This window comes from Eumetopias jubatus, unplaced genomic scaffold (assembly GCF_037043125.1).
Source record: "Eumetopias jubatus isolate StellerSeaLion01/CBP00866 unplaced genomic scaffold, mEumJub1_p1.0 scaffold_8, whole genome shotgun sequence".
Taxonomy (NCBI): Eukaryota; Metazoa; Chordata; class Mammalia; order Carnivora; family Otariidae; genus Eumetopias; species Eumetopias jubatus.
In genome coordinates this window covers 78,324,734-78,534,921 of record NW_028274814.1, presented here as the reverse complement: position 1 = coordinate 78,534,921, position 210,188 = coordinate 78,324,734, and the positions used below count along the sequence as shown (strand labels likewise).

Here is a 210,188-nt window from a genome sequence, read left to right as displayed (position 1 = left end):
ACACTGAAGGAGGTGAACTTTGATATCTGTGTATGTTATATCCCCCACCAGACTGTAAGCTCCTAGGCAGCAGAGTATGTAGTTCAAAGTCATACCCCAAGTTCTGGGAACACCTGAGAATTCAGCCAGTCCAACCACCCATGTAAAATCTGAGGGCTCTCTACAATACTTCATCAAGCAGAAGAGTGTGTGATGGGGGTACTACCCCCATCCCACAGCAGCTTATTCCTTCCTGGGAAAAGTGTAGCTCCTAGTAAAACTCTCCTATAAATGGAATTAAGATATTTTTCTGAAATTTTAAAATTTAACCCCTCTCTTATCCCTACGGTCACAGGACAGATTGTGAAATAGTAGAACCTTCATATTTTTCCTTCAATCTCCTAACTCAGTGCTTTGCACACAAGAAAGGAAGGAAGGAAGGAAGGAAGAGAGAGAGAGAGAGAGAGAGAGAGAGAAAGAAAGAAAGAAAGAAAGAAAGAGAGAGAGAGAGAGAGAGAGAGAGAGAAAGAAAGAAAGAAAGAAAGAAAGAAAGAAAGAAAGAAAGAAAGAAAGAAAGAAAAGAAAAGAAAAGAAAGAAAGAAAAAGAAATGGAAAGGGAAAGAAAGGAAAGGAGTGAAATGAAATTAATAAACAACCTTCTTCCATCACTCATCAATGTAACAGGGTAGGGCATGGTAGTATATTCTCTAAAAGATATTTTATTAGTTTTATAATATGCCTTTCATTTCACTATCTGATTTTAAGAAGAAATTGTCAGGAATACAATAATGAGAATTCAGAAATTTGCAACATAAATACATTCTTCTACCACAAAAGCTTTCTTACCCCTTTAAGTTGTCCTCATCCCCACTGCCAACAGTCAGTTTCTTTAACGCTATTGGGATGACCCAAGTGGGCAAAGCTGGGCTGGGACAAGCTGCTTGGTTCTGCCAGAAAGAGTCCATTCCCAAGGGGAAATTTCTTCTCACCTCCAGGATCCCCTGGGCTTTCTGGGCTGACTCAGGACTTCATATGCAGCCTGAATCTCCAGGAAATGCCTCTGAGCCTCCTCGGTTCGGTGCCGGTTGTGGTCAGGGTGCCAGATCTTCACTAGCTGCCGGTATCTTTGATGTATTTCTTCATTTGTTGCCCCCTCTGAGAGACTCAAAACCTTAGGGAAACAGAAGCTGACAAATTAGAATTCCGTGAATTTCAGAGCACCTGGGCCTCTCCTGCTTGCTTGCTAAAGGAGGCTGTGCTATCTCTGGAGTTGGCTTCTACTTGTCTGAGAGAAAGACCAAGAGACTCAGATTAGCATTCCAGCCTTTGGAAACATGGGCTAGCCTGGATCTCATGGCAAGAATGAAGATTTGCCTTGAATCACAGCTGCCCATTTTCTAACCTGGGACTTCACATCCCTGACAAGATCTCTTCCTTGCAAGAGAAATAAGCATATATATCCACCAAAGACATGTACAAGAATGTTCACAGCAACTTGATCAGAATGGTCCCAAACTAGAACTAACCCAAATGTTCATTAACAGTAGAGTGGACAGAAAATGCGTAGTATATTCATACAATGGGATACTATACAACAATGGAAACAATTTATAATTGTAACAGTATTTATTCATACTGCATGCAACAGTATGAATAAATCTCACAAACATAATGTTGAATGAAAGAAGTCAGACGCTCAGTCATTAAGCGTCTGCCTTCGGCTCAGGTCATAATCCCAGGGTCCTGGGATCGAGCCCCGCATCGCGCTCCCCGCTCGGCGGGAGACCTGCTTCTCCCTCTCCCACTCCCCCTGCTTGTGTTCCCTCTCTTGCTGTGTCTCTTTCTGTCAAATAAATAAATAAAATCTTTTAAAAAAATAAATAAATAAATAAATAAATACATGAAAGAAGTAGACATGGGGTGCCTGGCTGGCTCAGTTGGTAGAGCATGTGACTCTTGATCTCAGGGTTGTGAGTTCAAGTCCCATGTTAGGAATGGAGACTACTTTTAAAAAAATAAATATAAATAAAATATAAAATATAAATAAATTAATTTTAAAAAGAAAGAAGTCAGACATAAAAGAGTACATACTGAATGATTCCATTTATCTGAAGTTCAAGAATGGGCAAAACTAATCTATGGTAACAGAAGTCAGAACAGAGGTTTCCTCTGAGGGATGCAAGGGAACCTTCCTAGTGCTAGATATATCCTATACTTTGATTTGAGTGGTGGTTACACAGATGTATACATAAAACTTATACACTTTACATGTATCTCAATAAAAAGTAAACAACATATGTGTATCCTCTTCCCACTCACTAGTAGAGCCTCTGTACCTTCACCCATTGCACACAGAAGCCCAAAGAAATCAGGACACTCTTCTACGGCCCAACCCAGCAGACATGAAAACAGTACTCCCATGTAAGGGGGCATCATTTCCAATGAAGCTTAGCTTAACTCCCAGAGCTGTCCCAGCCAGGAATGAGAGAGAACAAAGCCTTACCTGGTAAGCCCGCTGACGATTCTCTTCGTGAAAACTGCTAACAAACTCATAGAGCTTCTCCCACTCCCGGAAGTAGCCGCTGCTGAAGCCAGGATCCCCCACCAGCAGCCTCCAGACCCGGTAAGGCAGAAGGAGGAAAGACTCCGTGAGGGGGCCAAGGAGGGGGAAGAAGCTGAACCAACTCAAGAAGGAGCCAAGGGTTTCTGCCACATAGCTGAGGGTGGCAGCTGTGTTGCAAAAGGCGCTGTAGGCTAGTGGGCCTGTGAAAGCCAGGTAAGCCAAGCCCAGACGATAGAGCCGAACACTGAGCGTCTCTGACCCAACTGAAGCTTTATAGCGGCGATGCTTCTGGGCTGTAATGCTGGCAGCCAAGCTAATGGGCAGGATGGCTATGGGGCGGCCGTAGAAAAGAGGGGAAGTAAGAAATGCTGCCCCAAGAGTATTCTTAAAGTCTGAGGTCTGGTTGCCAACAGCAGCCACCAGCAAGACCCCTAAGCCAACTGCCAGTGGGAGGCCCACAATATAGAAGTTGGCCATGAAAGAAAGGCTAATGAGAGCCACCAGGCCAAAATAGATGCCCACTATCATCTGGGCGACAAAGCGAATAAGACTCAGAGGGGGTGTCCTCCCTCCGGAGCTCTGCCTCTGCCCCTCGGTTCTGTTGGCCTGAGCTACAAAGCTTGGGAGCTTCCAGAATTCCCAGAGCCAGCCCAGGCCACCCCCCCCCAGGGTAAGCATCCAGAGCAGTGCATGACTGTCCCGCCCAAGGTACAGGTGGTGGAGCCCAGCAGGGCCCCCTACAGCCCAGAGGGCATAGGTCACCAAGAGCCCCTTGGCCATCCTCTAGGAAATGGGTGTCAGATCAAGTTCAGTGGCACCTGACATTGCCCAGAATGCAGAAATCTGGAGTCATCTGTGAGAATCATGGCTGTTATGGTCCCAGAGTTATCCTTAGACCCTAAGAGATGGAAAAAAGCAGTGGTAAGACTATGTCCAGGTCCCAACCCAGCAAACCATTTTCTCCTTCCAATAATAATCAAGTGCAGATCTTCCTGAGTGTCCCTCAAATGCAGATTCTCCCATACCCTTTGGTCTGGCACCTCATTTCTGTTTTTTTACAAGCATAGCAACTCCAAATTTAGGAGAGAAAAATGTTTTTAAATACTTTCAGTTGATGTAGAACTCAGCACACGGACAGAAAAGCAGCAGCTTAAGTTTCAGACCACTGATTCCTGGAATGACTTACGGGGGGAGTGGAGTGAACAGGAGTGAACAGAATGCCCTTCTAAAGTTCCTACACATTTTGAAAGTCCCCTGCCCCTCCCAACGCTCCTCAAGTTCACCCTATGGCTGCCCTCAGACACATGGCCAAGGTTTCAGCCCCTCTCCAGCCTTCCCATCTCTCCAAGCCACGCAATCTTCCCACAAGTCACACTTGAAAGAGGGTCCTGAGGTCCCTCCACTTAAACAGCTCTGGAAAACTAACATTTTGACCTAGACCCTGGCACCCCGCAAAGGCGGACTTGGAGTCTCTACAAAGAGGCCTGATGAACACCCAGAACACCAAACCAGATGCAAACGTGTGCCTGCCAGTGTCTCCCCGCTACGTAGAGTGGGCCTCAAGACCACCAGCCAGTTACCCGCTAGTCCCAGGGTGGGCGGCCGTACCTGCGTACTCCGGCTCCCAGACCCCGTCAGACCAGTCATTTCCTTTGACTAGAAAGTCAAAATGGCCCCTCTCACTCCGCTCCCACTTGCACCCAAATGGACTTTGTCTTTCTGTGTTTGCTGTGTCACGGAAGTGGGTCCGTCCGGATCAGGCCCCTCCCTAAGCACCCCCCGCCCCTCCCCGGCCTCTTCGGGATCACCTTTCAGCCTCGGGCTCCTCTCGCCCGCCCTTTCGGGAAAACTCGGGGTAAGGCTTTCAGGGCGCATCCAGCCTCCCCGGGCTCAAAGGCGCTGGCGCAGCGCCCCATTCCGGGCCCAGCGCGCCTGCACCGCGGCACCGCCGCCACCAGGTGGCGCTGCCGCTTACGGAAGGGCGTGGCGGGGCGGGTCTCCAGACTCACCTTGTCCAGTTGCCCGGGCAAAGCAGTCCAGAGCGGTTCCCCACAAACGCAGAAAAAGGCCTTTGGTCGCCCCTTTCCACCGTACAGACGAGAGGGTGACTTGTCCCTCACCTCAGGGTGTGCTCTCTTCCTACTCCGTTGACTTTCAAGACTGCCTTGGATGGCTCCACTTCCAATTCTTCTAAGGCTGACTCACCCATGGAGAGTCCCAGAGAGGACCTCCAGCCCCCGAGTTTGCCTCATCTGCCCCACCTCCAGGCATGCCAGTCAGGGGGATTACATCGAGACCTGAGCCTGAGACCTGAGGGGCCTCCAGATCTAGCGGGAGCCCAAGTCCGCTGTATCCTGAGGTCTACCGGCAAGAGGCAGAATCAGTAGCAAAAAGGGATATGGGGTGAGGGGCGTCCCATCGGGAGAGCAGAGCGAGAGCGAGAGCGAGGCCGCAGCACCAGAGCAGTCTGCCTTCCTCCCACCTCGATGCTGGGAAGGAGCTGGGATGCAAGATGCCTTCGCTTCAGTGCCCTGGGCTCCAATCCTCGTTCTGCTACATGACCTTGGCCAAGTCACGCCGCTTCTGGGGCCCGTTTCCTCCTCTGTAGAGGAAATGCTTGGATCTCCAAGGTCCCCCAGCCTTGACTTGGGGGTGGGGTGGGCCTGGTGGCCCCCACGCCGGTCTCCTCCGCGTAGCGGACGGAGTGCTTCTGTTCCTCCACAGCGCCAGCCCCTCAGCCCTTATCCCGGCCCGGGGAGGGCACGCAGCTCGCCTAAGGCGCCTGAGGGCTCACGGAGGGGCCAGGGCTGGGAGGGGCCCCAAAGCGACGCTGGAACCTCGAGCTGGGGGCGGGGGCGGACAGGGCGCTGAATAATGAATGAGACTTAATTGGGCCCGCTCTGCCGGGCGGCGCGCTAAGCTCGGCAAACAGCTCGGGCGGCGGCGGCCGCCGCTGGACAAACAAACTCGCTCCCGGCGCTGGAAGTGGGGTGGGGGAGTCAGGGGTGGAACGGGGAGGGAACGGGTAGCCCGCCTGGCCCCTGCGCCGCCGCGCGCCGCCAGCTTCGAGGGCGGAGGAACCCAGGGCTGCTGGGCGGCGATGGCCTCCCAGAGAGTGGTGGTCGGGGACGGGGCTCAGGGTTCGATCCCTGGAAGCGAGGGCTGGGCGGGGAGAGAAGCGGATTGTGCGGTCGGAGCCAGGGGCCCAGGGGCGACAGGAGTGAGCGGAAAAGATGGAGAAACGAGTGGAGGGCGGAGGAGAGAGGGAGAAGTGAGGGAAGAAAAAGCGCACCGGGGGAGGGGCTGTCGGGGTGGGGGCGGGAGAAGAGCAGTTACCGAGAGGAAAGGGAAGACTGATGGAGGAACAAGCGAAGGGAGGCGCGAGGGGCCGGGAGAAGAAGAATTGGAGAAGAGTCAAGGAGAGGGATGGGAGGTGACCGGAATGAGAACGAGAGGGCGGCGGGGCGGGAAGGAGGCGCCCCTGCCTCCGCCTCGCCCCACCGCGCTCCCGCCCTAGCGCTCTCTCCCGCCCTAGCGCTCTCTCCCGCCCTAGCGCTCTCTCCAGCCGCCCGCACTCACTTTGTCACAATTACGGGGCCGTCACTCGGCCCGGATTGTTTTCCCCAAATTGTTGTTCTATAAACTGGCGCGGGGTGGGAAGTGGGGGGATCTGACAAGCTCAAGCGGGAGGGGAGGGTCTGAACTGCGGTGGCGGAGTATCTACCCACAAGCCGACCGGGGCCGGCAGGTGAATCCAGAGATCCACGCGGGAACTCTGGTCGGTGCCCCAGCCTCGCTGCAGGTCCCGCTTTTTTAACCTTCCCGGCCCTTCTCAGCCTCGGCTGCCTCGGTTTCCCCAACAGAGGACTGTGAGGATTGGAGGGCAGGGGCCCTCGCGGCCGTTGTATGTGGGGCCCAAACTTCCCCGCTCGCCCATTCTCTTTTGTTCTTGATACCGCGGCCACAGCGGGAGGGGGTCTATCCCAGCTCAGCCGTCCCCAGAGCGCCCCTCGGATGCCTGCTCACTCCCGCTGGATGGCCAGACTCCCACCCCCCACAGGTCTAGGCCACCCCTTGCCCCGCCCGCGCCCTCCAGCCGCTCGGTGCCCCCACGCCACCTTGTCCCTCAATTGCGCAAACATCTGTTGCGCGTCCACTGTGAGCCAGAGCCGCGCCAGCCTTCCTCCCCCCGCACCTCTCCCCCGCCACCCGCCCCTGCCGGCCAGCCCGGCCTGTCGGCTTCGTGACAGCCGCCGCCGAAGCCCAGGCCCCGCGGGAGCGGCCTGAGAGGAGCCGCCGCATGGCTGGCTCCGACACCGGCCTCCCCGGCGGCTCCAGGGGCAACGGAGGGTGGCGGCCGCTGAAGCGAGACCGGAGCCGGCCCGCAGAGTTGGCAGAGCTGGGCCGGGGAGGGGGGAGAACCCCTGCGCGGGCCTGTCTCCCAGTCTCTGAGGCCTGTCGGTCTCCTCATTCCATTGCCCTAGGGTCGGCCCGGCCGGGAGACCGCCGGGCTCCGCGCGCCTGGGACCGGGTTGGCTCCCGTGCCCCCTCCCCCGGTCCGGGTGATTTACACGCGGGCTCGGCGCAGCGGCCGCTTCCCAATCAGGAATATCGACCCCGGGCGGAGCCCCCCGGGGCCGCATCGATCCCTCTAAGGCTCGGGATTTAAAAATGTCAAATTTGCCTTTTCCAGGCGGGCGGAGGGGCGGGGGGGGGGGTGGAGGTGGGGGATGGAGGAGGGCGGCTGCGGGGGTGGGGGCGGACAGCGGGGCATCGACCAGGTGCCTGTGCCCTGAATGAGAAGCGACCAGGTCGTGGCCATCCTTGGGTTGCAGTCGCCTCTATACGGGGGCAGGAAGGAAGCCCTGCTTCCTTTCCCATTCCCATGGGCCTCACCGTTGCATTGGCATATTCCCAAACGGAGAAGCCACAGAGGAACAAAGGCATCCCCCAAAATGTAGGGAGACAAATTTGGAGGAGATCCCTAAACATGGGCACAAGGAGAGGTACAGAGAGAAAGATATAGAGGCTCTTCCTAGCTATGAGGAAGAGCAAGGCAAAGGGAAGGTGGCTGAAAGATACACTGAACAAAACGGGAGACCAGAGATCCAGAATCACCCCCCAGCTCTGCCCTATAGACCCAGGAGATTCAGGACTGGGAAAGAAGTCAGGTTAACCTTTTGGTGTGTTTAAGAGTGGGGGAGGACAGAGCCAGGTGAAGAAAGAGTTATTAGAGAGAGGAATCGGACTAGAATTAGCATTATTCTCCCAAGGTTTCAACTAGTAGCTGGACCTGAGATCCAAAAGATAAGGGTCTCAGGGGCCACTAGCCCAGGTTCCAAAGAGGTCTGATGGTCTGACCCCTGCCTGAGATCCACGTCCTCCCCTCTGACCACCACCAGCCTGGGGAACTAAGATGTGTTGGAGAACACATCCTGTATGTGATGAAGACTGTGTATATGTAGGGGTGTGGACTATAGAAAACTCTAGTAACCGCTTCCTGCCCGAGGACTCAGCAACTGGGTCTCCAGGCTTTGGAAAAAGCATCCATTACTTTCAGGAAGGTTGGGGAAGGGGTGATGTCTGGGGTGGACTTGATGGAAAGGAGCACCTGTCCACACCAGCATCCTCACAGTTAACATCTATCCCCCCCACTCCCAGCAGAATACCTCAGCTGTCACTGTGCACCCTGCCATTTCCTACAGAACTGGAGCGAGCTGACAGCAAGTAGTGTGTCTGTGGGGTGGGGGCAGCGCAGACACGAAAGAAGAGGTTGCGGCTGATCCTTAGACACACACAATAGACACCACCACTGACAAAATCAGGTCGACACATTCCTAAAACTGACCCACACTGTCACTGACGTCCACGTATGACTCACACGCATCAATCCCTGTCACACACACCACCTCTGTGCGCGCAGACATGCACAATTCCTCCCAGGTCAGGCTGAAGCGCCCAGTCCTAAGGCCTGTCTACACACTTTCTTAGACCTTAAATCGCCTAACCCAAGGAGAGGGCTTAGGTTCCCGCCCCCACTCCCCAAATTCTACAACCAGAGCCAGCTCCAACGGCCGAGAGGCCGAGCTCAAGGAAGGAAGTCAAGTACCGGGGCCGAGGCGAAGAATCGGGAGCTGACCGGTCGGTGGGGCTATTAAACGCTTCCCTTACTCTCCCTCCTGCCACTGGCCTCTTTCCGGGCACGTCCACTCGCTGCTCGTCCGGCCCGCCGTCAGCCTGTCAGTGGAGTAATGAATGCGCGCTCCGGGCCCCGGGCCCCCCCGGAGTCGTTCATCACTGCCAGCCACCGCCCACCTCTCTGCAGCCCGCCGGGAGGGCTAAGCGGCCCAGGCGGCGAGAGCCCCTCTCCCCCCACCTCGACCACTAATTGTCAGATTGAGATGTTGATTTGTCAGCTGGGAGCTAGCGCCAAAGAATCCGCGGTAAAACCTGGACTCCTTGAACTTCCTCTCGGCTGCGTGCGGGTTCGCCCAGCCCTAGAGCTTTTCTGGATTTGACGTGGATGGGTTGGATTTCACTTAGGGATGGGCAATAGGAGCGCAGTATCACTCTATTCCGATAGGAGGCGCACCAGGCTACAGACCCTCAGTTTCCCTAGGAAAGCTCGTCTTGGGCGCAGTTCCGCTTGTACAGACCGGAGGCCCTTAGGGCTTCGTCCCCCAGTCTCCCAGCAGGGGGCGCCTGGCCCACCACCTTCTTCCCTTCTGCAGCTAGATCCCTGCTTCCGCACTGGAAGCCCCCAAGGCAGCGGTCCCCCAGTCCGCCTTCAGGTCACGCCCGGGGCCATATCCTGCCCTCTCTTTCTCCTGCAGGTGCCTCCGGCCTCCCGCAGCCCTCGGTTCTCCCTCAGGAGGCGCCCCTGTTGCAGGTCCGCCCTCGCCTTGCCCTAGGCGCCTAGGCTGCAGTCCCACCCCCGCCCTCTCCCCAGCCCGGGCCCCGGAGCTCCCCCGGCGGCCGGCTGAGTGACGGGCGGCCGGTGATTATGCGGAGGGGGGAGCGGGGTGCGCCGCGGGCGGCAGCGCTGACCCTTCACATTTCCGATCCGCCGGGACCCTCATCCATCCGAAGCTGCTCTTTGTCTGGCCGCCTAATTGCCGGCGGACAGGATGGATGGCGGGACCGACAGCCGCGGAATCCCTAATAAAGGCCGCGGCCGCCGGGGAGGGAGCGCGGAAAGGAGGGGGAGCAAGAAGGAAGGGATGGAAGGAGGTGGGAGGAAGCACCGGGCCGCGGCCGCCGACTCAGAGCCGCTCACAGTGTAGCCAGGCCGGCCTGGGGTGCAGGACCAGGCGTCCCGGATGGACCCGGGTCTGGGCGCGGTGGATATGGGTCTTGTTAAGTGTCCTGCTTGTTCGAGAAGAGGAAAGAGCCGCGAGCAGAAAGAGCACCCTAGGGCCGACCCCGCTTAGCCTTGCCCTCGAGGCTTCGAGCTTGGCGCTGCCTCCTGGGCTCCCGGGTCTCGCCAGCTGGCGCCCCTCCCTCGGCCGCCCGCACACCCCCTCCTCTGCTCACCTGTCGGTCTCCCAGCGCGGATCCAATATCCCGGCGGAGAAATGAGGGGTCTGACAGCTGTCTGTGCTGCCGCTCGCCACATTTCATTAACTGGAGGCTGGAGCGGGCGGATGGTGGGGGCGAGGGGGGAGCAAAAGGAGGCGGAGAGGGAGGCCAGGGCGAGGGGATGCACCTGGCCAGGGGTCAAGGGCTGCGGAAGTAAGTCAGCAGCGCGATCTTGCCCGACAGACACCTTGGAAAGTCTCTGCCCGCTCCCGGCGGGGGCCAGGAGCCTGCCCTCAGCCCAGTGGGCACTAGCGCGGCCCTTTGAACCCCAGGCTGCACGGAGTTGCGGTGCCAGGAGGAGTGGCAGCCCTAGGGCCTGCCGACCCTCCGCGCAATGGGGCAAAATGTGCGCGGGACCTTGGGCCGAGACTGTTTTCCCACCGGTGGTGGGAGGAGAGCGGCCCCCTCAGCTCCACCCCCCTGACCCGGCCAGCTTTCCTCCCTTTTGCCTCTTGAAAACTATTTTCCTCCGATTGGTTTCGTTTCCTTCTCCATACCTATTCTCTGCCCACTCCTCCTTTTGAATGGCTCCTCTCCGCAGCTAACTTCGTCCGACGGTTAGCCAACAATTGAGCACCTGTTGGGTGTCAGTCTCCATAGCGCTGGGGTGGGGGATGAGGGACACTGAGCCAAGGCCCTGCCCTGTTGGCCTCACTCACATAGATCTCCTCTGAGACCCGTTCAAATCTCACTCCTCACCCCTGCCCTGCTTCTCTCCCCCTTCCACCGTCTCCATCTCCGTCTCTCTTCCCCAGGGCACTGAGATCAGAACTCTAGTTCTAGGCCTGCCACCTGCAGGGTGATACAAGGCAAGCCATTTCTCCTTTCTGGGCCATTGCCTCATTTGTAAAAATGGAGCCGCTATATCCACCTCTCAGGGGTGCTGTGAGGATGCAGTAAGAACTGGCATATGGAAGCCCTAAAATACAGCAAACACTCAATTGTATGGTTTCCCTTTCCATCCCCTGTCCTCTCAGGTGGGCAAAGTTCCTTTCTCTTCATACCAGGGGTCTGGTACCAGGCAACCCAGGCTGCTTCAAGTTCTGTGTGCTCTTACATGTGGGAGCTGGAAGCCAACGTGTGTGTGGGGGGTGGGGGCCACACTATAAATTACCCCAAAAAGTGAGGAAGGAGAGAGTGCAAGCAAACAAAAGTGTTTCTTAGATCGTAATGTGACATCAGCCAGCTGGTTTCTCTCCTCTTACAAATGAGGAAACTGAGGTTTGTGGAGGTTCCCCTGCTAGTGACAGGGACAGGTCACACTGCTAGGATCTTTCCTCCCATGAGCCCTCTATTGCTTGTCTCCTCACTCCTCTTCTTCCCTTGGGGGGGTCTGGGTCAGTGATGAGGAGTGTGGGAGAAGGAACAAAAAGAGAGAACCTTCAAGGAGCCAGGACCTTTCCACTAGACTTCATAAAATTTTAACACAAAAACTTCCTCAGAGTAGAAAGCACACATCACATGCAAATCATATGCTAATCACATGCTAATCCAAAGTCTAGTCCTCAGAACTCTGACACACACCTGGCTGTAAGCTCTGGGGGAAATTCTTGGGAGACCCCTGGGTTCCAGGACAAGACAGACAAGAGATGTGTTCCATTTAGGCTCAGGTTATGGAGTTAGGATTCATTTTAGGATTGGAGAGGAGTCAAGTATATAATTTGGGATTAGGGTCGGGGTAGTGCAGAGTCAAGGGTGGAGGTTAAGGTAGGATTCAGATTGGGCTGTCTTTTTTATTTTACTTATTTATTTTTAAGTAAGCTCTACGCCCAAAGTGGGGCTTGAACTCACAACCCCAAGATCAAGAGTCACATGCTCGTCTGACTGAGCCAGCCGGGCACCCCTGGGCTGTGCTTTTAAAGAGGGGAGTATAGGGGACTCTTTAAAGGCCTCCTTTCCCTTCCCCTTCCCCCATCAGACTCGTCCCCACCTCCACTGTCCTTGCCACGTCCTGCAGCACACCCTTCTCTGCCTACTTCCCTTCCCAACCACACCACCTCCCTGGGGTCTCCCAGTTTGGCTGCCTGGGGAGCTCTGGATAAATCGTCCCAGACCCCAGCCTGGGCCTCAGCATTTCCTCTTGAGCCCAGACACTTGGCTTCTGGCCCCAGGGGCACTGGCTGGCCTTGACCCTACCCAGGTCCCTCATCGGCCGAATGTGACAGCTGCAGGGGAAGCAATAAGGACCTGGTGAGCTGGCAGCTTCATTCCAGAGCGTGGGGAAAGAGCAACAGAACATGAATAAATTCATGGAGCTGGCCCCTCAGCTCCCTGTGAGCCAAGCCTGCTCCCCCCCACCACACAGACCCGCTGCCGCCTGCAGCCCTGCTGGTCACCGCAGCTCACAGCCTGGGCTGGGGACGGGAGGAGAAGGGACGCTCCAGAGAGAAGAGGGCTGGGACCTGAAAGGGGCTGAGGTGAGGGGCTCAAAGAGAGGGCCTCGGTGAGTAGGAGAGTGGAAATGGGGCTGAGCAGTGAGGGCCTCTGGTCAGCGGAGGGAGGGCAGGGGAGGGGGGAGGAGGAAGGAGAAGCGTGGCAGGACCTGGGGACGGTGGGGCTTGAGGATCGGGCAGGGTAGGCCAGCCTGAGCCCTGGCCTGCTCTCTCCTCTCTGATCCATCCATCATCCAGCCTGGGGGAGCAGTTCTGGAATTAGACATGCACAGGGCCGACATGGCCCTCAGCCCCCCGAGGAAGACAAATGGCGACAAAGACCTTGAATAAAATTTGTATTTATGGTTGGAGGAGGAGGCCCCTCCCCCACTGACTGCCAATCCTTTCTCTCCCAACCCTTTCAAGCATGTAGGGGCCTCCCTCCACACCGGCCGAGCCTCAGCAACCTCTTTCTTCCTGCACCATTATGGGCTGGGGGTTGCAGGAAAGGGGTTTAGAAAACAAGATGAGGGGAATCACCTTCCACCCAATAATCATGCCCTGGTGTGCCCCATGCCCTCCATTTTGCATAACTTATTCCTATATATTACAGTCCTGGCTTATCCTAGTCAATAAGAGATCCTTTGCAGCTGTCCACCTCCAGGGTCTCCAAACATCCCCACTTTTGCCAGTCCTGGAGCCCCTTTTCCAAACCTCTGGCCCTAGGGTCCCTTGTGAGCAAGAAATTTCCTCCAGAGGTGGCAGACCCTAAGGAAGGATTCAGCCACTAGCTTTTTTCCTGAACTCTGACCCCTCACAGAGGGGGATCTATCAAAGCTTGTGTCCCCTCTTGGTCACTCGGAAGGACAGAAACAGTCACCTCTCACAGGAGGGTGCCCAGCATTTAATTTGCATTTTAGTTGTGTTAATTTGCATAATCAATTTCAAATCCCTCCCTCAAACATTTACTATGTGGGATCCAACTTCTTTGGGTTGCCATCTAACCACAAATTTTTGGGAAGCGGAAAGAGGCAGAGATGCTGGATCTGGACAACGTCTGGGACTTGGGCAGGAGTGGTGCTGGGCTGGGCTGGGCAGGACAAGTGGGAGACTACAGCTGCTTTCTGACTCTTTCTCCCCAGTAGATTCTCTACTTTTCAGTCCTAAAATAGGAGAGATGGCATTCATGGGGCTCCACATTTAAGGGCTAAGAGGAAGCCAAATACAAAAACCTCCCTTCAGACAGCACGTGCACACACACACACACACACACACAGCACACACACACAATCCACAATCCCACTTACACAGAAACACACATGGCCAGGGTCCCATGGCCTCGTCCACACTTGACAGCGCACTGTCACAATGCACAGACCCAGAGCCTACCACTCTGTTGGAAGAACCGCCCCGCCCCCGCATCTTCCCCACAGTTGATATGTCACATTGGAGTCCGAACACGGACCTGGGTGTCTCTCTGCAGCGCGCCATTTACATTTCTCTCTCAATCTGTCAACCTGTCTCGGCTCTTGTCTCTCTCTCTCTGTCTCTGTCTCCCCCTCTCCCGCTCTGGGCCTGTCAGTTAGTCTCTTTTCGAAGCTTTGTCTCTGTCTCTGCGTCTCTATCTGGCTTTCTGTCTCTGATTTCTCTGTCGCTCCTTCTCTGCTTTCCTGTCGGTTTCCTGCTCACTCCCCCAGGCTGATCTGCTTTCTCTCTGGTTCCCTCACCCTCTCCGCTGCTCTGCGCCCCCCCAACATTGGGGGTCGAGGGTACGGGTGGCTGGAAATTTGCCTTTTCCAGCTCAGGCCAACATGTACTCGTTGAAGCTTTTACCATATGTTATTGGGTCACGGCACTGAGGGTCGTGGGGTGGTGAATTTCTATCTTTTATCGCCCTTCTTGTTTGTGGGCTTTTCTTTTGGCGGGGGGGGTTGCTTTTTTACCTCTGGAATCCACCTCTGTCTTCTTTCTGTGTGTGTATGTCGACCCCTTTTTATCCCATATCTATTTCTGGCTTCCTCCAGGTTCTGGGAATACCAAACTCAGGGTGGGGTGAAAGTAAAGATTGGGTGGGGGCAGTGAATCCCTGCAGAATCGGCTCAGAACAGGCAGGAACCGAGAAGCTGGGGGGGACGCGGGTGGGGGCCTCTGCCTGCCCCGCCCCCGCGCTTCCCACTCTGGGCGCCAGGGGTCGCTCCGCCCCGGGCCGCTTATACAGGCTCCCGCCGCGCAGCGGCTCACACCACCCGCACTGCCGCCCGGGGGAGGGAGGGGAGGAAGGTTAGGGACGCAGAGAGGGAGAGCTCTAGCTGGAGAGAAACGCGGGGCCAGGGCTCTAGCAGGGGCTGGGGCCGCGACTGGGGTAGAAAGGTGCGTCAGTGCTCGCCAAGAGCCAGAGCGCAAACCTACGAGGAGGTCGCGTCCGGTGGGCGCCACCCGCAGCGCCGAGCCCGGGACGTCCAGAGCGCTGAGAGTAGTGCCCCGTTCCGGCCGGGAGCGATCCGTCTGGGTAGCCGGGGACCTAGGCGCCGCCATCCTGTCCGGAGAGCAGGCATCCTAAGATCTGTAAGAAACCGGCCGTCCGCGAAGCCGCTGATTTCAGGCGCTCGGGAACCTTAGGCTGAACAGGAGGGTAATAGAGGACCACGGGTTTTGAACCGTCGGGAGCCCCCTGGCCCAACCCACGGGGGGGACCTCCGCCTTGACGGAAGGTTGGGGGGACGGCACCGCTGAGGCGGGAGCCCGCAGGGGCGGGGGGGCCGGGCGCAGCCGTCGGGGGGGTCCCGACCCAGGCCCGAGCCCGGCCGCCGCCTCCGGGGCCCTCGGAGAGCCCCGGGCCTCCGCCGCCATTGCGCCCAAGAGTGAGGAGGATCTGCTGGCCCTGGCCGCTTCGCGGCTGAACCGCCGCAAGCGGGTGGCGGGCGCGGCCGTCGGGGTGGCCATGGTGCTGCTGCTGCTGGTGGCCATTCCGCTGCTGGTGCACAGCTCCCGCGGGCCGGCGCACTATGAGATGCTGGGTCGCTGCCGCATGGTATGCGACCCACACGGGCCGCGAGGCCCTGGACCCGACGGCGCGCCCGCCTCCGTGCCCCCCTTCCCTCCGGGCGCCAAGGGAGAGGTGGGCCGGCGCGGGAAGGCAGGCCTGCGAGGGCCCCCGGGACCCCCAGGTCCCAGAGGGCCCCCAGGAGAGCCGGGCAGGCCAGGTCCACCGGGTCCTCCCGGCCCAGGCCCTGGCGGGGTGGCGCCCCCTGCCGGCTACGTGCCGCGCATTGCCTTCTACGCGGGTCTGCGGCGGCCACACGAAGGTTACGAGGTGTTGCGCTTCGACGACGTGGTGACCAATGTGGGGAACGCTTATGAGGCGGCCAGCGGCAAGTTCACCTGCCCCATGCCAGGTGTCTACTTCTTCGCTTACCATGTGCTCATGCGCGGCGGTGACGGCACCAGCATGTGGGCCGACCTGATGAAGAATGGACAGGTGAGGTGCCCCTCCCCCACCCAGGCCCAGAGTCGACCCGGTAGCTTTCTAAATCTCCCTGCACTCATTACACCCGAGGCCTGCATTCGAACCCCTCTCCCAACAGCGTCACTGAGTCCAGAAACGCCAGGCTGCCAAGAACTTATAAATTGCTTCATTTAGCCGAAGAGGAAGTGGGGCCAGAGAAAGGAAATGACCTGCCCAGGGTCTCACTGAGCGTTAGGAATGGTGTTAGACTCAGAACTCAGGACTCAAAGCTTAATGTCTCTACAGCTGCTAACCTCACAATCCAACTACAGGCAGCCCTACACCAAAACTTCTTTGGTGTCGCACCCTGCCAGCTAGCGTCTTTTCTCGTCCTGTCTTGGGCCACCCTCTCTTCTGAGGCAGCCCTTTTGGCTTTCGGGTTTCCCAGCCTCACGGTGGGTGAGTTACCTGGAGTCTGGCTCCTTCGAATTAGAATGGAATCCAGGTCTCTGGCAATGAGCAGTCAGCAGCTGTTCTCATGGGGAGGCATTCAGCTTGAATTTTCGAGTAAAATGTAAAGAAAGACAACACTCGCCCAGGGCCTGTGACCAATTCTAGAGCTGGCCTTACCCTGAGCTAATACTGAGTCGGTAGGCAGGGGTGGCACTCGTGTAGCAGTTCACGGGTCAGCCAGGCAGCATGATGAAAGGGATTTGGCGGGGGAAAGAGGCAAAGGACAGATAAGGCAGAAGCTTTGGACCCTGGCCTGGTTCTGTAGGCCCCACATCTTCCCAGGCAACCTCTGGCCTCCAGGTTCTGCTCCTCCCTGTCCCTGTGGTCAGAGTTGGAGTCACTGCCACCTTGGCTTGGGAGAATAGCTCCAAGGACTCAGCTGGAGCATGGGGACATGCAGAGAGGGAAGGAGAGGCCGCAGGGGTGGGGGTTGGTGGAGGCGCCTGGGCCCCACAAGCTGCAGGGGGTAAGACTGGGGCTAAGCAGTGACCTCTGAATGCCCTGCGCCGCCGTGGGGTGGTGTTGACCGTGGCGCATCAGGCCTGCTGGTCCTGGAGGTCCGAACCCCGGTCCTGCTATGGCTGCAGCACCCTCCCGCTCCAGGACTAGTAGGCACTGCACTGGGGTCTCCTCCCAGCAGGGCCGCCCAGGAACCCAAGGAAAAAGAAAGTGTATGTGTGTCTGTATGGGAGTGAGAGCTGTATGTGTGTAAGAGAATGAGAGTGTGTGTGCATGATGTGAGTGTGTCTGTGGGTGCAGGGTATGAACGTGTGATAACAGAGCAGTGTCTGTCTGCATGTGGCACTGAGTAGGTGTGTGTGGTCTATGCAGGGTATCTGTGAGCAGGAGGAGGGGGTGAGTGTCTAGAGTGTGCCGGTTTCCGAGGGGGCGGGGCCCCGAGGCTCCCACTCTGTATTCCTCGGCGCGGGCGCTGCGGCCCTGGGGACGGTAAATAGTGATTAGAATAATGATGAATAATTAATGAGTTAATAACCAGCCCCCGCGGGACAGGAAGAGGGGGGCTGGGGAAGGGGCTGGCAGCCCAAGGCGACCAGCAGCAAGGCCAGAGGGAGGAAGGGGTTACCTGTTGGGGTGGAAGGCGACCCCCATGTCGTGGCGCCAGTGGGTGCTAGAAGGGGAAAGGGCACCCAGAGGCGAGAATGCATCATTGCACCTTCCCGTGGCCGGCGCCCTTGCTTGCATGCTACAGACACACCTGTGCCCTATCACTGAGGGAAGGGGACGAAACTTTAGGAGGTCAGAGCGGGTTCAAAATCTTAGAAACTATCCTACAGGCTAATTTTATTGTTTAAATTATAATAATAGCAAACCCTATACAGCGTTTTCTAGATGCAGAGCGCTGTTCTAAGACTTCATATGTAGTAACTCATTTAATCCGAACAACCTTATGAGGTCGGCTCTATTATTACCTCCCATCTTTTGGTTCAAACTGAGGACCAGAGAAGGCGTGAAACTTGTCGAGTGGCACAGCTAGGGAATGGCAGTGCCTGAGAAGCTCAGCGCTCTCCTGCCCTCTCCCTGTCCTCCCTAACCCCTGCAGTCCGCTCCCCTGGTGCCGCCTTCACAGGCCCAGCGGCACCGACTCCGCCCAGCGCTTCTGGCCACCGCAGCTCCGCACAGGCTGAGGGGCTCGTTCTGTTCTCCCCCGCTAGGTCCGGGCCAGCGCCATTGCTCAGGACGCGGACCAGAACTACGACTACGCCAGCAACAGCGTCATCCTGCACCTGGATGTGGGCGACGAAGTCTTCATCAAGCTGGACGGCGGGAAGGTGCACGGCGGTAACACCAACAAGTACAGCACCTTCTCCGGCTTCATCATCTACCCAGACTGAGCAGGGCCCCCACCCCCCGCACCCCGCTCGCCCTTCACCTCCGCTCCCCTCGTCACCCACCTTCAGCCGACCCCACCCAAGGCACCACCCCATCCTTTGAGAGCCTGGCGGCGGGGCGGACCTCCAGCTCCCGAGGCGGCCTTGCTGGGTGGACTCTCCACGCTCCGGGGTGGAAGTGGCTGGGGACAGGAGGAGGCCGGGCGGAGCAGGAGCCGAGCGGCCCTGGAAGCCCCACCCCCACCCCCCGGGGTCAGAGTACGCGCCCGTGAAAGCCGCCGGAGAGTGGCGGAGGTCGGGGCCCTCTCTAGGGCGGGGTGCGGGGGGGGAGGGGGGCTGGGGAACAGCTTTACGGGCGGGAGCTGCAGGCGGAAAGGAAGCCCTGGCGTTTGGTGGCGGCCGTGTGTGCGGGGGTGGGGGGGGTGGAGAGCAGAAGCAGGAGGCCGTCTAGGTGGGAGGAGAGGAAACGTTGGGCTGGCGCTTGTCCCCTGCCACCACAGCTTGCTCTCGCCATCCTCTCCTCCCTTCATCCTCATTTTCAGGCTCCAGGCTCCGGCCTAGCAGCCTTCCCGTGAACTGGAACAACCAGTGAATTCTTCCCCAGCATTTAAAACTCATTCTGTACAGTCCCCACTTCACCCCCATCCTGCCTAGGCCCTGGGGCTACAGCTGCTGTTACCTCTTCCAATAAAGTGAAGGTGGAGAATGTGTGCGCTTCTTAACTTGGTGCCGGGGAGAATGGCTGACCCTTTCCCTCACTCCTCTCAAGGACTCTGGTCCTACCACTCTGCCAGAGGCAAAGGTTTACTAATCCCTGGCAAGGCCTGTCTGCGGGGGTCGAGGGAAGAGAAGGAGAGTAGCCCAGGGCTTCTACTCTGACATAGAAAGGGAGGCGTATCAGCTTCAGGAGAGCTCTGAGGCCTCGTAGTGTAGGGAGACGCCAGCCAGAATGGCACTAACACGGGGGGAGTCCAGAGATATGGCTCTGGTGCTTCTGCTCTCTGCCTGATGCAGGGGGAGTTATAAGAAGAGGAGCTCTAGGGGAGGAGGGAGTGGATGTCTCCTGGGAGGGGCACTGATCTCAAAACGCAAGAAGAGCGGGTCCGAAAAGGTCCAGATTTGCCAGTCCCCCACTCCCCCAATTCACACACGCACTCCTAGAGCTTGCTGAGGAGCGGGGCGGGCAGGAGAGGGACGTCTCCGGGACAGCTTCTAGGTGAGGCCGCCTGGGGCATCCGGAGAGCCCAGGGCTTGCCTCTAAGCTGGAGGACACTGCCACCGTGTGGGCAATTGGAGAGCAACAGCTGTAGCGGGCCTAGATCAGCCCAGCGGGAAACAGACACTCTGGACACTTGAGAAACTTTATTGAAGGGTACAGTATGGGCTCCCACTCTCATGGGGCGGACAATAAATAAGGACTAAAAGGAAGGAGCAAGGCAGGGCAGGAGGTGGATGCATCATGATAGAGAGTCCTGTGGGGCAGCAGAACCAACTGGAGTAAAACACTGGAGAGAGAGAGGACTGTCACAGCCCCGCCATCCTTGAACCATGGCCAACCCTTCCCCACTGACCTCTGCGGAGAAGCAGAGACTGGACCCCTGCCCCCGCCCCCTCCCCAGCACCCGCACCACCCTGTTTTCCACAGGCATGCTGTGCAGGCACAGCCTGGCTGCGGATGGGGGGCTCACCAGGGCATCCTGCCACTCAAGTAGCGTGGCCACAGGGTTGGTGCAAACCCGGGTGGGGCCTGAGGGTGGGGCTCGGCTGGTGTAGAAGGCACATTCATCATCCAGGCGGGCCTCATGGAAGCAGTGGATGGCAGTCAGACATGCTTTGAGGCGCTGCCTTAGGGCCAGGGTTCGAGGGGCAAGACTGCTGGGACCTGAGGGCGGAGGGCCAAAGAGACTTCAGGGCAGGCTCTGGGGTCCTATACTCCCACCATCTATGGCCCTTTCCCACTCCCCCACCAGGGGCCAAGCCAAGTAGGAGCATGGAGCTTGAGGTGCAACTCCTCCTTTCTTCCTGAACGAGCGCCAGGCTGGGGCAGGGTAGGTGGAGAAAAGAAAGCATGGGACCGCCTGGTGCGAGGTAGGGGCCCCGCTCCCAGTGAGAGATGAGGACCTCCTTTGTTCGCAATCCCTTCTGACCAACTCCTTACCTGCCTGGCCTCTTGGGGGCCTCAGAGACTGGAGTGAGTGAATAGGGGGGCTGGCACAAAGTGGGCGTTGAGAGGAGAAGATCAGGCTGGTGGTCGCTGGAGCCCACTGACTGCAGCAGGGCTGTGGGCTGGACTCTGGACTTCTAGGTTCCAGGGAGCAGGCCTCTGATGCCCCAGGTTCTATCCTAGGGGAGGGCTCTAGGAGTCCAGTCTGCCTGTGGGAGTCTCCCTGCAGGCGTCCGGGCTCTACCAGAGGGCAGGGCTCTGATACCTCAGGCTCCCTCCTATGGCCGGATTCTGGGGGCCCTGGCTCTGCTGAAGGGCAGGGCTGAGCTATCTCCAGCTTTGCTCCTGGGCAGGGCTGTGCTTCCTCACACTTGTCTGGAAGGCAGGGCTCTGCTAGCCCCGAGCCCTGTAACAGTTCAGGAAGGTGTAAGGCCCCTGAATTCTGCTCTGGGGCATTCAGGGTTCTAGAAATCTCAGCCAGCAGGAGCTGAAGTTCAACCATTTCTAGAGAGGAGCCTCCATTAAGGGGGGCACACTTGCCCCCAGCGAGCCCTTCTACCTCTTGTCGCAACAGCTGCTGCAGGATACTGATGCGCTGTGGGCAGGAGAAGAGCACCCAGGGTGATGTCAAGGTGTGGGTTCAAGTCCCCACCCACACTGTCCTGCTCCCATCCTCTCCTCTCCTCCTGTGTCCCCTTCCCAGCTCTGCCACTGCCAATCAGGCCTCAACGCTGGTGCCCACACACACCCACCTGCATCTTCAGCTCCTGGAGCTTGGGGGTTGTACTAGGGTGAGGAGTCGCCACAGGGGGGTTCCCAGGCCCCTCCTGCGCCCTCATACAACTCTCCTGGTCAAATAACCGGACTGCAATCTGCTCCTGCCACGTGGGAGGAGAGGGGCTAGGTGAGGAAGCCAGTCTGGGACGGAAAGAAGATCAGTCTGACCCCACCCGCAGGAGGAAGGGATCGGGTTAGTTGAGAGGCCCTAAACTTAGATGAGGAGGGGCAGCAGAGAAGCCCAGGGAGTTGGAGAGTTAGTAGCTTTTCCAGAGAGCCCACCTGCCTCAAACTGCTGGGATCTCAGCACGGAAAAAGGCTTCAGATACTTACCCAGGGCAGGGCAGGCTCTTCCGGGCATGATTGAGGGGAGAGGCCACTCAAACCCTGGGCCTGGGACAGAAGGGAGACATCATAACTCTCCCTGTACCCGTCCATTCCCTTCCTCCCCCGCCCTGGCCCAGGTCAGGTACCTCCCCTGCTTTCTCTTACCTGCTGAACCCTGGGGGCCGATAGGATGGGTGTGAACTGGGTTTTGGGACGAATGGCAAGACGCCGCAAAACCGAATAAGAGGTCTGGGGAGAGAGGAAGATGGCTGAGCAGGAGCAAAACCTAGACCTGGCAGGGATCCCAGCCAGACTGTTCTGCCCTCGCCCAGCCCCCGGGAGTGGTGGATACATACTGGAGCTGAGGGGCCAGGAGAGGGTACACGCTGAGCCCGTCCAAAGGGTGATGGATGGGTGATGGAAGGTGGTGCCCCACGGCCAGGGGAGGGTATCAGGTGGGAGGCACTGCTGTCCTGTGGGGAGGAACAAGGTGGAAGAGTGATCGCTCCCCTCTGCACTCCCCTGTCTCCCAATTACAGCAGCCAGTGTGATTCTTTTAAGACCTAATCAAATCCTGTCTCTCCCTTGTTCATCGCCCCTCCCCATGGCTTTCCACTCATTCCAAGGAAAAGGCACGGCCTCACAGTTTTCTAAATCCTTACCCAAACTGATCTTGCCATCACCCTAACCTCACTTCCTGTTGTCCTCCTTATTCTGCTTCAGCCTAGCTGGAGTCTCCTTTCTGCTGATCCTTAAACACATGAGGCACATTCCCGCCTCAGGGCCTTTGCATCTGCAGTTCAGTTGGCCTGGAACATTCTTCCCCCGATATCTGCATGGTTCACTTCCCCAACTCCTTTTGGTTTTCACTCAAATATCATCTTCTCAATGAGATTTCCCTGACCAATCTATTTGAAATTGCAATGCCCCCTCCCCAACTCCCACACCCCCTTCAGTGTCTACTTTCTTTTCACTCATCGCCACCTGACATGCTATATATTTTACATATGGGCTTGTTTGTTTGTTTGTTTGTGTCTCCCCCTTCTAGAATGTGAACTTATTTGCTACTGTGTATCCAGAACCTAGAGTACTGCTTGGCACACAGTAACTAGTCAATAACTTGTGGAGTCAATGAACATCAGATCTGTCTCACTCTCAGCATTGATCTGATGTGTGATACAAATATATACCAGACTGTGACCTCTCAGCCCCAGGCTCCAGACAGCTGGTAAGCAGAGACTAGTCCTACTCTGGAGAGGCCTTGGGCCCATGGGGCAAACACAGACTCAATTAACATCCCAAGGCCCACCCACAATCCTCAGTGCTGGCCAGTGCCAAAGAATTCCCCCAAACATCTCCCCTGCCTCCCCCCATCCCAGAAGGGTCTCATCTCACCCTGGTGTAGGTTATCTCTCTTAATGGTACCCGCTGGGCCAGACCTAGGGGGCCCCCTCCTCCTTCATCTGAGCGAGTAACAACTTCATGTTCTCCTTCAGGAAGAGAGGGAGCTAGGAGGAGACAGGAAGTTTGCTGTAGTGCTAGAACACACACCAACATCTGGCACCGGGTTTTGCCACCTCCAAAGAGGGTGTGCCAGTTTGACAGCCCCCACTGTACCATCAGGGGTGGGGACCCATCCAGCATCCCCCTCAGAGCCCAGCACTATCTCAGTAATCACTTACTAATCTGAACACCCCAAGTGGGCTAGGGATGTGATGATGGCTCTTAGGGCTGAGGACAGAACAGTGAGTGGAAGGTAAATCTTATAGGAAGTGGCAGAGAAAGGGTTGAAGTGAGGATCACCTCCTTTGACACAAGTGCAACTGGGCAACCTCTGGCCTATCAAGGTCCCTTCCTTTGCAGCTCCTTCTGATATGGCCTTCCCCTCGAGCCCCCTCCCCACCTGCTGAGCTTTCTCCAACTTCAGGCAGCCCATCTGCCCCTGTTTTCTCCCTTGGCCAGACACACTCACCAGGCTGGACTGGGGTCTCCAGGAGCAATCCTGAGGTCTGGTGCACTGAAGTCCTGACAACAATAAGGACAGAAGCTAGCAGTCACCGAGTACCAAGTATGAGCTGGGCACTTTGCTAAGTGCTTTACGAACGTCATCTCATTTAAGTCTTTGCACAACAACCTCTAATGCTACAAACATTATCCTCATTTGACAGATTAAAGAAACTGAAGATCGGGGGTTAAGGCAAGCTTACTCTAGTAGGTGCTGAGAGTCAGGAGTCAAACCCAAATCCCATTTATTGCCATAGTCTATGCTCCAGCTACTAAACAAAAGAGACAACATTTCTCATTTCTGTTCCTTCTTCCCCCTCAAACTGAAAAAAACTGATGTCATACTGAGACCTGGATGTGGAGGTCTGAACCCTATTCCACGGGTTCACCCTGGGCAGTCACAGGTTTCCCCCTTCCCCTCCCTCGGTTGCTGGGAAGTCTTAAAGCTACTGGAAAACTCTAGCTCTGAGGGACACCTGTATCAGACATTGGATCATTCTTTTCCAAGTGATCCTCTCCTCCTCACCGGCTGCCGCCACCTGTCACTCTTCTTAGCTCCTGGAAACTGGGGTGAGCAGAGGGGTGAAAGGAAGGTCCTGAAGGTGGAATCTGACCCATGGGAGCAAGAGGAAAAAGCAGAATCAGAGGTGGGCCCCAAACCTTCAGGCCTCACCACCAGCCCCATCAGCATCCAAAACTGCTCTGGCTCATCAGAAGGTATTTTCCCTCCTAAGGGCCAGCTTTGCCCCAGGGAGGAGCTCACAGAAGCACTGAGCATCAGCCCCTCAAGGCACTCACCAGAGTCTCCAGCCTCTGGGAACACAAGGTCCGGCCGCGGGGTCCTGGTCCCTCCAGCCTCGAGAAGCAGGAAGCCCTGGCAGGGTCCAGTCGGTGGGCAGGGGTTCTAGGGGCTAAATATGCAGAGGCCCGGGCACCCTGACACCACAAATGAAGCTATCAGCACAGGCTCAGGACTCCCTCCTCAGTCCATACCAGCCTGATTTCCTCGTATCCTCTCTGATTACCTGGCCCCTACGGATGGTGCCTCCCTGGCTCCCTCGGATCAGTACTCTCTGAGCCAGACTGGGCTGGCGCCCCAGGCGACAGCTCTTCACCCCCTCACCTGACAGGATGGTGGCCAGGGCTGCAGGGTCGGCCACAAACTCTATGGTCCCTGGAGCCTCTGCAAGAGAAGAGGAGAAGGAAAGTGAGAAGGAGGAAGGCTGATGGGGCCAGGGGCTGCAGCGTAGCCATCTTGAGGTGCAAGGGTGAGCCGAAGAGACTCATATTATTGAACTCAGCTCACCAAAGCTCATAGAACTTTACTTTATGTAAGACACTATTCTGGGCACTGGGGCTCTGAGATGAATGAGAAAGCCCCCATCCTCAAGAAGTTACCATCAAACTATAAAGAGGTGACAGGCTCAAGCCAAAGTAAGGACACGCTATAAAAGAACTGTGAAGTATTAGAACACAGAGCAATTGATTGTGACTGAGGGAGCTGGGAAAGGCTTTAGAAGAGATAACATTTTTTTTTAATTTTTATTTTATTTTTTTTAAAGACTTTTATTTATTTATTTGACAGAGAGAGACACAGCGAGAGAGGGAACACAAGCGGGGGGAGTGGGAGAGGGAGAAGCGGGCTTCCCGCTGAGCAGGGAGCCCGATGCGGGGCTCGATCCCAGGACCCTTGGGACCACGACCCGAGCCACAGGCAGATGCCTAACGACCGAGCCACCCAGGCTCCCTGAAGAGAGAACATTTTGCGGAAAAAGAGAGAGGGCTTCTAGGGGTAGAGAGCTGTCCTGGAGCAGGGTCCAGGACTCTTAAGAGTAAGCAGGGGACCAGGGTAGTGGAAAGCTCCCAAACCTCGCAGCACCATCCCATTCCCCCAAGCCCACACAAGGAGACTGGGTGTTTTCAAGTCTCCAACAGGTACCTGTCTGGGGAGGGGGCCTAGGCCCCACATTTTGTCCCCCAGGGCTAGGCCTCAGTTCCTCCAAGGGGTTCCGGAGCTGAGTGCTCCCCACCAATCTCTCTGATTTCTCTGTTTGATGTGTGACTTTCCGCCTGGGGCCTGCTGAGTCGAAGCTGAGCTTCTGCACCAATCTCTGGGGGAGAGGAGGACAAAAAGCTGGGGGTCAGCTTTGGGGTGCATTGGTGGTATGTGCTGTCTCCTTGCAGCTACTGTCTTCACCCAGCAGGCCCCTCTTACCTTTGGATCTTGGTTCTCCTGGTCCAGGGCGCAGGGTTTGACTGTGGGGAGAGGCGGGCGTCTCTGAGAGCGGACGGGAATCTTGCTAGGAGTAGGAGATACACCCCTGAGGACAGGATCCTTCGTGGCTTGGAGGGTGGTCATGACGGCTACAGCTGAGATGGGGAAGAAAGCAGGACCTGGGATCAAAGGTCAGCCAGTTCGGAGCATCAGTTCTGACATTCCTGAAGCTCCCACCTCCGCCCAAACCCATGTGCCCAGAAGACCTGATGCTTCCAAGGCCGCTCCAGGAAGCCGCTCCCTCCAGGCACCCCGATCCTACTCTTTCGCTCCAGGACCCCGAGCTGCCTCTCTTCCCTATGAGCCCCGCAGCCCCCATTCCCTCCAAGATCTCCATGCCGCACCTTCCTCGGAACCACTCTGGCTCACCCCCCACTTCATTCGCTTTTTCTTGACTGGCTTCAGCTGCAGCTACTTCCCCAGTTTGTAAAATACGCCGAGCGCCTGATTGGCTCTTCTGCGCTCCCGCGGGGGCGCGTGACACCTGGCTGAGCAGTCCAATCCACAGGCTTCGGAGGCGGGGCCAGAAGAAGGACTAGCTGTCGAGCCGCTTTCTGGCCAGGAAAAAACTGACCCGACTCAGTCAGCCAATCCGAGAGCGGAGCGCGGGGTGGGAGGCGGGAAAAGAGAAAGGAGGGGGGCGTTCCGAGGCAGGGGAAGGCGTGGCGCTCCGAGTCCCAGCCACAACGGGCGTTGCCTACTCTCGCGAGGTCTGGAGACTGCTGGCTGAAGGATTGTTCTCGCGGCCTTGGGGGAAGGGCTGGCGGTCCTGAAAGAGGCTAACGGTGTTGGAGGCTGGCGGGATCCCCAGAGCCGACTCTGACTAGAGAGCGGCTGAAACTCTGGGGACGCAGTTCCAGACACGTATAGGAAACGTCTTCTGCACTTTCTGCCTGGGAGGATGAAGCGCCTCCAAACGGACAGAGAGGGCTGGAGGGAATAGAACTGAGCCTAACCAATAATAAAAATAAAAATAAACCATCTTTGGGACACTTGGTGGCTCAAAGTTGGTTAAGCCTCCGACTCTCGATTTTGGTTCAGGTCATGATCTCAGGGTTGTGAGATCTAACCCCACGTGGGGCTCTGCACTCAGTGGAGAGTTCTCTTGAGATTCTCCTCCCTCTCCGCAGCCCCTCCCCCCCCCGCTACTCTCTCTAGGTAAATAAATAAATCTTAAACAAACAAACAAACCATCTTTTTCTCACAGGAGCCTCACAACCCGGTGAGGATTGGTCTCCATTTCGCAGATAAACAAGACTCAGTGTCACTGGAACTCATTCAACACCCACAGCCTGGAGGACTGGGGAGAGGGGCGTCACCTGCCTATTATTGGCAGGCAGGGGTGTGAAACAGAGGGAACCTAGAATACCCTGGTTACAATGGAGTGGTGACCTCTAATGGACGATGGGAAAATGGGCGATGGTTTCAAGTGTACAGGACTCTGGTAGATTTTCTCCCTGACTACAGCGGATTCTATTATTCAAGCCAAGAACCAGGAGTCATTCTCGAACTCCTCTTTCCCTCTCCTTACGATCTCTCTTTCACTCTTACTACTTTTCATTTCATATCTTTGCAATTCATTTACTTTTTTCCTCTTCATTACCACCTCCCTAATCCACCCTAATCTCACCTAGAGGATTGCAAGAGTCTTCCAGCCTCCATTCTCTCTTGCTCTCCACTTTAATACATTCACCACATAGCAGCTAGAGCAATCTTTCCAAAATTGCAAATCTGGTCATGTTACCACTGTGCCTTGACTGTTCCTCACTCACACTCTGCATCTTATTCTCTGCTTTCCAACTTCATTGCCTCTTTGAATTCCTCAAACTCCTCACGGTCCCTCTAGTCTCTCCGTCTGGAATGCCTTTGTTGCTTCCACTTTGCCTATTCATGCCTCCAAGTTGATAGTCACTGTTACTTCCTTTAAAGGTCTTCCTTGAACCCCTCTATTCACAACCTGCCCTGATTTTAAAAAAGATTCCTTGGTTCTGTGCTCTCAGAGAACAGTGTTTATTTCCTCAGAGCATGCATCTCAGTTGATAATTGATTATTCATCAATGTGAACATAATATATTGTGTTTATTAAACTCCATCCCCCTGCTAGGCCTCCATGAGGGTGGTGACCTTTTATTTTTGGCTTACCATCATATTTTCAATGCCTGCTTTGTGCCTGCCTTGTAAAGTACTCAATATTTGTTGAATGAGTCAATGGAGGGATGAATAATTGATCAAATGAATGCATGGAGTGACAGGGAAGACCTCCAAGGAGTATTATTCGAACTTCTTTAAAAGAGAGAAGGCGGGGCACCTTTGTGACTCAGTTGTTAGGTGTCTCCCTTCGGCTTGGGTCATGATCCTGGGGTCCCAGGATTGAGCCCCACATCAGGCTCCCTGCTCAGCAGGAGGCCTGCTTCTCCCTCTCCCCCACTTGTGTTCCCCCTCTCACTGTGTCTCTCTCTGTCAAATAAATAAATAAAATCTTAAAAAAAAATAAAAGAGAAAAGGCTGTTCTACAAAGACAAAAAAAACCATGAAAGAATATGGAGTGTTCAGAGAATAGTGAGCTCTTAGGGGTAGATGGAATGTAGGAAATAGTAGGAAATAAAAATAGAAAGGTGGTCTGAGTTGAGGGAAAGAAGGTCACCTCCTTCCACTGACAGGCACTGTGAATGTGCCAGATTCTAGCCATTAGACCCACAGGGATGGTTACTCACAAGCATTGTGCACCTACTGTGTGTAAATCCCTTTGCTAGGTGTTTGAGATATAGGTGTTTGGGATAAGGCCAAATTTGAAAGATGGGGAGGCACCAGGTTGGAGGTTGGCTGTATAGTGATTTTACATTAGTTTAAGGTAGTCAGCACAATGCAGGTCTGGTCCTCAGCTTCACAAACCTGGAAATGTGAGTTTGTCAGGCTACCCAGAGTAGATCTAGGGACTGACTCATACTAATCAAATTCAGAAGAGAAATGGAACGATTTACCAAGAGGATATACCTTTCAATGACCAAAATATTTATGCCTGTTCATCAGGGCATCACCTTCACAGAATCAAGTTACAAGGGAGACTGATTTTTATATCAGAGAACTCTTTAAAAGAGCCAATGTCCAGAATATCTGCCATGCCTATCAGAGCATCCAAACTGTTTTCTACATAGCAGTCAGGGTGACCTGCTTCTGTTTGTCTTTGTTAGACCTGTGTACAGACCTGTGTGCAGTTTTATTCTATCACAGACACCCCTTATTTCTCTCCTATTCCTCTGTCCTATACACAGCACTCTAATGTGATTGATAGAACTTTTTGACTATGAGTGTGAGCTCATAAAACGTGTAAGATTGTATATTAGTTTCCTATTCCTGCTGTAATAAATTGCTGCAATTTGGGCTTAAAACAATGCCAGTATATTCTCTTATGGTTCTGGAGGTCAAGTCTAAAATCAAGGTGTTGGCACAGCTCTGTTCCTTCTGGAGGCTTCAGGGAAGAGTCCATTTCTTTCCTTTTCCAGCTTCTAGGGGCTGCCAGAATTCCTTGGCCTGTGGCTCCCTCTTCCGTCACTCTAACCTCTGCCTCTGTCATCACATCTACTGCTCACGATGATCTCTTGCTTCTCTCTAATGAGGACCCTCGTGATAACACTGGGTGACACGTATAATCCAGGATGACCTCCCCGTCTCGAGGTCCTTAACCACATCTGCAAAATCCCTTTTGCCATATAAGGTAACACTCACAGATTCATTAAGACATTAAGGCATTAAGACATAGACATCTTTGGGAGTGGGTCATTATTCAACCTACTACAGTTTGTTTAGGATATATGTTTTTAATTTGCATAAGTGGCATTACCATATGATTTTGGTTTTATTTTTCTTCAGCCAACTGTTTCTAGGATCCAACCTTATTGTTGTATTTAATCTAGTTCATTGCTTACAACAACTGCATAGGATTCCATGATAGGCATCCCTCATACTTACTTATCCATTCCCCACTTCTATGAACAATGCTAGAGAATTATCTTCTTGATAATTTGATGTTATACAATGTTCTAATTTTTATAATTCTAATGGGTATTAAGTGGACTCTTGGTTATTTTCTTTCTTTTTTTTTAAAGAGGGAGGGAGTGGGGAGGTGCAGAGGGAGAGGGAGAGAGAGAATTTTTTTTAAAGATTTTATTTATTTATTTGAAAGGGAGAGAGAGGGAGGGAGAGCACAGAAGGAGAGGGAGGAGCAGACTCCCTGCTGAGCAGGGAGTCCGATGCAGGGTTCGATCCCAGGAGCCTGAGATCACAACCTGAGCCGAAGGCAGACGCCCAACCGACTGAGCCACCCAGGCGCCCTGGGAGAGAGAGAATCTTAAGCAGGCTCCACACCCAGCAACAAGTCTGACGCGGGGCTCAATCTCACAACCCTGAGATTATGACCTGAGCCCATATCAATAATTAAAGGCTTAACTGACTGAGCCACCCAGGCGCCCCAGACTCTTGGTTATTTTCAACTGCATTTTTCTGATTACTAGTGAGTTTGAGTGTTACTTCATATTCTTGTTAGCCAATAGAACTTCTTTCTCTGGAAGTGCTTCCTCATGTCATTTGTGCATTTTTTCCTATTGGCTTTCCTGTCTTTATTCTTTTTTTTTTTTTTAAGATTTTATTTATTTGACAGAGAGAGAGAGACAGCGAGAGAGGGAACACAAGCAGGGGGAGTGCGAGAGGGAGAAGCAGGCTTCCCGCGGAGCAGGGAGCCCGATGCGGGGCTCAATCCCAGGACCCCGGGATCATGACCTGAGCCGAAGGCAGACACTTAACGACTGAGCCTCCCAGGCGCCCCGTTTCCTGTCTTTATTCTTGTTGATTTATAAGATTTTACTGTATATTCTGTATATGAATCCCATGTCCACTTTGACACTGCAAATATTTCTTTTACCTACAGAGAAATAGAATTTATTTTCCTTCTTTCCTTTTCTTTCTTCCTTCCTTCCTTCCTTCCTTCCTTCCTTCCTTCCTTCCTTCCTTCCTTCCTTCCTTCCTTCCTTTCTTTCTTTCTTTCTTTCTTTCTTTCTTTCTTTCTTTCTTTCTTTCTTTCTTTCTTTCTTTCTTTCTCATAAATAATCTCTATGCCCAATGTGGGGCTCAAACTCAGAACCCCAAGATCAAGAGTTGCATGCTCCACTGACTAAGCCATTCAGGATTATCAATCCTTAATTGATTTTCCATCTGGAAATTGTAATGAACTCTTTCCTTTGTTTTCCTAGTTTTTCTACTGATTCTCTTGGGTTTTCTATAGCGATAATTATATCTTCTGCAAATGAAAAGTTACATACATTCCCTTTCAATCTTTACACCTTGCTGGGTTTTTGTTGTTGTTGTTGTTGTTATTTTGTTTGTTTGATTTTTTTCTTACATCATTACAAAACTTTCAATATTATATTAACATAGTAGCAGCACCAGGGGCAACCCTGAACCCTGAAGTGGGAAACCATCTAAAGTTTTTCTCATTTTCACCTTTTTTTTGATGAAACAATCTCAAACTTACAGAAAATTTTCATGGCTAGTACACAAAACTTTTTCTCAACTATTTAAGAGTAAGTTACCACTATGTTGCCCCATCTCCATCCAATGCTTTAGTGTATTTTTCTTGCTAACCAGAACATTCTCCTACATAACCACAATACAACCATCAAAATCAGGAAAAGAATACTGATACATTCTTTCTGTCTAACCTTCAGACCCCATTCAAGTTTCACCAGTCTTCTTCTTTTTATTTTTTTAAAGATTTATTTATTTTAGAGGGGTGGGGGAGGGGCAGAGAGAGAGCATCTCAAGCAGACTCCTTGCTGAGTGCGGAGCCTGATGCTTTGGCTCAATGCAGGGCTGGATGCAGGGCTCAATCTCACCACCCTGAGATCATGACCTGAGTAGAAATCAAAAGTCGGACGCTTAATGGATTGAGCCACCCAGGCGCCCCCGTTTCGCCAGTCTTCTAAGTGATATCTTTTATAGCAAAAGGACCCAGCCCAGAAGCAGGTGTTGCATTTGGTTGTCTCCTTCAATCTGGAACAGTCCTTCATTCTTGAATTTCATGATCTTGATGCGTTTGAGGATTACAGGTCCTTTATTTGCAGATTGCCCCTCAATTTGGGTTTGTCTGCTGTCCCTCGTGACTAGACTCAGGGCACGCATCTCTGGCAGGACCGTCGTGGAAATGATGCTGTTTTCTTTCTACTGCATCCTACCAGGTGGTGTGCACCTCCGTATGTCCTATTACTTTGATTACTTCATTAAAGTAAGACCAGCTTTCTCTGCTTTAAATCACTCTTTCCCCTTGTAATTTTTATTTTGTGTGAGTGAGTATGTTGAGATTATGTAAATATTCCATTCCTCATCCAACTTTCACTTTACTTAATTACATCAGTATGGACTCATACTTTCCTGTTATATTCAGTGGATTACTACCCAGTTACTAATATTGTTTCTTTTACACTCAGGTTGACTCTGATTTGGTCAGTTGGGGCCCTTTCGAGTCATCTTCTGTGTCCTGTCAGCTTGGCTACATCTTTTTAGCATTTATCAGTTTTTAGCATTTCTTCTCTTTCTAGCATAGCAACAAGTTTCACGCTCAAATTATACTTTCCCTACATCAGCTCTGGAATCAGCCATTTCTCCAAGGAGCTCTGGTTCCTTTTACTGGAGTAAGTTATTTAGAAACCAAGAGCTGATCCAAATGAGTCGAAAGCTTATGTCTACATAACAACCCGCACATGAGTGTTTTTAGTAGCTTTATTCATAATTGCCGAAACTTGGAAGCAACCAAGATGTCTTTCAATAGCTAAATGGATAAACAAACTGGTATGGCCATACAATAGAATATTATTTGGTGATAAAAAGAAATGAGCTATTACGCCAACAAAAGGAATCTTAAATTCATATTGCTAAGTGAAAGAAGCCAATCTCAAAAGGCTATATGCTATATGATTCCAATTATATGAAATTCTGAAAAAGGCAAGAGGTAGCAGGAAGGAAAGTTGCCAAGGGGTAGGGGAGAGGGAGGGATCAACAGGCAGGGCACAGAGAATTTTTAGGGAAGGGAAACTGTCTGTATGATACGGTAATAGTGAACACATGACATTATGCATTTGGCAACACCCAGAGAACTGTCCAACACAAAAAGTGATCTTCAATGTAAACTATGGACATTAGTTAATAATAATGTATCATTAGTTCATCAATTGTTTTTTTAAGATTTTTAAAAATTTATTTATTTGACAGAGAGAGAGATATAGCCAGAGAGGGAACACAAATAGGGGGAGTGGGAGAGGGAGAAACAGGCTTCCCGCTGAGCAAGAAGCCTGATGTGGGGCTCGATCCCAGGACCCTGGGATCATGACCCGAGCTAAAGGCAGACGTTTAATGACTGAGCCACCCAGGCGCCCCTAGTTCATCAATTGTAATAAATGTATCACACCGATACAAAATGTTAACTATATGGGGAATCCTTTCCCTCTTAGGGTGGCAGAGGGAAAGTATTTGGAAACCTCTGTACTTTCTCTTCAATTTTTCTATAAATCTAAAAACGCTCTAATAAATAAAGCCTATTAAAAATAATGAAAAGAAAAGAGGGGTGCCTGGGTAGCTCTGTCATTAGCTCAGTCAGTTAAGTGTCTGCTTTTGGCTCAGGTCATGATCCCATGGTCCAGGGATCGAGCCCCGCATTGGGCTCCTTGCTCAGTGGGGAGCCTGCTTCTCCCTCTGCCTGCCACCCCCCCCCCCGCTGCACTCTCTCTCTCTGACAAATAAATAAATAAATAAAATGTTAAAAAAGAAAAAAAGAAAGAAGAGAAAAGAAAAAAAAGAAATAAAATGAAAAGGAAAGAAAAGAAAAGTAACCAAGAGCTGGACACTAACTCTGCTCATTGCCATTAGCGTATTGGTGTCCCAGTTCCTCTCAGTGAACAGATCTAGGGAATATAGTCTACACACACAAATATAGTCTATATGCACACATATGCATGAACACACCACATTTACATCTCTCTTTCTATATCTAAATATATTGAAAACCATGAGGTCAAGACTGGCCTTTATAAACCATGTTTAAAATAGTTCAGTTTTTTGGGGCACCTGGATAGCTCTGTCATTAAGCGTCTGCCTTCGGCTCAGGTCATGATCCCAGGGTCCTGGGATTGAGCCCCGCATCTGCTTCCCCGCTTGGCAGGAAGCCTGCTTCTCCCTCTCCCACTCCCCCTGCTTGTGTTCCCTCTCTCACTGTGTCTCTCTCTGTCAAATAAATAAATAAAATCTTTAAAAAAATAAAAAATAAATAAAATAGTTCAGTTTTTCTACTGTCTTTAGCAAATATCTTAGGAACTTCCCAAATTAATATAGGCTCTCTTCTCTTTGCCAGATCCAGTTAATGAATTGAGATGGAAAATTCAGCAATAAAAAAAAAGACTGAGATCAGCCAAAAAGGGTTTTTCTATAATTCTTTTGTTTTAAAATTCATATACGCAGATGTTAATAATCAGACCTAACCTAGAGTGCTTTCTTTAACCCTCTGCTGATGAGGTTTATTTTCTCATTTCAAATATTTGAGAGTCATTTGCCTTTTTTTTTTAAAAGATTTTATTTATTTATTTGACAGAGAGAGACACAGTGAGAGAGGGAACACAAGCAGGGGGAGTGAGAGAGGGACAAGCCGGCTTCCCGCTGAGCAGGGAGCCCGATGCGGGGGGCTCGATCCCAGGACCCTGGGATCATGACCTGAGCCAAAGGCAGACGCTTAATGACTGAGCCACCCAGGAGCCCCGAGACTCATTTGCCTTAAAAGGTGTAGCAAAGAGAGCTTCATTTATGGTCAGGTTCTGTGGATGTGGCCTGGTAACTGTTTCCTAGAAGAAACGTGTCAGTATTCCCCTTGTAGAATCTTTCCCAATGCACAAATGACTGACAACGCTGACAACCAATTGCAGTTTTTCTTTTCTTATTTGAGGTATTAAGAAGCAAGCATTTTCTAGTTCCTAACAAACTTTTTTTCTTTTAAAGATTTTATTTATTTATTTGAGAGAGAGAGAGCACAAGCAGGGGGAGGGGCGGACGGAGAAGCAGGCTTCCCGCTGAGCAGGGAGCCCGATGCGGGACCGATCCCAGGACTCTGGGATCATGACCTGAGCTGAAGGCAGACGCTTAACCGGCTGAGCCACCCAGGCACCCCACTGACAAACTTTTAAAGTAGCAAGCATATGCGGCCCCTGGGTGGCTCTGTTGGTTAAGTGTCTGCCTTTGGTTCAGGTCATGATCCAGGGGTCCTGAGATCATTCCGCATGGGCTCATTGCTCAAGGGGGAGTCTGCTTGTCCCTCTTCTCCTACTCCTCCCCCAGCTTGTGTTCTCTCTCTCTCTCAAATAAATAAATAAAATCTTTTTAAAAAATAAAAAAGTAGCAAGCATACAACTCTGAGCAAACAGATATAAGAATTTTGTTGTGTGGGGGCACCTGGGTGGCTCAGATGGTTAAGCTTCTGCCTTCGGCTCAGGTCATGATCTTCAGGTCCTGGAATTCAGCCTCATGTTGGGCTCCAGCTCAGCAGGGAGTCTGCCTCTCCCTCTGTTTGTGCTCTCTCTGTCTCTCTCTGTCTCTCAAATGAATAAATAAAATCTTTTTAAAAAAGAATTTTGTTGTGTGCTATAAAATGTATAAATTATCTCTTGGACTAGAGAGACCTTAATCTAGTAACCATAGTGATAACTTGTCAATTCCATTTCTTCTTGAGAAAAAGAAACATTGTAACATCACTCATTTTAAAGAGTCCTTTGCAGTTGCAGTCAGAATCCACCAGATCTCCCAGAGTATTGTGGCTTCCAAGGCCCTGCATGATGTCCTCCCGTGCCTCCTCTCCATATGGCTGGGTCAGTTAGGATAAACCCCATTCAACAGTGGCTTAAATGAGATACAGATTTACTTATTTATATTTTACTTAAAAATCCAATAGAACACTGTGGTACAGGATGATGATGGGGGTTGTATGTGTGTGGGGACAGGGAGTGCTATGAACTGAATTGTGTCGTGCCCCACCACCCTGCCAAATTCCTATGTTGAAGGCCTTGCCCCAAAGTGATGGTATTTGGAGATGGGGTCTTTGGGAGATCATTAGGTTTACATGAAGTCATAAGGATGGGGTCCTCATGGAGGGATTAGGGCCCTTGTAAGAAGAGCCACCAAAGAACTTGCTCCCCACCACCCCCATGTGAGGACACACTGAGAAGGTAGCTGTCTACATCCAGGAAAAGAACCGTAATCAGAAATCAACCACGATGGCACCTTGAACTTGGACTTCTCACCTCTGGACCGGTATTGTTTAAGCCACCCAGTCTATAGTACTTTGTTATGGTAGCGTGAGTTGATTAAGTCAGGAGGGTAATGAGAGCTCTCGATACTTTCTACTCAGTTTGCCATGAACCTGACACTACTCTAAAAAATAACAATGATTAATAATAATTTTACAATTCCAGTAGTATGCCGTCCAGGGCTAGTATGGCAGCTTCTTCCAGCTTACTACTCTGTCATCTCCAGGGTATGGCCCTCGTCCTCAGGCTCCGGGTGGCAGCATGTGAGCAAGAGACAACGGGCTGGAGGAAGGAACAAAGAAGAGGGGGAACTGGGCTCTCGCCAGCGAACCCTTAAGGAAGAGGGGGTACAGTTTGCCACGTGATACTTATGCTTGCATCCTATTGGCCAGAACTTAGTCACATGGCCATCCTAGCTTTCCGGGAAGCTAGGAAATACGGTCCTTATTCTCAGCAGCAATATGCCAGCTGATCTTTTTATGACTGTGCTGGAAGGGAAAACAAATTTTAGAGCACAGGTAGCAGTATCAGCCTCCACTAGCTTTTCTTTAGTTCCTCGAACATTGAGAGCTCTGTCTGGACACTTAGGGCATCTTCCCGGGCTGGCTGACTCCTTCCCAACCTCAGCACAGAGTCCATCGTCCAAAGCTAAGCCACCTGGGTTCAAACCCCATCTCCTCCTTTCCAGTTCTGTGAACTTGGAGCAGGTTGCTTCATCTATAAATTTCCTCACCTATGAAATGTGGATAATATTGTATCTGTCTAATAGATTGTTCTGAGGATTAAATGAGTTAATTCTCGAAAAGTAATTTATTGAGTAAGCACTCAATAAATGTCAGCTCCTATCATTTTTAACCATTATTGGGATTCTATTTTTCCCTCTTACTTCCTCAGAAAGATCTTCCCTATTATTCCTTTCACTGTTATTCTCTCTCACAATGCCTTGTTCTTTTCCTTCATGGCATTTCCAGTTTCTAATTATATATTTAATTGCCTGCTTACTATTATCAGTCTTTTCCACTGAACTGTAACTTCCACGAGCGAACAGTTTATTTTGGTCGTCTTTGTACCCACAGGGCAACCTTGTCCCATACCTGGCATATGACCTGATACAGAGCAGGTGCGCAACAAATATTTGCAGAAATGATGACTGGATAGATAGACAGATGGAGGACAGGCAGGTAGCTCTAAGCATCCACACAAGATGACCCTTATGGCTTTTGTTTTTGTCTTATCTTGAAAATATTTTGATTTTATAATTATTATTTATTTAGATTTAATAAGTTTTAGTACTTTTTCTTTTTATTACCCTTGCTTCTCATATCCCACCACTTTTTTCCATGACTACTTTTTCCTACTTTTTCATTTTTTGTTGTTGTTTAGTTTTTATGTCATAATCATAAACTAACTCTGCAATCCAGCTAGACTTGGAAGGGAGCAAGGAAAATATGGAGCCCACAGAACTGCAGCGAGAGCATGAGGATTATAGGATACTTTGAGCAGATAAGGGTGAAGGGGTGCTCTCCTGAGCTACAGAAGGAATAGTCTGGTAGTTAAGATAAACACAAGTCAGATTTATTAGATTTGTCCGCAGTTAGCAATGGTGATTTTTTTTGCTGGTCTTGCCATTCCTGGACCCAAAGTGCTCCATGGCTTCCATAATATTCACGTCGTCCTTTACCTTGCCAAAGACCACATGCTTGCTGGGTAACCACTCAGTGTTGGCAGTGCAGATGAAACGCTGGGAACAATTTGTGTCGGATCCAGCAGGTGTCATGGACAAGATGCCAGGCCCTGAGCGCTTCAGGATGAAATTTTCATCCTCAGATTTCTCCTCATAGTTGGCCTTGCCACCAGTGCCACGATGGAGTGTGACATCACCACCGTGGCACAGAAATCCCCGAATAATTCTGTGAAACCAGGGACCTTTAGAACCAAATCCTTTCTCCCCAGTGATCAGAGCACAAAAGTCTTCTGCTGTCTTGGGAACTTTGTCTGCAAACAGCTGGAAAGAAACGAAGCTCAGGGGCCTGTGGCGCAGGGCGATGTGGAAGAAGACGGTGGGTTTGACCATGGCCAGCCTGTGTGGGTGCTCAGGGCTGCGGTGTCTGCCCTACTGTTTCGTTTTTTAACTTCTTATCTGGAGTATCTCCTCTAAAGATTCTATCAGAGAGAATCTGTGGGTGATAAAATTCCGAATTCTTTGTCTTAAAATTTCATCAAATCATTGATACTTTGAAGATAGAATTCTAGGTTTGAGACAATTTCTCAGTGTGTTTGCAATATTTCTCTGTCATCTTCTTGTAGCTTGTGTTTCTGGTGAGAAGTCTGATGTCGCCATGATCCTTATTCCCTTGTAGGCATTCTCTGTGAGCTTTTGGAATTTCCTCTTTATTGTTGATGTCCTGAGACTTAAAATGCAGATTCCGATTCAGTGGGGCTGGAGTGGGTCTGAGAGTCCTGAAATCTAACAGTAACATGTCCTGGTTGTGTTTTGATTTATCCAAAGGAGCACTTGAAGGGCTTTGCAATTACACCTATCTTTTGCATTGGAGAATTTTTATTAAAGTCTGGTTCATGGCTTGGCAGCACTGCCCACCCAGACCCACTGAATCAGAATCTGCATTCTGATAAGATCCTCACACGATTTGTATACATGCTGAAGTTTGGGAAGTACTAGTTTATTTTATTCTCTCCCACTCAAACTCCTGTTGGACAGATTTAGGCATTTGTGCATCTATTATCCATTTTTTGACTTTTCTTTTATATTTTCCATTTATCCCTTTGTAAATATTGGAGCAATGCACCCCTAATTTAATCTTCAATAGGAGAATTCTAGAATTCTTCAGATGATCTGGGTTTATACATATGTGTATATACAGCTGGCCCTCGAACAACATGGATTTGAACTGTGCGAGTCCACTTATACATGGATTTTTTTCAATAAAAACAGTACAGTACTGGGGCACCTGGGTGGCTCAGCTGGTTGAGCATCTGCCTTCGGCTCAGGTCATGATCTCAGGGTGCTGGGATCGAGTCCACACTGGGCTCCCTGCTCAGCGGAGAGCCTGCTTCTCCCTCTGCTTCTGCCTGCTGCTCCCCCTGCTCGTGCTCTCTCTTTCTCCTGTCAAATAAATACATAAAATCTTTAAAAAAAAAAACACACAACAGTACAGTACTATAAATGCATTTTCTTGTCCTTACGGTTTCCTTAATAACCTTTTCTTTTCTCTGGCTTACTTTATTGTGAGAATACAATCTATGATAATATATATAAAGCAATACATACAAACTATGTATTAATTGACTGTTTATATTATCAGCAAGGCTTCCGGTCAACAGCAGGCTCTTAATAGTTAGGTTTTTGGAGAGTCAAAAGTTATACATGGATTTTTGACTGTGTGGGATCAACACTGTGTGTGTGCATGTGTATATCTATATATATATTTAATTTTCTGCATATCATAGTGTTTTGACATCCTAAAAAAGAAATCAAAAAACATAAAACTAAAAATAAATAAATAAATAAATAACATAAAACTAGAAAGAGGCTGCCTTTCCAGGGCTAGCTGGCTCTTAACAGCTAGCAGAGGACTCAGCCAGGAGCATGCCTTCAATATGCAAACTAACCAACTCAGAGCCCTGCCTCTTCTATCTGGCTCCTACACCCCAGGAATATATATATATTCCTCTGTCCCTTTTGTGGTGTATATAAGGGCTCCTTTCCTTTTTATAGCTGAATACTAGTCCATCGTGTGGATAGACCACATTTTGTTTATACATTCATCCACTGATGAACATTCTCATTTTTTTCCCACCATTTGCGCTTATGAATGGTGCTGCTATGAACACACATGTTCAGTTATTTGTTGGAGTACTGGCTTTCATTCTTTGGGGACTTCTGGGACTATACTGAGAACAATAAAACAGGACCTTTGGGGGGGGAAAAGAATTACCTTGATTTCTGGATTTCTGGACCACTAAGAATGCTTTCTGTTTGTTTGTTTTAGGGTGTGGCTAAGTATTTGTTAATTTGTTGATACATGTTTTCTGTCATTTCTAGGGATTTGGATGTTCGATGGTCAGTTTTATGTGTTGACCTGGCTGGGCTACAGTCCCCAAACACGAAGGTAGGCGTTGTTGTGAAGGTTTATAGATGTGATTACAATCCACAATCAGGGAATTTGCAGGGAGATTATCCTGGATCGGCTGGGTGAGCCTGATTGGATCCGCTGAAAGGCCTTCCGGGGAGGAGCTGGGGCTTCCTTGACCAACAGGGGGCTCCACCTGTGGGCAGCAGTTTCCACCTGTGCAGGACGCTGGCGGCCCACTCTGCCTCCTGGCCTGCCCTCCAGGGTTTGAACTTGCCCAGCAATCCCCCACAGTCGTGTGATCTAGTTCCCTGCAATAGATCTCTTAACACATATCTCCTGCTGGTTCTGCTTCTCCGGGTGAACTCTGACCGATGCAGGTTTTGGTACCGGGAAATGGGTGCTGTTGTAACAAATACCTGAAAATGTGGACGTGGCTTTGGAATTAGGTAACGGGTAGAGTCTGGAATAACTTTGAGGAGGATGATAGGAAAAGCCTACCTAGCTTGCCTTGAAGAGACTGTTAGTAGAAATAGGAATGTTACAGTTTGCTAGTGAGGGCTCGGAGGGGAGTGAGGAAGCACCGTGCAGAATACCTAAATCCCCACAGACAGTTGGGAGAAATATGGACGTTAAAGGTGCTGCTGGCATCAAGGACTCAGAAGGAAATGAGGAATATGTTATTGATAGATGGAGGGAAGGAGATATTTTTTATATAGTAGCAGAAAGCTTAGCAGAATTGTGTTTTACAGTTATGTGGAAAGCAGAATTTGTGAGGGTGAACGGGGGTATTTATCTGAGTTGCCGGGTGTTGAAGGTGTGGCCTGATTTTTTTTTTCTTGCTTGTTTATAGTAAAATATGAGAGGAAAGAGGCAGAAAAGGCATCAGAACTTGTTATTTTAGAAATTTTCATCCCACCCAGATTGCAAACAATGCTAAAATTAGGCCATTTGCTGTCAGGAAAGTGTGCTCTGAGGAGAAATTTGAGGATGTACCTGGACAATCTTTTGCTAGTGCCTAGGAAGGATCAGAGGTCAGAGTACTCAATCGCATGAAGGCCCCTTTGGAGGGATCAGCCATGTGACCCATGGATTTCCTCAGTCATGTCAGCAGAAACCAAGCAGAGAAATGGCATTGTCTAAAAAGATCTGTGGAGGCGCCTCTTGTCTACTGGAGTAAATCCCAGAGCCATATACAGGAGACCCACATGGTTCCTGAGAATGTCTTGCAAACAGAGACCCTACCAGTTTGTCCTGAAAGAGCCAGACAAAGGGTAAAATGGAAGAAAGCTGTTAGACGCCCCCCACCCCAGACTGTACACCCGGGAAACGAATAGCTGAAAACACACAAGAGAGAGGAAGGCTGATTCCCAGGCCAGACAGTGAGGCCGGGAAGCGGGGCCAGGAGCCACAGAAGAGCATGCCTAGGCCTTGCAACCTTATGTGGTTTTGCCAGGTGGATTTTGAATTTGCTCTGCAACCCCCTTTTTCCTTTCCAGTTCTCCCCTTCTGGATGGGAATGTCTGTAGCTGTTACCTTCTGCCTGTCCCACCGTTGTATCTTAGGAACAGATAACTTGTTTTCTAGTGTCACAAGTCCACGGAGGGAGAGGAGATTCCCCGCTCCCCAGGATCCATTATACCCAGAGCCTCACCCACACCTAATGTAGGTGGTTTAAGTGATGAGATTTGAGACTTCTGAGCTGATGACATCTAGATGAGAGTTTGCCCTTCAGCTGATGCTGTAATGGGTTGAGACTTTGGGGGACCCTGAAATGGGGTGAATATATTTTGTAGATGAGACCAACATGCATCTTTGGACACCAGAGGGCAGAACTGTGGTGAGTGTAACAATGCCTTCCCTTGTCCGCATCCCAATGCCCAGAACCTGTGGCTATTTTCTTACATGGCAAAGGGACGTTAATGGCATAAATTAAAGGTTTTGAGATGGGGAGATTAAGCTGGATTGTCTAAATGTGTCCAATGTAATGACAAGGATCCTCACCAGAGGCAAGCAGAGATCAGTGATGGGGTCCCTGGCTTTGAAGATGGAAAAGGTCACAGGCCACTGAATGTGGACAGTCTTTAGAAGTTGAATAAGGCTTCTCCAGAGCTTCTAGCAGGAACATAGATCTGTCATCCCATTTTAGACTTCTAACTGCCAGCACTGGAAGATAATAAATTTGTTGTTTTAAGCCACTATGTTCGTGGTAATTTGTTGCAACAGTAATAGGAAATAAATACAGTATGAAGAGAAGCTGCAGGACATGCTCAAGCTATCCTCTTGAAACGGAAAAAAACCTCTGATGTTTATACTGTGGAAGAATAACTCAACTGCAATCCTTGGTTTATAATTTATGATTGTCCCAGGCCACCTTGCTCAGGGAAGCCATCTGGGAGGCCATATTCTGAACCATGTCCCCTCATTCTCCTGCCTACGGGATAGCTAAGACCACTCAACCCTGCATGAATCATCTCATTTATTCTTCACAATAATCCTGTGAAGTAGCTTGTTACAATTGTCTCCATTTTACAGATGAGGAAATTGAGGCAAAGAGAGGCCAAGTATCTTTCCCAGAGAAAGATACTAGATAGATCTTTCATGTATCTAGTGAGTAAAGATCCAAGATTTAAATGCAGATTCTTAATCACCATGCTATCTGTTAAAATTAAAACGGTACTTTCCACATTCTTTGATGAGTTTAAAAAAACATTTGCTGAAAATGTGGGATTATGTAACAAAACAGGTTTAGGAACAAATACAGCCAACAATGGTTCCACATTTATCAACATTTGTTAATCGGTGGGAGCGGAAGTGCACAGGGGGCGAAAGCAGCCTGTCAGCCCCAAGAGCTCAGTGTTTTGGACATGTGTTGGTCTGTTTTACAGAGGAAATGGGAAATGTCAATTAATCTGCTAAGGCTAGTAAAGTGGGCATCTTCTGTGAAAGGAAATGAAAGCAGAACCAAAGAAAGCCCTAGAAGTCAGCAGGCAATGGCTATTAGACCCTGGAAGCCAGAGGACCATTGAAGCCATAAGTGAGAAGGACTATGAGGGCGCCTGGGTGGCTCAGTCGGTTAAGCGACTGCCTTCGGCTCAGGTCATGATCCCAGGGTCCTGGGATCAAGTCCCGCATCGGGCTCCCTGCTCAGCAGGGAGTCCAACCCTCTTCCCTCTCGTGCTCTCTCTCATTCTCTCTCTCTCAAATAAATAAATAAAATCTTTAAAAAAAAAAGTGAGAAGGACTGTGAGAAGCAAAGGCCAGGGTGGGGGATGAGGGCATTTGCTCATGGTGACAGGAGCCATAGAAGCAGTAGAAGCCTCCATCAGGGAGCAGTGTGCGTCTGCAGCTGAGGGGCCTTTCTGTCACTTCTCAGGCTCGGTGGGGCCTGGGGGGCCACAGAGTCCGTTCTTCCTAGGAGGCCAGGTCACCCACCCGTTTCTGGGTTCCTGGAAGCCATTCCCACTCCACCCCAGGCAGCTGCAATTCTCAGTCCCCTTACTTCCGGGTGTAAGCTCACAATTCACTCCCCTTTGCCTGAGATGTCTGATTAGTCTCTGTTCTTTGCAATGCAGATAATGAGCTCCTTCCACCCACTGCAGGTGGCCCCTAAGGAATCATCCCTGCTACAATAGTGGGCACCTCCCCGGGGTCCAGGACACCTGCCCACATACCCACCACATCCGGTTCCTTCTAGGAACTACTAAATAAACATGGCCACCTCCTTGCTTTTGAGATGACCTTCTTATAGATGTCACGGGAACTATCTCCGTGCTTCCAGCAAGCTGAGTACAATGAAATCAATGTGGTATAAGCTTTCTTAATTACAATCAAATCCCAGCCCTGTCTTCCTGAGGTTAACATCTGATCCCCCTTGGTTAGAATTGGATTTGAAGTTTTCCTAAAACTCTTCAATCATAGCCAAGTCTGAGTTTGTGTCATTTCAACAGATGGCTGGATCCACCCATGACAATTTGATTCTTTCTAATTCTCCCCAGCATTTTAACATGTTCAAGTATGGGTTTTTTCTCAATTTTTTTTTTTGCCACAATCCAAGATAAAAAAAATGTATTTTATATGACAAGCCAATACACATGTATATAAATACATTGAAAGGTTTCACCATACCCTAACACTTTCTATTCTTTTTTTTTTTAAGATTTATTTATTTAACAGAGAGAGACACAGCGAGAGAGGGAACACAAGCAGGGGGAGTGGGAGAGGGAGAAGCAGGCTTCCCGCCAAGCAGGGAGCCCGATGCGGGGCTCCATCCCAGGACCCCGGGATCATGACCTGAGCCGAAGGTAGACGCTTAACGACTGAGCTACTCAGGTGCCCCTCTTTTTCTTTTTAAATGTTGGTGTTGACCCAGTAATTTATATCACAATGTTTCATGACCCACTGTTTGAAAATTACTGGTCTGGTTTCGCCTTTCTCCAAAATTTCACTTCTTAAATGCAGGTCTTCCTTTGCTCTGGTTCTTTCTTTTCTTTCCTCAAGTATCTCGAGAGAGTAGTCAGCTCTCCACTGCCTCACCTGGGTTCACTCTTCAAGTGGCCGTGTTTTGTCTCTGGCCCCGCCCTGCGCTGAGGGGCCCTCCCTTAGGTCTGTAACATCTTCCCTGCTGATAGAGCCCAGATTTTCTGTTATCCAACCCCATGCTCCCTACATCCTCCGGTGTACTCATCTCTTGCCTTCCCAAGGCCACACCAAAGCTTTTGTCTGTTTTTCTGTAGTAATATTTCTCCTGTGAGGTAATAAGTGCCACTGAATGAAAGGGAGAGAAAGCAAGAGGTATAAACAACGTGTGTATATGTGCGCCTGTGTGTGGAGGGCAATGGCGGTGGGAAGCCTGCACAATATTTGCAATGGACACTGTGGTTGATTCTCAGCACCCACTCCATATCAGATGATTAGCCCAAGCCGGTCAGTAGCTTTCCCTGGCAACTGTTACTACTCCAGGATTGGGCACACCAATGGCCTTAGCTGGACAGTCTAAAGGAAAGGACTTGTATCTCATACCCGGGAGGAGGTTTTTCTTTTTCCTCCACTGGATGTGAAGAGGGAAGCATCACCCAGTAGCTGCTGGCAGCCATCTTGGGACCATGAGGAGAACTATCCCAAGGACAAAGCTTCAAGGAGGAAGGCTGAGTAGAACCTTGGACAGAATCTAAGTCCTTGATGACATCATTGAACTACTGAAAAAACAGCCCTCAGAGCCTGCCTACCTCTGGCTCCTTGTTACATGAGCTATTTCTTTCTTTTTCTTTTTTCCTTTTTTTTTTTAAGATTTTATTTATTTATTTGACAGAGAGAGAGAGAGAGAGACAGCGAGAGAGGGAACACAAGCAGGGGGAGTGGGAGAGGGAGAAGCAGGCTTCCCGCCGAGCAGGGAGCCCAACGTGGGGCTCGATCCCTGGACCCTTGGATCATGACCTGAGCCAAAGGCAGACGCTTAACGACTGAGCCACCCAGGCGCCCCGATTTCTTTCTTTTTCTTAAAAAATGAGGTATTATGTTACTTGCAGCAGATAGCATCCTGATAGAGTCAGTATCTCAAAATATCCCATCACACCTGAACTCCTGACCTCTGGATCCACCCGCCTGCCAGTCTTCCTCTTGGCTGCTCCGTAACATCTCACACTCAGTAGGGCCTAAAACGGACTGTTGTCTGGGCCCCCTCCTCCCCCTCCTCTCGTCTTCCTTGTTTCTGTGGAAGATCCACCATCTGCCTGACTCAAGCCAAAACCTTCAGTCATCTCTGCTATTTATTTCCCTCCTGTCCCCAGTGGCAATGTTTCCTCGGGTGTAGCAGAGTCCCTCCACCCTGAATATTTCTCAAATCCACCCACTTCTCTGCTCACTATCACCTCTTGCCTGTTCCCCTGCAACAGCCTCTGACCTGGTTCTCCGCCTCCTAATGGCTTCTGCACACCACAGCCAGAGTGATCTTTCTAAAATGCAAATCTGAATGCCTCACCCTCCTGATGAAACCATCTTTTTTCCCTTTTCCTCAGGGTGCATTCGGAGAAAGCCTTCATATGACACGTGAGGTCCTGCATGACCTAGCCCTCATGTCATCTTTGCAACCTCAGGGCCATTCCTCCTTTCTGTCCTTCATTCCAGAATGATAGAGGTACTTCCACTTCAAAACCTGGCTCTGCCTCACCTCCTGCCTGACCCTCTACCTAGAAGGGCTTCCTCCTCTCCCTGCTTTACCTGAATAACTCCTGCTCCTTTCAGTGCTCAGCATCATGGGGGGCGGGGGAACGTTTCCTGCAAGCCTGGGTTAGACGCTCCTCATGTCCCCACAAGGTCATCTTCTTTCCCAGTCACAGCGCTCTTCACAAGGCGGTAATGACCTGCTTGTCAGTCCCTCGCCCCTACCCCAGACTGGGAACTCCTCGAGAGCGGGGACCCTGGCTTACTCCCTGCACGTAGCACAATAATTGACTGACAAAGATCATTTTAAACAAACTCAGAAATGGATCTTGACTTGAAGGCAAGGGCAGGATGGAATAGAGTTGGAGGGCATTGTAGAAGTGGACATTTTCAAGCAGGGTGGAGAGTGAGGGTGGCAGAATCTGATTTGCTAGCCAAGTGTGTCAAGTAGGTTTAGGTGGGTGGCAGGGCAAGGCCAAGGGCAAGACACCACTGAGGGAGATAATGAACCCTGGCAAACAATGATGGTGGCCTGGACTAGGGTGGTGGCAGTGGAGATGGGGAGAACAAGACAGACTTGAAAGAATTAAGAAGTAGAATTGACAGAATTGGAGGGGTAAGAAAAGAAAGGAGAAGAAGATGAGGTGTTCTAATTTGGCAGCAGAAGTTCTTAGTGGTGCCTTCTTCTAGAGTGGGGAACCCCGAAGGAAGAACATGATCGCAGGTGCAGAGGGAAATGAGGAACTCTCCTTTGGACATGTTGAGTTTGAGGGGCCTACGGCACATCCAGAAGGCACCTGGACATTCAGGGCCGCCATAATAGAAGTTGAGAAGGAGTGGATGCAGAACTAGAAGGATAGACAGGGGTCAGAGATGCCAAGATACAGGATGCAGAAAAGAAATGACTAGAGACGGGGCGCCTGGGGGGCTCAGCCGTTAAGCGTCTGCCTTCGGCTCAGGTCATGGTCCCAGGGTCCTGGGATCAAGCCCCGCGTCGGGCTCCCTGCTCAGCGGAGAGCCTGCCTCTCCCTCTCCCACTGCTCCTGCTTGTGTTCCCTCTCTCGCTGTGTCTCTCTCCCTGTCAAATAAATAAAATCTTAAAAAAAAAAAAAAGAAATGACTAGAGGCAAGGGGGAAGTACTGCTGAGCCCGCTCCCCACAGGCATCCCCACTTCCACAGACACAAATGCACTGGAGATATTTCTCTTGACAGCAGTTTTATTTGATTCACAAGTGAAACTCGGACCCTGGCCCACTCCACTGGTCATGGGATAATGGCAGGAGGAGAACAGATCTGGGGATCGCCAGCCTCTTACTAGGACTCAATAAGGTGGAACATACAGGTCATATATATATGTGTCAGGGCAGGGAGAGAAGGGCCAGGTACTGCTGGCTGGGTAGGGCTTGGCCACAGGTCAGGGAAGGGGTGACTTGTGCCATCCCCTAGACACATGCAGAGCTGAGAGGACTAATTCAGTAGAGGTGTTGGGGTCTGGGACTTGGAGCAGGCCTAGGGCAGGGTAGGGAGCTCTGGACCAGTGGGTTCAGTAGCTGTGAGTAGAAGACTTGTCCAGCTCACTGCGCTGCTCCTTCTGGGACTCAGTCACCACCTGCTGGGGCAAGGCATGTGACGGGCACAAACCATTCAGCACCACCCTCCTTTGCTCTCCTGTGGGGTAGGCTGTCTCCTTCTCCAGCAAAACCAGCTGAGGCTCCTATCTGTCCACCTTCTCTATCGCCCTGTCTCCCTCCAGCCCCAAAGACCGCTAACCCGCAATACTCTAACATCGGCGGCAGCCAGGTTGGGGCTCAGAAATAGTGTGGGCAATGATGGGGTCCTGGGCTCAAGTGGTCCATCTCACCTCCCCATCCCGGGTCTCAATGGTCTTGATCAGAACCATCTTCCTGCCATGGCTGTCCTGAGGAGGCTCCACCTCAGGCACTGGAAAAAGTAGGATGACGGGGTGGAAGAGAGGAGGCTTGCGGTGTCCCTCCTCTTAAGCCCTCCCTCTCATCTCTGAGGGGAGGGGAGTGGCAGGGCTTGGGGGCACAGACTAGGACTCAGTCGTTCCTGGGCAGAATCGATCCCTGAGCAGAAGCATACATAGCAAGAGTCTGGTCGGGGCAGAAGTGGACCAGGGGACAGGCAGATTGGAAGCCAGGCGTGGGAGACTCACCAGTCGTCTTTATGCTTAAGGATGCAAAAGAATGGACCGGCACGGAGATCCTGGGAGCGAAGCAAGGGGTCAGCGACTGGACCCAGGCCCCGTCCCTTCCCTGAACACCCAATCCCTACCACCCCTTACACTCTCACCCTCCAGCAGCCCCGCCCCCTACCTGCTCTCCTCGCCCTCCAGCAGCTTTCGGTAGGTGGCGATCTCGATGTCCAGGGCCATCTTGACGTTGAGGAGCTCCTGGTACTCGCGCAGGTGCCGGGCCATCTCCTCCTTTAGCTGTCGCAGCTCCTCCTCGAGCCTCGCGGCACCCGCCTGGTACCCGCCCGCCTCCAGGGCAAACTGCTCCTCTAGCTCCCGCAGCTGTCTGAGCAGCGCCTCGTTCTGGGAGGGCAGCAGGGGGTCAACTGGGGGAACAGCCTTCATCCTCCGCCCCCCGCCCCCAGGCCCGGGCGCGAAGTCGGGTACTCACCGTGCCGCGCAGCCCGTCCACCTCACAAGTCAGGCTCTGTATCTGGCGTCGGGACTCGTTCATCTCCTGCTTGGCCTGACGCAGGGCCTCGTGGTTCCGGTTGGCGGCGTCGGACAGGTCCGCGTACTGCGGCGTGCGAGGCAACACAAGCCGTGAGCTGACGGCACGCGCGCTCCCCGCAGCGCCCCACTCGCCCAGACCCTCCCTCGCCCTCCCGGGCTCTCGCACTTTGGACTTGTACCACTCCTCTGCCTCCTGCAGGTTCTTCGCCGCGATGCTCTCGTACTGCGCGCGGATGTCCCTCAGCGCCGCCGTCAGCTCAGGCTTCACGGTGGCCTCCACCTCGACCTGCTGCACCTGTTGGCTCTCCACGCTCACCTGCAGGTCTCGCAGCTCCTGCCGCCCAGGACAACAAGTTGTCGAGGTTGCCGCGCGGATCCCATGCGGGCCGCGCAGTTCACGCACAGAAAAGAGAAGAAACGCTCGAATGAACAGAAGGGGGCGCCAGGGAGTGCAGCGCACCGAGGACTGAGCGCACGTCCCGCGCCCCGGTGTGCTCCAAGCCCGCGGCCAAGTGATGGAGTGCAGTTCCGCTGCTCGCCACCAGGTGGCGCAGGGGTGGGAGTCAAACCACCTGTAGAGGGCGGGTTGAGGGGCTGCGTCTACCCAGCGAATCTCACTTCTCTTCCTTCGGGCGAGTCCTCCCCTGCATTCGCCAATCTTCTCCAGCGCCTGCCTTTCAGCTCCAATGAGACCAACCTGCAACCTTCGAAGCCTCTACTGACACTCGGTCCACCTACCTCCTCGTGTAGCTTCTTGAGGAACTCAATCTCATCCATCAGAGACTCAATCTTGCGCTCTAGTTCCAGGCGGGACAGGGTGGCGTCGTCCACGTCCTTAAGGGGTGGCAGAGGGGGTTCAAGAGCAGGGAGGGACTGCTCAGGCCGAGGAAGGGCCAGGCCCTCCCTGCCTGTCTCTGGAGGCTTCTGGTCGCCTCCTGGCGCCCACGCTTGTCACCCTAGATGCGCAGGCGGGGGTAGACGTGGGGAGACTGCGCTGACGTGGGGCCCGGGCTCACCTTGCGGAAGAGCACGAGGTTGTGTTCCGCATCCTCCCTCTTGCGGGTCTCCTCCTCCAACCTGGCGAGGAGAATGGGCAGAGGCTGAGTTGCAGGGTCACCGCCCAACCATCCGCCCGCGCACCCCAGGGTCTAGGTTAGAGGCTGCTACTGTCCAGGACTCTGAGGAAGGAGGGGTCTTCAAGCTGCCCGACTTTCTCTCTAACGGGCTGGGAGCTGAGATGGCACCCCCTTTATACACAGGGCAGACATAGTGGCTCCTCCCTCCCCTCTCCAGAGAGGCAGCACGGTGGTAGGAGGAGGGCGGGTGTGTGTGGGGGGGACGGTGAGAGCCCGCGGGCGAGCTTGCTCCCTGCACGCGCCTGGGTAGACGAGGGGAGCCACTCCCTCCGGCGGCTGGGCGGGCAGGGAGCCGAGCGAGGAGCAGCCGCCTCGACGGCCGCCGCCCAGCCCCGGCCCTGCCCCCTGACCTCTGCTTGAGCGCCGCCAGGTCCTCCGCCAGCCCGTCGCGCTCCACCTGCACCCGGTCGCGCTCGCGGCCCAGCAGCTCTAGCTCCCTGCGCAGCTCGCGCAGCTCCTGCTGGCACAGCTGGTCGGCGCGCGCCGGCTCCTGGCCCCGGGCCTGGCTCAGCTCCCCGCGCAAGGCCGCGTTCTGCTGCTCCAGGAAGCGCACCTTCTCAATGAAGTTGGCGAAGCGGTCGTTGAGCTCCTGCAGCTCCTGCTTCTCGTTGCTGCGCGTGGCCAGGAACTCCTGGTTCAGGGCCTCGGCCATGGAAAAGTCGAGGCGCTCCGAGGGCAGGCGCAGGAGGGCGCCCGCGCCCGCCCGGGGGCCGCGGAAGCTGCCCAGGCGCACGGAGGAGCCGGGGGACGCCGAGCCCAGCAGGCGGCTGCTCGAGAAGCGGGAGCTGGACGCATAGGAGTAGGCCCCGGGGGACAGTGAGGGCGGTGGCCCGAAGGTGCGGCGGTAGGAGGTGGAAGTGACGCTGGCTCGGAGGCCCGACGGGTGGCTCATGGCGGCCGAAGATGGGCAGTCACCCCTGGCAGAGCTGGTCCGGGAGCTGGGAGGGAGCTGCAGACCGCTGCGAGGCGGCTTTATAGCCTTGCAGGCTCAGGGGGGGCACGGGCAGCTCCTCCCACTGGCCTGACGGCGGGGCTATGTGGGGAGGGGGACGCCCCACCCCTGCGGAGCAGCAGGAGAGCCGCACCCTCCCTCCAAGGCTCTTGGCACCCTGCCTACTTGATTCCCCCTGTTGCTGGCGGGGAGGGAAGCGGGCCTGGCGACCACCGGCAGGCCTGGGATGGGGGTCAGCACCTTCCAGCAGGCATCCAAAGCGGGAGCCTAGGGTGGGAGGGCCTGACAGGAGCTGGGGTTCCCGCTTGAAAGAGCTGGTAAAAATCGGAGATGTGCAAACGTAGAGTCATTACACTGTCCCCCTGAAATTAATATAATGTTAGGTCAGTTATACAGCAGTAAGAGAAAGGGGGGGATGGGAGGCCTGGAGTTTGAAGGGCAGGCTTCTGGCGCCTGAGTGGTGAGGAGGTGGCCCAGGGCAGATGGAGAGTTGGCCTGGCTTCAGCCCCAGGGCCTGTGCCCCCACTTGTCCCCTGAAGGCTAGATCCTGATTTTACCTGCTGTCAGCTACCTCTCTGTTACCACACCCAGGGAGGAATGGGGGACAGGAGGGCGAGCGAGCTCAGGGGGTGGGGAAGGGCTGATCCCTCCGTAATCCCCAGAGCCCCGTGGAGGTCTGCTGCCTGGCGCCAGCTCTGCAGCTAATGGACTGGCCATTTCCCCTCCCCCTCCTCTGGACACTTGGCCAGGGGGTTGCCTGCTGATGGCTCAGCCTTAAAGACACAGCTCCCAAACCTGGACCTACACCAGGCCGCCACAGGGTCGGCCCGGGGGGAGGGGCGTGGAGGGTGGCTGGGCCCAGCTCTGGGTCCCACTCCAGAGGGTCTGTGCCCGGCCAGAGGCCGAGCTGAACGAGCCAGTTGTAGGCTGTCCAGCTTTACTGGATTCTCCCTTCCCCCAACCAACGGCTGCTCAGTCATGGGCCTTACGGGAAGCAAAGTGATTCCTGAGGTAGGAAGGGGAGGGGGCTGAGGGCAGCAGCTGCTGCCAAGGCTGAGAGATGAATGGACTGGCAGGAACCGGTTACCAGTATTGAGGAGTTCAGGTACCCAGGGATGGGCGGGGCTGGATGGGGAAGAGATGGAGAAAGAGAAAGCGTCCATCGCTGGTGGTCCAGGGACTGAAAGAGGAGAGAGAAGGCCCCAAAGCAGATCCACAAGCCTGTGCACACAAACAGATGCATATGCATAAGAGCACTACATCACCTATAGGCACACACATCACACACACACACAACCACACATCCCTTCCGGCCCTCCCCCGCCCCAGTTTTCAGGAAGGCTGACGTCTGGCCTTTGCATGTCTGTGGCTTCCAGAACTCAGGCACAGGCCGCCCCGGAGCGGACAGAGGCAGCTCAGGTGGTCTGCAGGAGCCAGGGTGCTGAGGCCCGCTGGGTTTGCCAAGAGCCATGGGGCTGCCGCCGCCGGGGACTCCAGGGCTTTCCTGCTCGGACAGGTCCACCTCAGACAGGCCCTGAGGACTAGAGCTGGGCATCTGGGGAAGAAGGTTTGGGACTCCAGGCTGGATCTCTGGGTGAGGGGGTGAGGAGGGCGGCTCCTTGGCCAGCCAGCTCTTCAGCATTGCAGGGCAGAGGAACCTCCCCTCCTTTGTGTGTCCTCTGAGATGGGCCAACGCCCGCCTGCTCACATCCCTACCGCCTTCCTTCACGTCTCCTCTCCAGGCCCCTCCTTCCTTCCGGGCCATTAGTCTCTCCCTGCACAGCTGCCAGGTCCTTCTCCTTGATGGGTCTGGTTTGGTTGCCAGGGGAATGGGGAGAGGGAGGATGGGAGAGAGGGAACGGGATGGATAAACCCGGGCCTGTCCCCCTGACTTCTAGGAGTGGGGAGGGGTGCGGCCCAGCCTGGGCTGGGGGTAGGGGCTTGGCGGCTGTGGGGGGCGGGGCGCAGATGCTGGGGAAGTGTTGGTGCTTTGTGCCACAGCCCTAGGCTCTGAGCCCCAGCTGCCCTTGGCCTGGAGCCCCATGGACCCCAGCCCAGGCCCTGCCCTGTCCCTGTCTGCTGTCCATGGGGAGCAAACTGGGAGCCTGAGCTGGTCCTTCCCAGGCTCTGTCTTTATAGGTCACTGCTGGTAGATCTGGGCCTTTGAGCGTCGCGTAGAGGCCCCTTGGGCTGAGCCCAGGCAGTTGCAGGTGGAGCTCCCAGCCTTTCGCTGCTTAAGCTCCCAGCTCACCACCCCGGTGCCTCAGAGGAGAGGGGACCAGGGCCGCCTCAGCAGGGCTCAGGGAGCTGTGGAGGGAGGGAGTGAGGTCGGGGCCTGGGTGGGGGAAGCAGGCCAGCCAGCATGTCAGAGAAGACTCCCCCGCTTACTCAGAAAGAGCCAGGAAGAAAGGTAGGAAAGGGTCACAGTTAAGAGCCAGGGCTTGGGCATCCAGCTGCCAAGCTTCCCATCTGACTCCAACATTGTATGTTGTAGGAATTTAGGCTTGTTACAATGCCCTTCCATGTCCCCCAGTAAAATGTAGATAATCGTAACCTCTACCTCATACTGTTGCTGGGAGAATTAAATACTTAGGACACATATGATAATGGCTGAAACGTAAGTTAGTTTTACTATTATCATTCTTGATCTCCCAAGTGATATTGCCAGCTGCCGAATGCAGTGAGGATCTGGACTTCTCTTGGAGTGTCTCCGCTAGTGGCTGAGAGCGGTTCTGGACCCAGGGCGGAAGGAGCCAAGGACTGCCTGGCTGATCTTTCCCCACTGTACTGATGAAGACATGGACTCTGGACAGACCACCTCGGTGAGATCATGGCTCCTCAATTTAATTAGCTGTATGCTTTTGGGTTTGGGTGAGTGATTTCCCTCTGTTCACTCCATTTTCTTTATCCATAAATAGGGCAATAAGAATTGTACCTTCCTCATAGTATTGGAGGATTAGCTGAGTTATAATATGTGAGGCATTTAGTGCATGGCACGCGATATGTGCTGTACAAGGATTAGCCAGCTGCTCCGGTAAAGGCTTGGAGAAAAATGACAATTAGATGCATTCAGGGGTTTGTCAGGAAGGTGAGCAATGAAGTTTACTGGGAAGTGCTACCGAACAACAGGCCAGGGACTCAAAGCTGGATGAAGAAAGGGTGTGTTGGCAGGTGAGGGTGGGAGACTGGGAGAGTAAAGAGGTCCATAGCTGGTCTCCCAGGCAAGGCCAAAGAACAGTCCTAGTACAGGGGAATTGAAAGAGGCACCGAGAGGGTAGGAAGTTGTTTTCAGAGAGTGAGATGCATGAATTTGTGATTCTGGAGCTGAGGTATTGATGAGTGGTAAGATTTCCAGGGTGTTTTTAAGGGAGTGGGCAACGGAGGCTAAAGTCAAATGAAGGAGAAGGTCATGGGAGAAGAGATCAGGCCACCAGCCTGGGCACTTCTGAGCTGTGTGACCCTTGGCAACTTACTTGTCCTCTCTGAGCTTCCATTTCTTCATCTGTAAAATAGAGATAATGACACCTCCATCCCTGGGTGTTGTGACATGTAAGTGAGATCTAAGTACTTCGTGTACTACTTGTGCATGAAGTAATTAGCATGTCATGAGGCTCATAGCAGGTGCTCAGCACTGTTGATGGCCTTCTTCCCCTACCGGGAGATGGGGAGGAAACTGAGACACAGAGGACCCATGCCATAGCCCTGATTACTTGTAATGAAGTGTCAGCTGGGGTCCCCCTGCCCTTCAGAGATCTAGGACTGGCTCGACCTCCAGTCCACATCCTGGGGATAGTCCAGTGTCATCCTCAAGATCTCTTTGCCTTCCTAGTGCACCCTTTACGCCCCTAGCTCCAAGTCCTGCTTCCCCTGTACTGGCTGACTATCCAGCCGATTCTCCCTGGTGCCCAGATGTGGCACTTGGCACCATCCCGTGGTTCTGTGGGTTCCTTTCCCCGTCACTTAGGTAGAACTCAAGGCTCAGAGGGACAAAATTGCCTGTCTGAGGTTGCACAGCAAGCTAAGAGTAGCTCCCTCTGCAGGAAGGCACATCCTGATGGGTCAGGAGCTGCTGATGTTCTGGGCTCTGGCCCTGTAGGAGCCAAGATGAGCCTCAGCCGGGAGGATTCCGGCTCCACACTTCTCAAAGTGGGTTCTCTCCCAGGCTGGTCCAGCCACAGGGTCCCCGCTGACTGACTGGCTGCACCAGGGTGGAATCCCTTCCCCATTATCTCCCTCTGGGGGCTCCACTCCTCCCAGTTAGGGGGCACTCTGGGCATCTTTTCCATCCCATCATTTTTCTCACTGTATCATATAGTAATAGCTAACACTTCCTATGTGGCATACATTTTATACATGTTATTATTTTTAATCCTCCTAATCACTCTACAGCATAGGTACTATTATGATTCTCATTCCACAGTTGAAAAAACTGAGGCCCAGAGAGGTTAAGCAACTTGCCCAAGGTCACACAGCTAGAAAACTAGCACTAATCTGTTTATATATCTGACTCCCCCATCCCTGACAATATGATCTTTGAGGGCAGGGGTCGGGTCTTAGTGACCTTTGTGGCTGTGGAGTATAGCGTAGGATCTAGGTCAAATAAATGTTGGTTAAACTGAAGGAAATTCTGAGGCCCCTGAAAAAAATCTTTCCCATGATAGCTGGTCTGGAAAATAAAGAGAGATGTGTTGCTGCCACCTTCTGGTCAGAAGCTAGAATGACATGTTTGCAGTCTGAACACCTCTAAGACTCAAGGTTCACGGAACATTGAAATTTGGGGAATTCACCATTATTGGACCTTCTTTCTATAACTGAGAAAAATTCATAAGGGTGTGTAAAATAGAATAGCAACACTGGTATTAGGAGTTCAGAGCCCTGATTCCTAGGAGCCTCCTCTATACCACCCCAGCAGCTCCCACCGCCAAGCAAAAAGCCAGGGAAGCAGGGCAAAATCTATTCTCTGCCTTCAAACACCACCCCCAGCACCCTCATCTTCTCCTGTGTTCACCATCTCCAGTCCTGCCCCATCCTAAAATCACATCTCCACTTGCCTTCCTGACCTTTCCAATCAGCTACCCCTCAGCTGGAGAACAGGAGAGCAGCTTACGGACATGGAATGCTAAGTGAATTTTCCTTCTCCCTGCGTGGCCTGAGGACTTGACAGTCACCTGAGGGACTGTTAAAAAGTAGATTCCAAGCCTCCTGCAGGTCTCCTGATTCTCTAGAATCCGCATTTTAACAAACTTCCTAGGTGATTTTTAATGCACACGAACATTTGAGTGAGTTCTGGGATTAAGTTTTTTCTTTAAACTGTCCATCTTTTTTCCCCATTTTATTTTGAAGAGTTTCAAACCCAGAGAAAGTTGAAAGAAGCCTGCTATAAACACCACTCTACCTTTCTCCTGGACTTACCAGTTGTCAATATTTTGCCACAATCCCTTTGAAATTAAGATTCAGGCATCATGATATTTCACCCCCAAATACTTCAGCATGCATCTCCTAAGAACAAAGATATTTTCCTATGGTACTATTAACCCACTCAAGAAATTTAACATTGATAGAACAATATTATCTAATAAATAGTCCTATTAGAATTCCCCCCAATTGTCCTAATAATGTACATCCTAACTATTTCCCCCAATCTGGGATCAAGGATCAAAAATTGTTTTTGGTTGTCAGCTGGGCAGAGGGAAGAGCCAGAGCATAGGGGTAAGCCTGGGATGAACCTGGCATGTTTGAGGAGTTAGAGAAAGGTCGGTGAGGCTAGAGCAAGGTGGGTGAGGAGAGAGGGAAGGGTGACGTTAGAGGTGTGGGAAGGAGTCAGGGCATGCCGGGCTTTGTAAATCAGAGTAAAGAATTTATAGCTTATTTTATTTTAATGCAATGAAAAGCCATTGGAGGGTTTTAAGCAGGGGAATGACTTGATCTGATTTATGACTTTAAAAGGTCAATCTGAAGACAATTTCAGAATTGGGACATTCTATAGTACAACAATTCCTAGACCCTTTAAAAAGTCAGTGTCATTTTTCTTTAAAGATTTTATGTATTTGAGAGAGAGAGAGTGCACAAGTGGGGGGCGGGCAGAGGAAGAGGGGGAAGCAGGCTCCCCACTGAGCAAGGAGCCCGATGTGGGGCGCGATCCCAGGACCCTGAGATCGTGACCTGAGCCGAAGGCAGACGCTTAACAGACTAAGCCACCTAGGTACCCCAAAAAAGTCAGTGTCATCTTTTTAAAAGGTGGGCATATTAATTTCCTAGGGATGTCATAAGAAATGACCACAAACTTGGTGGCTTAAAACAACAGAAATTCATTCTCACAGTTTTGGAGGCCGGAAGTCCAAAATCAAGATGTTGCCAGGCCTGTACCTCCAAAGGCTCTAGGGGAGAATCCTTGGTTGCCTCTTCCAGCTTCTGGTAGCTCCTGGTGCTCCTTGGCTTGTGGCCGCATCTCTAATCTCTGCCTCTGTCTTCACATGACCTTCTCCTCTGTGTTTGTGTCTTCTCTTTTCCTTCTTATAAAGACACTTGTCATTGGATTTGGGGACCCAGTTAATCTAGGATGATATCAAGATCCTTAACTACATTTTGCAAAGACCCTTCTTCCAAATAAAGTCACATTCACAGGTTCCCGGATGCTGACATATCTTTTTAATGGGCCACTCCTCAACCCACTACAGTGGGAGATTGTTCTAGACGAAAAAAGAGACCAAGATATACAACAACTAAATGCAATGTATAAACCTAGATTGGGTCCCAGATTTGAAGGGGGGAAAAGCGCTACTGTAGTAATTTGTGTATTGTAGGCTGTGGAATGATTATTCTGTTTTTAGGTGTGAAGGTGGGAATATGATCGTGTAAGGGAATGTTCTTGTTCTTGGCAAGTGCCCACAGGAGCACCTTTAACAGTAAAGTGTCCTGACTTCCCAGGCCTTCTTTCTAGTAGGTCAGTTCCATTGTCTTTGATGCTATTGTGGTGCAAGGCAGAGGCTCTGGCTACTGGGTGAGTGAGACCAAGGAGCAGGTGCCGAGTTAGTCACCGCTTATCAGAATAGAAACTAGGCCCTCACCTTGGCCTCCACTTGATTCTGCAGGTCTCTTGGAAGGGACTGTGCCTGATGAGAGCTTCTCCCTACTCCCAGGCAGAGGATGTTGTCTCCACAGTCGGAGAGACCCTGGAGCAGAAACTTCCCTCCTCTAAGCCTATGGTCTCCACATGGAGTTGGTCTCGCCAATCAAACATGGGTGCATGGGGTCCCCTGACCTCATTTCCTAGGAGCTCCCCCATGGGCTCAATGCCTTTCAGTCAGTTTACAATTGGTAGGTCATTCATTGGTCAGTAGGTCCCTGCGTGGGGAGGAGGTAGGGCCACCCCATGTGAAAGGATGAAGGTCAAGGCAGGAGTTCTTCCTGGGCCAGCAGATAATGAGCCCTGTAGTCCTGAATAAGCCTGATGCTCTGGTCCGACAGCACGATCAGTGAGAACATTCTGTGCTGAGTTGATTCTAAGGCCCTGAAGGATGGCGGGGATTTGGATGGCTAAACTCTAGGGAACATGAAGAACAACAGCGCCTTAGTGAGGCTAGGGCTGAAGAGTTTTGTGGGAAGGCTGTGGGCATCCTGAGCAGGTGGGACTGGTTTATGGAGGGCAGGAAAGCTAGGCAGAGGGGTTTACATGCAAGATGGCTCATGTTGCAAGGAAAGAGCACCTAACCACAAATCAAGAAACCGGGTCCCAGGCCTGGGCCAGTCACTGGGCCGTGCTGTCCACATGGTTAAAGAAAGGGGTTGGCTTAAATGATCTCTGACATTTTTTCCAAGCAGATAGGTTGTTGAGTAGAGGACTCAAGGAATAAAAGAAACATTTTTAAAAAATCATGGTGGGTCTCAGAGCACACTGCTCCCCAGGAGCTTGAAGCTCTTCCTTCACAGGGTGATGTGCCAAGATCCTCTGGATGAGGAGCAGCAGTCCCCATACAGAGAGGGGAAGAGATGGGAAAAGCAGGGGCAGCCTGTCTTGGGCTGGTACCAGAGCTGGAACATACGTGTGATCTCATCTGCAGCTGAAGGATCCACTTTCAGAGTAGACCACAGTCAGGGAGTCCAAGGAGGGCAGTGATGTCCTCCCTAAACCCCAACTCTCTGTTGATTCAGAGTGCCCGAGAGGAGGTGTGGACTTGGTGCTGGCCCACCTGGCAGACTCCCTTCCTCCAGACAATGTCTATGAGCCCTTTAGTCTGGTCCTGCGGAAGGTGAGAGCAGGAAACTCTGGGGCACCTGGCACTCCTCCCCCACTCTCCTAAAGAAGATGCTGTGGTGGGAGGTGGTACTTACAGTTCCACGGGCTGCGAAGACGCGAGGAGTGGGGGGGCTGGCCAATGGCCTCAGCTAGAGGAGCCCTGGTTGCCCCTTCTCTAAGCAGGCGCAGGCTGGAGCACACGCACGCCCATCGGAGGAGGCAGGACAGCGGTTCCTGCCCATCAGGCCAGCTGCCAGGAGGCTCCTTTCTGCAATCAGGATACCCTGCCATCCATCTCACCCTACCTCCTGTGGGGAGAGGCCTGGTGACAGCTGAGCAGTCAAGTTCAAGGAGTCCGATACCCTACAAACTGCCCTGCCTGCAGGCCACGCAGACAGTCCTCTGACAGCCGGGCCCAGCCGGGCCTGCGCTTTGGGAGCCTGTGCATCAGCTCCAACTGAGCCAGCCCGGTGCCCCTCTTATATTAGGTAGTATGCTTTTGGCAGGAAGCAATAGAAAACCCAACTCAGAATGTCCTAACAATAAGGGGATTTAAAACCTAATGTGAGACGGGAATCCATCAAAATCCTAGAGGAGAACACAGGCAGCAACCTCTGTGACCTCGGCTGCAGCAATTTCTTGCTAGACACGTCCCCAAAGGCAAGGGAAACAAAGGCAAAAATGAACTACTGGAACTTCATCAAGATAAAAAGCTTCTGCACAGCAAAAGAAACAGTCGACAAAACCAAAAGACAACCAACAGAACGGGAGAAGATATTTGCAAATGACATATCAGATAAAGGGCTAGTATCCAGAATCTATAAAGAACTTATCAAACTCAACACCCAAAGAACAAAGAATCCAATCAAGAAATGGGCAGAAGACATGAACAGACATTTCTCCAAAGAAGACATCCAAATGGCCGACACACGAAAAACTGCTCAACATCGCTTGGCATCAGGGAAATACCAATCAAAACCGCAATGAGATACCACCCCACACCAGTCAGAATGGCTAAAATTAACAAGTCAGGAAAGGACAGATGTTGGCGAGGATGCAGAGAAAGGGGAACCCTCCTACACTGTTGGTGGGAATGCAAGCTGGTGCAGCCACTCTGGAAAACAGGATGGAGGTTCCTCAAAAAGTGGAAAATAGAGCTACCCTATGACCCAGCAATTGCACTACCGGGTATTTGCCCCAAAGATACAAACGTAGTGATCCGAAGGGGCACCTGCACCCCAGTGTTTATAGCAGCAATGTCCACAATAGCCAAACTATGGCAAGAGCCCAGATGTCCATCAACAGATGAATGGATAAAGAAGATGTGGTATGTATATATAATGGAATACTACTCAGCCATCAAAAAAAAAAGAAATCTTGCCATTTGAGGGGCACCTGGGTGGCTCAGTCGTTAAGCGTCTGCCTTCAGCTCAGGTCATGATCTCAGGGTCCTGGGATTGAGCCCCACATCGGGCTCCCTGCTCGGCGGGAGGCCTGCTTCTCCCTCTCCCACTCCTCCTGCTTGTGTTCCCTCTCTCGCTGTCTCTCTATCAAATAAATAAATAAAATCTTAAAAAAAAAGAAAAAGAAATCTTGCCATTTGAAACAACATGGATGGAACTAGAGGGCATTATGCTAAGTGGAATAAGTCAATCAGAGAAAGACAATTATCCTATTATCTCACTCATATGTGGAATTTAAGAAACAAGACAGAAGATCATAGGGGAAGTGAGGAAAAAATAAAACAAGACGAAATCAGGGGCACCTGGGTGGCTCAGTTGGTTAGGCGACTGCCTTCAGCTCAGGTCATGATCCCAGGGTCCTGGGATCGAGCCCCACGTCGGGCTCCCTGCTCAGCAGGGAGCCTGCTCTCCCTCTCCCACTGTGTTCCCTCTCCCTCTGTGTCTCTCTCTGTCAAATAAATAAAATCTTTAAAAAAAAACAAAACAAAACAACATCAGAGAGGGAGATAAACCATAAGAGACTCTTTTTTTTTGATACATTATCTTCTTTTATTCAAATACCAGTCTGATCACACATGGTCCAAGAACACTCAAATAATAAGCCACATATAAACAGATGTTAAAGATTGGTCTTCAAACATTATAGCCAATGAGGCCACGCTTGCCTATGATCTCGCCAGCATAAAACCACATCCACACCTCGGTGGCCACCAAACCATTCAGCAGAGCTTCCTTAACTGTGAGCTGTTTGAAGCTACCAGTTTGAGCACTCTTGACTATTTTTTTCAGGCTCTGAATAGCTGTAGGGATCTCAGCAGGGGTTGGAGGAACCAGCTCAACCTTGGCATAGTGCCAAAATGGGCCAGTTGAGGCTTTGAGTAAGTCACAGCAGCGTTCACCAGCGCCAGGGCCTTCTCCACGAGGTTACGGACAAACTGGGCCCTAGTTCCAAGCTGGAAGGTCCGTCGCCCAGCACCATAAGAGACTCTTAATCATAGGAAACAAACAGGGTTGCTGGAGGGGAGGGGGGGTGCAGGGATGGGGTAACTGGGTGATGGACATTAAGGAGGGCATGTGTTGTAATGAGCACTGGGTATTATATGAGACTGATGAGTCACAGGCCTGTACCTCTGAAACTAGTAATACATTATGTGTTAAGTAATGGAACTTAAATTTTTTAAAAAAGAAAAAAGCAATAAGGGGATTTTTAATCTCACATAATGAGAAAGCAAGAGGCAGAGAAGTTTCAAGGCTGGTTAATTCAGGGGCTCAACATCCCACCAAGAACCCAGGTTCTTTTCCTCTTTCTGCTCTGTCACATCCAGAGTGTTAGCTTTTGTCCTCATGTTTGTCCCCTCATGGTCATAAAATGACTGCAGCACCATCAAGCATCATGTACTCATGCAATAATATCCAAGTATTGCAAGAGACAGAAAATCCTTTCCCTGCATTCCTTTTCAAGAGCAAGGAAATTTCTCTAACAACATCCTCCCCCCAACCCCCAACCAGCAGACGTTACCTCACCTCTCATTTCCGGAACTGCATCACGTGCTGCTCCCTTAGCCAATCCCTGGCTAGAGAACTGGAATTCCCTTCATCGGCTGGGGCGAAGATTCACCCCGGTGGTGGAGAGGCCCAGCTTGCCCTGATGCCCACGGGTGCCCAACACCTGAACAGAACCAGGCTGTGTTGGCAGGAAAAGCCATCAGCTGGGGTGGCTTTGGGGTAGATGGGTAACAGTGGCGGCCACATGTGACAATCTCTTCAGACGTGGGGCCCATACCGCCTTGAATTAGGCTTGTGCCTCTGTGACCTATCTCTACAGCACGGGGAGGGAGGTGGGAGACAAAAAAGCTAAATATAAACCCTACGGTATCCAGCACAGTGACTTGCACCAATTAGGTTCTTGGAAAATACTGAATGAGTTAAACTGAAAAATGGAAATGATTGTTATAATAGTATAATGGGATGTGATTACCTTTGCCCAGGGCATTTTAGTGTTAGTTTACTGTCAGGCTAGATATGTCCTGTGAGCCAAATGAGGTATTTGGTAAGAACAGAGTGTGGGGAGGGAGGTGAAGGGTGACAGCAGTGACACTGAATTTACACCCACCTCCTCACCCTCAGTGAATTAGACTAATGCGTGAATCTAGACAAAACTCTTGTGTAATTAGGATAGCTTTACATTTTGCTCTCATTTGAAAGCGAATGAGAAAGAAATCTTCTGGTGGTGAGACAGGTGTTTAAAAGCATTCTGTCTTATGACTCAAGAAGACAAGCCTCTAGCAAGGGTCGCTGCTGCTGTTTCTTTCCTGCTGCAGACTCAGAGGGAACGGTGGAGGAGGGAAAAACTGTTTTCCCAGAACCCGCTCAGGACTGACAAACTCCGACACCAGGCTCTTGAACAAATGGGACAGTGACAGGCTAATGAGAGTCAGCAGAGAGGACTTCCTCCATGGGGGAGAAGCTGGGAACCTTCTCCACCCCAACACGCGGGGGCTCTATTCCCTTCACCTTGCGCTGCCCTGGCATTGGGCTCCAGGAGCGCTCTGCCTGGGCTGTCTCTGCCGGCTTCACCTTGTGGCCTTGGCCGACAAGAGCTGACCGTCCTGGCCCCGGCGCTCTGGGCGTGAGCTGTCCCGTCCGCACGGTGGCTGGTGTCTTCTCAGGAGTCCGGGCGGGTGGTAGCAACTCTCTGACCACGAGCTGAGAATGGATTTGCTGAGTTCAGAGAGAGGCCTGGACAAAAAAGCCCCTTCACTTGGAGAAGCTACAGCCTGGACAGTGGGAACCGGCTGGCCTTGCCACTCTGGGTCATCCTGCCGCCACTGGGCTTGGAAATGGGGCTCCTAGAAAGTGATCCGACGAATGCCCCAGGCAAGGGCTGCAGGCAGGGGCTGGCCGCGGGTGGGCTTCAGGCCCAACACATCCCAAGATGTGGCCCTCGTCCTCCCTGGGAGACTACCCGGCAGAGTGGAGTGAGCAAGGGCTTTGGAATCGGAGTTCTGGGGTCAAATTTTGGTTTGACCTCTTGTTCTGTAGCCTTAGGCTAGAGATTGAAGCTCTCTGGGTTTCAACTTCCTCAGCTGTGGAAATAGGTATAACATCACCTCCAAGGGTGTTGTGAAGATCACGAAACACTCCTACCCTGACGGAGCCTCCCCTTCCTCCCACAACCCAGAGTTGCCACACACTTTCCAGAAGTCAGAGGCCTGAGGACGGACTCTCTCCAAGCTCGACCCCACTGGCCACAGAACACAGAACAATAAGTGGGCAGCCTGCACGTGTCCCTCCTGGTCATTCTCCCCTCACCCCAGCTCAAAGCAGCCATGCTTGGGCCCACAAGGCCCTCAGTGGCCAGCAGCCTCCACGGGGCAGAAGCAGATTGCTCCTCTGGTCAGGTCAGTTGAGGGCAGCCTAAGCCCTCTGTCCACACAGCCAGAATCTGGGGCCCCAGCCAATCTCGAAGCCTGCACTCCGAGCCTTTCTCCATTTATCCCCATCAAACCTCAGCAGCATCAGCCGTGGCAGCCGTTCTGAGTCCAGACTTTCCATTTGTGCTCAAGGGCAGATCAGATGGTTGTCAGCCACAGAGCAGTGACCTAGACCTTGGGGTATATTTGTTCTTGCTGCAGGCTAACTCTATTCACTCTCTCACCAACACAGGAGGGGAGAAAAAAAAAATCATTGCAAGGACAGATCCCTCCTCAACCACTGGCACTTTGCTCTTCCAATTCCCCAGGCTCTGTTCCACTGGAATATTTTTTCTCAACTAAATTCTTCTCTCTCTTTCACCCCCACACCATTGTGGCTGCTTAAAGGTTTCCAACCTTTTTCATGTCTTGGCACATGTAGAAAATAATTTATCTGTAAAGGCTTACTGAGGTCATTGGAGGGGTCGTTCCTGGTTAGGGCTGACTGGCCCAGGGGCTCCAGGCTATCTTCAGGTTTCACCAGGCTGTTTTGAAGACTGAGGGATTATACTTGGCAACCCCTAAACCCCATTCTCAGGGCCCTGTGCTTGGGAAATGCTGGCTTAGCGAATGGACCTCTCAGGTACCACGGGGTGTCACACTTGGCTGAAGCTGGATGATGTATCCACTCCTTCTCACATGTGAGTGCCCAGTGTCTTCCAGAGCTCAAACTGTGGCAATTGGCAGATCTCCTAAATTGGGAAAACCTCCAGGTGCCCCTCTGGTGGCTGGACTGCCTGGCCTTTTGGAGGTTCATTTTCATCCCTGACCCCGCATGGTCTGGCTGCTAGAGGAATCTGGCCCATCCGATAACCAGCAATAGCTGTCTCTGTGCTCAAGGATGGGGCTGGGCTGGACCTTGCTGCCTTGAAGGGCGTTTAAGACCACGGCCGCTCTCAGAAGAAAGCTGTTTGGAGCCTCCCGGGGCACTAAGTTGAAGCACCTTGGGCAGGAGGCAGTACTGTGCTCCCAGAAGGAATGTGTATGTTTTTTAGATGCTTTCCTCAGAGTCGGGTGAAAACACCAGTGGGAAAAGGAAGAAGGGAACGGAGCCCCCGTGGAATACAGTCAGTCACGGAGCCAAGGCGAACACACCTGCAGCTCTGTAGCAGTCCCCCATCTCCTGCCACTTGTGTGACGTACCCACTCGGGCCAGCACCCAAGCACACAAACTAGCTCCTCCCTTCTGCCTGAGGCCCAGCCCTTCCCACTGCTCGGTTCCACCTTATCGGCCACACTACTGGTCCCCGAGTACCCATCACCACGCCGTCCAGCCACTCACGACATTCATGCCTTCCTTCCCTCACCCTCATTTCATCAGGAACCACCCTGCTTCTAACATGTACTTGGAAGAAGGTCCGAATTGGGGATCTTCCCTCTCCAAGCTTTCCTACACACACACCCATCATTCCATTTTCCTTCTTTTCCTACTGCAGCTATTCCCCAGGACATAAATTGGGTCGAGTACCAATACTGTTAACAACTTGTAACTACTGCAATTCTGTCTCAGCCAGCTCCTCTTTCTCCAAGCAGTAACTTCAAGTGCAATCTTATTTGTCATTGTAGGTTTTGGCTAAGTGTGGAATAAATCAGCACAATTCCAAGCCCTTCCCACGTGACTGTAAGACATTATTAAGTCCGGATGGCAGTAGTTTCGGTAGCCTGAGTCTTGGCCCACCATCTTGAATGGCCCCACCATCTACCAGTTAGGTCACCTAGCCCCTTGCTACTTCACATGTAGTCCCAGCACACCAAGAGGAGCTGGAAACTTGTTAAAAATGCAGTGTCCAAAGCTCCCCTTCAGATGTGGGTCTACATCTTAATATCTACATGTGATTCACATCTACACTGAAGTTTGAGGGACACTGGCCCCATCTGAGCCTGTCACCTTGCTTACAATAGGATTCTGTCACCGCTCATCAATCCAGGTCTGCAGTGAACAAACCACTTAGCACAGTGCATGGCACACTGAAGCCACCTGCCGTGTCGATCAAATGATTGGGCAGATCCTCTGCCAGCCTCCTCCCTCCCCAACTGGCCTTAAATAAGTGGGGCTAGTATTTATTGTGATACAGAAGCCAGCATGACATTTAAAACAGAAACATCACTTTTATTGACAAGTTAGGGCCACAGCAGACAGCTTCCAGAACAGAAATAGGACAGTCCCAAGACAACGGAGTGTAAAATCGCAGCGGACAGCTTAGTACTCTTCACCCTCACCCTCTCCCTCCGCACTGTCCGCTCCAACCTCCTCATAATCCTTCTCCAGGGCAGCCATGTCCTCACGGGCCTCAGAAAACTCTCCTTCCTCCATGCCCTCCCCCACATACCAGTGAACAAAGGCACGCTTGGCATACATCAGGTCGAACTTGTGGTCCAGGCGAGCCCAGGCCTCAGCGATGGCTGTGGTGTTGCTCAGCATGCACACGGCCCGCTGCACCTTGGCCAGGTCTCCACCGGGCACCACAGTGGGAGGCTGGTAATTAATGCCCACTTTGAAGCCAGTGGGGCACCAGTCCACAAACTGGATGCTGCGCTTGGTCTTGATGGTGGCAATGGCAGCATTGACATCTTTGGGAACCACGTCGCCACGGTACAACAGGCAGCAGGCCATGTATTTACCGTGCCGAGGGTCACATTTCACCATCTGGTTGGCCGGCTCAAAGCATGCGTTGGTGATCTCTGCTACAGAAAGCTGTTCGTGGTAGGCTTTCTCAGCAGAGATGACGGGGGCATAGGTGGCCAGAGGGAAGTGGATGCGGGGATAGGGCACCAGGTTGGTCTGGAATTCTGTCAGATCGACATTCAGGGCTCCATCAAATCGGAGGGAGGCAGTGATGGAGGACACAATCTGGCTAATAAGGCGGTTAAGGTTAGTGTAGGTTGGGCGTTCAATATCGAGGTTTCTACGACAGATGTCATAGATGGCCTCATTGTCTACCATGAAGGCACAATCAGAGTGCTCCAGGGTGGTGTGGGTAGTGAGGATGGAGTTGTAGGGCTCAACTACAGCTGTGGAAACCTGGGGGGCTGGGTAAATGGAGAACTCCAGCTTGGACTTCTTGCCATAATCGACAGAGAGACGTTCCATCAGCAGGGAGGTGAACCCGGAACCAGTTCCCCCTCCAAAGCTGTGGAAAACCAAGAAGCCCTGAAGACCGGTGCACTGGTCAGCCTGCAAAAGAAAAGTTTTAATTTTAGCCTGGGTGAAAACTGCAATGACGTCTTTGAATCCATAATTACACTGATCGAGATTTTAAAAATTTTTTTAAGTCTGTATTTATTTAAGTAATTTCTACACTCAATGTGGGGCTCAAACTCACGACCCTGAGATCAAGAGTCGCACGCTCTTCTGACTGAGCCAGCCAGGCGCCCCTGATCGAGATTTTTTTTTTTTAATCTTCTGAACAATATTTGCTAAGAGAGCAACTGTAACGAGCTTCTAAGTACTAAAATTCAGAGAAACTTTTCACAATTCCTGGGCGGGGGGGGCGGAATCTGCTAAACGGCTATTTAAAAATGAACTATTTTCATTTCCGCAAACAGAGGAATCATGAGGTCTGGAATGGATGCAAGGCCCAAGTCTGAGTAACTGGAAGGGCAACCTCCGGCGCCCTTGCTGTGACTGCAGGCAAGAGCAACTTCTCACAGTTGGAGAGCTACCAAGGGCAGGCTTGGGACCACCAGCCCCGGACAATAAATGTCTTATAAAGATCTGGCAGCTGCTTTCCGAGCTGGAATATGACAGAACAGCCAAGTTCCAATGCCCTGGTGTTAGCAGTCAGGCTGGGTCCAGATCCGGCTCTACCAGTTCCTTGCTGTGTGGCTTTGACCAAATTGATTTCCCAATCTCAGTTTTCACATTTATGTGGAGAATGGAGAATAGTAACCTACCTCGGGTTGTTGAGAATTGAGTACTTATAATAGTGCTTGACACAGTAAATACTAGTTATCAGAAAGCCTATGGATTCTGCAAAAGGTGACATGCTACTACAGTTCCATGAGACCTATTGTCACTGGGGCTTTCTACCACTTAACTGCGCTAGTCTGGTTAACAAACTGCCATTCTATGAAAGGATGATTTTGACGTTTCAAAGTTTTCTGCTGACAATCCTCACTTCTCAAAAGTGCTGAGATTTGTGGAATTCTCTACCAATCCCTCAGTTTACTTCTCCTGCGGGTCCACACTCTGAATGGAATCAATGTACAGGGCAGACTCATAGTACCAATTAAATCCACTAAGCCTCCTACGGACACAGTAATAACACCAAAGACAAATACAGGTGTTCTGGTAGTTAATCAACTTTATTCCAGAACCCTCGATGGGTTTTACTAGGTTTATTTGTTCCTAAAGGCAGGTCCTGATTTCCAAGTCAGTGCTTGTAGCTGAAGCTTGATTTGTAAACACAGGAACCAGAACCCCAATTTTGCTAGGAAGACTATGATCAACATCTGGAAAAGTCTGAAGCTGTGAATGACGCAGGGCCATTCTTTTCAGACTAGACCAGTTGTGGCTAGGCTTAGAATGGGATTTTCCTGACAAGCTACTCTACCCAAGCTTTTATTCTTGATTTTTGGTTAATTACTTACAAGCTGCCCACATGCCTGAGGAGCAAGGAGTCATCTGATTGCCAGACTCTTAATTAAAGTGACCCAAACAAAACACTTGTCAACTTTACCGATGTGAATACTGTCACCTAAGATTTTTCTGCCACAGTGCCACTCCACATGGCCCTGAGCTCTAGTGGAAAAGAAAGTCTGCTTTCTTTGATTAGATTTCAATACTTTCCAATTTTTAATGACTGACACTAGCTTCTGTAATAAGGGAGCTCCCTTGATTCCACTTTCAATGTTATTGAGGTTTCCAGTGCCCGCCATTTCTCGTTAGTGTTATACTGGCTTCTTGTGCTCTAAACTTTCTGTATTAAGGCACCAAACGTAATGAAATCTTTTTTAAGGAGTTTGATCAATCAGTACATGTCACAATCTGCGACCTACTCACTCAATGTGACTAAGATGACCTAAAAAGGGGCATCTGAGCTTGAAGCAGGGAAGCTAATTAATATGAACAAGGATGTTTAATGGTCTTAAATATCAATAAAAATGTTAAAAGGCTTCCTGCTTCTCACCTTGACTTTAGCTAAGTTGCCATAACTGCCTTGAGCAATTGCCCAAGTCTGCCTTACCAGACACAAAAATGGGCAATGGAGCACTTAACCCTGACCCAATAGCTGTTGCATAACCCAGGACCATCCAGTTTAAAATCCGGTTACTTAGTGAGCACGCAACAGCTCATTTCAGTGTGCAGAGAAGGATTCTTACAGTTTGGTCTCAAAGCTGTAAGAGAAAACTCTCAGCTTTTGTTTACCAGCTTCCGAATGCGGTCCAAGACAAGGTCAATGATCTCCTTGCCGATGGTGTAGTGCCCTCGGGCGTAGTTGTTGGCAGCGTCCTCCTTGCCGGTGATGAGCTGCTCAGGGTGGAAGAGCTGCCGGTAGGTGCCGGTGCGAACTTCATCTGCAAAAGGCAAACAGAGCAGCCACCCCTCACTCACCCCCTGCACAAGCCCGCTCAACCCCAGGGTGTCCACGGAGCCTCAAGACGGACCTCCTGTCCCAGACACCCCCGCCCCCCGGCCGCCACTGTCTGGCCCCGGGAGCTCACTGGGGTCACCGAGGCCAACTCACCAATGACCGTGGGTTCCAGGTCTACAAACACGGCCCTGGGCACATGCTTGCCAGCGCCTGTCTCACTGAAGAAGGTGTTGAAGGAGTCATCTCCTCCCCCGATGGTCTTGTCACTTGGCATCTGGCCATTGGGCTGGATGCCGTGTTCCAGGCAATAGAGCTCCCAGCAGGCATTGCCGATCTGGACACCAGCCTGGCCCACGTGGATGGAGATGCACTCACGCTGTGGGAAGAAGAAAGGAAAATGTTAGGACACATCAGATGGGACATTTAGGAATGATTCACACCGAAATGACTAATTAACCTTCAGGATAGATAATCACCTTTCTGGAAGTCACTCCTGCCCAAGGTTTATTTCACAAGCCTTTGCTGACTAATTCGGAGAAAATGCTTTGCAAAACCAAAGATATGTTAATGAACTACTAGGCAAGACCAGAGATCAGACCCTTGCTTTGTAGTCACATTAGATATTCAAGGTCAGGTTCCTACCATTTTAGAAAGATAAAAGCTGTTCTACAGCAATACATTTCCTCCAGCTCCTGGGAAACAGGCCTGCTGATTCCTTAAAGGCATGTAAAATTCCCCTTTGCAGCTCTGATTCATTCTGTGTGACTGTGTAACTGTTGAACTCATTCTGGTCCGTCTTTAATCCTATTCTTTACAAGACAAGAGCTTCTCCCTCAACCAGCTTAAACCAGCAAACTACAGCCATATGACTCATGGAGAAAATGCCAGATAAGCAGCAGTTAGCTGTATTTTAAAAACTGTGGTCAGAGGCAGCTTTTTAACCCTGTGGAAGAACTTAATCGTAAGGAAGAACATTTTTCCTTCACTATCAACACATCTTGAGTAGGGAGAGTTGGCGATACATGGAAATAGAAGCCAGAAGTGTCAACAAGACTTGACTAATAGCTTAAGAAATTAGTTGTTTCCTACCAAAACATATACACACATATATCTCTGGCACTGTGGGGAAAAGTCTATGGTATCAAGAATTTAATGATATTGGGAAAATGTTTTCCTTTATTTGATGAACAAGATCATTTGTAAGTTTCCAAACTCATTCCTGCCTAGTAAAATAAGGCCATGAACATGGAATCTATGCCTCCAGATTTAAGAGGAAAACAAAAAATGGGGGTTTATTGTATTTCACTATAAGTCAGATTAGCTACTTTGCAGACTGGTAGAGGACTTTCAAAATATTGGCACCAAATATCTACCTCCCTTTACATTTTCCCCAAATAAGAGGGTTTCAAGTTTTTAAAAGCTGCTAACAGGAAACTAGTTAGAGAAAACTCAACACCACTAAGATCTCAAAGGGCCTAGTTTCATAACCTGAGATAATAAAAACCCCAATCACCCAACCTTTGACTTATGGCCCCCTCCTTCCCACCTACACTCCTCATAAAACACCCATGGTCTCCTGACCACATCACCAGGCTCATTACTACCTGTGTCTACCCGCCCAGCTCTAGGGCTGTGGGAGAAAGGGGAGTTGGTTGTTCTAATGAACCTATGACTATTTACCATTGCATCATGTTTACCTTTTAACTGGACTTCGGAAATTCTACAGCCCAGGAAAGCTGGAGAGAGATAGGTCCATGACAGCTCCAGGCCCGAGGAGATCAGGTATTTGAGAAAAGCCTTTCATTCTAATGAAGTGTTTCTTCTATTGACTTTTAAGCCCAAAACAACTTTCACTGTGCAATAGTCTTAATTGCTTTCTCATTTAGACCATGGCCACTGCTTTCCCTCCACTCTCCCCTGGCCACTCTGGAGATGAAGTGAGACACAGGTGATGGACTCAGTCTAGCTTTCACTGGACAAGCAGCCACTGTCTCTTGTAAAACACTATTAATCTACCCAGTGTTTGCCTAAATCCGTCTGCGGCTGGTGCTCTCCCGCCCTTCTTTAAAAAGCCCCATTATTTTCTGAATCACACTTTTACCAGTATCTTCCCACCTCCCTTGCTGAAAAGCGCTCAATTGGTTACAGCCAGACTTAGCTTTCACAAGTGTGGTAGTCTCTGAAAAGGGTGGCTGGTCTGTTCACGGTATCCCTTTTTCTTTAAAGATACCATTTTGAAACATTTGATACACAAATACTTGCTTAAAAACATGATTTATAGACCTTCTCTAAGAAACACATTGTAGTACTTGTTTACTCAGCGGTTTTATAAGAAAATATCTTTTTATGGACAAGTTTTTTTAAAAACCTGGCCTAAGTACAAAGCTTCAGCTATAAACATCCCATTACATTAACATTAGAACTGCCAAATTAGACAAGGTGACGGTTAATAATTCCTTTAAAAGGAGCAGCCTGCCTACATCCTTCAGGTGGACTGATGCAATTGGAAGCTCTCCCCAGGGACGAGCCACAGGTGACTCAGCAGGGAGTCACCCGGCCCGGGAGAGGGGGCGCCAGGGAGTGGACGCACCTTCGGGGCCGGAGTGCGTAAGGCACCGGGAAGGTGAGTTCATTTAGGGAAATGGAGGGGAGGGATTTTTAGTTTTCACAAGTCCTTGAGGGCCAATGTGAAGGCTCCCTGGTCTGCTTTCGGCTGTGGCGGGCCGTCTCACTAGGATCTGGAGGGCTTTCCACTTCCACCAAAGGCAGCGTCCTGGCCGCGTTTCTGAGCCTGAAGAGAAGTCTGCCGATGAACTCGGCTTTCCCAGCCTGGCCATCAGAAGCCAGTTTACTTGGAGGCGTCCGGGATACGGCCCACGTGCGCCCGCGTTCCACCGCCCCTTCGGGCTGTTCTCACCCCCACGCCACGTCCCGGGGACCCCCCCCCCACTCACCATGACTGCGACTTATAGGGTTCCTCGGAGCGGGAAGAGGCGAGGGGACGACGACAAGGTTCTCCCGCTGACAGACTACCAAGGAGTCCGGGGGAGAAGAAGCAAGACCGCCCCCGAGGGACCCTATATACCCCTTCCCCGGCCACGTGGCCAGGGGGCGGGCCCCTGACCCCGCCCCGGCCGCTGCGGCCCCGCCTCCGAGCCCGCGGCCGCGGGCGGGACGCCGGGTCGCACCCGCCCGTGGAGAGAGGATGGCCGCGCGGTGCTGATTGGTGGGTTCAAAAAGTTCAAACGAAACTCTACGGAAGGAGCCCGATCTAGGAAGGGAGGAGACATCCCCGGGCCAGGGAAGGGAGGGTGGGGCGGGGAGAGGATGGAGACGCGTGGGGAAGAAAGAGGAAAGCGAAGCATCTGCCGGGTTCCTGGTGGGTTCCGGGGGTGGGGGTGGGGCGTCAGGTGGGCAAAGCCGCAGGAAGATAGGGGCAGGTGTAGGGAGCGCAGCCCCTCCCGCAGCGCGCCCCGCCCCGGGGTCTCCGGACCCTCGAGCGGCGGCCAGCGACACAGCCAGTCCCCGCCGCACACCTCCAGGTGGGGCCGGGCCTGCCAGCTGCCCGCCCGTCTGCGAGGCCATCCCCTTCCGCCTTGCAAAGCCCTGGCGGCGGCTCCTCTTGCGGCTGGGGGATTCCGGAGCGAGAAGGCCTTGCTCCGGGTTCCAGCTCTTAATTACCACCGGCTGGCCTGAAGCCCGTATTCTCTTCTTTACTCGTTTTCCTACCTTCTGAAAAATGAACCTTGTGTCTCTAACAACAGTCTCCTTCCAGTTGGTGCAAAAGCAGTTTTATCGGTTCGTTACAATAGCTTCCACTTTTGATTGCTTACTATTCCGAGTAGTTGGTTTTTCACACTGTATCAATCACATTTCATCCTTAGGACAAACTCTGTGAGTTATCCCCATTTTACAGTTGAGGAAACGAGGGCTCAGCAGAATTAAACTAGTTTAAGGTCACACAGCTGGAGTAATGGAGCTGCCCATAAGCCCTCATTATCTTGTACAGCCTCGGGGTCAATATACCGCGCTGACCGACTCTGCAAAGGTTTCTCAGAAACAGCCTTTATTTCAGTTTTCTTTCTTTGCAATCTCATCGTGTTACTTAGCTCTTCACCCTCTGGGCGCTAGAGTTTATGGAAATATTCAGAGAACAAAAGTGACTTACACAGAATAGAAGTTATAGGGCTTTTTCCTGAAGTAGAAAAAGGCAAAATGAAAGGAAAAATGGGTTTTGGGTACAGAATAGGCAGAACTCAAAATACACCCCAACTCATACACACAAAGTGAATGCTGTGGAAATATGCACAGAGACTCCTTTTCAAATGACAGGACCACAGTTCCGCCATCAAATGTTTATTGATCACCTATTGTGTGGTAGGATATTCTGAAAGTTGGAATAACTAGCTTCGTAGTCTGTTCCTAAATATTTTAGTCTTAATTAGTAAAGCATTTCAACTTTTTAATTCATTCCACCAATATATTTAGCACAGTTTGATTTCTTGGGAATATGCATGTGAACAAAAATTGACAGATCTCTGCCTCATAGAGCCCATGTTCTAGGAGGGATAAGAAAGAGAAACATGAAGACAGTAAATAAGTAAATCGTAAAATTCATTAGAAGGTGATGAGTGCATAGGATGGCTAGAGGAAAATACTGAGCAAAGTGGAATGAGAGTGCTAAGAGGGTGGAGTGGGGGGAGGGATCGCAATACCAACAAGATGGTGGGGTTAGCCTTAATGATACCTGAGATTTGAACAGAGACTTGAAGGTCATGAGAGGTTAGCCGAGTGGCTAAAAGTAAGCAGCTGGAACACAGGACCCCTCTACCTCCCCCCGCCCCCCCCCCCCAGACAAGCAAGAGTGAGCCCTTAGTGTTCCTGAAAGGAAGAGCAGGGAGGCCAGCTTGGTTGGAAAAGATGAATAGTAGAGGAGGAGGCTGGAGAAGAAACAGGAGCCACATCTTATGGCTTCTTGTAAGCCACTGCAAGTCCTGTGACTTCTACTCTGACATGGGGAGCTAATGTAGGGTTGAAAACATAGAAGCAACATGACCTAACTGCCTTTTCTTAAAAGATCACTTTGGTTCTTTGGTTGTTGTGTTGAGAATAGATTATAATAAGGCACAGGTAGAAGGAGGAAGACATCTTAAGATGATAACTCATTGCCATAATCCTTTTGAGAGACGATGAAGACTCTGACCAGAGTGGTAGCAGAGGAATTAGTGAAAAGTGGTTAGAGTTGACTACCTTCTATCGATAGGGCCAAACGCTCACATGTGATGGAAAGAGAAGCCAAGGATTACTCTAGTTTTTAGCCCGAATTAGTGAGAGATGGATTTGCCATCAACAGAGGCAAAAGGCTGAGAATGGGGCAGGCCTGGAGGGTGTTGGTATCAAGGGTTGTTTTGGTGCTGTTAAGTCGAGATGTTGATGTCCATGTGGAGGTAGAGATGCCCAAGACACAGCTGGATATGAGAGTCTGGATCTCCAAGAAGAGAGATCTGGGTAGAGCTAGACATCTAAATGCCATCCTCAAGTCATGACATTGGGTGAGATGTGACTGGAGTTAAGTGTAGAAACACAAGAGAAGAGGACCAAGTACTAAGCTCTGGGAAAAGAGGAAGAGCCAGTGAAGGACACTGAAAAGGAGCAGCCAGTAAGTTAGGAAACCCAAGAGTGTGAGGTCCTGGAAACAAGGAAAAAGGGAGGACTAGCAGGGTCAAATGCCACTGATAGGTCAAGAAAGCAGAGAACTCAAAAATGACCATTAGATTTAGCCACATGGAGGTCATTAGTAACCCTAATGAGAATAGTTCAGTGTGGCAATTTAAAAATAATAGGCATTTGGGGATGCCTGGGTGGCTCAGTCAGTTAAGTGTCTGCCTTTGGCTCAGGTCATAATCCCAGGGTCCTGGGATCTAGCCATGCTTCTACCTCTGTCTGCCGCTCTCACTGCTTGTGCTCTCTTTCTCTGTCTCTGACAAATAAATAAATAAAATCTTTTAAAAAATTAAAAATAATAGGCATTTTATTTTTAGATTATGTTTCTCATATAATTCATTAACAAAATACCTTTATTTTTCTTCTCATTCTCTATCATATTCAACTAGATAGCCCCTGAGGAACTTCAGTATGTTTAAGGGCTTTGCAGTCCTGATTACCTTGATTTAGATTCTGGTTTTTGTTTTCTAGCTGCGGGTCCTTAAGCAAATTTTGTAATCTCTCTAAATCTCCTCCCTTATAAAATGGGGATAATATATAACTTATAGGTGGGATACACTGTTGTGAGGACTTAAATGAGATTAAAAAAATACATAGATATACACACAGCAAAGCATTAAAATCTGTAGTGTTACTGTTGAAGGTGATGGTGGCAGAGAACAAAATTAGAGATGAAGATGCATTTTGCATTTTAAAATCATTTTAAGGGGTGCCTGAGTGGCTCAGTTAGTTGGGCGCCTGCCTTCAGCTTGGGTCATGATCCCAGGGTCCTGGGATCAAGCCCAACTTTGGGCTCCTTGCTCAGCAGAGAGTCTGCTTCTCCCTTTCCCTCTGTCCCTGCTCATGCTCTCACGCTCGCTCTCTCAAATAAATAAAATCTAAAAAATAAACTTCTGTTTAAAAAAATAAATAAAATAATTTTAAGCATTGGGAGCTGTATTTAAGTTTGTTGCCCCCTTCTGGATTGTTTTGGAGGGGAAAAAAAAAATCTCTTTCCTGAGTGGACAGTTAAAAATGTAACCTTTATGGAAACAGGTCTTTATGGGTCTAAAAAATTACTGAGTGAGACGAGGCAGAAGCCAGTTTTACTTTCTAGTTGAAATTTTCTAGGATTCACCACAAACATGTGGAGTTATTAACAGAGAGCCGCTGCTCAGCCATTTTTGGCGACAGAACTTTGGAGGGGCATTTCTCCTTGTTGGGCCCCAGATTCGCATGTGCATTTGAGGGGATTGGACAGTTTCATCTCTAAGGCCTCTTTCAGCCCTGACATTCTGAGATACTGTGACTTGAGCCCTCTGCTGTACATATGAGCATACCATAATATGTACATATGTACATACCATAATAATGGTATGGATACACTGGGCTTTATAGCAATTTACAAGAAGATATTTTCTACTGCAATAGTGCCTTGAAGTTTTCAAAGATAAGTTGTTAACAAAGGTATTTATTATAGAACCGTGGGAAATAAGGTCCTGAGATTAAAATAACTTACCCTAAACCATAAGAGGTAGAACTCAGAATAAATGCCTAAAATGACAGTTGCCTCTTTTATTTCTAGGCCCTCCGTTAGCCTGTTACTGGCACTAGTTCACAAGGAAAGGAAGCCCTAGAAAAGTCACTTATTGAATTTATTGTTTTAAGACAAGTTTACTACTACTAATATAGCAAGAAAAAGGAGAATTTGTCCTACTTTTAAGACCTCCAAAGGACAGCTGGGACTCCTTGCAGTTAAGTTCAATCACCTTCTCTACAAGCATGTTTTTTTTTTTAAGATTTTATTTATTTATTTGAGAGAGAGAGAGCATGCAGGAGCAGGGGGAGAAGGAGACTCCCCACTGAGCAAGGACTGGACGTGGGACTGGATCCCAGGACCCTGGGATCAATGACCTGAGCTGAAGGCAGATGCTTAACCGACTGAGCCACCCAGGAGCCCCTACAAGCATATTTTAAATCTCTGTATTCTGAGGCGGTTTGTTTTTTTTCTTTTTTTCACCCCCTTGTAAATACAGAAGAGCAGATTTATCTTCTAGGTAATACGTTGTTTTCTTTTATGGGGAAAATAATTCTTAGATTTTTTAGCTTTCACTTTTCTTTATCCTGAAAATATCTGCAACATTTATAACTTTCTTACACATTCTTTCAACGTCCCCTGTGGCCAGAGCAGTGTTTTGGACTTCTTCCCCTTCATGGGGGCTCTTTACACCTGTTCCATTCCGGGAGACTACCAGAGAACACTGGCTTTCATTTCGGAAATTTCACATTTTATTTCCACAGACATGTCATTTGGCTTGCTCTAATCTGCTTTATATTCCGTGAACATACAGCACCTCAGACTTGTTTCCTCCCAGTGACTAACTGAAACAACTGACTTCCCCAATATTTCCACTCTGTGGACAGTCAAGCCTTCTTACCTCGAGCTCTTTCTCATCTTTCCCATAACAAGGAACCATTCCCTCTGTTCCCTGCCCTGCCCCCACCCCTTTAGGACAGACAGGTTAAGTTCTCTTGCAGAAGATTAAAAGGAGCTACTGTACTCAAATTCTTCAATTATTTACATTATTATTCTAGTAAGTGGACCATAACCTGGAGTCTGGAAACCTTCCCTATTTATAGCAATGTTTATTTAATAATTTTATTTATTCATGTACCTAAAGAGCACCCAGGCAGCCCAAAGTGAAAGGCCCCTGAGAGTTTTCTTTCCTTGTGATTATAAGTTCTTGCCAGCCGCTGAGAGAGTAAGGGATTTACTCGGAGACTATGAATCTCAGGATAATCTTTCCCTTTTCCTTCTTCTGGTATCTCTCTACCTGCCCCCTCCCCCTCCTCCCAGGACACAGAGCCAACCATTTTTAGGTGCACGAATTATTTGTTTTTTCCTACATAATTGGTACAGTAGTACTGCATCCCAGGGAATATCAGTGATTCGATTATACACAGTTGGGAAACTTAAAGGTGAATCAGTCTCATGTTTTTTAGGTAGTTAGTTTAACTTGGCTGAAAGCATTCGGCCTTTCAAGTCAGTGGGCTTCTCCCTAATTTGAACCCCTTATGCTTTTGTACTAGTCCCCCTACTCTTTGGTCTGCCAGAGCCAATCGTTAGAGTTTCAGGATTTTTGTGAACCAGTTGGACATCATGTGGGGAGCTTGAAATCAGCAGTGGTGGCTATATTTACACCATGGAAATAAATCACTGAACACCACAAATTAGGCTCTCACCCCACTCCCGGCTGGTTGTTAAATAGGTACACACACCAATTGGACTGCCCCTATTTCCACACTAGTCCAAATCAGGCCATTTCTCTTAGCTCTTTTACTCCAGGCATAACAAGGTCTACCTCTCCTCCTACCCCCAGCCCCCAATCTCAGAGCTTGGTTCATTCTCTGGCTTCAGGCTGAATCCTCTCCCCACAGCCAACCAAAGCCCAAAAGCCCAGCCTGGCTTCTCCTCCCAATTTGGCCTTTCCGGACTATGAAAGGGTTACCTCCAGCCCTCCGATCCCAATCAACTCATTCTTTCCCAATCCTTTTAGTTCTTGGGTTATAAAAGTCCCCAACTCCTTTACTGCCCTCCCCAGCATCTCCACCAACTAGTACCAGGGTTACCATCTGCGCTTTCATCTTCAGACCAAGGAGTTTACATGCTTTAACTTTTTATTCTTCACAACAATCCTATGAGGTAGGGACGCTTGTTACTCCATTTTACAGAAGAGGAAACTGAGGCTCATGGGATTAAATAACTTATCTAAAGTCACACACTGGCCCACGCTGTCTTCAGTCTGGCATTCCTCTCTGGGATCCTCACCCCTTTCCTCAGGAGGTCAGTTTTAGGACTCTCATTTCTGAACCACTGTTTTCTCTCCAAAAACATTAATATAGAACCACTTTTATATCTACAACTTCAATTACATGTTTATTTCCCCAAATCATCCAAACCTGGAATGATCCCCAAACCTTTCAATTACAAGACACAGTGAAGCCTGGTACAGAGTTCTAAAATTACGTGGGCCTGTACTCACCGGCCTTTACTTGTATAGCACTTGGCTATTTTGACCCTCTAGTCCATGTACTTTCTCCTCACCCTCCAGCATACTTTGTTCCAATAGAGTCAGGAATATAAGCTATTTAGAAACCCCAAAAGGTCTTTGCTTCTTTCTGATAATCAAGAGTTCCTCATTTTAGATTACATACTTCTTTGTTTTGGTAAGTTGTGGTCCCTGCTGACCTTGTAAATGGATTATGTGGAACAGCCTGTAACTACAAAAATCAACTTGCTTACCCTGTTCCTTCAGCAGCTCGGTTTATTTGTACCAAACCCAAGGGACAGAGCCCGCTTCATGTTATTGTGGGAAAAGAAAAAGAGAAGGAAAGAATTCTTTGCACTCAAAACAAAGAAATTTTACATTAAGAATGCTCTTCCCCTCTACTATGCCTGAAATGACTGAGAGTAAACCAAAGTTGTTCCAAGGGAAAAAAAGAAACCTGGAATGTAGGTCACCTAACAAGCTATGAAACCTGTTGCCTCGATGCTGGTTTGCTTAGTTGCACTAGGGGTTTGGGGGGTGGTTCAAGGCCTCTGGTCAGGGCCCAGACAGCCTGCAATGGACTGAATGTTTGTGTGCCCCCAAAGTCATACGCCGAAATCCCAACCTCCACTGTGATGGAAAGAGGAGGTGGGGCTTTTGGAGGTAATTAGGTCATGAGGTGGAGTCCTTGTGAATGGGGTTAGTGACCTTACAAAAGGACCCCTGAGAGCTCTCTTGTTATATGAGGACACAACAACAAAATGGTAGTCTGCAACCCAGAAAACAGTCCTCCCCAGAACTCAGCCATGCTGGCATGTAGAACTCAGACTTCCAGCCACCACAACTGTGAAATAAATTTCTGTTGTTTGTTAGCCATTCAGTTTATGGTATTTTGCCAGCCTAACCCCAAGCACATGGTTAAGGAAGCCAAAAGAAGACAAAGTCCAGGTGTCAAAGAAAGTAATGGTTACTTACTTAGTAAGTAAGTATTAGTCGTTCTGACCTCCAGAGACAAGGACAGAATAAAACACACAAGGAAAGACATGGGGCGGGGGATGGTTAGGGAAAGTAAAGATTAAAATAACAAAATACTGAAGTAAGGACTTTACTGACTCCTCAGTAACAACGGTGTAAACTCTCAGAGCCATTACGACTACTAGGAACTGGGAATTCTGGTTTCTAGTGTGATTAAACAGCACGGCCTTTAGCAGGGTCCCTAGCTGTATTGTGACTGAGTTTCCCCATCTGCAGTGTGAGGATAATACCTGCTCTCGAACCAGCCTTCTAAACAGATCACTGGATTGGGATTTGGGAGATCTGGATGTTAGTTATAGCATAACTGACTGAGTGAGTAGCCTCTAAAGATTCCTTATATAATGCAGTCATTTTATTTTATTTTATTTTATTTTATTTTATTTTATTTTATTTTATATATTTTTTAAAGATTTTATTTATTTATTTGACAGAGAGAGAGACAGCGAGAGAGGGAATATAAGCAGCGGGAGTGGGAGAAGCAGGCTTCCTGCTGAACAGGGAACCTGATGCGGGGCTTGATCCCAGGACCGTGGGATCATGACCTGAGCTGAAGGCAGACGCTTAATGACTGAGCCACCCAGGCGCCCCTGCAGTCATTTTACATAGTACTCTGAAAACATAAAGATCATCTAGAAAAGCGAAATTACACGATTCTTTCTTTTCTTCAATATATATCTATTTGGTCTCTAGTATGTATTAGGTATTGCACTAGAAGCTGAGGACAAGACAAAGCCCCTCATAGAGTTCATATTGCCTGTGGGGAAGGGACACAATGTTGGCAGAAAAATAAAGCCAAGTGAGAAGGTTAGAGAGTAATGAGGAGCGCTCTTCTACCTGACGTGGCAAAGGTCTCTCTGATTTGGAGGAAGAACTGAACCACATAGGTGTCTGGAAGAAGAGCAGTCTAGGCCAAGGGAATGGCTAAAGCAGTGTGAGTAAGGGAAAAAAAGCAATAGAAGATAGTCAGAGACAGAGTGGGGCCCAGATTATGTAGGTCCTTAGAGGCCATGTAAGGAATTTGGCTTTTTCTCTGAGTGAGACTGGAAGTTCTTGGAGGATTCTAAGCAAGTCACGCACGGCATGATTAGACCTTTGTTTTAACAGGGTCCCTCTGGCCTCTACGCTCAGGATAGACTGTAGGGAGGCAAAAATGGAAGAAGGCAACCAGTTAAGTGGCCCCAATAATAATCTGGGCAGGAGCCCAGGGTGGTAGCAGAGGAGATGGTGAGAAGTGGCCAGATTCTGAATAGGAGAGGAGGTTTTGATGGATTAGATGTGGGTTGTGAGAAAAAAAAGAATCAATAATGACTCCAAGCCTTTGGAACTGAACAACTGGGAAAATGGAGTGGATGTCAAGATGAAGAATGCTTTGGGAGGAGCGGGTTCAAGGGTGATGAGGAGAAGGGAGACCAGGGCTTGCTTTGGACATGTTGAGTGTGAAATACCTGTTAGGCATCCAAGTGGGGAACAGAAGTAGGGAGTGAATCAATACGCATAAGGATCCCATGGTGGGAAGGGACCAAAACTTCCAACCTAGAGTCTCAAAGAAAACTTTTTTTAAGATTTTATTATTTTTTTAATAAATCTTTTTTTTTAAAGATTTTATTTATTTATTTGACAGAGAGAGACACAGCAAGAGAGGGAACACAAGCAGGGGGAGTGAGGGAGGGAGAAGCAGGCTTCCCCCGGAGCAGGGAGCCCGATGTGGGCTCGATCCCAGGACCCTGGGATCATGACCTGAGCCAAAGGTAGACGCTTAACGACTGAGCCACCCAGGCGCTCCTTAAGATTTTATTTTTAAAAAATCTCTACATCCAACATGGGGCTCAAACTCACAGCCCCAAAATCAATAACTGCATGATCCACCAACAGGGAGCCAGCCAGGCACCCCTGGATCTTCAAATCTCTATATTAGGGAATCCAGTCTGGGTAGACAAGAAATACCTGACAACAGCCCAGTGGCAGAAAAGGACACTGAGACCCAAAACAAAATCACCTTGAAGAAAGCAGTCTAGGCTAGTGGTGTAGTTTAAAACAAGGCCCCGGGATGCCTGAGTGGCTCAGTCAGTTAAGCGTCTGCCTTCGGCTCAGGTCATGATCCTAGCGACCTGGGATTGAGTCCCGCGTGGGGCTCCCTGCTCAGCTGGGAGCCTGCTTCTCCCTCTCCCTCTGCTGCTCCCCCTCCTTGTGCTCTGTCTCTGACAAATAAATAAATACATTCTTTAAAAATAAATAAATAGGGCGCCCGAGTGGCTCAGTTGGTTAAGCGACTGCCTTCAGCTCAGGTCATGATCCTGGAGTCCCGGGATCGAGTCCTGCATCGGGCTCCCTGCTCAGCAGGGGTCTGCTTCTCCCTCTGACGCTCTTCCCTCGTGCTCTCTATCTCTCATTCTCTCTCTCTCAAATAAATAAATAAAATCTTTAAAAATAAATAAATAAAACAAAACAAGGCCCCAAGTATTGATGTGGGACCACAGATTGTGCTCCTGCATAAACTGGAACTGGAGACTGGAAGCCCCTTAGAGCCTAGCCATCCAAGCGTGCGTGCGTGTGTGTGTGTGTGTGTGTGTGTGTGTGTGTGAGAGAGAGAGAGAGAGAGAGAGAACCTGGCCTGGGAGAGCTGGTTCCCATTCGATGCCTGGAGGGGGACCACAACCACTCTGCCTCACTCCCCCATGTCCCAGTTTGGAATCTGTAAACCCCCTAAGATTTTGGACAGTTTGCAAGCGATCCTAATAGGAGGACGAGCAAGCTTTGAGAAGCGTTCACAGTGTAGAAATTGGTGTGTAGTTGGATCAGGAGGAGTGAGGGACAACAAGGCTTTGAGTTTTCTATCTCTGGAGCCTGGGCTGGTCATCGTGATAGGAAATACCAGAGTGGGGGGTTACTTATGTTTATTTTTTTGACATAAGGCTGAAGTAAGATTGTTTTTGGCTTTCCTGTAGAGAGTTCTGGATACCTTCAGAACCCGTAAATTGCGAGGGCTAGTTAAGTAAGTATTAAGTGGTGAGTATGGGGATGTGGAGCTCCAGAGGAGCTTGAGGGTACCATTGTTGTAGGGCTTGTCGTGGCAAACACTAGTAAAATTTCTATGTGATCAACCTTGTAATCCATGTAAATTATATACGTTAACCCATATAAGAAGCTTATTGTGTTTTCCACCTTTACGAGACACAGGAAATTCAGATACTCTCTCAGCTTCCTCAAAGACTTCGACTTCTCACATCCTTCTCTGCCGTATGATTTCTTTTACCCATCTCTTTTACTCATTTCCCAAGGCAACCAGCCACTCCCAACCTCTTCTATGTCCTTTAAACTCCTAATCTACTCTTACCTGTTCACTCATAGCAGATAACCTAGATTCCTAATTTAGTGATAGGATTAAGGGATCTCACCTGAGCTCCAACAGCTTTGATCCCATCCTCAACAAAATGTCTCTGCTTCTTTATTGTTCCTGATATTATCCGTTCTCTTATCTCATTAGGGTCCCCTCCAATTTTATTAACACTAATCCCATGCACTTGTGCCCTAGTTTTTATTCCTGCGCACAGCCCCTTGGATCTTGATAAATAACCCCTTTTTCTTGACCCTTCACTCTTTGTCTACACAAATTAGGACAAATTAGGACTAAACCACACAGTGTCATTTCCTGCTTGAGTTACTACCCTAGATCTCGTCCCTTTTAGTCACACTTGTGCTTTTCTTTCCATCTTCCCATACACTCCTTAGCTCCAATAAGCATCCCCACCCCTACTGCCCCCTCATCACGATTTCAATTTTAACAATCCCAGGACCCAATCACCACCTCCACTTTTCCAGCAAGAGGAAGCCAATTCCAACAAAGCCTCTTTAGTGGGACTGACAAGCCATTGACCCTTCCACCTTTTCCCTGTCCTTTACCCCCTTGTGTCCTCCCATCCCTCCTTTCATGGTCCATCACTATAATCATACTCTTGCTTACACCTGCAACTCCCTTGCTCCATTTTCTTTGTTGTGCTCACTTAGCAAAACCTCAAACCTGATTAAATCTAACCCTGCCTACCCTGTGCCTGCAGGCATGGCTGTGGCATGCTGACAGAGCCATTTATAATTCATGACTAGGAACCTCCAGTGGGCCTTACGTTGCTCACAGGTCATAGTGTATTTCCCTTAGTCTCTTCACCTTCCCACTCTCCAAAAAGTCTTTTGATATCTTCTTCACAACACTCAACCCCCCCAAATTTCCTCCCCATTCCCACTCTCAGTTCATAACTTTGCATCCTGAGAAAATAAATGCAATCAGAAGAGACTGTCCACAAACCCTCACCAACTGTTAAAATATAACTTTCAAAAAGTTAAAATTATGACTCATACAAATATAGAATAAACATATGGCTATGATTTATTAACTAAGAAACCAAAAAAAAAAAGAAAGAAAGGAAGGAAGATAAAGCTGTTGCAAAGAACATTTGAGGAATAGGAGTTGATATATTTCATCAGGAAACGTGTTTATAAATATTCGAATAAGACTGCTAGGTTAGATACAAAAGTGGTTAATGCCCTACAAGGCAAAAAACAAAACAAACAACAACAACTAAAAAAACCCCAAACCCCAGGACCTATGAGGTTCTCTATTCCCCAGGTCAGAAGTAATTTACATTTCTGTCACACAAGAACTGTTTGCACCGTTCTAAGTTTTCTGTAGAAACAGAATTGCAAAATATCCTCATCAATGGTAAATAGAAAGTGAAGCAAAGGTACCTGCCCCACTAAAATAAGGTAATCCCCAGAAGGCCTGCTCGAGCTCACACGAGTACAGCTAAAAAAGATACCCAGTAATCCTGTTTGCCTATTTCCAAATTTGGGATGACTTTTCTTAACAAGCTACCTGTTCGTGACTTAACCCATGTATTCTTGCCTGTCTTCTAGCTACTAACCTGTCCATGTTCTCATTCAAGGCCAGTCTTTCCACTTGGATATTACGTCCCATCTTTGCTTATCCAAGGATAGTTGTCTAGTGATTCTCTTTTCTGTCTCCTGCATCAATTTCCCCCCTCTATTCATTGTTTTCTTTTAGTATAAAGACATATTCTTCCATCTCCGAAACGACCTTTGATTTCACTTCTGCCTATGGCTACCATCCCATTTTTCTCCTCATCTTGAAAGCAAAGAACTGGGTGCCTGGGTGGCTCAGTTGGTTAAGCATCTGCCTTCGGCTCAGGTCATGATCCTGGAGTCCCAGGATTGAGTCCTGCGTCGGGCTCCCTGCTGAGCAGGGAGTCTGCTTCTCCCTCTGACCCTCCCCCTCTCATGCTCTATCTATCTCATTCTCTCTCTCAAATAAATAAATAAAATCTTAAAAAAAAAAAAAGAAAGAAAGCAAAGAACTATCTACAATCACTACCTCTAGTTTCTCTCCCCTCATTCCTTGAACCCACTGGAATCAGCCTTTAACCCTCACCCCTTCTCCAACACTGCTCTTGCTGAGGTCGTCCATGACCTCCACATCCTCAAATCCAAGGGTCAGTTCTCAAGTTTTCATCTTATTGAACCTATCAGCATCATTTGACACTGCTGATCACTGTGAAGCACTTCACTTTCCTTACTAGGTTTCCAGGACTCTTCTGGGTTTTTCTTCCTGGTTGCCCTTTCTGTCTCCACTGTTGTTTCCTATTGGTTCTCCTAAATTCTTAATGTCAGGGGCTCAAGGTCTCATTCCTATCCACCAGCTCCTTTGTTGATCTCATCCAGCTCTTGGTTTATATACTCTCCATACGCTGATACATACATATGTCTCCAACTTGGAAAGCTTTCCAGAATTCCAGACCTTTATATCCAACTATGGCTGCCTTCAGCTCAGGTCATGATCTCAGGGTCCTTGGATCCAGTCCCACATCAGGCTCCTTGCTCAGTGGGGAGCCTGCTTCTCCCTCTGCCTGCTTCTCCCCCTGCTTGTGCTCTCTCTCTCTCTGAGAAATAAATAAATAAAATCTTAAAAAAAAAAAACCCACTTCTCTACCTAAAGGTTTCTCATGGCTTCCCATCTATGGTAGCTATCTCTGTGATGGATGCCATCATTTCCTTCATCAACTGCCAGCCCATCATGGACATACAGCCCAGTCAAGTTTGCTCTCTACCCAATGTAACCACTGATCTGTTTTCCATCTCTATAAATTTTCCTTTTCTGGACATTTCATATCAATAGAATCATATATGTAGTCTTTTGCATCTGGCTTCTTTCCCTTAGCATGTATTTGAGGTTAATCCATGTTGCAGATGTATCAGTATTACATTCTTCCTTATTGCTGAACAATATTCCACTATATGATTATAACATATTTTGTTTAGTCATGTATCAGCTGATGGACACAGGATGTTAACTGTGGATCTTTTTGTTTGTTTGTTTTAAAGATTTTATTTATTTATTTGATAGAGAGAGACACAGTGAGAGAGGGAACACACAGCAGGGGGAGTGGGAGAGGGAGAAGCAGGCCTCCCACAGAGCAGGGAGCCCAATGCGGAGCTCAATCCCAGGACCCTGGGATCATGACCTGAGCAGAAGGCAGACGCTTAACAACTGAGCCACCCAGGCGCCCCTAACTGTGGGTTTTTGGTAGATGGCCTTTATCAGGTTGAGGAAGTTCCCTTCTATTCTTAGTTTGTGAGAGTTTTTAATCATGAATGGGTTGGATTTTGTCAAATATTTTTTCTTCATGTATTAAGATGATCATGTGGGTTTTGTCCTTTATCCTATTAATATGATGTATTACATTAATTGATTTTAGGATTTTCCACCAACAGTGAGTTCCTGGGATAAGTCCTATTTGGCAATGGTACATAATCCTTCTCATATGTTGCTGGATTCAGTTTGCTAATATTTTGTTGAGGATTTTTACATCAATATTCATAAAGTATACTGAAGTGTAGTTTTCTTTTCTTACAGTCTTTGGCTTTGGTATCAGGATAATACTAGCCTTATAAAATGAACTAGGAAGTATTCCTTACTCTGTTTTTTGAAATTGTCAAGTATTGGTATTATTTATTTTTTTAACACTTAGTAGGATTCACAAGTGAAACCATCTGGGACTGGGCTCTTCCTTGTGGAAAAATTTTGGAATATTAAATCATTTTTTTACTTGATATAAGTCTTACTCAGATTTTCTCTTTCTTTTGAATTGGTACTGGTAATTTTTGTCTTCCTAGGAATTTTTCCATTTCCTTTAAATTGTCTTTTTGCTACATAGTTGTTCATAATATACCCTTACAATATTTTAATTCTTAAAGGGTAGACACTGATGTTTTTTGTTCCAGATATTGGTAATTTGTGTCTCCTCTCTCCCTTTTTCCTTGGTAAATCTACCTAAAAGTTTGTAGCTCTTTTCAAAGAACCAACATTTGGCTCATTGATTTTCTGTATTGTTTTTCCTGTTTTTTATTTTATTGATTTCTGCTCTAACCTTTATTTCCCCTTTTCTGCTTGCCTTGGGTTTAGCTGCTCCTCTTATATTTTACTTTCTTTCTTTTGTTCTTAATTTTTTACTTTCTTAAGGTAGAAGCTTAGGTTATGGATTTGAAACTTTCTTCTTTTCTGACGTAGGTCTTCCTCAAAGCATTTCTTAGCTGCATTCCATAAATTTTGGTATGTTGTGTTTTCACTTTTACTCAGTTGAAAATATTTTTAAGTTTCCCTGGTGGTATCTTCTTCAACCCACGGACTATTTAGAAATCTGCTTAATTTCCAAATATTTTGGGATTTCCCATATATTTTTTTTTATTTCATTTATTTATTTGACAGAAAGAGAGACAGCGAGAGCAGGAACACAAGCAGGGGGAGTGTAGGAGGGAGAAGCAGGCCTCCCGTCAAGCAGGGAGTCCAATGTGGGGCTCTATCCCAGAACCCTGGGATCATGACCTGAGTCGAAGGCAGATGCTTAACTGACTGAGCCACCCAGGCGCTCTCTCTGTTGTTGACTTCTAATTTAATTCTGCTGTAGTCAGAGAACATAGTTTGCATGATGTGAATTTTTAAAATTTGAATCACTTTAAATTTATTGAACACTTATTTTATGTCCTAACATATGATCTATTCTGGAGAATGTTCCATGTGTGCTTCAAAAGGATGTCTATTCTCTGCAGTTGTTAATCAGAGTTCCATAGATGACAGTTAGGCCAAGTTCGTTGATAGTGCTGTTCAAGTCTCCTAGATCCTGATTTTCTATGTAGTTGTTCCATCCATAATTGAGAGTGGGGTATTGAAGTCTCCTGTTTTTCTTTCATGTATTTTGCAGATCTGTTATGTACATATGTATAATTATTATATCTTCTTGATGAATTGATCTCTTAATCATTATTAAACATCCCTCTTTGTCTCTAGTAGCATTTTTTTTTTTGACTTAAGTCTATTTTGTCTGATTTTATTATAGTCATTCTGGTTCACCTTTAGTTACTATATCCTAGTAAAATCTTTTTTCATCCTTTTACTTTTAATCTTTTTTTTTTTAAAGATTTTATTTATTTGACAGAGAGAAAGACACAGCAAGAGAGGGAACACAAGCAGGGGGAGTGGGAGAGGGAGAAGCAGGCTTACCGAGGAGCAGGGAGCCCGATGTGGGGCTCAATCCCAGGACCCTGGGACCATGACCTGAGCGAAAGGCAGACGCTTGGGTGCCTGGATGGCTCAGTTGTTAAGTGTCTGCCTTCGGCTCAGGTCATGATCCCAGGGTTCTGGGATCAAGCCCCACATCGAGCCCCATATCGGGCTCCCTGCTCCTCGGTAAGCCTGCTTCTCCTCTCCTACTCCCCCTGCTTGTGTTCCCTCTCTCACGTTCTCTCTGTTGCATAAATAAAATAAAATCTTTAAAAAAAAAAAGGCAGATGCTTAATGACTGAGCCACCCAGGCGCCCCCCTTTAACTTTTAATCTATTGATGTCTTAGAATCTAAGGTGTCTCTTGTAGACATCTTATGTTTGGATTTTACTTTTTTATCCAGTCTGCCAATTTCTGCTTTTGACTGAGAGGTTTAGACCTTTCACAATTAATTACATTATTGATGTGACTTGACTTATATTTACTCTTTTGGTATATGTCTCTTTTCCTCCTTGACTGCCACTTTTTGTGTTAAATAAATATTTTTAGTGTGCCACTTAATTCTTATGTAGATTTTTAAAATTTTTTTTAGTTATTTTCTTATGGTTACTATAGGGATTATAATATACATCTTAATATTATCTATTTCAGATTTTTTAAAAGATTTTATTTATTTATTTGAGAGAGAGAATGAGATAGAGAGAGAGAGCATGAGAGCAGGGAGGGTCAGAGGGAGAAGCAGACTCCCTGCTGAGCAAGGAGCCCGATGCGGGACTCGATCCCGGGACTCCAGGATCATGACCTGAGCCGAAGGCAGTCGCTTAACCAACTGAGCCACCCAGGCGCCCTTATCTGTTTCAGATTAATACTAACTTAATTTCAGTAAAATATAGAAATGTTCCCAATATAACTCTCTCTCTTCCCCTCCTTTGTGCTATTATTATATATCTCACATATATCTTTATAACAATATTATATTTATATTATATATTGTTCATTGTCATATATATCACATGCATATGTCATAACCCATCAATATAGTGTTATAATTATTGCCTTATACAATTTCATATCCTTTAAAGAAATTTGGGGAAGAAATAAGAAAATATATAGAGAGAGTCTCTATACTAACCCACAAATTTACCATTTCCAGTGCTTTTTATTTCCTTCTGTGGATTTGAGTTACCATCTGGTGTCCTTTCCTATCAGCCTGAAGGACCCCCTGTAGCATTTCTTGTAGGGCAGCTCTACTAGAGACAGACAGACTCCCTCAGATGTCTTTATCTGGGAGTTTTTGTCGGATATAGAATTCTTGGATGATAGTTTTTTTCTTCACACTTTGAATATGCAATTCCACTGCCTTCCAGCCTCCATTGTTTCAAGTGAGAAATTAGCCATATATATTTTTGGCATATAGATATATCTATAAATAGATGATAGATAGATAGATTAGATAGATAGATAGATAGATAGATAGATAGATAGATAGATAGATGACAGATAGATGGATGCTCCATTATACATGATGGTGGTTTTTTCTTGATGCTTTTAAAGATTTTCTTTTTGTTGTTGGCTTTCAACAGTTTGTATCTTGTATTTAGGTGTGGATCTCTTTGTAGTTACCCTAATTGGGTTTGTGGAGCTACTTGGATATGTAAATTAATGTTTTTCATCAAATTTGCCAAGTTTGAGGACATTATTTCTTCAAAATTTTCCTGACTCTTTCTCTCTTCTCCCTTTACACATATGTTGTTTTTGTTGTTGTTGTTGTTTTAAAGATTTATTTGGGAGAGAGAGAGAGTGTGTACATGTGAGGGGGAGGGGCAGAGGGAGAGGGAAAGTCTGAGCCACCCAAGTGCCCCGGGAGAGTGAGTCTTAAGCAGACTCCCTGCTGAGGGCTGAGCCCAGGTAGAGCTCAGTCTCATGACCCTGAGATCATGACCGGAGCCAAAACCAAGAGTTGGACATTAACTGACTGCACCACCCAGGCACCCCCCATCACACATATGTTGGTATGTAAGATGTTGTCTCACAAGTCTCTGAGGCTGTGTTCATTTTTCTTCAATTTTTATTCTTTTTATTCTTCAGTGGATAATTTCTGTGAATCTCTCTCTAGTTCACTGATTCTTTTCTTCTGCCATCTTGAATCTGCTTTTGAGACCTTCTAGTAAATTTTTTTATTTCAGTTATTGCTTATTTTCTCTTCTAGAAATTACATTTAAAAAATTCTTAATACTGGGCACCTGAGTGGCTCAGTCGTTAAGCGTCTGCCTTCGGCTCAGGTCATGATCCCAGGGTCCTGGGATCGAGCCCCACATTGGGCTCCCTGCTCAGCGGGAAGCCTGCTTCTCCCTCTCCCACTCCCCCTGCTTGTGTTCCCTCTCTCGCTGTGTCTCTTTCTGTCAAATAAATAAATAAAATCTTTAAAAAAAAATTCTTTCTTTCTTTCTTTCTTTGACACAGAGAGAGAGATAGAGAGAGAGAGAGAGAGCACAAGCCGGGGAGTGGCAGGCAGGCAGAGGGAGAGGGAGAAGCAGGCTCTCCGCTGAGCAAGGAGCCCCATGCAGGACTCGATCCCAATCATGACCTGAGCCGAAGGCAGACGCTTAACGACTGAGCCACCCAGGTGCCCCACTTCTTTTGATTCTTTAAACATGATTTCTTTTAGTTCTTTGAACATACTTATAATGCTTTGATGTCTTTGCCTGCTAAATCCAACTCCTGGGGACACTTAGAAATAATTTCTATTGACTTTTACTTTTCCAGAGAATGAGTCATACTTTCCTATCTCTTTGCATATTTTATTGAAAACTGGAATTTTTAAAATAATATATTGTAGCAACTCTGGATCCCGATTTTCTCTCTCAAGGCTGTCTTTTGTGTCATGCATTTAGTAATTTGCCTAGGTTAAACCTATGAAATACATCTCTCTGAAGCGTGTGGCTGCTCCTATCTCAGCTTTTTTCTTGTTTTTGTTTTTTTTTTTTGTCTGGCTTCATAGGGGTCACCTCTATGTCTCATTAGCCCCATGGTCAGCCGATCATGGGATGGAAATTATGCTCAAACACCTCAAACCAATAAGGCTTCCGTCCTCTGATAATGAATTTGTTGGGGGGGGGCCGTTAGGGGAGCCCATTTGAAGTTCAGGTTTTTACTTTTATTTTCCACTGGGCCCTTTCACAGTTCCTCCATGCATGAATCCTCAAGGTCAGCTAGGAGTATGTGATGATCTTGGACCTTCTGTTCTCAGCTGTAAATGTGTGCAATACCATCCAAGAATGAACTCGCCCCACCACCACTGTAACTTCAGGGTAGTAGACCCATTGGCCTGCTCCTGATCCAAATCAAGTGAGCCCTCTTTGGCTGTGGCAGCAAAGCTGCCGGTCCTACAGCATCTCCCCACCTTGGCAAGATCTCCAGGTGACTGGGCTGGGCAGAGGGCTGGAAAATGGGAACATCCCCTGGTGAGGGTGCCACAGATTCCCACTGTTAGTACTGAATTTTAGCAGTTGTTCAAGCAAAAGCACTCCTCATATTGTTATATACCTTTGATCTATCTCCAGAGTGCTAAAAATAGTTGTTTTCATCCATCTTTTCCAGCTTTGTAATGGCTTTTTAAGGGAAGAGGATTTGCGGGGCGCCTGGGTGGCTCAGTCCTTAAGCATCTGCCTTCGGCTCACGTCATGATCCCAGGGTCCTGGGATCGAGCCCCACATCAGGCTCCCTGCTCCGCAGGAAGCCTGCTGCTTCTTCTCCCACTCGCCCTGCTTGTGTTCCCTCTCTTGCTGTGTCTCTATCTGTTGAATGAATGAATGAATGAATGAATGAATGAATGAATAAATAAATAAATAAATAATCTTAAAAAACAAAGGGAAGAGGATTTGCCTACCCCTTCACTCTGCCATAACTGGAAGTCCCACCCTCCTCAACAAATATTTGATGAATAAGAAGTGACTAAACACTGCGTAATCTGTCTGCTACCTCTACCACTCTACTGAAACTGTCCCATCAAAAACGATCAGTTGCCTCCCAGGCACTGAAACAGGTTCTGGGTAAGACAGACCTGGGCTGAATTCCAGTTCTGCCACTTAGTAATTGTGCACTTGGCAAGTGTGCTTCTATTCTCCAAGTTTTTGTTCTCTCTTCTACTCCATGGCTAAAATCATGCCGATGGTGTTATTGTGAGGACAGTGGGATCTGAGTAAGCATCTGGGTGGACACTTCAGGGCTCTTTCCAACAGTGTTTGTCAGGAGACCTGAGCTCCTGCACAGACTGTGAGTCTGGGACGCCTCTTGACCTTTCAATAGCCCTTACACTCAATGGACACATAGATGGTGGGCATGCAAGGGTAAGATCGTGAAAATCCTTTGAGATTGGATCTATTATACACAATTCTAAGGTATTATTATGCCTTATTATGGTGTTCTTTGGGAACTTTTTAAAATCCCTCTCTGGGAAATTTTGGGTATAGTAAAATTTCTAAAAATAGGGAAGCTACTGAAATTACTTCTCTGACTTCTTTTATCCTGGACATTTTAACCATGATACCTTTGAGGGTTTCTGAAAGATAAGGACTACAGATATAAATCCTTCTTAATGAGAAACTCACATTTTTAGGTGTTTATTCTTCTAAGAACTAAAGGACATGGCCCCCCAAATCAGAAATAAAGCATCAATTTGGTGGTTAAGGATGGAGAAGAGGGAACATGACCAAACAGAATGCTTGGAATTTGAAATAAAAATAGTGTGGCGAGGCCATCACCATTTAGGGCCTTGCTGAAAGTTCAGTTCTTTCTGCAGGAAATGCATGTTTAAAAACAGAATAAAAAACAAATGTCTTTCTGTCTTCTTTAAAATGTCTTCCTTATTGGCCTCCCTTTAATTAGCAATGCACTATTTGCTATTATTATTCACTCCTGTTATTTGTTTTTTCCTGTGTCAGCCAGGCTGCCAGCTCTGCGAAGGCAAGGGCGATACTTCTGTGCATCCGCCTCCGTGCTTGGTCCTGTTCCTTGCTGTCACCTACAGTCAATGATTACACTGTGTTCACCCCCTTACTCAGAAACCTTCAGTGATTCTCCCCTGTACTTGAAATGTGGTCCTCAGATTTTTTTTTTGATTGCATGTGCTTATCAGCAAACTAATGCTTACATATCCTCTAATAGACACACATGTAATTTATTTTAAAACTGTACTCTTATCAGGGCACCTGGGTGGCTCAGTCATTGGGCGTCTGCCTTCGGCTCAGGTCATGATCCCAGGGTCCTGGGATCGAGGCCCGCATCGGGCTCCCTGCTCAGCAGAAGCCTGCTTCTCCCTCTTCCACTCCCCCTGCTTGTGTTCCCTCTCTCGCTGTGTCTCTCTGTGTCAAATAAATTAATAAAATCTTAAAAAACAAAACAAAACTGTACTTCTATCTTATATAAATTATAAGCATCTACCAATATAGGAAGTTTAAGAGGACGACATAAAAAAAGTATAAATAGAATTTGTAATATCTTCTCTCTGTACCTTGCATACTCCACTCTGGAGACCACTGGTCTGTAGGATAAAATCCAGCTTCTTTAAAACACAGCTTTCAAACTGGGGTTTGTTGATCCTTGAATAACACGGGTTTGAACTGCACAGGTCCACTTATATGTGAATTTTGTCTCAGTACTGTAAATGTATTTGCCCTTCCTTATGGTTTTCTTAATAATACTTTCTTTTCTCTAACTTTATTGTAAGAATACAGTACATAATACATATAACATACAAAATGTGTGTCAATCAATGCTTTATGTTATCAGTAAGGCTTCTGGTCGACAGTAGGCTATTAGTAGTTAAGTTCTGCGGGAGTTCAGAGTTGGCGCTACTAACCCTGCCTTGTTTGAGGGCCAAGATGTTCAATTCTCCACTTCATACCGCCACTCACAGTGCTGATGTGTTATCAAGCAATTTATGTCTATGAAAGACTCTCCTCCACAAATGCATTAGTATAAGAGAGATATGATAGATGAAGCCATCAGCCATCAAATCTTTCCTATACTGGTCACAAGTATAGGGCCAAGTGTATACACTAAGGGTCAATTTCCAGATTCCCAACTACAAAATGTACCCTCTCCTGAAAGTGATCTGTCTAGGAATGGCTGGCATTGAGCTGGTTTATTTTTTCTACCTCCCCTTTCCCAATTGCTCTGGCCTTGCACAGCAGAAAGGCGCCCCTGAGCCATCTGAACTGTGCTTTGTCCCCAAATGAAGGTATAATCTGAGAATGCAGTATACCTGAGGGCGAATTTCTTTTTTTTTAAAAAACAATTTTATTTATTTATTTGAGAGAGAGAGAATGAGAGATAGAGAGCACGAGAGGGAAGAGGGTCAGAGGGAGAAGCAAACTCCCTGCTGAGCAGGGAGCCCGACGTGGGACTCGATCCCAGGACTCCAGGATCATGACCTGAGCCAAAGGCAGTTACTTAACCAACTGAGCCACCCAGGCGCCCCTTGAGGGAGAATTTCTTGAGAGCCAAGTAAGAAACACCAACAGGGCAGCACTTTATTTCACTCCCTGGACAAATAACAGGCAAGCCTCTGGACTGCAGACCATGGCTATCTTAGAATTAGAAGTCACAAGTGAGGTGGTGGAAGACTTGTAGGAATATAGTGTTTTAAAAATCTTTTTGTACCATTTATTTATGTATTTTAGAGAGGGGGGAGGAGTAGAGGGAGAGAGAATCCCAAGTCGACTCCATGCTGAGTGCAGGGCCTGATGTGGCACTCGATCTCACAACGCTGAGATCACAACCTGAGCTGAAACCAAGAGTCTTGCTCAACCAACTACACCACCCGGGCATCCCCAGAATATAGTGTTTTTAATTAGAAAATGAAGCTAAACTTTTTCTGACAGAAAATGAGTATTTAACTGAGTGGTTTAGCCATGTTAGGTTGGTTTTGCCAATTAAGTGATATTCCACAAGTGGAATGGGCCAGATCTATGGCTCCATGTTTTTGATGAAAATATGCAAAGCACTTATCCGATACACAATACACCAGAAATTTCAACATTTGCAACTATTTCATCTTCTGATGACCACTGCCTTAAACTAACATTCACAATACTCACAACTACGCTTTCCTCTCTCCTGTCAGTCCCCCTCAAGCTTCAGCCAAACCAGTCATGGTCCTAGGCACTCTCCCAGATCTACACCTATGTATGTGTTCATGTCAGTTCCTCCCTCGGAAATACCCTTCCCTCCCACCTCCGTGTGTTGAATTCCTACCTAACAGCTGCTTGATCTGAGGCACTAATTAGGTACTGAGGATGGAAAATGAACATAATGATAACCGTGGCCCCATTTTCATAGATGTCAGAGTCTACTATGGGAGACAGATAAGCAGTGACAATATAGTATTACAGAGCTATGATGGGGAGCCATGAGGTTCTGGGAACTCAGCAGGGCCACCCTCTCTTCCCCTGGAGGTCAAGGAAGTCTCAGAGGAAGTGACCAGAAAGCCAAAACCCACTGATGAGCAGGAGTTAGCCTGACATTTTACAGGAAGGGGAAAGAAGAGGACTGATCTATACTGAGAGAACAAAAGTGAGTTTAATTGACAGTGTCAAAGCAATTCCTCTGTGAAGTCAGGATTTTGACCAGGAGAGACATGCTTACTTAGCTGTGGGGTGCAGAAAGAAATTTCTACCAGGTTTAATCTGTTTCATATTCTTGAGATACTGGTCACATTCTCTCAAAAGCCCAACTTAGAATAGACTGAAAGTCAAGGGAGAGGTCATCTCTATAAAAATTTTCCCTTGCTTTTTTTCCAAAAACAAAATATTTGAACCCCCGGCTCAACTGCTTGGGGAATGGGCAGACTTTTTATACTAGGTTCACCAGAAATAGTGCTAAATGAATACTCTTGGGAAGTCTGGTAAGTCTGGTTTATATATGTGGCTCTGTTCTAAGTATGGAGGCACCCTCTAAACAAATAAGGAAATAAGGAGAAGCACAGAAGATAAAACATTCAGTTTTCAGGGACTGCCTTGTGCCACAACAGAGGAAAGACTGTGAGGGCTTAAGGTATCTGGTTCCTCACTGCTCCACCTCTTCCTCTCCCTCACTGTCCTGAGCCAGAGGCCACGAAAGCACCTTCACTGAGGGATGTTCAATTCTCCGCTTCATACCGCCACTCACAGTGCTGATGTGTTATCAAGCAATTTATGTCTATGAAAGACTCTCCTCTATAAATACATTAGTAGAAGAGAAATATGCTAGATGTAGCCATCAGCCATCAAATCTTTCCTATACTGGTCACAATCTGGTATCCAATAACTCTTCGTTCATTCAAAACAGAAAATACACTCAGCCTGCTAGTTCTCTGATACAGTCCACCCACGCATCATTGCAATGGATTTTTATTTTACTTCTCATCTGTTTTCTTAGCTGTGTATCTTCTTCAGGTGCCCATGTGGAGGGTTAACATTTTCTCGATGAAACTATTCACTGTGGCAGTAAAATCAGGGAAGTTTCATCCACGAGGGCTTAGTTATCGAAGCATCAAAGGATGTCATCATAAAACACTGACTGTGCAAGTCACATGACATGGACCCCAAGGACAACCTAACCAGTTACGTTCCCACAGATGATATTGTTGGTAAAGCTACTTCATCTTTCAGGAAAGCCATTATAAACTTATCTCAGAATACAAAAATTCACTTTTGCTAGGAAGTTATTATCAATCTCAGGAGGGTCAGAAGTATGATTGCTAAACATTTTTTCCATTAGAAATGTTTCCTATCAGTGATACCATGTTTTTCCAGATGGGTGGGCCAACTGTAATTCTGCTCTAAAACTCTGCTTTCTATCAGACCCCTCAGCATTTTCTGATTATGGCCTTTAACAAAGTTTGCAACAATGGTGAATGCAAGTTTGTGCTGAAGTATGTATATAAATGCATTTGCAAATGGGTTTAGACCTTTGGGTGAAAAGGGCCTGAAGTCTCCTAAATAGAAAAATCTTCAAGTAAATCAGAACTGACTCCAGAGTGTGGAAAATGGTACAGGGCTTAGTGACCTTATATCAAACCACAGCCAAGGCCACATTTTAACACGTCCCCACTCCCAGATTAATTTTATTTCTGTCACCCTCTTCACCTTTGAAATTCCTTCCATTCAGCAAAATTCAGGAGAACAAATACATTTTGACTTCTGTCCCTGATACCACCCCGTGTGCCTTGATGAAAAACACAGTTTTAGTTTTCAGCCCTGCACCTGAGAGAGGTGGGGGTGTAATGAAATGAATTATGCCTCCTCTTTTCCCTGAAGCCCCAGGTTTTCCTAAGAGAACACCCATATAACACATGCCAGTATATTTAGGCCTGAGGGCTCCTCAAAACGGAACCCCTTTTCTTGCAGAGGGTTAGTTTAGTCTCTTTTTAGATAAGCAGATCTGCATGTGAACGCTACCTTGGTGCCAGGGCCTTTCCTGGACAAAAGGCCGGGCCTTCTCCACCCGCAGCCGACCACCTCTCCTCCCCGGGCAGGGCCTTGCAGCGGCGCGGCGCGCCCAGCAGATGGAGCCGCAGCTGAATTTTCGCGAGCCGCTCTCTACACGGTAGAAGAGTCTAGAATAAACAGGAAGGGGATTTTTTTTTTTTTTTAAGCGTTCTAATTTTTAACATATATTGCCTTCTATGTCGGGTCAGAGGCTCTTTTTATTTGACTAAGTTGAAACGCATTTGAAGTTTAAAAAAAAAATCAGTGATTACGCAATCCCCAATACATGTTTTTTTTAGGATTTCCATTCTTTCAGGGGACCCAAGAAGCAAGTTTTTAGTAGTAACAACTGTCACAAGGGCATGGTGGTTCAGAAACGTTAGCAGGCAGCGCAGAACAAAGAAAGTCGGCCTCGAGAAAACACCAGAAAGGAGTGAGAAGAGCGGGGCAACCTCCCAAAGCCGCCGCCGAAGGGAGCTCCGTGAGGGGCGGGGCGGGGCGGTGGCCGCGAAAAGCAGCGCCGCCTGCCGGTGAAAAGGGAGAGTGCGCGGATCTCGCCAGAGGCTGTGGCGTCGCTACCGGGTCGGCTTAGACCGAGCCGACATTCCAAAGACCGTTGCACTCAGGATGCTGCACGATGTAGCCCCCTACCCAACGAAACCGAAAGTGATGGGCACAACCCGAGCAGCCTTTCTGTCGAGAAGGGAAACGTGCAGGCCCATTATGGTTTTGGGGAACAATGTTTCAAAGGGCTTGACTGTTTTTAATGCTTCCTAAAGCTAAAAAGGATAATTGTTATTTAAGACAATCCTAAAGAAGAGGGAAAATAGAACCCGATAGGAGCTCTCTTTCGTTTATCCCAACCTTCCTTAAATTATTTACAAAATATTATAAGTGGTTATCAGAAGCAAATTGGAAAAACCGGGCAAGGCACTGAGTTTCAAGGTGAATGTTCTTATCATTTCCCATAACGGCCCCTCATTTTTATTCCAGGATTGTTGCAGTGGTGTTTCTTGAGTCCCTCCTCCTCTCCCCACTTCCCTTTTCTCTTCACTCATTTGACAGGAGCCTCCGCAATCATCTGCTTAGAACACGTCATCAGCATCCACTGGGAGAGAGTTGTGGCACCACCTTTCTCCCCCTATGGCTGAAGCCCACAGAAAGAAGATGACGGGTTGCGCTTCTGCGCCATTGCCGGGAATTGTAACCTGCAAGATGATGCCAAAGGGCAGCTTCCCCTTTTTTGATGCTGCAAGGAACTTTATGTTGCCCCTCATTAGCTGATGCTTTCTCCAGTAGAGCCCCGTCCTTCAGTTGCCCAAATGATGCGCTAAGTCCCTTCCACTTGCAGAGATTCAGTGCATTAAGTGTAAAAATCGCACATCTCTGTTTTTCTTCCAGTAAGGGAGTAAAGACCCATAGGTGGACTAGTCCTTTGGATTAGTCATGCTGTTTATCTTCAGGTCCCTGTTCTCTGACATGAAAATTCCCATCTCCCATCAGGGTATAGTTGTAGGCATAAATTATGGGCTCTGGCTCAAAACAGGGCCCTCTCTTTTGTCCAGTAGCACCAGAAACACACTAATTAGGTAACTAACTGGAACACAAAGCTTCTTGAGGGTACTGAAGAGGGAAGTTGAGCCCCCAAGTCCTGTACTGATGACTTGGGCTGCAGCCTTCACAACCTGGAGCCAACCAGATGAGCACTGAGAGCTCAGTGTTTGGAACACAAAGGAGAGCAATGAATATATAGTAACTTAGTGAATCAGGGACAAGATCCAAGAGGAAGCCTGACATTTGTTTATCAGCAGAGAAACGGAAGTAAAGGCGGGTATGTCTCCCTAAGTGTTACTGTGTTATAAAAGTGTCCTCCAGGGAGACAATACATGAACAGGGCAGCTGATAACATTAATACTGTGCAGGTAGGTCTCCCCACATCTCCAGGACTGCTGAACCAAGTGTTATGGGCAGGGATACAGCTCTGAGCCTTTCCTGCTGCAATCCTCTGAGGGAGTTGGCTCAGACAAAGCAAAGCAGCTTCTCCCTCAGTTCTCTTTGTTCTTCTTTGGAAAATGGGCTCTCTTGCAAGTCTCATACACCAGCTGCTTTCACCTCTTGTATAAGGGCAAAATAAAATAATCACCAATAATGATTTGGACAGCATATTTCTGGAGCCCTGAACTCGGTGAAATGCAGGATCAAATTACTTTTAGAATTCTAACATGCTGTACATTTTTATTCTGGGTTTCGAGGCAAAAATTTCAGAGAGGGGCCCCTCTTTATCGAATAAAAATAAAAATATCACCTTCAGAAAGGGGTAATGGAGAAAGAATGTTTTGAATCCCACTTAAGCTAATAACTACATGTCCTGCACCTTATGCTTCAGAATCTCTTTCTCACCGGAGTTATGATTTTCGTGAGCAAATTCTTTGTCTGCTAAGAAATCCCTTAAGCAGTAGCAAAGGCCTCTCTGACAAATCACACCTTTTTATGCCATAAGTGACTTTTTTCTAATAAGAATGATTTAACATAGCTCCTTTCAAAGTAGAAACATTCAGAATTTTCTATCCCAGATTCAAGCGTGAATTAAGACAAAGGGTGCTTGTCTCGGGAATAGGCATGCCACTCCCCGAGCCCTCAGAGCATCTGCTGCCTGAACTGATTCTTAAATCAAAAGTCACGCATGGCTTCTGTGCTTGACAGCTGAGGTGGCCTTCGATGTCCAGTGTGGGCCAGCTGGAATGGGTTCACACGCACAACAGAAAATGGGCTCTGTGGGTCAAGAGAAAGCTTACTGGGCTGAGAAGGACTAGGGTGACGTTTTGGAAATACTGTCGGTTTACTTCTTGGGAATTCCCCCCCCCCAAAGTAAGTGCTTTCAGTCCCTTTATGTGGCATCCTCAGGCTCTTTACGAAAGTTCCTACTTCGGGGGGATTTTATCTGCTCACTAAATATTGGCTATTTGGTCCAGAATAACAGAAAATCTGCATGTTTTTACTCAGTCAGGACTTAGGCTGAGTAGAGAGCAGCTCCTCTCTGCCAGTTCCTGGTGACTTCATTCTTTCTAGCATTCTCAAGAGGAAGTGAGAGCAACCCCCAGCCAGGAAACCAGCCCCACGTTAGCAGCTAATTTAATGGCTCAAGTTCTACAGGTGAGGCCCAGGTGAGCTTCTAAAATAATTCTGAGGCTACATAAGGAACGAATAAGCAGGTGTTAAGGGAGTATATATGCCTTTGTAATTAACAGAAAATTCTGATAGTCATTGGGCATGTATATTCATACTACTACCCTGTGTTTATATTATTATCTGTTACCCAGACAGCATATTACAGAATGCCTTTCATCTGACAGGTCCTTTCCTGTGTTAACCTTGTATATTAAGGCACTTCAATTTAATAGCCAGAAGCATTTGGAGGGAAAGAGCCCTGTCATGCCCTTGCCCTTTATGTTTCACGCAGTACCCAGCAGAGTATTAGATATGCAGTAGGTGCTCAGGAAAGAGCTGCTTTAAGAAAAAAAAAAAAACAAACAAAAAGAGTATGGACTGAAGGAGCGATGAATGGTTGTGCTTTAATCTTGGGATTAGGCCTGGCTTTATCCTCACATCTGAGGAAACTGGGGAGTGACACTTCATGGACAGAATATAGAAGTGGAAATATCGCAGCTTCTCTGGCTGATGGGATGATGACAGTGGCTGGCTTTCCGATATGTCAGAAACCATAGGCGTACTTTACATACGTTATCCATTTATACCTCACCCCTGGCTAAGTTTACTATTATTACTGCCCTTATTTTACATATGACAAAACATTACCACACAATATTGTGGACCAGACAACCAATAAATAGCTTCATCAGGACTTGAGTCCAGAGATAAGTCAGTCTTCAGAATCCACGCCTTGAGGCACATTCATGCTCCAGAATATCAAATAACGCCATTTATAGCTCCACTCCCTAACTACCCTTCCTTGCAGAATTGCCTCACGACATCATATCTGAGGTGGGAGGGAAAGAGGGAAGCGGGTAATAAGCAAACACAATTCATAACTGACATGTCTCAGTCTTCATGGTTTTGATGTTCTTTTCTCTGTGTTATCTCATTTAATCCTCATAGTACTCTGTCAAGTATGTTACTATTAGCTCATATAGATAAGGAATGTATCTCTGGAGAACAGGTGGGTTTAGAACAACAACAACAACATGCTAAAATTCCAAGCTGAGAGGTAACAAATGTACTGGTAGGTAACACCACACCTGCCTCAGCCTCTCACCTCAGCCCAGAGGGCTGGTGTAGGGGTTTCCTTCACTCCCTTCCTTTCTTACTTATTAACACTCCATGAACCATAAAGCTTACGGCTGTCCCTCCCTGCGCCATAAATCCAAATATGGTTAATGTTGACCTGATGTGCCTGCCACTAAGTCATTTCAAAAGCAGAGGCAAGGTAGAGAGGAAACAGTGACAATGCACAGAATGCTATGTAACAATTAAAAAGAATGAATTACGTTGAAACATACTGCCAGGAAGTGATCTCCACAGGCATAGTAGGTTGCCAAAAATAATAAGAGCAAACTGCAGAATAAAAAAATACAGCATGGTACCATGTATGTTTTTAAAAGACACAAAACAATATTACACACACACATCTATGCAAAAACACGTAGCAAACAGTTGGTTATACCCCAAATTGACAACTGATTTTCCTGGGAAGAGGCTGAGGCCTGGGGTGAGGTACATAGCATTGGCTGACTTTATCTTTTACAAGATGATTTATTCAAATAACGTACATGTAAAAGAAAAAAAAAGGAAAGAGCAGAAAAGAAACAAGTGTTGCTGCTGGAAAAGAAAAGATTAGCAACACACGGTGAAAAGATTAGCAACACATGGTAAAGTACCGTAAGTGGTACAAAACCCTCCAGACCAAAATCCACTGCCTTGCACATGTCCATAAGAGACCAGGGGATAAGCAGAGAGTTCTCATATTGGCATTATTATTATGAATTGGGTGAGTTCTAAGATGTAATATCTCCTAACTCTACGAGAAACGGTGCTGAGAAGTACATTAGACCTGGAGCCAGCCAGCCGAAGTTCAAGGCCTGACTCTGCATTTCTCTGTAACCTTGGGCTAATTTCTCAAGGCCTTACTTTCCTTATCTGCAGAGTTAAGATAACAGTAACACACGTCATAGGATGTTTCAAGGATTGAGATTACACACAGGAAAGAAGAGCAAAATCATGCAGACTGAGACTTAGAATTTATAAATTATGTTTGTGTTGACTGTCTTCCCATTCTTTCCCTCCCACTTTAGAGAATTATGTTTTCTCACACCTTTAAGTATGCCCCACACTGAGGCAGAGTTAAATGAAGAAGCCATCGGTCTTCAATATAATACTTGCTGATCATAGGTCTCCATTATTTGAGGCTTTAGATTATGAACATGCATAGTTTTTAAGCTCCAATAACCTGCATTCATGTATTTATTTTAAAGAATATATTCATTTGATTTGTGTATACAACATACCCTTTTCCTGTGAAACCTACTTTTGATGCAAGGACTAAAATACCTAAATCAGAGAGACCATTTAAAGTACAAGTCAAAAAATATCATTAACATTTTTTTTGCACCTTAAATGTGCTTAGTTGTGGTCCTACTAAAATTTCAAGCTGTTCTGAAATTTCCAGAATCCAATTACATGCCTTATAAGAAAAAGGGTCTCAAAAATAATCAAAGAAACACTAGCACCACCAATATAATCAGACACAAAAGAGAAACATGAGCAGATGAATAAATATCAGTTGCATGCACACAGCACCATGCCGACCATGCAGGATATAACTATGTTCAATCACAGCCTCACCTTTGAAACAGAGCCAGGTTCTCTACTTTTGCTGGATGTGCCTGTGTTAAAAAGCGCAGGGACCTGAAGATTTCTGGTGAAGCAAAGAAGAATCCAGTTTAAGTTGTTTTGCGTTTGAGTTTGGAAAGGATCCATTTGAAGGAACCAATTCCAAACACACAAAGCACACATCCCACCCGGGCTCCTCCACCCCATTCAACTGGGCTGTCAGTTTAGAGCTGGGCGCCCATTGTTCACTTTGTTCTACTCTAATTAGACTTGACAGATTGCTCTTTCTAGCTAGACTGGCTATTGCCAAGAACAGAGATAAGAGGTGAGGCTGACCTTGTCACTCTGCCCTTGGAATCAGTGCCCCACCCCCCAACCTAGTCCACCAAGAACGAAATGTACCCCACCGCAGCTCAGATCTGTGCCCCTTCTCCAGCCCCTGGGCAGTCCCAGCGCCTTGGACTTGTCTTTCCGTACTGTGAGATTCAAACCCTCATTGTCAGCGGCAGGGGAATAAGTGTGCTCTAATATTTTTCACATTAATACTCTGACCCTTGTTTTTGTTTTGTTTTTTTTTCCTTCAGGCCTGGTGGGGGAAAAAACAGACCAGCCTTTCTGAAGGGAAAGATACTGCAGTTCCTCCCGGGAGCCAGGAAATATTGATTGCTTAATGAAACAGAGCTCTGGAAGGATACAGCCCTGACACTACCTGCATGAGTCGGAAGCAAATCCCTGGCCCTGCTGCCCTCAGTGTCCATATCTGTAAAATGCCATCAAGACTTCTTGAACCTTTGTTGTATCAAAAACATGTTATACTCTTGTTAAATAAAAATTAGATCATAAAATGGTAGAGCTGGAAATGATCTTAGAGATCATCTAGTCCAATATCTTCACTTGGAAGGTTAAAAAAAAAAAAACAGGACAAAAGAGGGAGGGGACATGCATAGGGTCATGAAATTAGTTCTTAAACTTTAAACACCTGGCTCTGAACAACAGCTTGCTAATTAGCTTTGTCTCTAACCTGCCATTTCCCAGTTTATCCTATGCTTGATAATAAATCATATTGGCCAGGAAGGCAACTTTCTTTCTCTGAGGAAGGAATTCTCCTCACCCAATGACTGTTTTCAGAAATGCTTCCCTTTACTGAGAATCCAATGATCTTGTAATAAATAGATCCTGACTCACCCAGTGCCACATGCCTCTTACTGGGGTGCAGGATGGAACTCAACAGACTTCGGATCTGGGGCCCTGCTCTCAAATAGGAGTGACCCCCTCCTTGACCTAAGTCTGGCTATGCCCATTGCCTCAAGAGCTGCGAGCAGCAGAGACTGTTAGAAATTTCTCCTTGAAACAAATCTAGTGTTTCCCAGTTTGTAACGTAAACCCATTCATTTATGGTTCACTCACCCATCTACAAGTATTTATTAAAAGCCCATTTTTTATTAAGCTCCTGAGAGCTGGCAAGACTAGTACAATGAGTAGGATCCAGCCTCAAGGAGCCTCAGAAGGAGCCAGAAGTGTAAACACTGATGTGCATGGGAGCACTGTGGAATGAGGGGGAAGGAGGAGACAGCCGATTTTCCTTGATTGGGGCTTAAGGAATTAAAAAACTTCATAGAGAAAAAAATAAAAGTAAAAATACATTTAAAAAAAAAACATCATAGAGGAGGTGACACTTGAACTGAACTTCAGGAAATGAAGGCTATTTTCCAGGTGGAAGTGAGGAAAGTACGTGGCATCAGAGAGTGAGCCTGTTGTTTTGGGGGAAAAATGTTTTTGGCCTGCGTAGTATGAGGAAGCATCAACCAAAGATGAGATTGGACATTTAGGTAGAGATCAGTGAAAACACCATATCACAAAGGAAGAAGTTTGGATTTTACTGTGGCAGTTCAGGGGACCCACTGTAAAGTTCCAAGCAGGTAAGTAATGCGGTTCCGATTGCATTTTATAAAGATGGTGTTGATGGCAGTGTGGAAGACATTGGGGGAGGACTGGGAAGGAGCAAGACCCAAGGCAAAGAGACCTCAGGACACAACTGCAACAATTTAGGTGACATGAGACAGCTGTCTCAGTCTCTTCAAAAAGTCAGCGGGAAGAATCAAGGGAGGGCACTGTTTTAGTTTTTGTTTCCAAGAGACTTCAGCCACCTTGGATCCTGACTCAGCTAGATCAACTGTAAAGAGAAAATGTGGAAGACAAATAGAGTCTTAGTTAATATTAAGGTATTCTTGTGCATTTTGTTAGGTGTGATGTTACCTTGGTAGTGTAATAAAACAGCATACCGAAGTGTTTAATGGGTGAGATGTCATGATGTCTGGATTTGCTCTGAAACACTGTAGAAATAATAGATGAAGTAACTATGATGAAAAGTTAATAATTATTAAATCCAGATGATGGATATGTCAGGGTTCATTATGCTCTATGTATATTTGAAAATTATCAAAATGAAAAGCTAATACATTAGGCAAAGGAAAATGAGACCCCCAAATTAAAGAAATTAGAGTGAAAATGGAGAGGGGAGAGCTGTAGAGATAGCTAAACGGCAGAATTAACAAATTAACCTGCTTAAAAGTGGTTATTGAGGTTTTTTTTGGTTTGGGGGTTTTTTTTTGTATTTTTTTGAGAGAGAGAGAGAGAGCGCGCGAGAGAGCACTGAGCTGGGAGGAAAGGGAGAAGCAGGCTTCCGGTGAACAAGGAGCCTGATGAGGGGCTAGATCTGAGGACACTGGGACCATGACCTGAGCCGAAGGCAGATGCTCAACTCACTGAGCCACCCAGGTGCCCCCAAAAGTGGTTAATGAAATTGAAGAGTTGACACGACTTCCAGGCTTTTGCTTGGGTGCCTGGGAAGACAGGAAAGAACCCACTCTTTCAGGCATGCGGAACTGGAGTTTCAGAGAAACACCGAGTCAGTGCTGTCCGGTAGGCAGTTGGACACATAGATGTAAAGATCAGGAGAGAAGCTAGGGCTGGTGGCGTGGATTTGTGAGCTGTCAACTCACCAACACTTGGGTAGTGATTCCAACCACTGGGAGAGCATGGTGGACAAGAAGTTAACATGGCTGAGGGAGAAGCCCAAGGCACACTCACATTTCAGAAGTGGGGAGAGGAAGAACTTTCAAAAAAGAAAAATGGCCAGAGGATAAGTATGAGAAGAAACAGGAAAAAAATAATTTCTGGAGAATCTGTCAAGAAATAAGGGGTCAACAGAATCAAATACCCCAGGTTAAAATGTGAAACCCACTGAATTTAGCATCTAAGTGACAACTGCCAAAGACCTTTCAGGAGAAACTAATGTGTTGAAAAGTGAATCGGGAGAGTAAGTGAAATCTGAAAGATGGGGGAGGGCTGGATTGCATGGCGATTACAGGAAGAGGGGGTGCCTAGAAATGGTTTGCAAAAGGGCAAGCTCTGGGTCCTATCAATAACCTCTGCTCAAGGGGGCAGGCTCAAGTGGATTCCTGAGAGGAAGAAAAGAACAAGTTTTAGTTGAAGCAAGGAGGAGGAGGGTGCATTCTATAAAGAGATTAAGAATATAGGGGACAGTTCAATGAAACAAAGATCCCAGAGGGCACTGTGGAGAGAGTTTACGAGGTCCGCAGTGTCTGAGAGTCAGGAGAGCACAAGGCTCTGGCTGGCGTGTCTTAGCAACCTTTTCAGTGATTCCCCAAGTACAATTCTCTCCACCCCACACCATCTTGCAGGTATCAAATCTGGAAAATGTTTATAAAGCATGACCTTCATCATGTCAAACCCTTGCCCCAAAACTTTTATTAGCTCCAATACCTACTGCATTAGGTATTAGGTATAATATAGCCCTTCCATAATCTGATCCTGATCTGCTTTTCTCAGCCTGATCTTTTTGGGCTTGCTTGTTTTTATTTGTTTTGTTTTGTCTTCCTTTTCATGAACCTTCCTTCCAGAATGCCAGGCTATTCACTATTCTCTGAATCTATTAAATACATAAAATATTATAGAAAAAGGGCTGAGAAGTGTCTAGCGTATAACAGCATTCAACAGATGTTAGTCTTTGGATACTAACCTATTTATAATTCCCCTTTAACCATTTCATGCAGTTCTCTCTTCGCTGAAGTGTCTTTCCACCTTTCTTTATGTTACAGAGCAAGTTTCAGCTCAGGTGTCATCTATTCTAGGAAGCCTTTCCTGGGTCTGCAGCACACACCTCTCTACCTCTCTTGACACTCAGCCTATTAGATCTGCTTGAATGTCTGTTTCTCTCATTAGAATATAAGTTTCCAGAAGGCCAAAGCCATATAAATATATTTATATATATATATATATATATATATATATATATATATATAGCATTGGTACATAGCACAGTACATGGCACTATACATACAAAAAAAAAGGTGTTGAACAGAACTTTGCTCCCTTTCCTCTTTTTTCTTTTTTCCTTTCCTCCTTTTTAAAACTGCATTTTTGGGTGCCTGGGTGGCTCAGTTGGTTGGGTGACTGCCTTCGGCTCAGGTCATGATCCTGGAGTCCCGGGATCGAGTCCCGCATCGGGCTCCCTGCTCAGCGGGGAGTCTGCTTCTCCCTCTGACGCTCTTCCCTCTCGTGCTCTCTGGCTCTCATTCTCTCTCTCTCAAATAAATAAATAAAATCTTTAAAAATAAATAAATAAAACTGCATTTTTACATGCTATATGGTATGGTTTCTTATATGATATCCTCACTCCGTTCTTGGAGGGCAGTTTTTTGCCACCCCAGTGTCCCTTCCTGTTCTTCTGGCAACAGGCTTGATTTTCGTTGTGAATTCTCTGCTCTTAGAGTTTGTGATTCAGATGGGACTCCCCCTACCCCTGGGGTTAGGGTGGAGGACAAGTCACAGGTTCTAAATTAGCCAGTTATTGTCCTATTCCTGGTTTGAGTGAGCGTATGCTCTAAGCCTTCCAATCAAAGTAGATCTCAGGATTTTAATCTTTTGAGTTAGTGGAAGAGGGGTGCGCTCTCCCCCCCACCTCTCTCTGCTGGACATGGAGTCAATAGGGTGCAAGGCTGCTGTAGTCATTTTGATACCACAAGCGACAAGCCTGTTCTTGAGAATGAAGGAAATACTTGGAGAGAACACAAGCAAGAGAAAGAGAGAAACAGAGTCCTGGTGATGGAAGCAAGAACTGAATTCAGCCATGCTTGGAAAGAAAAACTATTGCTTGTCCGTTTGTGTTGGGTTTTCCGTTATTTGCAACAAAACCATCTTTTTTTTTTAAGATTTTATTTATTTATTTGAGAGAGAGAGAGAGACAGCACAAGCAGGGGGAGGGGCAGAGGGAGAAGCAGGCCCCCCCACCGCTGAACAGGGACATCACTGATCCCAGGACCCTGGGATCATGACCTGAGCCTAAGGCAGACGCTTAACCGACTGAACCACCCAGGCGCCCCTGCAGCAAAACTTTCTTAACTGATACAATATTTAGGTATAACTGATATATGTAACTGATATAATAATTATTTTTTTTTAAGATTTTATTTATTTATTTGACTGAGAGAGACAGTGAGAGAGGGAACACAAGCAGGGGGAGTGGGAGAGGGAGAAGCAGGCTTCCCAAGGAACAGGGAGCCCGATGCGGGGCTTGATCCCAGGACCCTGGGATCATGACCTGAGCCGAAGGGAGACGCTTAACGACTGAGCCACCCAGGCGCCCCAATAATTATTTATATTATGTATCTAGTAATTGCTTGACACATAAGACTCTTTAATAAATGTGTGTTTAATCGATAAATAAGTTGTTGTGAGGTACAGCAGTTATTTACTTCTATAGGGCAATTTGGCAATATGTATTTACAACCTTAAAAAAGATCGTTCTTCTGGAGATGGATGGTGGTGACAGCTGCACAACCACGTGAATATGCTTAATGGCCATGAACTGTACACTGAAGGATGGGTAAAACGGTAAACTATGTTATATACTTTACCACAACAAAAAAGGAATAAAAGACAAAAAAAATCATTAGACTAGAAATAAAGGCTAGTAGACCAGTTAACAAAGGAAAACATAGGGATGGGAAAGCTTGTTGTACTGTACCAGTAAAACTAGCAATCATTCTCTACTTCTGGAAAATGCATCATAGGCAAATAAAGAAATATATAAAGTTGGTTTATCTGAGCATTATTGATAACCTCAGTAGGGGCTGGGTAATAAAATCTTGATATATTCAAAGAATGGAATATTATACAGTCATTAAATTGATAGATTCATATGCTACTTTGGAACATACATATCAGAATGCTAGAAATGTTGGAATTATATTGATATCAAATAGTTTCACAAAAATAAGGCAAGACTTCTTATAAGATTTATGAATTGGAGCCGAATGACTGGATGGAAGAACGTCATTCAGTAAGTGGTGGGAAGTAAACTGCTCACTCAGAAAGAACTTACTGTACTTCATTGAATTTCAGATATCATTGTTTGTAAGATACTTCCTGACCTCAGAGATGTTAAAATGTGAAAAAGCATATATCTAGAATTGACCAAATACAATGTTTAGGTGCAGGAAATTGTACATGTTGATGATTGGGATGGGGAAAGGGGACATGAAAATCATTAGATAAAGTAAATTCAAGAAAGGAAGTGTTTTCGGGTTTATAGAATAAAGTTATTTTATACCAAGTGAAAATTGAGTGAAAGGCTTTGAGGAGAGGTAGAAGATGCCCACAAAAGCATGCCCTGAAGGTCAATTTTGTAACTAAGCTAAAGGAAGCAAGCAACTATCCCTGCTAATTTGGATACTGTACAATAGGTAACAATGAGTGTTAACTCATTTACATTTGCGAGGTTTCTTTCTCTACTTAGTCTCAGGTAGAGGCCAGGCTTTAATTACTTTTTTTAAGATTATATTTTTAGGGCGCCTGGGTGACTCAGTCATTGGACCCTTGGTTTCTCTCTCTCTCTTTTTTAAAGATTTTACTTACTTATTCATGAGACACAGAGAGACAGAGACAGAGAGAGAGAGAGAGGCAGGTTCCCTGCAGAGCAGGGAGCCCGATGCAGGACTCAATCCCAGGACCTTGGGATCATGACCTGAACCGAAAGCAGACACTTAACCGAATGAGCCACGCAGGCACCCTCTCTCTCTTTTTTTAAGGATTTTATTTATTTATTTGTCAGAGAGAGAGCGAGAGAGCACAAGCAGGGGGAGCGACAGGCAGAGGGAGAAGCAGGCTCCCCCGATGTGGAACTCGATCCCAGGACTCTGGGATCACGACCCGAGCGCAAGGCAGACGCCCAACCGACTGAGCCATCCAGGCATCCCCTGACTCGGTTTCACCTCAGGTCGTGCTCTCATGGGATTGAGCCCCGAGACAGGCTCTATGCTCAGAGGGGAGTCTGCCTGAAGATTTTCTCCCTCTGCCCCTCCCCCAGCTCACTCATGTGTGCGTGAGCTCTTGCTCTCGCGCTCTCTGTCTAAAATAAATAAATAAATCTTTAAAAAAAAAAAAAAAAGATTTTATTATTAAGTAATCCCCTACACCCAACATGGGGCTTGAACTTATAACCCCAAAATCAAGTCACAGGCCCAACCTACTGAGCCAGCCAGGCCCTCCTGCCAAGCTTGTAATTTTAGCTTCCCCCTCCCGTGTTTTAAGAAGGGGTTTGGCAGCTGAAGAGAGATAAAAAACCACGGAAATAACGAATTGCTAGTACTTGAGGAGAAGGATCAAAAGTCTACATTTTTCATGTTAACAGAATAAAGGGAAATCAAGACTTCCCCCAGAGTGTTCTGTATCTCTTTCCATGTTGTTAAAAAACTTCCAGGAAGCATTATCCTGTCATTAAACTCAACTACTTCTATCCAAGCAGTCTCACAAGTCAGGAATTTGACCAGCTGTCCATGGGGAAGTGGACTAAAAAAATGTCAAGCATCTTGTCTCTCTCTTTTTCTCACACACACACACACACACCCTACACATTCACAGACTTCAGCGCTTAGCAATACACCATATATATGTTATTTACTCACATAGCTTGTTCCTTATATTCTGTTATTTCTGTCCTCTGTAAAGTGGGAAGCACTGGGGAAGGCAAATTACTCTTAGTTATTACTATGACTCACAGTGAGTTCAAGTCAGGCACCCAGGATCCCAGCCACCAGCAACTGCGCATCCATAGCCTCATCATAGAGTTGCTCCATTTGATGTAACTACTGAACACAGACAAAGGACTCGACCAAGAGCCACAGGTATGGCTCTAGGCAAAAATGCCTTGGTAAATAAATTTACCTCATAGAATGTCAGATTTACTAGGAAACCTGAAAAACATATCAGCCCTGAAGTTCCTAACCTTTGGTAAACAACACACTCCCCGAGATATTTTGAAATATCTTGGGATAAGGTCCCAGGGTTGTACATTTTCCAAAAAAGATTCACAGGCAATTGTGGGGCATTAAAAGCCGAGAATCACTGTTCAAATCCCATTCTTCTCATTTTACAGATGGTAACGTGGGTCCCAGACAGGTTGCTGGCTTGCCCCAGATCACATACCTGGTTAAAAACAGAATTGAGACTAGAACTCAGACCTCCTGGTTTCTGGCCTAGGGTCTTTATTCTTACACTAGCATCCTGCCCCACTGATTGTTTTCTAAATTTTTACTATTGTTCCTTCCTAATACATATGAAAATGTAAAATTCAACCACTGGCCATTTAATAACAAAATCATAGAGTTGCAAAATCTAGCATTTATGAAAGAAGCCAGTCACAGAAGAGCATGTATTATATGATTCCACTTACACGAAATGTCCAGAACAGGCAAGTCCACAGAGATAGCAGTAGATTAGTAGATTACCAAGAGCTGCGGGGAGGGGGTGCAAATAGCTGCAGGATTTCTTCCTGCGGTGACAAAAATGTTCTAAAATTAATTGTGGTGATTGTTGCCCAACTCTGTGAATATACTAAAAGTCACTGAATCGTAATACTTTCAAAAGGGGAAGTTGTATATGAATTGTATTGCAATAAAGCTGTTAAAAATCTAACACTAACTTCTCACTGGATTCTGAAAGATAATTTAAAATTTTTTACTTATTTCATTCATCAACATTTCTCTGAAATTATGAGCAGTTTCCAGATAGGTTTTTTCCTTAAATTTAGGTTATCCCTACTTAGGTCCACTTCCCAGTGTGCCGTACCCCTAACAAGAGATTCATCTTCCTAGAGCTTGTATGGTATTCAGGATCCTTGTCCTTTAAACTGTCAGCCTCTGTGCCTTTGCCAAGATCATTCCCTCCACTGAGAAGGCTAAGTTGTGTGTTCAAGGCCTACCTAGCTCAAATGTCACCTCCTCAAGGGTCTTCCTCCCACCCCACTGGAGGTGGTCTGCCTTCCAGGGTATAAAATTTTGACCAAATGTTTTGATAGCATGTAACAAAGCTCAGCAGCCTTCCAGCCTGGACTCTGGGCCCTTACCACCCGCCAATGGTCCTTCACTAATTTCATTTTCCTCACTGTAGCATCCCACCTCTAGCACCAAATTCCGTGTCAGTTGTTTGTTTGTTGCTTTCTTCTGCCCATTACGCTATCCTTCCCCTGCTCTTTTTCCCACCTCCTCACTCCCACCCCCCCTCTTTTTTTTTTTTAAAGATTTTATTTATTTAGGGCGCCTGGGTGGCTCAGTCGTTAAGCGTCTGCCTTCGGCTCAGGTCATGGTCCCAGGGTCCTGGGATCGAGCCCCACATCGGGCTCCCTGCTCAGCGGGGAGCCTGCTTCTCCCTCTGCCTCTGCCTGCCACTCCCCCGGCTTGTGCTCTCTGTCAAATAAATAAATAAAATCTTAAAAAAAAATTATTTATTTATCTGACACACAGAGAGAGAGAGCACAAGTAGGCAGAGCGGCAGGCAGACACAGGCTCCCCAGTGAACAGAGAGCCAGACGCAGGGCTCAGGGCTCAATCCTAGAACCCCGGGATCATGACCCTAGCTGAAGGCAGACGCTCCACTGACTGAGCCACCCAGGCACCCCTCCCAACCCCCTTTCTGTCTCTGCCATTCATTCCTGGCTAACTCTCGTTAAATATTCAGGACTCTGGAAACATGCTATCTCTTCCAGAAAGGCCTCTGACCCCTCCCCTCATCCTGAGGATGGTGGCCAAACTAAAGTAATAGCAAGGAAGTGTAGAAAAACGGACAAATTTGAAAAGTGTTAAGGAGGCAGAATTGGCAGAACTTGCTAATGCAAAATAAATGCAAACATAAATCATAAAGATCAAACGGAATAAACACTGAACGGGAGAATAAGAACTGGTAACAATTTAGAGTGATTTCATATGTTTTTCCAAGCTTTATGTCATCTGCAGTTTTAATAAGACGGATTCTCTCTGTCCTGCCAAACCCGTCTTCCTTTTAAACATCTCTTTTCTAATATTGCTTTATTGATCCAGAGCCTTTAATGACTCTCTCCTTGCTAATGCACCAAGCCTAAACTCTGTTTGCTTTAAAGGCTTTTATAGCTGGTCCAGCCCTTCCCATCAGCTCCACCCAGCTGTGGCCAGGCAGGCGGCCGCATCCTCCTACACAGATCTTGCCCACTCTGGCTTCGAGCACTCTGGCCACCTTCTTGCCTGAGGCCGTCCTTTCCCCACGCACATCTCAGGGACCATTCAATGCTCAGCTTCATGAAATCCTGCCTGCCTGGTCCATGGCCCTGTGCCCTCTGATCTCCTGAAGAATTCATAGTTAATAGCATCCAATTTAGCATTTAATTATATATGCTCATCTAACATAATTTACTATTGTTTTAATGTGTGTTAGTCATGTTTCCCCCAACTAGATTATAAATTTATTGGGGATAGGAGCCATGATTTATCCTTCTTTAAAATCATAAGTTCTTGAAGCAGACTATGCTCAAATCCTGGCTCTCCTGCTTGCCAGCTATGGGACATCAGGCAAATGGCTTACCTTCTCTACGCCTTAATTACTAAAATTTAAAATGGAGCTAATAAAAATACCTATCTCATAGGAGGGGATGTAGATGCAGCAACTCATATACAGTGCTCAGCAGATACCTGGCATGTTATAACAACTCAATAAACATTAGCTAATACTATTATCCCCCATATTGCTTAGCATATCATTGAACACTGAGTAGATGCTCCAAAATTAATTTTTGCTGATTTTGTGAGTTGCATATAAATCTCTTTTAGATGCCTAGGAGATGCAGAATCTCTTGTCTTGAGACAAAAAAAGTGTGTATTTGTACAGACAATAATTATTTTTAAACATTTATCAAGATAATTTTACCTCCCAAATTTGGGGGAGCATCTCATCATTGCCCTGCATGTATTCCCTTGCCTGGGTCCTGGTGTCCCAGTGAGGTAATCAAGAGAATAATCTCCCTCATCTCCCAAGGAAACAGGGAATGAACATCAAATGGCAAGATAGAACTCAGATGCCTGGAGTACTCTGGGTGCCAAGTACCAGTCATCTATTAAGAATCCATACTAGAGTCCCCATAGGTGTAGTTTTCTGGGTTTGGTTGTGTACACCTCAAGGAAACAAACATACACATTTCTGTATTGGCCTGTTGGTAGTTGAGGCGACAGTATGTCTAGTGGAGTGCAAGACAATGATAAAGGTGAGAAGAAGGTAATTAAAGACCGAAGCTGAGCTCTAGACACACACTGTTATTATATTTTATATTATACCAATTCCCATGCATGCCCCTCCCCCCAAATACTCTACAATCTAAATAGCTTCAGCCAGCTTATTTGGAAGAGCCAAGGTCCCATGGCCTGCACCCTGGTGAAATGCTTGGGACTCACAGTACCGTAGAGAAAACAAAGCACTGCTGGAGGGGAGGAATGGGAGAATATAGCAGCTGATGCTACTGGATGGTGGTGGGCCATGTGCAGGATCCGTAGCTTAAAAGATCATAGAATGTAAACTGCATTGTAAAGCAAGTCTTTGGGGTTATTCTTCCTCTTTTACATGTAAGTGTCATATTTTCCAAATGAAGGATCTTCCAAATGAAAAATGAGTTGGTTGAAAACAGAATTGATCTATTTGTTTTACATTATGAAGATACGAAGACACAGAGGCTAGATAGCAGTTAGTTGCACTGAATCACAATCCCAACAGCTGACTATTCCCTTTGTCAAAGCTCTTAAAGTGATGAATGAGAGGTCACAGCTATCAGGCAAGGTGGGAATCAGGTGCAGATGTGGTGGGAGGCCAGGGGTGTCGTGAGAACAGCGAGTACACCTAGTTTGCAGCCTGGTTCTGCCATCACCTGCCTCTGCCTCTTTGGACAGGTCATTTCACTTCTCTGGTCCAAGGTTCCTCATCGGTAAGATGACCAGTGAGGGACAGGGAAATCATCTCTAAAGCTCCTTCCAGTCCTGACATTTTATGGTTCTATTGAGTCTAAGAAAATCTATGAATTATTCTGCATTTTGGATTACTATTTCCCTTAAAGAGCCATCTTTTCCTCTCCCTGGCTCCTTCCCTCTTCCTTCTTCCCAAGCCATCCGCATGCACACCCTGTCCCTTTCTCTCATTTTGGAATCTGAAAAATATTCCCAAGCTTAAAACAATTGGTTACAATGATGTGTTCCTTAGATTTTTTTGCTTCTGGAGGTGTCTGGAGGCATTTGCTGAAAGCTTGAATTTGAATTTGTAGTTTCAAAGGAAGAGGAAGGAGGCTGATACTGAACGAACGGCTGGCCACGCGGAGCTGTCTCAAGCAAGGAAGTTTTCCTGCATGAGCTGAACAGCATTTCCACGTAAAGCTAAAGAATGTACAGCTTCTCTATGTCCCCTCAGATGGTTTCTTAGAATTGGGATGGCTCTAAAGTCTCCATAATTGTTCCAAATCACACTGGGTCTTTCACTACCGTTCTCTGATACAATTTCTGAGCAAGCAGTCAGCATAAAAAAGGACTAGGTCGGCTCTGGCATCCACCCAGCCTAGCTATCAACAATAAAAGCTTCTCTTTGTGCTTCCAGTAAGTCATAAATAAATCTCCTCAATCCCACCTGTTTTCTGAGAAGAGCTTCAACCGTGCCCTTTACCTGAGGTTAAAAAAAATAAAGACACAGACACACACACACAAAAAATAAAGACATGATTGCTGCTGTGGGCAAATGTTGGTTTTTTTTTTTTAAGATTTTATTTATTTATTTGAGAGAGAGTGAGAAAAAGCATAAGAGGGGAGAGGGTCAGAGGGAGAAGCAGGCTCCCCGCTGAGCCAGGAGCCCAATGTGGGACTCGATCCCAGGACTCCGGCATCATGACCTGAGCTGAATAAAGGCAGTCACTTAACCAACTGAGCCACCCAGGCACCCAGGCAAATAGTTTTTAAAGGTCCACTTAAGCCATTGCTCATTTTCATTGTTCCTTACTCCCAAACATTTAGATGTGTCATTTGAGTTCCAGTCCCTTTAGCTGCCAGGTTCTGAGACTGGACTGCTTTCCCACCTTAGTTAGGCTAATTGCCTTTTCTGGAGCAGCTCAGCCCTCAGTGATCCCTGTGTGGATGTTGCTGAAGGGCTCGTTACCTGAGCCCCAGGGGAAGGCATGCTCTACAAGGGGGCAGCAGGGCAATGGTTTACCTGAGTGTGGCTTCACACCCCGAAAGGTGAGAGTGCTAGGTCTGTGGGCCTCTGAGGGAGTACCAGGCACCAGGTTGATACTAAAGGAAGAACAAAATAGAATTTCTGTTTAGTGAAAAGAGAAAACAGCCAATCTCACTTACAGCCCAAACAGGTCGGATTCCTTAAACACCTCTCATCCAAAACCTCTTCTGAAATATCAAGCCTCATACTACTGTTCTGAGGTGAACATTAATCTTATTTTCTGGCAAGATGTAGAATGAGGTCGAGCACATTATTTCCTACTGCAGTCAATGTTGGAATTATAGAAATCTGCTGACTCCATTCTCAAAACTACAGAAATTAGTCACTTCAGCTGATCCATTGTTGAGTTCAAATGAACAACATGTTTCCTGGGTATGAGAAATGGAAGTATGGATTTTTTCCCCCTTCTGTCACATTCAACTGGCCATGAAAGAGATCCAGAAGGACCAGAAATGAATATTACCAAAGAAAGTCTCCTATCCACACTTTGGTCCCTATGAGGAGAAACAGACTTCTGTGTTTGTCCCTACTTCTTTCTCTTATAATGCCAAACTTGCAAGAGAACTTCGCACATGTTCTACAATTGAGACCGGTTATCTACGACATTTTTTAAGGTTATGAAATTTTTATATAAACATAAGAATTTATTTTAAAGCATAATAATAAAATGAGTATTCATGAGGGGTGCCTGACTGGCTCGGTCGGTGAAACGTGCGACTCTTGATTTGGGGATTGTGAGTTCAAGCTCCACGTTAGGTGTGGAGCCTATTAAAAAAAAACAAAAAACAACCAACCAGTATTCATGAAACCACTACCATCTCAAGAAGCAGACCCCCACAAACTGATGAAGCTCCCTGTTTCCCCTGCACGGCACCCCTGACTCCCCCACAGAAGAGTATGCTTCTTATTCTCTTGCTTTTTTGATAGTTTTCCTACATACATACACATTTCTAGACAAAAGTATTTTGTTTTGCTTGTCTCTATACGTTTGCTAGGACTATCATAACAAAGTAGCACACATTGGGTGCCTTAAACAATAGTAATTTATTGTCTCACAGTTCTGGAAGCTAGAAGACTGCGATCAAGGTGTGGGCAGGGTTGGTTCCTTCCGAGGGCTGTGAGGGAAGGAGCTCTTTTAGGCTCTCTCCTTGTCTGTAGATGGCTGACTTCTCCCAGTGTCCATTACATCATCTTCCTTCTATGTGTTTCCGTTTCTGTGTCCAAATTTTCCTTTTTTATAAGGATATCAGTCATATTGGATTAGGGCCCACCCTAGCGGCCTTACTTTAACTTTATTATCTCATTAGAGACCCTGTCTCCATATAAGATCACATTCTGAAGTCCTGGAGGTTAAGACTTCAACATATAAATTTTAGTGGGGGGGACACAATTAACCCCCCTAGACTATCACAAATAGGGTTCCCAGGGAAGCCGACTCTGAGATGGAGTTTGGCAAGTATGATATCTATTAATATTTATTAATATATTGGGGATCAACCTCTAGGGAAGGGAGGGCAAGGAAGCAGAATTAGGCAAAAGGATAAATCAAGTTGTGATACCGGCCTAACAGCTGCCGTAGCCAACCCCACAGGTTGGGGTTGCTCTGGAGCAACAGTGGCCTTTCAGAGTTGTCTCGCGTTGGGCTGAGATGGCCAGGGCTTTGTACTGCCACATCAATGTCACCCGAGGAGGGGGCATGACCTTGGGCGGGCAGCTCTCTACAGCTGAAGCAGTCTCTAAAGGGGCTCACAGCTGAGAGCCTCTCCCAGCAGTGAGAGCAATAACCCTCACTAAAGGGAGATCTGGGCAATGCATCACCGAGCGCACCACACTGGCTTTGAATTCTATCAAAATGAAATACGTTGTATGTTTGCTGCAACTGGCTTTTCAAAAATTTTAAGGAATATTTTCAAACATATTCAAAAGCAGAGAGAATACTATAATTAACTCCTATCACCTAGATATATCAATTACCAAGATTTTGTAACACTTGCTTCATCTTTCCCTTTCTCTTTCTTTATTATTATTTTTAAATTTTTATTTATTTATTTATTTGAGAGAGAGAAATCACATGCATGTGAGCGGGGCGGGGGGGAGGAGCAGAGGGAGAGGGACAAGCAGACTCCATGCTGAGCATGGAGCCCAACACGGGCTGGATTCCACGACCCTGAGATCATGACCTGAGCTGAAATCAAGAGTTGGACGCTCAACCGACTGAGCCACCCAGGCAGCCCTCTTTATTACTTTAAAGCAGACTTCATGTCATTTTACCTCTGCACACATCAGTATCCATCTCTAACAAATACGGACATTTTCTTACATAACCTCAATGTCATTATCATAACTAATAAATTAACAAAAATTCCTTGGTCCATATTCAGATTTCCCTAATTATCTCAAAAATTTTATTTTTATAATTGGTTTGTTTTAATTAGGATCCAGACAAAGGGAACACATTATTTTGGTTATGTCTCTTATCTATTTTAACCTAAAACCATTCCCTTTTTTTTATCCCCATGCCATTGTATTGCTGAATAATTAAAAGAAAAATAAATTAAGAGTATGGACCTCTTTTTTTTTTTTTTTTTTTTAGAGAGAGAGAGACAACTTATGTATGTGCTCTCAAGTGGGTGGGAAGGGGCAGAGAGAGAGAGAATCTTAAGCAGGCTCCACTCTCAGCACTTAGCCCCATACAGGGCTAGATCTCACAACCCTGAGGTCATGACCTGAGCCAAAATTAAGAGTCAGATGCTTAGCCAACTGAGCCATCCAGGAGCCCCTGGGCCATTCTTTATTTGCTTCTTTTTTTTTTTTTAAGATTTTATTTATTTATTTGAGAGAGAGAGAGAATGAGAGAGAGAGAGTACGAGAGGGAAGAGGGTCAGAGGGAGAAGCAGACTCCCTGCTGAGCAGGGAGCCCGATGCGGGACTCGATCCCAGGACTCCAGGATCATGACCTGAGCCGAAGGCAGTCGCTTAACCAACTGAGCCACCTAGGCGCCCCTTTATTTGCTTCTTAATGGTTTATTTAACTTACTCCTCTATTCTCCATATTTCCTGTAAATTAGAAGTTAGCTCTAATGCTTGATTAGATTCAGGTTCAAGGATCCATGTCATAAGTAGCACTGTATGCTTCATACTGTATCACATCAGAAGGCACAATTGTTGGCTATCCAAACTTATCTTACTGATGCTAAAACTCATGGATGGGTTGACAGCTTAACTTATATTTTTTTTTGTCACGAAAGTCGAGGATCAAATGGCTTCACAGGTGAATTCTACCAAATGTTTAAAGAAGAGTTAATATCTATTCCTCTCTAACTATTCTAAATAATACAAGAAGAAGGAAAACTTTGAAATTTGTTCTATGAGGCCACTATCACTCTGATACCAAAGCCAGATAAAGACACCACAAAGACAGAACTACAGGCCAATATCTCTGATGAACATAGATGCAAAAATCCTCAACAAAATACTAGCAATCCAAATCCAACAATATATTTTATTTTATTTTTTTAAAGATTTATTTTTTTTAAGATTTTATTTATTTGAGAGAGAGAGAATGAGAGATAGAAAGCACGAGAGGGAAGACGGTCAGAGGGAGAAGCAGACTCCTTGCTGAGCAGGGAGCCCATGTAGGACTCGATCCCGGGACTCCAGGATCATGACCTGAGCCGAAGGCAGTCGCCCAACCAACTGAGCCACCCAGGCGCCCCTTATTTATTATTTATTTTGAGAGAGTGAAAATGAGAGAGAGAGAACATGAGAGGAGGGAAGGTCAGAGGGAGAAGCAGACTCCCCGCTGAGCAGGGAGCCCGATGCGGGACGCGATCCCGGGACTCCAGGATCATGACCTGAGCCGAAGGCAGTCACTTAACCAACTGAGCCACCCAGGCGCCCTCCAACAATATATTTTAAAAAATCATTCGGGCGCCTGGGTGGCTCAGTTGGTTGGGGGACTGCCTTCGGCTCAGGTCATGATCCTGGAGTCCCGGGATCGCATCCCGCATCAGGCTCCCTCCTCAGCGGGGAGTCTGCTTCTCCCTCTGACCCGCCCCCCCATGCTCTCTCTCTCTATCTCATTCTTGCTCTCAAATAAATAAATAAATAATCTTAAAAAAAAAAAATCATTCATCCAAAAAAAAAAAAAAAACTTGGGGCGACTGGATGGCTTAGTCAGTTAAGCATCTGACTCTTCATTTTGGCTCAGGTCGTGATCTCATGGGTTATGAGATCCAGCCTCATGTTGGGCTCTGCTCTGGGTGTGGAGCCTGCTTAAGATTCTCTCTCTCTCCTCTCCCTCTGCCCCTCCCACCCCTCTCCCTCTCTAAAAAGAAAAATCACTCATAATGATCAAGTGGGATTTATTCCTAGGATGCAAGGGTGGTTCAATATTCACAAATCAATCAATGTGATACATCACATCACTAAGAGAAAGGATAAAAGATCATATGATCATTTCAATAGATGCAGAAAAAGCATTTGACAAAGTACCACATCCATTCATGATAAAAATCCTCAATGAAGTAGGCCTAGAGGGAACATATCTCAACATAATAAAGGCCATATATGAAAAACCCACAGAGAACATCATACTCAATAGGGAAAAACTGAGAGCTTTTCCCCTAAGGTCAGGAACAAGACAAGGATGTCCACTCTCATCACTTTTAGTCAACATAGTATTGGAAGTCCTAGCCATGGAAATCCAATAACATAAATAAATAAAAAGGCATTCTAAATTGGTAAGGAAGAACCTTTCACTATCTGCAGATGACATGATACTCCATATAGAAAACCCTAAAGACTCCACTAAAAAACTACTAGAACTGATAAATGAATTCAGTAAAATCATAGGATATAAAATTAATGTATGGAAATTTGTTGCATTTTTATACATTAATAACAAGCAGCAGAAAGAGAAATTAAGAAAACAATCCCATTTACAATTACACCAAAAGTAGTAAAGTACCTAGGAATAAACTTAACCAAAGAGGTGAAAGACGTATACTCTGAAACTATAAAACATAGATGAAAGAAACTGAAGATGATGCAAAGAAATGGAAAGACATTCCATGCTTATGGGTTGGAAGAAAATAATGTTGTTAAAATGTCTATATTACCCAAGGCAATCTACAGATTTAATGCAATCCGTATCAAAATACCAATAGCATTTTTCACAGAACCAGAACAAACAATCCTAAAATTTGTGTGAAACCAGAAAAGACCTGAATAGCCAAAGCAATCTTGAAAAAGAAAAACAAAACTGGAGATACCACAAATCTGGACTTCAAGTTATATTATAAAGTTGTAGTAATAAAAAACTATGGTACTGCAAAAATAGACACATAGATCAATGGAACAAAATAGGAAACTCAGAAATGAACCCATAATTATATGGCCAAGTAATCTTCGACAAAGGAGGAAAGGTTATCCAATGGGAAAAAGACAGTCTCTTCAACAAATGGTGTTGGAAAAACTGGACAGCCACATGCTGCTCCCCTGCTCAGCGGGGAATCTGCTTCTCCCTCTGACCCTCTTCCCTCTCGTGCTCTCTATCTCTCATTCTCTCTCTCTCAAATAAACAAATAAAATCTTAAAAAATAAAATAAATTTTAAAAGCTGATATAACTCAACACCCCAAAAACAAATAATCCAAATGAAAAATGGGCAGAAGACATAAACAGACATGGATGGAGCTAGAGAGTATAATGCTAAGTGAAGTAAGTCAGTCAGAGAAAGACAAATACCATATGATTTCACTCACATGTGGAATTTAAGAAACAAAACAAATAAGCAAAGGAAAAAAGAGAGAGACATACAGACAAACCTAGAAACAGACTCTTTTTTTTTTTTAAGATTTTTTTTCTATTTATTTGTCAGAGAGAGAGAGCCCACAAGCAGGGGGAGCGGCAGGCAGAGAGAGAAGGAGAAGCAGACTCCTCTCCTGAGCAGGGAACCCGATGTGGGACTCAATCCCAGGACCCTGGGATCATGACCCAAGCCGAAGGCAGACGCTTAACCAACTGAGCCACCCGGGCATCCCGAAACACACTCTTAACTATAGAGAGCAAATTGATGGTTACCAGAGGGGTGGTGGGTGGGGGGATGGGGGGAAATATGGGATGGGGATTAAAGAGCACACTTGTCATGATGAGCACTGAGTAATGTCTAGAGTTGTTTAATTACTATATTATACACCGGACACTAATATAACACTTCATGCTAACTATACTGGAATTAAAATTAAAAATATAATTTAAAAAAAGTTATTCTTCTCCTCCCTTTTCATACTGTATTCCTTGGAAGGAAGCTGTTATGCACAACCCATACTTAAGGAGTGGTAAATTACACTCCATCTCCTTAAGGCTGTGTATCTACATAAATTATTTGAAATTCTTCTGCATGGGAGCTTTGTCGATTCACCTCCACTAATTAATTAATTAATTGATATCAGTATGTACTCATAAATATTTCATATTCCGGGTTTTAATTTAGTACTATTTCATTTATTTGTTGCTGAAATCGCTCCAGCTTTGACCACTGGGCTCTTTTCAATTGGCTCCTGGGTCCCCTTGACATACCTCGTCATTCTGGGTTTTTTTTAGCAATTCATTACTTTCTGGCACTATAAGATGCTCCAGGATCATCTTGCATATGTCTTGCCTTAGTTCTAGAATCAGTCACTTCTCCAAGGAGCTCTGGTTCCTTTTATTGAAAAATGTTATTAGAAACACAAGATAGGTCAGGGAGTCTGGCTGACTCAGTTGGTGGAGTGTGCGACTCTTGATCTCAGGGTTGTGAGTTCGAGCCCCACACTGGGTGTAGAGATTACTTAAGAATAAAACCTTAAAAAAAAGAAAAAGGAAAGAAAGAAACACAAGATTAGGGGGCACTCGGCTGGCTCAGTCAGTAGAGCATGTGACTCTCCATCTCAGAGTCATGAGTTCAAGCCCCAGATTGGAGGTAGAGTTTACTTAAAAAAAAAGAAAGAAAGAAACAGAAGACAGGGGTGCTGTTGCTGTTGGGGTGTCATTGGTTCTACACATTTTCAGCTGGCAGAGAAAAGAAATATATTTTGTATACTAGTCTTGTATGTACACACATATTCATCAATATTTTATACGTAACTATTAAGTGTATATTAAGCTAAAGAGGGGCTTTTACTAATGCCTCCAACTTTAATCCATTACCATATTTTAACTTTCTCCTCTTGCTTGTCTGTAACATGCAACTCCAACAGTAGGAAATAAATTTGGCTCCCACCATCCACTATCCATATACTTAATTGTTTAGTTCCAGTATAGATACATAGTGGTTTCAGAATTGTTAACTTGTACCCTCAGGAAAACAACTTTATTGCCTAGAGTGCAGGACTTATCTACAGTTCTTTTTGCCTTTAGTCTTACAGATTCCATTCATTTCCAAAGTTACTTGGATCAGCATTTTTTCTCCCTATCCTCTTCAGTGAGGTTTTTCATACATTTGTAATGCAGTTAGATTCTTTTATCACATTCTATTCTGAGATACCCTAATCTCCTAAATGACTTGGGAATAGTTTTTAAAACTCACTATCTTGGTGCTAAGGGAGCTCTTTGCTACTGGGATATTATATTCAGTGAACAGAACCAGGCAATAATTTTTTTTCATGACTATAATCTTTTTTTAAGAAGCTTTGTTTACATATAATTAATGTACCATACAATTCACCCAGTTAAAATGCACAATTTAGGGGCGCCTGGGTGGCTCAGTCGTTAAGTGTCTGCCTTCGGCTCAGGTCATGGTTGCAGAGTCCCGGGATCAAGCCCCGCATTGGGCTCCCTGTTCCACGGGAAACCTGCTTCTCCCTCTCCCACTCCCCCTGCTTGTGTTCCCTCTCTCGCTGTCTCTCTGTCAAATAAATAAATAAAATCTTTTTAAAAATGCACAATTTAATGGTTGTGAGTATATTCATAGAGTTGTGCAACTATATGTATCAATTTTAGACGACTTTCATCACCCCACTAAGAAATCCTATACACATTAGCAGTCACTCCCCATTTTTCTCCAACTTCTTCCCACATACCCTCTCCCTGCCAGCCCCACGCAACCACTAATTTACTTATGTCTCTAGGAATTTGCCTATGCTGGACATTTTATATAAATGAAATCATACAATATGTGGCCTTTTATGTCCAGCTTCTTTCACTTAGCAACATGCTTTCAAAGTTCATCTCTAGAGGCAAACCAAGAGACAGACTCTTAACTATAGAGAACAAACTGATGGTTACCAGAAGGGGGGTGGATAAAGGGATGGGTGAAATAGGAGAGGAGGATTGAGAGTAAACTTAACATGATGAGCACTGAGTAATGCACAGAATTGTTGAATCACTATATATACACCTGAAACTAATATAACACTGTATATTAACTATACTGAAATTAAAATTAAAAACAATTTTAAAAACCCTATATTCATGTGGAGTCACAAACTACCTGTAGATAGATAACCTTCAGGTAGCTGTAAATGCTATAGAAGAATATGATTAAGGGGCGCCTCCTCGGTGGCTCAGTAAGTTAAGCCTCCGGTTTTGGCTCATTTCATGATCTCAGGGTCATGAGATTGAGCACGGTATCTGGCTCCACACTCAGTGCAGAATCTGCTTAAGACTCTCTCTCCCTCTCCCCGCCCCGACTCACACGTGCACACACTCAAATAAATAAATAAATCTTTTTAAAAAAAAGAATATGAATAAGGGCTAAGAGGGGAGGGTAATGTGTGGAAATGGTTCAAGATGCTTGCTCAATAAATAAATCAGTGTTGACAGACTCAAAAAAAAGTTCATCTCTATTGTAACATACACATCGTTCCTTTTTATTGTGGAATAACATTCCTTTGTAAGGATATGCCATAATTTATTTGTTCATTCATCAGTTGACGAACGTTTGGGTTGTTTCTACTTTTTGGCTGTTATGGATAATGCTGTTATGAACATTTGTCTAAAAGCTTTTATGTGGGCATATGTTTTCTTTTCTTGGGTATATAACACAGAGTGGAATTGCCGAGTCATATGCTAACTCTGTATTTAACATTGTGAGGAATGGCCAAACTGTTTTCCAAAGTGGCTGCACCATTTAACAGTCCCATCAGCAGTGTATGAGGGTTCCAATTTCTCCACATCCTCATCAACACTGTTATTATCTGCATTTTTATTATAACCATCTTAGCAGGTGATAAGGCTTCAGGTGTTTGTTTTTAATCGTTGATTCTTCTTATTTTTATGCTCTTTTCCCAGAACATCTTCTACAGTAGGCAAGTTTATCAAGTAAATTTCATTTGATGATGACAGTTAATTGCTGATAAAGAGCTCTGAAATGGTGGAAAGAGAATGAAACCTAAATGTAGATATACGTGGGGTGGGGGCGGCATCTGGCTGGCTCAGTCAGAAGAGCAGGCAACTCTCGATCTTGGGGTCACGAGTTTGAGCCGGATGTTGAGTGTAGAGATTACTTTAAAAAAAATAATTAAACTTAAAAAAAAGTGGGGGGTGCCTGGTTGGCTTAGTCAGAAGAGCATGCTGCTTTTGATCTTGGGGTTGTGAGTTTGAGCCTCACACTGGGTGTAGAGATTACTTCAATAAATAAACCTTAAAAAAATACATAAGTCTAGATATACTTAAGCTCGAGACCAAAGTTTTTCTCTTATTATGTGCATAAAATTAAAACAGTATCTGTCCCACATGGTTGATGAATGGATTAAATGAGATAACAGAGGTGAAAGCTCTCTGTAAACTGTAAGGCACTATAGAAATATCATCATTGCTAGCTGTGCAGGGTGGTGAAAAAAATAAAAGCTTTTCTTTAATGATGCTCCTTCATATGATGCTGCATTAGGTTTTCAGCTCCTGAAGCCGTATATTAATCTTTGATTTCCCAGTAGTATCCAGCACACGCTTGTGCCTACCACCATCTCCTTTACTTAAACTCTCAAGGAACACTCAGACCCACAGACAGGAATCATTTGCTTGACTTTTCCTCAAGATTCACCTTATTACTGCCTTCTCAGATCGTTAGAACTTCTGTAGGCAGGAACTCTCCTGGGTCTCTAACTTGCTTGCTTCATGTCTTCTCTTCTTGTTTCTGTTTTTTTTTTTTTTTTAAGATTTTATTTTTATTTATTTGACAAGAGACACAGCGAGAGAGGGAACACAAGCAGGGGGAGTGGGAGAGGGAGAAACAGGCTTCCCGCCGAGCAGGGAGCCCGATGTGGGGCTCAATCCCAGGACCCTGGGATCATGACCTGAGCCGAAGGCAGATGCTTAACGACTGAACCACCCAGGTGCCCCATCTTCTCTTCTTGTTTCAACCATTTGGATTTAGCAATTCAGCTTTAGAATATGGTAACCTGAGCACCACTAGCCTGGAAACTTGATACACCACAGCTAATACATACAACTGACCCACAGCTCCGTACTTTACATCTCACATCTGCCCAGCCTGGACCCTTAGGACATTACTAATTGTATCATCTGGGGAGGGACAGTAGTCATTCATGTCCTGTCAAATCCTGAAAATCTTCCTCTAAAACTCTCACATTAGATTCTTCCTTTCCATTTTCACTGCCACCAGCCTAGCTCAGACTTCCATTGCCTCTTGCATCTTTTTAAATCATATGTCCATCTTCAAGTGACTTTGCCACTAGACCATAGGGTAATTGGAAAGGAAATAGAATACTGTGAATTCTACTCCAAAATAGAATAACAGGGGGCACCTGGGTGGTGCAGTTGGTTAAGTGTCTGACTCTTGGTTTCAGCTCAGATCATGATCTCAGGGTCATAAGATCGAGCCCCACTGGGCTTCTCACTCAGCACGGAGTCTGCTTGGGATTCTCTCTCCCTCTGCCCCTTTCCCCTGTTTTCTCTGTCTCTCTCTCAAATTAATAAATAAATCTTAAAAAATAAAATAAAATAGGATACCAGTAGTAAACCAAACCATGGCATAGGGCCACATATACAAAAACTTACTACAGTGAATTTCAAACAGTAGGTTTACCATTCATTAGTATGTCGAGAAATCAATTTAGTGAATTGTGACCAGTATTTTAAAAGTGAAATAGAATAGGATAGAAAATATCAGAGAATATTATGCATAGTAAGAATATTATTTTGTTTGGGGTATATAATATGAACACAAAATGTATTTTTTACAATGGGTCAATGGTCAAATGTTAGAAAAATACTGATTGGTACTGTATATGTTCTGTTAAAAAATTATTAGAAATGACCTAAGTGTTGGGGTGCCTGGGTGGCTCAGTTGGTTAACCGTCTGCCTTCAGCTCAGGTCATGATCCCAGGGTCCTGAGATCTAGTCCCACTTCTGGCTCCCCAGTCAGTGCGGAGTCTGCTTCTCCCTCTCCCTTTGCCCCTCTCCCCTGCTCATTCTCTCTCTCTTTCTCTCAAATAAATAAAATCTTAAAAAGAAAGAAAGAGAGAGAGAGAAAGAAAGGAAAAAGAAAGAAAGGAAAAAAAAGAAAGAAAGAGAAAGAAAGAAAGAAAGAAAGAAAGAAAGAAAGAAAGAAAGAAAAAGAAAGAAAGAAAAAGGAAGAAAGAAAGGAAGGAAGGAAGAAAGAAAGGAAGAAAGAAAGAAAAGAACCTAAGTGTTAAGCTTGATCTATATTTAGTATGAAAAGTATACCGGAGGGGCGCCTGGGTGCCTCAGAAGTTAAGTGTCTGTCTTTGGCTCAGGTCCTGATCTCCAGGTCCTGGGATTGAGCCTCTTGTCAGGCTCCCTGCTCAGCAGGGAGTCTGCTTCTCCCTCTCCCTGCTCCTTCTCTCTAATCATGTGCTCTCTCTCTCTCTCTCTCAAACAAATAAATAAAATCTTAAAAAAAAAAAAGTATACTGGAAAGGCCTGCAAAGGATTCAAACTCAGACTTCTTAGGTTTGAACTCTGGCTCTGTTACTTACTTGGTGACCTTCAGCAACTTACTTAAACATTTTGTGCCTCGATTTTATCATCTGTAAAATGGGGATAATTATAGTACCTATCTCTGAGAGTTATAATGAGGAATAAATGAGTTAACACAAGTAAACACAAGTAAAATATCTAGAACAGATCCTGGCACACAGCAGTAAATTAAGAAATGTTAGCTATTATTATAAATATTCTCAAATCACTTGGCAATAGAAATTATATTTTTAAATCCCATTTTTCAAAAATTACCATTCCAAGTTAGGTCATAAGGCTTCTCACACATAAGGCCTATCATCTATAGATTTCAATAAAGACTCTTTAGGTGATCACCTCAGAATCCAAAAGCCCCCATAGGTGCTGTTATGAGAAAACTATGCTGTCCTTGCCACCTGTTTTGTACCTCTATCTATAACACTGCCAGATGTACCCCATGTTCTGAGAAGCTATGGGCCATACAAGAGCCTGTCCCATGTCAAATGGTGAACACAATTTCTACCAAGTCTTGTGTTTGAGGGCCCTCATTTAATAAAACTTGTATTAGTCTACATCATGGAGCAGATGACTTCCTTCATTTACACAACATGAGAATACAGCAACGTGATGCCCAGTGCCACAAGGATGGGCTAGGTTTCCCTGCAGTTACACTGCTGATACACTGCTCACTGAATACAAAGTTGGAAAGAGGTGCCTACAATCTGTGCATGAACCCCAACAAGCAGGCCCCAGCACACCATGTGCATGGGACCCTTTCATGTTTTCGGCCCAGTGTGTATGTAAGAATGAAAGCGTTTTTAGCTATCAAATGCTTCTTTGTTCTGAAAATAGCAATTCAGTGGGCTTTTTGGTTATGCAAAGGAAAAGGAAAAGGAAAGCTTTTACTCTAAAATGAAGATTTTGAGAAAATGTGATCCCCAAGGCACTGATCGAAGCTCTGGACAATGTAAACTGTAACAGCTTTCCAAACTGGTTCTTTTGAAAAGGCATTCTTTTCTAAATTAGAATTCAGATCACACAGTCCCTAAAAATGATCTCCTGTTCTTATTAGATAAGGAAATGAGAAGAGGAGATCAGATAAATGCAGAAAGGCTTTAGGGGCAAGTCTTTGCCTAACATTGAAAAAGGACTACCAAGTTGACTGGGCTGGTATTGCAGAGCCCAATATGAACCATTCACCTAAAGACCCCAAGGAGGGACGCCTGAGGGGCTCAGTCGCTGAGCATCTGCCTTGGGCTCAGGTCAAGATCCCAGAGTCCAGAGATCGAGCCCCGCATCGGGCTCCTTGCTCAGCGGGGAGCCCGCTTCTCCCTCTCCCTCTGCCTGCCGCTCCCCCTGCTTGTGCTCTCTCGCTCTCTGTCAAATAAATAAATAAAATCTAAAAAAAAAAAAAAAAAAAGACGCCATGGAGTGTTATTACATATTGAATTATCTAGATTTGGGGAAATGCAAGGATGGGGCATTGCAAAGTTCTGGTGGATGGGTTGGGGCCTTTATGGAAAAGCCAACCCCAGAGGGAGCAGACATTCTGAGTCTCAACTACCCTATAAAGGGACAGAGAGACCCCAGAACCCATACTCTTCACCTTGATGTGATCACCAGATGTGATGTACTACACCATTTATTCCCATATAAGAAGCATTCTCTATTAAACTGTATGCATAGAGTAGTGGTTCAAAGTCAAACCCAGAGACAGATTGGTCCAGGTTTGAATTTTCATTTTGTCACTCATTAGCTATGAGAGACCTTGGGCATATTATAATTTCTCTGAACCTGTTTCCTCAACAGAGGAATAAAGCAAATATAACTGTACCTACTCCCAAGAATTATTTTGAAGATTAGATTAGATAATATAGTAGTTAGCCTCGATAAGGTGCTCAAAAATTAGTAATAATCACAATAATTATCTCTTCAGACTTGCTTTTGGTGGCTAGATGCCTGATGGAAGGAGATATTTATGTCATCTCAGCATCAATCTTTTCTAAATCTCAGCCCAAATTTGCAATTGATTCCAGGTTAAGTTCAGAGCTATAACAGTCTACATCTGGGTAGGAGATACACAGGAAGCAAAATTTAAGGTCTGTATTTGTACAGGATGGCTTGAGTAAGTGGGTTGTACTGGTCGGTGAAGCTCACCTAAGAGCCAATGTTTAATTTCAAGAGATGATGTAGGTTATTTCTGGGGATGATCCTGACATGGATCTTTATCAGAATCTATGGACTCCTATTTGAAATGGTACAATTGGGGCACCTGGGTGGCTCAGTCATTAAGCAGTGTCTGCCTTTGGCTCAGGTCATGATCCAGGGGTCCTGGGATCGAGTCCCACGTTGGGCTCCCTGCTCGGCAGGAAGCCTGCTTCCTCTCCCACTCCCCCTGCCTGTGTTCCTGCTCTCGCTCTTGCTCTCTCTCTCTGTCAAATAAATAAATAAAATCTTAAAAAAAAAAAAAAAAGAAAGAAATGGTACCATTATTTGTACCATGACTTCTGTGGTCACTAAGGTGATCTCAAACTATCAAACAAACATGATGGGACCTCAGAACTGGAAGTCATCTAAATCTGATGAAATCTTCCTTGTCTGTGCTCCTCTTTCAGACTGTTAGGCATTTAGTTAAAGCTGGTGACACCAGAATATAAATTTTGTTTTAATTAAACCATTCTCCAGTGTTCTCTCAGTGCCCTGCGCTGAAGAGGATATTGAGGATGAACTCTTGGCGTGAAGTCTCCATTTTACACTGATTTTCACCGAACACAAGACGGACTGTTTGCAGCAGGACCAGTGGGGATAATGGGAGCTGGGTTTTGTGCAATGATTTTTATCTCTGGTGTTTCTGGCACTGATTCAGGTTTCAGGCAAACAGAGGTATTGGGGACTTAGCAACAATTGCTAGGGAGCTTCCTGGTTGCCAGCAACAGTGAAGGCCCCAGAGACACAAAGACTCAACCTTTCACAAGCACCAAGGAAATCTGGAGCCTGGTTTCTTACTGCAGATACCGCAGAGTCTTCCGGGTAGAGCACAGCAGCTTCTTCTTTCCCCCTTTTATATTCAATTTTTAAAATTCTGTACAGAAACACACTGCCCAGGAGCCTGTATGACAATTAATTTTGCTTCTCAGTTTGTTCAAGAACACTTATATCCTAACCTCTCTCTTAGTGCTGTCCGTTTTTACTCTTTTGAGGGAGAAATGGAATGAAATGGTATTGCAGATCTGATTTGGAATTTTAAATAAGGTGTGACTTGTTTAATGTGTTTGTAATTGGCACTCTTCTACAAAGTTACAATAGATTTTTATCCTTCTGATAATCTTCAGTGATACTATCTGAAAGAGCCTCTTCTCCAAGTGGAGTCTCTAATTTCTTTCTAGAAAAGGTAGAAGCATACAGAATATGAAATAGAGCATTGGCAATTTAAGGTTTTTCCATGACTCATTCAAGGAAATTGTGTAATAGCCTTCCTCTGCCAACCTCACACACTCTTCTCAAATACCTTGCTCTTTTCCTTATTCCATTCCCCCACCCCTGTCACTTTTTCTATCCTTTCTAGATGCCATTAACTTTTTTCACTTTTCTCTAAGGCTGTAAAACTCTCTAGGGTATAGTCATGTGTTATGCAAGGTGATAAAGGAACTGACGTGCCCCCAAGCTTGCTAGTCTGTTTCCTAGCAACTGTATGACATGTTGCTTAGTAACATGAGGGATGAGAGTGAAATCTCTCTCATATATCTAAAAATACCGAAATCATTAAAAAAAAAAAATAGTGGGCTTATTACATATACTAAATCCAGAGACAATCTTACCACGGAGGAAACTTATTTCAGGCCATGCTATCTTGAGTAAACCTCTCTCTCTCTTATAATCTGTATACCAAAATAACAGATAGCTTTTCTTATAAGCAGGTAAAGAAAAAAAAACTCATAGCCTCTTCTAATCTTTTCTCTTCTACACATGCAGCAGAATGAAGAAATGTTTCCTAAATGATCTTTTAGGCTGGGGAGATGAAGGGAAACCCAGACTTTCCTCTTTTCTGCACATGTATAATTGATTTTTTAAAAAGATTTGTTTACTTATTTGAGAAAGAGAGAGAGTGGGGGACAGGCAGAGGGAGAGGGAGAGAGAGAATCCTCAAGCCAACTCCCTTCTGAGCGTGGAGCCTGACCCTGGGCTCAGTCCCAGGACCCTGAGATCATGACCTGAGCCGAAATCAAGAGTTGGCTGTTTAAGAGACTGAGTCACCCAGGTGCCCCCATAATTGATTTTTAAATCAAAATGAAGACTGAGAAGTGTTTCCCAAAACACCTTTTTTAGGCTGGGTGTCATTTGGGAGTTATATCTTTCAAGATTACAACCATCTGGAGAGTAATTCTCTGTCAACTTATCCAGTGGTTTTCAGAATTCAGAAATAACCGAATCATACCACCCAAACCCAGTAAAACTCTTTAGTTCCAAAATGGTAAATATTAATTCTAAAAGAATACTATTTACTGTATTAGACCTACTAAATCAGACTCTGTGGCCTGATGCAGGGACTGGGAATCAGTATTTTTAACTAGCACCCTAGTTATTTCAGCACATTTAGGAAACACTAGTATAGAGGATGATTCTAATATGTTACAAAGGGTTATCCTCTACTATTTTGGCTCTTAGATTTATATATGTAATACTTAAAGAAGAAGCTTCAAGGGGCGCCTGGGTGGCTCGGTCGTTAAGCATCTGCCTTCGGCTCAGGTCATGATCCCAGGGTCTTGGGATCAAGTCCCACATCAGGCTCCCTGCTCGGCGGGAAGCCTGCTTTCTCCCTCTCCCACTTCCCCTGCTTGTGTTCCCTCTCTCGCTGTCTCTCTCTCTCTGTCAAATAAATAAATAAAAAATCTTAAAAAAAAAAAAAAGCAGCTTCAAAGACCAAGTCCTAAATATTCTACACCTTCCCCTTGAACTAGCCCCCTTTGGGCTAATAAAGTTGGTCAAGCTTTAGAAAATTAGTCATTTGCTCATTCTGCAAATATTTATTAAGACAATTTGAAATATAATTGATAGAATTTAGTGATCAGTTGGGATTAACTTAAAAGAGCTGTTATACATAAAGTGCTAAGAATAGCGCCTGGCATATAGGAAATATCATGTAAAAGTTATATAAGGTTTTATTATTATATAAGGTTATTATTATTTTAATCTATCTTGGTAGACTAGAAAGATGACAATGAATTGACCTTGAGAATACAGAGTAATTGAGACTATAGAATACTAAAGAGGTTAATGGAGAAAAATAAGTAATTCTATTTAGATATATTGAACTTGAGATACCTGCAGGTCATCCAAAGGGATAAAGCCAGAAAGAAATACAAGTCCTGAAGATGGGGGCATGTTGTATAAGTCATTTTAAAAGTGAAGTCTGACTTTTTGTGTGGCTAGTGCTACATGAAAATGGGCCAGTTACAATTCCTCAGTATTTTACTTCTTACATCAATGCATCTATTCTGTTGTTCACTAGTATATCAATTTCACACTGATTTATCTATACTATGGAATTAGTGAAGACAAGAATTTGAAAGAAAAAGAGAAGTGCACATTTGGATGGTTGGGGGAGGGGACTCTGGAGCTTCCCTTGACTACTATCAAATCCCTGTAGCCAGGGCACCATGGCAACCTTCCCAGGCTGCCACCTAATTTCCATCTGCTTTAAGGGGAAGGAGGGGGAGGACGGAAGCTTAGCGGTTCAGTGTGCATTCTTGTGAGTGTGTGTAATTTGGGTTAATGAAATGCAACCAAATTATAAATTGTGTTTTATGGAAAACTGAGATTATCTACTGTCTTCTCCAATTCCTTCTCTTTCTTCTCTTCTCAGGATGCCTTTAAGCCTCTTCTAGTTTCGTCCCCTTTTCCCAAATGTCAGATTTCATCAATAGGCTTAGGTGAACTACCTCCCCAGTACCTCCCCAAAGTCAGAGCAAAATTACAAATTAAAATGTGAATCTCAGGACATAAATATGTTGTTCAAAAGAGTGCTTCAGTAAGTGACTGAACATCCATGAGTGACCTCAAAGCATTATATTACAACGCCAGAGATATATTTTGAATATTACAGAGTACAGGTGTTTGTGTTATTTCATAAGTCTTACTTCTGGAATAGAAATTCATTAATATTTCTCTCTGCTATACACACCAAAGTCCTTCCCAAAATAGATGAAACTCAGTTACCAAAATCATTGATAATTCTTACCATTATTATCCAGAAAAAAAAAAACACCATTATTTAGTAATATTGCATTGTGTTGACCAGAGTTTGAGAAAGATAATGTTAAGCTTTAAATAAAATTCTGAATTCAGATGTGGGTCATAGTCTTACCTAAACTGTTAACAGTGGAACTTGGCCAAGATGAATGCAGCAGATAATCTTTAAAGGCCATACATAGTGAGCACCAAATCACTCAATACATTGATCAGTGCAGAACCCTAAAGTAAAGATAAATATAAATTCAGGATGTCAGCATAATCGTGTCCATCTCCTTATTTAAATTTAGTGTTCGAGATGTGTTTTTGTTAGAGAGTTTAAGAGAAACCTCCTTGCTTGAATTTATCTGTTTACACTCACACTTGCATGAGGAAGGGCAGTGTGAGACAGGCAGGCACGATCATTCCACAAATGAGACAGAGGCAACAGTGTGGGGTGAGACCCTGAACACTGTACCAGGATGAAGGCAGGAAATGCAACACACTTCTTTGTGTTGGCAGCTCCTGCAGGGTCCTCTCTCTCACAGCACTGGACACAATGTATTGTGTTTAACAGTTTCAGTCACTGAACCTTGAGCTCCTCTGGGCCAGGAAACATGTTTTAGGTCTTTTGTGCCAAGCCTTACTATATACTTATTTCCTTGTCGCTAAATCCAATGAACATTCCCCTGTCCTTATTAACAACCCCTCTGCAGTATTTGCTATTACTCAGCACTCTACTTGACACTGCCCTTCCTTTGTTTCTCTACAACAAAATCTTCTGCTTTTCCTCCTCCTTTGGCCAGTTCTTTTTTATTCTTTTCCTTACACCACTGCTGCTTCTTCTTCTTCTTGAAGTCCTCTACTGTTTTTGTTTTTGTTTTTTCAAGATTTTATTTTTAAGTAATCTCTACACCCAAGGTGGAGCTCGAACTTACAACCCTGAGATCAAGAGTCACATTCTCAGGGCGCCTCAGTGGCTCAGTTGGTTAAGCAACCCACTCTTGGTTTCAGCTCAGGTGGTGATCGCAGGGTCCAGGGATCAAGCCCCAATCCCGGTGTGGGGCTCCCCACTCAGCATGGAGTTTGCCAGAGATTCTTTCCTCCTCCCTCTCCCTCCCCTCTGCTCCTCCCCCACCCTTTGCTGGGTGCACGCAAGTGCTCTCTCTCTCTCTCTCTCTCTCAAATAAATAAATAAATAAATAAATAAATAAATAAATAAATAGTGTTAAAAAAGAGTCACATGCTCTACCCACTGAGCCAGACAAGCGCCCCTCTTTGCTCTTTTTAATGTATTATGTATGTTCTCAAATCTGCTAAGTCAACCTCCTAAATATTCCTCAATCCATTTCTTTCCTTTCAATCTATCTCTTTCCTTCTGTCCCTATAGCTTTACCCTTAATCAGGCCCTCATCATAAAGTCTGGATGACTGTAATAGACTCCTAGCTAGTCTCCTTGCTTTCAGTCTCAAACTCTTCCAATCTATTCTTTAAATCCAGAATGGTCTTTCTAGCCCAGCTAAATTGTGACAGAGAGGAGAATTGAACCCAGGTCTGCCTGACTCTGGAGCCAGTTGCCCCATCCTTCACTGCTCATTGCTCCTCATTCCTAGACATCACCACCTCTAGACTCAATTTTCCATATATTCCCCAAATATGTCTACTTCTTTGTACTTCCTTGAGTCAGTCTTACCATCTACTAATCAACAATCTTCTAACCAGTCTTCCCTATTCCCAACTCTGTTCTATCTATTCTTTCTGCACACAGCAGTCAGAAGTAGCTTTCTAGGGGCGCCTTCTAGGTCCTTCCATAATCAATTCTTTGTCTAATCCTCCAGCCTCATGGCTCCCCAATTCCCTTTCCTTATACTTTATGTAACAAACCATAACAAACCACCTCCAGTTTCTAAACTAACCCAGGTGTCTGTGTATTTGCATGTGCACTCTCTTCTCCATTTGTACCTGCTACTCCTATTTCTTTTTCAAGACAATCCCAAGAATTGTTGGGGCATCTGGGTGGCTCAGTCGTTAAGCGTCTACCTTCGGCTCAGGTCATGATCCCAGGGTCCTGGGATCGAGCCCCGCATTGGGCTCCCTGCTCTGCGGGAAGCCTGCTTGTCCCTCTCCCTCTCCCCCTGCTTGTGTTCCCTCTCTCGCTGTGTCTCTCTCTGTCAAATAAATAAAATCTTTAAAAAAAAAAATCCATCCCTACTTTAAAAAAAAAAAAAGAATTGTCTCTTCCAGGAAGCCTTCCTGCATTCTCTATGCCACCCCATCCCCCAAAGAGCTAGAGGTTACAGGTATATATGTCACCTTGCATGGGATCATGCCATGCCTCTTTCTTGGGACTTATCAGAATGCATTATATCTAATTAAATCTTAGCCAAATTAACATCTATTTACCCTACACTACACCTGGCCCAATATATGCAACTTAGTAGGCAACCAATATGCATTTCCAAAAAGAAGAAACAAATGAATTAATGTTTGAAACATATAGGGCTGATCATCCATATCAGTTAATTACTTGGGTTAAAAAAGATTATAATAATTTAGAAAATAATAAAGTTGAAATATGTACAAGCTAGTGAGAGGAGGCTTCCCATATATACATATGGTACCTTAATTCATGACAAAAGTGTCACACAGTTAGTGGGGAAAGGATGGTCTTACAAATAAATAGTGCTGGACCAACTGGATTTCCATATGGGGAAAAAATAGGTCTGATTTCTACTTCACACCAAACACACACAAAAATATCAGTTCCCATATGCATTGTGGAACTAAATGTAAAAGCTTAAACAATAAATCCTTTAGAAGAACATATTCTGTTCTATCTCAATCATGACCTTGTGGATAGGCAAAGATTTCTTAAATGCAACTCAAAAGATGCTAGCAATAGGAACTCCTGGCTGGCTTCGTCCGTAGAGCTTGCAATTCTTTATCTCAGAGTTATAGGTTCAAGACCCACGTTGAATGTAGAGATACCTGAAAAATAAAATCTTAAAGTAATCTCTGCACCCAACATGGAGCTTGAACTCATGACCCCGAGATCAAGAGTCGCATGCTCTACCAAGTGAGCCAGCCAGGTGCCCCTCTGAAAAATAAAATCTTAAAAAAAAATGCTAACAATAAAGAAAAAATGATAAATTGAACTACTTAAAATTAAGAACTTCTGTTCATCAAATGACACCATTAGGAGAGTGAAAAGGCAAGCTGCAGGACAGGACAAAAAATTTTTTTTGTAATCTTCAAATCCAACAAAGGACTCTTATTCATAATATATAATGAACCAAACACTAAGATAAAGACAGGCAATCCATGAGAAAATATGAAAGAGCCTTGAACAGGCATTTCACCACAGAGGATATTAAATGGACAATAAACACATGAAAAGGTGTCAACCTCATTAGTTAATCACAATGTGATAGATATTATACTATAAACTCTCCTGAATGGCTACAGTGAAGGAGGATGAGAAGCAGAACTCTCCTACACTACTAGTGGGAATGTACATTACAACTTCGGGAATATTTGCAGCCCAACGCAGGGTTCTATCCCAGGACCCTGAGATCATGACCTGAGCAGAAATCAAGACTCAGCTGCTTTACCGAATGAGCCACCCAGGCACTCCAGTGGGTAATGAGAGCAGATTGTAACTGGGTAGAGGTACAAGGGGGAGGCTTCTCAGATACTGATAATGTTCTGTTTCTTTTTTTTTTTAATTTTACTTTATTATGTTACATTAATCACCATACATCATTAGTTTTTGATGTAGTGTTCCATGATTCATTGTTTGCGTATAACACCCAGTGCTCCATGCAGTACATGTCCTCTTTAATACCCATCACCAGGCTAACCCATCCCCCCACCCCTCCTCCCCTCCAGAACACTCAGTTTGTTTCTCAGAGTCCATAGTCTCTCATGGTTCATCTCCCCCTCCGATTTCCCCCCCTTCATTTTTCCCTTCCTGCTATCTTCTTCTTTTTTTTTTTAAACATATAATGTATTATTTGTTTCAGAGGTACAGGTCTGTGGTTCAACAGTCTTACACAATTCACAGTGCTCACCATAGCACATACCCTCCCCAATGTCTATCACCTAGCCACCCCATCCCTCCCACCCCCCACCACTCCAGCCACCCTCAGTTTGTTTCCTGAGATTAAGAATTCCTCATATCAGTGAGGTCATATGATACATGTCTTTCTCTGATTGACTTATTTTGCCCTCTAACACTGTCTAGTTCCATCCATGTCATTGCAAATGGCAAGATTTCATTTTTTTGATGGCTGCATAATATTCCATATATATATATACACCGGATCTTCTTTATCCATTCATCTGTTGATGCACATCTTGGCTCTTTCCACAGTTTGGCTATTGTGGACATTGCTGCTATAAACATCGGGGTGCACATACCACTTCAGATCACTACATTTGTATCTTTGGGGTAAATACCCAGTAGTGCAATTGCGGGGTCATAGGGTAGCTCTATTTTCAACTTTTTGAGGAACCTCCATACTGTTTTCCAGAGTGGTTGCACCAGCTTGCATTCCCACCAACAGTGTAGGAGGGTTCCCCTTTTTCCGCATCTTCGCCAACATCTGTCCTTTCCTGACTTGTTAATTTTAGCCATTCTGACTGGTGTGAGGTGGTATCTCATTGAGGTTTTGATTTGGATTTCCTTGATGCTGAGTGATGTTGAGCACTCTTTCATGTGTCTGTTGGCCATTTGGATGTCTTCTTTGGAAAAATGTCTGTTCATGTCTTCTGCCTTTTTCTTGATTGGATTATTTGTTCTTTGGGTGTTGAGTTTGATAAGTTTTTTATAGATTTTGGATACTAGCCCTTTATCTGTATGTCATTTGCACATATCTTCTCCCATTCTGTCGGTTGTCTTTTGGTTTTGTTGACTGTTTCCTTTGCTGTGCAAAAGCTTTTTATCTTGATGAAGTCCCAATAGTTCATTTTTGCCCTTGCTTCCCTTGCCTTTGGTGATGTTTCTAGGAGGAAGTTGCTGCGGCTGAGGTCGAAGAGATTGCTGCTTGTGTTCTCCTCTAGGATTTTGATGGACTCCTATCTCACATTTAGGTCTTTCAACCATTTTGAGTCTATTTTTGTGTGTGGTGTAAGGAAATGGTCCAGTTTCATTCTTCTGCATGTGGCTGTCCAATTTTCCCAACACCATTTGTTGAAGAGACTGTCTTTTTTCCATTGGAAATTCTTTCCTGCTCTGTCGAAGATTAGTTGACCATAGAGTTGAGAGTCCATTTCAGGGCTCTCTATTCTGTTCCATTGATCTATGTGTCTGTTTTTGTGCCAGTACCATACTGTCTTGATGATGACAGCTTTGTAATAGAGCTGGAAGTCCGGAATTGTGATGCCATCAGCTTTGCTTTTCTTTTTCAACCTTCCTCTGGCTATTCGGGGCCTTTTCTGGTTCCATACAAATTTTAGGATTATTTGTTCTGTTTCTTTGAAAAAAGTTGATGGTATTTTGATGGGGATTGCATTGAATGTGTAGATTGCTCTAGGTAGTTTTGATCATCTTCACAATATTTATTCTTCCAATCCATGAGCATGGAACGTTTTTCCATTTGTGTCTTCCTCAATGTTCTGTTTCTTGATCTGCATGCTAGTTACACTAGTAATAATGTTAAGTATACAAAAATTCATCAAACTGTACATTTATGATTGGTAAAAATGTATGTATGTATGATATCCTTCAATAAAAAGTTTTCAAAATAAAGAATTAAAAAGACAGAAAGGCTTTTCACATGGTGAACATAACTGTATGCACAGGAATTGTGTTTCCCATTGAAATTCTGGGTTATAGTTGGAGAATTCTATTCTCATACCATACGGCCATAATATAATGCTCTTTTCATTAGGTTTCAAATATGCATCTCCACCACTCTACTCCTTACCGTTCTCAGATTCCCAGTAACTTCCAAGACTTCTGCCCTCAGTCCCTCTATCACCTCAAACCATGCAGCATTCAACTGTAAGAACACATTAACTGACTGACAGCCCCCACCACACACACACAAACACACACACAACACACACACACACACACACACAACACACATATAAATGCATTTCCTACTCAGACTTGTATCTCTTCTCAACTTCCCTATTTTCTTTTTCTTCTTTCTTTCTTTCTTTCTTTCTTTCTTTCTTTCTTTCTTTCTTTCTCTTTCTTTCTTTCATTCTTTCTTTCAGAGCTGCATGCTCCACGGACTGAGCCAGCCAGGCACCCCCATCAACTTCCCTATTTTCATAAAGAGCACCACTACCATTTCATGCTCTTAGTTCACCAAGTTCAAAACTTTAAGGGTTAATTTTTACTCTCTCCTTTTTGCCTCATGTTCAGCCAGTCACCACTGGGATTCTTCCTTTGGATGGTCTCTTCTATGATCCTTTTTTTTTTTTTAAGATTTTATTTATTTAGTCCACAGTAGCCAAACTGTGGAAAGAGCCAAGATGTCCATCGACAGATGAATGGATAAAGAAGATGTGGTATATATACACAATGGAATATTATGCAGCCATCAAAAGGAATGAGATCTTGCCATTTGCAACGACGTGGATGGAACTGGAGGGTGTTATGCTGAGTGAAATAAGTCAATCAGAGAAAGACATGTATCATATGACCTCACTGATATGAGGAATTCTCTTTTTTTTTATTTAGAGAATACTTTATTAGTTTCTGTAATCAAACCCATGTAGATAAGACCTTACATATTTAATACAGTGCGTTACCCCTGTACAAATGGAAAAAATTATGTTTAACATTTCTAGACCAATATGGCTGTTAATTTCTGTACAATGCCAACCCAACACAGTACAACTGGGATACTTTTTCCAAAGTTGACAGCACAGCTAAAGTTTCCAAAAATTCAAATTATTTATATATATATGTATATGTATGTATATATATATATATTTATTTATTTATTTATATAAAAAGACCAATAGCAGTATGTTATGCATCAATAGCAGCAACAGCTTTTCCAGGTTCTGCAGTCATCTGAACAAAATTATAGAGACATCCAGCACACTCCATTAATAAGAAAGGGGGGGAAGGTAAAAAAAAAAACAAAACCCCAGAAAACAGCAAAGTTCTGTTACTGTCGTGGCACCTGGCACCATTTTTTTATTAGCTTTGATATGAGGAATTCTTAATCTCAGGAAACAAACTGAGGGTTGCTGGAGTGGTGGGGGGTGGGAGGGATGGGGTGGCTGGGTGATAGACAGTGGGGAGGGTATGTGCTATGGTGAGCGCTGTGAATTGTGCAAGACTGTTGAATCACAGATCTGTACCTCTGAAACAAATAATGCAATATATATTAAGAAAAAAAAGAAGAAGAAGATAGCAGGAGGGGAAGAATGAATGGGAGTAAATCGGAGGGGGAGAGGAACCAAGAGAGACGATGGACTCTGAAAAACAAACTGAGGGTTCTAGAGGGGAGGGGGGTGGGGGGATGGGTTAGCCTGGTGATGGGTATTAAAGAGGGCACGTTCTGCATGGAGCACTGGGTGTTATGCACAAACAATGAATCATGGAACACTACATCAAAAACTAATGAGGTAATGTATGGTGATTAACATAACAATAAAAAATTTAAAAGAAAAAATATTTTATTTATTTATTTGACAGAGAGAGAGACAGCGAGAGAGGGAACATAAGCAGGGGGAGTGGGAGAGGGAGAAGCAGGCTTCCCACTGAGCAGGGAGCCTGATGCCCAGGACCCCGGATCATGACCTGAGTGGAAGGCAGATGCTCAACAACTGAGCCACCCAGGCTCCCCCTATGATCCCTTTCTAACCATTCCCCCTGTAATTATGAAGGTCTGAGACCTTCTGCTTAAAATATTGCAGTAACCTCCTTATTGGTGTCATTATTTCCAGTCTCTTTCCCTACTCCACTTAGCTGTCAGATTAATTTTATAAATTAATTTTATAAAAATTAATATATATTATATTAATATTAATTTTATTAAAATGTTGTTCACTCTTTTCTATAAGAATACAAAAGCTCCATACTGCCTACAGACTCAAGCCCAAACTCCTTCTTCAGACTGGAGTTCAAAATGCTTAACTAGCTCCACTCCCCACATATAACATTTTACCCACCATTCCTTTGCATGCCCAAATTGAGACATTTTTGCTCTCCCTTGTACAGGCCCCAGATCAACATCATACTATCTCTTTGCTAACATTATGTTCCCTGTTTAAAGTACTCACTCTACTCCTGTCCCATTTGGTTATGAGCCACCATTCTGAGTGAAGACTTCCATGATAAACAATTGCTCTTAATATAAGGACTTTTTCCTTCTTTTGAAATTTCTATAACTTTCTATTCAAGGTAGTACAGAATAAATTGTGAAGTAGATAAAAATTATCTTCAGCAACCACAATTTCCTCTTTTTAGTACTTATTTTAAGAAATTCTTAATTTATTAAGAAATTTTCAAACAGGAGCACCTGGTAGCTCAATCGGTTAAGCGTCTGCCTTTGGCTCAGGTCCTGATCCCAGGGTCCTGGGGTCCACCCCACATCGGGCTCCTTGCTCAGCGGGGAGCCTGCTTCTCCCTCTGCCTGCAGCTCCCCCATTCGTGCTCTCTCTCTCTCTGACAAATAAATCTTTAAAAAAAAAGAAAGAAAGGAAGAAATTTTCAAACATACCCAAAAATAGAGAAAACAGTATAATGAACTCCATATACACATCATTAACATTTAACAATTATCAAGAGTTTTGCCACAATCTTTATCTATCATTTTTCCCCTTTTTCTTTCCTAAAGTACTTTATTTTTATTTATTTATTTATTTTTTTAGAGGCGCAGGGCAAGAGAGACAGATGGAGAGGGAGAGAGAGAATCTTAAGCAGGCAGGCAGCCCGACTCAGGGCTCGATCTCATGACACTGAGATCATGACCTGAGCTGAAATCAAGAGTTGGACTCTTAAATGACTGAGCCATCCAGGCGCCCCTCAAATCATTATTTATTTGATTGCCAATATGTAGAGTATGGAGTTGGTGCCCTAGTTACTTCCAGTGGTGCAAAGGTATCAGATGATTATTTTTAATTCACTTTTTTCTAATTTTATTTTTCCTTTGTGGGGTATCTTTATGAACTCATAGGTTGATATTGTTAATTTTTTATTATAAAAATTGCATAAATACAAAAATGAATAAAACATAATTTTATAGCATAACAAATAATTATAAAGTGACTCTCTAGCTTTTATAACTCCTTTGCCTCCCTATCAAAATCAACTCTCAGGAAATTATCTCAATTTTAACACAATTTTAAATCAGTATGTCCTTTCACAGGTTTTTAAGTATAAGATTTACTTCCATTATGGAATTAAAGCAGCCATATTTAGGATTTGGGATCTTCATCTTAAAACTAACAGGCAGCCATTGATCTGCTTTAAGCAGTGGAGTGACATGATCTGTATTATGTGACATGATCTGTGAGATGTATTATAATAAGATCACTCTGGGGGCGCCTGGGTGGCTCATTCGGTTAAGTGTCTGCCTTCCACTCAGGTCATAATCCCAGGGTCCTGGGATTGAGCTCCCCGCTCCATGGAGAGCCTGCTTCTCCCTCTCCCTCTCCTTCTCCCTGCTGCTCCCCCTGCTTGTGCTCTCTATCTCGCTGTCAAATAAATAAATAAATAAAATCTTAAAAAAAAAATAAGATCACTCTGATTGTTGTGTGAGGACTGAACTGGGTGGGGGTAGAAGCAAGTGTATAGAAAATCTAGGAGGGTACTAAGGTTGTCCAGGCAAAAGATGATGTACTTACTAGAATGGAGGTAGTTGAGATGGAGAGAAAAGAACAAGATTTGAGAAAGATTTAGGAGGTAGACTTGACAGGACTTAGTGACTGATTCTACAGTGGTTAGAAAAGGAGAGGGAGATAGCAAGAGTAATTCTCATTTCTGATTTGAGAAACCAGATGTATGCTGTTCCATCTACTGAGCAAGAGAACCTTGTAGGAGGTGCATATTTAGGAGAAGATAACTAGTTCAATTTGGGATACCTGTGAGAAACCCAGCCAGAGACTGTAAGTTTACTATAGAATCTGGAACTAAAAGGAGTTGTTAGGAAGTGATGGACGGGGTGCCTGGGTGGCTCAGATGGTTAAGTGTCTGCCTTTGGCTCAGGTGCCCTTCTCCTTGGGAGCCTGCTTCTCCCTCTACCTCTGTCTCTCTCTGCCTCTCATGAATAAATAAATAAAATCTTTAAAAAAAAAAAAAGAAGTGATGGACAGGGGCGCTGGGTGGCTCAGTCGTTAAGCACCTGCCTTCGGCTCAGGTCATGATCTCACTCAGGATTCTGGGATCCAGCCCCACATCGGGCTCCCTGTTCAGCGGGAAGCCTGCTTCTCCCTCTCCCACTCCCCCTGCTTGTGTTCCCTCTCTCAATGTGTCTCTGTCTGTCAAATAAATAAATAAAATCTTAAAAAAAAAAAAAGTGATGGGCATATAAAAAGGATTTGAAGGCTTGGGAACGAAAGCACTTACCATCTTCTAGGAGTGACTAAAATCAGATAGAATAAAATGAGAAAAGAGTCTAGGACTGAATCTTGAGAAACTCCAACATTTCAAGATTGGGAAAGGAGGAGGAACCAGCAGAGACAGAGAAGAAACAAAAAATGTAGGAGGGAAACCCAGAAAATGTAGAGTTTCTGAGGACAAGGGAAGAAGGTGTTCCAAGAAAGAGATAATATATTAACTGTGACAAAGCTTATCACAGGTCAACAAGAACTAAAAAGTGTCCAGTGGATTTAGCAACAACCATGGAGGGCATTTGTTTTCAAGGAGTGGTAAGAGCAGAATCCAGATTGAATGGATTTAGGGATAAATAGGAGGTGAAGAAATAGGAAGAAAAAAGTGTTTGACAACTTCCTTGTTTCCTACATAAGCTATAATACATGGGGTCGTGCAGTGGATTCTACAAAGCTCCTCTCCATATACCTACAAACACATGCTGTCTCCTATATACATGTACTAATTTTATTTCTTCAACTAAATTGGAAGACTCTAGGGGTGCCTGAGTGGCTCAGTCAGGTCATGATCTCCAGGTCCTGGGATCGAGCCCCAAACTGGGTTTCCTGCTCAGTGGTGAGTCTGCTTCTCTCTCTCTCTCTCCCTCTGCTCATTCTCTCTCTCAAATAAATACATAAAGTCTTAAAAAAAAAAAAAGACTGGGCGCCTGGGTGGCTCAGATGGTTAAGCGTCTGCCTTCAGCTCAGGTCATGATCCCGGGGTCCTGGGATCGGGTCCCGCATCGGGCTCCCTGCTCCTTGGGAGCCTGCTTCTCCCTCTCTCTCTCTCTCTCTCTCTCGCTCTCTCTCTCTGTCTTTCATGAATAAATAAATAAAATCTTTAAAAAAAAAAGATTGGAAGACTCTAGAGAAAAGAGATCATAGTACTACCTCTGAATTACATTATCTAGAATGGTCAAGGACTCACTGTAGACACCCAATAAATGCTTATTGAATAAAAAAGGCAAAATACTTATTACATACCTTTAAATTGTTAGGCATTATAGTAATGAAAATATGCACAGAGAGAAACCATTCAATTCATCAAATGCATGCATAATATCTAGTGTATGCTTGGCACTTTGCCAGGGACTGGGATTCACATTTTAATGGAGAAGAGGTGTAGATACACAAATAAATAATTTAAATTCTACAAATATTATAAAAGAAAAGATGTTTTACACTAATCTTACCGTGGACACAAATGAACTTATTTGTAGAATACTTACACATCTATATTTATGTAAGTTAAAGAAATTGCCAGAAAAAAATAAAAGGTGAACTATAAATTTTTTTTAATAGTTTGCATGCTATTAAGTCAGATAACGAATTAGTTATCTGGAATTAGTTATCTGGAATTAGGAAAAAAGAACAGATTAGTTATTTCCCTCTGCTCTCCCATTTATACATTTAAGATTATCAGTGCTCAAATAATCTATTTCTGACCTAGATCTTATTGTTACTTATGCCCAAGGGGAGAAAAAAAATCCTCATTTGCATAAGGAACAGAATAGCTCTGAGATAGAATTACAAAGAATCAATTGCATGAACATGCCTCTTTTTTATTTAATCCTCTGTAAACTGCATAAAGAACTGAGACTATTGGTGAAATGACATATTTCTTTTATATTGTAAAGAAAATAAAATTCAAGACTGTGCCTCTCATCCCACAAGGAAAGATTTGTACACTTTACCATGGTCCAGCAGTGTTTCATTTATTTGACTATTAAAATTTCATAAAAAGTATTTTCAATGAGTGACTTATAAATCCTTATACTCCCCAATGCGATTTAACTCTTTATTTTTATTAAATGTACTTCTAGGTGCGGAAAGAAACATTCGAGTTGTCCTTAATTATCCTGTCTTTTTACTGAAATATACTTTTATTTGCTAAAGGGATGGAGATAAGATGATGTTGAAGATTATTTTTTCTATGAAATATGCAAGAAGTAGATAAAATGATTTGTGTGTTGGTTTTATTTTTTCTAGGGAGACTACTGCAGCAAACTTGAACAAGTAAAGCAGAGCTATGGAGAGCCGGCTAGAAAAATCCATGGCAGCCATTGTCACACCACAACCTGCAGCAGCTGTCTCAAGACCCTCCCTCCCACGCCTGCTCTGCCCGCCAGCCCAGCAGGAATGAATGGGCTCCGCAGAGCACTGTAAATGGTGCTGCAGACCCTCAAAATCTGTTGCTGAAAACCGAACATAAAAATCATCTGCCAAAATAGAAATTTCCAACTTTGGTGGTCAAAACAAACCTCTTTACCTCTGAAATTTCATTAGCAATGTCAGGTAGTAATCAGTCCAGAGTTTTATTCTGCATAGCCCGTCCTTGTTGGTAATAGAGCCTTTCTAAATAGCAAAAGAATGTTACTGCAATCCATTTCCTAGGGGTGAAAGCAAAGCCTTTTTGTCCCAAGAGGCAATTGAGCAACCACCAGTCTCCAGTTGAATAGCAACGGTGTGAGGCTGGCCACAATTCCCACAGTTAGAAGCCCAGTCTCTTGAGAAGATTTACCGAAATCACACAAGAACTACATAAAAAAGAAATGCAACTATTGAGCTGACATAGTTGTCTGTGGATGGAGACAAAATCACAAAATGTAAGAAAGAAAATTCTTTCTTACATTATACAGCTCTCCTTTGTCCTAGTTATTCTTCTCTTTCCAGAAAAAAAGAAGAAAAAGAACAATGCAAAATATAACTGCATGGCACAGGTAATAGTACTAGCTTCTGAACTCCTTGTATTTTCTCAATTCTATATCAGGAAAGACGATTCATTTTAAAGAACAATGCACTACATAAAATGTATTACATGGACTTCTGGTAAAGGAATATTTCTAGTAGACTCTTTAACTATGCTATGTTTCTTAGATCTTAATTATCACCATGTTAGAACTACTCGTGTGCTTCCATATTTAGTATGGTTTTCTTCCATCTTCCCTTTTTTGTTTAGCTTTTTGGGGGAGGGGTGCAAAAGAAGGTCTGAAGATAAATTACTTGAACCTGAAAAACCATTTTGGATGGTTCTATTATTGAACATTTCTTTATATTAAAAAAATCACATTTACCCGAGCCATTTTAAGCATCATTCCCGTCTTCTCTCCTACTTTATCTTTAAAGCAATTAGAGATGTTGAAGCTTCCCTGAATGTGGCAGAATTTAGTGTACTGTGAGAGAGGGGCTGGGAGTAATTTTCCATTAAATATTTCATCTCAACACAAAATCTGCGATATAAGTGTTGGGGAAAACCTACATTGGTGATTTTAACTGTAGTATGAAGTTTAAGCAATATAAAAATCATCCAATTCAAGTTCTCTTTCTTCCCTTCTCCCTCCCCCGCCCAACCCCACCCCATAATGGATGCTCGGCTGACTGTTTTTGCACAGTCTCTTTGTCTGAAGGATGCAAACAGTCTATGGATGCTAGGGAAAAGGGGGTGGGGGTGAGATTACCTCATCCCATGTTGCCTGCACCAATCACCACTCTCCTGTCGTGGCTTCTCCAGGCAGATCGAGGGGTCTGGACCAACAGGAAAAGGCCCCAGCCCATCCCCATGGTGACCGAGTTGTATATAGGGAGCCGCATCCGCCCATGTGCCGCAGGTTCTCTTACATCGACCGCCTAAGAGTCGCGCTGTAAGAAGCAACAACCTCTCCTCTTCCTCTCCGCCATCTGCTCGGCAGACGCAAAGCAGCAACCATGGTAAGAATCTTCTTTCTCTGGCTCTTTGTGGCCATTGGGTGGGGTCAGTCCCCCAAGATCTACTTGGAAAATCTTAAGCCCTTTTTCCTTTACAGCTTCTTTGGGTAAGGGTAGTCTTTATGCTTTGTTTGCGAGGTTTAGCTTTGCTGCCCCACATCCTCGAGCCCGGCCGCCGCCGCAGTGCGGGGTGCAGGAGCCCAGCCAGAACTGCGCCCGGGGCGCAGCAGAACCGTGGGGAAGAACAAAGGCGGCGCAGAGCGAGTACTTGTTATCTGAGCCCTTCCGAGCCGCCAGCAGCCCATCTGTCGGTGACGAAAGAGTCTGGGGCAGGGAAAGGCGGTCGTGGCGTCGCCTGCTCGGCCCCAGCGTCTGTGCGCACTGTGTTCGTGTGATTTGGAGAGGCTTTTCTTCCTGGCGTTGTTCCCTGGGGGAGGGAGAGAAGTCGTCCAAAAGGACCCGGGCTCAGTGGGTGTAGCTGGGAAGGGGGGAGGGGGAAGGGAGAAGGACAGGAACAAAGCGGAACCTTGGGTTAGTATAAAAAGATCCCTCTACGGCTGTTAGCGGGGTGAAAATGGTTAGTTTCTGTTGGGAGCCCCTGGCAGCCGGCGTCAGGGCGGCGCAGGGGCGGAGTTGTTTGTTTCTGGCTTCTCCGGCCTTAGAGCCACTGGGCGGGGTTCGCCCTCACTAAACCGCCCCTGTCACAAGACTAATTAAAAGCCTTTCATCATTATAGAACTGTAGGCGTTAAAAGGTTTTTCATTCACTGTTAAAACTTAAGATGAAATATTTTTTTCTTGAGATGCAAAATCACAGTTCTCTTGACAAGCCCTTTAAAGTCTGGTCTGGGACCACCCCGCCCTGACTGACTGGAGTGTGTGTGTGTCTTGTCTGTCCGTCCGTCTGTCTCTGCGTGCTAGCTGCACGTTCAGCAAGAGAAAAAGCTCACTTTGAGAGGCAGGGTACCCCAACGCCCAGAACGCAGGGAAACGCCCTTCCCCGCCCCCACCCATATGTCAGTGACTAGACAATGGATAGACAATGGAAGTTGTAGCCATAAAGACCATAGAGAAGAAAATCTCTTATTGAACGTGATAAGTATGAATATTCTCTGGTGCGTAGAGAACCTGAGAATGAAAATACTATTTTGTTGTTTTAAATAAATATTTCATTATCCCTTCACCGGGCTTTTATTCTTAGTTAGGTCTTCTGATATTTTTCTGATATAGGAACTGTTGTTTTAAAGATACTAATAATTTTTCAGTCTTTTGCAGTGGAGAAGATTCTGGAAAGACTTCTTTTTAAGTAATGAAAATGCTGCAGACAAAGCACTATACTCTCTGTCCAGCTGTCTTTTGTTCTAGTGCATCTACATTAATTCATTTCAATTTAGGCATATGGTTCCAGCCGGGGTCAGAGAAGGAAAACTGGCAGAATAGCACAATGAGATCATGTAGGCAGTTTCTGGAAATAGAACTTACTCTGTTAAATAATGTAGCAGACAGAACAGGCTAGTACCAGGCACAGCAAATGCAGCAATACAGCAATGCAGGAGGCAGACCTTGTTTAGCTTCCAGTCCCTTAGCACTAATGGATTCTGCAGATAGACTGCAAAGGGGTGTGGCATCTAGCCTCAGCTGCAGCACAGATGTCCATGTTAAAATACCAAGTCACATGTAGAAGAAATTCCTTATTTAAAGGGAAGGCAGTAGTAATATTGATTCCAATTAATTAATGATTAAATTTAATTTACTTCATTTTACAAAATCTGTGCTTTAAATATTTTTTAAATACAAAAAATTTCTATTCAACATGACTGGAAACAATGGGCTTGCACATGGGTTAAATAGCGCAACATTATTATTCAGACCACACCCATCTGCAGCATTTGTAGCAGGTGCTTTTCTTTAATCATTTCTATTGAGTTAGGGATAATCTCAAATAAACTTGAAGAATACCTGTACATAATTAGAAATATTTTCAAAAATCTACTGAAAATTCAAAATGCTAACATAACCTAATTTTACAATTTTCTTCTTTTCCTTCCTATAGCGTGAGTGCATCTCCATCCACGTGGGCCAGGCTGGTGTCCAGATCGGCAATGCCTGCTGGGAGCTCTATTGCCTGGAACACGGCATCCAGCCCGATGGCCAGATGCCAAGTGACAAGACCATCGGGGGAGGAGATGACTCCTTCAACACCTTCTTCAGTGAGACGGGCGCCGGCAAGCATGTGCCCAGGGCCGTGTTTGTAGACCTGGAACCCACGGTCATTGGTGAGTTGGCCTCGGTGACCCCAGTGAGCTCCCGGGGCCAGACAGTGGCGGCCGGGGGGCGGGGGTGTCTGGGACAGGAGGTCCGTCTTGAGGCTCCGTGGACACCCTGCGGTTGAGCGGGCTTGTGCAGGGGGTGAGTGAGGGGTGGCTGCTCTGTTTGCCTTTTGCAGATGAAGTTCGCACCGGCACCTACCGGCAGCTCTTCCACCCTGAGCAGCTCATCACCGGCAAGGAGGACGCTGCCAACAACTACGCCCGAGGGCACTACACCATCGGCAAGGAGATCATTGACCTTGTCTTGGACCGCATTCGGAAGCTGGTAGGTTTATTCTCAAGAATAAAGTAAATAATGATCCTAAGGAAGACATTGGAAATACGTTCTTTTCATCTTAAACACAGAACTGAAATGTAATAGAGTGAGGTAAACTATTCTGTTATAGTTTTTTAAAAAAATCCAATTAAAGCATTAACTATTTGGTGTCATTTTATAGATATTAGTGAAGCTATTTTTAACTAAATGCTTAGTAAGATCTGTATTCCTGGAATTATATGAAAAGTGAAAATATATTGCAAAGAGCAGTAACAATATGTTTCCTCTCTTCCTTTTTTCTAACAGGCTGACCAGTGCACAGGTCTTCAGGGCTTCTTGGTTTTCCACAGCTTTGGAGGGGGAACTGGTTCCGGGTTCACCTCCCTGCTGATGGAACGTCTCTCTGTCGATTATGGCAAGAAGTCCAAGCTGGAGTTCTCCATTTACCCAGCCCCCCAGGTTTCCACAGCTGTAGTTGAGCCCTACAACTCCATCCTCACTACCCACACCACCCTGGAGCACTCTGATTGTGCCTTCATGGTAGACAATGAGGCCATCTACGACATCTGTCGTAGAAACCTCGATATTGAACGCCCAACCTACACTAATCTAAATAGGTTGATAGGTCAAATTGTGTCCTCCATCACTGCTTCCCTCCGATTTGATGGAGCCCTGAATGTCGATCTGACAGAATTCCAGACCAACCTGGTGCCCTATCCCCGCATCCACTTCCCTCTGGCCACCTACGCCCCCGTCATCTCTGCTGAGAAAGCCTACCACGAACAGCTTTCTGTAGCAGAGATCACCAACGCATGCTTTGAGCCGGCCAACCAGATGGTGAAATGTGACCCTCGGCACGGTAAATACATGGCCTGCTGCCTGTTGTACCGTGGCGACGTGGTTCCCAAAGATGTCAATGCTGCCATTGCCACCATCAAGACCAAGCGTACCATCCAGTTTGTGGACTGGTGCCCCACTGGCTTCAAAGTGGGCATTAATTACCAGCCTCCCACTGTGGTGCCCGGTGGAGACCTGGCCAAGGTGCAGCGGGCCGTGTGCATGCTGAGCAACACCACAGCCATCGCTGAGGCCTGGGCTCGCCTGGACCACAAGTTCGACCTGATGTATGCCAAGCGTGCCTTTGTTCACTGGTATGTGGGGGAGGGCATGGAGGAAGGAGAGTTTTCTGAGGCCCGTGAGGACATGGCTGCCCTGGAGAAGGATTATGAGGAGGTTGGTGTGGATTCTGTTGAAGGAGAGGGTGAAGAAGAAGGAGAGGAATACTAAAGTAAAAAATGTCACAAAGGTGCTGCTTTTACAGGGAAGCTTATTCTGTTTTGAACATTGAAAAGTTGTGCTCTGATCAGTTAATTTGTATGTAGCAGTGTATACTCACATACAGTTACTGACCTATGCTTTAAAACACAATGCTTTGTTACAGACCCAAGCTGTCCATTTCTCTGATGGGTTTGAATAAAGTATTCCCTGTCTTAAATGAATTCAGTCTTGTGTTTTCTTTTTGGGTGTCTGAAATTCATGTATTTAGTTCTGAGAAGAAAGAATAACTGTTGACTGGCTTATACATGTACTATGAAGTGACTTATTTTAAATTCTAGTACATTATAAAACTTATTCGGGGCGCCTGGGTGGCTCAGTCGTTAAGCGTCTACCTTCGGCTCAGGTCATGATCCCAGGGTCCTGGGATCAAGCCCCGCATCGGGCTCCCTGCTCCACAGGAAGCCTGCTTCTCCCTCTCCACTTCCCCTGCTTGTGTTCCCTCTCTCACTGTGTCTCTGTCAAATAAATAAATAAAATCTTTAAAAAAAAAAACTTACTCATAAAATACAAAATAACCAAAAATTACCACTAGATAAAATCTATGCTCTTTAATTTTAACTCCACTGTGTTACTTAAACTGTTAGTACTCTTTAGAATTGATATTCACTAATACACAGCCAAAGGTCTGGTTACCTGCCAAGTCTCATAGGACAAACATAAAACGGTCAATATTCCAAATGCATTATCCTGTGGTAAGTTTATTTTCATGCATCTCATCCTGGCATGTGTTTAGTGCCATGATGCTTCCTCTGCCCTGGGTTCTCAAAAGAAATCTGCTCTCCAAGCAATTGCTCCCTAGTTTTTTACTTCTTTCCAAATTTATTTTCAGCTAAATGTCACAATAGAAAAGCCTGATATATTTACTCACTCTAATGTGTTATATATCTGAATTTTAACTCTCTAAATATATTATTTTAATATGGGCCAATAACTTCAAAGAGTAAAACTAATCATGCAGTTGTATGCATCAGCACCAACATAGTGAGAGGAACAGCTCTGGGCTGCCAGTCCAACTGACCAAAAGGCTAAGGACCCAAGGACAGCCAACTGTCTTGTGCTATCACACTATCTTCTAGAATAATATCGTGATGAAGTTCTTTTTTGGTATTTATAGCCTGTTTAATCTGTTTTTCCTTTGACACTGCCAACAGAGGGGTGTGATACTACTATAGTTACTGGAATCTGAGTTTAAGTTAATGGAAATAACGAAAAATAAATAAGCCAAGATCAACTAGCTTAAAGCCAATCCAATACTGCTTAGCAGTTTAGAAGCCAATGTGAATAGACTGGGGCAGGAGGGGGGAGTAAAAGGCTTCACTTATTCAGATAAAAAACAATGTGGAAATTAGATCAAATATAAGTTTTTAATGTGCACTCTCAGCACCTAGCAAAAATATAAGGAATATGGTAGATGTATAGATACAGTGATTATTGGTTGAATGAGTAAAGTGTAGGATAAAAGAGATAAGTATAAAATAAAAAAATAAAAGCCCTATGATCCTAATTTTAATTGTAAATAACAGTATGCATTTGTTATGTATTTTCTATTATGAAAAAATTTTATAATTGTGTCCACTGAAAAGGCCTAGGACCAATGTAGGAATGAGTACTCCTACCACTCAGATGGTGGTCTTTAAATACTATTTTCCACTAAAAGGAATCAGAATGTTTTAGAGATGTTCAAGCCAGGAGCAGAAAATATGTAAGTTCAGCCCCAAATATTTTCTCATTCCAGAAAGCAAGGAAGATAATCAAACACAGGGCGCCTGGGTGGCTCAGTTGGTTAAGCAACTGCTTTCGGCTCAGGTCATGATCCTGGAGTCCCAGGATCGAGTCCTGCATCTGGCTCCCTGCTAAGCAGGGAGTCTGCTTCTCCCTCTGACCCTACCCCCTCTCATATGTTCTCTCTCTCTCATTCTCTCTTTCAAATAAATAAATAAAAATCTTTAAAAAAAAGATAATCAAAGACAAAGTTATATCAAAAGGATACAGAAGTCAAGTAGAAGGGGCTTTCATTGATGGTACAAATTGAGCATTGAAAATAATAGTGACTGCAGTGGGTTGAACAATATAAAATATATGAAAACTCGTGAGCTCATATTTTTTGTGTGATTTAAAAAACAACTGAAAGCAGTATAGCAGTTCCTCAAAAATATTAAACATAGATATATGATCTCAGGATTCCACTTCTGGATATATACCCAAAGAACTGAAAGCAGTGACTCCAACACATATTTGTGTACTATGTCACCACAGCTTTATTCACAATAGCCAAAGTCAGATCCATTGACAGATGAATGGATAAGCAAAATGTAGAATGTACATACAATATAATATCAGCCTTAAAAAGAAATGAAATTCTGACACATACGACAACATGGATAAACTCTGAAAATATTAATAAGCTAAGTGAAATAAGCCAGACACAAAAGGACAAATACTGTCTGATTTTATTTACATGACGTACCTACAATAGTCAAATTCAGAGAGACAAAAAGTACAATAGTGGTTACCAGGAGCTAGGGGGAGGGATATAATAGGACGTTATTGTTTAACAGATATAGAATTTCAGTTTGTAATGATGAAAAAGTTCTTGAGGGGTGCCTGACTGGCTCAGTAGAAGAGCAAGTGACTACTCTTGATCTCAGGGTCATGAGTTCAAGCCCCAGGTTGGAGAAAGAGATAACTAAAAAGGATAAATATATTTAAAAAAAAAACAACTTCTGGAGGTGAAAAGTAGTGATTTTGTACAACAATGAAAATCTATTTAATGCCACTAAATTGTACTTTAAAAAGGTTAAAATGGGGGTGCCTGGATGGCTCAGTCTGTAAAGCATGCAACTCCTGATCTTGGTGTTGTAAGTTCAAGCCCTGCACTGGGTGTAGAAATTACTTAAAAAAATAAAATCTTTTTAAAAAATAATAAATAAATAAATGAAAGGGTTAAAATGGTAAATTTTATGTTATATGTATTTCACCACAGTTTAAAAAACAAAGTATAAACCAAAAACTAAAAATATGTTTACCTACAGGGAGGGAACATGGTCTAACCAAACTTTGAATGTATTTGTTGTATCATTTGACTATAGAAACATAATTATAATAAAGATTTAAATCAAGGTGGAAAAAAAACTCTAAAAATTAAAAGCAAAATGAAACAAATGAATTTAACCAAGTATCAAGTTGTAGCTTAACTACACAGCTAATTCAAAATTATTTCACCTGACTTTAACACACAGTAATTTGATTGTATAGCCAGAGATCTATCCTAAAAAAAGGAAATCCAAAAAAATAAGCTTTTTTCAGTAATCATATTAGTAATATTATTTATAGTTTTGAAATTATATATAAATACAGAAATTAAAGGTTCATTAATGTATTAGTACACAAAAACCTCAAAAGTTATAATTATATTACATATATTCAAGAAAATGGATGAGTTTTAAGTAGAGATAGGGGAAAAATAAATAAAAATTCTGGAGATGAAAAGTATATCTGAGATTAAAAAATACCAAACGGGCTTAACAGTAAATTAGACACCACAGAAGAAAAGATTAATGAATTGAAGACAAACAATAAAACATCCAAAATTAAATACAGAACAAAAATAAACTGGAAAAAAATGAATAAATGGATACTAAACAGAACATAAACAGAAGCGACTGAAGATGACTCAGCATTTTTAAACAGTTTCTAAAGCTTCAGGAATGAGGTCTTAAACTTTTTGGTATTTTATTTTCTCAATTACAAATTGCTTTCGGGGCACCGGGGTGGTCAGTCGGTTAAGTATCTGCCTTCAGCTCAGGTCACGATCCCAGGGTGCTGGGATAGAGCCCCAAGTGGGGCTCCCTGCTCAGGGGAGAGTCTGCTTCACGTTCTCTCTCTGTCCCTCTCCACTGCCTTGTGCTCTCTCTCTCTATCTCGCTCACTCTCGCTCTCTCAGATGAATACATAAAATCTTAAAAAAAAAAACCAAATTGCTTTCAACATAAAGTACAGTGCTACAGATAAATTTAAAATAAATTTTATAAATCTATAAAGAGATCTTTTTAAGATTAGAATTACATAATATTGAAACTTTGTTTTGTTTTATTTTTATATATATTCATTTTACTTTATTTTTAATTGTGGTAAAATACAAATAACATAAAATTTGTCATCTTAACCATATTTTAAATATACAGATCAGTAGTAAGTGCATTCACATGGTTGTGCAACCAATCTCTAGAAGTCTCTTCATCTTGTAAAACTAAAACTCTATATCCATTAAATAACTTCCCAATTCCCCCTCCCCCTAGCCTCTGGCAACCACCATTCTACTTTCTGTCTCCATGAATTTGACTATTCTAGGTACTTCAAATAATAGAATCAGATATTTGTCTTTTTGTGACTAGCTTATTTCACTTAGCATAACATCCTCAAGGTTCATCCATGTTATAGCATGTGTCAGAATTTCCTTTCTTTTTAAGTTTGAATAATATTCCATTCTATGTATATACCACATTTTGTTTATCCAATCTTTTATCTGTGGACATTGGGGTTGCTTCTACCTTCTGGCTATTGTGAATAATGCCGTTATGAACATGTGTATATAAATATCTCTTCCAGACCCTGCTCTTAATTATTTTATTTATATGTGCAGAAATGGTATTGCTAGATCATATGGTAATTCTACATTTAAATTTCTGAGGAACTGCCATACTCTTCCATAGAATCTGTACATGTTACATTCCAACAGTGTACAAGGGTTCCAATTTCTCCATATCCTTGCCAACACTTGTTATTTTCTGTTGTTTTGTCTTTTGGTGATAGTCATTTAAATGGGTATTAGGTGGTATCTCATTGTGGTTTTGATTTGCATTTCCCTGTTTGGTGATGTTCAGTATCTTTTATTTTTCGTAAAGATTTTATTTATTTATTTGAGAGAGATAGAGAGCACAAACTGAGAGAGGGAGAAGCAGACTCCCCGCTGAGCGGGGAGCCTGATGCAGGGCTCAATCCCAGGACCCTGGGATCATGACCTGAGCCAAAGGCAGACACCTAATCAACTGAGCCACCAAGGCACCCCAGTATCTTTTATTTATTTATTTTTATTTATTTGAGAGAAAGAGAGAGAGAGAGTGCACAAATGGGAAGAGGGAGAGGGACAAGCAGACTCTGTGCTGAGCTCAGAGCCCAACACAGGGCTTGATCCCAGGACCCCAGGATCATAACCCAAGCTAAAATCAAGAGTCAGATGCTCAACTGACTGAGCCACCCAGGCACCTCATGTTCAGTATCTTTTAATGTGCTAATTGGCCATTGGGATATCTTCTTTGGAGAAGTGTCTATTCAAGTCCTTTGTTTACTTTTTTTAGTGTAATAATTTTTTATTGATGTATAATTGACATATAACATTATATTAGTTTCATGTGTACAACATAATGATTTGATACTCATATATATTGCAGAGAGATCACCACAGTAAGTCTAGTTAATATCTGTCACCATATATACTTAAAAATTTTTTTCTTGTGGGGCACCTGGGTGGCTCAGTCATTAAGCATCTGCCTTCGGCTCAGGTCATGATCCCAGGGTCCTGGGATTGAGCTCCTGCTCCGCGGGAAGCCTGCTTCTCCCTCTTCCATTCCCCTTGCTTGTGTTGCTTCTCTCGCTGTGTATCTGTCAAATAAATGAAAAATCTTAAAAAAAATTTTTTTTTCTTGTAATGAGAACTTTTAAGACCTACTCTCATAGTTTGCTGAAAGTTTGGGGTTTTTTTAATTAATGGATGTTGGATTTTGTCAAATTCTTTTTCTGCATGCATCTATTGAGATGATCATATGGGCGGTTTTTAATTCTATTAATATGGTGAATTAGATTCATTGTCTTTTGAATATGAAACCAAAGACAATTTACCATGAGCATTTTCAAATTTCTAACCATTTCTCTTATTCCTATAGGTACATGGTATTTCTCCTATCAAGAAATAAAGTCTTGGGGCGCCTGGGTGGCTCAGTTGTTAAGCATCTGCCTTCAGCTCAGGTCATGTTCCCAGGGTCCTGGGATTGAGCCCCGCATCGAGCCCCGCATCAAGCCCCGCATCGGGCTCCTGCTCGGTGGGAAGCCTGCTTCTCCCTCTCTTACTCCCCCTGCTTGTGTTCCCTCTCTCGCTGTGTCTCTCTCTGTCAAATAAATAAAAATCTTAAAAAAAACCACACTTAAAAAAAAAAGATGGGGCGCCTGGGTGGCTCAGTTGTTAAGCGTCTGCCTTCGACTCAGGGTCCTGGGATCGAGCCCCACATCGGGCTCCCTGCTCTGTGGGAAGCCTGCTTCTCCCTCTCCCAACTCCCCCTGCTTGTTTCCCTCTCTTGCTGTGTCTCTGTCAAATAAATAAATAAAATTAAAAAAAAAAAAGAAAGTCTATTCCTCTCTCTTTAAATCTCCATTGGCCTTATGATTGCTTTGATTAATAGAATGTGACAGAAGGAGCTGTGCCAGATCCAGGTCAATCTCTTAAGAAGCCTGGCAGCTTGTTTTCCTTGAGAGGTCATGTGGAAAACAACTAGGGCATCCTACCCAAGAGCCACCAAATAGACCCCAGACATGTGAATGCCACTATGCTAGGCATTCTAGTCCCAGCTAAGATCCCAGCTGAATGCAACTATGGGAATGAGCTAGATGACACCCCATGGAACAGGGGAGCCATCCATACCCATGGAATCATGAGAAATAATAAATAGTTGTTTTAAGTCACTAAGTTTTGGGGTGGTATGATAAATAGTAACAGATAACTGCAACAAGGCTTACACATACATCCGGAGAAAATATATACAGTTTTCATCAGATTTTCTAAAATGATTAAAACCACTAAAGAAATTAAACATTGAAGATTATTTAGGAAATACTTCATAAATATTCCTTTTTTCAGTGTTTTTTGATAGATATTAATAGCAGTGTGATCAAGATTAATCTTTTGACCTAAGTAGAGTAAAGGTATTGAATTTGGCAATTAAATGAAAAAACGTACTAGACCATCCCTTCTGCACTCTGAAGCAAGTTTAGGTAGTATTTTAGGGCTAGACCAATATGCTTTACAAAAAAATACACACATGAACATGTGAAAATATATAACCAAAAATTATACAAAGAGAAATGAACAAAAGCAGACCCAAAATTCTACACCATAAAATATGGTAAAAAAATGTAGTTGCATACATGACCATATGTATTTGGGGTTTTTTTTAAATTTTTTATTGTTATGTTAATCACCATATATTACATCATTTGTTTTTGATGTAGTGTTCCATGATTCATTGTTTGTTCATAACACCCAGTGCTCCATGCAGAATGTGCCCTCTTTAATACCCATCACCAGGCTAACCCATCCCCCTACCCCCCTCCCCTCTAGAACCCTCAGTTTGTTTTTCAGAGTCCATCATCTCTCATGGTTCGTCTCCCCCTCTGACTTACTCCCCTTCATTCTTCCTCTCCTGCTATCTTCTTCTTTTTCTTTTTTCTTAAAATATGTTGCGTTATTTGTTTCAGAAGTACAGATCTGTGATTCAACAGTCTTGCACAATTCACAGCGCTCACCGTAGCACATACCCTCCCCAATGTCTATCACCCAGCCACCCCATCCCTCCCACCCCCAACCACTCCAGTAACACTCAGTTTGTTCCTGAGATTAAGAATTCCTCATATCAGTGAGGTAATATGATACATGTCTTTCTCTGATTGATTTATTTCACTAAGCATAACACCCTCCAGTTCCATCCACGTCGTTGCAAATGGCAAGATCTCATTCCTTTTGATGGCTGCATAATATTCCATTGTGTATATATACCACATCTTCTTTATCCATTCCTCTGTCGATGGACATCTTGGCCCTTTCCACAGTTTGGCTATTGTGGACTGTATTTGGTTTTTTGATGTATTCAACTACCATCAAAACTAGCACAGCCATCATGGGAAGAGAGTGTGATATGAAACTGAGTTAAAGCCTATCCCCAGAGTCTAGAAAAAAAATGACTGAGACATAGAGCATTGTTTCCATCTGGTGAATGGGGTGGGGTAAGGCAGAGGGTTTGAAGGAAAATGACAATACTGTAGGCCATTAGTTTTAATCCAGTAAAAGATGAAATGGATCAGAAGGGTACAAGATAATATGGCAAAGAGAAGCTAACCCTGGAAAAAAAGAGCTTGAAGAGATCAGGCCAGGTACTCAGACATAGTTCAAAGAGAATATATCAGGTACCTAGGCAGAGGCCTGCTAGGCAGACTGACTTGCATGTTCCCATATTGCGTGAAAAGCAGCAGCTTTTCAAGTGCCCAGGTTGTTGAAGGTCAAGATATACAAAGGTCTGACCTGGAGAGGAAGGCAAAACCAAGGATTCTGGGTAGCATTAACAGGAATCCTTGCTACAGCATATCACACAAAGGCCCAGCCCAGTGACAATTTCCAGGAAAGCAGACCAAATGAGTTAAATGCCAGAACTCATGGGGAAACCCTTGATGATGAAACGCAGGAAAATGAGGTGAGAACTAAGAAAGCTGATCAGTTGGAATGCTACATGGAAAAGTCCAGAGCAACAAACCCTTGAAGAGACACAGTGAGGGTCAGAAATATGGGTGCAGCTAAGCTGGGTCCCTCTGGCTTAAGATCTCTCATAAGGTTTCAGTTGTTGGCCAGGGCTGCAGTCAATCTGAAGGCCCAACTGAGGGAGGATTCACTTCCCTGCTCATTCCTCTGGTTGTTGGCAGAATTCAGTACCTATTTTGATAGCCTCAGTTCCTTGCTGTTCAACGGAGGGCCTCAGTTCTTTGCTGCCTGTTGGCTGGAGACCTGCAGTTCCTTAACACATGGGCCTCCTCAAAGGGCAGTACACAATACGGCAACTAGATTCCCTCAGAGCAAGTGAGAAAGAAAGCAAGAGAGAGCCCCCAAAACAGAAGCCACAGTCTTTTTGTAACTTAACATCAGAAGTAACATCTTATTATTTTTGCTATAGTCTTTTAGAAAAATCACTAGATCCAGCCTACAGTCAAGGAGAACACATTACATAAGAACATGAATACTAGGAGAAGGGGAACAACAGGGGCTATCTTAGAGGCTGTGTATCAGTTACTCAGCTCTAAAGATTCTCTCCCTGTTTTTAATTGCTGCAAATGTCAGATTCCCAGGAGTAATGATCTCATTGGCCCAGTCTGGGTTAGGGTTTCTCCTGTGTGTTGATCAGCCTTGACTAGAAGGGGCAACATAATGTAATATAAGCCATTTCTAGGGAATAGGAAATTGTCGTAGGCTTGTTAGCCACATGAAAATCTGTTACAAAGATACACTATCAAGCTATTATTAGAACTGTGTAAAAACTAAAAAGATTAACTTTAGATTGAGTATTGGGAAATAAAGCTATGGCATGTTTTCAATCAGTTTCAATCAGTTTCATGACTATCTTATTCTCTAGAGCTAAAGGGAAAGAGTAAGCATCATTTTATCACTTGTAGATACAATTTAACAGGATAATTTAGATACATCTTGTCTAAGTAAAATTAGAAGACTCTCAGAATTATGAAGGAGGTGGTGGGGAAAAGAATAAAGAAAATAATGGCTATGGTAGAAATAAGACCAGTAAGAAGAGAAATTTTAAATGAAAAATTCACTCGATGCCCTTGAAACTCAAGACATCTCAAAGGTAAAGAGAAAATCATCTTTGGGGCAACTGGCTGGCTCAGTCAGTACAGCATGCCACTCTTGATCTCGAAGTTGTGAGTTCAAGCCCCACACTGGGGGTAGAGATTACTTAAAAATAAAATTTTCAAAAAAAAAAAGAAAAGAAAAGAAAATCAGCTTTGCTGACATTGATACAATATTTACACAAAGGCAAACAACTTAAGGTAGGCTTTGAGTATCACTGCTTTTCTTCAATTGTCTTATTTTTATTCTTTAGGGCATTGTTCTTAGCAATAGTAGAGTATCTTGTTACAGGCCAAACCTGCAGTAGAAAACAACTGAAAAATATGAACAAAATTTAAAATTTAAAAATCTAGGAGATTCTGGCTGGCTCAATCAGAAGGGCATGCGACTCTTGATCTGAGGTTCATGAATTCATGGGGTGTAGAGATTACTGAAATAAATTTAAAAACTTAAAAAAAATAAAATTTAAAAATCTACGCATAGGAATCAGAGAGCTACCCAGGCAGCCGAGAAGCTAAAATCTCAGACAGAAAAGAAGTGCAAAGAGGTAAACCTGACATTTGATGCCTCTTTTCCCTTCAACGCATTACTGATTCAAAAATAGTAATGATAGTTTGAGAAGCTGGGCAGAAAGCAGTAGCTAAAGGCTGAGAACTGGTCTACCTGTAGTCTTAAAGAGCATGGTGGGGAAAACTGGAGGTTCAGGACCCACTAAGATAAAGGAACTCTGGTAACCTCCTTTACTTTTAGTTTGGACACCCAAGGACCTATACCTTAGAAGAGATGAGGCCTTAGAAATACTGAAGCTCAGCTTCTCATCAACTCAATCCCTGGTTTAAGATGGTCTAATCTTACCCCAACTGACTGCCAGGAGCAAAAGTAAACTCTTGCTAAAGAAAGATAACACCATTCAGGACTTAGAATTATCTCTTTAATTTTTCATAAACCACTTTCAGTATTAAACAAAAATTACCAGTTTTCCATAGACAAGATAAAATGACAAAAACTGAAGCAGTATCAAAGAATAGAAACAGATCCATAGAAGAGTCAGATATTGGAATTATCAGGCATGGACTTTAACCATAAGGATGTGTGCCTGGCTGGCTCAGTCAGTAGAGCATGTGACTCTTGATCTCTGGGTCCTGAGTTCAAGTCCCACATTGAGTGTAAAGAATTACTTTAGGGCGCCTAGGTAGCTCAGATGGTTAAGCGTCTGCCTTCAGCTCAGGTCATGATCCCAGGGTCCTGGGATCGAGTCCCGCATCAGGCTCCCTGCTCCTTGGGAGCCTGCTTCTCCCTCTGCCTCTCTCTCTCTCTCTGTCTCTCACGAATAAATAAATAAAATTAAAAAAAAAATTACTTTAAAAAAATTAAAAATAAAAATAAAATAACCATAATGAATAGGTTTAGGAAGTTAAATGACAAGATAGGGAAATTCATCAGAGGAAACTGTATAAAATATAAAATGAAAACTCTAGACCCGAAGAATAATCACATAGAGTCAATAGGGCTTAACAGCACATTGGACACATATAAAGAGGTAACTAGTGAACTAAAAGATAGGTCAGAAAAAATTATCCAGACTGAAGCTCAAAGAGAAAAACAAAAGAAAAAAAATACAGAAAAGAACATAAAACACACATGAGACACTGTAAAAACAAAACAAAACAAAACTTTAATACATACCTAATTAGAGATCCAGAAGACAAGAGGGAGACAATGGGATAGAAACCATATTTGAAGAGAAAATCGCCAAAATTTTTCCAAAAGTAGTGAAAGAACCAGAGTAACAAATATAAGAAATTCTATGAAATCAAGCAGAACAAACACAAAGAAAAGCATACTTTAGGCATGTCATAGTGAAGTTGTTAAAAATCAAAGATAAGGGTTGCCTGGGTGGCTCAGTCGGTTAAGCATCTGCCTTTGGCTCAGGTCATGATCCCAGGGTCCTGGGATCGAGCCCTGCATTGGGCTTCCTGCTCACTGGGAAGCCTGCTTCTCCCTCTCCTTCTGCCTTCTGCTTCCACTGCTTGTGCTCGCTCTCTCTCTCTGTCAAATAAATAAATAAATCTTTAACAACAACAACAAAAAAAACCCAAAGATAAAGATAAAATTTTATACCCATATTCTTTCTTTCTTTCTTTCTTTTTTTTCTAAGTGGGCTCCACGCTAGGCATGGAGCCTAACACAGGGCTTGAACTCATGACAATAAGATCAAGATCTGAGCTGAGATGAAAAGTCAGATGCTTCCAGAGAAATAAAAATCAAAACCACAATGAGATACCACCCCACACTAGTCAGAATGGCTAAAATTAACAAGTCAGGAAACTACAGATGTTGGCGGGGATGTGGAGAAAGGGGAACCCTCCTACACTGTTGGTGGGAATGCAAGCTGGTGCAGCCACTCTGGAAAACAGTATGGAGGTTCCTCAAAAAGTTGAAAATAGAGCTACCCTATGACTCAGCAATTGCACTACTGGGTATTTGCCCCAAAGATACAAATGTAGTGATCCAAAGGGGCACCTGCACCCCAATGTTTATAGCAGCAATGCCACAATAGCCAAACTATGGCAAGAGCCCAGATGTCCATCAACAGATTAATGGATAAAGAAGATGTGGTAGGGCGCCTGGGTGGCTCAGTTGGTTAAGCGACTGCCTTCGGCTCAGGTCATGATCCCGGAGTCCCGGGATCGAGTCCCGCATCGGGCTCCCTGCTCGGCGGGGAGCCTGCTTCTCCCTGTCACCCTCCCCCCTCTCATGTACTCTCTCTCTCTCATTCTCACTCTCTCAAATAAATAAATCTTTAAAAAAAAAAAAAGAAGATGTGGTATATATATCCAATGGATTATTACACAGCCATCAAAAAATGAAATCTTGCTATTTGCAACAAGGCGGATGGAACTAGAGGGTATTATGCAAAGTGAAAATAACTCAATCAGAGAAAGACAATTATCATATGATCTCACTGGTATGTGGAATTTAAGAAACAAGGAAGAGGATCATAGGGGGAGAGAGGAAAAAAATGAAACAAGACAAAACCAGAGAGGGAGACAAACCATAAGAGAATCTTAATCTCAGGAAACAAACTGAGGGTTGCCGGAGTTGAGGCGGTGGGGGATGGGGTGGCTGGGTGATGGCCAGTGGGGAGGGTATGTGTTGTGGTGAGCGCTGTGTATTTGTATTGTGTAAGACTGATGAATCACAGACCTATATCCCTGAAATAAATATATTATATGTTAATAATAAAAAAATAAATTTTAGGAGCGCCTGGGTGGCTCAGTTGGTTAAGCGACTGCCTTCGGCTCAGGTCATGATCCTGGAGTCCCGGGATCGAGTCCTGCATCAGACTCCCCCTCGGCGGGGAGTCTGCTTCTCCCTCTGACCTTCCTCTCTCTCATGCTCTGTCTCATTCTTTCTCTCTCAAATAAATAAAAAATCTTAAAAAAATAATAAATTTTAAAAATAAATTAATTTATTAATTAAAAAAAAGAGTCAGATGTTTAACCACTTAACTGACTGAGCCACCCATAAAGACAAAATCTTAGAAGAAGTAGTGGGGGAGGAGGTTGGTGGAGGGACATATCTTCAAAAGAACAGTAAGGCTAATAGCTAGCTTCTCAACAAATTGATGGAAGCCAAAAGATAATGGAATGACATGTTCAAAGTGTTGTAAGATAATAACTGCCAAACCAGAATTTTACACTCAGTAAAAAAAGTTCTTCAGAAATGAAGACAAATTCATACATTTTCAGACAAATAAAAACAGAAAACTTGCCACCAGCAGACCTCCATTCAAGGAACACTAAAGGGAGTTCTAACAAAGGGAAAAGGATCCCAAATAGATGTACTGATGTGCAGAAAGAAATTAAGAGCAATAAAAAGGGCAAATACGGGGGCACCTGGGTGGCTCAGTTGGTTGGGTGTCTGCCTTCAGCTCAGGTCATGATCCCAGGGTCCTGGAATCGAGTCCCACATCCGGCTCTTTGCTAAGCAAGGAGCCTGCTTCTCCCTCTGCCTGCCACTCCCCCTACTGTATTCTCTCTCTGTCAAATAAATAAAATCTTAAAAATAAATAAATAGGGGCGCCTGGGTGGCTCAGTTGGTTAAGCAACTGCCTTCGGCTCAGGTCATGATCCTGGAGTTCCGGGATCGAGTCCCGCATTGGGCTCCCTGCTCAGCAGAGAGTCTGCTTCTCCCTCTGACCTTCCCCTCTCTCATGCTCTCTCTCTCTCTCTCATTCTCTCTCTCAAATAAATAAATAAAATCTTTAAAAAATAAATAAATAAATAAATAAATAAATAAATAAATAAATAAATAAAATTTTTAAAAAGGGCAAATATGAAGGTAAATCCTGATGAATATTAAGAGCTTACATTTAAGGATACAGATTAAGGATACATGATACATTTAAGGATACAGATAAAAACAAAGAAATGGAATGAAAACTATGATCACTCAGGAAAAAAAAAAAACTGCAGATGAATTGAAGGAGTGAGTATTTACTGTCAAGATCTGAATTAGTGACTGGAAAGATGAGCAGAACTATCTCAAAGCAAAGAGCTGAAATTCAAACAGAAATCATGATGGAAAATATAGGACTTAGAGATAAGATCCAGGTATGCAAGTAATAGCAATTCCAGAGGACAAGAGGATAGATGGAAAAAAGGAAATACTTTAAAAAAATAATATAGATTGCTGGATACAAAAATATGCAAAAATCAGCTGCATTTTTATATACCGTGAATAATTGGAAATTTTAGTTTAAAAAGAATACCATTTGTAATAGTATCAAAAAACATATAGGGGTGCCTGGGTGGCTCAGTCAGTTGAGTGTACAACTTGATCTCAGCTCAGGTCTGGATCTCACAGTTGTGAGTTCGAGCCCTGCATTGGGCTCTGCACTGGATATGGAGCCTATTTAAAAATAAAATAAACAAAATGCATATGGAAAAAATTACCCAAATTGTTCAAGACATATTTTAATGAAACTTTATTGAAAAACACTGAAGAATACCTAAATAAATGGAATCATATACTTAGTCTGTGGATTGGAAGAGCCATCTTATAAAAATGTCAGCTCTTCTCAAACTGACCTATAGATTCAATGCAATTTCAATCAAAATCACAAGACTGTGTGTGCATACATGTACACATGTTATCTAAGTACAAACTTGACAAAGAGCGTATATCACATATGGCACCATACTAGAGGATTTTGTAAACATAGAATGAACAAATGTCCCTGCTGACCATTTAATACAGCATAGGGAATAGTGGCACCACGGGACAAAGAAAGTGCTTGAGGTGTCTGCTTCTAGAGCAGGCCTCCTCATCCTTCTAAGGCTTGAGTAGGTATCACTTAGGCACGCACTTCGTTTACCTAGACATTACGCTATAAATTGCTTTTCTCTCTAATTATAGAAACCTGAAGAATAAGAATATTCACTACTTAGGAATCTATATACAGATCCTTTTTATCTGGCTAATCAGGCTAAGGCGAAGGACTTAAGATTAAAATCGATTATATTCTGTTCTCCATGATAAGTTTCATATTTTCTCTCTGTTATGTTTTCTGGACAGATCATGCAAAGAGATAAGGATTATTTTTTTGTCAAACTGTTATGCTATAGAGTCTGTCTTTACCATTCTGGAATGTGGCCCCTTAACTCCAAGACTTAGGCTAACTACAAAATCTTTATGATTTAGAGGATTAAAGAGAGTCATAAATATGTCTATTAATGGATTTTTATTAGTTCATAAGTTGTGCCTGCATTAATCAAATAAGCTATCAAGATAATCTTACTAGCCTTATATTAATTTTACCAATAATTATATATATTGTATAAATTCTCTAGTTGGAAAAATCACAGATCTTGGATCTAGTTTTCTCTTGGCGGGCTTGCAAATTATAAATAAACAAAAGAAATGCCTCTAACAGATTCATAACCAAATATAATGCCAAGTCTTGTTTTTCCACACATATAGTATAAGTCCATTTACATAAAATAGTAAATATCCAGTATTTACCATTTAACATATATTTACACTAAATAGAGAAATGTCTTGGGCGCCTGGGTTGTTCAGTCAGTTAAGCATCAGACTCTTGATTTTGGCTCGGGTCATGAGCTCAGGGTTGTGAGATCAAGTCCCACGATTGATCCAGGGCTCACAGGGAGTCTGCTGCTATCTTGGGTAGCTATTCTAAAGTATCCCGCACTGTTAAAATCAGAGTACTCAGTGATAAACTAATAGCCACTCTTCATACTCCAAGGCAAACCCTGCCTCTTATACTTTATCCCTTTTTTTTCTAATATAGCATTTTTGTTGAAATATAATTCACATATCATACAATTCCATTTAAAGTGTACAAATCAGGGGCACTGCCTGGGTCAGTCAGTAGAGAATGCAATTCTTGATCTCGGGGATGTAAGCTCGGGTCCCACATTGGGTGTAGAGATTACTTAAAAAAAAAATCTTTAAAAAAAATAAAGGGTACTAATCAATGGTGTTTAGTATATTCAGAGTTGTGTGACCAATACCACAATTTTAGAACATTTCATCACCCCCCCAAAAGGAACTCTGTAACCTAGGCAACCACTAATCCACTTTCTGTCTCTATATATTTTCCTATTCTGGACACTTTATGTAAATGGCATCATACAGCATGTAGGCATTTGTAACTGGCTTCTTTGTTTTTTTTTAAAGTCAACTTAAGTAGATATATTTTGGCAATATTTAGTGTACATTTTAAATTTTTAGTATAGTCACCAGGTTGTGCAACTATTACCACCATCTAATTCCAAATATTTTCATCATTCATCATTCTACAAAAAACTCCCAAAACCTCTGTATGCATTAGCAGTCATTCCCCATTCAATTACCCCTGATGCCCAGCCCATGGCAAACACTAATTCATGTTTTTCTGTTTCTGTGGATTTGCCTATTCTGGAAATTTCATGTAAATGGAATCATACAATGGGCAGCTTCTTTCACTTAGCATAATGTTTTCAAGGTTCATCTATGTCATAACATGGATCAGTACTTCATTTCTTTTTATTGCCAAATAGTATTCCATTGTATGGATATACAACATTCTCTTTATCTATTCATCAGTTGGTGGACATTTGGGTTGTTCCACTTTATGGCTGCTATGAATAATACTGTAAAAGACAGCAGAATTTGCTACCCCAACACATGCCACTTTCACACAATGATTGTTTTGAACTGAAGGCAATTGAGAAGCAGATACCAAAAACAAAACAAAACAAACAAAACTCTCTGTCCTTCCCCTATTTGCCTAAAAGCAAGACATAAATTTGTACAGAAGTTAATCACTAACAACCCTAGACCTTTACCAGCCCAGAGACAGCACAAGAGGACTCTACATCACAAACCTTACTGACCAGCCCAATTACCTTCCATTAGGCTCCCTTATATTTACAACTTGCTGCCCCTAGAGACTCAAGGCTCTTTTCCTTTGTCTTGTCACTTCTCTAAAGATTATTTCCTTGCTATGATGCTACATAAGCCCAAGTTTTAGCCAAACCTTTGAGTTACTATCCCCAAATTTCTCCCATGTATATATGAGATATACATGTTAACACACTTGTTTTTTTCTCTTGTTAATCTGTCTTTTGTTACAGAGCCCCAGCCAAGAACCTAGAAAGGGTAGAAGAAAAAATATTTTTCCCCATACAGCTGCTATGAATATTTGTGTATAAGTTTTCATGTGGCTATGTTTTCATTTCTCTTGGGTATATAACTAGAAGTGAAATTTCTGGGTTATGGGATAGCTCTGTGCTTAATATTTTGTGGAACTGACACTCTGTTTTCCAAAGTGGTCATACCATTTACATTCCTATCAGTAGTGTATGAGGTCCCAAGTTTTCCAAATCCTCTCCAAAACTTTATATTATCGGTCTTTTTTATTGTAGTCATCCTAATGGGTGTGATGTGGTATCTCATTGGGGTTTTTATTTGCATTTCCCTGATTGCTAATGATGCTGAGCACCTTTCCATGTGCTTACTGGTCATTGATATATCTTCTTTGGAGAACTGCATATTCAGATTCTTTGCCCATTTTTTTGCCCATTTTTAAATTAGATTGTCTTTTATTATTGAGTTGTAATAGTTCTTTATATATTCCAGATACAAGTATATTATAATATTTATGATTTGCAAATATTTTCTCCCATTCTGTGGGTTGTATTTTCACTTCCTTGATAATGTCTTTTGAAGCACAGATGTTTTTAATTTTGATGACGTCTAATTTATGTATTTTTTTTCTTTTGTTACTTATACCTTGGGTGTCGTATCTATTTAAGGCTCTGCCTAACCCAAGGTCATTAAGATTTACTTCTACATTTTCTTGTAAGTTTTATCATTTTATCCATTACATTAGGTCTATAATCTATTTTGAGCTAATTTTTGTGTATGTATAAGGAAAGGATCCAACTTTATGCTTTTGCATATGAATATCCAGTTGTCCCAGCACTCTATGTTGAAAAGACTATTCTTCCCTAATTGATTTGTCTTGGCACCCTTGTCAAAAAAATTAATTGGCTATAAATGTTAAAGTTTATTTCTAGACTCTCAATTCCATCCCATTAACCTATTGTATCTATTGTTATACCTGTACTGCACAGTCATGATCACTGTGGCTTTTCAGAAAGTTTTGAAATCAGGAAGCGTGAGTCCTCTAACTCTGTTCTTTTTCAAGATTGTTTTGGCTACTCTAGGTTTCTTGGATTTTCAAATGAATTTTAGGACCAGTTTGTTAATTTCTGTAAAGAAGCCAGCTGTGGATTTTGATAGGGATTACAATGCATCTATTTATCAACTTGGGGAATACTGCCATCTTAATAATATTAAGTCTTCCAATCCTTAAACATGAAATATCTATTTATTTACATTGTCTTTACTTTCTTTCAACAATGTTTTGTAGTTACTCCATGATTTTAACTGCAATATTATCTATTATTAGAAAAAAGTAGTAATTAGGGATGCCTGGGTGGCTCAGTCGGTTAAGCGTCTGCTTTCAGCTCAGGTCATGATCCCAGGGTCTGGGATCAAGCCCCACATGGGGCTCCCTGCTCAGCGGGGAGTCTGCTTCTCCCTCTGCCTGCCGCTCCCCCTGCTTGCGCTTGCTCTCTCTCTCTGCCAAATAGAATAATAAAAAAAAAAAGAAGAAGGGGTGCCTGGGGGGTTCAGTCGTTAAGCATCTGCCTTTGGCTCAGGTCATGATCCCAGGGTCGTGGGATCAAGCCCCACATCGGGCTCCCTGCTCAGCAGAAAGCCTGCTTCTCCCTCTCCCACTCCCTCTGCTTGTGTTCCCTCTTTCACTGTGTCTCTCTCTGTCAAATAAATAAAAAATCTTTAAAAAAAAAAGAAAGAAAAAAGTAGTAATTATAATTCAAGTCTCTCAGTTCCTTTTCAAGACTTTGAAGAGAGATTTATTTGTCCTACAGAAACAAAAACTTTTAAATTCTTAGTGTATATCCAATTTAAATTTTCTGCCCCATCCCCATATTTTTTCATTTCAGGACCACTAAATTTCTACCCCATGTTAGACGAGGTTTCATACTTTTGCGTGGTCTTAACTTCTCTGAAGAAACACCAGTGTGCTGCACACAACATATTCTCTATATTCAATGGGGATCCAATGTGCTCGTTCCACTGGGATAGCTTTTTACATCTGTGATAAGATGCAGGGACTTTTCCCCCCTTGAGTTTATTATTAAGTAGAACATCTTATTCTGCAGCTGCAATAGAGAATAGCATTAAGACACCTTCTGTAGAATGAGTTAAGTAGGGCAAGATATGTTTCTAATTTGTTTAAGAGAGAAAGTTAACTTTTAAAGAATCCTTATTTAATATTCTGAACCTTAAGTTCTGCCAGATGGGAAATTTAAACACAGCATAATTTTCTTCTATATATATAGAGAGAGAGAGAAAGAGAGAGAGAGAAGCAGGATATCTGTTTCCCCTACATAATCATATGTTGGTTGGTTGAATATGCCAACATTCTTCATAACTTACATGGCTTCAGCAGTACATATTTTATAACTCCCAGTTTATGTTTTTAGGGATACTGAAGCTAGTATACTCAGGGAATTATAAATTTCATTAATTTTAAAGAAAAACCTTTCTTAGGGGAACCTGGCTACCTCAGTTAGTATAACATGAGGCTCTTGGTCTCGGGGTTGTGAATTCAAGCCCCACACTGGGCACAGAGCATATGTAAATAAATAAATAAATAATACATTTTTTACATTAAAAAGAAAGAAAAACCTTAGATAATTCAAAAAACTGTACAGAACTAGGGGTGCCTGGGTGGCTCAGTTGGTTAAACATCCAACACTTGGGTTTGGCTCAGGTCATGATCTTATGGGTCATGGGATCGAGCCCCACATGGGGCTCCTCGCTCAGCACAGAGTCTGCCTGGGATTCTCTCTCTCCCACTCCCTCTGCCCTTCCCTGTGCTCATGCTCATGCACACACACGCAAAAAACAAACAAACAAAAAACTACAGAACTAAACATTGATTCTCTTCCTCCATAAATAAACTATATTGTTTTAAACTTTTATTAATGATAATTCAACTTGAATGAGTACTTCAAAATTACCAGCCTCCCATCCATTTTTAATAGCTTGTCCTCCCTTCAAAAACACCAAAGGTAAAAATCAGCTTCTTTACTACTGACCCAACATAATTGCTATTCCTTCTGAGTTACCAAGTTTAACACCTATGCACAATTATGTTAGATAATGTGATTGGTATTTTTACTGGCTGTTTTTTTTTTCTTTAATTCCTTGTTTTTTCTATCATGTGGAAACGAATGTTGTTTGACAGTAAACGCAAGCATTAATTCTTAAATCTGGATTGTGCCAAAATGACAAGTAATTCTTTTTCACATGATGAAATCACTTTATAATATTTTCTGTAGGAGCAAAATGTTTGTAGTATAGGCAAGAAAAGTGGCCCAAGGGCATTTGAATTCATTTGGAAGGCAAAAACAAACAAAACACCCAAAAAACAAAAAAATCCCATACTCTAAAAATCTCAGTAATTTATCTGCGCTTTAAATTTTTCCCTGGAAGGTTTTCTCTGGAGCTATTCTCATTGTTAGAAATTAGGGGATGGATGGGGCACCTGAGTGGCTCAGACGTTAGGCTTCTGCCTTTGGCTCAGGTCATGTTCCCAGGGTCCTGGGATAGAGCCCCGCATAAGGCTTCCTGCTCCACGGGAAGACTGCTTCTCCCTCTCCCGCTCCCCTTGCTTGTGTTCCCTCTCTCGCTGTCTCTCTCTCTGTCAAATAAATAATAAAATCTTGAAAGGAAGGAAGGAAGGAAGGAAGGGAGGGAGGGAGGAAGGAAGGAAGGAAGGAAGGAAGGAAGAAAGAAAGAAAGAGAAAGAAAGAAAGAAAGAAAGAAAGAAAGAAAGAAAGAAAGAAAGAAAGAAAGAAAGAAAGAAAGGAAGGAAGGAGGGAAGAAAGGAAGGAAGGAAGGAAGGAAGGAAGAAATTAGGGGCTGGAGACCCTAGAGAGTCATTGAGGTGATAAGGATTAAGATTGATAACCTGGGGGGTACCTGCCTGGCTCAGTTCCAAAGTCTTGATCTCAAGGTCATACGTTTGAGCCCCACATTGAGTGTACAGATTACTAAAAATAAGTAAACTTAAAAAAAAAAGAAAAAGATTGATAACATGGGTTATGATCTCAAAGTTCAACAAAGTGAAAAGGAACTCATCTTTACATGACGCGAAATGTAATCTTCCCATACAAAGGTAATGATAAAGTACATGAGTGAGACTATATCCATTCATCCATTTAATGTCTTTTCAACACCAAACATATAAATAGCCCTATGGTAGTCATTTGGGGATATACACTTCTACGTTCAATTCTTATTCAAAATATTTTTATTAGAGGTGTCTGGGTGGCTTAGTTGGTTAAGCATCTCACTCTTGGTTTTGGCTAAGGTCATGATCTCATGGGTCTTGGGATAGAGCCCTAAGTTGGGCTCTGCACTCAGTGGGGAGACTGCGTGACAATTCTCTCCCCCGTCCCTCCCCACCCACTCTCTCAAATAAATAAATCCTTTAAAAAACTATGTTTATTCACCACCTACTACATAAGACTCTGTGGCTAACACCGTGAATAAAACAGACAAGATCTGGGTGCCTGGGTGGCTCAGTTGGTTAAACAACTGCCTTTGGCTCAGGTCATGATCCTGGAGTCCCGGGATCAAGTCGAGTCCCACATCAGGCTCACTGCTCAGCAGGGAGTCTGCTTCTCCCTCTGACCCTCCCCCCTCTCATGTGCTCTCTCTCTCTCTCTCATTCTCGCTCTCTCAAATAAATAAGTAAAATCTTTAAAAAAAAAAAAGACAAGATCCTCCCCTTTTACGATTTATATTCCACTGGGGAGACAGAAAATAAGCATATAAATAAATGTGCTGAAAGGAAAAAAGAAGCAGGTTAAGGGATGGAGGCTACCATCTTAGAAAGAAAGGTCAAGGCCTCTTTGAGGTGATAATAATGAAAGAGAAACTTTAAGGAAATGCAGAAATGGGTATCTGGGGGAAAGGAAACTAGGCAAAGGGAGCCACAAGTGGAGAGCCTTGAGGCAAAGTAACATACTTACTGTGTTTGAGGTATAGTAAGAAGGCCAGTGTCGCTGAAGTGGATGAGTAAGGGGGAAAATAATGTAAGATGAAGCCAGAGAGGTAGCTAGGAGCCAAACCATGAAGAACCTTTTAGAAGAATGTAAGAATTTGGGTATTATTCCAAGAATGATAAAGAAGCCTCTAGAGTAGGCATGATCAAAGTTATATTTTTAAAGGATCACTTTTAAAAACAGACTGTAAAAACAGAAACAGGGAGAGTAGTAAGGAGACTATTTTTGTGTCTGGAAGACAGATGAAAGACAATTCAGGATATATTTTTTAGAAAGAGCTGACAGATTTGCTGATGCATTAGATGAAATATTAAAAAAATAAAAGTCAAGAATAACTCAAAGTTCTTTGGCTTGCACAACTGGGTGAACAGAGATAACATTTACTCAGGGAGAACACTAGGAGAGGAAAGAAGTAGGTTGTGTGCATGTGAGTATAGGGAGGAAGTGGACATGATAAATCTAGGATGCTTATTTAACATCCTGTTGGAGATGTTGAGTAGGCAGCTGGATATGTGCATCAGGGAATAGGGGAAAGGTCTGGGTAGAAGATATAAATTTGGTAGTCACCAGTACATAGATAATATTTAAAGCCATAAGACTAGATGGGTATATATGTCTTCTTTTATACTTATGTGACCATTTCTTTAGATCAGGGTCTTCATATTTTTGCTTGTGTACCACCTAAAAGTTTTTGAAAACTACATACCTCTTCAGACATTTTTTTTTTAGAGAAAGAGAGTATTCACGTGCATGAGGTGGGGAAGGGGAAAGGGAGAGGGAGAGAGAGAATATTTAGCAGGCTCCACACCCAGTCTAGAGCCCAACACGGGGCTCGATCTCACAACCCTGAGATCATGACCTGAACCAAAATCAAGAGTCAGATGCTTAACCGACTGAGCCATCCAGGTGCCCCCTCTTCAGACATTTTTAAGTTATATCTAAAATTGTTCAAATTAAGTTTAAATGGTTAAAAAGAATGTAATTATAAACATATTATATATTTTGACATTTTAAAGTAAAACTTATACCATTCTGTTACATCTAATGGAATCTAAAACACAGTAATTTTTTTAAAAGATTTTATTTACTTATTTGAGAGAGAGAGAGAGTGGGAACATGAGCAGGGGGAAAGGCAGAGGGAGAGGGACAAGCAGACTCTCTGCTGAGTGGGGAGCCCGGCACAGGGTTCAATCCCAGGACCCTGAGCTCAATCCCAGGACCCCAAGATCATGACCTGAGCCGAAGTCAGACACTTAACCAACTGAGCCACCCAGGCGCCCCTAAAAACACTCCAATTTGATACCCGCCATCACCTCTTTTTAAAAGATAAGAGAAAACTGGGTTTCCAACAATATGGTGGACTAGATATTCTGATGTGCCTTCCAATAAAAACTAAAAATGCTGGATAAAATGACAAAACCATTTTCTCAAAAGTTTCAAAAAGCTGGCATGATAGGAAGGAATCTTTAAGGCAGGAGGAAATGGAACACTGATACCATTTTTTCTAAGACCTTTTAAGTGCTAGAATGGAATGTAAAGCCGAGGGTCACCCAAAAGGAGAAGTACAGTAAGTGAAGCACATGCTCAAAAAGTTGGAACTCTAAAGGGCTAAATCTTCAATGTAAGAGTGAGTCAATTAAATCTACCCCAACCCCCTCGTCCAAAGAGTTGCAATGAAAACTGCCTTGGTGTGAGCAGGGTAAAGGGGAAAAACAAACAAGAATCCCTGAGATATGTCCAAAACAACCAGTTCTTGCATGAATTTGCAACTCTAATCCACATAACCTGGATGTTCCAAAAAGTCCTAAAGCCATTAAGTTTAGTTTAAAGTCATCTTAGATAGGTAGTGCCCTCAGGCATCTGGCAGAAGATAAAGTAAATCCTTACCTTAGGCATCAAAAAATTTCACCCTCAAAATCTAATTTCCCATAGTATGGAGGTTCCTCAAAAAGTTAAAAATAGGGGTGCCTGGTGGTGCAGTTACACAACCAACCTTTGGTTTTGGCTCAGGTCATGATTTCAGGGTTGTGACTTTGAGCCCCAGGTGGGGCTCCGCACTCAGCTTGGAGTCTGCTTGTGATTCTCTCTCCCTCTCCTTCTGCCCCTCCCGCTCATTCTCTCTCTCTCAAATAAATAAATCTTTAAAAAAAAAAGTTTGAAAATAGAAATACCCTATGATCCAGTAATTACACTACTCAGTATTTACCCAAAAACTACAAAAATACTAATTCAAAGGGATACATGCACACGATGTTTATTGCACCATTATTTACAATAGCCAAATTATGAAAGCAGCCCAAGTGTCCATCAACAGATGAATGGATAAAGAAGAATATGGCATATAGATACAGTGGAATATTATTCAGTCATAAAAAAAGAATGAAATCTTACCACTTGCAATGACATGGATGGAGCTAGAGAGTATAATGCTAAGTGAAATAAGTCAGAGAAAGACAAATACCATATGTCACTCATATGTGGATTTTTTTTTTAAGATTTTATTTATTCGTTTGACAGAGAGAGAGAGAGCACCCGAAGGGGGAACAGCAGGCAGAGGGAGAGGGAGAAGCAGGCTCCCCACCAAGCAGGGAGCCTGACATGGGGCTTGATCCCAGGACCCTGGGATCATGACCTGAGCTGAAGGCAGACACTTAACAGACTGAACCATCCAGGCACCTTCATATGTGGAATTTAAGAAGCAAAACAAATGAGCAAAAGAAAAACAAAGAGACAGAGACAAACCAAGAAACAGACTGTTAACTCTAGAGAACAAAATGATGGTTACCAGAGCGTAGGTTGGGGGGCTGGGAAATGGGTGAAACAGGTGATGGGGATGAAGGAGTGCACTTGTCATGATGAGCACTGGGTGATGTATGGAATTGCTGAATCACTATATTGTATACCTGAAACTAATATAACACTGTATGTCCACCTTACTGGAATTAAAATTAAAATTAATTTAATTTTTTTAAGAAGAAGCATTAAAAAATCTAATTTCCCAAAGAAAATGAGTTTTCATGGTAAAAAAAAAAGTTATGCAATGCAAGGAAATAAGGCATCACCCCATATAAACAACATAGGATAGAAATAGGTCAGCAAAGATTTTGGATATTAGAATTATTAGATCCAGATTATAAAATAACTCTGCATATTATATTTCAAAAAATAAAAGATAAGCTTGAAAATATCTGTAAGAAATAGAAAACAAGAAAAGACCAAGGAGATTAGAAAAAATAATAAACCAAAAATAGTAGAGATAAAAATTAAAATGATTGTATTAGTTTCCTAGAGCTGCTATAGCAAATTACCACAAACACATCTCAATAACAAGCATACAGGGCACCTGGGTAGCTCTCTCAGTTAAGCTTGTGATCCCACCCCCACCCATGCCAACATCGCTGACTGGGGAGCCTAGATTTTCACCTTTGCCAGGCTGTAACAAGGTGCCCCCAAAGAATATGCTTTTCTGAAAATAGTGCTGGGACAACTGGCTATCCACATGCAAATGAATGAAATTGGATCCTGTATTGTGTTGAATTGTGTTCCCCCCAAAATTCATGTCTACCTACAACCTCAGAGTGTGACCTTATTTGGAAATAGGGTATTTGCAGATGTAATTAGGTAAGATGACATATTACTGGATTAGAGTGGGCCTTATATTCAGCGACAAGTATCCTTATAAGAACACCACGTGGAAAAAAAAAAGAAAAGAAAAAAAGATGCCACACAGGGAGAATGCCAGTAGTGATGGAAGGCAGAAATTGTAGTGATATGTTACAAGACAAGGAAGGCCAAGAATTATCAGTAACCACCAAAAGCTAGGAGAAAAACATGGAACAGATTCTCCTTCAGAGCCTCCGGAAGAAACCAACATAGTCAATTCCTTGATTTCAGACTTCTAGCCTACAGAACTATGAAAGAGTAAATTTCTGCTGTTTTAAGTAACCCAGTTTATGGTACTTTGTTATAGAGCCCCAGGAAAGTAACACAGACTCCTATCTCCCACCATATACAAAATTAACTCAAAATGGATCAAAGATATAGATATAAGAGCTAAAACTATAAAGCTCTTAGAAGAAATCATCAGAGTAAATATGGTCTTGGATTAGGTAATAGTTTCTTGGGTATGACACCAAAAGCATAAGCAGCAAAAGAGAAAAAAAGATACATTGGACTTCATTAAAATTTAAAACTCTTGTGCTTCAAAAGACACCATCTTTTAAAAAGTGAAAAGAACACCTTTTTAATGGGAGGAAATACTTGCAAATCAAGTATCAGAGAAAGGACTTATGTATATAAAAAAATATAACTCAACAATAAAAATTAAAATTCAGGGGGCACCTACCTGGCTCAGTCAGAAGAGCATTCAACTCTTGATCTCGGGGTCATGAGTTCGAGCCCCACATTGGGTGTAGAGCTTACTTTAAAAAAATAATAATAAAATAAATAAAAATAAAAATGCAAAAATGGGCAAAGTATTTGAATAAACATTTCTCCAAAGAAAATATACAAATGGTCAGTAAGCATATAAAAAGATGCTCAACACCATTAGCCATCAGGGAAATGCAAATCAAAATACAAAGAGATACTACCTCATATTCAGTAGGATGTCCATAATTAATAAGACAGACAATAACAAGCATAAGCAAGGATGTGGAAAAATTGAAATCTCATACATTGCTGGTGGGATTATAAAATGCTACAGCCACTTTGGAAAACAGTTTAACGGTTCCTCAAAATATTAAATGTGAAGTTATCATATGACCCAGAAATTCCCCTCTTAGACATACAACCAAGAGAAACAAAAACATATAGCCACACAGAAACTTGCAGATAAATGTTCATAACAGCATTATTTACAATAGCCAAAAAGTGGAAACCACCCAAATGTCCATCAACTGATGAATGGATAAAGAGAATGTTGTATATCCATACAATGGAGTATTATTTGGCAATAAAAAGAAATGAAGTACTGATACATGTTATGGCATAGATGAACCTTGAAAACATTATGCCAGGGGCACCTGGGTGGCTCAGTCGGTTAAGCGGCTGCCTTCGGCTCAGGTCATGATCCCAGGGTCCTGGGATTGAGCCCCACATCGGGCTCCCTGCTTGGCGGAAAGCTGCTTTTCCCTCTCCCTCTGTCTGCCACTCTGCCTACTTGTGCTCTCTCTCTCTGTTAAGTAGATAAATAGAAATCTTAAAAAAATAAAAAAAGAAAGAAAACATTATGCCAAGTAAAAGAAGTCACATATTGTATGATTCTGTTTATATGAAATGTCCAGAATAAGCGAATCCAGGGAAACAGAAAGTAGATTAGTGGTTGTCAGGGGCTGGAGGGAGGAGTGAGTGAAGAGTGAAGACTCATGGATACCAAGTTTCTTTTGGAGTAATAAAAATATTCTGGAATTAGAGACTATCGATGGCTACACAACTATGAATATGCTTTAAAAAAACACTGAATTGTACTCCACTCCTTAAGGGTGGATTTTATGGAATATGAATTATCTCAATAAAGCTGGGTTTTTTGTGTGTTTTGTTTTGTTTTGTTTTTTTTACAAAGTAGGGAAGGGACAAAAACAAATATTTCTACCTCTTAAATGAGTCTTAACCCATCTTTTACTTTATTTTTTTTTAAAGATTTTATTTATTTGAGAGAGGGGGAGAGAGAGAGAGAGAGCATGAGAAGGGGGAGGGTCAGAGGGAGAAGCAGACTCCCTGCCGTGCAGGGAGCCCGATGCGGGACTCGATCCAGGGACTCCAGGATCCTGACCTGAGCTGAAGGCAGTCACTTAACCAACTGAGCCACCCAGGCGTCCCCATCTTTTACTTTATATTGGCCCTTTTTAAACACTAATTTTAATTATGAAAGTAACACATCTGGATTTTAAAAAACTGTTAAATATAAGAAAGCAGAATGAAGATTTTTAAAATCACCACAAATTTTACCATTCGATATTGAGATTTCCATTTTCTTTTCAGCCTATTAAGTATCTCCCTCTGTAACTGCTATAGGAATTTTTTGCTTTCTCAGTTTTTAAAATATTTTCTGCATCTGTGCTCCTTTCCTATAGAATATAGTTCACATACATAAACTCAGATCATGGTTAGTCTCTACTTAAAAATCTTCTCCTCAATCCTCTTTAGTTATTATTGGTACTTTATTTTCATCACATTCAAAGTGCCTTATTACCAGTTCTCATTTAACCTGAGGAAAATGGAGCCTTCCTTTCTTCTTCGTTTTTTTTTTTTAAGATTTTATTTATTTATTTGAGAAAGAGAATGAGAGATAGAGAGCACGAGAGGGAAGAGGGTCAGAGGGAGAAGCAGACTCCCCGCTGAGCATGGAGCCCGATGTGGGACTCGATCCTGGGACTCCAGGATCATGACCTGAGCCGAAGGCAGTCGCCCAACCAACTGAGCCACCCAGGCGCCCTTCCTTTCTTCTTCTGTATAGAAACTTTAAGTACTCAAGTCTCTAGATGTGCACTGTGCAATATGGTTGCCACTACATGTGACCATTTAAATTCAAATTAATTAAAATTTACAAAAATAAAACATTCAGTTCCTCAGTCAGATTAGTTACAAGTCTAAATGTTCAAAGCCAAATGTAGCTAGAGGTTACCATATTGGACAGACTACTCCAGATCTTGGAGTATTTTCAAACACAGTATTATCAAAATAGTATTCTCAAAAGCATTTAACCACTCCTGGTATCTTAATTCTTTAGTATTATTATTAATTTTAAATATATAACAAAGAATCCATGTACATGACTTAAAAATAAAATACTCTTGATCTGGGTACTAATTTACACAGGTGTGTTTAATTTACCAAGTTGTACGTTTATGAGTTATACTCTTTTCTACATGTAGGTTGTTACATATATGTTATAGTTCAACAAAAAGTTTACAAAAACCAAAAATCAAATAATATTGTTTTAAAATAACAGTACTCCTGCATCATTCCTCCTCTACTCCAGTCCCATTCACCAGAGGCATATACCCCTAATTCATCTAGTCATTTTCCTTGGAATTTATCTACTTTTTTTTTTTTTTAAGATGTTATTTATTTATTTGACAGAGACAGAGAGCACAAGCAGGGGGAGCAGCAGGGAGAGGGAGAAGTAGGCTCCTGCTGAGCAGAGAACCCGACGTGGGGCTTGATCCCAGATCCCGGGACCATGACCCAAGCCAAAGACAGATGCTTAACCAACTGAGCCACCCAGGCACCCCTACTTATTTCTGAATAATATGCCTATGCTGCTTTTTCTTAATTTATCAATTTTAGACATTACCTATTTACTTTTCACCATGTCAGGTGAGAACTTAGTTCTTTATACTCCTCACACTTCATCTCCTGACTATCTCAACACAGTTTTAATTGAAATCAGCTAGTGTTTATATTATGATTATTTAAGTATTATTCATTGCTGAAGCGAACAGTCCACTGTAATCATACTTCCTTTCTCATACGAACTTTTATTTTTCCTGAGCCTCATAACTGCCTCAATCTTTGCTTGATTTTTCATATAAAATTTTCCAAATGCTCTCACCTCTCTGCCAAAAGCCCATTAGTAGTATTAATGACATTTTTGTTCTTGTTGTTCCTTTGCATTTCCCTTCTCAATAGCCGAAATTCAATATCTCATAAACCCTCAGCAAGGACAGAAAACAAACACTACTTCAAGGTCAATCAGTTACTTCTTGTTTAAAATGGTCTCATTTGAGTAAATATTTAGTCTAAATCAAGATTTAAATTCTTTCTCCTTCTCCTCTTATCTTCTCTAAAAGTGATCTAAGTTCCTGGAGGGGCTTAGGTATTTTCTTGACTTCTTGTCTTCTGACTTCTTGTGCTGGTGTCTAGGTTCCTGCCTTGGTCTCTAGTCACAGCCCTTCTTACTGTAATTCCAGGTCTCTTTTAGTTTGCTGGCCTTCTCAGAAATTCTACATTTCACTGGGTACTTGGGCGCTCTCAGCTGCTTTGCCCATCATCAGTGGTGGGGTGTAGGGAAAAATTTTGTATGGTTGCTTTTAGTCCCAGCTGCCTAGGCACCCCCCCTTAGCCATGGCTACTCAACTACTCAGGCACTATGTTAGATGTTGGGCTTCTTTAAGAATCTTGCAGTCCTCCAACCTATACCATAGAAAGTGAAACACAAGATTTCTCTACTTAGACTATCTCCTCAACTGGCTAATCTACCCTAACCTCAACTGCCAGGACCAAGGCCCAGTGAAGTAAAGTAAGAAAATCTTAAGATATGAGAATCTGGATCTGGTTTAAGGAACCCACAAGCAGCTAAACTTTAACCACTCTGCTTTAGATTCACCACTTCCTGTCTGTTGCTTGAATCCTTACTTCTTTTTGGAGAGATAATGATTTTGTTCATCATCCTGCATTCTTCATAATTCTATGGATCCTGGCATGAACTTTAAACATGAAGTCCTGCTATACTGACTCCTTGGAACCCACAAAGCCTTAAAAAAAAAACAAACAGTTCTTTCAAAGAAAGGCCTTGCTTTCAAAATATTCATTAAATAAATCATGATACATCCATAACAATAGAATACTCTTTTTTTTAAGATTTTATTTATTTATTTGAGAGAGAGCAAGAGTGAGAGAAAGCCTAAGAGGGGATAGGGTCAGAGGGAGAGGAAGACTCCCCGCCAAGCGGGGAGCCCGATGCGGGACTCGATCCCGGGACTCGATCCTGGAACTCGATCCCGGGACTCGATCCCAGGACTCGATCCCAGGACTCCGGGATCATGACCTGAGTCTCAGGAAGTCGCTTAACCACTGAGCCACCCAGGCGCCCAACAAGAGAATACTCTTGATGAGAGAAAAACTCTCCAAAGGCCTGATACACAAGAGAAGCCATTTTAGATTTCTAAGTCAGCATGACTACATAAACTTCGTTTAAACCAAAAGCCAGATTTATGACTTGCCACGTATGCATTGTACATCTGCATTGTGAACAAGTAGCCTAAAGGAAAACCATCTTGTCCTTGAGATATCCATCAATGCTCCTACTCCCTGCATTCTTTTACGATAAAACCTGTGATTCCTGCCTATATGCTAATCTATAATCCTTTGAGCTTTCACAAGATGTAAAAAAGTATATAACCCTGTGAAAATTATTCATTCTCAGAGCACTTTCCCTGTGAAGATCATGTTTCCTGGGCAGCTGCCTTAACTTGGGCTCAAATAACACTCTCTTTCTTATGTTTAAAGATCCTAAAAGGCTCGTTCATTTTACATTGACATTTTGTAGATGGAATATAAAAATAAAAATAGGGGTGCCTGGGTGGCTCAGTCGTTGGCCATCTGCCTTCGGCTCAAGTCATGATGCCGGGGTCCTGGGATCGAGCCCCACATCAGGCTCCCTGCTCCGCAGGAGGCCTGCTTCTCCCTCTCCCACTCCCCCTGCTGTGTCTCTCTCTGTCAAATAAATAAAATCTTAAACTAAATAAATTAATTAAATAAAATAAAAATAAAAATAATGAAGATACTCTTTAGGAGTTGTTGATATGGAAGGATATCCAGAATACACTGAAAAGTGAAAAAAGTAAGGTGTAAAACAGCATGCACTATAATTTGATACCCTCTTGTATATAAGAAAAAGGTGAAATAAGAATAGATCAATCAATCAATATATGTTTATATTGTCATAAAGAAACATTGAACAAATTCACAACAAACTACTACAAATGCTTATCTGTAGGGCTAGTGGGGAGGACTGGAATGAATGAGCATAGAGGTGTGTATCAGGCAAGATTATCCAGAGAAAGAGAACCAACAGGATCGATCGATCTATCTATCTATCTATCTATCTATCTATCTATCTATCTATCTGGATTATAAAGTATTGGCTCACATGATTATTGAGGCTGAGATGTCCCACTATCTGCCATTTATAAACTAGAGACCTAGGAAAGCCAGTCATGTAGTTCAATGGCTGGAGAGCTATGGCGTAGATTCCTGTCTGGATCTGAAGCTTGAAAACCAGGAGCACTGAGGATAGAAGATTGATGTCTCAGCTCAAATAGTCAGGCAGTAAGTAAATTCAACCTTCCTTTGCCTTTTTGTTCTATTCAGGACCTCAGTGTTTTTTGCGTTTTTTTTTTTTAAGTAAACTCTACACCCAAATGGGGCTTGAACTCAGGACCCTGAGATCAAGAGTTACAGGCTCTACTGACTGAGCCAGCCAGGTGTCTCAGGCCCTCAACGGTTTGAATGATGTCCACTCCCACTGGAGAGAACCAACTGCTTTACTCAGTCCACCAAATTCAAACGTTAATCTCTTCTGGAAACACCTTCACAGACACACACAAAAATAATATTTAACCAGCTATCTGAGCATCCCTTGGCCCAGTAAAGTTGACCCATAAAATTAACCATCACAAGGTAGAAGCAAAACTTCTCAGTGTATATCTGCTTATCTCTTCAACTTGTTTTTTGGGGTTTTTTTTAAGATTCTAGTTATTTATTTGACACACAGAGAGAAAGAGCACAAGCAGGGGGAGCAGGAGAAGGAGAAGCAGGCTCAGCAGGGAGCCTGACGCAGGGCTCAATCCCAAGACCCCAGGATCACAACCTGAGCCAAAGGCAGATGCTTAACTGACTGAGCCACCCAAGTGACCCTCTCTTCAACTTTTGAACCATGAGAATTTTTAACTATTCAAAAAATGTGTTTAAGTTTTGCTTTTAAGTCTATTGTTTTTACTACATGTTTTTTAAAATCCATTGAGATATTCAATTATCTTCTCAGTGACTAACATCTACTTTGTCTTCTATTTACAGTGGTGATCTAGCAGTTTCAGCAAAATACCAATCCTGGATAAATCCATCTCTCCACCTGTTTCATATCTCACCTGAGCAGCTGAACCGGACTTGAGAAAACATAACCAGGATGACTGATATCATTTTATTTATTTATTTATTTCAAGATTTTATTTATTTGAGAGAAAGAAAGCACAAGCAGGGAGAGTGGCAGACAGAGGGAGAAGTAGGCTCCCTGAGCCCCCAACATGGGACTTGATCCCAGGACCCTGGGATCATGACCTGAGCCGAAGGCAGACACTCAACTGACTGAGCCACCCAGGCGCCCAACTGATATCATTTTATATTTACAGCCATAAATGTCTGAAAAACCTACTATGCCTTCAACAATACTTGGAAATTCTACTACATTTCCCTAGTTAATTTACTCTCCCACTCTCAGAGATGATTATTTTATATATTTACTCTCTTTAAATCTCCCAAACTCCCTCCCCAACCTTCACATTTAGCCAATGACCCTCCCCTCCGCATTTCACTGAAAAAAAGACGAAATTTTAAAAACAGAAGAGAAATTCCACAAGGTCCCACCACATCAATTGTAAATTCAATCAGATGCAAATAACAGACACACACATCCCAGAAAAAGGAAAAAAGGGAAAAAGATCAGTGTGACTTAAACAAATTGTTTTATTTTCTTCCATAATGAGAAGTCCAAAGGTAGGCAATCCTGGACTTGTGTGGCAGCTCCACAATGTCATCAGGGACCTAGACTCTATCTTCCTCTATCCTTAGCAATGGTTTAGGTTCACTTTTATTGTCATAAGATGGTTGAACTTCAGTTATCATGTCCACATTCTAAGCAAGAAAGAAAGGACCAAAAACATATACCAGTTCAGATGCCCCACAAGACAACTTCCACTAACAACTCACCAGAACTTAGTCACATAGACATCCCTTGTGTAGTTGGAACAGAAACTTGGCACCCTGCTCCCAACAAAATCAGGGTTCTGTTGTTATTAAGAAACAGGGAGAGTGGCACCTGGGTGGCTCAGTCTGTTAAGCCTCCAACTCTTGATTTCGGCTCAGGTCATAACCTCAGGGTTGTGAGATCGGGGGAGCCCCACGTTGGGCTCTGAACTGGGTGTGCATCCTGCTTAAGATTCTCTCTCTTCCTCTCCTTCTGCCACTCCCCACCCTTCTCTCTCTCCCTCTCTTTAAAAAAAAAAGAAGAAAGAAAGAAAGAGAGAGAGAAGAAAAAGAAAGAAAGAAAGAAAGAGAGAGAGAGAGAAAGAAAGAAACATGGAGAGAATAAGGACAAATTACCTATTTTCCTATTTCACTAGGGTGGGGAAGAAAAAAGAAGCAACTAGAAGAGAAATTCCAACGTTCCTACCAACAAATCTAACTATCAACCTGAATCTGTACTCCTCTGGCTTTCTCCTATGTGTCAATGGCTAAACTATCATGCTCCTCTCCAAGGTTAACCCCTCCAGTGGCGCACTGAATTCCTTCCCATTTCACTATTCTAAAATTTTGCTCCTGAATTTATCCCCTTTTCATCAATTTCCCCCTCCCTTTTGTTTATTCTCACTAGCAAACAAACATGCCAAAATATCTCCCATCTTCTTTAAAAATCTTCCCTTTGTTGAACATCCCTATCCAACTACCCAGCTATCACCCTTTATTCTCTTAAAGCAAAATTCCTCAAAGAAGGTTTTTATCCCACTTTCTCCACTTCTTCACTTGCATTCTCTCTAAAATCCACTCCAATCAGGCCCTTCATTCATTCCTACTGCCCCACGGCAGCCACTCTTGCCCAAGTCACCCATGACACCCACACTACCAAATCTATTAGCCAACTCTCAGACATCTTACCTAACTTCCCAAAAGAATTTGACACAGTTATCACTCTCCTGCTTGAAACACTTGCTTCATTTGGTTTCTAGGACACCACACTCTTCATGTTTTTCTTCTTACACCACTGGCTGCTCCTTCTCACTTTGACTACAGGATCCACTTCCTAATTTTTTAAAAGCTGAAGTGCTCCAGGGTTCAATCTTTGGTCCTCTTTTAATCTACACTTTCTTGCTAGGTGATGTCACCCAGTTTCTATGCTGGGGACTCTTAAATTTATCTCCAGTATGACTTCTTCTCTACACTTTAGCCTACTGCCTAATCATTTCTACTTAGATGACTAATACCCTACATCTCAAACTTAACATGTCCAAAACTGAACTTCGGATTCCCTCCTTATATCTGTTCCTCTTTCAGTATTCCCCATTGTTGCTCAGGCCAAAAACCTTAGGATCATGTTTGACTCCTCTTTCTCACTCTACATTCCATGTATTAGTAAATCCTACCAGTACTACATTCAAAAATTATCTATACACTGACCTTTTATCACCTGCACCACTGGTCCACCCTGGTCCAAGTAACTATCACCTCTTATCTGCATTACTACAATTCCCTTCCAACTCATATTTCTTATTCCACTCTTAACCTCTTATACTTTATTCTCATAACAGCTAGACAATCCTTTTAAAATCTAAAATAGAATATGTCACATCTTTGCTCAGAACTATGTAATTGCCTTCCCTGATTTTAGAATAAAACACAGTCTTCCCATGACTAATAAGAAAGACACTTACGTGACCTAGACACAGGTACTTCTCTGATCTCATTTCATAATACCCTCTCCCTCACTTCCTCGGCTCTTATCTCACTGACTTCATTAATATTGCTTTAAAAAAGACATACACCCTCAACCTCAGGCTTTTGCACTTGATGTTCCTCTGCTTGAAATGCCCACTCCACCACATAATTCAGGTCTTTGTTCAAATAACAACCTCCTCAGAGAGGTCTTCTCAGATCACTTTATCTAAAATAGCCTTCCTCTGTAAATTTAATCTCTTTTCCACACTTTATTTTTCTTCATAGCACCCAAAAGCACCTGACATTACATTTCACATCTCTTTGCTATATATTTATTTTCTTTCTCCTTCACCAAAATATAAATTCCATGAGGGGAAGGGCATATTTTGTTCATTGTTATATCTACCCAACACTTAAAAGGAGTATTTGCATCGTAAGCTCTCAGTAAATATTTGTCCAATAAATAAATAAAAACAGAAGTCATATTGTTTTCTATATACATACAATGAACACTTTCCAGTTTTTACTCTGCTTAACTTCTCTGCAGCATTTGGCATTGTACCACTTCTCCTTCTGGAAACTCTCTCTTTCCTTGAACTGTGAGACCTCCAGTTCTCCCTCTCTGATCATTTCTTTTCAGACCCCTTTTACAGGTTCCTTTTCTCTACTTTAAATATGACCAATCTTCAGATTCCCTACTAAGGCCAGGTTCTCTACTAAGACCACCACTCTCCAAGTTCTATGCATTCCACCTGAAGGGTCTTATCCATCTCCACGGTTTAATTATCATCTTTATGCTGAAGACTCTCAAATCTCTCTCTCTCCTCTCTCCATAGCTGCATACATGACTAATTGGACATCTCCAGGTATATGGACCACAGACACTTAAACCTCCAGACATGTCAAAAGCTGAATTGTTAGCTTCTCCTGTGTCCCTTCTTTAGTTCCCATCCACTTCTTCCTTCAGTATTCTGTTTTGTATTGTTAAGATTTTATTTATTTATTTGACAGAGAGAGACAGCCAGAGAGGGAACACAAGCAGGGGGAGTGGGAGAGGGAGAAGCAGGCTTCCCGCTGAGCTGGGAGCCCGATGCGGGGCTCGATCCCAGGACCCTGGGATCATGACCTGAGCTGAAGGCAGACGGTTAACAACTAAGCCACCCAGACGCCCCTGGACGTAGCTAGTTTTCAGGTTGGCTCAGCAGCTTCAGTGTCAGAGCACTGAGATGTCATCTCTTTGATTCTTTTTATATTAAGACTCTGAAAATCTTAAATTGGCTATAGGCATCACACCTTCACAGAACATTTCTAAAAGCAGAAAAAAAGGGGAAGAAGTGAAACTAAAGGTCCTCAAGGGTGCAATCTCTTTTCATCAGGGAAGAAAACTGTAGCTGGGGCACAGGGGTGCAAGAGCACCTGGCTCTGGGGGTCCCAAACAGATCAGGTTCAGCCACTCACCAGTGACAAAATCTAAAGGCAGAGAAAAGAGTGGTGGTGAAACAAGAAAGGAATTTATTTCAGTGAGGCCAACACTGGGAAGACCGAAGACCAGCATCTCAAAGTCTGACTCCAAAGTGTCAAAAATACTTCCAGGTATATATAAGGAAAATGTGGAGCAAAGGTTGGTGGGTACATGCAGGTAGGCAGTGAAGGTTAAATTGATCATTGTCTTAGGGTCAGTCATGAGGGGTCTTGCTGGCTCAGGGCAGTCCTTATTGCTCGAAGGGGTAGTTTGGGTTCCCATCAGAGGATGCTTTGCCCACAGGGTCTTTTGCCTAGGTTAAGAGATAAGTTTGGTATGGGCCACCTGGCTGTCTGTGACTCTTGATCTTGGGGTTGTAAATTTGAGCCCCACGTTGGGTGTAGAGATTACTTAAAAATAATATCTAAAAAGAAGAAAAAGAGAGAGAGAGATAAGTTTGGAAAAAAAGAAGTTAGTCACTTAGAAAGTACAGACTGCGATCAAAATGAAGGTAGTTGAAGTCCTCTTTCAAATCCATTTGCAGAAATACCCTAGCCAACTTCCCTTTATATTCCATTGGCCAGAACTGGGTTCAATTTTAAAGGAGACTGAAAAAGCAAGTAAATATCTGGTAAAGGGAAATAGGGTTCCTTTGATTTATCCCCTGGGATCGAGCATATAAATATCCTTTAAAAAGAGACAGAGTGAGAGGGGCACCTGGGTGGCTCACTCGTTAAGCATCTGCCTTCGGCTTAGGTCATGATCCCAGGCCCTGGGATAGAGCCCGGCATCGGGCTCCCTGCTCCTGGGGAAGCCTACTTCTCCCTCGCCCACTCCCCCTGCTTGTGTTCCCTCTCTCACTGTGTCTCTCTCTGTCAAATAAATGAATAAAATATATTTTAAAAAAATTAAAGGGGTGCCTGGGTGGCTCAGTCATTAAGCGTCTGCCTTCAGCTCAGGTCATGATCCCAGGGTCCTGGGATCGAGCCCCACATTGGGCTCCCTGCTCAGCGGGAAGCCTGCTTCTCCCTCTCCCACCCCTGCTGCTTGTGTCCTTCTCTCGCTGTGTCTCTCTCTGTCAAATAAATAAAATCTTTAAAAAAATTTTAAAAAAAGAGAGACACAGAGGTTATCTTGGCAAAGAAGAATGGAAGAAAGTGTTTTTTGGAGGTGCAACCAAGATTGGCTTCCACAAAAACAGACATGGAGCTTGCATGTAATTAGGGAAAAATTTTAAATAAGTAAATAAATATACAAACAAGGTAATTTCAAGTTCTATAAATGCTATGAAATAAGGGGATGTGATAAAAAGTGATGGGCATATTTTGAAGATAAAACTGGTAAAATTCACTAATGGGTTTGAAGGTGACAGGATGAGAAAAAGATGATTCAAATTCACTGATTCCCATTCATAAATGAAGCTGGAGAAAGATAATTAAGGGTCTAGGGGCACCTAGGTGGCTCAGTCATTAAGCGTCTGCCTTCAGCTCAGGTCATGATGCCCCACATGGGGCTCCCCGCTCAGCGGAGAGCCTGCTTCTCCCTCTTCCACTCCCCCTGCTCGTGTTCCCTCTCTCCCTGTGTCTCTCTCTGTCAAGTAAATAAATAAAATCTTTAAAAACAAACAAACAAAAAAACAAAACCCATTTTCTTTCCCCTATACCATCTACCTGTGGGGGCAGGGGTGGAGGGGTGGGGGGGAGAGAGACAGAACATAATATAGCATATGTAAATTTATAACACTGCAATAAATAAGAATAAAAGATCAAATATTCAAAAATAGTTGATGTTTGGTAAGTTACTGCTACTTATTTTTGTCTTTCCCTGTAGAGCTGGTTAAAGGAACAAAATATATTGTGAACTATTGTGTCTAAACCACAATATGGAACTATTAGAAATGTTTCTGACTGCGTAGAACAGTAGCAAATGGCCACAATACTAAGTAGCAAAAACGGGAGTGGCTCAAATAGCAACACAGGGTTTCCCACTACACCAAAGACTTAAAGCAAATAGTTACAGACCCTGAAACAGTCCAACAAAACAAAGATCTAATAATCAGTTAAAATGTTAAGACAGTGGATAATACTGTGTTTATATTCCAGCAATAGATAACTACTACTTAGTTGTTAAATATACACAAAGTATATGCATCTATATATAATAGAAGCAAATATACCTATATAAGTTTAATATAGGTAAAAAAAGGAAAAAAAAGTCAGCATTTCCTCTCAGGTGCTAAAGAGGTAGCAAAATAAACTTAGCATTATTCAATATTTTTCTGGCATAAAGATACCAGACTAGATTATATTTAAAAGTCCATTTTGGATCTAAATTACTCTCTGAAAACTAAAGTGTCATCAGGGACCTAAAAAACCCTCAAATACTTCCTCATTCACAACAGGGGAATTCACAGAAACAAGGCTAGCAAAGCTAATGATTTTAGGAAGGTATCTGGGGAGACATACAGGCCCACAGGAGCAAATCTCTGCAGTGAAAGCTCTAAGGTTCTGCAGAGAGCTAGAAGGAGGGAGGTGCCTGCTTCCAAATGGCTTTCATCCAGAGCAGACAGCAAAATGGAGTTAAGCAGGGTGGTTCCCTAACATTCATTTGCTGGTCCAGGCAAACTAATTATTTTCCATCTCCTTTAAGAATAAGTGAGACAATATTCAAATATATTCCTGTCCCCAGTAACCTAGTTTGGAAAATATGTGGAAATTTGGATCGAGTTGAAAATCTTTTCACAAAAAAATCCTACAAAAAAAAAAAAGAAAAGCAAGAAAACCTTTTAACAGGATTACAAAAAATATATTTATTAGAAATAAAAGAAAACCTCCTTGTTTGTATTCCAGGTTCATATGAGTGGAAATTTTACATACACAGAAAATAAAAATTGTGTGTGTGTACATATATATACACATACATATCCTTACAAACTACACACACATATTAACAGTATAAATCTGTTATTCGTCTGATATGAGGGTGAAGTCTTTACCAAATCTGAGCAAGGTAATAACTGAATATGAACTGTGAATTGTTAGTTTTACATTTGCTTTGTTACATACTATCCCTGGGAGGATATTTTGAATAGTGTAAACAACAACAGGTTTCTGCTAGGGCCATTTTAAATTCACACTTTAAACCTAACTAACCACTTCATGCATTTCCAAGGGTTTACATAGTTTATGGTCTTGGAATAGTCTCCTGAAAGGCAGAGGTGGGGAGGAGGGTATCCACTATAATCTGGGCCTCCTAGAAGGAGGCTACGACCAATTGATTTTGACATAACAGAAAGCAGTTATTATATAGAGTTTTACAAAGCTCTATATAACACAAGGATTCCCTACTTCCTAATATCCTTCAGTGTCAATTTCCTCACTACCCAAGTTTCTGTCCTCACTTCTACAATTCAGCTGCCAAATTTGAAATGTATCTTTGAATCTCCCTTTTTAAAAGCCCCTGGGACTGTTCCATAAAGTTATTGGTTGTATCTAAAAATGGGGCCTAGTAGGCCCTTTTAACAGCTTCGATGTTCAATGCTTAGGTACTACTCTTTGAATGACTGAAATACTTTTGCTTCCAACATCTGGCACCTTAGTTTAACGCACAAGTCATTACAATAAGCCAAATAAAACTAGTCTGTTTTCTAAACCTTGCATCCTCCACATTATCAGGTTAAGTACTGAGAAAAGAAAAAGACAAAACTCACTGACAGATTGTGGCAACATGAAAATAATCAGCTGAGCTATCCGGACCAGAAATTTCTGCATCTCATGGTGCTTCATCTTTAAAACTGTACAGACGTCTTAAGTCTTAGGGTTCGTCCAAATTAAGGCAAGCCTGCTTTCCCGTTCCCATGTTGGTTGCTTTCCGAACCTGCGCCCGCCCCCGCCCAGGCCCTGGCGGCCATGCGCCGCAGACTGCAGCACCCGAGCTCGCTGTCCGCAGGCGCGGCGGACCCCGCCCCACAGGGCCGGCGCGGGGAGGGGGCTTTGGGCCAGGAGCCCGCCTCTGCGGCGGCCGAGCCGGGCGCCGAATGGGCGCGCCGGGCCGGAGGAGGGGCCCGCGGCCGTGGCACCGCCTGGGCCCGCCCGCCCCTCCCCGGACCGCTACTTAAGTAGCTCCGGCACCGCCCCTGCCTCAGTGCGTTACTTACCTCGACTCTTAGCTTGTCGGGGACGGTAACCGGGACCCGGTGTCTGCTCCTGTCGCCTGCGCCTGCTAACCCGTAGCCACCATGGTAAGTGGGCCCCTCAGGACGCCGCCCTCGCTCTGGAAAACGGGAAAAGCGAGCCGGGCGGTCTTGAGGGGGCCGTTAGCCAGGGATCAGCGCTCTGGTTTTGGGAGGCGAAAAGCGAGGTTAGAGGCGAGGGTTGTAGTAGTTAGAATAGTTGGGGCCCGGGAGGGAGGCCGCCGCGTTTTCTTCTCGGACTCTGGGAGGGCATCGCCGGACGCCGGCTCCCCAGACTGTGATTGGGGCTCTCAATTAGCCCTTACCTCTTGGGCGCGGCGACCCGAGACCCTAGTCTTTTCCCGCGCGTTCCCATCCCCCTTTCCTTCCTCCGCTTTTGGCGGGCGCGCGCGCGCGCGGTCTCTCCACGCCCTCACTTCCTCCTCTGCCAGAAACGCGGAGGCGGGAAGGAACCCGACACAAAAGCGCAGGCGCAACCGTTACCTTCCCGCCAGGGAGCGGCGGGAGACCGCCTTTGCCGTCTGCGCGTGCGCGCCGGGTGCTGCGGGCCTACCACCGTAGGGCGTGTCTTCTGTTAGCCTGAGTCGCGGCGTGGTGGGGGAGGGGGTGTTTTTTAACTAGAACAATAAGATGAATGTGGAGAACGGTTCCTTGTCACTGTCCCGCACTACGCCAGAGTATTAGGACAATTAGCTCCCAACAGCTTCTAGAAGCCATCTGTCCTTCCTTGGTCTAAGTGAGGAATGCACATAGGAGCAGGTGGTGGCAATGACGGATTTTGAGGGAACGGAAATCGGATCTTGGTCGAGATCTGGGCCGCCGATAATCCCCTGCTGTGCCCTGACAGGTGTGAAGGTGCTGGGCTGAGCCCAACGCCTGGGGGAGCCGAAGATGGTTGGCCATGGCAAGCGCCTCTGCAGACGTGGCTGTTGCGTGTCTCTGCAGCTGCGCGGCCCCGGTGGCCGCAGAGGGGCGCGGGTGCGCGCACACCCTGAATTGCTCATTCATCCTGTGCCGCAAAGCCCCGCCCTTTGTCCCTGCGGCCAGACATTTCCTCTGCACTGTTCTGGCCACGTGCTTCCTGCGATGGTAGCTGCCCGGAAATCTGGCCGCCTAGTCTAAAATGGAATTCTGAGGCCTGAGCACTGGATGAATACCCTCCCTATCTTCGTCTTCCAAAGGAGGAAGCTGTGACTAAGCGCTCTTGTTCTGGAAAGAGACCTTCCCAATTTAGATTGGGAAAAGAAATTCATTAAAAGCCATGATATCAAAGTATACGGAGTCTCCCCTGGAAGAGTATTACATTTTAAATAGTTTTAGAAGGGGAAGTTTGTAAGATCGTTTACATAAATTATTTTGTTCTGCTTTAGTCATTAGATTAATACTGATTTTGTTTTTTTCTATTCTTCCACAGCGTGAGTGCATCTCCATCCACGTGGGCCAGGCTGGTGTCCAGATCGGCAATGCCTGCTGGGAGCTCTATTGCCTGGAACACGGCATCCAGCCCGATGGCCAGATGCCAAGTGACAAGACCATCGGGGGAGGAGATGACTCCTTCAACACCTTCTTCAGTGAGACGGGCGCCGGCAAGCATGTGCCCAGGGCCGTGTTTGTAGACCTGGAACCCACGGTCATTGGTGAGTTGGCCTCGGTGACCCCAGTGAGCTCCCGGGGTCAGACAGTGGCGGCCGGGGGGCGGGGGTGTCTGGGACAGGAGGTCCGTCTTGAGGCTCCGTGGACACCCTGGGGTTGAGCGGGCTTGTGCAGGGGGTGAGTGAGGGGTGGCTGCTCTGTTTGCCTTTTGCAGATGAAGTTCGCACCGGCACCTACCGGCAGCTCTTCCACCCTGAGCAGCTCATCACCGGCAAGGAGGACGCTGCCAACAACTACGCCCGAGGGCACTACACCATCGGCAAGGAGATCATTGACCTTGTCTTGGACCGCATTCGGAAGCTGGTAGGTTTATTCTCAAGAATAAAGTAAATAATGATCCTAAGGAAGACATTGGAAATACGTTCTTTTCATCTTAAACACAGAACTGAAATGTAATAGAGTGAGGTAAACTATTCTGTTATAGTTTTTTAAAAAAATCCAATTAAAGCATTAACTATTTGGTGTCATTTTATAGATATTAGTGAAGCTATTTTTAACTAAATGCTTAGTAAGATCTGTATTCCTGGAATTATATGAAAAGTGAAAATATATTGCAAAGAGCAGTAACAATATGTTTCCTCTCTTCCTTTTTTCTAACAGGCTGACCAGTGCACAGGTCTTCAGGGCTTCTTGGTTTTCCACAGCTTTGGAGGGGGAACTGGTTCCGGGTTCACCTCCCTGCTGATGGAACGTCTCTCTGTCGATTATGGCAAGAAGTCCAAGCTGGAGTTCTCCATTTACCCAGCCCCCCAGGTTTCCACAGCTGTAGTTGAGCCCTACAACTCCATCCTCACTACCCACACCACCCTGGAGCACTCTGATTGTGCCTTCATGGTAGACAATGAGGCCATCTATGACATCTGTCGTAGAAACCTCGATATTGAACGCCCAACCTACACTAACCTTAACCGCCTTATTAGCCAGATTGTGTCCTCCATCACTGCCTCCCTCCGATTTGATGGAGCCCTGAATGTCGATCTGACAGAATTCCAGACCAACCTGGTGCCCTATCCCCGCATCCACTTCCCTCTGGCCACCTACGCCCCCGTCATCTCTGCTGAGAAAGCCTACCACGAACAGCTTTCTGTAGCAGAGATCACCAACGCATGCTTTGAGCCGGCCAACCAGATGGTGAAATGTGACCCTCGGCACGGTAAATACATGGCCTGCTGCCTGTTGTACCGTGGCGACGTGGTTCCCAAAGATGTCAATGCTGCCATTGCCACCATCAAGACCAAGCGCAGCATCCAGTTTGTGGACTGGTGCCCCACTGGCTTCAAAGTGGGCATTAATTACCAGCCTCCCACTGTGGTGCCCGGTGGAGACCTGGCCAAGGTGCAGCGGGCCGTGTGCATGCTGAGCAACACCACGGCCATCGCTGAGGCCTGGGCTCGCCTGGACCACAAGTTCGACCTGATGTATGCCAAGCGTGCCTTTGTTCACTGGTATGTGGGGGAGGGCATGGAGGAAGGAGAGTTTTCTGAGGCCCGTGAGGACATGGCTGCCCTGGAGAAGGATTATGAGGAGGTTGGTGTGGATTCTGTTGAAGGAGAGGGTGAAGAAGAAGGAGAGGAGTACTAATTACCATTCCTTTCAGCCCTGCAGCATGCCACACTCAGAACTTTAGCTTCAACATTAGCTGACAGGCATTAAAGCTTTCTGGTTAGATTGTCTTCACTTTTAACTGTGATCATGTCTTCTCCGTGTGTACCTGTCGCATTTTTCCATCGTGTCTCAAAAGTAAAGGCTATAAGAAAGAAAGTTTGACTTCTGTGCTTTTTCTAAATTGCTTTCTCCAATTCAGGATCTACTACCACTCATCTATATCTGGAAGATAGCAGGGTGCTGATATCAAGGATCCTATTTCTTGTGTAGCCACCTCTGGGGAAAAGGGAGTACACTGGACTAGAAAAGCAGGAGAGCTCGATTCTGACTGATCTGCTAATATCACCTCAACCAGTGTTAGAATCTAGATCAAACGAAGCTTAGAAAAATGTTAGTCCAGAGCTAATCTAGCTTTTGAAATTATTGGCTAATTACTAATCACTTAGGTATAGGAAGTTTTGAATGTCCTACAAATTCATGACTGCTGCTTAAACAAGTTTGCTAACCTATCAATGTAACTAAAAATTTCAGAATGACCCTTCTACAGGAAAACAGATGACTAGAGAAATTTTTGAGCATGATGAGGTAAAAGCTGTTTCCAACCCTGTCATAAGTTGCAGGATCATAATTCCTGCTGATGAACAAAAATCCAAATAGTAAACCAAATAAGCAGCTGTGGGTTAAAAAAAAAAAAAAGGCCATGGGTGTTTGTGGAAGAGCACTGATTTAAGAGAGGGTGAAGTGGCAACATTTGTACAGGTTAGGATAAGAGTTTACAATTTAGGGCACTTAGCATAGTTTACATTGTTTCAAGAACAGAATTTGGGGGGCGCCTAGGTGGCTCAGTTGTTAAGCGTCTGCCTTTGGCTCAGGTCATGATCCCAGGGTCCTGGGTTTGGGCTCCCAGCTGCACGAGAAGCCTGCTTCTTCCTCTCCCACTCCCCTTGCTGTGTTCCCTCTCTGTGTCTCTGTCAAATAAAAAAAGTAGAATTTGGCTGCATCTAAAGGACTATGTAGGAGATAGGCAAACAGGATGCAAATAGTGCTTTACTGCAGAGAAAATGTATATTTGAAATTCAGAAAGTACAGGGACTATTAAGGCCTGAAGATGTTGATCCTTGGTTTAAAGAAATTAGGGAATGCCAAAGTTTTCCCTTTTTTTTTCTTACAAATTTACAAAATAGTTGATTGGCTCCTATTCTCAGATATTTCAGAGAAAGCTCTGTTGGGTGGCGCTGCAGGCTGAGCACAGAAACAAATGGAGCCACCACAGGTCCCGGGGGAAGGCAGATGCCAGGGCTGTAAAGTGCTATGGGGAACCTTAAACTGAATTAGTGACCAAATGGGGATTGAAGGTTTTGAATTAGTGCTAAACTGGAAGGAAGTCGGTCTTGAGAGATGTCTGAAAAACTCTGATGTGTCTCTTCTGTAAAACGAGGGAAAGGTAGCTAGGCTAGAGCCTGGGAAACAGCAGCAAAGTAATGCAGAGAAGAGCTTGCTTTTCAGGAAAATGTCCTGGGTGACCTAAAATTAGGGAAGCACACAGTGTACAGTGTGCCCTGTGCTTTTTTTCGGAATTCTGAGGCACAAGGCAGGGACAGGATCAAGAAGCGAGCGTTTCAACTGCATCTGATTTTTTTTTAAGATTTTATTTATTGACATGGGGCCAGGGGGCGGGGAGCAAGCACAAGCAGGGGGAGAAGCAGGCAGAGGGAGAGGGAGAAGCAGGCTCCCCACTGAGCAGGGAGCCTGATGTGGGGCTCTATCCCAGGACCCTGGGATCATGACCCGAGCCAAAGGCAGTCCCTTAACTGACAGCCACCCAGGTACCCCTGATGTTTTATTTTGGTTGGGTTTTATGTGTTGGGGTAGGGGGTGTTGTATTTTTAAGAAGATTAATCTGTAGTAAACAAAGCAAAATAAGGTGACAGGCTGGTGCTAGTTACATAGTTGTTTGCAATTTTATTACCTGTTGTCACATAACAAATTGCCCCAAGATCTATGTGTATTACCTCACCTTTAGCTGGCTAGTTCTGTCTTGGGATTTCTCATAAGGTTGCAGTCAAGATGTTGACTGAGGCTACAGTTCCCTGTGTGCTTCACTGGGACTGAGGGATTCACTTCCCAAGGTGGTTCACCTACCTGCCTTGCAAGTTAGTGCTGGTTGTTGGCAGGTGGCCTCAGTTCACACGTGGACCTCTCTCCAATAGGGCTCCTTGCGTGTCTTCAGAACATGGGGACAGCCTTCCCCCAGAGTGAGTGATCCAAGAGAGGGCAAGTTGGAAACTGCAATGCTGTGACTTAGTCTTGCAAGTCACACTTTCTCATTTCTACAATATACCATTTGTTACACATGTCAAACCTGTTTAAATCTGGGAGAAAACTATAGGAGGCAAGAATCAGTGGGAGTTACATACAAACCCCTAAGGTTTAAATTTCTAAAGGATAGAACAATATCTTTTATATTATCCTTTTTTCCCCAGTATGATTGATATATTTCATTTTTTAAAAGGGAGGAAACTTGGGTGCCTGGCTGGCTCAGTCAGAGGAGCATGCGACTCAATCTCTGGGTTGTGAGTTTGAGCCCCACATTGGGTATAGAGATTACTTAACAATAAAATCTTTTCAAAAGGGGGGAGGAAACCTGTAATTTAGAAAGGTTTTCTAGGGGCGCCTGGGTGTCTCAGTCGTTAAGCGTCTGCCTTCAGCTCAGGTCATGTTCCCAGGTTCCTGGAATCGAGCCCCGCGTCGGGCTCCCTCTCCCACTCCCCCTGCTTGTGTTCCCTCTCTTGCTGTGTCTCTCTCTGTCAAATAAAATCTTTAAAAAAAGAAGAAAAAACCTTTTCTATTTTCTACAGTTCAAACTCAAATTTCAACATTTGTGGTTGTTTTAATCTAAGCTATCCTTTAGAATAGACACCTCCTATCTACCTTCTTCCTGAACTATCCAGTCCTCTTTATACTCTAATTATTTGGTTATTGATCCAACTGGCTGCCTGAATTCAGTATTCCCTCTGTCCCCTCTGTTCCTAATCGTCTTGTATGCAACATGACGGTTAGTAGTTACTAATAGTCAAAACCTTTGGTGACATGAAATACCAAGTGTGGGACTGGGGTGGAGAGGAAGGGGCTGCCTATAATGAAATGCCATGAAGCATTCCTCTGGGGGCACTGGGGTCTGATTATATCTCTGCCCTGGCAGCAAGCACAATTCCTGGTAATGATTATGGCCCACAGACTGCTCTATTGGAGGTAAAAATAAGGATTATTTATTTCCCTCTTAGGACAGATCATTCAATACAAACATCAAACCCTCAATTTGAGGGTTTGGTAAAACATATTCACTCTCTTTGCAGGCCCAGGTCTCTTTAAGCACCTTCTGAGTTGAGTTTCAGGGTAGAGAGGACTAGGAAACAGAGACACTTGACTTTTTGTTCTGTCATTAGTCAGGCTCTCTTAACCTCCTAGGCCTATTATCCCTTTTTTCTTTTTTTTTTTTTAAGATTTTATTCATTTGACCGAGAGAGACACAGCAAGAGAGGGAACACAAGCAGGGGGAGTTGGAGAGGGAGAAGCCGGATCCCCGCAGAGCAGGGAGCCCGAAATGGGGCTCGATCCCAGGACCCTGGGATCATGACCTGAGCCGAAGGCAGACGCCTAATGACTGAGCCACCCAGGCACCCCTTATTTTTTTTTTTTAAGATTTTATTTATTTATTTGACAGAGACACAGCGAGAGAGGGAACACAAGCAGGGAGGGTGAGAGAGGGAGAAGCAGGCTTCCCGTGGAGCAGGGAGCCCGATGTGGGGCTCGATCCCAGGGCCCTAGGACCATGACCTGAGCCGAAGGCAGACACTTAAATGACTGAGCCTCCCAGGAGCGCCCCCAAAGGCAGATGCTTAATGACTGAGCCATCTAAGCACCCTGGCCTATCTTCCCTTTTGCACTCCAGATTCCCATTCTGCCTTTCTCAGAGAGGGTGGTGAATAGGAAAATCAAGTCTGGAAGGACTTGGTTTAGCAGCAATGTGCATCTAAGCTTAGGAGATGAGGGACATGGCACCACAGGACTTGACAGCTCTACTCAGTGAGACACCAAAGCCACTGCCAAGGAAAAATGAGCCATTTATTTAGAAAAGAAATAGAAATAAGTAAAACCCAAGGAGAGTTTACTTAGAGGTGGCGAGGATGAGGATGCTGATGATGATAATTAACCTTAGTACATCAGGACTTTCAATTTACATCCACCCATCTGTTTTTAAAAAACACCAGAATGCTTAAATGCCTTTACAATGCAGCATTCTTTTTTTTTATTTTTTTAAGATTTTATCTGTTTATTTGACAGAGACACAGCGAGAGAGGGAACACAAGCAGGGGGAATGGGGGAGGGAGAAGCAGGGGGAATGGGAGAGGGAGAAGCAGGCTTCCTGCGGAGCAGGGAGCCCAATGCGGGGCTCGAACCCAGGACCCTGGGATCCTGACCTGAGCCGAAGGCAGACGCTTAACGACTGAGCCACCCAGGTGCCCCAACAATGCATCATTCTTAACTTCCTTGAGGTGACCTTAAAATGAAAGGAGCCCAGTGCCTCATTTTTTTTTTTTTAACAAATGACAGATTTAATTGGCAGGGAAGAAGGGAAGTGATACTACAGCCCTGTGTCCTGCCTTGTAGGACCAAGGGCCTTAAATATGGCTTGCCAAAAGATCAGAAGGAATAGGGAGTCTTTCAGCCTTATGGAGGGCCAGGTACATGCTCAGGTTAAGAGGCTTGAATGAGAGAGAAGAGAGATGGCATTTTCCCCTCCTGATCCCATCAAATTCCTGGCAAATTCCTTAATGCCCTGCAGATGGCACCACTGACAACGAGTTCTCTGCCCAGAAGAGCAGAGCTCAGATTTGTGAACTCTGCCCTGTCACCTTGGAGCTGAGCCTAAAAGATACATAACAACAGGAAGTAACTGACTTGGCATCTCTGGCTTGTCGGTTTTTGGGGTTTTTGTTGTTGTTGTTGTTGTTCTGTCCATTCCTAAAGGCGGCAGCTAGGCCTCATGGTAGGCCATTATGACTCAGGCAGCCACAGGATTTAGGAACTCCCATACCCAAGCTCTTAGCTGCAGCTCCTGCCTCAAGGGTCCTCCCCAGGGTGGGATGGGTATCAAAACATGGTCTTGGGGTCAACATGTGGTAAGGGAGATTGCCAGATCAATCGAACTCATTATTGACGCAAAGTCAATAACCACCTGATGACGTGGAAATTATCATGTAGATACTGGTACCTTTGTGTTGTGAAGCCCAGCTACTTCCTCTCTGCCATTTGGTCCATACACCAAAATATAAACGTCCTTCCCCACCTACCCCTCAACTGATCCACCCATCTCCCAACTGACAGCTTGCCGTATGCTACTGTGTCAACTGTGATGAAATTAGCTCATCTCATTCCTGCAGGGGGCCTTCACTCTTCCCTCTACCTATGTAATACCTTTTCCAGACATAACTGCCCCCCCCATCTTTGCCCACTTAACTCATACTTTTCCTTTGATGATGGAAACTGAAATGTTATCTCTTCAAGAACTTAAAGATTAGGTCAGACTCAGATTCCCCCATTAAATATTTGCATAGAACCTTCTACTTTTCTCTCAAAGCAGGGATCATATTTGGAATTATATACTTGTGTGATCATTTAATTAATATATTTCCCCCCATCAGATTTTATAAGCTCTGCGTCTATCGTGCTTATTACCATTGTATTGCCAGTGCCTAGCTTGGTGCTTAGTGCATGACTGGCACTCAATATTCCAAGAATTAATTTGGGGCAAGAACAAAGATTCAAACTTTCTTTTTGAAGATTTTATTTATTTATTCATGAGAGACAAAGCAAGAGAGAAAGAGAGAGAGAGAGAGGCAGAGGGAGAAGCAGGCTCCCAAGGAGCAGGGAGCCCGATGTGGGACTCGATCCCAGGACCCTGGGATCATGACCTGAGCTGAAGGCAGACACTTAACCATCTGAGCCACCCAGGCGCCCAAAGATTCAAACTTTTAACTCTGAAAGCTAGAGATGACTGCCCCTCCACTGTCTTCCCTTTTTTCCCCTTTTCCCAGGCCCAAAGATCTAAGATGCCTCAGGAAGACACCACAGGGTAGATGGTGATATCAAATGAAGGTAGAAGGGAAAGTTGTTCTAAACATTCTTCATAAATAAGAGCTGTTCTAAAGATTCTTCATAAATAAGATCCTTCACCCTCTCTCTGGCCCAACTCGTCTTATGATAATAGCATGCAGAAACTTCTGCTGGCTCACACTGACCAAATGAATGTGTGCCAGGGGCCAAAGTATGACGCAGCTATCAGAAGAGACAGGTGTCACCTTAGACATTCCATCAGTATGCAAAGGTAGGCAAAGCTAGGCAGCTGAGCATTCCCAACATCTTCTTCACTGGTTGCCCTGGTTGCCCTGCTATGCACACTGTTTATCCAGTTCTGGGCACCTCAAAGAGGATACAGAAAGGGCAAGAGAGTTCCCTTCAAGGGGTGAGTGGAATGCTAAGGAGCTTTGAGTAGAGGAACTCAGAGAACTGAGGATGTTTAGATCAGAATAGAGAAACCCAGTGAAGATCTGCTGTCCAGAAATTGCAGCAGCCTCATTCCTCAAAAACCCAGAGGGCACAGCAAAGGATGGGGAAAAGCACTGGAGCTCACTTTCTAATAATCAGCTAGGATCAACAATGGGCCACTATGCCATCCATGTTGTCAGTGGCAAACAGAGAGAACCGAAGATTTCTAAGATCCCTCTCCATTCCCAGAGTCCAGGATTTCACAAATTTTTCTATTTCAAGCCAATCTTTCATTATGACTATCCTCTCAAATATTTTTAGAAAGGTCAGAGATAGGTAGGGACAAAGGAACAGAATTGCTCAAAGCATGTTTCTTAAACCCAACCCCTGCTAACAACAACAGGCTCTCAGATCCAGGTAGGTCTTACCTAAAAGGAACCTCTGGTTTTCTGGCTTCCCTGGCATTATAGAAGAGGGCAATCCCAAAGTTGCTGGTCCATTTCTAGGAACTGGTCCAACTCCCATCAGAGAGAAAGGAGGAGGTTTACAGCCTTAGCTTGGGCTGCTACAACAAAATGCCACAGACTAGATGGCTTAACCAACAAACTTTTATTTTTCACAGTTCTGGAGGCTGGGAAGTCCAAGAATCAGTGTCTGGTGAGAGCGCTCTTCCTGGCTTGCCTTCTTGTTATGTCCTCACATGGAAGAGAGAAAGCTCTAGTCTCTTTCTCTTCTTATAAGGACATCAATCCCATCAAGGGAGCTGTACTTTATCTAAACATAATTACCTCTCAAAGGCCCCACCTCCTAACACCATCATTTTGTGGGTCATATAAAAATATGAATTTTTAACTTGGGACATCTGGAAATGAAATTGACACACAATAGCCCAGCCTATAGCATTTTCACCCCAGAGCTGGAGGAGTTCTTCCCGAAGACCCAGGAAGTCCTGGGAATAAAATGGCCTTGAAGGTACTCAGAGTAAGCAGGACTTTTTCTGTACTTAATGTATTTTCTGTAGAAAAAAATAGGACATGTAGGTAAGCAAAGAGAAAATGAAGATATCCATAATTTGGAAAGTTTCTGAAATCTTTGTTTAAAGAAAAGGGCAACTTTTCCTAATCCTCCTCTCTGTGCCTCTCCTGCCCCAGTCACCTTGGGGAGTAGATGCCTCTGGTCTTCTATCTGCTCCTCTCAAGGTGCTGTTCAGCAATAAATCATCATTTGGAAGTTCAAAAGTGGTCTCACAGATACAGATGGAAGAGTTCCAGGGCTCTTGAAGGTATTGAAGTTCAAGTTTTAGCTTCCTATTACACTATCTAAGGAATATAGTAATGAGAATACAGAAGTGGGGTATATATTCACTAAGAGGCAACAGTAGAGTGTCAGGAAAAAGGGAGTCTTTGGAATCAGAGAGGCCAAGTTCAAATCCTAGTTCCACCACCCGGTGTTGCTGGCCCTTGTACACGTTACTTAATTTCTTTGAACTGATTCCTCATCTCTAAAAAAAATAATCTATTTTCTAGGGTCCTTTTGACACTGAAAAAATCTATGTAAAGTATCTATTAATATTTAGCACTTAGTGGAGGCTCAATCTGGACTTGTTCCCTTCCTTGTGTTGCTTGAAAAAGTTGAAATTAATCCTCCGTAATCAAGGTAGTCCTCTCCCAATGAAGGGTTACTAATCTCATAGGCAGATCAAATCCACAAGCATTGTTTACTATGAGAACTGCACTGAGACTGGAAGGGATGAATTAGAAGCCAAATACACGTTTCCAATCCTTGAAGGAGAGGGGAAAGGAGAAAAGATATAAATGGAGGTAAATTTAAACAATACAAAAGATTTAAATAGTAGCTCAAGATAATGTTATGAAACAGTGCATATATGCCTAATTGTTCACTGAACTATATAGCTGAAACTGTACAGGCAGAAATCCCTTCAGGAAAGAATGGAAGAAAAGACATTATTGGTGTTGAGCCTTGAAGTAGATAGGATTTGGACAAAGTGAGACTTGGTAAGTTTAAAAATATATTATGGAGTGTCTTTTTGCATAGTTTTCTGAGTGTTAATTCAGTAATCAGAGAATCTCTTGCCAATTCTAAACATAGGCATTGAAAAGAAAGTTATTGTGCTTCCAATGGATTTGTAAACAAGGGCTCAAGGACTTGTGAGCAAATATATCAGATTGTCACTGGGCTCAAAACTACTTTCTCTAGGAAGTATTCTACATTCTTTCTCTCTGTTCTGAGCTTGAGCTTGTCTTCTACTATGCAGTTCCAAGTTCATAGGTTTATTGATATTTTGCCTTTTAAAATTCACTTCAGTTGTACATAACTGTACATTCTGGATGATGATAAGTCTCTAAGCAGAATCTATGCTAACCAGTTGTATGAATCAGATTTAATAGTCTGTGGCTCTGGTGATGTCACAGAACTTTGGAAACTGCAAAGGACTATTAACATTAGATTTTTAGACTTAGAAGCAATCTGAAGGGTGTTCTAGTTAAGTGTAGTCCAGGATGACAGTGCTAGAACCAGACCCAGCTCTTCTGATTATCAGCAATGCCTGCTATCTTTTCTCACCATATTTGTAAATATTTGAGTGTCTACATGTATTATGCACCAGGCTAAGGGCTAGGGAAATAACTACATCCAAGACAAATATGGGGTGCCTGTGTGGCTCACTCAGTTAAGCATCTAACTCTTGAATTCAGCTCAGGTCTTGATCTCAAGATCACGAGTTCAAGCCCTGCCTTGAGTTCCATGCTGGGGGCCTACTTAAAAAAAAAAAAAAAAGACAAATATGATTCTTTCCCTTTACAAGCCTATATGGAGGAGGCAGACAAACAAATGCAAGCAAATTAATTTATGGCAACCTGTTATAAACAATACGATTAGGTTGCTTTAGATAATGTAATGGGGGAAGGCTCTGAACAGGTATCATTTAAGCTCAAGCCTGAAAGAGATTGAAGTCAGCCAAAATGAATTGGGAAGGGGGAGGGGAGGAGGAAATATCAAGCACAGAGCCTTAATGAAGGCAAGAGCTTGGCAGGATCCACCAGGAACTGACCAAAGGCCAGGGTTAAGATGCTGGCAAATTGAAGCAGTAAAGAGGATTTAGCATAGGTCACAACCTCAAATGCACAGCTGGGCTGACAAAGTAAATGGAAAAACTGGTGAGGTGTAAGAGCTTACCAAGTGATAGGGACTGTGGAAGACTGGAGCACACCCTGCCCCATCTACTGGGCCATATGTCCTTTTTGACCAGTTCTGCCAGATCTTCTATTTAAGAGACGGAAATCTGAATTTTTAAGGTATCCTGATTTTTAAATGTTTATTCAAATTTGTTAAAAATACCGTGAGCCAAACAAAACACAGTATGTTTATTACTAAAACACACTCAATAGGCCCAAGCCACCTCACTGTGCTCTCCTTTTCTTCCTTGCAGATCATCCCAGGACGCAGCCAGTTAGCTTCTTCTCTTTGTAACTACCCACTCTTCCTGCTGGAGTTCAGTTCACCCCAAGCTTGGTTGCTAAGAGGGAAATCAGCTCTTCAGCTTCTCTCATCTTGCTATCACCAAAGACAAATGTGTGTATACACACATACATATGTGTGTACATATACATAGAAACAAGTACATTCTTTTTATTTCCCAAGGTTCTGTTGCAAATCAGTGGGGAAACAAAAAAGGGACAAAAATAACTTGCTTCGGAAAAGTTACCAGGGTACAGAATTCAGCTGTTAATTCTGGCCCCTGACTCTTGCTCAGATAGTAACTGGATGCAGTCTAGGCCTTTACAATTGGGCTCTTATCCTTCAGTGGGGCAGTTTGCAAAACTCAACCCTTCTTTTGAGTTTCCCTTACTTCTCCAATTTAGAGGAAGGGTTCAAGTCCATGAAGGCAGAACTACCCAAACAGTACATATTCCAAGGTTGCAGGAAGGTAACTGGCATTCCTTAATTGTGTGACCTTGGCACGTGACAACTTCTCACCATTTTCTAATCTCAAAAATGCTAACCATATCTTCCTCTGAAGGGCTGCTGTGATGTCAAAAGGAGATACAAGTCTATACGGTGAGTGGCACAGAGTAGGGTAACATTTGACTCAGCCCCATTAAGCAATGATTCCCCCGGGGGTATTTCCTCACAAAGTTTCAGGATATTCCTGTGGTTCTCTATCCACTTTTCTTCAGTATTTGCTCCAGCACACACTAGGCTTCCCACAAAAGTGACTGAGTGAAAACTCCTAGCAGTGGAGGGGCCCCACCCCAACAGAAACACACTTTCAGAAAATGCTGCTACAGGCCTTGGGTTACTGGGCAGCGGTACCTTTCAGACCCCCCTTGGTGCTCTCACATCCTGCCTTGCTGGCCTGGTCCAAAGGGTTCATTTAACCACAGTCAAAC

General features: G+C 44.8%; 8 protein-coding genes and 2 pseudogenes across 9 annotated transcripts; 3 read left to right on the top strand and 7 right to left on the bottom strand.

Moving 5' to 3' along the window:
• Positions 1 to 964: 964 nt before the first annotated feature.
• Positions 965 to 3,322, bottom strand: DNAJC22 (DnaJ heat shock protein family (Hsp40) member C22). The gene is made up of 2 exons (XM_028125412.2): positions 2,483 to 3,322; positions 965 to 1,150 (listed from the first exon to the last, which is right to left on the bottom strand). The coding sequence occupies exons 1-2, from the start codon at positions 3,320 to 3,322 to the stop codon at positions 965 to 967; spliced, it is 1,026 nt and encodes a 341-aa protein (XP_027981213.1).
• A 12,111-nt stretch (positions 3,323 to 15,433) lies between these two features.
• On the top strand, positions 15,434 to 18,303 carry C1QL4 (complement C1q like 4). The gene is made up of 2 exons (XM_028125409.2): positions 15,434 to 15,970; positions 18,124 to 18,303. The coding sequence occupies exons 1-2, from the start codon at positions 15,434 to 15,436 to the stop codon at positions 18,301 to 18,303; spliced, it is 717 nt and encodes a 238-aa protein (XP_027981210.1).
• A 1,373-nt stretch (positions 18,304 to 19,676) lies between these two features.
• On the bottom strand, positions 19,677 to 26,257 carry TROAP (trophinin associated protein). Its single transcript, XM_028125590.1, has 15 exons — positions 26,192 to 26,257; positions 25,788 to 25,966; positions 25,512 to 25,683; positions 24,598 to 24,755; positions 24,371 to 24,508; positions 24,099 to 24,181; positions 23,541 to 23,593; positions 22,964 to 23,076; positions 21,925 to 22,041; positions 21,734 to 21,817; positions 21,575 to 21,634; positions 21,217 to 21,342; positions 20,459 to 21,059; positions 19,989 to 20,182; positions 19,677 to 19,805 (listed from the first exon to the last, which is right to left on the bottom strand). Exons 1-15 carry the CDS (start codon positions 26,226 to 26,228, stop codon positions 19,758 to 19,760), a joined length of 2,163 nt encoding a protein of 720 aa, XP_027981391.1. The 5' UTR covers positions 26,229 to 26,257; the 3' UTR covers positions 19,677 to 19,757.
• An 11,502-nt stretch (positions 26,258 to 37,759) lies between these two features.
• LOC114225747 (peptidyl-prolyl cis-trans isomerase A pseudogene) lies at positions 37,760 to 38,255 on the bottom strand (annotated as a pseudogene).
• A 9,408-nt stretch (positions 38,256 to 47,663) lies between these two features.
• On the bottom strand, positions 47,664 to 51,170 carry PRPH (peripherin). Its single transcript, XM_028125632.2, has 9 exons — positions 50,629 to 51,170; positions 50,159 to 50,219; positions 49,881 to 49,976; positions 49,309 to 49,476; positions 49,081 to 49,206; positions 48,772 to 48,992; positions 48,612 to 48,661; positions 48,297 to 48,376; positions 47,664 to 48,044 (listed from the first exon to the last, which is right to left on the bottom strand). Exons 1-9 carry the CDS (start codon positions 51,168 to 51,170, stop codon positions 47,979 to 47,981), a joined length of 1,410 nt encoding a protein of 469 aa, XP_027981433.1. The 3' UTR covers positions 47,664 to 47,978.
• Positions 51,171 to 61,459: 10,289 nt separating this feature from the next.
• LOC114225711 (ATP synthase F(0) complex subunit g, mitochondrial pseudogene) lies at positions 61,460 to 62,710 on the bottom strand (annotated as a pseudogene).
• Positions 62,711 to 66,491: 3,781 nt separating this feature from the next.
• TUBA1C (tubulin alpha 1c) lies at positions 66,492 to 98,745 on the bottom strand. Of its 2 annotated transcripts, none has more exons than XM_088026055.1 (4): positions 98,730 to 98,745; positions 70,090 to 70,312; positions 69,771 to 69,919; positions 66,492 to 67,577 (listed from the first exon to the last, which is right to left on the bottom strand). In XM_088026055.1, exons 2-4 carry the CDS (start codon positions 70,208 to 70,210, stop codon positions 66,603 to 66,605), a joined length of 1,245 nt encoding a protein of 414 aa, XP_087882181.1. In that variant the 5' UTR covers positions 70,211 to 70,312; positions 98,730 to 98,745; the 3' UTR covers positions 66,492 to 66,602. The 2 variants fall into 2 exon arrangements, with proteins under 2 accessions (XP_087882181.1, XP_027981531.1); XM_028125730.2 differs by lacking the exon at positions 98,730 to 98,745 and adding an exon at positions 72,891 to 72,984.
• On the bottom strand, positions 98,683 to 151,251 carry LOC148163748 (uncharacterized). The gene is made up of 4 exons (XM_088025718.1): positions 150,365 to 151,251; positions 118,173 to 118,252; positions 104,619 to 104,691; positions 98,683 to 98,887 (listed from the first exon to the last, which is right to left on the bottom strand). Exons 1-4 carry the CDS (start codon positions 150,367 to 150,369, stop codon positions 98,683 to 98,685), a joined length of 363 nt encoding a protein of 120 aa, XP_087881844.1. The 5' UTR covers positions 150,370 to 151,251.
• A 1,397-nt stretch (positions 151,252 to 152,648) lies between these two features.
• TUBA1A (tubulin alpha 1a) lies at positions 152,649 to 154,695 on the top strand. The gene is made up of 3 exons (XM_028125729.2): positions 152,649 to 152,886; positions 153,057 to 153,205; positions 153,503 to 154,695. Exons 1-3 carry the CDS (start codon positions 152,766 to 152,768, stop codon positions 154,481 to 154,483), a joined length of 1,251 nt encoding a protein of 416 aa, XP_027981530.2. The 5' UTR covers positions 152,649 to 152,765; the 3' UTR covers positions 154,484 to 154,695.
• Positions 154,696 to 195,903: 41,208 nt separating this feature from the next.
• Positions 195,904 to 199,386, top strand: LOC114225742 (tubulin alpha-1B chain). Its single transcript, XM_028125469.2, has 4 exons — positions 195,904 to 196,020; positions 197,387 to 197,609; positions 197,780 to 197,928; positions 198,226 to 199,386. Exons 1-4 carry the CDS (start codon positions 196,018 to 196,020, stop codon positions 199,204 to 199,206), a joined length of 1,356 nt encoding a protein of 451 aa, XP_027981270.1. The 5' UTR covers positions 195,904 to 196,017; the 3' UTR covers positions 199,207 to 199,386.
• Positions 199,387 to 210,188: the final 10,802 nt, after the last annotated feature.

Bases quoted from the DNA above. Each gene is read 5' to 3' on its own strand.
- LOC148163748 (XM_088025718.1), bottom strand. The intron at 104,692-118,172 runs GTAAACCATTGC...TTGCTTCACCAG, and splicing joins GGGTGTGAAGCCACACTCAG to AAATCTTCAGGTCCCTGCGC. The intron at 98,888-104,618 runs GTGAGGCTGTGA...TGTTTATTCTAG, and splicing joins AACCTGGCTCTGTTTCAAAG to ACTCTTCTACCGTGTAGAGA.
- TUBA1A (XM_028125729.2), top strand. From the start codon at position 152,766: ATGCCAAGTGACAAGACCATCGGGGGAGGAGATGACTCCTTCAACACC. The intron at 152,887-153,056 runs GTGAGTTGGCCT...TGCCTTTTGCAG, and splicing joins CCTGGAACCCACGGTCATTG to ATGAAGTTCGCACCGGCACC. The intron at 153,206-153,502 runs GTAGGTTTATTC...TTTTTCTAACAG, and splicing joins TGGACCGCATTCGGAAGCTG to GCTGACCAGTGCACAGGTCT.
- C1QL4 (XM_028125409.2), top strand. From the start codon at position 15,434: ATGGTGCTGCTGCTGCTGGTGGCCATTCCGCTGCTGGTGCACAGCTCC. The intron at 15,971-18,123 runs GTGAGGTGCCCC...CTCCCCCGCTAG, and splicing joins ACCTGATGAAGAATGGACAG to GTCCGGGCCAGCGCCATTGC.
- PRPH (XM_028125632.2), bottom strand. From the start codon at position 51,170: ATGAGCCACCCGTCGGGCCTCCGAGCCAGCGTCACTTCCACCTCCTAC. The intron at 50,220-50,628 runs GTCAGGGGGCAG...TCTCCTCGCCAG, and splicing joins CTGGCGGCGCTCAAGCAGAG to GTTGGAGGAGGAGACCCGCA. The intron at 49,977-50,158 runs GTGAGCCCGGGC...CCACCCCTTAAG, and splicing joins ACCTCGTGCTCTTCCGCAAG to GACGTGGACGACGCCACCCT.
- TUBA1C (XM_028125730.2), bottom strand. The intron at 69,920-70,089 runs GTGAGTTGGCCT...TGCCTTTTGCAG, and splicing joins CCTGGAACCCACGGTCATTG to ATGAAGTTCGCACCGGCACC. The intron at 67,578-69,770 runs GTAAACAAAAGC...TTTCTTTTGCAG, and splicing joins TGGACCGCATTCGGAAGCTG to GCTGACCAGTGCACCGGTCT.
- TROAP (XM_028125590.1), bottom strand. From the start codon at position 26,228: ATGAAGTGGGGGGTGAGCCAGAGTGGTTCCGAGGAAG. The intron at 24,509-24,597 runs GTAATCAGAGAG...TTGTGGTGTCAG, and splicing joins GCACCATCCGTAGGGGCCAG to GGTGCCCGGGCCTCTGCATA. The intron at 20,183-20,458 runs GTAAGGAGTTGG...CTCCGCCCTCAG, and splicing joins GCCCCCAAGAGGCCAGGCAG to GTCCCAGCAGTCTTGCCCCT.
- LOC114225742 (XM_028125469.2), top strand. The intron at 197,610-197,779 runs GTGAGTTGGCCT...TGCCTTTTGCAG, and splicing joins CCTGGAACCCACGGTCATTG to ATGAAGTTCGCACCGGCACC. The intron at 197,929-198,225 runs GTAGGTTTATTC...TTTTTCTAACAG, and splicing joins TGGACCGCATTCGGAAGCTG to GCTGACCAGTGCACAGGTCT.
- DNAJC22 (XM_028125412.2), bottom strand. From the start codon at position 3,322: ATGGCCAAGGGGCTCTTGGTGACCTATGCCCTCTGGGCTGTAGGGGGC. The intron at 1,151-2,482 runs GTAAGGCTTTGT...TGTTTCCCTAAG, and splicing joins ATCGTCAGCGGGCTTACCAG to GTTTTGAGTCTCTCAGAGGG.